This window comes from Symphalangus syndactylus, chromosome 22 (genome assembly GCF_028878055.3).
Source record: "Symphalangus syndactylus isolate Jambi chromosome 22, NHGRI_mSymSyn1-v2.1_pri, whole genome shotgun sequence".
Lineage (NCBI taxonomy): Eukaryota > Metazoa > Chordata > Mammalia > Primates > Hylobatidae > Symphalangus > Symphalangus syndactylus.
The window spans coordinates 74322777-74581822 of record NC_072444.2 but is presented as its reverse complement, the minus strand read 5'-3'; the positions used below and the strand labels follow the sequence as shown (position 1 = coordinate 74581822).

General features: G+C 51.6%; 4 protein-coding genes across 13 annotated transcripts; 3 read left to right on the top strand and 1 right to left on the bottom strand.

The window, feature by feature from the left end:
* Positions 1–2133: 2133 nt before the first annotated feature.
* Positions 2134–57608, bottom strand: SNX8 (sorting nexin 8). 2 transcript variants are annotated; one of them, XM_055262351.2, is made up of 11 exons: positions 57477–57608; positions 23175–23380; positions 20052–20169; positions 17135–17256; positions 14789–14869; positions 11825–11985; positions 10759–10891; positions 5164–5232; positions 4793–4942; positions 4301–4450; positions 2134–2300 (listed from the first exon to the last, which is right to left on the bottom strand). In XM_055262351.2, exons 1-11 carry the CDS (start codon positions 57568–57570, stop codon positions 2187–2189), a joined length of 1398 nt encoding a protein of 465 aa, XP_055118326.1. In that variant the 5' UTR covers positions 57571–57608; the 3' UTR covers positions 2134–2186. The 2 variants fall into 2 exon arrangements, with proteins under 2 accessions (XP_055118326.1, XP_063487133.1); XM_063631063.1 differs by lacking the exon at positions 57477–57608 and adding an exon at positions 43263–43603.
* A 42279-nt stretch (positions 57609–99887) lies between these two features.
* On the top strand, positions 99888–124982 carry EIF3B (eukaryotic translation initiation factor 3 subunit B). Of its 3 annotated transcripts, none has more exons than XM_055262338.2 (19): positions 99888–100477; positions 105521–105713; positions 107445–107564; positions 107870–107927; positions 108450–108578; positions 109197–109354; positions 111245–111376; positions 111454–111520; positions 111929–111975; positions 114355–114565; positions 116065–116137; positions 117587–117709; positions 119450–119528; positions 120307–120445; positions 122164–122289; positions 122949–123026; positions 123386–123494; positions 123645–123762; positions 124525–124982. In XM_055262338.2, exons 1-18 carry the CDS (start codon positions 99979–99981, stop codon positions 123746–123748), a joined length of 2445 nt encoding a protein of 814 aa, XP_055118313.1. In that variant the 5' UTR covers positions 99888–99978; the 3' UTR covers positions 123749–123762; positions 124525–124982. The 3 variants fall into 3 exon arrangements, with proteins under 3 accessions (XP_055118313.1, XP_055118311.1, XP_055118314.1); XM_055262336.2 differs by having other exon boundaries at positions 124520–124982; XM_055262339.2 differs by lacking the exon at positions 124525–124982 and adding an exon at positions 124359–124506.
* A 3870-nt stretch (positions 124983–128852) lies between these two features.
* LOC129472188 (kinesin-like protein KIF19) lies at positions 128853–181126 on the top strand. Its single transcript, XM_063631139.1, has 19 exons — positions 128853–128987; positions 132215–132325; positions 136251–136338; positions 137925–138061; positions 138923–139048; positions 142051–142245; positions 146581–146733; positions 147643–147765; positions 149497–149647; positions 152002–152179; positions 155316–155502; positions 160159–160429; positions 161308–161429; positions 165307–165431; positions 168317–168425; positions 172893–173282; positions 174679–174832; positions 178055–178162; positions 180750–181126. Exons 1-19 carry the CDS (start codon positions 128853–128855, stop codon positions 180848–180850), a joined length of 2964 nt encoding a protein of 987 aa, XP_063487209.1. The 3' UTR covers positions 180851–181126.
* Positions 181127–192403: 11277 nt separating this feature from the next.
* On the top strand, positions 192404–221921 carry CHST12 (carbohydrate sulfotransferase 12). 7 transcript variants are annotated; one of them, XM_055261455.2, is made up of 2 exons: positions 192404–192500; positions 220382–221921. In XM_055261455.2, exon 2 carries the CDS (start codon positions 220459–220461, stop codon positions 221701–221703), a length of 1245 nt encoding a protein of 414 aa, XP_055117430.1. In that variant the 5' UTR covers positions 192404–192500; positions 220382–220458; the 3' UTR covers positions 221704–221921. The 7 variants fall into 7 exon arrangements, with proteins under 7 accessions (XP_055117430.1, XP_055117431.1, XP_063487162.1 ...); XM_055261456.2 differs by having other exon boundaries at positions 192431–192514; XM_063631092.1 differs by lacking the exon at positions 192404–192500 and adding an exon at positions 192533–193786.
* The last annotated feature ends 37125 nt before the right edge of the window (positions 221922–259046 follow it).

Here is a 259046-nt window from a genome sequence, read left to right as displayed (position 1 = left end):
TCATCCCTCTTCTGCTCCCCCTCAGCCCTGCCCTCCCTTACCCCTGTTCTCCTCCTCACCCCTGCCCTCCCTTACCCCTGTTCTCCTCCTCACCCCTGCCCTCCCTTACCCCTGTTCTCCTCCTCACCCCTGCCCTTCTGCTCCCCCGACTCCTGCCCTCCTGCTCCCTCCTCACCCCTGCCCTCCTCCCTTCCACCTCCATCCTCAGCCTCTGGACACGAGGACCCTGAGACCCTGCTCTTGAAGTTTCCACCACAGGGAGACGTCGCCAGGCATGTGGCCTCTCATACACTCACTGACCCCGGAGTCCCTGCTAGGAAAGCTCCTTCCGAAAAGCTCATTCTGAAGTCTTGCTCTCTCCTTGGAGGGCTGTGTCAGGAGCGCGTGCCTTGCCTACTCTGGAGACACAGAGGCCCCAGCGCCTGATGCCCTCCACGACTCCCCCACAGCCTCTATGGTCCTGCAGCTGGACAGGCCCCAGGAAGGTGCGGGGTTGACGGAGAGGCCTTGTAGCCTTCTGCCCACGTGGGGTCACGTTTCATGGCTCAGGTGTCATGGTGCCACGCATGGCAACTGAGAACCTGTCTCTGCAGAGGGGGGTCAGAAGGCAGCACAGCCCAAGACTCGGATAGGCTAGGGACTCACAGGACAGCCCACCTGTCGGGCTCCAAAGAGAACGCTGCCCTCAGCTCATCTGGCCAGAAGGAAGCAGCCCAGCTCACAGCAGGAAGGCACCGGCAGAACCCACAGGGCAGGGCTGGGCCCGAGCCCCACAGCCACCGAGTCAGCACAGCCCACAGGGCCAGAAGGCGCGGCTGTTCCCTCTGGCCGGCTTGCAGTGGACGATGGATCACCTGCCTGCGGGGCACACACAGGAGTCCCCTCTCCATCCCAGTGCTGTGAGCTGCCCGTAGGTACAGGCGGAAGGGAAGCACCCTCTGTGAGAGGAGGGAACGCCCCGGAGACCAGCGAGCATCTGCAGAACGGAGGGACAGCGGAAACCCTGGAGCCTGGCAGGCCCCTTCCAGCACCTCTCCCCGGCCAGGGAGGGGCCTCAGGCTCCGGAGAGGTGCAGGGGTCCGCTGGGCTCCCGTGTGCCTTCCACAAAAGGGGTTCGGGGCAGAAGCAGACCCAGGCCTGTGAGGCGGACATTCCAGCCCCACAGAGCTCAGGAGAATGGCCTTCTTCATCCAGAGAAGGGAAGGGGCCTGAAAGACCACTGGCTCCCTCTGTGAGCAGGTGGCTGGGCCGGCAAGTGCGCGACGGGAGGCTGGGAGGAGGGCTCTAGGCGCCTCAGAGAAGGAAATCCACTTAAAAGGGGGCTATCCCTCCTCTAAAGCCTCAGCTGGAATGGAACACGCCCCCCACGCCCCCACCTGTCCTCCGCCAGCCCATCCAGCCTCAGTGCCACACGGTGCAGACCCCAACACTGGCCACCAGAAATCAAGGGAATTCAGGGGACAGGAACAGAGCCGCTGTAGCGCCCACGCTCAGAGCCCCAGCTCTCCGTCACGCCTTTGTCTTCCAGGCCTGAGACACAGGCACACACAGGGTCAGGGTGTGGACACAGGCACACATGGGGTCATCCTATGGGCACAGGGCATGAGGCCACTGGACCCCACAGGCCACTCCCAGACCAGGGCTCCAGGTGTTGGCTATGGCAAGTTCCCTAGAAAGTTCACCGTGCACGCCCCACGCCCGACGGCCCTCCCTCCCGGCCTTGGCACCACTGGCTGTCCCCTCGCTGTCCATTGGCAGTCCCATGCCTGGGCTGCAGGGCGGCCCTGCCCTCTCTCCTCGGCTGACCGAGCACCATGACGCTGCCCCTCCCGACTGTTCCAGCACCTGCAGGCCCTGCCTCCACGCTCCCCCAGGCACAGTCTCTGTGAGACCAGAGATCCCTGCCTCCCCGCATGGCTCTGGGTGTCAGGAGGAAACCATTCCAGAGAACCCCACCACCCCTCTCGACAGGCTAGCAGGCCACAGGGCGAAGGACAGTGTGGCCCAGCTGCCCCTGTGGTCCACGGATGCCCCTCCCGACCCGCAGGCATGAGCTCCTCTGCTCCAGCTGCAGCACGTGGCGTGGCGGGGAGGGGAGCTGCCATCCAAAGGGAATTACACCGGGACACACCGTTTGGAAAGAGGTTTTAGTGTGGCCGCAGGGAGCACCACCTCAGCCTCAGGCGCTAGTGGGGACACAGGCCGTCCTCCGGCGGGGAACACGGTGGGGTCAGGGTGCTGTGTGGTCCCGCAAAGAGGCAGCTGAGCTTGGGCCTCAGGTCGTTCCACACCTTGCTCATCTGAAAGGGAACCGAAGAGAACAAGATCAGCAGGCGGGGCCGGGGCTCCTCCTCACGCTCTGATCCCAATTCCTTCCCCTTCCAGTGACAGGGAGGGAGGAGCCCTCGGGTGTGTCAGCTCCTCAAACCTCTGGCAGAACCAGTGCTGCCCATCCTGCACAGAGGAAGCCCAAACCAGGAGTGCACCAGCAACGTGACCTGTGGTCACGACACCCACGCTTCGATCCCTGCACCCGGGACCGAAGGGCCACAAATCTGCCTGCCATGGAATCGTGAGAAACGTTACTATCACGTCATTGCCAGTACATGCTCTAGCTGCCGTGCGGGCACTGGCCTCATGGAAGCCTTGGCAGGTCAAACACCAAGGCCAGCCTGGGCAACACGGGGATGCAGTCTCCACAGAAAATCAGAAATATTAGCCGGGTGTGGTGGCGCCTGCCTGTGGTCCCAGCTACTCGGGAGGCTGGGGCTGCAGTGAGTTGTGACTGCACCACTGCACTCTGGCTTGGGTGACAGAGCAAGACTCCATCTCAAAACCAAAAAGCAAACCAAAAACACAAAGACCACATCCACCAAATCAATAATACCCAAACCGGAAGGCAAACGGCGGCCCCACTAGCCAAGCACTTTCGGAACCAGGGCAGGAACGGATGCCGTGGATGTGAGGAGGGGAGTGTGGCAGTGAGGCAGGAGTCAGGCCAAGACCTGCCATGCAGGGGCTCAGGTGGCCAGAGAAGGGCAGGGCACACCCTGGGGGCCTGCCGGGGAGGCTTAGTCACTGGACCACAGCACACTCAGCATCACAGGACTGGAAATTCCTCATCACCACAGTAAAAAACCTGGTAGGACTGGGGTTATGGCATCACGCCCCGGGTGCCTGTTGGTCGCATTCCTTCACTGAGGACACACCCGGCCACTCACATGTCCAAGCCCACCCTGGTCCCTGAGAGCCTGGCCATCTCACAGTGACGCTCCTAACACAGCGGCTGTCTCCGCCTCTCCAGCCCCACCACGGCCGCCTCCGGCCTGCCATTCCCAAACTGCCGGACGGCACCCACAGCACCAAGCACCTCCCGGGGACAGTGTGGAATCTCGTGACCACCCCAGACACTCGGTGCCGTTCCACACACACCACAGACCACCGCTTCAAAGCTGCTTGCAGCTACTTAATAAACTTCATTTCAGCCGGGCACAGGGGCTCACGCCTGTAATGGCAGCAGTGCTGCAGTGAGCTGGCCGCCAGAAACGAGGGGAGGCCTGTCCCAGGACGGTGGGAGGGTTTCTTCCCACAGGCTGAAGGAACCGCCACCTGGAGGAAGCCGGCCAGGGCTTTGGAAGAACAGCCACTGCGGCGCTCCGACGCGCTGGAACACTTCTCTCAGCCTCAGGGTGCGGGAGCTCTGCGCGCTTTATCCCGGACTTCTCAAATCCCTCCAGAAGGCAAACTGTCCCTCTCTGGTCCTCCCTCCGCCCCCCAGGAATCACAGGGACACCCTCACGATTCCGATTTTGGCTACACAGGAGACTAGAAGATCCAGGCGAGCACCCTGTTCCAAGGCCCATGCGGACCCCAACTCCACTAAAGAACCTCTCTAGGGCGGCCGGCCACCGCGCTACCGGGCTTGAAAGGCTGCGGGACACGCCGGGCGCGGTGGCTCACGCTTGTAATCCCAGCACTTTGGGAGGCCGAGGCGGGCGGATCACTAGGTCAGGAGATCGAGATCACGGTGAAACCCCGTCTCTACTAAAAATACAAAAAAAAAATTTAGCCGGGCGTGGTGGCGGGCGCCTGTAGTCCCAGCTACTCGGAGAGGCTGAGGCAGGAGAATGGCGTGAACCCGGGAGGCGGAGCTTGCAGTGAGCCGAGATCGCGCCACTGCACTCCAGCCTGGGTGACAGAGCGAGACTCCGTCTCAAAAAAAAAAAAAAAAAAAAAAAAAAGGGCTGCGGGACAAAGGCAGGCCGTGGCCGAGACAGCGGCCGGGGCAGGGCGGACTCACCTCCTTGTGCCCTTGGATCTGAGAGTTGACGAAGGCGCGGAGGATGTGGGAGGTGAGGGGCAGGTAGACATGGATGAGCTGCGTCTCCTGGTGCAGGCAGTACAGGGAGAAGTAGTTCCGCAGCTCCATTGTCTGAATCGCGTTCTCCTGCTGCAGAGCAAACAGCCGCCTTTCGCACATGGCCCAGCCGGCGACGGGAGCACCAAGGCCCGAACACCAGCGTGCTCCCTGAGCCAGGGCGGCCCCTTCTCCTTCAGCCTTCACCAGGCATTTGGAAGGTGGTGAGGTAAGAGAGGGCCGGGGAAGGAGCACCGTGCAGGGAGCCGCATCCCTCTGGGCACGCGGGCCAGCTCCCTGCCTCCACTGCACCCCCCAGCTCTGTTCCAGACAGAAGGAGCCAACCCAGGGGAGCCCACCAGAACGGCTCCGGGTCCCACCATGGCCGGGAGGGGAAAGGCTCCCACGGGCCTGCTCACCCGCCCCGCCACCCACCTCCACGATGCGGGACTCCAGCTGCTCCACAGACTCCGGCTCGCGGTTCTGCACGGCGGCGCTCATCATCTGCCTCTTCATCAGGCTGTACTTGTGCAGGGCCCGCTGGTGCTTGTGCAGCACGCCCTTCTCATGCCGCTCGCACAGGTCCTGCGGGGCCAAGGGAGGCACTCGCCCGCCGCCCTCGATGCCCGCGCCAGGGCCCTGCGGAGCCGGCCGAGGGAAGCACCCCCACGAGACGGAAGGCTCCGTCTCCCCCTGCAGCCCTGGCTTCTCAGCTCCTCTTCCGTCCCCCAGGAGTTAGACCCTTGAAGGATCCTAAGATCATTCCTGAAAGTTCTGCCCCCAGCCAAGGAGCAGCCAAGACTCACCTTATAGGACTGCAGCAGATCCAAGAAGAGGTTCAGCTTCTCCACCACGTCGTTCTCTTCCTGCTTACCCTGGAAGGCGAGGGGGAGCTCACCCACGCGGACGCACATAGGACCCGGTCCCTGCCCGGGAACTCAGACCCAAGCCTGGCCTGGGCCGGTTCCTTCCTCCCAGAGTCAGACGGGCTCCCCAGGACCACCAGCCAGGTCTGCAGGGGGCCCCCTTCCCCACCAGCCCACCCATTACCAGGCGGAGACGCCTTCGAGCCCAGCAGTCTTTTTTTTTTTTTTTTTGAGTCGGAGTCTCGCTCTGTCGCCCAGGCTGGAGTGCAGTGGCGCATCTCGGCTCACTGCAAGCTCCGCCTCCCGGGGTTCACGCTATTCTTCCGCCTCAGCCTCCCAAGTAGCTGGGACTACAGGTGCCTGCTGCCACGCCCGGCTAATTTTTTGTATTTTTTTTTTTTAGTAGAGACGGGGTTTCACCGTGTTAGCCAGGATGGTCTCGATCCCCTGACCTCGTGATCCGCCCACCTCAGCCTCCCAAAGTGCTGGGATTACAGGCGTGAGCCACCGCGCCTGGCCTAGCCCAGCAGTCTTGATGGGAACAAAGCCTGCGTTCCCACGGGACAGCTGCCCGCCCTCCTGCTCATCAGCCCGGCCTGCCTTGCCTTTCTCAGGCCTTCGCAAAGCCGGCGACTCTCCCGACACATATGCTGGGAGAGCAAGGTGCCCCAGACCCCCCGACCTCTAAGGCTCCATCAAGCACTGCAGAAAACCCGAGCTCCCATATAACGCTGTGAGCCGTGTGGAAAACGGGCACGCCCGGGAGAGACACGGAGGAGAACAAGGCTGTTGTCTCCGCATCAGTAACAGGAGAGAGAAACGCGGGCCTAGGAAGGGGGCACAGGGTAGGGGGCGCAGGGTGGGAGAGACGGCAGCTGCAAGAAGGACGTGCTGCTGATCCAGGAAGAGAGGCGGCCGCCTCAGGCTGCAGGCAGAAGCACCACACTCAGCGGCGGGGGCAGCAGTGGACACAAGCTCCTCTTTGGCCCTCACACAAGGCTCTGTGCGGGCAGCACAGCCACAGAGAGAGCCCAACAGGGCAGTGAGTGCACAGCAAACGGCGGGCAGCCCTGGAGTGGAACAGGGGCCCCGTCATGGCAGAGGAATGCCCTGCTCCTAGAGTCACCACAGCACCTGAGGACACGAGGCAGCCCCCACAGGTGAACCCCACCCAGACACTGCCTCGACCTCCGCAGCTTATACCAGTAGCAGCACTCGGTGGAGGCACAGGCCAGGCACAGTGCACACAGCCCGAACGCACGGTGCACACAGCCCGAACGCACGGTGCACACAGCCCCAACGCACGGTGCACACAGCCCGAACGCACGGTGCACACAGCCCCAACGCACGGTGCACACAGCCCCAACGCACGGTGCACACAGCCCGAACGCACGGTGCACACAGCCCGAACGCACGGTACTCAGAGGCATCTGCGGTATGAAGAGTCGGCCCAAAGCCCTGGGCTCTGGCTGCCACTGAGGGGAGCATCCAAGCTCTGGAGACAGCAGGGGTCCGGGGAAGGCAGCGGAAGAGGCAGCCCATCCACCCCTGACCTGCACAGCTCACCACAGACCCTCCCAGCCACAACCACAATCAAGCCAGGCCGATGGCAGGTATCCAGGGGAAACCCCCGACACTGACACCTTCAGTCACACCCAGGCCCTGAAGGGCTCCAGTCCCCACAGCTCACGCCCTCAGTCCCCACAGCTCACTGAGCACCTTGGGGAGACCACGCTCCCTCCATGATTCCTCGGGCTCCACCCGTGGCAGGAGGTGAAAAGCTCACCCCACGCACTGCACGTCAAACTCAGCAGGAGACGGTGCAGGCAGAAGAAATGACTGGAAGGAGTTTTACGGGACACAGCCCTGGACTGGGAGCCGGGGGTGCTGCCCAGGCTCTGCCGCACCCCGGGGGACCCTAAGATGCCCCTTCCACCCTCCAGACCTCAGGCCGACTGAACAAGGAGGCTCCCCGGCCACCAACCCCACACCCAAAGCAGCTCTGATTCCAGCCAGTAAAATGTGCCAGGAGAAGAGGTGTGCTAAGAGTTTCTAAAACTCAAGAGGGAAAACGCCAGGTGCCCAGCTCCCACCTGACCAGGCAGGGGCTTAGGAGAATGGAGGCTTATTCCCTGGCCCAGCAGAAGACAGGGAGCTCGGAGGTCCCTCTGCTTGTGTCATTTGTCACCAAGTCCCATCTGTCGTTCAGTGCTGCACAAGGCCCTAAACCAGGGGTGTCCAATGTTTTGGCTTCCCTGGGCCACATTGGAAGAAGAATTGTCTTGAGCCACACATAAAATACACTAACACTGTGATAGCTGATGAGCTAAAAAAAAAAAAAAAAGACAGAGAAAGAAAGTGAAAGGAAGGAAGGAAGGAAAAGAAAAATGGTCTGTGTATAAATCTCATAATGTTTTCAGAAAGTTTACAGTTTTTTTTTTTTTCTTGAAATAGAGTCTTGCTCTGTTACCCAGGCTGGAAGGCAGTGGTGTGATCTCAGCTCACTGCAACCTCCGCCTCTCAGGTTCAAGCGATTCTCCTGCCTCAGCATCCCGAATAGCTGGGATTACAGGTGCCCACCATCACGCCTGGCTAATTTTTGTATTTTTAGTAGAGATGGGGTTTCACTATGTTGGCCAGGCTGGTCTCGAACTCCTGACCTCAGGTGATCTGCCCATCTCAGCCTCCCAAAAGTGCTGAGATTACAGGCGTGAGCCACTGCGCCCTGCCAAGTTTACAGATTTGTGTTAGGCCACATTCAATGCCGTCCTGGGCTGCACGCAGCCCGTGGGCCACAGGTTGGACAAATGTGCCCTAAACCATCAATGCATGCGCCTTTAACCAAGGCGAAGGTCCCGTCACCATGGAAAACACAGACCCTACTCCAAGCCTCACATGTCTTGCGGGATATGGCTACCTTCAGCTCCTAATAGGTCTGGGGAGAGTAAAACTGGTGTAAGTACAAGCAGAATTAGGAAAAACAGTCCTCACTGCCTGACGGCAAGGGTGAGATGGAACTTCTACTGCCTCAAATGAAAGGCCTCGAGGTTTGTTTCATGTGAAAGCTCAATTTAACTACAACCAAAGACAGTGAGAGAGATTCAGGAAGCAGCACTTCTCCAGACATCACAGTCCCAAAACACAATTCATGAGATGTCCAAGAGTCACAGAGCTGGGCAGAACCTCAAGCCACAAACTCCTACCGCACCAGCAGCCTCAACCTTCTCTCCATCTTCAAGGTGGAAATGCGGCATCCAGGGCTGAATCAGAAAAAACCTTGGAAATCACCTCATGAGTGAGGCTCATCCTGAGCTCTGCAGAGCCCCGGGGCACTCTGGGCACCCCGCCAGCAGCCACCTGCTGAAAAGGGAGTGGAATGTGGCAAGGGTCCGGGTCCCTGTGACAGGAACGGCTTTTATGCTTTGCACACCGAGCTTGGGGGAAAGGGTCAGCAGGTTACAGAAACAGCTCTTTTGGCCGGGCACAGAGGCTTGTACCTGTAATCCTAGCACTTTGGGAGGCCGAGGTGGGCGGATCACTTGAGGTCAGGAGTTTGAGACCAGCCCGGCCAACACGGTGAAACCCCATCTCTACTAAAAATACAAAAATTAGCCAGGCGTGGTGGTGCACACCTGTAATCCCAGCTACTCGGGAGGCTGAGGCAGGAGAATCGCTTGAACCCGGGAGGCAGAGGTTGCAGTGAGCCGAGATCATACCACTGCACTCCAGCCTGAGCGACAGAGCAGGACTTCGTCTCAAAAAAAAAAAAAAAAAAAAAAATAGCTCTTTTAATAATGTAGTCCAACCCCCTTGTATTTAATTGATGGGGAAACTGAGGCCTGGAGACCAAAGTAGCTTGAGCATGGTCACAGCACAGACACACAATGCATAGGGCAGGTGACCCTGAGATCCTCTGTCTCTATCCTGACAAGCCCCCAGCCCCACGTTCTCGATCCCCTCCACCTGGGGGGAGTGGGCACACAGACCTGGAGACAGAATAGACTCAGCCCCAATCTACAGACACCAACAGTGCCCTCCCTCCGTTTCTAAAGGGAACACACAAGCACGGGGGCGGAAGAGGAAGAAAACCCAAGACTTTCCACACCAGCAAAGACATCAAATTTCCTCTTCAGCACGAAAAACGTCATGGGCACCTGAGTGCCCCGTTTCCAGCTTGAAAAGCCCCAGCTCCACAGCAGATGGGTTCACCATTCACCAAGCCACTCAGGAGCTCCAGGGCTCGGGGGGAGCACAGCCCTCACGGGCACACTCTGATCACTCACTTCAAACTAATATGAGCAGCCTGGAGGCCACTTTCCCAAGAAATAGGAACTAGGCAGCAAGCTCCCCCCTTCACAACTATGTCCACTTTTTTTTGTTTTTGAGACAGGGTCTCGCTCTGTCACCCAGGCTGGAGTGCAGTGGCACCATCATGGCTCACGAAGCCTCTACCTCTTGGGTTCAGGTGATCCTCCCACCTCAGCCTCTTGAGTAGCTGGGACTACAGACACGTACCACCACCCCTGGCTATTTTTTTTTATTTTTTATAGAGATGAGATCCTGCTCTGTTGCCCAGGCTGGTCCCGAACTCCTGGGCTCAAGCAGTCCTCCTGCCTCGGCCTCCCAAAGCGCTGGGATGATAGGTGTGAGCCGCCGTGCCCAGCCACATAACACTTTTTTAACATAAAAGCACCCAGATGAGCCTTTCAGTGTGATAGTAAACACCATATCTTCAAACTGATCCCAAATGACTCCAAGATCTTGGCGGATTTCTGAAAACAGCTTCTGCCCATGCAGCAGGAGCACTTTCTGAAGCTGAGTGTGGAGCGGGAGGTGGGAGCCTCTCAGGTGCTGGGGCTTCGTTATTATTCTGATGAGTTAAGTCTCCAGTGCCAAATCCTAGTGGACCTGACAGCAAAGTGGGAACTATCTGGTCCACCCAGGAGTACGCCTGGAAGCCCAAGATCATCTTTTCAAAGACAGAATCTATCCTCCAACCTCAGCAAATCAACACTCAAGACTACAGCCTAATCTGTTTTGTCGCTGGCAAACCCCTCTCGAAAGCGTAAACGCTCCTAGGGAGCCACCAGGAACAGATGTGGACAGGCAGCTCCCACCCAGGGCACAGCTGTCATTCACTCGGCTCAGAACTGGGAAGCCGGCCGGGCACAATGGCTCACGCCTGTAATCCCAACACTTTGGGAGGCCGAGGCGGGCAGGTCACCTAAGGTCAGGAGTTCGAGACCAGCCTGACCAACATGGTGAAACCTCGTCTCTGCTAAAAATACAAAAAATTAGCCAGGCATGGTGGTGGACACCTGTAATCCCAGCTACTCGGGAGGCTAAGGCAGGAGAATCACTTGAACCCGGGAGGCAGAGGTTGCAGTGCACTCCAGCCTGGCGACAGAGCGAGACTCCGTCTCAAAACAACAAAACAAAAATGAACTGTGAAGCCCATCTAAGCAGGAGGCGCTACCCATGCCAAGGCATAGCGTGTTCTCTGCAACAGGCGCCTGGGAGAACCGATCCACTCACCTGTTGTGCGGCCTTGTCGGCGAGCAGCGCGAATTCCACAGACAGGCCTTTCAGAGCCTGCTTCAGGGACCCCCACGTGCTGCTGTTCAGAGCGGCCCAGGAGGGCAGCGGGGTCGTGTCAGATCCTATTGCACTGAGGGAGCAAGCACACAGGAGAGGAGACACTCAAGGCCTGGAGCTCACCTCGCAGTCGAGTCTGGCATCCCCCACCACAGACGTCCTCCACAGCAACCTGCATGACCCCATCCTAGGCCCCTGCTGCAGAGTGGCCTGTGGGGACCCTGGGAGCCCGGGAGAAAGGGTGGCCCTGGGGCTGCACCCCAGGCCCTGCTGCGTCTCTTCTTCCCTACCAGCCCCCAGGTGACGTGTGTGCACAGGTGAGGGGCACTGCTGAGGCGAGCAGAGTCCCGGAGGGGGTCTCCCCTCCCCTCAGGCAAAGGAAGCGTTGCCAGCCCATGGTCTGTTCTTCCCCAAGTCAAAGGGATCTTTTTTTGTTTTTGAGACGGAGTCTCGCTGTGTCACCCAGGTTGGAGTGCAGTGGTGCGATCTCGGCTCACTGCAACCTCTGTCTCCCGGGTTCAAGCAATTCTCTGCCTCAGCCTCCCCAGTAGCTGAGATTACAGGCACCTGCCACCATGCCCAGCTAACTTTTTTTTGTATTTTTAGTAGAGACGGGGTTTCACCATCTTGGCCAGGCTGGTCTTGAGCTCCTGACCTCGTGATCCACCCACCTCGGCCTCCCAAAGTGCTGGGATTACAGGTGTGAGCCACCGCGCCTGGCCTGGGATCTTTTTTTAAAGTCTCATCCTGACAGTGGGAAAACTACCAGAGCAGAAACTGGTGAGCATTTACTCGTGCTCAGAAATCCGTGTTTCAGGGCGGAAATTCTCCCGTGTTTCTTCTAAATATGACCCCACATGTGCCCGACCCATTTTCTGCCCCTTCTGGGGTGAAACGGGTCAGGATGCTGGTTATTACGGTAAATGCACTTTCTGCCCAAGCCCTTCACCAGCATGGATTCCCGTCCCACCGTGCGTGCCCCTGCAGAAGCTGAAAGGTCACCTGCCTTAGCTCCTTCCCGAATATGAGAAGATCTGCCGCGTTGTCGATGGCCCGCGACGCAATCCGCTCGGCCCTGTCTCGAAGCTTGTGAAAGCTGTTGTAGATGTTCCGGATCAGCTCCCGGCTGATGGCAAACTGAGCCTGGATGTCAGCTGGGAGGAAGTCCTGACATGATGATGAGGGGAGAGACACTGTGTTAGTCGATGGGGAGCACCTGTCAGATGGCAGCAGCCGGTCCCCCAAAAGCTGAGCCATGGGAGACCCAGCAGGTCCATGAGCCACCCCAGGAGCCCCACTCCTACAGGCCTGCAGGGATCACTCTGTGTGTCCAAAAAAGAAACGAAAACCATCATCACCTGCATGCCACAAACACGAAGACAAATGACCCCATGGGATGAGGACCACAGAGTCCACTGAAATCTCATCACACTGGAGGGCCTATCCAAAAACACTCAGATAAGGCCAGGGGCAGTCACTCTCATCTGTAATCCCAGCACTTTGGAGGCTGAGGCAGGTGGATCACCTGAGGTCAGGAGTTTGAGACCAGCCTGACCAATATGGTGAAACCCCATCTCTACTAAAAATACAAAAATTAGCTGGGCATGGCGGCGTGCACCTGTAATCCCAGCTACTCTGGAGGCTGAGACAGGAGAATTGCTTGAACTCGGGTGACAGAGGTTGCAGTGAGCTGAGATCTCGCGACCACACTCCAGTCTGGGCGACAGAACGAGACTCTGTCTCAAAACAAACAAACCAACAAAACACTGAAATAATAATCTTGCCGGGCACGGTGGCTCACGCCTTTATAATCCCAGCACTTTGGGAGGCCGAGGCGGGCGAATCACGAGGTCAGGAGATCGAGGCCACGGTGAAACCCCGTCTCTACTAAAAATACAAAAAATTAGCCGGGCCTGGTGGCGGGCACCTAGTCCCAGCTACTTGGGAGGCTGAGGCAGGAGAATGGCGTGAACCCCGGAGGCGGAGCTTGCAGTGAGCCGCGATCACACCACTGCACCCCAGCCTGGGTAACAGAGCGAGACTCCATCTCAAAAAATACTAATAATAATCTTTAGCTGGATACAGTGACTCACACCTGTACTCCAGCACTCTGGGAGACTGAGGCAAGAGGACTGCTAGAGCCTGGGAGTTTAAGAACAGCCTAGGCAACATAGTGAGACCCCATCTCTCCCAAAAAATCAAAAAATTAGCCAGGTGTGGTGGAGCGCCTATGGTCCCAGGCGCTTACAGAGGGCTGAGGCAGGAGGATCACTTGAGCCCAGGAGGTCCATGCTGCAAGGAGCCATGACCAGAACACTGCACTCCAGCCTGGGGACCCTGTCTCCAGAAAACAACGAAAATAAAAACAATCTTCAAGTTAAACACAGTGAACATAAATTCCTGAAAGACTTTCCACATGGGGGGAAGGCCTCTCGTATGCTCATTTATTCCCAAAGACTTTTTATAAGATTTGACACTAACTATCAGTGTTCAGAAACCAGAAAGCTCAGAGAGTAAAATGAAGGTAAAAGATTTGGCGAGGCATATGGTGGTTCATGCCTTTAATCCCAGTACTTTGGGGGGCCATGCCGGGAGGATTGCTTGAGGCCAAGAGTTCAAGACCAGCCTGGGCAACATAGTGAGACTTCATCTATACCAAAAACAAACAAACAAATCAGCCAAGTATTGTGGCGCACGCCTGTAGTCCCGGCTATTCTGGGAGGCTGAAGCGGGGGAATTGCTTGAACCCAGGAGGTCGGGGCTGCAATGACCTACAACTGCACCACTGCACTACAGCCTAGGGGACAGAGCAAGACCTTGTCTGAGAAAATAAAATAGAATAATAGATTTTTTATTTTTGTATGAAGAAGCAGGTTTTTTTCTGGGTGGTTGTTGTTGTTGTTGTTGTCTTTGACACAAAGTCTCACTCTGTTATCCAGGCTGGAGTGAAGTGGCACGACCTGGGCTCACTGCAGCCTCGGCCTCCTGGGTTCAAGCAATCCTCCTGCTTCAGCCTCCCAAAGAGCTGGGATTACAGGTGCCTGCCACCACGCCTGGCTAATTTTTTTTTTCTTTTTTTTTTGATGGCGTCTCTGTAGCCCAGGCTGGAGTGCAGTGGCGCGATCTCGGCTCACTCCAACCTCTGCCTTCTGGGTTCAGGAAATTCTCCTGCCTCAGCCTCCTGAGTAGCTGGAATTACAGGTGCACGCCACCGCACCCGGCTAATTTTTGTATTTTTAGTAGAGATGGGGTTTCACCATGTGAGTCAGGCTAGTCTTGAACTCCTGACCTCGTGATCCACCCGCCTCGGCCTCCCAAAGTGCTAGGATTACAGGCGTGAGCCACCATGCCCGCCAATTTTTTGGGTTTTTTTTTTTCGTATTTTTATTAGAGATGGGGTTTTGCCATGTTGGTCAGGCTGGTCTCAAACTCCTGACCTCAAGTGATCCGACAGCCTCTGCCTCCCAAAGTGCTGGGATTACAGGCGTGAGCCACCGTTCCGGCCTGAAGAAGAGGTTTAAAAAGAAAAAACCAAAAACAAAAAAACTACCAAGTAGCTACCTTAGTCCTTTTTGGAAAAAGACCAAACTTTAAACATTTAATAATAAACAAATGCAACAATGAATCCCCAGAAATCTGAAAAGGTGGTGACACAAGCGTCCGTCTGTCTGAGTCACAGAAAAGGGCAGAGGGCACGAGGTTCCTGGAGGGCCTGAGGTCAGAGCTCAGCCGCAACCCGGCCCTGCTGCTCGGGGCCTTGGCAGACAACAGCCTGGCCGAGCCTGTTTCTCCATCTGTAAAACAGGCCTCCCAGCCCTGTGTCGGAGCAGGTGAAAAGAGGGTTAAATGAGGAAACCGTGCGACAGATGTCAGCATAATCCCTGCCACGCGGAGGAGGCAAAATCGCTGTGAAGGGTTAAAACTGTTCTCTGGTTAAAAAGGGAAGTACTCTTCAAAGTCAGAAAAATACCTTGGCCCTGGCAGCCAGCTTACAGTTCATGAATTCGTCCCCAACGCACTGTGCTGACTCCTTTAACTTGTTCTGCACATCCTACAAAAAGAAAAGAGACAGCTTCACCCTCTTCTACTAGCAGCAGGAAAGCTGCTGTGAGGCATGGGTCACTGTGGAGCGGGAGGTCGGCCTTCCTCAGGAGAAACACATTTCCACATGTTGGCTTTGACATTAGGATTCCGCAATCTCTTGACTCTCCCTTAGATGTTTTTCTCACCAAACAGGACGGCCTGGCTTTACAGCAGGAGCACCACAAACCTGCAGCCTCTCTCCAGAGGCACAGCCACTCCATCCGCAGACGGGGGGCAGCTCTGCAGAGAAACGGCCCCTCCATCCGCGGACCCGGGGCGGCTCTGCAGAGAAACAGCCCCTCCATCCGCAGACCCGGGGCGGCTCTGCAGAGAAACGGCCCCTCCATCCACAGACCGGGGGCAGCGTCAGCCCCGGAGATACCCGAGACCCTGGTAGCTTCCAAAAGCGCAACAGAACAGGGCAAAAGTGTCTTCCTTCCTGGGAATGCATCCGTGGCGCCAGGGACACCAGAGCCCGGGGAGCTGCTGGGCAGAGGAAGGACAGGCCCAGCCCTGGCACCAGAGCCCTCTCATCTGAACGAGACCTCCTGGACAAAGCCATGCCTTAAAATCAGGAGCCGCCCAGGAGATACAAGGGGAAACCCTAATATGCAGCTGTGTACGTGTCCAGGAATTCTCAGATTTCAGGGATGCCTTAAAGATCATCTGACTCAACTCTCATTTTACAAAAAAAATAAACCTGAGGCCCAGCACGGTGCGTGCCTGTAGTCCCAGCTACTCAGAGCTTGAAGCGGGAGGATTGCTTGAGCCCAGGGGTTCAGGGCCAGCCTGGGTAACAAAGTGAGACCCCATCTCTAAAAACAGAAAGCAAGCAAGAAAACTGAGGCCGGGAAGTGACAGAGAATGATACCTGTGGGAAGGCCACAGGGAGCGTCCTGCCCCCAGAACAGGGGTATTGCCCACCCGTGACCCACCATGCCTCTCCCCACCACCCCTCCCAGGTCCTGCCACATTCCTCTTCTGACAATCCAGATCGCCTTCCAAAGGAAGGTTTCCAACCCCAGGGCTCAAAAGATCCCACTGCCTGCTCCAGACATCCCCGGGGCCATCCCAGGCACAGGGCGAAGGCCCCTCTGCCTCCAAGAGGAATGAAGACAAAAGGAACCAAGGCTTGCGTGAGGTCAGCCTGGGAGGGGGGGTGCCTTCCTGCAGCAGGGACAAGGACAGAGGCCCTCAGGTCCCCACTCAAGAAGGGGTTTCCCTAAAATAGAGGAGAGCCTGGAAACCTCTATTCCAGTGGAGCCCCCGCCCCTCCCTGCACAGAGAGAGGGTCCTACAGGCACAGGTGGAGGAGAAGCACAGGACCCGCCTTCCCTGGAGGGGCTGGCAGCTGCTTCCTCTTCCCGGAAACAGGAGCTGGGCTGCAGGGTTGTTTTGTGTTTTGTTTTGTTTCGTTTTTTTGAGACAGGGTCTCACTCTGTCACCCAGGCTGGAGTGCAGTGGCACAATCACAGCTCACTGCAAGCTCCACCTCCCAGGTTCAAGCGATTCTCATGCCTCAGCCTCCCAGGTGACTGGGATTACAGGTGTGCACCACCATGCCTGTGTTGTGTTTTGTTTTGTTTTGTTGTTTTGTTTTGTTTTGTTTTGACGAACTCTCGCTATGTTGTCCAGGCTGGTCTCAAACGCCTGGGCTTAAGGGATCATCCGGCCTCAGCCTCTCAGAGCGCTGAGATTAGAGGCGTGGGCCACCGTGCCTGCGAGCTATAGCTTCTTGACATACAATAAGGCTGCGCCGCAGCAGCTGGAAGGAAGGAAGCCCCACTCGGACTTCTGACGGAGCGCATGTACAAGAAGTGAATTCCCGGATGTAGGTCTGTGCTGTGGCTCTGACGAGGAGGCTCAGCCTGTGTTCCAGTGGTCCTTAGTCAGACAGGGCCTTGTTTTAAGTAAACACTTCTTCCCATCTGGAGTCTCTGGGCACCTTTCTAAACCCTCCAAACCATCCAGCCTAAATCCTCAAAGTGACCACAGAGACCCATGATTTCCACGCGGATTTACAAAATCCTGCAAAGTCAACACCAGGGACACCTCTGAAAATCACATTCAGACTGTTATCTGGAAAGGAAAGAAGTCTTGTCCATGTCATTCCTGCTGGGCGTCCAAACAAGGGACCAAGAGGATAAGAAACCAAACCTGAGAGAGGAAAGGGTGGGTCCGGAGGCTCGGGGACTCCCCGGGGCCGGGACACAGGCAGGGCAGACACACTCACCGAGCCGCTGAAGGACAGGAAGAGCTTGAGGACCACATCCTCGGAGAACAGGGGATGCCGCGCCACCAGGTTGACGAAGCGCTTCAGGGCTCTCCGCCTGGCCTCAATGAACTCCCTGTCGGCTGGAGGAGCACACGGGGTCACTGGACAGAGTCCAGGGCGCTGGCCCCCATCTTCTGCTCTGGGCAAGTTCTCAAAACTCTCCCTAGAGGTGGCAGAGGGCCCAGCGGCTAGCGGAGGGCACTGGCCGGGCCCCCAGTGCTGCTCAGACAATGGGTCTGAGAAAGCCGCCCAGAGCAAGAGCCCCACCCCCAGAGGCCCCCTCCGGCCACACACACTTGGGTCCAGGAGCTGCCAGGCAAAACTACAGATCTGCTTGTTTCCATCGGGAGTCCTGGGAACCACATGAGTGGTCACTTTAATCACCTCCATTAAAGACATCTTCCATAATCCCCTCCTGGCACTTCTCTCCACGAACAAATGGGTTTTGCTACACTCTAACACTAACACAACCCAGGTTTTCTTTTCTTTTCTTTTCTTTTTTTTTGAGACAGTTTCGCTCCTGTTGCCCAGGTTGGAGTGCAGTGGCGCGATCTCGGCTCACTGCAACCTCCGCCTTCTGGGTTCAAGCGATTCTCCTGTCTCAGCCTCTGGAATTAGCTGGGATTACAGGCGCCCACCACCATTCCTGGCTAATTTTTGTATTTTTAGTAGAGAAAGGGTTTCACCATGTTGGCCAGGCTAGTCTCCAACTCCTGACCTCCGGTGATCCACCCGCCTCGACCTCCCAACGTGCTGATATTACAGGCGTGAGCCACCGCATCCGGCTGAGTTTTTCTATTCACTGTGCTTATAACTCACTCTGCAAAGGATTCAATTACTCATTGCTTTCATTCAGGTTAAATATTTTCACTCTAAGGGGAAAAAAAGTAAAAGCATATACTGATGCATTCAGGACATTTCAATCTGAACACAAACAAAAATGGTATTTAAATACTTTTTTTTTTTTTTGAGACGGAGTTTCGCCCAGGCTGGAGTGCAGTGGTGTCATCTCAGCTCACTGCAACCTCTGCCTCCCAGGTTAAAGCGATTCTCCTGCCTCAGCCTCCCAAGTAGCTGGGATTACAGGCACCTGCCACCACGCCTGGCTAATGTTTGTACTTTTAGTAGAGACGAGGTTTCACCATGTTGGTCAGGCTGGTCTCGAACTCCTGACCTCAGGTGATCCGCCCACCTCAGCCTCCCAAAGTGCTGGGATTACAGGCATGAGCCACCAGCGCCCAGCCTTTAAATACTATTTTTAATGTATTAAGAAATACAGCCAGGAGTGGTGGCTCATGCCTGTAATCCCAGCATCTTGGGAGGCTGGGGAGGGCAGATCACTTGAGGCCAAGGAGTTCTACATCAGCCTGGCCAGCGTAGCGAAATCCTGTCTCTAAAAAACACCATAAAAGGGGCCGGGCACGGTGGCTCAGGCCTGTAATCCCAGCACTTTAGGAGGCTGAGGCGGGTGGATCACGAGGTCAGGAGATTGAGACCATCCTAACACGGTGAAACCCCGTCTCCACTAAAAATAACAAAAAAAATTAGCTGGGCTGGTTGCGGGCGCCTGTAGTCCCAGCGACTCAGGAGGCTGAGGCAGGAGAATGGCGTGAACCCGGGAGGGGGAGCTTGCAGTGAGCCGAGACCGCGCCACTGCACTCCAGCCTGGGTGACACGGCGAGACTCCATCTCAAAAACAAAAACAAAAAACACCATAAAAGAAAGAAAACAAATAATACAGTTGGCTGGGGCCTCCCTCCTGGCTCAAGACTGGCAGGCCTCTTCCGATGAGGCTGCACTTCCATAAACGCGCAACTGGCGCAGCGCGTGTGTGCGGTTTCCAGGCGCTGAACACCAGCCAGCGCTCATCAACTCGGATGCCCAGGCCTGAGCCAGCATCACACACCCCTGTCGTGCCCTCTGCTCCCTGCTGCCCCTGAGCGCCCGTGTGCCCTTCAGCATGATCTGAGTGATCTGCTCTGTGGCGTTCACATTGCGGGGGGGGTGGGGGCAGAAAATCACATCATCAGACCCCGGGCTGCTTGCTCAGGGACCCATGAGAGGCAGACGCATTTATGCACCATCGTACGATTTCAGATGCGGGGAACTGGCGACTGTGTTAGCTCCCATGCTGCGTCCCCGTCCAGGACACGGTGACTGTGGAAGGGCTGGGAACGGCGGAAAGCCATGATCAGCTCTAAGCACTCATCTCCCCAGCGTGTTTTATTCAGAATTTGAGGAACGGGCTGAGGAAGAGACGCCCAGTGAGATCAGAGCTGGCAGCCGCCATCCCGAGCTCTGCAGCCCAGGGGGACACAGGCCTGGGGAGCGGCTCCGAGGTCGTCTGCGATCTCCCACCTGGCCCGAGGCCATCTTCAGGCAGAGAGGTGAAGGTGAGGCAGCCGTGTGCTGTTTTTTCTCTCCTGCAAGATGCAGCTTACATTTCCTACTTGCACAACTTCATTTCTCTTCCATGAGGTCACCGAGCGCTCCCATGGCTTTGCAGATGGAGGCAGGGCAATGCCAGCCTGGTGAGCACACAGTGCTCCTGGCAGCCCTCTCGGGAGCTCTGGCCACTGCACTCTGGAGAGGAGAACTGGGGTTCTCTTTCACACCTGCACAGCAAGGGCTTCCCCACCTGCAGTCATCCAGCTGAAGGCTCCGGTGGGCCAAGGATGCTGGGTGCCAGTCTCCCTGCCTGCACCAAGGCTGAGCTCAAGCCATAGCTCTGCCCCAAACACCAAAAGGCTGGAGTTTCCCTGCAGCCCTGCACCTGCCCCGGTCTACAGTGGGGCCCATCCCTGAGCCAGGACCACAGGGTCCAGGAGATGGGCTCGCTCCCTCCGCCCCCAGTGGGCAGCACGCCTGGCTTTACCTCCCAGCATTCTCTTGGGTGGCAGGGCAGGCACCATACGGTAGGGGAACTTGTGCAGGAGCATCTCCTGGAAGACCACGAAGTCGTTGTACCGTCTGTATACCGAGGACTTGAAGCGCTGCAAGAGAAGGGTCGGTGCTTAGATCCGATGTTGGAAACCACGCTGTCTCATCACTTCCCCTCAACAGAGCCCGGGAACACGACAGCACCAAGTGCATCTTCTCTCACCAGGCCTTTACTAAACGGAGAAACCTTGTGATGCCTTCGTGTATGGCAATACAACTTTTAAACTTTGTATAGCTCTTAGGCCGGGCGCGGTGGCTCCCGCCTGTAATCTCAGCATTCTGGGAGGTGGAGGCGGGTGGATCACCTGAGGTCAGGAGTTAAAGAGACCAGCCTGGCCAACATGGCAAAATCCCATCTCTACTAAAAACACAAAAATTAGCTGGGCGTGGTGGTGGGCGGCTGTAGTCTCAGCTACTTTGGAGGCTGAGGCAGGAGAATCCCTCGAACCCTGGAGACGGAGGTTGCAGTGATCCAAGATCACGCTACTGCACTCTAGCCTGGGCAACAAAGCAAGACCTTGTCTCAAAAAAATTAAAAAAGGCCGGATGCGGTGGTTCACACCTGTAATCCCAGCACTTTGGGAGGCCAAGGTGGGCGGACCACGAGGTCAGGAGATCAAGACCATCCTGGCTAACATGGCTAAAAATGCAAAAAATTAGCCAGACTTGGTGGCGGGTGCCTGTAGTCCCAGCTACTCGGGAGGCTGAGGCAGGAGAATGGCGTGAACCTGGGAGGCAGAGCTTGCAGTGAGCTGAGATCCCACCACTGCACTCCAGACTGGGCGACACAGCGAGACTCCATCTCAAAAAAAAAAAAAAAAAAACAACTAAACAAATGGTATGAAGCACAGTGGCTTCCCACCTGGTCAATGGTTGGCCCGTTACACACACATCGGGGTGACCAAACTGCCCCCTTGACAAATGTTCCCTAGGTGGCAATGAATTTACTTAAGGAATGGGCAGCTTAGTAAGACTGGAAGAAAGGCCAGCTGCTGGCTCCCTGGCAGGGAACAGCACGTCTCACACACTCGGAGCTGCCTCGCCCCCAGGCTGCCAGGCCCCAGAAGGAAGGGCTGGCTTGCTGGGCTGGCTTGCTGGGCTCCCCGGCGGCATCCCACCAGCTGGTCCACATCCCCGACTGTGGCCCAGAGGGCCGGGAACCACGGCAAAGCCGGACAGCAAGGCGGCTTTGACACAGTCCTCGAAGGCAGTCCTCCCCTCTGACCTGCTTCGTCCTTTGGTAGCAGTACTGACAACCATTCGAACCGTGTGGCCACAGGCTCTGGAACACAGTGAAGCACAGCAGAGCGGACAGCAGGGAGGGGAGACCGGTTCGCTTGTCCTTAAGGCCAGGTGCAGTGGCTCATGCCTGTGAGCCTAGCACTTTGGCGAGCCAAAATGAGAGGATGGCTTGAGCCCAGGAGTTGGAGACCAGCTGAGACAACATAGCAAGTCTCCATTTGTAATTTAAAAAAAAAAAAAAAAAAAGACTGGGCATGGTGGCTCACGCCTGTAATCCCAGCACTTTGGGAAGCCAAGGTAGAAGGACCACTTGAGCCCAGGAGTTCAAGACCAGCCTGGACAATATAGTGAGATCCCATCTCTACAAAGAATTTAAAAAACTGCCTGGTGTGGTGGCATCCACCTGTGGTTCCAGCTACTCAGGAGACTGAAGTGGGAACGAGCCTGGGAGGTTGAGGCTGTAGTGAGCTATGATCGTGTCACTGCACTCCAGCCTGGGTGACAGAGCAAGACCCTCCCTGTCTCTTTAAAAACAAGCAAACAAAAAGACACACCTTTTACCCTGGACCATCTGCTCATGACGCTTTTCAAACCAGCCCCTGGCAGTGCCGTCCAGCCAGGGCTGGGCCAGGGCCGCCCTCTCCCACACAGGAGTGGGCCCTGCTCTGTCTGTGCGAATCCCGGCAAGCCCTGCTGACTCCACACCTCCCAAGGACAGAGTTAGCTCATCAATTACTCAATGCCCAGGATGAACAATGAAAACTCCCATCAGAATCTGTCCTAACGGAACTGAGATAACAAAGCAAGGGACAGAGAGAGCCACGGTGTTGCTCCAGACGGGCATCAGGCACTCAGTGTCTGCGTCTCATCTGCCCAATATCAGGGTGCCTGGCAACAGGAGGGCCATGTTATTGAAGGGGATTAGAGTGACACATATTGATCCTGCCATGCAAATTTCATTCACTGTTTGGGGTCCGCAGTGGATGGGGCTGACATTCTAATCCTCGGGGGTTTCCCACTATTACAAAGCGAGGCTGGCATGGATCCCGCTTTATGCTCCGCAGACTGTCCGCGGGAGATTCCTAAGAAACAGGCCTCCAGGCCGGACGCGGTGGCTCCCACCTGGAATCCCAGCACCTCGGGAGGTTGAGGCAGGCGGATCACGAGGTCAGGAGATCGAGACCATCCTGGCTAACACGGTGAAACCTCGTCTCTACTAAAAAAATACAAAAAAATTAGCCAGGCGCGGTGGCTCATGCCTGGAATCCCAGCACTTCAGGAGGCCGAGGCAGGTGGATCACAAGGTCAGGAGATCAAGACCATCCTGGCTAACACGGTGAAACCCCGTCTCTACTAAAAAAAAAAATACAAAAAAATTAGCCGGGCGTGGTGGCGGGCACCTGTAGTCCCAGCTACTCCGGAGGCTGAGGCGGGAGAATGGCGTGAACCCGGGAGGCAGAGTTTGCAGTGAGCCGAGATCGCGCCACTGCACTCCAGCCTGGGCGACAGAGCGAGACTCCACCTCAGAAAAAAAAAAAAGAAAGAAACAGGACTCCAGAGCACAGTGGTGGGGAGGACGAACTGGACCAGGGGGACCAGGTGGGGACGTGGCTGGGCCCGAGTGAGGTGCGGGGAGCAGAGGCGTGGAAAAGCCGGCTCCGCAGCCTGACCCTGCTACAAGTTCTGGATCTCGCCTGTAAGCCAGCCGCACAGACTCACCCTTCAACCTTCTGTCACATCACTCCTGCCCTGAGATGTTGAGACATGACCCTTTCTTCCCCCTCCGGCCCCGACATACACACAATTTGCCAGTTACCTGGCTGGAAACCTCATACTCCACGTGCTTCAGGAAGAGGCCCTTCTTCTCCGGAATGAGCTCCACCTGCACGGTGTCCCTGGCCAGCAGCTCTTGCAGGGTGTGGGACAGCAGCAGCGGGTTCCCCTGCGGCATCTGCATTCGACTGGGGGCTGGGGCCTGCTGCACGATGGCTTGGGGCTCGATGGCCTGGGGTGTCGGCAGATCTGCAGGCGAGACGGTGAATGACCAATGAGAATAGCTGCTCAAAAGGTGGAGCCTTGGCTGGGCACAGTGGCGCAGCCCTGTAATCCCAGCACTTTGGGAGGCCCAGGAGGGAGGATCATTTGAGCCCTGGAGTTCAGGACCAGCCTAGACCCTAAAGTACAAAAAATAAAATAAATTGAAAAGTGCAGCCTCCCTCTGCTGCGTGCTAGCTCAGCACATGGACTCTGGCCACGCCATGCAGCAGGTGCCATCGTCAGCCAACCACACTCACTCACTCACACTATGGAGTTGACGCCGGACTCACACTACGGAGTCGACGCCGGACTCACTCACATTACACCCACTCACTCACTCATGCTACGGAGTCGACGCTGCGGGCACGTCCTTTTGTTCAAAAAAATCATGGTGGTCAGGCACCATGGCTCACGCCTGTCATCCTGGGACTTGGGGAGACCGAGGCAAGAGGATCGCTTGAGCTCAGGAGTTCAAGACCACCCTGGGCAAGATAGCAAAACCCCATCGCTACAAAAAATACAAAATTAGCCAGGCATGGTGGCTCACTGGCTAATTTTGTAGTCCCAGCTGCTCGGGAGGTGAGAGGATCGCCTGAGGATCGCCTGAATCCAGGAAGGTGGAGGCTGCACTGAGCCATGATTGCACCACTGCATTCCAGCCTAGGCAACAGAGTGAGACCCTGTCTCAAAAAAAAAAGAAAAAACAATCTCTTCCCTGGGAGGCTTCCACCTGCTCACGAATCAGCAAGTACACCCACATTTCTGTGACTACATCAAATCTACTCTTAACCTTGGGGAATGAAAACAAAGTGAAATATGTACAAGTTTTGTGTGAAAAAGAATCTTCCTTTTCTCTAGAGCCAAGAGAACAGGCTCAAACCAAATAAACTAGCCACACGATCTTCTAAATGCCCCAGTGTGTTCACAGTGAACGCATTACTTTCATATGCCAAAAAATCATCTGGACAGACAGGAGGGAGGGGAGAGAGAAGGGAGGGAAGAAAGAGAAAAAACTCCAGGCCTGCTTATAGCTAGGACTCCTGACCATACGCACGGAAGAATTAAGCCAGAAAACTCCAGCCGCTGTACGGACAAGAAATCACCGTGCACCCTGCACAAAGCGGCAAAAGCAAATCAGAGATCCTACGCCCAGCTTGCAAAGAAAAAAACAAAACAAGGAACAATGTTTAAAAAGTCAGTTTGGTTTTTAATACAGAGTGAGTTCTAAATAGAAAAAAAGTTTTTTCGTTTTTTTTTTGTTTTTTACATGTTGGCGCATGCCTGTAATCCCAGCTACTCAGGAGGTTGAGGCAGGAGAATTATCGCTTAAACTCAGGAAGCGGAGGTTGCGGTGAGCCCAGATCGCGCCACTGCATTCCAACCTGGGCGACAGAGACTCTTGTCTCCAAAAAAAAAGTTTAAAATAAGTTTTCTCTATTAATCATGTATTAATTTTTATGATTTTCCTGATTATTAAAATAAGATAATCTTCCAAGAAAGAATGTAAACTCAGTAATGATTACCAAGTGGTCACATGTTGGTGAAGAATTTGAACTTTGATTGCATGAGAATCTGAAAGAGCTCAAACAACACATTTTAAATCAAAGACACTTCTTTAACTCTCGACTGCTCTCAAACATCTTAATAACCTCTATGTACAAGTTCCAATCATTAGAAAGCTATGCTTTCAAATATCAATTTACTAAACTAGCATGCCCATAACTCATTTTTTTTTTTTTTTTTTTTTGAGAGCCTGTTGCCCAGGCTGGATGTAGCACGATCTTGGCTCACTGCAACCTCCACCTCCCAGATTCAAGCGATTCTCCTGCCTCAGCCTCCGGAGTAGCTGGGATGAGAGGCATGCACGAGTATGCCCAGCTAATTTTTGTATTTTTAGTAGAAACAGGGTTTCACCATGTTGGCCAGGCTGGTCTCAAACTCCTGACCTCAAATGATCCACCCACCTTGGCCTCCCAAAGTGCTGGGATTACAGGCATGAGCCACCATGCCTGGCCAGATGCCCATATTTTCAAAATAAATTTTAATTAAGAAAAAGAAAGAAAAAGACCAGGTGCAATGGCTAGCGCCTACAATCCCAGCACTTTGGGAGGCTGAGGCAAAAGGATCGCTTGAGCCCAGGAGTTAAAAGACCAGCCTGGGCAACATAATGAGATGCCATCTCTACAAAAAATAAAATTACGGGCATGGTGGTGCAACCTGTAGTCCCAGCTACTCAGGAGGCTGAGGCAGGAGGATTGCTTTTGAGCCCAAGAGTTCACGGCTGCAGTATGCTGAGATTGGGCCACTGCACTCCAGCCTGGGTGACAGAGTAAGACTCTGTCTCTAAAAAAGAAAAGGAAAAAAAAAAAAACCATCATTTCAAATGAGGTGCACTGCCAGGTGACAGACCACGCACTGCAGAACGGGCAGAAACACCAGGAGGAGGAGCCTGGCTTTCTGCAGGAATAAAGGTTATGCTCACTAATGGGACTTCAATACTCCATCAAACTGACACCCCTTGAAGCAGCGCACACAGCCCATAAGACACAGCGCCTGGACGATACACCCTAAACTAACGCAGTCCCACAGAGAGAAAACAGATCAGACGAGAGAGGCCAGCTTGGCCCAGGCTGGAAAGGCTGTGGATGCAGGATGGGATCTGGCTCAGAGAGATCCTGGCTGAAATCCAGCCTCCATCATTTCCTAGCTGTGTGGCCTAGCACGCAGCCACCTCTGAGCTTACTGTTCAAATCCGTGTGGTGGGCGTAAGGATGCCCTCACCCCTGGGCCTGGCCATCACCATCTATGCCCTGATACTACAGCAACCCCCCGCAAGCCCCTCGAACGGCAGCCGCTCCCCACTCCAACCCTTCTGGCACCAAACTGCTTCACTGTGGGCTTCAGACCCAACCCGGAAGCTGGACTTGGAAGTGTCCTGCCCCTGAAATGCCACTCACTATCTGTGAGACCCTGGGAGGGAAGCAGCCCCTCAGATCCCAGGCCGAGGGCCTCAGAATTCAGTGAGGCGGGAGAGCTAAAAATAACTAGCAAATAGAAAACATTCAATAAGTGTCCCTGACTTCCTCCCAGAATTACCATGCCCCAATCCGAAAAGATTCTGCAAATCTACCCACTAGAACTCAGAATGCATTCCCATCTCAGCAAGTTTTGGGTGGCGGTCAGCTCCCCAGACTGGCTCACAAATTGGTGTCTTCCACACAATGCGTGGGAGTCACACTTGGATGCTCCACTTCCAAAGATAAACTGTGAGAGGGGCTGGGCAGCTGTCACAGAAACCAGGCATGCGGTGAGGGGCAAAGTCAGGCCCAAGTCAGCCGCTGGCCCACTGTGACCCCTCTTTGCAACAAAAATTAGCTGGGCATGACCAGGCGCGGTGGCTCACGCCTGTAATCCCAGCACTTTGGGAGGCCGAGGCGGGCAGATCACGAGGTTAGGAGATCAAGACCATCCTGGCTAACACAGTGAAACCCCGTCTCTACTAAAAATACAAAAAAATTAGCCGGGTGTGGTGGTGGGCGCCTGTAGTCCCAGCTGCTCGGAGAGGCTGAGGCGGGAGCACGGCGTGAACCCGGGAGGCGGAGCTTGCAGTGAGCCGAGATGGCGCCACTGCACTCCAGCCTGGGCGACAGAGCGAGACTCCGTCTCAAAAAAAAAAAAAAATACAAAAAATACAAAAAATTAGCCGGGCATGGTGGTGGGCGCCTGTAGTCCCAGCTACTCGGGAGGCTGAGGCAGGAGAATCGCTTGAACCCAGGAGGCAGAGCTTGCAGTGAACCGAGATCACACCACTGCACTCCAGCCTGGGCGACAGAGCGAGACTCTGTCTCAAAAAAAAAATTAGCTAGGCATGGTGGTGGGCACCTGTAATCCCAGCTACTCAGGAGGCTGAGACATGAGAATCGCTTGAACTCAGGAGGTGAAAGTTAAAGTGAGCCGAGATCACACCACTGCACTCCAGCCTAGGCAACAGAGCAAGACCTCATCTCAAAAAAAAAAAAAAAAAAGAAACAAACAAACAGGATTTGCCAACGAACCCTGTGCAAAGGCGCTCCCCCTTCATCGGAGCACACCTTCTGCAAATGCTGACCTCGGCAGAAGTCACAGGCCCTGCCAGCCTCAGCACAGGTCGCACGGGACAGACACTGGACGGTCCCAAGCAGCACAGCTGCAGCTGCTGCCTGGAGGCCAAGCCCACCCCGGACTGGCCCGCACACTACTTCCTGCTGACCCAGCAGTGGGGCTACACTGAGCACTCAGAGACACCCCCAGCTCCAGGTCTGCACAGCCCAGGCACTCCCTGGGGTTCCCAGTGCCGGTGGAGAGGCCCAGGGCCGGTGCTTTCGGAGCCAGGACAGGGCATGGGCCTTCCCAAGGAGACCGCAAATGTGGTTCCTACCGTCCCGTTTAGTGGCGGGGAGGACCTGAATGCACGTTCCCATGGACTCCAAGTTCCGTGCTCTTCCACCACACAAGGCTGCTGTCCCCAGCTGCCAGTTCCCTAGAACGGAGGGGAGATCAGGACCAGCGAGGATGGCACAGCGTCCCAGGGCTAAATTATCCAAAGTGGGTGCGTATCAGAATCACCTGGTGGGCTCCTTCAAACACAGAGGGCTGGGCCCACCCCCAGAGTCTCTCTAACAGGAGGGCTAGGGTGGGGACTAGGAATCTGCTTTTTTTGGAAGGGGTGCCGAAGTCTTGCTCTGTCACCCAAGCTAGAGTGCAGTGACACAATCTCGGCTCACTGCAACCTCAGTGTCCAGGGTTCAAGCGATTCTCATGCCTCAACCTCCCGAGTAACTGGGATTACAGGCGTGTGCCACCATACCCGGCTAATTTTGTATTTTTAGTAGAGATGAGGTTTCACCATGTTGACCAGGCTTGTCTTGAACTCCTGACCTCAAGTGATCTACCCGCCTCTGCCTCCCAAATTGCTGGGACTATAGGCACCCGCCACCACGCCCAGCTAGTTTTTGTATTTTTAGTAGAGATGGGGTTCCACCATGTTGTCCAGGCTGGTCTCAAACTCCTGACCTCAGGTGATCCACCCGCCTCAGCCTCCCATAGTGCTGGGATGACAGGCGTGAGCCACCACACTCAGCCTGGAATCTGCATTTCTAACAAGTTCCCAGATGCTGCTGCTGGTCAGGGGCCACAGTTTGAAAGCCCTTGTCATAGGGCAACAGAGAGAGAAGGAATTCAATCACTTGTCCTGACCCCTCCCCCGAAGTAGAATGGCAATCAGGTGTTCGTGAACACTGCTTTTATTTCTTTTCTTTTTTTTTTTTTTTTTGAGACAGAGTCTCACTCTGTTGCCCAGGCTGGAGTGCAAGGGTGCAACCTCCACCTCCCGGGTTTAAGCGATTCTCCTGCCTCAGCCTCCTACCGAGTAACTGGGACTACAGGTACGTGCCACCACGCCCGGCTAATTTTTTGTGTTTTTAGTAGAGACAGGGTTTCACCATGTTGGCCAGGCTGGTCTCGATCTCCTGACCTTGTGATCTGCCCGCCTCAGCCTCCCAAAGTGCTGGGATTACAGGCGTGAGCCACCGTGCCTGGCCCACTGCTTTTATTTCTTCATCTGGATGGGCAGAATGAAAAACGACAAGTCAGACTACACCTTTTCCACTGAAATCAAATGAAAGACAGTCCGCAGATGTTCTCAATTTTCAACATGAATATTCCTTCTTCCGCTCACAAACACTTTCTACCCTGGATTAAAAGCTTCTCTACTTACACATTCTGAGTTGGCTAACAAATAAATAAGTAAATTAATTAAAACTTCTTGGCTGGGTGGGGTGCCTCACGCTTGTAATCCCAGCACTTTTGGAGGCTGAGGCGGGAGGATCACAAGGTCAGGAGATCGAGACCATCCTGGCTAACGCGGTGAAACCTCGTCTCCAGTAAAAATACAAAAAATTAGCCAGGCGTGGTGGCAGGCGCCTGCAGTCCCAGCTACTTGGGAAGCTGAGGCAGGAGAATGGCGTGAACCCGGGAGGCAGAGCTTGCAGTGAGCCGAGATCACGCCACTGCACTTCAGTCTGGGTGACAGAGTGAGACTCCGTCTCAAAAAACAAAAAAAAAAAAGCAAAAAATTAGCCAGGCATGGTGGCGAGCGCCTGTAGTCCCAGCTATTTGGGAGGCTGAGGCAGGAGAATTGCTTGAACCCAGGAGGCAGAGGTTGCTGTGAGCCAAGATCACAACACTGCATTCCAGCCTGGGCAACAGAGCCAGACTGTCTCAAAACAAAAAAACCTTCTCTAAGCTACTATGTTACTCTGAAATTAACAAACTGTTCTCAGGAAATGGAAGCAGAAGTTTCCTCATCCATATTATAGCCATGGCATTAGAGATGAGAGTTTGGCAGCTCTGTGGCCAGGGAACAGCAGGAACACCCCTCGAACTTGGGGAAACAGAGATGCTTCTGTTCCAGGTAGCACACTTCACCCACAATCCTCTCACGCCCAAGACAGCTCCCCTAACTACTGTGCTAACTACCATACAGGTCACATACTTTCTTTTCCTATTTTTTTTTTTATTTGAGACAGGATCTTTCTCTGTTGCCTAGGCTGGAATGCAGTGGCATGACCACAGCTCACTGTTGCCAGGACCTCCTGGGCTCAAGCAATCCTCCCACCTCAGCCTCCCAAGTAGCTGGAACTACAAATGTAGTACAAGTGTGCACCACCACGCCCAGCTAATTTTTGTATTTTTTGTAGATATGGGGTCTCACTATGTTGCCCAGGCTGGTCTCGAACTCCTGGACTCAAGCAATCCTCCCACCTCAACCTACCAAAGTGCTGGGATTACAGGCGTGAGCCATAGTATACAAACCAGCCTAGGTTGTATACTTTAAACAGTAACTTTTTTCTTTTTTTTTTTTTTTTCTTTTTTGAGAGGGAGTCTTGCTGTCCCCCAGGCTGGAATGCAGTGGCACTGTCTCGGCTCACTGCAACCTCCAAGTCCCGGGTTCAAGCAATTCTCCTGTCTCAGCCTCCAGAGTAGCTGGGATTACAGGCACACACCACCACCCCTGGCTAATTTTTGTATTTTTGGTAGAGACAGGGTTTCACCATGATGGCCAGGCTGGTCTTGAACTCCTGAACTCAGGTGATCTGCCTGCCTCGGCCTCCCAAAGTGCTGGGATTACAGACGAGAGCCACCACATCCAGCCTAGGTCCTATACTTTAAACAGAAACTTTTCATAGCCTCAATTTCATTAACCTTAAGGTTTATTTTTAATACCTTATTTAATGTGATGTAACATTAAGATATTTTGAAATAAAGTCACTCCATCCCTACAACCTGTATACATCTATGTTGATTTTTGCATATTACTTTGCATGTGCATAAAGCTGTAATGTGCCATATGGACTATTTTATTATTTAAATTTTTTTTTTTTTTTTGAGATGGAGTCTTGCTATTTCGCCCAGGCTGGAGTGCTGTGGCGCGATCCCGGCTCACTGTAAGCTCCACCTCCCAGGGTTCACGCCATTCTCCTGCCTCAGCCTCCTGAGTAGCTGGGACTATAGGCGCCTGCCACCACGCCTGGCTAATTTTTTGTATTTTTAGTAGAGATGGGGTTTCACCATGTTAGCCAGGATGGTCTCGATCTCCTGACCTCGTGATCCACTTGCCTCAGCCTCCCAAAGTGCTGGGATTACAGACATGAGCCACCGCGCCCGGTCTAAATTTTTTATAGATTTTATATTTTTAAAAAATTAATTTTTTGGCCAGGCAAGGTGGCTCACGCCTGTGATCCCAGCACTTTGGGAGGCCGAGGTGGGCAGATCACGAGGTCAGGAGTTCAAAACCTACCTGGCCAACATGGTGAAACTCTATCTCTACTAAACATACAAAAATTAGCCAGGCGTAGTGGTGGGCACCTGTAATCCCAGCTACTCGGGAGGCTGAGACAGAGAATTGCTTGAACTCAGGAGGCAGAGGTTGCAGTGAGCCGAGATTGCGCCACTGTACTCCAGCCTGGGCGACAGAGTGAGACTCTGTCTCAAAACAAATAATAATAATAATTTTTCATAGAGATAGGGTCTCGCCATGTTGCCCAGGCTAGTCTCAAACTCCTGGGCTCAAGCAATCCAGCCTGGGCAACAGAGCAAGACTCTGTTTCAAAAAACAATGATTGATGAAAAAAATATTAAAAGTGATTATTGTCCAGGCAGGGTGCCTCACACCTGTAATTCCAGTACTTTGGGAGGCTGAAGCAAGTGGATCCATTGACTGAGGAGTTCAAGACCAGCCTGGCCAACATGGAGAAACCCTATCTCTACTAAAAATACAAAAATTAGACGGGTGTGGTGGCGCATGCCTGTAATCCCAGCTACTAGGGAGGCTGAGGCAGGAGAATCACTTGAACCTGGGAGGCAGAGGTTGCAGTGAGCCAAGATCATGCCATTGCACTCCAGCCTGGGCAACAAGAGCAAAACTCCATCTCAAAAATAATAATAATAATACAAAAATTAGCTACACATGCTGGCGGGCACCTGTAGTCCCAGCTACTTGGGAGACTGAGGCAGGAGAATCGCTTGAACCCAGAAAGTGGAGGTTGCACTGAACTGAGATCCCACCACTGCACTCCAGCCTGGGTGACAGAGTGAGATTCCATCTCAAAAAAAAAAAACAAAAACAAAAATAAACAACAACAAAAAAAAACTCTATATAGAGGCTGGGTGCAGTGGCTCATGCCTGTAACCCCAACACTTTGGGATTGCAGTGAGCCAGGATAGCACCATTGCACTCCTGCCTGGGCAAGCAGGAAAAAAAAAAAAAAAAAAAAAAAAAGAACTATGCTTCGTGGTGTTCTGGGAAAAACCCTTCAACTTGGCTACACTCTTCAGTGTGGTTGTGTGGCTCACTGTGCTTTTGAACACACTGGTGTTGTTGTCATGTGTTCTGGACCATCCATGGAGCCTACAATTCAATATTCAGGTACTGGCCGGGCAGAGTGGCTCACGCCCGTAATCCCAGCACTGTGGGAGGCTGAGGCGAGCAGATTACCCGAGGTCAGGAGTTCGAGACCAGCCTGGCCACCATGGTGAAACCCCATCTCTACTAAAAATACAAAAATTAGGCTGGGCGTGGTGGCTCACACCTGTAATCCCAGCACATTGGGAGGCCGAGGCGGGTGGATCACGAGGTCAGGAGATCGAGACCATCCTGACTAACACGGAAACCCCATCTGTACTAAAAATGCAAAAAAAAAAAAAAAATAGCCGGGCGTGGTGGTGGGTGCCTGTAGTCCCAGCCACACGGGAGGCTGAGGCAGGAGAATGGCGTAAACCCGGGAGGTGGAGCTTGCAGTGAGCTGAGATCGCACCACTACACTCCAGCCTGGGCGACAGAGCGAGACTCCGTCTCAAAAAAAAAAAAAAAAAATGCAAAAATTAGCCAGGCATGGTGGTGTGTGCCCGTAATCCCAGCTACTCGGGAGGCTGAGGAAGGAGAATCACTTGAACCTGAGAGGTGGAGGTTGCTGTGAGCTGAGATCACACCACTGAACTCCAGCCTAGGCAACAGAGCGAGACTGTCTTAAAAAAAAAAAAAAAAAAAAAAAAATTCAGATACTATCTTTGTAGAAAATCTTAGTGAATATTTTTATGGCATCCAGAGATAAATTTCTGTCGTGGATATATTAAATTTACAGTGAAAATACACACACACACCATGTTACAGACACACGTCATTCCCCTCCTCTCCCTTTCCCTGCTCAAAGTGAGTGCTGTTCCAGGGCTGATGGGTACCGTTTCCAGGCAGGTGTTTCTCGACTGCTCAGCTCAGTGAGTTTTCTACATGAATGCCCCAGTGCCATCGCACCCAGAGAAGCAACAGCAGAAGTAGCATCAATGCCCGCTCAGAACCTGTCAGTCACCACCCCAAGAGTAACCACTGACTTCTCAAGCTCAGGGGTTTTTTGGGGGTTTGCCTGTTTTGGGGTTTTTGTTTTTGAGACAGGGTCTCACTCTGTCGCCCAGGCTGGAGTGCAGTGGTGCAGTCACAGCTCACTGTAGCCTTGACCTCCCCGGCTCAAGCAATCCTCCCACCTCAGCCTCCTGAGTGTAACTGGGACCACAGGCACATGTCACCACACCCAGCTAATTTTTGTACTTTTTGTAGAGATGAGGTTTGCCCATGTTGCTCAGGCTGGTCTCCAACTCCCAATCTCAAGCAATCCTCCTTCCTCAGCCTCCAAAAGTGCTGGGATTACAGGTGTGAGCCCCTGCGCCTGGCCTGTTTGGATATTATGTAACCACGGTCGAAAGTCAGTTCCTTTGTTCCTGACGTCTTTCCCTCAGCATCAGGCTGTGAGACCTGTTGTGCACGTGGCTGTGGGGCGCTGGCTGCCCCTGCGGTGGGCGCCACTGCGTGACTGTGTGTCCTTGTCGCCTCCTCCTCCCTCTGCTGCGGGGCATCTGGGAGGGTTCCAGCGCCTCCCTGTTCCACATGGTGCTGTTACGCACATTCCAGCACGTGGCTCTTGGTGGACATATGTGCGCCTTTCTGTTGGCTCCATAACATATCTAAGTGAAATGGCTGCATCACGGGATCTACATATGTTCAGCTTGGTAAATATTTCAGTTTTCCAAAGTGACTGAGCCAATTCACACTCCCACCAGCAAGAGCTCCAGCTGCCTTGCACGCGGGCCAACATTCAGCATTTTCCGTCCGTTTTCCCTCATTCCAGGAGGCCTGTGCCTCTTTTAACATAGTTGCGATCCATTAATTCACTGTTCCATCTAGATGCTTTTCCCTTTACGTTATAACCACCGTTCCATATTCCCAATCCTCAGGGAGGAAGCAAAAATTCTGTTTTTTTCTTTTTTTTAATGCTGTGAGGATACATTCACTAGATTGCCAAGGCAGTACCGCAGTGACTCTGAACATAGTTTCAGAAGAAAAGTCTTATTTGATGCTTTTCTGTTAGTAAAACATAGTACTGTTGACGTAGGCATAAAAAAGCCATTCGGGCCAGGCACCGTGATAGTCCCAGCTATTCAGGAGGCTGAGGCGGAGGCTACAGTGAGCCATGATCGAGCCACTACACTCCTGCCTGGGCAACAGAGCAAGACTCCATTTCAAAAAACAAAAATAAGGCCAGCGTGATGGCACACACCTGTAATGCCAACACTTTGGGAGGCTGAGGCGGGTGGATCACCTGACGTCAGGAGTTCGGGACCTGCCTGGCCAACATGGTGAAACCCCATCTCTACTAAGAATGCAAAAATTAGCCGGGCATGGTGGTGCACACCTGTAATCCCAGGTACTCGGGAGGCTGAAGGAAAATCACTTGAACCCGGAAGGTGGAGGTTACAGTGAGCCGAGATTGCACCACTGCACTCCAGCCTGGGAAACAAGAGCAAAACTGCCTCTAAATAAATAAAAAATAAATAAATAAAGCCATTGCGATGGCTCATACCTGTAATCCCAGCACTTTTGGAGGCCAAGATGGGCGGATCACTGGAGGCCAGGAGTTCGAGACCAGCCAGGACAACACAGTCAGACTCGGTCTCTACTAAAAATACGAATAAAATTAGCCGGGCACGGTGGTGCATGCCTGTAATTCCAGCTACTCCAGAGGCTGAGGTACGAGAATCCCTTGAACCCAGGAGGCAGAAGTTGCAGTGAGCCAAGATCACACCACTGCACTCCAGCCTCAGTGACAGAATAAGACTCTGTCTCAAAAAATAAAAAAAAGAAAAGAAAAATAACAGTGCCCGGCACATAATAGATGCTAAATAAATATCTGCTGAATGAATGAAAATAATCTAATTCACGTGAGCCATATAATTTCATTTGGGGCCAGGAGGGCGGCCGAGGCAGGGCGACAGCTGCATGCCCTCCCAGCGCCTGTGAGGTCTCATGGTGATGGGGACCGCGCCTCAGTCAGCCACAGCACCAAGCAAAAGCTGCTGACACAAACAGAACGTGCTCAACAGGCCCTGCCACACTGAGTCCCGAGAGTGACCTCCACACGAGGCAGAGAATCTTCCCTCCTCCACCACGGCCTCTCTGCCAATTCTCAGCTACATCCATTTCCCCCAGGAGAACAGGAGGAGGAACCCTGGCGAGGAAACACTGCCGCATCGTCCAGACAACCAATCTACAGTGAGAGAAGAAGGTTGCTGTCTTCCTGTAATGGTCTCAGTGTTTCTACCTCGAAGCAAAGTACAAATAGTGTTGTAGCTGGGCACTGGCTCACACCTGTAATCCCAGAACTTTGGGAGGCTGAGGCTGGAGAGCATCACTTGAGCCCAGGAGTTTGAGACCAACCTGGGCAACACAGCAAGACCCTATTTCTACCAAAAAAAGAAAAAAACAAACAGTGAGACATGGTGGTGTGAATCTGTAGTTCCAGCTACTTCCAAAGCTGAGGCAGGAGGGTCGTTTCAGCCCAGAAGTTCAAGGCTACAGTAAGCTATGATTGTGCTACTGCAGTCCAGCCTGGGGAGCAGAAGAGACCCTATTTAAAAAAAAAAAAGAAAGAAACTAGGCCGGATGCGGTGGCCTACACCTGTAATCCCAGCACTTTGGGAGGCCAAGGCGGGTGGATCACCTGAGCTCAGGAGTTCCAGACCAGCATGGCCAACATGGCGAAACCCTGTCTCTACTAAAAATACAAAAATTAGCTGGGCGTGGTGGCTCATGCCTGTAATCTCAGCTACTCGGAAGGCTGAGGCACGAGAATCACTTGAACCCAGGAGGCAGAGGCTGCAGGGAGCCGAGATCATGGCACTGCACTCTAGCCTGGGTTATAGAGTGAGACTCCGTCTCAAAAAGAAAAAAAAAAAAAAAAGGAAACCAGTCTCGTAAGGGCCAAGCCCCTGGTCCTGATTACTGAGAATTTCTGAAATGAGTTCTCCCCAAGCTCCAAGCTCAGTTCAAACACCACTTCAACAGTGAAGTACTTCCCAACCTGGTTAAGGATCTATCAGTCCTTCCTTCCTTCACACTCCCACAACTGGCTTCACTCTCTTTTTTGAACTTTCCTCAACCTGTCTCATTCACGGGCTTCCCCCAAACTAAACCAAACACTCCCTTAGAGAGCTGTGGCTTCCCACTGCTGCCTATCATGGGAGGAGCACACCACAGGTGCACCCAGAACACATCTAATGACGGACAACTGGGTACCCACCTTCAAAAGCATGAAGCCCAGCTGGGCACACTGGCTCATGCCTGTAATCCCAACACTCTGGGAGGCCGAGGTGGATGGATCACCTGAGGTCAGGAGTTCGACACCAGCCTGACCAACATGGTGAAACCCTGTCTCTACTAAAAATGCAAAATTAGCCAGGCGTGGTGGTGCATGCCTGTAATCCCACCTACTTGGGAGGCTGAGGCAGGAGAATCACTTGGACCCAGGAGGCAGAGGTTGCAGTGAGCCAAGATCCCACCATTGTACTCCAGCCTGGGCAACACAGTGAGACTCCATCTCAAAAAAAAAATGAAGCCAGACCCCTCCCTCACACCATATATGATAACTAACTCAAAACTGATCACAGACCTAAGTGTAAGAGCTACCACTACAAAACTCTTAGCAGAAAATATAGGCATAGCCGGGCACGGTGGCTCACGCCTGTAATCCCAGCACTTTGGGAGGCCGAGGAGGGCGGATCACGAGGTCAGGAGATCGAGACCATCCTGGCTAACATGGTGAAACTCCGTCTCTACTAAAAATACAAAAAATTAGCCGGGCATGATTGCAGGTGCCTGTAGTCCCAGCTACTCAGGAGGCTGAGGCAGGAGAATGGCGTGAACCCGGGAGGCGGAGCTTGCAGTGAGCCAAGACAGCGCCACTGTACTCCGGCCTGGGCGAAAGAGCAAGACTCCTTCTCAAAAAAAAAAAAAAGAAAAGAAAAGAAAAGAAAGTATAGGCATAAATCTTCATGACCTTGGGTTAGGCAAAGACTTCTTTTTTTTTTTTTTTTTTTTTTTAAGACGGAGTCTCCCTCTGTCGCCCAGGCTGGAGTGCAGTGGTGCGATCTCGGCTTACTGCAAGCTCCGCCTCCCAGGTTCACGCCATTCTCCTGCCTCAGCCTCCCGAGTAGCCGGGACTGCAGGCGCCCACCACCACACTCAGCTAATTTTTTGTATTTTTAGTAGAGATGGGGTTTCACCGTGTTAGCCAGATGGTCTCAATCTCCTGACCTCGTGATCTGCCTGCCTCGGCCTCAGAAAGTGCTGGGATTACAGGCGTGAGCCACTGCACCCGGCCCAGGCAAAGACTTGACGCCAAAGATATGACGCCAAAAGCACAGCAACAAAAGAACAAAATACCCAGCAATTTGGGAGGCTGAGGTGGGAGGGTTTCCTTGAGGCTAGATTTGGACACCAGCCTGGGCAACGCGGCAAGATCCCACCTCTAAAAAACAAAAATAAAAAATTACCAGGCCGGGCGCGGTGGCTCACGCTTGTAATCCCAGCACTTTGGGAGGCCGAGGCGGGCGGATCACGAGGTCAGGAGATCGAGACCACGGTGAAACCCCGTCTCTACCAAAAATACAAAAAATTAGCCGGGCGTGGTGGCGGGCGCCTGTAGTCCCAGCTACTCGGAGAGGCTGAGGCAGGAGAATGGCGTGAACCCGGGAGGCGGAGCTTGCAGTGAGCCGAGATTGCGCCACTGCACTCCAGCCTGGGTGACAGAGCAAGACTCCGTCTCAAAAAAAAAAAAAATAAAAAAAAAAAATAAATAAATAAAATAAAAAATTACCCAGGCATGGTGGCTTATGCTTGTAGTCCCAGCTACCCAAGAGGCCGAGGTGGCAGAATCACTTGAGCCCAGGTTGAGGCTGCAGTGAGCTACAATCGCGCCACTGCACTCCAGCCCGGGTGATAGAATAAGACCTTATACCTAAAAATAGTAAGTAAACAAATAACAAAACAGCTAAACTGAACTTCATCAAAATTTAAAACTGTTGTGCTGCAAAAGACACCACTAAAAGAAAGTGAGACCAGGCTGGGCACAGTGGCTCATGCCTGTAATCCCACTGCAACTTCTGCCTCCTGGGTTCAAGAGATTCTCGTACCTCAGCCTCTGGAGTAGCTGGAATTACAGGCATGCACCACCGTGCCTGGCTAATTTTATTTGTATTTTTAGTAGAGACCGAGTCTGACTGTGTTGTCCTGGCTGGTCTCGAACTCCTGGCCTCCAGTGATCCGCCCATCTTGGCCTCCAAAAGTGCTGGGAGCCGTAGGTCTGTCTGTGACCATCAACAAGCAGTTCACCCCTCTGCACCCTGAGGTCCCTTCTCTAAAATGAGGCCAAGGCCAGCAGCAGTTCACACCTGTAATCCCAGCACTTTGGGAGGCTGAAGAGGGAGGATCACTTGAGCCAGGAGTTGGAGACCAGCCCGGGGAACATGGCCATACCCCATCTCTACAAAACAATAAAAATAGTCAGGCATGGTGGTGCACACCTGTGGTCCCAGCTACTTGGGAAGCTGAGGTAGGAGGATCACTTGAGCCCCAGGAGTTCAAGGCTACAGTGAGCTATGATTGTGCCACTGCATTCCAGCCTGGGTAACAGAATAAGACCCTGTCTCTTAAAATATAAAAATAAATAAAATAAAATAATAAAAGACAAGACCCTCCACCTCACTGTTTGTTTGCAAGAATTCAAAACAGAAAATGAAGGCCGGGCACAGTGCCTCACGCCTGTTATCCCAGCACTTTGGGAGGCCAAGGCGGGCAGATCACTTGAGGTCAGGAGTTCGAGACCAGCCTGGCCAACATGGTGAAACACCATATCTAATAAAAATACAAAAATTAGCGGAGCGTGGTGGCATGCGCCTGTAATCCCAGCTACTCGGAAGTCTTAGGCTCGAGAACTGCTTGAACCCAGGAGGCACAGGCTGCAGTGAGCCGAGATTATGCCACTGCACCCAGCCTGGGCAACAGAGGGATACTCCATCTCAAAAAAAAAAAAAAAAAAAAAAGGAGGCCAGGCGCGGAGGCGCACACCTATAATCCCAGCACTTTGGGAGGCCAAGGCAGGTGGATCACCTGAGGACAGGAGTACAAGACTAGCCTGACCAACATGGTGAAACCCTGTCTCTACTAAAAATACAAAAATTAGCCAGGTGTGGTGGCGGGCACCTGTAATCCCAGCAAAAAAAAAAAAAAAAAGAAGAAAGAAAGAAAGGAAATGTGTTTCTGTTGGGGTCTTGGGCATAAATTCTTTGCCTTGGCCTATGTCCAAAAGAGTTCTTCAATGTTATCTTCTAGAGTTGTTATAGTTTCAGGTCTTAGATTTAAGTCTTTGATCCATCTTGAGTTGATTTTTGCATATGGTGAGAGAGAGCAACCCAGTTTCATTCTTTTGCGTGTGGCTATCCAATTTTCCCAGCACCACTTATTAACCAGGGTGTCCTTCCCTAGGTTTTTGTATGTTTTGTCAAAGATCAGTCGCTTGTAAAACTGTAGCTTTATTTCTGGGTTCTCTATGCTGTTCCATGGGTCTGTGTGTACTTTTATAGCAGTACCATGCTGTTTTGGTTACTACGGCCTTAGAGATTAACTTGAATCAGGTAATACGATCCCTCCAAATTCATTCCTTCTGCTTAGGATTGCTTTGGCTTTTCGGGCTCATTGTTTCCATGTGAATTTTTGGATTTTTTTCTAATTCTGTGAAAAATGACGTTGGTATCTTGATAGGAATCGCATTGACTCTGTAGATTGCTTTGGGCAGTGTGGTCATTTTCACAATATTGATTCTCCCAACCCCTGAGCACGGGATGTTTTTCCACTTGTTTGTGTCATCTATGATCTATCTCATCAGTGTTTCATTGTTCTCCTTGTAGAGATCTTTCACATCCTTGGGTAGCTATATTCCTAGGGTGTTTGGTTGTTGTTATTGTGCCTATTGTAAATGGGAATGAGTTCTTGATTTGATTCTCAGCTTGGTCGCTGCTGGCAGATAGCAGTGCCACTGATCTGTGTACATTGATTCTGTAACCTGAAACTTCACTGAATTCTTTTCTCAAATCTAGGAGTCTTCTAGAGGAGTCTTGAGGGTGTTCTAGGTATAATATCATATCATCAGCCAACAGAGATACTTTGACTTCCTCTCTTCCAATCCAGATGCACTTTATTTCTCTTGCCTCATTGCTATATAAATGGGGCCTATTTAATACCTTACTTAATGTGATGTAACATTAAGATATTTTGAAATAGCCAGGCTCAGTGGCTCACGCCTGTAATCCCAGCACTTTGGGAGGCCGAGGCGGATGGATCACCTGAGGTCAGGAGTTCGAGACCAGCCTAGCCAACATAGTGAAACCCCATCTCTACAAAAATACAAAAGTTAGCCGGGCATGGTGGCGGACACCTGTAATCCCAGCTACTCAGGAGGCTGAGATATGAGAATCGCTTGAACCTGGGAGGCGGAGGTTGCAGTGAGCCGAGATCACGCCATTGTACTCCAGCCTGGGCGACAGAGCGAGACTCTCTCTCAAAAAAAAAAAGAAAAAGAAAAGAAAAAAATACACAAATGGCCAACAAATATACGCAGAACGCTCAAAATCACTAATCCATCAGAGGGACATGCAAATTAAAACCACAATGAGATAGTATCTTACCCCAGCCAGAATGGCTATTATTAAAAAGTACAAGAACAATAGATGTTGGCGTAGATGTGGTACAAAGGGAGTGCTTATACGCTACCGATGGGAATGAAATTAGTACCACCTCTGCGGAAAACAGTATGGAGATTTCTCAGAGAACTAAAGGCAGATCTACCATTCGATCCAGCAGTCCCACTACTGGCTAATCACCCAAAAGAAAAGAAATAATTAAATCAAAAAGGGGCCGGGCATGGTGGCTCGCACCTGTAATCCCAGCACTTTGGGAGGCCGAGGTGGGCAGATCACTTGAGGTCAGGAGTTCGAGACCAGCCTGGCCAACATGGTGAAACCCCATCTCTACTAAAAATACAAAATTAGCCAGGCATGGTGGCACGTGCCCATAATCCCAGCTATTTGGGAGGCTGAGGCAGTAGAATCACTTGAACCCAGGAGGCACAGGTTGCAGTGAGCCAAGATTGTGCCACTGCACTGCAGCCTGGGCAACAAGAGCAACACTCCACCTCAAAAAAAAAAAAAAAAAAAAAAACACCTGCACATGCACGTTTATCGCAGCACAATTCACAGTTGCAAAGATATGGAATCAACCTAAGTGCCCGTCAACCGATGAGTAGATGCAGAAAATGTGGTCCATATACACCATGGAATTCTACTCAGTCATAGAAAAGAATGAAATCATGTCTTTTGCAGCAACTTGGATGAGACTGGAGGCCATTATCCTAAGTGAAGTAACTCAGGATCAGAAACCCAAATACCACATGTTCTCACTTATAAGTGAGAGCTGAACTACGGGTACACAAAAGCAGGCAGAAGTGGGATAACGGACACTAGACTCTCAGAGGGCGGGAGGGGGTGAAGGAGGAAAAATTACCTGCTGGGTACAATGGACATTATTTGGGTGACAGGTACAATAAAAACCCAGACTTGACCAACGAACAATTCATCTACATAACCAAAAATCAACCTTAAAGCTACTGAAATGAAAATTTTTTTTTAAAAGAAACACTAAAAAAAAACAAAAAGTGTTAAATCACCTAGCATGGTGCCCAGGGCCCAAGCTTTTCTTTCTTCTTATTTTTAGAGAGGATCTCGCTCTGTCATGCAGGCTGGAGTACAGTAGTGCGATCACAGCTTGCACAGTTTGAGATCACCTCGAACTCCCAGGCTCTAGTGATCTTCCTGCCTCAGCCTCCCAAGTAGCTGGGGCCACAGGCGTGCACCATCATGTGCAACTAACTTTTTTTTTTTTTTTTTTTTTTTGTAGAGGCAGAGTCTCACTATGGCGCCCAGGATCTGAGCTTTTCTTTTTTGTTTTGTTTTTGGTTTGGATTGTTTTGTTTTGTTTTTTGAGATGGAGTCTCATTCTGTCCCCCAGGCTGGAGTGCAGTGGTGCAATCTCGGCTCTCTACAACTGCAGCCTCCCAGGTTCCAGCAATTCTCCTGCCTCAGCGTCCCGGGTAGCTGGGATTACAGGCATGCACCAGCACGCCCAGATAATTTTTGTATTTTTAGTAGAGACGGGGTTTCACCATCATGGCCAGGCTGGTCTCGAACTCCTGACCTCAAGTGATGCTCTCACCTCGGCCTCCTAAAGTGCTGGGATTACATGCGTGATCCACCATGCCCGGACTGAGCCGTTCTTTTTTAATGGGCCTGTACTCCTGATACCAAATTCCCAGATCAAACCACAGACAGAGCAAGCTGCTGACCAGGGTCAGGGCTCCCCAGAGAGCTGGGTTCCTCGACAGGACAACGGCATCTTGTTCTCATCAGGAACCAGACCACGCCTGAGGTTCCGTGGATAATCACAAACAGACCACGGGCCATCCATCGCTGAGAACCAAGGAACTGCATATGAACCCCCCACACACACATGCACATACCCACACACACCCACACACAAGCAGGACATGGGAGATGCAAGAGACCAGACCACAAAGGGGGAAAAAAAATCACTGGTTCCACGTCACAAAACTGAAGTGTGGTGCTGGAAATACTCACCGCTCAGATGATTTCATCTGACTCAAATCAGAGTCAAGGGACAAGCGGAGCCAGCCAAGGACATCAGAGCCATCCGTCCCACCAATCCCCGGGAACCCCCTTCTGAAAGGGCCCATTCGACTTCAGCTCATTCCTCAAAACACCTCTCGGGTCTCTCATTTCGGGAATGTTTATCCGAGGGGAGGCCCAGCGATTTGTTCCGGAGTTAAAAAGGAATACTATTTTAGCAAATTGGGGGAACCCTGGAATAACTTACCAAGTAGGAGTTTGGAGTTCCAAAAAGAGTCCTTGTCTCTGTTTAACTAAATGCCACCCATGCCTGGTTTCTTGCTTTTTCTTTTTTAACCCTCCTCTTGGCTGTGGTTGGTTCAGTCTGAAAGTGACTCCAGTTTTTTCTAGGGTCTCCTGACATGAAAGTGAAAATATTCCAAAATATCCGACGGGGCTAAGTCTGTCCTGATCCTCACAGAGGCCAAATGGAGTAGAACCTTCATTGGCCACCAAATTAGGTCCCTCCAAGAAAATTCCAAGCAGTCAGCCGGCATGATGAGCCAAGTGAGATACAATTAAATCCATTTCAGCAAACTTTGATTGATCTATGGCAAGCATAGCAAGGAAGAAGGCGCACTTCCTTCTCCCGGCTGCCTTAAGGGTAGACAACCAGGAACGCAATTAATCAACCAGAAAATGTAATGCCTCAGAAGTCAGCAAGAACAAATTAGGAAGTGTGAAAAATGTCACAGGAAGAGAAATATTTAGTCAGTTTTTCCCCCACGGCTAAATTTGCACTGAACATGAAGACCTAGTTTTCCATGCACAGAAGGCTGGACTCTCATCTGGTGTCTTACAGACCCCAAAACTCCAAGATCGGTTAACCAGGATGCTCAGATTATCTTAATGCGTTTAAGGGAACTCAGCCTCAAAAAATTCAAGAAGTGATTTGTTTTTTCAGAGCTGACAATCCAAGGAGATTTTACGTTCAATTCAACTGGAAACAAACTGTCTACGCCCAGTTGTCCAGAATGAACTAAATATTTTCAGTAGACACGTTGCAAAGCTTTCTCTCTTTTTTTTGGAAACAGAGTCTTGCTCTGTTGTTACCTAGGCTGGAATGCAGTGGCACGATCTTAGCTCACTGTAGCTTCAGTCTCCTGGGTTCAAGCAATCCTCCTGCCTCAGCCTCCCAAGTAACTGGAACTACAGACGCGTACCACCATGCCTGGCTAATTTTTTCATTTTTTTTGTAGAGAAAAGGTCTCGCTATGATGCCCAGGCTGGTCTTTTTTTTTTTTTTTTTTTAAGACCGAGTTTCGTTCTTGTCACCCAGGCTGGAGTGCAGTGGTGCAATCCTGGCTCACTGCAAACTCCACCTCCTGGGTTCAGATGATTTTCCTGCCTCAGCCTCCTGAGTAGCTGGGATTACAGGCACATGCCACCACGCCCGGCTAATTTTTATATTTTTAGTAGAGACGGGGTTTCACCATGTTGGCCAGGCTGGTCTCGAACTCCTAACCTCAAGTGATCTGTCTACCTTGGCCTCCCAAAGTGCTGAGATTACAGGCGTGAGCCACTGTGCCCAGCCCCTGTTGTGGAGCTTAAACCCAACCTCGAACGAGACAAGTAACTATTCTCCCACAAAATAACTTCAACACTCACAACAGGCATTCTGAATTTACATGCTCTTTCATTACCTCCTGTTTCCTAACTTTAAAGTACATTCCTGTTCTGAAAAGATAAAAAGGACCTAGCACAATTATCTAGGGTGTTATTTATGAGAAAGGTCTGTGCAACTATCTCCCTCCAAGGAAAACTATCTGAAGAGGGAAAGCTCCATGCCTACAAATGGCTGCTTAACGTGGCCAGACGCAAATCCCACAGAGACCCTCACAGGCCAGGCCACACTGCCCACGTCCCAGCTGCAGCCGCACGCCTAGTGTGAATCCCAGCACCACCACCTATTGGCCATGTGCTCATGGGCATATGAATACAAGGCAGGCCAGCCCCCGAATTCAGGCTTAGCCCAGAGGCTTCTAGGCTTTGTCTAGGAAGGAATTCAAGGCTGAGCCGATGGTGTTAGCAACTTTTATTGAAGCAGCCCCCCCACGCACAGCAGCAGCAGAGGTCCTGCTCCTTGCAGAGCAGAACCACCCCCTTACCAGGGCACCCAGAGCAGCAACTTAGAGGCAGTGTTGCACTCATATTTATACCTACTTTTAATTACATGCAAATAAGGGGTGATTTATGCAGAAATTTCTAGAATGGCGGTGGTAAATTTCGGGTTGTCCAGTCACTGTCATGGAAAAGGGCATCCACGTGTTGCCATGGTGATGGTAAACTGACATGGCCCGCTGGCGGGCGGGTCTTATGGGAAGGTGCTTCTGCCCTGGACCTATTTCAGCTAGTTCTCAATTTGGACCGCTATCCAGGCCCTGCCTCCAGCGTTGAGTTCTGTCTCCTAACTCATTACCAAACCTCTGTGTGCCTCAGTTTCCTCATCTCTAAAGTGAGGCTAGGACTATCTACTTCTCAGCTTGTTAGTTCACACACAGACCCCAAGGAGAATGCAGAGCACATTGTCCAGGCTCTCAAAGAGTTGGGGATTGGCCAGGCGCGGTGGCTCACGCCTGTAATCCCAGCACTTTGGGAGGCCAAGGCGGGTGGATCACAAGGTCAAGAAATCGAGACCATCCTGGCTAACACGGTGAAACCCCATCTCTACTAAAAAAATACAAAAAAATTAGCCAGGCGTGATGGCGGGCACCTGTAGTCCCAGCTACTCGGGAGGCTGAGGCAAGAGAATGGCATGAATCCAGGAGGCAGAGCTTGCAGTGAGCTGAGATTGTGCCACTGCACTCCAGCCTGGGCGACAGAGCGAGACTGCACCTCAGGAAAAAAAAAAAAAAGAGTTTGGGATCAGTGGGACTCATTCTCCCACCCCTGCTGTGTGCAAAGAAGGACTGACTACATATAAATCCATCTCCCCGGCCAGGCACGGCAGCTCATGCCTATAATCCCAGCACTTTGGGAGGCCGAGGCGGGCAGATCACGAGGTCAGGAGATCGAGACCATCCTGGCTAACACGGTGAAACCCCATCTCTACTAAAAATACAAAAAAAATTAGCCGGGCATGGTGGCGGGCGCCTGTAGTCCCAGCTACTTGGGAGGCTGTGGCAGAAGAGTGGCGTGAACCTGGGAGGCGGAGCTTGCAGTGAGCGGAGATTGCACCACTGCACTCCAGGCTGGGTAACAGAGCGAGACTCCATCTCAAAAAAAAAAAATTCCATCTCCCCAAGGACAGGGGCAGATGGGAATATGGTCCCCTCACTGAGTAGCCCACCTTGGAGGGAAGCACGCCCATTTGCACGTAACACAGGGTCACTTTAAACTTCGCAGAAGCTTCCAGGACTGTCCCTCCTTTCCGATCTGGCCAAGGAAGGAAGGTTAACCGTGCACGTGCCGTCCTGAGATAGGAAACTGCACACACAGAGACACTCCCCAGACTCTGAAAAGCTGAAAATGCAATTTCAAATCTCCTTTTGGTGCAAAACACCGGCACTAACTGGCTGGTTCTTGAAAGACAGGTCCACCCCCAGCCTGGACTGGTATTTCTCAGGAGCTGGGAGGCGAAATTTCGGTTCTGAAGATAATTAACTGTGCCCAGTCATGAATATCATCTGACTCTCCTTGACAGCTTCGGCCAGAGAGATGCTTTTGGTTTTTGGCTGAGAATGAGGTTCCCAGACAAGCCTTGCTGTTCCTGCAGACGCCGGAGGGTCTGGGTGCTCCTTCCTGCTGTGCTGCCAGGGGCCACCGAAACAGCCGGACTCAACAGAGCACCGGGCTGAGCCAGCAGCACTCAGGCCTCAGAAACGGCTGGAGGCAGGGGAGCTCTTCTGCTGATCAACTGCAGTGCCCTCTGTTATGAGCGGACACTGAGTCAAGAAAACGGATTTCACCCTAAAGGCACCTCCCTCTGGGTAAATCCAACAGGACTTGGGGCATGAATACTAATGCAGATAGTCCTACAAAATTATCTTAGGAACCTCAGGTTTTCCCCCAACATTTTGTATTTTTGTTTGTTTGTTTGTTTTTGAGATAAAGTCTTGCTCTGTTGCCCAGGCTTGAGTGCAGTGGTGCAATTGCGGCTCACTGCAACCTCCGCCTCCCGGGTTCAAATGATTCTCCTGTCTCAGCCTCCCAAGTAGCTGGGATTACAGGCGCCCACCACCACGCCTGGCTAATTTTTGTATTTTTAGTAGAGACGGGGGTTTCACCATGTTGGCCAGGCTGGTCTCGAACTCCTGACCTCAGGTGATCCGCCTGCCTCGGCCTCCCTAAGTGCTGGGATTACAGGCATGAGCCACCATGCCCGGCCTGTATTGTATTATTTTGTATTATTAAATACTTTACACATGCACAGAAAGGACTATAAAACTTCTATGAACACTTGAACAAAATTATATATTAAACACGTGTAACCACCATCCAGGCCAAGAATTAAAGACAGCCAGACTAGGCGCGGTGGCTCACACCAGTAATCCCAGCACTTTGGGAGGCCGAGGCAGGAGGACTGATTGAACCCAGGAGTTCAAGACCAGCCTCAGCAACATAGTGAGTCCCTGTCTCTACAAAACAAAAAATAAAGACAGCGGCACCCTGGAAACGCTCCTTCTGTTGCATCCCTGACAGATCTGGGTGCCTTCCTCCCACCAGAGGGAACTACCAGCCTAACTGGTATGGCATCTTCCTCACTTTTCATTCAGTCTTATCCCCCATGTGAGCACCCTACACAACAGAGTCTATTTCTGCATGCTCTTGAGCTTCACCTAAACTGTCACCCAGGCTGGAGTCCAGGGGCGCGACCTCGGCTCACTGCAATTTCTGCCTCCTGGGTTCAATGGATTCTCCTGCCTCAGCCTCCTGAGTAGCTGGGATTACAGGCACCTGCCACCACACCCAGCTAATTTTTGTAGTTCCTGGTAGAGACAGGGTTTCATCACGGTGCCCAGGCTGGTCTCAAACTCCTGAGCTCAAGTGATCTGCCCGCCTTAAGCACCCAAAGTGTTGGGATTACAGGCGTGAGCCACCGTGCCCAGCCTGACAATTTCTTTTAATCTAATTTTTTTTTTTTTACATAGGGTCTCACTCTGTCACCCAGGCTGCAGTGCAGTGATGCAATCATAGCTTACTGCAGCCTTGAACTCCTGGGCTCAAGTGGTCCTTCCATCTGAGGTGCCCAACTAGGTGGAAGTACCAGCACATGCCATCATGCCTAGTTAATTTTTTTAATCTTTTCGAGGTCTTGCTATGTCACCCAGGCTGGTCTCAAACCCTTGGCCTCGAGCGATCCTCCCACCTTGGCCTCCCAAAGCATTGGGATTACAGGCACAAGCCACTGCGCCCAACCCAGGACAAGTCATGTTTTTGTTTGTTTTTTGTTTTTTGTTTTTGAGACAGAGTCTTGTTCTGTCGCCCAGGCTGGAGTGTAGTGGCGCGATCTCGGGTCACTGCAACCTCGGGCAATTCTCTTGCCTCAGCCTCCTGAGTAGCTGGGATTACAGGTGCATGCCACCATGCCCAGCTAATTTTTGTATTTTTTTAGTACAGACAGGGTTTCACCATGTTGGCCAGGCTGGTTTCAAACTCTTGAACTGGTAATCCACCCACCTCGGCCTCCCAAAATGCTGGGATTACAGGTGTGAGCCACCGTGCCCAGCCTCCGGGACAAGTTTTAATATGGATTCCATTTAACGAATCATTTTCTGGAAAACATGTGGCAAGAATATCTTTAACTGAAATTTTTTTAACTGAAATTTTATCATATTAGCACTTTCGAAGCACAAATTTTATATTCCTTAATGCGCTATTATACAGACATTAGGTAGAAAATTATGAAAACTAGCAGTGTAGAAAAATGTCAAGTGAAAGGAACTATAAAGATGCATATTCACTATGATGATAACTACATAAAAAGCAATGCACAGGAAAAAAGGAAATATATTAAAACGCAACGGCTGCTAAAAGGGGTGGAACTACAGGTGATTTGTCTATAAAATTTTTGCACTTGTGGTTATATCACTTGTATAACAAAATTTTGTGAAAGCACCAATTCACACAACAATAGCGTGTTACTGGGTCTGATTACAACTCACTCATCAGGCTCCTGGTGGATACCCGCACAAATCAGGTTTTGGAAGGTTCCTGGAAAATAACATAACTGGGCTTCCTGAAAGATACTACCTAACCTGACTTTCTCCAGCCCCTACGGTACTTCCTGGGGTTAATCAAACTTTGTGTAATTTCACTTCAAATTTCCATAACACACAAACTGCAAAATGCTTACAGGGAGCTAAAGAGACCCCCATTAAAACTCCTGCTACACACAACAGAAACAGCAAAGTGCCTCCTACGACCCGGTCAACAGAAAACAGCAGGAAGGGTAGACCAGATTCTCCCGGAGCTGAACACACGCTCCGCCTCAGTCCTCCCAAAATGGACCCTATCCGACATTTTAATGCCAATATTTTCCCAAAAACACTTCTCACAAAGCACTTCTGCCCCTTAAGTCTGGTTATGTGATTTTTTTTTTTTTTTTTTTTTTTTTTGGTGATTCTATAGTAGAAATATGCAGATCGTGGGGGCACTCCAGTTTCTCAGAGGGTGACAATGGGCCAGGTGCAGTGGCTCACGCCTGTAATCCCAGCACTTTGGGAAGCCGAGGCTGGGGGATCACTGAGGTTCCAAGTTCGAGACCAGCCTGGCCAACATGGTGAAACCCCATCTCTACTAAAAATACAAAAAGTAGCCAGGTGTGGTGGTGGACACGTGTAATCCCAGCTACTCGGGAGGCTGAGGCAGGAGACTCGCTTGAACCCGGGAGGCGGAGGGTGCAGTGTGCCGAGATCGCACCATTGCACTCCAGCCTGGTCAATAAGAGCAAAAACTTTGTCTCCAAAGAAAAGGTGACATTGACAACGCTGGTGACCGACAGCCAGGCTCTCCATGCGCTCTCGGGCTCCGTGCCTCCTACCTGCAGCCTCCAAGCTTCTAATCACCACATGGCTCCTCTCAGACACAGCAGGTCCAGTGAAACCACCCACATCCAGCCAGCACCACCATCACCCCCGGTCTCTTCCCACCACCCCGGCAAACAGGATGGGCAAACATCTCTTTTTGTGATGCGTTTTTCTCAGGAAAGACAAAATAATACCAAAACAGAATTCCCCTACGCGGAACACATCACTTTCTTGCTAACCACAAATTCTGGCAAAATCTGTTCCACATAACAGTGATTCAGTTAGTTCCTCTTTCTTCAAATTGACACGTTTTACCTTGCAAATCGTATATTTGTGTGTGTGTGTGTGTGTGTGTGAGTGAGTGAGAGAGAGAGAAAGAGAGAGAGAGGATGAGCAAGTTTAAAGACCAGTAACAAAACATATTTGCAGTGTTGTCGTCTTATCACATAAGAAATGTGATAATATAAAAATTTATAAAAATGTAATTATATTCAAATATTTGAGACTCTGCTACATAGCAGATAGTATTCTAGATACTGTGGTTAAAGAAAAATAGGTTTGTTTTCTGGAGAGAGCCAGAATAAAAAAAAGAAAAAAGTAACAAAACTATATAAACAAAATAAACTTGTAAAGAAAATAAAAATAAGTTTGCTCATCAGGAGTTTACTACCAAAATGTGTGTCATGGCCAGTCACGGTGGCTCACACCTGTAATCCCAGCACTTTGGGAGGCTGCAGAGGGCGGATCACCTGAAGTCAGGAGTTCAAGACCAGCCTGGTCAACATGGTAAAACCCCGACTCTACTAAAAATACAAAAAGTAGCTGGACGTGGTGGCACACGCCTGTAATCCCAACTACGGGGGAGGCTGAGGCAGGAGTCACTTGAACCCAGGAGATGGAGGTTGCAGTGAGGCTAGATGGCACCACTGCACTTCAGCCTGGGCAACAGAGTGAGACTCTGTCTCAAAAAAAAAAAAAAAAAAAAGTGTCATGGAAGGGATTGAAATGGGGCAGAAGATTTTGTCCCTAATGCAAACAATACTGTGAGGCATAATTTAATCACCATAAAATAAACAAATCTTTTTTTTTTTTTTTTTTTTTTGAGCTGGAGTCTTGCTCTGTCAACCAGGCTGCAGTGGCGCCATCTCGGCTCACTACAATCTTTGCTTCCCAGGTTAACGCAATTCTCCCACCTCAGCCTCCCGAGTAGCTGGGATTACGGGCACTCGCCATCATGCCCAGCTAATTATTGGATTTTTGTACAGATGGGGTTTCACTATGTTGGCCAGGCTAGCCTTGAATTCCTGACCTCAGGTGATTCGCCCACCTCAGCCTCCCAAAGTGCTGGGATTACAGGCATGAACCACCAGGCCCAGACACAAATCTTTTTTTTAAATAGGGATGGGGCCTCACTCTATTGCCCAGGCTGGCCTCAAACTCCTGGCCCGAAGTGATCCTCCTGCCTTAACCTCCCAAAGTGTTAGGATTACAGGCGTGAGACACCACACCCTGCTCAAAATGTATAAATAGGCCCAGTGGGGTGGCTCACGCCTGTAATCCCAGCACTTTGGGAGGCCAAAGCAAGTGGATCACATGAGGTCAGGAGTTTGAGATCATCATTCCTGGCCAACATGGCGAAACTTTGTCTCTACTAAAAATACAAAAATTAGCCAGGTATGGTGGCACATGCCTATAATCCTAGCTACTGGGGAGGCTGAGGCACAAGAATCACTAGAACCAGCCGGGCGTGGTGGCTCACGCCTGTAATCCCAGCACTTTGGGAGGCCAAGGCAGGCAGATCACCTGAGGTTGGGAGTTCGAGACCAGCCTGACCAACATGGAGAAACCCATCTCTACTAAAAATGCAAAATTAGCCGGGTGTGGTGGCGCATGCCTGTAATCCCAGCTACTCGGGAGGCTGAGGCAAGAGAATTGCTTGCACCCGGGAGGAGGAGGGTGCGGTGAGCCGAGATGGCGCCATTGCACTCCAGCCTGGGGAACAAGAGCAAGACTCCGTCTCAAAAAAAAAAAGTATATACCTTAAGTGACAGCGCAATGAATTTTGACCAACGTATTCACACAGTGAACAGACCTGACATGAGCGAGCAGCTGCAGGTAAGGGCTGGTGGGAGCCCAGGGTGCATGGAAGTCGCCCAGGCAAGAGGGGAAGGCTGGGGGCGGGGGTGAAGGAGCCCCGAGGGTCAACAAAGGCCCTGGACCTGCCTCAATGACACTCAAGGAGTCATCGCCAGGTCAACGCAGACAGACAGTGCGGAGCTTCCAAACCGAATGGGATGTATGGAATGCCATGGGATGAGCCGCAAGTGAAGCCTGACTCGCCCTCGTTCTAAAGAGTCAATGCAGGGCCGCAGGACCGTACACAGCAGAGCCAGGATACGCCGTGGCCATCTGTACGTGTTTCTATCCATGTATTAATCAATCCCGAGAAATCAGGTTGGACGACCAAGCACACTTACCCCACTCACTGCCGTTACTCGATGTCACAATCATTGAGCTTCATGACCTAAGAACAGGCCCTGAAAAAAACCCTTATCCTGCATAGTCAGAGAACAGAATGTTCCGGTCAATCAGATATTTTGACAGGAATAGTTTCAATAGAAAATCCAGCCAGGCTCGGAGCCTCATGCCTGAAATCCCAGCACTTTGGGAGGCCCACGTGGGAGGATTGCTTGAGGCCAGGAGTTCCATACCAGCCTGGGCAACACAGCCAGACTGTCTCTACAAAAAATTTTAAAAATTGGCCAGGCGTGGCCAGGCGCAGTGGCTCACGCCTGTAATCTCAGCACTTTGGGAGGCCGCGGCGGGCGGATCACGAGGTCAGGAGATCAAGACCAACCTGGCTAACACGGTGAAATGCCATCTCTACTAAAAATACAAAAAATTAGTCCGGTGTGGTGGCGGACACCTGTAGTCCCAGATATTCAGGAGGCTGAGGCAGAAGAATGGCGTCAACCCAGGAGGTGGAGCTTGCAGTGAGCTGAGATTGCACCACTGCACTCCAGCCTGGGCGACGGAGCGAGACTCCATCTCAAAAAAAAAAAAAAAAAAACTAGCCAGGCTTAATGGTGCATGTCTGTAGATCCAGCTACCCAGGAGGCTGAAGCAGGAGGAACACTTTAGCCCAAGAGTTTGAGGTTGCAGTGTTCAGTGCCATGACACTCCAGCCTAAGCAACAGAGTAAGACAGGGTCTTACTCTTTTTTTGTTGTTGTCTCAAAAAAAAAAAAAGGAGATGAGGCTGGGTGCCGGGCGCAGCGGCTCACACCTGCAATCCCAGCACTTTGGGAGGCCAAGGTGCGTGGATCACCTGAGGCCAGGAGGTCGAGACCAGGCCTGGCCAATATGGCAAAACCACGTCTCTACCAAAAATAGAAGCTACCAAATATACAAAATACCAAAAATACAAAAATTTGCCAGATGTGATGGCACACGCCTGTAATCCCCGCCACTCGGGAGGCTGAGGCAAGAGAATCACTTGAACCTGGGAGGCAGAGGCTGCAGTGAACCAAGATCATGCCACTGCACACCAGCCTGGGCAAAAGAGCAAAACTTCGTCTTAAAAAAATAAATAAATAAAAATAAAAGAAATAAAAGAAAAAGAAAGCTAGAAAATATACTACGCTAGGGAAACATGAGCACAATTATAGAAGGAAGTATATATTTCCTGAGTACACATATGAATAAAATACGAAAACAGAACTAAAAGGGTCCATCCCAAACTGAGAACAATGGTCACCTCTAAGGTACAGACAGGAGATGATGGCAATTAGGGTGGGACTTCACTTAATCTACAATGTTCTATTCTTTTTTAAAGAAAATACATTTGTCCATGTATGGCATAACCGAAAATTAAGTTTTTATAAAGGGGGTTGCCCTACAGAGCATTCACAGCTTAAGCTTCAAAGAATTCAAATAGAATGAGACTCTTAATGCGGAAAGTACAACAAGCACATTTTTTTCTGGCAACACCGAAGATGCAGGAGATTTCACAGTTCCCACATGAATACCACCAGTGGGCTCTGGCTGTGGCCAAAACTCCAGAGAAGAGGCAATTCATGGCCGGGCGCGGTGGCTCACGCTTGTAATCCCAGCACTTTGGGAGGCCGAGGCGGGCGGATCATGAGGTCAGGAGATCGAGACCACGGTGAAACCCCGTCTCTACTAAAAATACAAAAAATTAGCCGGGCGTGGTGGCGGGCGCCTGTAGTCCCAGCTACTCGGAGAGGCTGAGGCAGGAGAATGGCGTGAACCCAGGAGGCGGAGCTTGCAGTGAGCCGAGATTGCGCCACTGCACTCCAGCCTGGGCGACAGAGCGAGACTCCGTCTCGGAAAAAAAAAAAAAAAAAGAAGAGGCAATTCACTGTATACCCATAAGGCACAACCACTCCTTCAAACCAACCTTAGTGAACGTGTAAGTCACACACATAGTCTCCGGACAATATTCAAAGACTTAACTTTTTTCTTTGCTGTTTTTGTTTTCTTTTTTAAAAAATTTGAGACGGGATTTCGCCATGTTGCCCAGGCTGGTCTCTAGCGCCTGGGCTCAGGCAATCCTCCCTCCTCAGCCTCCCCAAATGCTGTGATTTCAGACGTGAGCCACGGTGCTTGGTCTCAAGGCTGAGGTTTTCTGACTCCAGCCCACCCAATCAGGGTCCCCACCAACACACATTCCCTTGACATTGCCCACTTTGGGCAAATTACTTACCTCTGGATTTTAGTTTTCTCAATGTGAAAAGACCTGCTAGGCCAGGCGCTGTGGCTCACGCCTGTAATCCCAGCACTTTGGGAGGCCGAGGCGGCTGGATCATGAGGTCAGGAGATCGAGACCATCCTGGCCAACATGGTGAAACCCCGTCTTTACTAAAAATACCAAAAATTAGCCGGGTATGGTGGCAGGCGCCTGTAGTCCCAGCTACTCGGGAGGCTGAGGCAGGAGAATGGTGTGAACCTGGGAGGCGGAGCTTGCAGTGAGCGGACATCCAGCCACTGCACTCCAGCCTGGGTGACAGAGCGAGACTCCATCTCAAAAAAAAAAAAAAAAAAAAAAAGACCTGCTATACCACTTCGTCCACCTGCCAGGATGACCAACTTTCAAACAGAAGGACAGGCTACGTCCCAAGAGTCTATGAGCCCCACTTTCAGACTTGCCTGGTTACAGGAGAGGGCACTGTGAAGCACTACCTTGTCCCAGCAACCCCAATCTGTGGATCCCATTAGCACTCCTGATAAAATCACCACTGCCCCCAGAAAAAGCCAACTACCTACAGGAATTCCAGGCCACATCAAAGGGAGGGCGGTCTCCCAGAGACACAGCTCCCTCAGGCGTACAGAGGTCAGACTATCTCTAAATCACACCGTTATGGTAGCCTCTGGAGTCTACTTCTGTGAGGCCTGAAGCAAGGCCCCTACACCTGCACAGTCCCCTACACACAGTCCCCTACACCTGCAGAGGACCCCTGAACCACCACCCCTCCAGCAACGCCAAATTGCTTTACAAGCAGAGGTAGCAGCAGCATTCCCATCCAATCACAGCCTACGTGTACCCAAGTGACCCCTCGGAAAGGGTCCCGCCTGGGACCCACGCTGGCCTCCAACATGTGACTTCATGGACACAATGTTCTAACTAGCGAGAACTATCACATGCCTCCCCTTACACTGATACAAGGGAAAGGAAAAAATAACTGAAGACCCATTCTGGAAGGACCTTCTTTCCAGACACAGCGTCTTCACATCGAGGATGCCCACCAAATGCAACAATCCCTCCCCTGCTCCCCGCTGCCGTTTCTCGCTGACGAAGAAACTGTCTACCAACCCTCCAGAGCTCACTTCAGTCATCACCTCCTCAGCGACACCTTGCCAGACCTCCCCACAAGGGGATCCCCAACCTTGTGCCCCCCACCAAGAAGAAACTCACACCAACACCCACCTACATCTCTTCTCTGGCAGCTAGGATGACAGGAAGGAACATCCAGAAATAAGGGGCACCCTTCTGAATTCCTTCTAATGTTTAGCCTCATTTTTTTTTTTTTTTTTTTGAGGCGGAGTCTCGCTCTGCCGCCCAGGCTGGAGTGCAATGGCGCTATCTTGGCTCACTGCAAGCTCCGCCTCCCGGGTTCACGCCATCCTCCTGCCTCAGCCTCCCGAGTAGCCAGGACTACACGCGCCCACCACTGCGCCCGGCTAATTTTGTTTGTATTTTTAGTAGAGACGGGGTTTCACCGTGTTAGCCAGGATGGTCTCGATCTCCTGACCTCGTGATCCGCCCGCCTCGGCCTCCCAAAGTGCTGGGATTACAGGCGTGAGCCACCGCGCCCAGCCATGTTTAGCCTCATTAACCCAAATCCCTTAAAGAGAAATACAAGAGGCCGGGCGCGGTGGCTCACGCCTGTAATCCGAGCACTCTGGGAAGCCGAGGTGGTTGGATCACCTGAGGTCAGGAGTTCGAGACCAGCCTGGCCAACATGGTGAAACCCCATCTCTACTAAAAATACAAAAATTAGCCGAGCGTCGTGGTGGGTGCCTGTAATCCCAGCTACTCAGGAGGCTGAGGCGGGAGAATCGCTTGAACCTGGGAGGCGGAGGTTGCGGTGAGCCAAGATCGCACCATTGCACTCCAGCCTGAGTGACAGTGAGAATCTGTCTCAAAAAAAAAAAAAGAAAAGAAAAGAGAGAGAGAAAAAAAAATACAGGCCAGGCACGGTGGCTCATGCCTGTACTCCCAGCACTTTGGGAGGCCAAGGCAGGACGACCGCTTGAGGCCAGAGGCTCCAGACCAGCCTGGACAACATAGCAAGATCCCATCTCTACAAAAATAAAAAAAATCGGGCGTGACTGCACGCGCCCGTAGTCCCAGCACTTTGGGAGGCTAAGGCGGGAGGATCACTTGAAAGAGAGAGAAATAACAGCTACACATCTATAGATTCGGTTCACAGATGAGAAAACAGAGGTCCTGAGAGGTGAAATTACTGGCCCAAGACCACACAACTGACAAGAGCTTGGGAGAGACGACGTGGCTGGGAAAGGCGCCCAAGTCCCGAGAAGTGGCCCCCAGGGCCATGGCTCGGCGTGACCGGACAGGGCAGAAGAGCAGGGCACCAGGAACAGGGCGAAGAGGAAACTGTCCCCAAGGACGCCTCTGAGAGCCCCGGGAAAGCGCCTCGGAACGCGGCCAGCTGTAACCTGGACAGGGCTCTCCCGGCGCAGGAGAGCAGGGGACCCCGAGGGACGGAGGCGCGAAAGAGCACGGGGACCCCCAAAGGACAGGCGCGCGGGAGGGCAGGGGGACCCCCGAGGAACTGGGGCGCGGGGCCGAACGCGGGGCGCGGGGGCAGGAAATGAGTTGGGGACCGAGCGCGGCGGCTGAGCCCCGTACGCCGAGGGTGGTCGGGCCGCGCGCCCAGGGCAGGTGGGGACTACCGCCGCCCCACGCCCTACCTGCCGCCGGGGGATCCGCCTCCTCGTCAGCCTCCGCCTCAGCTGCCGCCCCGACCGCAGCCGCGGGCAGCGGGTCCATCGCGCGGCCAGTCATGTGAGCCCGCGCTCCCACGTGACTTCCTCCCGCGCCACCCGGCCGCGCCGCGCCTGCGCCCCGCCCACACCCCGCCTGGTCACGCCCCCTCCCCGGCGCGACACGCCCACAGCCCGCCCCTGCTGGGCCCGCCACGCTCCTCGCCCGGCGTCGCCACGCCTACAACCCGCCTAGCCACGCCCACATGCCCCTCCCAGTCCACGTGGACACGGAGCCGGCTGGCGGCGCACCTTACCTCCTCCTCAGGTTGGACCTCCGGGCTCGCAGGTGCACTGCCTCAGGCGCAAGCCGGCACCCACTGCACCCTCGTTCACTCCCATCTCTTCTCGCCCAGTCACGCCCTTGTTCGCTCATTCACCGGTTACACTGGGGTTTTCTGACTCGCACTTCCTCATTCATCTACTCACCCACTCGCTTACCCACGCACTGCATCCTGCATTCATTCATTCACCCACTCACTCACCGCATCCTGCATTCATTCATCCACTCACCCACTCACCGCATCCTACATTCATCCAGCCACTCACTCACTCACTGCATCCTGCATTCATTCATTCACCCACTCACTCACTCACCGCATCCTACATTCATCCAGCCACTCACTCACTCACTGCATCCTGCATTTATCCACCCACCCACTGGCCCACTCAGGTTTGTGGCTGCCACCAGGAGGTCAGGAAGCCCTGTGCTGGGTGCTGAGAATACAAAGATGCTTCCTGTGCATTCCTCGATCTGGAGGAGGCACAGATGGCCAGAGTGGAGCAAGTGTGCTGACTGTTCCAAAACGGGAGCAAGGCTGTGGGGCACACCGCAGAAAAGGGTAAAGGGTGAAGGGCAATCCCTTCCCTACATAGGTGAAGGGATCCCTGGATGGGTGGTACCAGAGTTAGGGCTGGAGGAATGAGGAGTTAAGCAGGAGGAGGGCACGAAGGCTCTGAGATATCAGCTGCAGATGCTGCGGTCATTCCAGGCTAAAAGTGTGGGGTTTGGCATGGAGATTGGTAGGCCTGCATCAGGAAGGGGCTTGTTTCCAAATGAAGGATCCTGGACCTTCTTTTTTTTTTTTTTTTTTTTTTTGAGACGGAGTCTCACTCTATTGCCTGGAGTGGAGGGCAGTGGCATGATCTTGGCTCATTGCAACCTCCGCTTCCCAGGTCAAGCGATTCTCCTGTCTCAGCCTCCCATGTAGCTGGTATTACAGGCGTGTGCCACCACGCCCAGCTAATTTTTGTGCTTTTAGTAGAGATGGGGTTTCACCATGTTGGCCAGGCTGGTCTCGAACTCCTGACCTCAAGTGATCCGCCCGCCTTGGCCTCCCAAAGTGCTGGGATTACAGGTGTGAGCCACCATGCCCGGCCATCCTGGACCTTCTAACACTGATGTCACACAATGTCCGGGAAGTTGATTACAGAACCAAGAGCCCAGAACCATGTCAGGTCCTAGGAAGCATCTCCTTCTCACAAGGTAGTTACTTCCTCTGGCTATAGCTGCTGGACCCTGCCTCGGTAACAGATGACTGCACCTAGGACGCCATAGGGTCCCAGCACACCAGGACCTCCATGCAAGCAGGCACACCAGTGATGCTCTCTCCACCATAACCTGGGAGGCCGAGGTTGCAGTGAGCCGAGATCGCAGTGAGCCGAGATCGAGATGGCCTTCTGCCGATGGACATGTAACAACTTTCCCAAGGCACAGTGGGACACAGCAGGATCCTGTGACCTCCCCCCATATCTGATAGCTGCTTCCTTCCTCCACCCTCGCTTCCTTCCAGCTGCTGTTGCTGCCAAATAATGTACTCAGCACTTTCCCTGATGCCACGCACACATATATACTCTGCCCACTTCCTGATCATATTTTTATTAGAGGCAGGGTCTTGCTATGTTGTCCAGGCTGGACTGTAGTGGCCCAATCATAGCTCACTATGGCCTCAAACTCCTGGCCTCAATCAGTCCTCCCACCTCAGCCTCCCAAGTAGCTGGGACTAAGGCACACGCCACTATGCCCACCTGTTTGATACACATTTTTGGTCTCAAACTAGATTATAAAATATTTACTTATTAAATTTTTAGCCAGGCGCAGTGGCTCACAACTGTAATCCCAGCACTTTGGGAGGTTGAGTCAGGAGGATCACTTGAGCCCAGGAACTCTAGACCAGCCTGGGCAACATAGTGAGACTCCATCTCTAAAAAAAAAAAAAAAAAAGCCAGGCATAATGGCACACACCTGTAGTCCCAGCTACCCTGAAGGCTGAGGCAAGAGGATTGCTTGAGCCCAGGATGTCAAGGCTGTGGTGAGCTGTGATCGCATCACTGCACTCCAGCCTGGGTGACAGAGCGAGTCTTTTCGTCTAAAAATAAAAAATAAAAATAAAATTGTTGCACTAAAAAACTGTAAATTGGCCGGGTACGGTGGCTCACGCCTGTAACCCCAGCACTTTGGGAGGCCAAGACCAGCAGATCACCTGAGTTCAGAAGTTCAAGACCAGCCTGGTCAACACAGGAAAACCCCGTCTCCAATAAAAATACAAAAATTAGCCGGGCGTTGTGGCGCATGCCTGTAATCCCAGCTACTGAGGAAGAAGCTGACGTGGGAGAACTACTTGACCCGGGGAGGCAGAGGTTGCAGTGAGCTGAGATCACACCACTGCACTCCAGCCTGGGTGACAGAGTAAGACCCTGCCTCAAAAAAATAAAATAAAAAACTGTAAATTGTGGCCAAGCATGGTGGCTCACGCCTGTAATCCCAGCACTTTGGGAGGCAGAGGCGGGCGGATCACCTGAGGTCGGGAGTTCAAGACAAGCTTGGCTAACCATGGCCAACATGGTAAAACCCCGTCTCTACTAAAAATACAAAAATTAGCTAGGTGTGGGCCGGGCGCGGTGGCTCACGCCTGTAATCCCAGCACTTTGGTAGGCCAAGGTGGGCAGATCACAAAGTCAGGAGATAGAGACCATCCTGGCTCACATGGTGAAACCCCTTCTCTACTAAAAATACAAAAAATTAGCCGGGCGTGGTGGAGGGCGCCTGTAGTCCCAGCTACTCAGGAGGCTGAGGCAGGAGAATGGCGTGAACCTGGGAGGCAGAGCTTGCAGTGAGCCGAGACTGTGCCACTGCACTCCAGCCTGGGCGGCAGAGCGAGAATCCGTCTCAAAAAAAAAAAAAAAAAAATTAGCTGGGTGTGGTGACAGGCGCCTGTAGTCCCAGCTACTCGGGAGGCTGAGGCAAGAGAATTGCTTGAACCCAGGAGGCAGAGGTTGCAGTGAGCCGAGATCATGCCACTGCACTCCAGCCTGGGCGACAGAAGGAGACTACATATCAAAAAAAAAAAAAAAAACGTAAATCGTTATACAAGTATAAAAGTACAAGGCTGGGCGCGGTGGCTCAAGCCTGTAATCCCAGCACTTTGGGAGGCCGAGGCGGGCGGATCACGAGGTCAGGAGATCGAGACCATCCTGGCTAACACAGTGAAACCCCATCTCTACTAAAAATACAAAAAATTAGCCGGACGTGTTGGCAGGCGCCTGTAGTCCCAGCTACTCGGGAGGCTGAGGCAGGAGAATGGCATGAACCCGGGAGGCGGAGCTTGCAGTGAGCCGAGATCGCGCCATTGCACTCCCGCCTGGGAGACAGAGCAAGACTCCGTCTCAAAAAAAAAAAAAAAAAAAAAAAAAAAGTACAATAATAGTGGCCGGGGCCAGGCACATGTTTCACGCCTGTAATCCCAACACTTTGGGAGCCTGAGGCGGGCGGATCACCTGAGGTTGGGAGTTTGAGACCAGCCTGACCAACATGAAGAAACCCCGTCTCTACTAAAAATACAAAATTAGCCGGGCATGGTATCGTATGCTTGTAATCCCAGCTACTTTGGAGGCTGAGGCAGGAGATTTGCTTGAACCTGGGAGGCGGAGGTTGTGGTGGAGGATTTTTTTTAAAGTTCCTCAGATTATTCAAATGTGCAGCCCAGTTGGAAGACCCCTGCTCTAAGTTGAAAAATTTGTCTAGGCCGGGCGCGGTGGCTCACGCTTGTAATCCCAGCACTTTGGGAGGCCGAGGCAGGCGGATCACGAGGTCAGGAGATCGAGACCACGCTGAAACCCCGTCTCCACTAAAAATACAAAAAATTAGCCGGGCGTGGTGGCGGGCGCCTGTAGTCCCAGCTACTCGGAGAGGCTGAGGCAGGAGAATGGCGTGAACCCGGGAGGCGGAGCTTGCAGTGAGCCGAGATTGCGCCACTGCACTCCAGCCTGGGTGACAGAGCAAGACTCCGTCTCAAAAAAAAAAAAAAAAGAAAAATTTGTCTTATTCCTGTGAACATTTCCTGAGTATTTACTATGTATCAAAATGTGTGTGGCTAGCGGCTGGGCACAGCAGCTTACACCTGCAATCTCAGCACTTTGGGAGGCCAAGGCAGGAAGATGACTTGAGCCCAGGAGTTCAAGACCAGCCTGGCAACACAGAGAGACCCTGACTCTACAAAAAATACAAACAAAAAAATTAGCCTGGTGGTGATGCGTGCCTGTAGTCCCAGCTACACAAAAGGCTGAAGTAGGAGGATCGCTTGAGCCTGGGAGGTCGAGGCTGCAGTGCGCCATGATTGCCCTGCTCCAATCCAGCCTGAATGACAGAGTGAGGCTCTGGCTCCAAAAATAAAAACAAGGCTGGGCACGGTGGCTCACGCCTGTAATCCCAGCAATTTGGGAGGCCAAGGCGGGCAGATCACCTGAGGTCAGGAGTTTGAGACCAGCCTGGCCAACATGTGAAACCCTGTCTCTACTAAAAATACAAAAATTAGCCAGGCCTGGTGGCGGATGCCTGTCATCCCAACTACTTGGGAGGCTGAGGCAAGAGAATCGCTTGAACTCGGGAGGCAGAGGTTGCAATGAGCCGAGATCGTGCCACTGCACTCCAGTCTGGGTGACAGTGAAACTCTGTCTCAAAATAAATAAGTAAAATAAAAATAAAAACAAAAACGAAATGTGTGTAGCCGGTGGGAGGCAATGCAGGGACAGCCAGACAAGGTCTCTGTCCTGCAAACCCTCCTGATGGAAGTGGGTGGAGAAGAACACAGCAGAATTCTCACACACGCAGAATAAAGCCAGGGCTACAGGTGGGAACGTGAGGGCTACGGCAGGAAATGGCGGGGGGAATAATCGGCTCTAATTCAGAATGCCTGCAAGAGAGGAAAGGCAGTCCTCATACATCGTCAGCTCCACTGCCGGATCCCCCTAGTGTTTGGAGAGTGCCTTGGGAATGTGCACTGACACGTCTGCCTTCAGCAGATCCTCCCCAAAGAATATTATTCCTGTGTATTCAGGGAACTGTAAAAAGAAAATGGAATTTCTCTTTTTTTCTTGAGATGGAGTCTCACTCTGTCGCCCAGGCTGGAGTGCAGTGGCGTGATCGCGGCTCACTGCAAGCTCCGCCTCCCAGGTTCACACCATTCTCCTGCCTCAGCCTCCTCAGTAGCTGAGATTACAGGTGCCCGCCACTACGCCCGGCTAATTTTTTGTATTTTTAGTAGAGATAGGGTTTCACCGTGGTCTCAATCTCCTGACCTTGTGATCCGCCCGCCTCGGCCTCCCAAAGTGCTGGGATTACAGGCTTGAGCCACCGCACCCGGCCTTTTTTTTTTTTTTCTTTTGAGACAGAGTCTCATGCTTGTCACCCAGGCTGGAGTGCAATGTTGCGATCTCGGATCTCGGCTCACTGCAACCTCCGCCTCCCGGGTTCAAGCGATTATTCTGCCTCAGCCTCCCGAGTAGCTGGGATTGCAGGCACCTGCCACCATGCCCAGCTAATTTTTGTATTTTTAGTAGAGACGGGCTTTCACCATATTGGCCAGACTGGTCTCAAACTCCTGGCCTCAGGTGGTCTGCCGCCTAAGCCTCCCAAAGTGCTGGGATTATAGGCTTGAGCTACTGCGCCCGGCCTCGAATTTCTCAATTCTTTTTTTTTTTTTTTTTGAGACGGAGTCTCGCTCTTTCACCCAGGCTGGAGTGCAGTGGCGCGATCTCAGCTCACTGCAGGCTCCGCCCCCCAGGGTTCACACCATTCTCCTGCCTCAGCCTCCCGCGTAGCTGGGACTACAGGCGCCCGCCACCTTGCCCTGCTAATTTTTTGTATTTTTAGTGGAGACGGGGTTTCACTCTGTTAGCCAGGATGGTCTCAATCTCCTGACCTCGTGATCCACCTGCCTTGGCCTCCCAAAGTGCTGGGATTACAGGCATGAGCCACCGCGCCCAGCCTCGAATTTCTCAATTCTAAAACATTGCTTAGTAGCAAGAACCCAGTTATGTCACAATGGTTAATGTGTTTTTTTGATTCACATGTATTGCTTTTCATTTAGGAAAATGAGAATTAGCTGGGCAAATGGACAGAACTTAGCAGGCGGAGCATGGGAGTCAGAATTTAACTACATAGGAGGACATGCAGAAAGTTCCTGCTAAGGACCTTTCAAAAAGAGTTACTAAAATGCTGGTGTGGTGGCTCACGCCTGTAATCGCAGTGCTTTGGGAGGCCAAGGCAGGTGGATCACCTGAGGTCAGGGGTTCGAGATCAGCCTGGCTAACATGGTGAAACCCCATCTCTACCAAAAATACAAAATTAGCTGGGTGTGGTGGTGCACACCTGTAATCCCAGCTACTCAGGAGGCTGAGACAGGAGAATCGCTTGAACCCAGGAGGTGGATGTTGCAGTGAGCCATAATCGCACCACTGCACTCCAGCCTGGGTGACAGATTGAGACTCCATCTCAAAAGTAAAATGAGATAGAATAAAATAAAATAAATGCTGTGGGCCAGGCACTGTGGGTCACGCCTGTAATCCCAGCACTTTGGGAGGCTGAGGTATGTGGATCACCTGTGGTCAGGAGTTCAAGACCAGCCTGGCCAATATGGTGAAACCCTGTCTCTACTAAAAAAAATTAGGCTGGGCGCGGTGGCTCACGCTTGTAATCCCAGCACTTTGGGAGGCCGAGGTGGGCAGATCACGAGGTCAGGAGATCGAGACCACGGTGAAACCCCGTCTCTACTAAAAAATACAAAAAAATTAGCCGGGCGTGGTGGCGGGTGCCTGTAGTCCCAGCTACTCTGAGAGGCTGGAGAATGGCATGAACCCGGCAGGCGGAGCTTGCAGTGAGCCGAGATCGTGCCACTGCACTCCAGCCTGGGTGACAGAGCGAGACTCAGTCTCAAAAAAAAAAAAAAAAAAAAAAATTAGCCGGGCGTGGTGGCAGGCGCCTGTTATCCCAGCTACTCGGGAGGCTGAAGCAAAAGAATTACTTGAACCTGGGAGGCAGAGGTTGCGGTAAGCCGAGATCTTGCCGCTGCACTCCAGCCTGGGCAACAGAACAAGACCCCGTCTCTAAATAAATAAATAAATAAATGGTATGGGCCAGGTGTGGTGGCTTACACCTGTAATCCCAGCACTTTGGGAGGCCAAGGCCAGTGGATCATCTGAGGTCAGGAGTTCAAGACCAGCCCAGCCAATATGGTGAAACCCCATTCCTACTAAAAATACAAAAATTAGCTGGGCATGATGGCAAGTGCCTGTAATCCCATCTGCTCGGGAAGCTGAGGCATGAAAATCACTTGAACTTGGGGGGTGGAGGTTGCAGTGAGCTGAGATTGTGCCACTGCACTCCAGCCAGGGCGACAGAGCAAGAGTCTGTCTCAAACAAATAAACAAACAAACAAACAAAACTAATAATGGGTAATGCATTGTTTAGCGTATCTTAGAAATACTAATAATGGCTAAGAGTTGTTTAGGATAGGCTATATCATGCTGCAGTAACAATCTCAAATCTCAGACGCTTAAAGTCACAAAGGGGTTCATGTTTGTCACCGGCACGCAGAGACCCAGGATCACAGAGCGGCCACCATCCTGCATTTCTGCCACGTTGACAGAGAGAAAGGATCTGGAGGATGCTGCAAGAGCCACTAAATGATATGGCCCGGAAGTAAGACTCATTGCTATTCACGACGCTTTGGCCAGGACCAGTGATGTGGTCTCACTCAACCTCAGAAAGACCAGAAGTGCAGTACTACCACGTGCCTGGCATGCCAGAAGCCAGGACAGCACCAAACACTAACCATGCTAACACGTATTGAATGCGTACCAGGGACTGAGTCTTCTTGGTTTTGGTTTTTGTTTTGAGACCGAGTCTTGCTCTGTTGCCCAGGCTTGAGTGCAGTGGCACCATCTTGGCTCACTGCAACCTCTGTCTCCTGGGTTCAAGAGATTCTCCTGCCTCAGCCTCCTGAGTAGCTGGGATTACAGGCGCCCGCCACCACACCCAGCTAATTTTTGAATTTTTAGTACAGACGGGGTTTCACCGTGTTGGCCAGGCTGGTCTCAAACTCCTGACCTTGTGATCTATCTGCCTTGGCCTCCCAAAGTGCTGGGATTACAAGCGTGAGCCACCGCGCACGGCCGGGAATGAGCCTTCTTCCAAGTGCTTCCATTTAGAATTTATCTCATCCTGGCTAGGCGCCGTGGCTCACGCCCGTAATTCCAGCACTTTGGGAGGCAGAGGCAGGTGGATCACCTGAGGTCAAGAGTTTGAGACCAGACTAGCCAACATGGCAAAACCCCGTCTCTACTAAAAATACAAAAATTAGCTGGGCATGGTGGTGCACGCTTCTAGTCCCAGCTACTTGGGAGGCTGAGGCAGGATAATCGCTTGAACCTGGGAGGCAGAGGTTGCAATGAGCCAAGATCGTGCCACTCTACTCCAGCCTGGGGTGACAAGGGCAAGACTCCATCTCAAAAAAAAAATGTATAAAAAAAAGAATTTATCTCATCCTGGCCAGGCGCAGTGGCTCATGTCTGTAATCATAGCACTTTGAGAGGCCAAGGCAGGAGGGTTGCTTGAGCCCAGGAATTCAAAACCAGCCTGGGCAACGTAGTGAGACCCTATCTCTATTTATTTTCTTTCTTTCTTTCTTTCCCTTTCTTTCTTTCTTTTTTTTTTTTTTTTTTTGAGAAAGAGTTTCACTGTCACCCAGGCTAGAGTGCAGTGGCATGATCTCGGCTCACTACAACATCCACCTCCCAGGTTCAAACAATTCTCCTGCCTCAGCCTCCCAAGTAGCTGGGATTACAGGCATGTGCCACCATGCCTGGCTAATTTTTTGTATTTTAGTAGAGACAGGGTTTCACCATGTTGCCCAGGGTGGTCTCGAACTCCTGAGCTCAGGCAATCCACCCACCTCAGCCTCCTAAATTGCTAGGATTACAAGAGTGAGCCACTGTGCCTGACCTACTTTTCAAAACAATAAAAATAAACTAAGAATAAAAAAAATTTAGGAAGTGGTATGATCAGCACTTTGCAGGCAACCAAGACCAGAAAAGTTCAACACCCTAATATCCCAGAGCTGAGATTCTAGCCTAGGCTGCAAGACACCATTCTCACAACCCCTGTGGGCATTTGCCCTGTGTTATAAAGCTACCAATTTCTTCTCAATACTCTTCCTTTTTTTAATTTTTTGAGACAGGGTCTTGCTATGACACGCAGGCCGGAGTGCAGTGGTAGGATCATGGCTCACTGCAGCCTCAGTCTCCTGGGTACAAGAGATCCTCCTTCCTCAGCCTGCCGAGTAGCTAGGACTGCAGGCATTGGCCATGTAGCCAGGCATGGTGGCACACGCCTGTAGTCCCAGCTACAGGCTTTTTATTTTTTGTAGAATGGTTTCTCACTGTATTGCCCAGGCCAGTCTCAAGAATAGTCTCAACCTATCCTCCTGCCTTGGCCTCCCAAAGTGCCAGGATTACAGGCATGAGCCACCATGCCTGGCCCACTGTTTTTATAAAAAAATTTTTTTAGAGACAGAGTTTTGCTCTCTTGACTAGGCTAGGGCACAGTGGTGCAATCAGAGCTCTCACTGCAGCCTCAATCTCCTGGGCTCAAGCAATCTTCGTGCCCCAGCCTCCCCAAGTGCTGGGACTGTAGGCGTGTACCATCACGCCAGCAGCAGTGGAAAAGTTTTGAGGTGGATACAGAAAAAGCTTAGGTTTCCTGGAATTGGCTGTTACTAGAAATAGGGAAGTTAAAAACTCTGCTAATGAGGACTTTTAGAAGGAAATGAGGAACATGGTATAGAAAACCTAAATCATCTTGGAGGATGCCTAAATGGTCACAAACAGACTCTTGGTAACAATACAGACGTTAAAGGTGCTGCTGGTGAGGGCTCAGAACTTAATGAGGAATATCAGGCCAGGTAGGGTGGCTCATGGCTGTAATCCCAGCACTTTGGGAGGCTGAGGTGGGCGGATTGCTTGAGCTCAGGAATTTGAGACCAGCTTGGGCAACACGGCAAAACCCCGTCTCTACAAAATATATACATAAAAAATTAGCTGGGTGTGTTGGCAAGCGCCTGTAATCCCAGCACTCAGGAGCTGAGGCATAAGAATTGCTTGAACTTGGGAGGCAGAGGCTGCAGTGAGCCAAGATCGTGCCACTGCACCCCAGCCTCGGCAACAGAGCAAAGACTCTGTCTCAAAAAAAATTTTTTTTAATAAAAATAAAAAAAAAAGAAGGTAATAGGAATACATTCTTGGAAACTGGAGAAAGGGGGACCCTATGACATAGTCTCAGAAATCCTAGCGGGACTGTGTCTTTGAATTATATGCAAAGACAAACTCATAAATTATAAATTTGGATATTTAACTGAGAAGATTTCCAAGCAAAGTATTGAAAGTGAGGCTTGGTTTCTTCTTGCTGCTTATAGTAAATGTAAGAGGAAAGAGATAAATCAGCCAGGCACAGTGGCTCATGCCTATAATCCCAGCACTGTGGGAGGCTGAGCTGGGAGGAATTCAGGAGTTCAAGACCAGCCTGGGCAAAATAGTGAGACTCCTGTCTCTACAAAAAATACAAAAATTAGCCAGGCATGGTGGCACATGTCTGTGATCCTAGTTACTCAGGAGGCTGAGGCAAGAGGATCGCTTGAACCAGGGAGGTGGAGGTTGCAGTGAGCTATGATCATGCCACTGAACTCCAGCCTGGGCGAGACAGTGAGACCCTGTCTCTTAATAAATAAAATAAAAGGGGCTGGGAGCGGTGGCTCATGCCTGTAATCCCAGCACTTTGGGAGGCCAAGGCAGGCGGATCACGAGGTCAGGAGATCAAGACCATCCTGGCTAACACAGTGAAACCCCATCTCTACTAAAAATACAAAAAAATTAGCCGGGTGTGGTGGCGGGCAAATGTAGTCCCAGCTACTTGGGAGGCTGAGGCAGGAGAATGGCTTGAACCCAGGAGGTGGAGCTTGCAGTGAGCCGAGATCACACCACTGCACTCCAGCCTGGGCACAGAGTCTCACTCTGTCTCAAAAAAAAATAATAATGGCCGGGCGCGGTGGCTCACGCTTGTAATCCCAGCACTTTGGGAGGCCGAGGCGGGCGGATCACGAGGTCAGGAGATCGAGACCACGGTGAAACCCCGCCTCTACTAAAAATACAAAAAATTAGCCGGGCGTGGTGGCGAGCGCCTGTAGTCCCAGCTACTCGGAGAGGCTGAGGCAGGAGAATGGCGTGAACCCGGGAGGCAGCGCTTGCAGTGAGCCGAGATCGCGCCACTGCACTCCAGCCTGGGTGAAAAAGCGAGACTCCGTCTCAAAAAAAAAAAAAAAAAAAAAAAAAAAAAAAAAAAAAAAAAAAAAAAAAAAATAATAATTAAATTAAATTAAATTAAATTAAAGGGATAAAATGTTGTGACCAAATGAAATGCAAGCTTGGTTTAATATTTCAAAATAAATCAAGGTAATTCACCACATATATTAGTTTTCCTGGGGTGCCATAGAAAATTATCGCAAGAGCCGGGCGCGGTGGCTCACGCCTGTAATCCCAGCACTTTGGGAGGCCGAGGCGGGCGGATCACAAGGTCAGGAGATCAAGACCATCCTGGCTAACATGGTGAAACTCTGCCTCTACTAAACATACAAAAAATTAGCCGGGCGTGGTGGCAGGCGCCTGTAGTCCCAGCTACGCGGGAGGCTGAGGCAGGAGAATGGCATGAACCCCGGGGGACGGAGTCTGCAGTGAGCCGAGATTGCGCCACTGCACTCCAGCCTGGGTGAAAGAGCGAGACTCCTTCTCAAAAAAAAAAAGAAAAGAAAAGTATCGCAAGAGGCTGGGCGCAGTGGCTCACACCTATAATCCCAGCATTTTGGGAGGCCGAGGCAGGCAGATCACAAGTTCGAGACCAGCCTGGGCAACATGGCGAAACCGTCTCTACAAAAGATAATATAAAAATTATTTTTTAAAAAACATTACAAACTTGGTGGCTTGAAACAACAGAAACATATTGTCTCAGAGTGCTGAAGGCTAGAAGTCTGAAATCAAGTTGCTGGCAGGGCCACGCTATCTCTGAAACTCGTAGGAGAGGATTCCTTCTTGCTTCTTCCAGCTCCTGGTGTTTGTCTCCTAGGGGGTTCCTGGTTTGTGAACACATCACTTCAGTCTCTGCCTCTGTCATCACACAGCTGCCTTCTCCTTGTATGTCTGTCTTCACAGGGCATTTTCTTCTTCCTTTTCTTTTTTTTTTTTTTTTTGAGACGGAGTCTGGCTCTATTGCCCAGGCTGGAGTGCGGTGGTGCAATCTCAGCTCACTGCAAGCTCTGCCTCCCGGGTTCACGCCATTCTCCTGCCTAAGCCTCCCAAGTAGCTGGGACTACAGGCACCCGCAACCACGCCCAGCTAATTTTTTGTATTTTAAGTAGAGATGGGATTTCACCGTGTTAGCCAGGATGGTCTTGATCTCCTGACCTCGTGATCTGCCCGCCGCGGCCTCCCAAAGTGCTGGTATTACAGGCGTGAGCCACCGCACCCGGCCGACATTTTCTTATTTCCTTTTTTGTTTTTTCGAAACAAGGTCCCAATTTGTCACCCAGGCTGGAGTGCAGCGGCACGATCATGGCTCACTGCAACTTTCTGGACCTGCTGGGCTCAACGGACCCTCCTGTCCCAGCTTCCCATGTAGCTGGGACCACAGGTGCGCATCACCATGCCCAACCTATCTTTTTTTTTTTTTTTTTTGAGACGGAGTCTCGCTCTATCGCCCAGGCTGGAGTGCAGTGGCACGATCTCGGCTCACTGCAAGCTCCGCCTCCCGGGTTCACGCCATTCTCCTGCCTCAGCCGCTCCGAGTAGCTGGGACTACAGGCGCCCGCCACCACGCCCAGCTAATTTTTTGTATTTTTAGTAGAGACGGGGTTTCACCGTGGTCTCAATCTCCTGACCTAGTGATCCGCCCGCCTCGGCCTCCCAAAGTGCTGGGATTACAAGCGTGAGCCACCGCGCCCAGCTCTTTTTTTATTTTGATTTTATTTATTTATTTATTTGTTTGTTTGTTTTGAGATGGAGACCCACTCTGTCACCCAGGCTGGAGTGTTGTGGCGTGACCTCAGCTCACTGCAACCTCTGCCTTTCAAGGATTCAAGTGATTCTCCTGCCTCAGCCTCCCAAGGAGCTGGGACTACAGGCACGTGTTACCACGCCCGGCTAATTTTCCTATTTTTAGTAGAGACGGGGGTTTCTCCACGCTGGCCAGGCAGGCTAGTCTCAAACTCCTGACTTCAAGTGATCCGCTGGCCTTGGCCTCCCAAAGTGCTGGGATTACAGGTGTCAGCCACCATGCCTGGCCTGTTTTTTTATTTTCTGTAGAGACAGAGTGTCACTATATTGCCCAGCCTGGTCTTGAACTCCTGGGCTCAAATGATCCTCCTTGCCTTGGCCTCCCAAAGTGTTGGGATCACAGGCATAAGCCACCATGCCCAACCATTGAATGCTTTCAATATTTGAGTCGAAATACTGAATGTGGCCAGGCACGGTGGCTCACACCTGTAATCCCAGCACTTCAGGACGCCAAGGCAGGCAGATCACTTGAGGTCAGGAGTTTGAGACCAGTGTGGCCAACATGGTGAAACATCATCTCTATTAAAAATACAAAACACTGCACGCCGGGGGCGGTGGCTCGTGCCTGTAATCCCAGCACTTTGGGAGGCCGAGGCGGGCAGATCACGAGGTCAGGAGATCGAGATCATCCTGGCTAACATGGTGAAATCCTGTCTCTACTAAAAATACCAAAAAATGGCCGGGTGTGGTGGCTCACACCTGTAATCCCAGCACTTTGGGAGGCCGAGGTGGGCGGATCATGAGGTCAGGAGATTGAGACCATCCTGGCTAACATGGTGAAACCCCGTCACTACTAAAAATACAAAAAAGTTAGCCGGGCGTGTTGGTGGGTGCCTGTAGTCCCAGCTACTCGGGAGGCTGGGGCAGGAGAATGGCATGAACCTGGGAGGCAGAGCTGGCAGTGAGCTGAGATCGCACCACTGCACTCCAGCCTGGGCGACAGAGCGAGACCCCGTCTCGAAAAAAAACAAAAACAAACAAACAAAAAATTAGCCAGACGTGGTGGCAGGCACCTGTAGTCCCAGCTATTTGGGAGGCTGAGGTAGGAGAATTATGTGAACCCGGGAGGCAGAGCTTGCGGTGAGCCAAGATCATGCCACTGCACTCCAGCCTGGGCGACAGAGCAAGACTCTGTCTCAAAAAAAAAAAAAAAATTAGTCAGGTGTGGTGGCAGGCGCCTGTAATCTCAGCTATTGGGGAGGCTGAGGCAGGAGAATCGCTTGAACCTGGGAGGTGGAGGTTACAGTGAGCCAAGATCGCGCCACTGCACTCCAGCGTGGACCAGAGCAAGACTCCATCTCAAAAAAAAAAATAAATAAAAATAAAATTTAAAAAAAGGTAATGCTTAATGCTTGGGAACAAGGCCAGATGTACAGCGTCTTATCACCCACAGTCAGCACCCTATTGCCGGCCTAGTCCGCACACAGTTGTGGTGTTATGAAATACGTTGTTTTTCGTGCGGGGCTCCTGGCTCCTAACTCCATGGTCCTTGCAACACTGTTTCGTGATGATGTCGTCTGTGTTAGGCCTCGGGCAGCCTCTGACCTTCTCCTGGTCTCCTTTTGCCTGCCCCAAAGCAGGACTCTAACCTTCCCCCACCTTACGACTGTGGGTCTTAAGACCCTTCCCAGACCTCGCCCAGCCCTATTCCCTGGGGGAAGGAATGCTGACGTCATGAAGCCTCCATAAAAATCCAAGAGGACGGCCGGGCGCGGTGGCTCAAGCCTGTAATCCCAGCACTTTGGGAGGCCGAGGCGGCTGGATAATGAGGTCAGAAGATTGAGACCATCCTAGCCAACATGGTAAAACCTCATCTCTACTAAAAATACAAAAAAATTAGTTGGGCGTGGTGGCGGGCGCCTGTAGTCCCAGCTACTCGGGAGGCTGAGGCAGGAGAATGGCGTGAACCCGGGAGGCAGAGCTTGTAGTGAGCCAAGATGGCGCCACTGCACTCCAGCCTGGGCGACAGAGCGAGACTCCGTCTCAAAAAAAAAAAAAAATCCGGGCCGGGCGCGGTGGCTCACGCTTGTAATCCCAGCACTTTGGGAGGCCGAGGCGGGCGGATCACGAGGTCGGGAGATCGAGACCACGGTGAAACCCCGTCTCTACTAAAAATACAAAAAATTAGCCGGGCGTGGTGGCGGGCGCCTGTAGTCCCAGCTACTCGGAGAGGCTGAGGCAGGAGAATGGCGTGAACCCGAGAGGCGGAGCTTGCAGTGAGCCGAGATTGCGCCACTGCACTCCAGCCTGGGCGACAGAGCGAGACTCCGTCTCAAAAAAAAAAAAAAAAAAAAAATTCAAGAGGACTGGGTGGTGGAGCTTCTGGATGCACAACACAGAAGGTTCCTGGAAAGTGGCACGGGGAGGGGTATGGAAGCTCCACCCACCCCGCCCCAGATCTGGCCCTAGTCAGCTCTTCATCCATATTTTTTGCAATATCCTTTCTTTTTTTTTTTTTTTGAGACAGAGTCTCGCTCTGTTCTCCAGGCTGGAGTGCAGTGGTGCGATCTCGGCTCACTGCAACCTCCGCCTCCCAGGTTCAAGCAATTCGCCACTCCACCTGCCCCCTGCCCCAGGTAGCTGAGATTACAGGTGCATGCCACCACGGCTAATTTTTGTATTTTCAGTAGAGACGGGATTTCGCCATGTTGGCCAGGCTGGTCTCGCACTCCTGACCTCAAGTGATCAGACCACCTCAGCCTCCCAAAGTGCTGGGATTACAGGTGTGAGCCACCACGCCCGGCCCTTTTTTCTTTTTTTCTCTTTTTTTTTTTTTTGAGACAGGGTCTCACTCTCTTGCCCAGGCTGGAGTGCAGTGGCGGCATCGGCTCACTGCAACCTCCACTTCCCAGGCTCAAGCGATTCTCTTGCCTCAGCCTTCCAAGTAGCTGGGATTACAGGCGCCCGCCACCAAGTCCAGCTAATTTTTGTATTTTTAGTAGAGGCAGGGTTTCACCATGTTGCCCAGGCTGGTCTTGAACTCCCGACCTCAAGTGATCTGTCCGCCTCGGCTTCCAAAGTGCTGGGATTACAGGCATGAGCCACCGGGCCCAGCCCTTTTGCAATATCCTTTCTAATAAACCAGTAAATGTATGCATTTCCTGGAGTGCTGTGAGCCACTCCAGCAAGTTAATCGAACCCCAAAAGGGGGTCCTGGGAACCTCAACATGAAGCCAGTTAGTCAAAAGTTCGAGAAGCCCAGACTTGCGGTCAGGGTCTGGGGGGATAGGTAGTCTTGGGAACTGAGCCCCCAACCTGTGGTATCCAACTCCACGCAGACGGTGTCAGAGCTGAATGGAGGACACCCAGCTGTGCCTGCTGCTTGGTGTGTGGGAAACCCCCACACATTTGGGCACAGAAGCCTCCCTCTGTATTGACTGCTGTGGGGAAGTGAGAATGCAGGAAAAACATAGTTTTTCCTAAAACAACAGTGAAGCAAGAAAAAGAAAAGAATGCATACAGATAAAAAAGAAGATTAAATCATAACCAATATAATATACATAGAAAATTCCTAGAGGCCGGGCATGGTGGCTCATGCCTGTAATCCCAACACTTTGGGAGGCCGAGGTGGGTGGGTCACTTGAGGTCAGGAGTTCAAGACCAGTCTGGCCAACATGGTGAAAACCCATCTCTACTAAAAATACGAAAAAGTAGCCGGGCATGATGACAGGCACCTGTAATTGCAGCTATTTGGGAGGCTGAGGCAAGAGAATCGCTTGAGCGTGGGAGGTGAAAGTTGCAGTGAGCGAAGATTGCACTACTGCACTCCAGCCTGGCAACAGAGCAAGACTCTGTCTCAAAAAAAAAAAAAAAAAAAAAAAAAAAAAAACAGAAAAGAAAAGAAAATTGATTCATAACCAATATCAATATAATAATATACACAGAAAATTCCATCAAATCCAGAAAAGCTACTAATCATCTGATTTAGCCATATTATAAGATACAACATCAAATATAAAATTCGATTATATTTCCATATACTAGTGATGTACTATTGGAAAATAAACTTTAAAAAATACCAATATAAAAAGAATAAATAGGCCAGGCGTGGTGGCTCACGCCTGTAATCCCAGCACTTTAGGAGGCAGAGGGGGCAGATCACGAGGTCAGGAGATCAAGACCACCCTGGCTAACACGGTGAAACCTCATCTCCACTAAAAATACAAAAAATTAGCAGGGCGTGGTGGCAGGCGCCTGTAATACCAGCTACTCAGGAGGCTGAGGCAGGAGAATGGTGTGAATCCAGAAGGCAGAGCTTGCAGTGAGCCAAGATTGCGCCACTGCACTCCAGCCTGGGCGACAGAGCGAGACTCCGTCTCAAAATAAATAAATAAATAAATACATACATACATACACACATACCATAGCATTAAAAAACAGGAAATACAGATACTCCAGAGGCTGAGGCACAAGAATTGCTTGAACCCGGGAGGTGGAGGTTAAAGTGAGTCAAGATCATGCCACTGCACTCCAGCCTGGGTGACACAGCAAGATTCTGTCTCAAAAAAAAGGAATATTTAAGGATAAATTTTAAAAGATATTACAAGGCTGGGCGTGGTGACTCAGTCCTGCAATCCCAGCACTTTGGGAAGCAAGGCAGGAGGACAGCTTGAGGCCAGGAGTTCAAGACCAGTGTGGGCAACATAGCAAGACCCTGTCTCTACAAAAAATAAACAAAAATTAAATGGGCATGTTGGCTTGCACCTGTAGTTCCAGCTACTTGGCAGGCTGAGGTGGGAGGATCGCTTGAGCCTAGGAAGCAGAGGTTGCAGTGAACCAAGATCGCACCACTGCACTCCAGCCTGGGTGACAGAGCCATAAGCTGTCTCCAAAAAAAAAGTATATATATATATATATATATAAAATATATACACATATATAATAAAATAAAGAAAATTACAAAACATTGCTGAGAGAAACTAAAGATGACAGATATTTATATTGACATATTAGGATGTCAGCTCTTCCCAAATGAATTTATATCCTCAGTGCAGTTCTAGTCCTAATCCTAGCATGCTTTTTTCACAGATATTTATGAGCTGTAAATTTCATAAAATTGATATAGATAAGCAAATCATCTTGCATAACCAACACAATCTTAGAGAAGGCTGGGTGCAGTGGCTGACGCCTGTGATCCAGCACCTAGGAAGGTCGAAGTGGGAGGATCACTTGAGTGCAGGGGTTTGAGACAAGCCTGGACAACCATACTGAGACCGCATCTCTACCAAAAATTTAAAAATCAGCTGGGTGTGGTGGTGGACACCTGTAGTCCCAGCTGGGAGGCTGAGGCAGGACGACTGCTTAAGTCCAGGCCATCAAGGCTACTGTGAGGTCAGGAGATCGAGACCACGGTGAAACCCCGTCTCTACTAAAAATACAAAAAAAATTAGCCGGGCGTGGTGGCGGGCGCCTGTAGTCCCAGCTACTCGGAGAGGCTGAGGCAGGAGAATGTCGTGAACCCAGGAGGCGGAGCTTGCAGTGAGCCGAGATCGGACCACTGCACTCCAGCCTGGGCGACAGAGAGAGACTCCGTCTCAAAAAAAAAAAAAAGAAACCCGCCTGGGCAACATAGCCAGAGCCCATCTCAATAAAAAAAGAAACAATATGCTGAGTGAAAGTAGCCGGGCGCGGTGGCTCATGCCTGTAATCCCAGCACTTTGGGAGGCCGAGGCGGGCGGATCACGAGGTCAGGAGATCTAGACCACCCTGGTTAACACGGTGAAACCCTGTCTCTACTAAAAATACAAAAAAATTAGCCGGGTGTGGTGGCAGGCGCCTGTAGTCCCAGCCACTTGGGAGGCTGAGGCAGGAAAATGGTGTGAACCTGGGAGGCGGAGCTTGCGGTGAGCGGAGACCGCGCCACTGCACTCCAGCCTGGGAGACAGAGCGAGACTCTGTCACAAAAAAAAAAAAAAATGTAGCCAGACATAAAATAAATAGATGCTTCCATTTATATAAAGTTCTACAGTAGGCAAAACTTTATGGAATTTCAGAAAAATGAATGTTAATTTGTGGCGAAAGAAATCAGAATAATGCCAGCCTGGACAACATGGTGAAACCCCATCACTACTAAAATTGCTAAAAATTAGCCAGGCATGGTGACAGGCGTCTGTCATCCCAGATACTTGAGAGGCTGAGACAGGAGAATTGTTTGAACCCTGGACGCAGAGGTTGCAGTGGGCCAAGATCACACCACTGCACTCCAGCCTAGGTGATAGTGTGAAACTCCATCTCCAGAAAAAAAAAAAAAAAGGGGCTGGGCATGGTGGCTCACACCTGTAATCCCAGCACTTTGGGAGGCTGAGGCAGGCAGATCACCTGAGGTCGGGAATTTGAGACCAGCCTGACCAACATGGAGAAACCCCGTATCTACTAAAAATACAAAATTAACCAGACATGGTGATGCAGGCCTGTAATCCCAGCTACTCAGGAGGCTGAGGCAGGAGAATTGCTTGAAATGGGAGGCGGAGGTTGCAGTGAGCCGAGATGGTGCCATTTCACTCCAGCCTGGGCAATAAGAGCAATACTCTATCTCAAAAATATTAATAATAAATTTTTTTAAAATGCTGGGCATGGTGGCTCACATCTGTAATCCTAGCACTTTGGGAGGCCAAGGCGGGCAGATCACGAGGTCAGGAGTTTGAAACCAGCCTGGCCAACACAGTGAAACCCCTTCTCTACTAAAAATACAAAAAATTATCCAGGCGTGGTGGTGCGCACTTGTAATCCCAGCTACTTGGGAGGCTGAGGTAGGAGAATCGCTTGAATCAGGGAGGTGGAGGTTGCGGTGAGCCGAGATTGCGTCACTGCACTCCAGCCTGGCTACAGAGTGAGACTCCTTTTCAAAAAAAAAAAAAAATAAGGCTGGGCACAGTGGCTCACCCTTGTTATCCCTGCACTTTGGGAGGCCAAGGAGGGCAGATCATCTGAGGTCAGGAGTTCAAGAGTAGCATGGGCAACATGGTGAAACCTCGTCTCTACTAAACATACAAAAAATATGAGCTGGGCGTGGTGGTGCATGCCTGTAATCCCAGCTACTCGGGAGGCTGAGGCACGAGAATCGCTTGAACCCAGGAGGCAGAGGTTGCAGTGAGCCGAAATTACGTCACTGCACTCCAGCCTAGGTGACAGGGTAAGACCTTGACTCAAAAAAAAAGAAAGAAAGAAATCAGTATAGCGGTTGCCTATTGTGGAGGGGGGCGTGGGGGAATTTTGCCAGTGACAGAAATGTTCTGTCTCTTGGTAAGGGTCACACTGCTGTGTACAGCTGTCAAGATTCTTTAATTTGTAGCATATGAGATCTGTACATTCCAGCCCGGTGTGATGGGTCATGCCTGTAATCCCCACACTTTCAGAGGCCGAGGCAGGCAGATCGCTTGAGGTCAGGAGTTCGAGACCAGCCCGGGCAACACAGGGAGACCCTAAAAAGTAAAACAATCAGCAAGGCATGGTGGCACGCACCTGTGGTCCCAGCTAGTTGGGAGGCTGAGGAGAGAGGATCACTTGAGCTCAGGAGGCAGAGGTTGCAGTGAGCTGTGTAATTGCACCCCTGCACTCCAGCCTGGGTGACAGAGCAAGACCCTGTCTCAAAACAAAACAAAACAAAAATCTGTGCATTTCCCTTATGTAAATTACACTTTAATAAAAATCAGTAATACATTTCTAGCCAAAAATCTCCAATGTATTTGGAAATGTAAAATAATCCATAATAAAATTACAGACTATTTGAAATTGACAATGAAAGTTCTACTTATAAGAACTCAAGGGAAGCAGACAGACAGCAATGCCTGGAGGGAAACATATAATCTGAAATGCACATACGAGAAAACATGAAAGATTGAAAATTAATTAGCTCAGGGTCAATTTTAGATGTTAGTTAAAGAATCACAGAGTCAACCCCTTTATTACATTAAACAAAAAAAAAAGTACGCAAAAGACCTCTTTTAGCGAATTAGGAATATAAAGGAACTTCCTGAAGCAAATAAAAAGATATCTTGTAAAAAAAAAAAAAAAAAGAGGGAAAAGAGAAACCCTAGAACAACCATTATATCAAAAGCTTAAACTTCACAATTATCCCCTTTAAAATCAGGGGGGAAAAAGTATGCCTGTTATAATGAAAACTATTAAACTCTGTATTTAAGGGTCTAGCTAAAGCAAGAAGACAAACACAAACAGTGTAATAAAGACTGCGAAGGGGCCAGGCGCAGTGGCTCACGCCTGTAATCCTAACACTTCCGGAAGCCGAGGCAGGCAGATTGCCTGAGGTCAGGAGTTTGAGAACAGCCTGGGCAACATGGTGAAACCCCATCTCTACTAAAAAATACAAAAAATTGGCAGGCGTTGTGGCGCATACCTGTAGCCCCAGCTACACGGAGACTGAGGCATGAGAACTGCTTGAACCCGGGAGGCTGAGGTCGCAGTGACCCGAGACTGCACCTCTGCACTCCAGCCTGGGCGACAGGGCAAGACTCTGTCTCAAAAAAATAAAAAATACTGGGAAGGAAGAAATACAATGATTGCTAATCTCAAATAACAGGATCGACCCCAACTCCATCAAATATATAAACTAATTATTAGAACTAACGAGAATTCAGCAGGATTTTTGGATTCAAGAGCAAAATACTGGCAGGGTATGGTGGCTCATGCCTATAATTTCAGCACTTTGGGAGGCCGAGGCAGAAGGACCACTCGAGGTTGGGAGTTTAAGATCAGGAGTTTGCGACCACCCTGGGCAACACAGCAAGATCTTGTCTCTATTTTTTTTCTTTTTTCCGAGACAAGATCTGTCCTGTCACCCAGGCTGGAGTGCACTGGCACAATCCCAGCTCACTGAGGCCTCAACTTTTCAGAGCTCAGGTGATCCTCCAACCTCAGCCTCCCCAGTAGCTGGAACCATAGGCACAGGTCACCACAACTGTTTTTTAAAAATTATTTGTACATACAAAGTCTTGCTATGTTGTCCTGACTGGTCTCCTGGGCTCAAGCAATCCTCTCATCTCAGCCTACCAAAGTGCTGGGATTACAGGCATGAGCCACTATGCCCAGCCTTATTTATTTTTTATTTTTTAAGATGCAGTCTCGCCCTGTTGCCCAGGCTGGAGTGCAGTGGCATGATCTCGGCTCACTGCAACCTCCACCTCCTAGGTTCAAGCGATTCTCCTGCCTCAGCCTCCCAAGTAGCTGGGACTACAGGCACGTGCCACCATGCCCAGCTAATTTTCTTTTTTTTAAATTTTAGTAGAGATGGGGTTTCACCATGTTGGCCAGGATGGTCTCGATCTCCTGACCACATGATCCACCCATGCTGACCTCCCAAAGTGCTGGGAGAAAATTATAAAACTTTATTAAAAGACTTAAAAGAAGATGTAAAGAGATGAAGACCTAGAACTATTCACAGATAGCAAAGATTCAATATATCTAAAATGACAATTGACCCAAATTGATGTATAAAATTAATGTAATTTCAATTTTTTTTGAAATCTCATCAGGAAATTACCAAGCGAATTCTAAATCCAAATGAAAGAGTATAGAATCAAGATTAGCCAAAGCAATTTTGAAGAAGAAAGATAAGGAGAATTTTCACTACCAGATATCAGAAATTATTATGCTATAATATTTAAAACAGGCAGAATTAGATATGTAAGAACAGATAAATAAGAACATATAGATTTATTTTTAAAAAGAATAGAATACAGAGTCCAGAAACGGAACCATGTATTTCCTGCACTTGGTAGATAACAGAGATTGGTACTTCCATATCACTGGGAAACACCATTTATGGAACAAATAGTGTTCTACAATTGGCTATTTTAAGAGAAAATAAAAATTAGACCCATCTTGCACACCAAAAATACAAACAAAAGATTTGAATTGAATCATATATCTACATATGAAAAGCTAGACTACAAAACTTTTTTTTTCTTTTTTTTTTTTTTGAGACGGAGTTTCGCTCTTATTGCCCAGGCTGGAGTGCAATGGCACGATCTCGGCTCACTGCAACCTCCACCTCCCCGGGTCAAGTGACTCTCCTGCCTCAGCTTCCCAAGTAGCTGAGATTACAGGCATGCGCCACCACGCCTGGCTAATTTTCGTAATTTCTTTCTTTTTTCTTATAGATGGGGTTTCTCCATGTTGGTCAGGCTGGTTTCGAACTCCCGACCTCACGTTATCCACCCACCTCGGCCTTCGGCCTCCCAAAGTGCTGGGATTACAGGCGTGAGCCACCGTGCCTGGCCTACACTACAAAACTTTTAGAGGAAAATAGCTTTATGAGTGGGAAAGGGTTTTTTTTTCTCTTTTCTTGCTTTTTTTTTTTTTGAATTTTTAAAATTCTATTTTTCCCTCTTTCTGTTCTTTTAATGGTTATTCTAGGACACTATATTTTTACAGGTTCCTTTAGGGACTACTGCATGCATACTTTATTTGTCAAACTCTAAAACTAGGCCAGGCGTGGTGCCTGTAATCTCAGTACTTTGGGAGGCTGAGGAGGGTGGGTCACTTGAGGTCAGGAGTTCAAGACCAGCCTGGCCAACATAGTGAAACCCCATCTCTACTAATAATACAGAAGTCAGCCAGACATAGTGGTGTATGTCTGTACTCCCAGCTACTCAGGAGGCTGTGGCAGGAGAATCGCTTGAACCTGGAGGGCGGAGGTTGCAGTGACCCGAGATTGCGCCATCGCATTCCAGCCTGGGTAACATGGGGAGGCTCCTTCTCAAAAAATAAAAAAAGAAAACTCTAAAATAACCAGTACTCTTGGCCAGGTACAGTGGCTCATGCTTGTAATCCCAGCACTTTGGAAGGCCAAGGCAGGAGGAAGACTTGAGCCCAGGAATTCAAGACCAGCCTGGGCAACATAGCAAGATGCTGTCTCTGAAGGAAATTAGCCAGGCATGGTGGATGCATCTCCAGCTACTCAAGAAACTGAGGTGGGAGGATCACTGGAGCCCAAGTGGTTGGGGCTGCAGCAGGCTGTGATCACGCCATTCACTCCAGCCTGGGTGACATCCAGATCTTCTCTTAAAAAAAAAAAAAAAAGAAAGAAAAACAAAAAAGAAAATAAATAAAATTGATCAGCCAGGTGCAGTGGCTTACATGAGGCTGAGGCAGGAGGATCACTTGAGGCCAGGGGTTTGAGACCAGCCTGGCCAACATGGCAAAAACCCTTCTCTACTAAAAATACAAAAATTAGCCGGGTGTGGTGGCAGGTGCCTGTACTCCCAGCTACTCGGGAGGCTGAGGCAGGAGAATCGCTTGAACCCAGGAGGCGGAGGTTACAGTGAGCTGAGATCGCACTACTGCACTCCAGCCTGGGCAACAAGAGCGAGACTCCGTCTCAAAAAAAATAAAAATGAGGTTGAAGGCTAGGTGCCATGGCTTACACCCGCAGTCCTAGCACTTTGGGAGGCCGAGATGGAAGGATTGCTGGAGCCCAGGAGTTAGAGGCTGCAGTGAGCCATGTTCTCACCACTTCATTCCAGCCTGGGTGATAGAGGCAAGAGCCTGTCTCAAAAGCAAAAACCAAAAACTAAAAACAAGGATGGGCCAGGCGCAGTGGCTCACGCCTGTAATCCTAGCACTTGGAGGCTGACGCAGGCAGATCACCTGAGGTCAGGAGTTCAAGACCAGCCTGGCCAACGTGGTGAAGTCCCGTCTCTACTAAAAATACAAAAATTAGCCAGGTGTGTAATCTGAGTTACTCGGGAGGCTGAGGCAGGAGAATCACTTGAACCCAGGAGTTGGAGGTTGCAGTGAGTGGAGATCGCGCCACTGCACTCTAGCCTGGATGACAGAGTGAGAAAAAAAATAAAAAATAGGCCGGGCCCAGTGGCTCACGCCTGTAATCCCAGCACTTTGGGAGGCCAAGACGGGCAGATCACGAGATCAGGAGATTGAGACCATCCTGGCTAACACGGTGAAACCCCGTCTCTACTAAAAATACAAAAAAATTAGCCGGGTGTGGTGGTGGGCACCTGTAGTCCCAGCTACTTGGGAGGCTGAGGCAGAAGAATAGTGTGAACCCGGGAGGCGGAGCTTGCAGCGAGCCGAGACTGCGCCACTGCACTCCAGCCTGCGTGACAGAGAGAGACTCCGTCTCAAAAAAATAAAAAATAAAATAAAATAAATAATGTAAATAAATAAATTAATTAATAAAAGCAAAGATGGAGCCCTATTTGGCTGATGGGCTATAGTTTGCCACCCTGTGTCCTGGGCTATAAAAATTACTCTATCTTCTCTCATCTCCACTTACATGATACTTTTGTCATGCACTGTAATTCTATCCTTTTTTTTTTTTGGGAGATGGAGTCTCGCTCTGTCGCCCAGGCTGCAGTGCAGTGGACTGATCTTGGCTCACTGCAACCTCTGCCTCCTGAGTTCAAACAATTCTTGTGTTTCAGGCTCCCAAGTAGCTGGGGCTACAGGCATGCACCACCGCATCCGGCTGATTTTTGTATTTTTTAGTAGAGACGGGGTTTCACCATATTGGCCAGGCTGGTCTTGAACTCCTGACATAAAGTGATCCGCCCTCCTCAGCCTCCCAAAGCGCTGGGATTACAGGCGTGAGCCACTGCGCCCGGCCCTGTAATTCTATCCTTAATAAAACCCTTGAGATTATTATTACTAATACACGCAATCAGTGCTTTTCAGATTTATCCATCTTGTGTGTTGAACATTTCTTTTCTCATTCCAGGCCTTCTACCTGGAATTGCTCTCTTTCTACCTGAAGCACATTTATTTATTTATTTATTATGTATTTATTTTTTAAGACACCGTTTGCCTCTTATTGCCCAGGCTGGAGTGCAGTGGTGCGATCTCGGCTCACTGGAACCTCCGCCTCCCAGATGCAAGCGATTCTCCTGCCTCAGCCTCTGGAGTAGCTGGGACCGCAGGTGCCTGCCACCACGCCCGGCTAATTTTCGTATTTTTAGTAGAGACAGGGTTTTACCGTATTGGTCAGGCTGGTCTTGAACTCCTGACCTTAGGTGATCCACCTGCCTCGGCCTCCCAGAGTGCTGGGATTACAGGTGTGAGGCACCACGCCCGGCCTAATTTTTGTATTTTTAGTAGAGGTGGGGGTTCACCATGTTGGCCAGGCTGGTCTCGAACTCCTGACCTCAAATAATTCATCCACCTTGGCCTCCCAAAGTGCTGGGATTACAGGCATGAGCCACCGCACCTGGCCTTGATAATTTTAAATATTAATAATTTGGCCATTTAGTATGACCAAACCATATGATGAAAGACACCATGAACAAAGATGCAAAGATAAGCCACACCTGGGAAAAAATATTTTTAACATATATAAAGTTTAAAGACTAGAAGCCCGAACTTATAAAGAGCTCATACAGGCCGGGTGCAGTGGCTCACACCTGTAATCCCAGCACCTTGGGAGGCTAAGGCGGGCGGATCACGAGGCCAGGAGATGGAGACCATCCTGGCTAACACGGCGAAACCCCGTCTCTACTAAAAATACAAAAAATTAGCCGGGCGTGGTGGCAGGCGCCTGTAGTCCCAGCTGCTGGGGAGGCTGAGGCAGGAGAATGGCGTGAATCCGGGAGGCAGAGCTTGCAGTGAGCCGATATGGTGCCACTGCACTCCAGCCTGGGTGACAGAGTGAGACCCGATCTCAATAAATAAGTAAATAAAATAAAAGAAGATTATCTTCCCACTGTAGAAGGTAAAAATGCCAGATATGAGCCAAATGCAGTGGCTCACACCTGTAATCCCAGCACTTTGGGAGGCCAAAGGGGGCGGATCACCTGAGGTCGGGAGTTCAAGACCAGCCTGACCAACATGGAGAAATCCTGTCTCTACTAAACAATACAAAATTAGCCATTCATGGTGGCACAGGCCTGTAATCTCAGCTACTTAGGAGGCCGAGGGAGGACAATCGCTTGAACTGGGGAGGTGGAGGTTTCGGTGAGCTGAGATCCTGCCATTTCACTGCAGCCTGGGCAACAAGAACAAAACTCCATCTCAAAAAAAAAAAAAAAAAAATTAGCCAGGCGTGGTGGCGTGTGCCTGTAGTCCCAGCTATTTGGGTGGTTGAGGCGGGAGGATCCCTTGAACCCAGGAGCTCGAGGCTGCAGTGAGCCATGATCACATAATTGAGCCTGGGCGACAGAGCAAGACTTGGTCTCAAAAACAAGAAAAGGAAAATAAAAAGAAAATCTTAGTACTTTGGGAGGCCAAGGTGGGAAGATCGCTTGAGCTCAGGAGTTCAAGATGAGCCTGGGCAACATAGCAAGACCTCCTCTCTATTTTATTAAAAAAAAAATTATAGGCCAGGCGCAGTGGCTCACACCTGTAATCCCAGCACTTTGGGAGGCCCAGACGGGCGGATCATGAGGTCAGGAGATTGAGATCATCCTGGCTAACAAGGTGAAACCCCATCTCTATTAAAAATACAAAAAAAGGCCGGGCGCGGTGGCTCACGCTTGTAATCCCAGCACTTTGGGAGGCCGAGGCGGGTGGATCACGAGGTCAGGAGATCGAGACCACAGTGAAACCCCGTCTCTACTAAAAATACAAAAAAAAAAAAAAAAAAAAAAAAAATTAGCCGGGCGTGGTGGCGGGCGCCTGTAGTCCCAGCTACTCGGAGAGGCTGAGGCAGGAGAATGGCGTGAACCCAGGAGGCGGAGCTTGCAGTGAGCCGAGATCGGGCCACTGCACTCCAGCCTGGGTGATAGAGCAAGACTCCGTCTCAAAAAAAAAAAAAAAAAAAAAGTACAAAAAAATTAGCCGGGCGTGGTGGCGGGCGCCTGTAGTCCCAGCTACTCGGGAGGCTGAGGCAGGAGGATCGTGTGAACCTGGGAGGTGGAGGTTGCAGTGGGCCAAGATCGTGCCACTGCACTCCAGCCTGGGCGACACAGTGAGACTCCGTCTCAAAAAAAAAAAAAATTATAAAGTGGCTGGGTGTGGTGGCTCACACCTGTAATCCCAGCACTTTGGGACACTGAGGCAAGCAGATCATTTAAGTTCAGGATCATTTGAGGACAGCCTGGCCAACATGATGAAACTGCATTTATACCAACAATACAAAAATTAGCCAGCTGGGCACAGCAGCTCACGCCTGTAATCCCAGCACTTTGGGAGGCCAAGGCAGGCGGATCATGAGGTCAGGAGATTGAGACCATCCTGGCTAACACGGTGAAACCCTATCTCTACTAAAAATACAAAAAATTAGCCGGGCGTGGTGGCGGGCGCCTGTAGTCCCAGCTACTTGGGAGGCTGAGGCAGGAGAATAGCATGAACCCGGGAGGCAGAGCTTGCAGTGAGCTGAGATTGCACCACAGCACTCTAGCCTGGGCGATGGGCGAGACTCGGTCTCAAAAAAAAAAAAAAAAAAATTAGCCAGGCATGGTGGCTGTAATCCCAGCTACTTGGGAGCCTGAGGTGGGAGGATCACTTGACCCCAGGAGGCAGAGGTTGCAGTGAGCCGAGATTGTGCCACTCCACTCCAGCCTGGGCGACAGAGCGAGACCTTGTCTCAAGATAAAATAAAGTACAATGAAAATAAAATGCCAGCTATTCATTCCCCAGTGTGCCACCCAGGCTTAAATGGGGAGCCGGGGCCCTGAAGCACAGTGGGCTCCAAGTGGCTCATGCCTGTAATCCCATCACTTTGGGAGGCCGAGGCAGGCAGATCACCTGAGGTCAGGAGTTTGAGACCAGCCTGGCCAACATGGCAAAACCTCATCTCTACTAAAAATCCAAAATCCAAAAATTAGCCAGGTGTGGTGGTGGCCTGTAATCCCAGTTACTTGGGAGGCTGAGGTACAAGAATCACTTGAACCTGGGAGGCAGAGGTTGCAGTGAGCCGAGACTGCACCACTGCACTCCAGCCTGGGTGACAGAGCAAGACATCGTCTCAAAAAAAAAAAAAAAAAAAAAAAAAGAAAGAAAAAAGGGGAATGGAGGCTGGGGCTCACCTAGCATGGAGTCTGCCCCCCACGTCATCTGCATCTGAGCCGTCACATCCGGCAGTCAGCAGTGGGATGGTGTAATCTCCGCCCATCAGCTGTGGCCTGATTAGTACATTTCTGTCTGCATAGCTTTGAGCCTGGTTTTCTAGCCCTCCTGGAGATTTTAGATCCTTTTAATAATTTCATTTTCTGCTTGAATCAGACATCTACTTACATCAGAGAAATGCAAATTCAAACAACACAATACCCTTTCACACACAGCAGATAAGAAGAAACAGCAGTATTCCCACACTGCTGGAGGGAGTGTAAATTGGTATAGATACTTTGGAGAACAACTTGTTAATGTCTAATAAATTGGAATGCAGATATCCTGTGACCCGGAAATCCCACTTTTAGTCATATTCTCTAAACTATAGCTTATAGGACAAGCATAAGAGTCTTCACTGTAATACTATTTATAACACTGAATAAAAAAACAAAACAACCTACTTTTATACCAATGTGAATAAGAAATTGTGATATATTCATGCAATGTATGAACTAGAACAGCATGTACCAAAATGGATAGATCTTGAAAACATCATCGTGGGTGAAGAAAACTGCAGAAGGGTCTGTGGAGTGCAGCATGTCCATTTAAAGACGTAAATGAACCAAAGGGGACAAATAAAACTGAGGAAATCTGGCCAGGCACAGTGGCTCACATACCTGTAATCCCAGCACTTTGGGAGGCTGAGGCAGGCAGATCACCTGAAGTCAGGAGTTCAAGACCAGCCTGGCCCATGAGGCAAAACCCCATCTCTACTAAAAATACAAAATTAGCTGGGTGTGCTGGCGTGCACCTGTAATCCCAGCTACTTGGGAGGCTGAGGCAGGAGAATCACTTCTACCCAGGAAGTGGAGGATGCAGTGAGTCAAGATCGTGCCACTGCACACTCTAGCCTGGGCGAGACAGAGTGAGAATCCGTCCAAAAAAAAAAAAAAAAGAAGAAGAAGAAATATGAATAAGGTTGGTGGATTTTATTTGCATCAACATTCTGGTTGTGATATTATTGTGTACTTTTGCATCATTGGGGGATACTGGGCAAAGGGTATTATTTCTAATTTTTGTTTTGTTTTTTGAGATGGAGTTTCACTCTTGTTGCCCAGGCTGAAGTGCAGTGGCAAGATCTCAGCTCACTGCAACTTCCACCTCCTGGGTTCAAGTGATTCTCCTGCCTCAGCCTCCCAAGTAGCTGGGATTATAGGCACCCACCACCACTCCCGGCTAATTTTTGTATTTTTAGTAGAGACGGGGTTTCACCATGTTGGCCAGGCTGGTCTCGAACTCCTGACCTCAAGTGATCTGCCTGCTCAGCCTCCCAAAGTGCTGGGATTACAGGTGTTAGCCACCGCACCCAGCCTATTTCTTATAATGGCATATGGGTATACTGTAATTCAATAAAAATACCAAACAATGAATACATTACTTACAGGTACATGATGGCTTCCTCTGAGGAACAGAGAAGAAAATAGATTTTAGGAGAGGACTTGAGCCCAGGAGTTTGAGGGCAGCCTGGGCAACACAGTGAGACCCTGGTCTCTACAAAAAATAAAAAGAAAATTAGCTGGGCATGGTGGTGCATGCCTGTAGCCCCAGCTACTGGGGAGGCCGAAACAGGAGGGTTGCTTGAACCCAGGAGGTCAATGCTGCTATGAGCTGTGATTTCACCACTGCACTCCAGCCTGGCTGAAAGAGCAAGACTCTCTCTCAAAACAAAAAAAAAAGGCCAGGCAGCCAGGCGCAGTGGGTCACGCCTGTAATCCCAGCACTTTGGGAGGCCGAGGCAGGCAGATCACAGGGTCAGGAGATTGAGACTATCCTGGCTAGCACAGTGAAACCCCGTCTCTACTAAAATACAAAAAATTAGCCAGGCATGGTGGCAGGTGCCTGCAGTCCCAGCTACTCGGGAGGCTGAGGCAGGAGAATGGCGTGAACCTGGGAGGCGGAGCTTGCAGTGAGCCGAGATCGCGCCACTGCACTCCAGCCTGGGCGACAGAGTGAGACTCCGACTCAAAAAAATATATATATATAGAAAAAAATTTGCCAAGTATGGTGGCTCACACCTGTAGCCACAAGTACTCAGGAGGCTGATTTCAGAAGATCTCTTGAGCCTGGGAGGTGGCGGTTGCAGTGAGCCGAGATCACACCACTGTACTTCAGCCTGGGCGACAGAGGTTGAGACTCCGTCTCAAAAAAAAAAAAAAAAAAAAAAGAAAAGAATAGGGAAACAGGGCGCATCTGATTCCTGTCCATGCCTCAGTCCTCTACATTTGAAGAAGCCACATATCATAGGGTAGAAAGTCAAATAAGTCTTTGAACAGGGCGTGGTGCTCACCTGTAATCCCAGCCATGGGAGCCTGAGGTAGGAGAATTATTTGAGGCCAGAAGTTCAAGACCAGCTGGGGCAACACAGCAAGACACCACCCACCCCCACCATCTCCACAAAACAACAATAATAATAAGAGCCTTTGGGCCGGGCGCAGTGGCTCACACCTGCAATCCCAGCACTTTGGGAGGCCAAGGCTGGCGGATCACCTGAGGTCAGGAGTTTGAGGCCAGCCTGGCTAACACGGCGAAACCCGTTTCTAATAAAAATACAAAAATTAGTCAGGCGTGGTGGTGGGTGCCTGTAGTCCTCACTCCTCAGGAGGCTGAGACAGGAGAATCGCTTGAACTCAGGAGGTGGAGATTGCAGGGAGCCAAGATTGCACTACTACACTCCAGCTTGGGTGACAGAGCACGATTCTGTCTCAAAAAAAAAAAAAGAAAAAAAAGAGCCTTTGGCTGAAGGCAGTAGGCCCCAGGGAAAACCAGGAGGAAGCCAGCATGGTCAAACGAGACAGGGAAGTGCAGATGATTTGGGCCCACACTGGATTTTTTTTTTTTTTTTTTTTTTTTTTTTGCTCATTTTCTTTTGTTTTGTTTTGTTGAGAAAGAGTCTTGCTCTGTCGCCCAGGCTGGAATGCAGTGGTGTGATCTTGGCTCACTGCAACCTCCACCTTCCAGGTTGAAGCAATTCTCCTGCATCAGCCTCCCAAGTAGCTGGAATTACAGGCATGTACCACCACGGCCAGATAAGTTTTGTATTTTTAGTAGATGGGGTTTCGCCATATTGGCCAGGCTGGTCTGGAACTCCTGACCTCAGGTGATCTGCCCACTTCGGCCTCCCACAGTGTTGAGATTACAGGCGTGAGCCACCATGCCTGGCCCACACTGGGCCCTTTGAATCCATGGATGCCTCTTTGCTTCTCCAAGTGCCCTGCGAGCTTGGACACAGACTGGTTTATGTAGAACATCCTGGAGAATTTACTGAGATACTGAGAAACTTGCTGGAGAGAAAGCTGCTTTTTGGGCTTCCTACTATGTAAGGAATTTAAAAAAGAAAGTAAGTAAAAAAGCAAGCCTAGTTCACACGCTGAAAAGGGCGGGCTAAGATCGCCATCTGTAGGTGAATCGTTTCTTCTGCCAACTCAAATTCTGTCCACAGTTCCTGACGCCTAAACGGGTCCAAGCTACCTAGCTCCCCCTCTAGCCTGCACGCTCCACCCAGGACAAGACAGAGGCTCTGGCGAGTCCAGTATCTTTTTCTTTTCTTTTTTTTTTTTTTTTTTTTTTATGAGATGGAGTCTCGCTCTGTCACCCAGGCTAGAGTGCAGTGGCGCAATCTCAACTCACTGCAAGCTCCGCCTCCCGGGTTCACGCCATTCTTCTGCCTCAGCCTCCCGAGTAGCTGGGACCACAGGCGCCCGCCACCACGCCCGGCTAATTTTTTATATTTTTTAGTAGAGATGGGGTTTCACCATGTTAGCCAGGATGGTCTTGATCTCCTGACCTCGTGATCCGCCCGCCTCTGCCTCCCAAAATGCAGGGATTACAGGTGTGAGCCACCGCGCCTGGCCCAGTATCTTTTTCAAGGTTACCCAGCGAGTGGCCAGGTGCGGTGGCTCACACCTGTAATTCCAGCACTTTGGGAGGCCGAGGTGGGCGGATCACCTGAGGTCAGGAGTTCGAGGTCAGCTGGCCAACATGGTGAAACCCCAACTCCACTAAAAATTAAAAACAATTTAAAAATTAGACTGGCATAGTGGTGCATGCCTGTAGTCTCAGCTACTGGGGAGGCTGAGGCAGAAGAATCATTTGAACCCGGGAGGCGGAGGTTGCAGTGAGCAGAGATTGTGCCACTGCACTCCAGCCTGGGCAACACAGTGAGACTCTGTCTCAAAAAAAAAAAAAAAAAAAGGCTACCCACAAGTTAGCAAGAGAACTACAACCAAAAAGTCATGACTTTCAATTTTGTTTTCTTTAAAAAAATTGTACCGTCCTGGCTAACACGGTGAAACCCCGTCTCTACTAAAAAATACAAAAAAATTAGCCTGGCGAGGTGGCGGGCGCCTGTAGTCCCAACTACGCGGGAGGCTGAGGCAGGAGAATGGCGTGAACCCTGGGGGACGGAGCCTGCAGTGAACCGAGATCGCGCCACTGCACTCCAGCCTGGGTGAAAGAGCGAGACTCCTTCTCAAAAAAAAAAAAAAAAAAAATTGTAAAAAAGCCTGGTGCGGTGGCTCACACCTGTAATTCCAGCTACTCAGGAGGCTGAGGCAGGAGAACTGCTTGAACCTGGGGGGCGGAGGTTGCAGTGAGCCAAGATCACACCACTGCACTACAGCCTGGGTGACAGAGTGAGGCTCCGTCTCAAAAAAAAAAAAAAAAAGGTAAAAAAAAAATGCTTAATATTATGGTAAAGTATACATAACATAAAATGTACCATCTTAATCACGTTAAAGCATATGGTATATTGGCATAAAGCATGTTCACACTGATGCAGCCATCACCACCACTATCTCCCAAATTATTTTCCTTTTTTAAATGTTAAACTTTTAAATGGTATATTTTTAGTTTTTTTTTCACCCTACCCTCTGTATTTTTAATTTAACTTTTTTTTTTTTGAGACAGTGTATCTCTCTGTCACGCAGGCTAGAGTGCAGTGGTGTGATCTCGACTCACTGCAATCTCTACCCCCACCCCGGGTTCAAGCGATTCTCCTACTTCAGCCTCCCAAGAAGCTGGGACTACAGGAGCACGCCCCGACAAACAACTAATTTTTTGGTATTTTTTGTAAAGATGGGGTTTCACCATGTTGTCTAGGCTGGTGTTGAACTCCTGCCTTCAAGAGATCTGCCCACCTCAGCCTCCCAAAGTGTTGGGATTACACGCGTGAGCCACTGCGCCTGGCCAATTTAACTTTTCTTGAGACAAGATCTCACTGTTACCCAGGCTGGAGTGCAGTGGCTCGATCCCAGCTCACTGCAGCCTCACCCTTCCAGGCTCAAGCTATCCTCCTGCCTCAGCCTCCTGAGCAGCTGGGACTAGAGGCGTGCACTACCACACCCAGCTAATTTTTAATTTTTTATTTATTTTTATTTTTTCCCCTCATCTGAACATCTCTAATGCAATAATTTTTTAATTTTTTGTAATGTCGAGGCTGATCTCAAACTCCTGGACAGAAAGAATCCTTCTACCATGGCCTCCCAAAGTGCTGGGATTACAGACTTGAGCCACTGCACCTAGACAATACTTTTTTATTTTTAATTTTTGTGGGTACCTAGCACACATAAACTCCAGAACTTTCTAATTTTCCAAACTGAAACTCTACACCCATTAAACAGTAACTCCCCATTCCCAGCCCCTGACACCCACCATTCTACTTTCTCCTTGAGTTTGACTCTAGATGCCCCATGTGAGTGAATGTACATGGTATGTGTCCTTTTTGTGACTGGCTTATTTCACTTAGCTTAATGTCCTCAAGGTTCATTCATGTGGTAGCAGGTGTCAATTTCCTTCCTTCCTTCTTCTTTTTTTTTTTTTTTTGAGATGGAGTCTCGCTCTGTTGCCAGGCTGGAGTGCAGTGGCGCAATCTTGGGTCACTGCAAACTCCGCCTCCCTGATTCAAGCGATTCTCCTGGCTCAGCCTCCTGAGTAGTTGGGATTAGAGGCATGCGTCACCACGCCCAGCTAATTTTTGTATTGTTATTAGAGACGGGGTTTCACCGTGTTGGCCAGGATGGTCTCGATCTCCTGACCTCATGATCCGCCCACCTTGGCCTCCCAAAGTGCTGGGATTACAGGCGTGAGCCACCGCGCCCCGCAATTTCCTTCCTTCTTAAGGCTGTATAGTATTCTGTTATATGGACAGACCACATTTGGTTTATCCATTCACCTGTCAGTGAACACTTGGCTTGCTTCCACCTTTTGGCTATTGTGAATAGTGCTGCTGTGAACATGTCTGTACAGTATCCGTTCACATCTGAATAATTTTTTTTTTTTTTTTCCCTGAGGCAGGGTCTCTGTGGCCCAGGCTGGAGTGCAGTGGTGCAATCACGGCTCGACCTCCTGGGCTCAAGGGATCCTCCTGCTTCAGCCTCCCAAGTAGCTGGGACTATAGGCACACAGCATCATGCTTGGCCAGTTTTTTGTATTTTTAGTAGAGAAGGGGTTTCGCCATGTTGCCCAGATTGAAGTCTCAATAGTCTTTTTCTTTCTTTTTTTTTTGAGATGGAATCTCGCTCTGTCACCCAGGCTGGAGTGCAGTGGTGCGATCTCGGCTCACTACACCCTCTGCCACCCAGGTTCAAGTGATTCTCCTGCCTCAGCCTCCCAAGTAGCTGGGATTACAGGCATACGCCCGGCTAATTTTTTTTTTTTTTTTTTCAGTAGAAACGGGGTTTTACCATGTTGGCCAGGCTGGTCTCGAACTCCCGACCTCAAGTGATCTGCCTGCCTCAGCCTCCCAATGTGCCGGGATTACAGGCATGAGTCACTGTGCCTGGCCTAAAATTTGCTTTTGTGGGTTTTTTTTGTTTTTGTTTGTTTTTCTTTTTTGAGACAGCAACTTGTTCTGTTGCCCAGGCTGGAGTGCAGTGGTGCAATCATGGCTCACTGCAGCCTAGACCTCCTGGGCTCAAGCAATCCTCCCGCCTCGGCCTTCCACGTATCTGGGGCTATGGCACACTCTATCTACTCCCAACTAATACATTTTTTTTTTCTAGAGATGAGAAAAAGAGATAATAGGCTGGGCGCAGTGGCTCACACCTGTAATCCCAGCACTTTGGGAGGCCGAGGGGGGTGGATCACTTGAGGCCAGGAGTTCAAGACCAGCCTGGGCAACATCATGAAACCCCATCTCTACTAAAAATACAAAAATTAGCCAGGTGTGGCGGTGTGTGCCTGTAGTCCCAGCTACTCAGGAGGCCGAGGTGGGAGAATTGCTTGAACCTGGGAGGAGAGGTTGCAGTGAGCCGAGATTGCACCTCTGCACTCTAGCCTGGGCAACACAACAGAGGGAGACCCTGTCTAAAAAAAAAGAAAAAAAAGAGATGCTATGTTGCCCAGGCTGGTCTTGAACTTCTGGACTCAAGCGATCCTCCTGCCTCAGCTTCCTGTGACAGGTCCTGAATGTCCACAAACCCGCCCAGGCTGGCCCACGGTGGACAGGTGGTGAGGTCAGTCTCAGTCCTCTCCAGCCGAGCATGAGGCTCCCAGGCTACACCCGGAGCTACCCCACTAGAGATCTCACCTGCCTGGGCCCTGAAAGGGTCACCCTGGATCTCTACCACCCGGTTCATGGCTCCCAGGCTCAGGGACTGGACACTTCCCGGCTCTGAGCCTCTTCCTCAAAGACATTGAAATCCCCACGCTCAGAACCTGGTTGGCCTACTTGGAAATACTTCTCATTCTGTTAAGATAAACCCACAGGAAAATAAAGGCACAGCTTTCCTACATTATCTCATCCAACCTCCTCCAAGCCTGCGAGGTAAGAAAACTGAGGCCTAGAGCCCTTGAGGCTATCTCGATAGCAAGGGAGGGGTTAGTCTTGGCCCAGTCTCCGGATCAGGCAGCCTCTCTCCCTAACCATGTCAGGCTTCCCCAAGGGGCCGTGCGGCGGAACATTTTTCATTTTCATAGTTATGAACCAATGTTAATATCAATAGAAATGCAACGAACCCATAAAACTTATAATTTCACGGAAACTATAAATTTGGCCTTAAAATGAAGTCACGTTTTTTTAGAAAGGGTTTTGATGGAAATTAAAGTTTACCCCTGGGCCAAGCGTGGTGGCTCATGCCTGTAATCCCAGCACTTTGGGAAGCCAAGGCAGAAGGATTGCTCCAGGTCAGGAGTTCAAGACCAGTTTGGGCAACACAGTGAGACCCTCCCCCACCATCTCTAGAAACAATTTTTTTTTTTTTGAGACAGAGTCTCACTCTGTCATTTAGGCTGGAGTGCAGTGGCACAACCTTGGCTCACTGCAGCCTCTGCCTCCTGGGCTCAAGTGATTCTCCTGCCTCAGCCTCAGTAGCTGGGATTACAGGCGCCTGCCACCACGCCTGGCTAATTTTTGTACTTTTAGTAGAGATAGGGTTTCACCATGTTGGCCAGGCTGGTCTCGAACTCCTGACCTCAGGTGATCCTCCCGCCTCACTCTCCCAAAGTGCTGGGATTACCGGTGTGAGCCACTGTGCCTCGCCCTCTAAATAAACAATTTAAAAAATTAGCCAGGCACAGTGGTGCATGCCTATAGTCTCAGCTACACAGGAGGAGGAGGTTGGGAGGATCACGAGCCTGGCAGTTTGAGGCTGCAGTGAGCCATGATTGCGCCACTGTGCTCCCGGCCTGGGTGACAGAGTGAGACCTTGTCTCAAAAACAAAAAGAAAAAAATCTATCCCTGGAAGCACAACACAGGCCACGCTGCAGCTCAGCCCAGGAGCCTCATCCAGCCGTCTCTGCTGCCAGGGTTGGTGCGGTGCCTCTGGTTTCCCTCTCCTTCACCTCAGAGGCTCAGAAATAGACCAGCGGAGGCCAGGCCTGCTGGCTCACACCTGTAGCACTTTGGGAGGCAGAGTTGGGAGAAATGCTTGAGCCCAGGAGTTCAAGACCAGACTGAGCAACATAGTGAGACCCCATCTCTACAGAAAAACAAAAAGGTAGCCCGCTGTGATGGTGTGGATCTGTACTACCAGATACTCAGGAGGCTAAGGTGAGCCTAGGAGACTGAAGCTACAGTGAGGTGCGACGGCACCATTATACTCCAGCCTGGGTGACAGAGAGAGACCCTGTTAAAAAATAATAATAATAGGCCGGGCGCAGTGGCTCACGCCTGTAATCCCAGCACTTCGGGAAGCCAAAGCAGGCTGATCACGAGGTCAGGAGATTGAGACCATCCTGACTAACAGGATGAAACCTGTCTCTACTAAAAATACAAACAATTAGCCAGGCATGGTGGCGAGCGCCTGTAGTCCCAGCTACCTGGGAGGCTGAGGCAGGAGAATTGCTTGAACCCGGGAGGCGGAGCTTGCAGTGATCTGAGATCGCACCACTGCACTCCAGCCTGGGCGACACAGTGAGACTCCATCTCAAAAAATAAATAAATAAATAAATAAATAAATAAAAATAATAATAAAAACAAAAAATCGAATAAGTTTTTTTTTGTTTTTTTTTTTTGAGACAGAGTCTTGCTCTGTCGCCCAGGCTGGAGTGCAGTGGCACAATCTTGGCTCACTGCAAGCTCCGCCTCCCGGGTTCAAGCCATTCTCCTGCCTCAGCCTCCCGGGTAGCTGGGACTACAGGCGCCCGCCACCACGCCCAGCTAATTTTTTGTATTTTTAGTAGAGACGGGGTTTCACTGTGTTAGCCAGGATGGTCTTGATCTCCTGACCTCATGATCCGCCCGCCTCGGCCTCCCAAAGTGCTGGGATTACAGGCGTGAGCCACTGCGCCCAGCCTCGTTTTTGTTTTTTTTGAGATGCAGTTTTGCTCGTTGCCCAGGCTGGAGTGAAATGGTACAATCTCTGCTCACAACCTCCGCCTCCTGGGTACAAGTGATTCTCCCACCTCAGCCTCCCGAGTAGCTGAGATTACAGGCACGGGCCACCATGCCCGGCTAATTTTTGTATTTTTAGTAGAGATGGGGTTTCACCATGTTGTTCAGGCTGGTCTCGAATTCCTGACCTCAGGTAATGCATCTGCCCACATTGGCCTCCCAAAGTGCTGGGATTACAGGCGTGAGCCACCATGCCTGGCCATAATTTCCTTCTTCTAATAAGGACATCAGTCATTGGTTTAGGGTCCACTCTCGTCCACTTTGACTTCATCTTGATTACATCTGGGAAGACTGCTTCCAAACACAGTAGCCCCCCGACCCCCAGTTTCACTTTCCACTGTTTCAGTTACCCATGGTCAATTATGGTTGGAAAATATCACATAATGAAGAAAATTTGAGAGAGACACAGACACACCACCAGACACCACATCCACATAACTTTTATTACAATATATTGTTATAATTGTTCCATTAGTTATTGCTGTTAATCTCTTACTGTGCCTAATTTATAAACTTTATTGTAAGCATGCATATGTAGAAAAAACATACTGCCAGGTGTAGTGGCTCACACCTGTAATCCCAGCACTTTGGGAGGCCGAGACGGGAGGATCACCAGGTCAGGAGATTGAGACCAACCTGGCTAACATGGTGAAACTCCGTCTCTATTAAAAATACAAAAAATTAGCCGGGCATGGTGGCAGGCGCCTGTAGTCCCAGCTACTCGGGAGGCTGTGGCAAGAGAATGGCGTGAACCCGGGAGGTGGAGTTTGCAGTGAGCCAAGATCGTGCCACTGCACTCCAGCCTGGGCAACAGAGCAAGACTCCGTCTAAATAAAAAAAAAATTGTCATCCCTTATTGTACAGATGCGGAAACTGAGGCGGAGGCATTAAGTGACCTGCCCAAAGATACACCGCTGACAGCATGATGAGTAGTCAAACCTGGTACTAGGCATGGGAAGACTCTGCTTCTTTTTCGCTCTTTTAAACACCGTTAGGATGGGATGGGTGTGGTGGCTCATGCCTATAGTCCCGGCACTTTGGGAAGCTGAGGCAGGAGGACTGCTTGAGGCCAGGAGTTTGAGACCAGCCTGGGCAACACAGTGAGATGCTATCCACAAATAATTAGCTGGGCATGGTGGCACGTACCTTCTGTCCCAAGTACTTGGCAATGTACTTTTTTTTTTTTTTGAGACGGAGTCTCGCTCTGCCACCCAGGCTGGAGGGCAGTGGCATGATCTCGGCTGGGACCGAGAGTAGCTGGGACTACAGGCACCTGCAACCACGCCCAGCTAATTTTTTGTATTTTTAGTAGAGACGGGGTTTCACTATGTTAGCCAGGACGGTCTCGATCTCCTGACCTCGTGATCCGCCCGCCTCGGCCTCCCAAAGTGCTGGGATTACAGGCGTGAGCCACTGCGCCCGGCCTGGCAATGTACTTAATGCCACTGAACTGTATACTAAATTCCATATTAAAATGGCTAGGCCCTGCGTGGTGGTTCACGCTTGTAATCCTGGCACTTTGGGAGGCTGAGGTGGGAGTATTCTCTTGAGGCTGGGAGGTCCGGATTGCAGTGGTGCTGTGATTATGCCACTGCACTCTAGCCTGGGCAACAGAGCGAGACCCTGTCTCTGAAAACAAACAAACAAAAAACTATAGGATGAAATATACATAAAATTTACCTTTTTGGCGTTTTATTTTTTCGAAGACAGGGTCTCACTATGTTGCCCTGACTGGTCTTGAACTCTTGGGCTCAAGCGATCCTCCTGCCTTGGCCTCCCAAAGTACTGGAAAGAGAGGTGTGAGCCACTGCGCGGGGCCTAGCCATTTTAATATGAAGTTTAGTATACAGTTCAGTGGCGTCGAGTACATTCACCATGTTGTACCATCACCACCGTCATCTCAAAACGTTCTCATCCTCCCAAATTGAAGGTCCGTCCCCGATAAACACTCCCCACTCTCCTCCCCAGCCTCTGGGTACCACCTGTTTTATTTATTTATTTAATTTTGGTAGAGATGAGGGCTGGCGGGGGGGTGGTGGTGCCATGTTGGCAAGGCTGGTCTCGAACCCCTAAGCTCAAGCGATCTTCCCACCTCAGCCTCCCAAAGTCCTAGGATAACAGGCGTGATCCACTGGGTTATTTTCTAGGATGATTAAAACATCCCACAACCAGTGACTGTCCTCCACTCCGGCAAAAACAAGATAGACGACACAAGCACCCAATACCCGTCCCGCGAGCAGCCGCGCAGAGCGAACCGCCCCGGTCCCTCCGGAGTCAGCCTCGAGCCCCACGCGGCGAGGACCCGCCCCCGCCCCCACGTGACCCGCGCTCTCCCGCGCGGAAGGCGGCGGCCTCGGGTTGACTGAACCACTGTGAAAGCCCGAATGGGGGGAAACAGGCGGTGACGGCCGCTAGGGAAGGACTGGGAGTAAGCGATTAAAGCAACTTGCATACATTTTTGTATCGCGCCAGGCGGTCGTCCTTCTAGTCGTGTGGGCCCTCTCTGGCTGCCCCGAATTCCTTTTCTATTTTGGAGTAGTCTGTCCTTTTGCCCAGTCAGTAGGCGAGTCCAAGTGACAGAAACGGACAGGGGGGACTTTAGTAACGTAAACTAAACGGTTTGCCTAGCGAAAGGCTCAGACGCCCTGAGCAATCGCCTGTTGAGCCTCCACTATTCCGGGGTATTAACTGTTGAGTTAGAGGGCATTTTCATGGCATTCCGGGTATTAAAATCATTTCTTGTCCCCGCCTTCAGCTCCACAAATAGTTCAGTCCCGGCCCGCAGCGTCCGACGGGAAAGGAAAGGGGGAGGCCGCCATGTTGGATGGAACCATCCGCTGACACACATGGGGTGGTCAATGCTCCCATGAGTTTACTGATGCATAGAAACAACCTTGCTGAATGGAATTAAGCACTTTCTTGTCACAAATATATCAGTTTGGTGATTTTCGGACGCGGTCTTGCGGATGCGAGTCCTCTCAGGGTCGTCGTGAGGCCCCAGGGCGTGGGTGCGCCCCCCTCCCCGCGGCCTTGGTGCGGCCTCCCGGTCGCACACACATGGCTGGGCTGTAGCCGGCGCGGCGCGCGGTGCGGCCTGGGAGAGTCGGAAGCGCGGTGGCCGCGGAGCCCTGCGAGTAGGCAGCGTTGAGCCCATGCAGGACGCGGAGAACGTGGCGGTGCCCGAGGCGGCCGAGGAGCGCGCCGAGCCCGGCCAGCAGCAGCCGGCCGCCGAGCCGCCGCCAGCCGAGGGGCTGCTGCGGCCCGCGGGGCCCGGCGCTCCGGAGGCGGCGGGGACCGAGGCCTCCAGTGAGGAGGTGGGGGTCGCGGAGGCCGGGCCGGAGCCCGAGGTGAGGACCGAGCCGGCGGCCGAGGCAGAGGCGGCCTCCGGCTCGTCTGAGTCGCCCTCGCCGCCGGCCGCCGAGGAGCCGCCCGGGTCGCACGCTGAGCCTCCTGCCCCGGCACAGGGCGAGGCCCCAGGAGAGCACGCTCGGGACGAGCGCTCCGACAGCCGGGCCCAGGCGGCGTCCGAGGACGCGGGAGGAAACGAGGGCAGAGCGGCCGAGGCCGAACCCCGGGCGCTGGAGAACGGCGACGCGGACGAGCCCTCCTTCAGCGACCCCGAGGACTTCGTGGACGACGTGAGCGAGGAAGGTGAGGGCGCCCGGGGCGGGGCTGGCGAGCGGCGCGGGAGCGTGGCTAGGGTTCCCGAGGTGGGAGATGTCGTCGGGCTGTGCCACCGGTTCGTGCAGAAGTTCCACTGAGTGTGTCCGTGTGTTCCTGGGAAGCCACCGAGGGAGGGGTTCCCGAGTGGCCTGAAAGTGTTCTGAGAGCCCAGCGCCTCCCCTCTTCTTTCCTAAAACGGGACGGGATGGAGCTCACTTCGGGAGCCAGGCATTGGCATGACAACCAGAAATCTGAGAGGGTGAGAGAGGGCACACGGGGTACTCCCTTATGGCTGGGTGTTCTGTGAGTGTAGCAGCTGGGGGTACGGCAAAAACCGAAGACCCGGTGTCAGTTTGCGGGTCTGCGTGCCTCCTAAGGTCTGGATCGGAGGAACAGCTTGTGGTAGAGCCAGTGATTTTGTCCTGCCCCGCAGAATTGTCCATCTCCAGAGACTTCCCTACTGGGATAGGCACCCTGTCAAATTCCAGTTTGGTTCTCCCTTATCTCCTGCGCTACACCTGTAAAGGAGAGTTGTTTTTCCATGTTTTAATATTGTCGATAACAGCCAGCTTTGCCTTCATCTCAACCTTGATTGGATTTACAGGCATATTTCTGCTTCCTGTCTCAGAGAGATCTTTTCCTAAAACTACTTCTGATGAGAGTTGGTTTCATTTGTTTTTCTTTTGTTTTTAGCTCTCAAGCCTTTAAGTTGGGAACACATCAGCCTCTGAGGATTGGCTAAGTTAATACCAGAGTCAGAAAAATAAAAATACCCTTGCTGATGTAGCCAGCGATACAACAAGACAATTTCGGGAATAACATGTTATTATAATTTAAACGTATTTTTAAAATGCTATCTGAGGGCCGGTTGCGGTGGCTCATGCCTGTAATTCCAGCAATTTGGGAGGCCGAGACGGGCGGATCACGAGGTCAGGAGATCGAGACCATCCTGGCTAACACGGTGAAACCTCGTCTCTACTAAAAATAGAAAAAAATTAGCCGGGCGTGGTGGTGGGCACCTGTAGTCCTAGCTACTCGGGAGGCTGAGGCAGGAGAATGGTTTGAACCCAGGAGGCGGAGCTTGCAGTGAGCCAAGATTGTGCCACTGCACTCCAGCCTGGGCGACAGACCGAGACTCCGTCTCAAAAAAGAAAGAAAAAAAGGCTATCAGAAATACAAAAGTCAGCCAGGTGTGCTGGTGTACACCTGTAGTCTCAGGTACTTGGGAGGCTGAGGCACGAGAATCACTTGAACCCAGGAGGTGGAGGTTGCAGTGAGCCGAGATCCCACCACTGCACTCCAGCCTGGGCGACAGAGTGAGACCCTGTCTCAAAAAGTGAAAAATTAAAAAATAAAAACGCTGTCAGTTACTGTGACCATTATTACACTTTTTTTTTTCCATAAAACATTTTAGCATGAAAAGCAGGAAGGACACCACAAACTAGTGAAGACTTTGGGAACATCTAGTCTACGCCCCTCAGTCCTGAGGAAACTTGTGCCTGAAGGTGGAGTAGACTGCTGAGTCTACTGAGCAGTCTCAGCTGAGTAGGGCCGAGTCTTCCAAGGAACAGACCAGAGGTGGCCCAGAGTCCCTGTCTTGCCTTCTTATTTTTTTAGTATAGATTGGCATCTCAAACTGTAATCCTTTCAGTTTAATGTTTCAGCTGATCCGGGATTTTAACTCTAAATGTCTTTTTTGGCTCATTAACTATTCTTTTTTTTTTTTTTTTTTGAGACGGAGTCTTGCTCTGTCCCCCAGGCTGGAGTGCAGTGGCGCAATCTTGGCTCACTGCAAGCTCTGCCTCCCGGGTTCACGCCATTCTCCTGCCTCAGCCTCCTGAGTAGCTGGGACTACAGGCGCCCGCCAACACGCCCGGCTAATTTTTTGTATGTTTAGTAGAGACGGGGTTTCACCGTGGTCTCGATCTCCTGACCTCGTGATCCGCCCGCCTCGGCCTCCCAAAGTGCTGGGATTACAGGTTTGAGCCACCGCGCCCGGCCCATTAACTATTCTTTCTCTTTCTTTTTGCTATTTAGTGTTGAGAATTGTTCTCTTCTGTTTTTCCTGGAGACCGGTTGGGAATCCGTGAGCCATGTGTAACCAATGCTTGGGCTGAGAGTGATCAAGGCGATGTGTCTTCATGGTGTAGTTACTTCATTTATTTCCTTCCTAGGCGTGGGCAGTTTCTCCTAGACTAGACGCTTTGAGCTTGTGGGAAGGAGTACGCAGTTTGTGTAAATGCTGAGCTTTTTATTGCAGCCTTATAAATTCAGATCAGGCTTGTCAGGCCGTTTAGTTGTATGGTAAGTGCTTTAGAAGTTACCCCAGGATTTGACTAGTTTCCATAGGAGGGTGTCCGGCACTGCAGTGACTGGCAACTGCCTTTTTCTCTTTTTTTTCTCTTGTTCGTCTCAATTTTAGCATCTTTGAAAATAAAATGGCGATTATTTTTTAAGGCAGCATTTTCAATATTTCCTTTTTTTTTTGACACGGAGTCTCACTCTGTTGCCCAGGCTGGAGTGCAGTGACTCACCGCAGCCTCTGCCTCCCCACTTCAAGTGATTTTCCTGCCTCAGCCTCCCAAGTAGCTGGGATTATAAGCATGCGCCACCATGCTTGGCTACTTTCTGTATTTTTAATAGAGACGGGGTTTTGCCTTGTTGGCCAGGCTGGTCTCAAACTCCTGGCCTCAAGTGATTTGCCTTTCTCGGCTTCCCAAAGTACTGGGATTACAGGCGTGAGTCACCATGCTGGGTCAGTTTTCAATATTTCTGAAAGTGTTTTTTTGAGACGGAGTCTTGCTTTGTTGCTAGAGTGAGCCACCATGCCCAGCCAACTTTTGAGAATAAATACAGTAAAGAATATTTTTGGACATCTGCATATTTAGTATGTTGAAATTATCATTGTTATTATTTGAGGTGGAGTCTCTGTCGCCGAGGCTGGAGTGCAGTGGCGTGATCTTGGCCCACTGCAACCTCCATCTCCTGGGTTCAAGTGATTCTCCTGCCCCAGCCTCTCCAGTAGCTGGAATTACAGGCACCCACCACCATGCTTGGATCATCTTTTTTCGTATTTTTATTAGGGACAGGGTTTCACCATGTTGGCCAGGCCGGTCTCGAACTCCTGGCTTCAGGTAATCTGCCTGCCTCGGCCTCCCACAATGCTGGGATTACAGGCGTGAGCCACTGAGCCTGGCCCTGTTCTAAATTCTGACACGTGATGCTTTCCAACAGCCCTGCGAGGTATTTCATCACATCGAGGACAGCTTCACGTACCACTAAGAAAAAAGTACTATTACTTAATCTCAGTGGGGGTGGCAGCTCCCACCTGTAGTCCCTGCTACTTGGGAGGCTGAGGCAGGAGGATTGCTAGAGCCCAGGAGTTTGAGGCTAGCCTGGGGAGCATAACAACACCCTGTCTCTTTGGAAAAAAAAAAAAAAGCTGTTTCAGGCGCTTGTATATTCTCCAGTCTCCTAGTTTAAGTGCCGGTCTCTGCCCTGATAGTGTTTTTCAAAAAGCCTCTTTGTGATATAATAAGAAATGTGTATTTGGGCTCTGCCCTGGTTCTTGGCACTCAGTGTCTAAACCCTTGGAATTTCCAAAGTGGTGTCTTTTTGTAGACGAGGAGTTGATTGATGGCTGGGGCTCCTTGCCAGGGAACCAACCACGTGATTAGAGGGCGGGACCCTTTAGGTCTCCCCCTGCCATCCAGAAGGAAGAGGGCTGAAAGTTGAGTTGATCACCGGTGCTCAGTGATGTCATTAATCACACCTCTATAATGAGATCTTCATAGAAACCCAAAAGGACCGGGTTCAGGGGGCTCCTGCAGGGCGGTGGCCTGGAGAGCACAGGGAGGCTCTGCGCTTCTCCTCCATCTGCCTTTTCGTCTGTACCCTCTGTAACGTCCGTTATAATAAGCTGGCAAACCTAGCTCTCTGAATTCTGTAAGCTGCTGTAGCAAATTAATGGAACCCAAGAAGCGGGGGATAGTGGGAGCCCTGCTTTGTAGCCTGTCGGTCAGAACTGGAGGTGACAGCCCACTACTTGTGATTGCCATCTGAAATGGGGGCCAGTCTTTGGGGCTGAGCCTTCAGCCTGTGGGATCTGATGCTAATTCCTGGTAGATAGTGTCTGAATTGGATTAAGTTAGAGGACACCCAGCTGGTGGCTCCTGGAGAACTGCTTGATGTGGGACCCACATCCGGTGTCAGGCGTTGTGTTGAGTATTACGTGAGTTGGAAAGACACTGCCACATCCCTGTCTCCTGCAGTTCAGTTGTTTATCCTTAGAGCTTTTTAACATAAGGAATATTGGGTAGAGTTGTTCTGGACGAAGGTGCCTGGTGATGGGCTCTTTGCAGCGGAGAGAGGTGGGAAGCTCACCCCAGACACGCCTCCTCTTTGGTTTTTTTCCCGATCCCATGTGAATGGCCATCTAGTTCACAGCCTGAAAACACGAAAATCACTGGGAACAGGAGGTGGGAGAAGTTACTACTTTCATCCCAGTTCACTCGAGAGAGGGTTCCTCCTTGAATCATTTCTAGTAGTTTGTGCTGTGAATATATTGAGCATTTACATATTTACTTGTTTGCTAAGATCTTCTGTAAAAAGTCAGTTCTCATTGACATTGGGATGGGATTCTGCCTGCCTAGATGTTGCAGGAAACCTTTCAAAATCTAGGGATCTCTGGAAGATCTAATAGTGGATATTCTTTAGATTGTCTTCTTCATTTGCATTTTGCATTGTTAAAAGCTTTTCGTTGTTATTCTCTTGTAGTCTTTGGTTATTGCCAGAACTTAATTGACCTGTCTTGACTGTTTACATTTCCATCAAAGGGAGAGAGGAGAGTTCCATTCCCACCAGCTGTCCTGTTTAAAATCTGAAACAAGCTAGGGTTGGGATTTCTTTTGCTCGCAGTGAAAGCATTTAGACGATTCATTGTCTCTTCTTGAAGACTTGTTTAGTGTGCTCAGTTAATGTATTAAAATTTTTCTTGGTAAAAAATGATCATTTGAAAAATCTCTCGTTCAGAATTACTGGGAGATGTACTCAAAGATCGGCCCCAGGAAGCAGATGGAATTGATTCGGTGATTGTAGTGGACAATGTCCCTCAGGTGGGACCCGACCGACTTGAGAAACTCAAAAATGTCATCCACAAGATCTTTTCCAAGTTTGGGAAAATCACAAATGATTTTTATCCTGAAGAGGATGGGAAGACAAAAGGGTGAGTGTTATCCTGTTGGAGAAGTATCGTCTGTGTCTGGCACGTCGTGATGAGGGAGTGTTGCAGGAGCTCCCTGCAGACACAGCTCCTGCCTCGCCCAGGCACGTGGGCCTTTCACTTCTTCAGGCCGCCCTCAGCTGGAAGCTGTCCCGAGCAGTGAATGAGAAGATGATAAAGTTTGTTTTTTTAAGTTAAGGTTTTAAGGTTTTTAAAATTACCTAGAATAGGCCAGCATGGTGGCTTACGCATAAACTCTCAACACTCTTAAAGCCTGAAGCCAGGAGTTGGAGGCTGCAGTGAGCTATGATAATGTAGCTGTACTCCAGTCTGGGTGACGGAGCAAGACTCTGTCTCTAAAATAAATAAATAAAGTAAAAACTAACTATAATAGTTTTAGTTTCTAGAAAAATTATCAAATGCAGGTAATGCTACTGCGTTTTCTATGTTGGGCAGTCAGTTGAAGGATGGCCTCTTGACCCTCGGTTACTCATGTTATAATGAAACATTCTCTGAGATTCTTTCTTCTTTTTTTTTTTTTTTGGGCGGGGGATGGAGTCTCGCTGTGTCGCCCAGGCTAGAGTGCAGTGGTGCAATCTCGGCTCACTGCAAGCTCCGCCTCCCAGGCTCACACTATTCTTCCGCCTCAGCCTCCCGAGTACCTGGGACTACTGGCGCCCACCACCACGCCTGGCAAATTTTTTGTATTTTTAGTAGAGACGAGGTTTCACCATGTTAGCCAGGATGGTCTCGATCTCCTGACCTTGTGATCCACCCGCCTCGGCCTCCCAAAGTGCTGGGATTACAGGCATGAGCCACCGCGCCCCGCCTCTCTGAGGTTCTTTCTAATCTTGCCTGTAATACACAATATTAGACTACTTTTAAGTTTTTTTGTTTGTTTGGTTGGTTGGTTTTTTGAGACAGAGTCTCACTCTGGTCCAGGCTGGAGTGCAGTGGTGTGATCTCGGCTCACTGCAACCTCCGCCTCCCGGGTTCAAGCAATTCTCCTGCCCCGCCCTCCCAAGTAGCTGGGCGCACTACCATGCCTGGCTTATTTATTTATTTATTGATTGAGACAGAGTCTTGCTCTGTCGCCCAGGCTGGAGTGCAGTGGCATGATCTTGGCTCACTGCAACCTCCGCCTCCCAGGCTCAAGCGATTCTCCTGCCTTAGCCTCCCGAGTAGTTGGGATTACAAGCATGTGCCACCACGCCCGGCTAATTTTTGTATATTTAGCAGAGACAGGGTTTCACCATGTTGGCCAGGCTGGTCTCGAACTCCTGACCTCAAGTGATCTGCCCACCTTGGCCTCCCAAAGTGCTGGGATTACAGGTGTGAACCATTGTGCCCGGCCAAGTTTTTTTAAACAGCTTTATTGAGATATTTGATACACAATAAATCTGCATAGTTTTAAAGCATACAATATAATAGATTTTGATGTGTACATATCACGAAACCATCGCCACAGTCAAAATAATGGACGTTTTGATTAACTTTTCTATAATTTATGATAATAAAACTAGAGACTTCGGATCTTCTGGTTAGGGTTTCCCTCTCACTTAGCTCCCTGGCTGTGGATCTGTCCCTCCTGTGACTGCCTTAGGCTTGAGGCAGGAAGAGCAGCACAGATACTCCTGGCACCAAGGGCTTCTCCGTGGAGGGGGGTGGGGCGGACAGCGCATACCTGCCTAGCCTTACGGTGTGCGTGTGTGCCAACGGCCCTCTCTCACTCAGGTATATTTTCCTGGAGTACGCGTCCCCTGCCCACGCTGTGGATGCCGTGAAGAACGCCGACGGCTACAAGCTTGACAAGCAGCACACGTTCCGGGTCAACCTCTTCACGGATTTTGACAAGTGAGTTCAGACTTGGCCACAAGGAAGTGGATGTTGACGCGCAAGTGACTGGCTGTGTGCAGGTGGCTTGGTGCTTCTTGGTGCTGGTGTCTGTCAGGTTGTTCACGTCCTTTCTGGTCAGGCTGCCACAGAGCCATTTCACAGCCCTGCCCCACACTCCTGGCCTACAGCACCCCTCCCCGTTATGCCAGTCACAGCCTTGCGGGCGGGCAGGCAGGAGCACAGCAGGGCCATGCTGGACCCCCCACAGGGTGCTCTTTCTAGTCGTCAGGGCGTGGGGCTGAGCAGTCTCCTTTCTCCTCCAGGTATATGACCATCAGTGATGAGTGGGATATTCCAGAGAAACAGCCTTTCAAAGACCTGGTGAGTGGCCTGAAACCTGCATCTCAGTGGTTTAAAGAAATGCTGCTGGGCGTGGTGGCTTACACCTGTAATCCCAGCACTTAGGGAGGCTGAGGTGGGAGGATCGCTTAAGCCCAGGAATTCAAGACCAGCCTGGGCAACAAAGTGAGATCCCCCCCCTACAAAATGTAAATAAATACATACATTAGCTGGGCCTGGCATGCACCTGTATTCCCAGCTACTTGGGAGGCTGAGGTGGGAGGATCACTTGAGCCTGGGAGGTTGAGCCTGGGAGGTTGGGGCTGCCATGAGCTATGATTGTGCCACTGGACTCCAGCCTGGGCAACAGCGTGACTCTGTCTCAAAAAAAAAAAAAAAAAAAAAAAAGAAAAGAAATGCTGGATGGTGTCTTGACTTTAGGTTAGGGTGTGACTTGGGAGTTAAGGTGCAGACTGAATTTGTCATATCTTTAAGAGCAATAGTTGTGAATGAGTTTTTTATTAAAATTAATGAAATGTTATATTCCTTGCTTTTTTTTTTAAGGGGAACTTACGTTACTGGCTTGAAGAGGCAGAATGCAGAGATCAGTACAGCGTGATTTTTGAGAGTGGAGACCGCACTTCCATATTCTGGAATGACGTAAAAGACCCTGTCTCAATTGAAGAAAGAGCGGTGTGTATTTGCTGCCGCTGGGGGCAGGGGGGCAGGGGGGCAGGGACTCACCTCTTCTGTATTTCCTTAACAAAGTGGAACTTTGTTTCTATCAGAAAACTGGAAGAGCAGGTGATGTTATATTTTCTTTGAGATTACTTTCTGAAAACAACTTCTTTTATTCCTCTTCCAGCTTTGAAGTAAATCCTGAGAAGTGAACAGGCTTTGTGTATTTCACTTAAGAGTTTGCAGAATAGGCCGGGCGCGGTGGCTCACGCCTGTAATCCCAGCACTATGGGAGGCCGAGGTGGGTGGATCACGAGGTCAGGAGATTGAGACCATCCTGGCTAACACGGTGAAACCCCATTTCTACTAAAAATACAAAAAAATTAGCCAGGCATGGTGGCGGGCACCTGTAGTCCCCGCTACTCGGGAGGCTGAGGCAGGAGAATGGCATGAACCTGGGAGGCGGAGCTTGCAGTAAGCTGACATCGCGCCACTGCACTCCAGCCTGGGAGACAGCGAGACTCCATCTCAAAAAAAAAAAAAAAAAAAAGTTTGTAGAATAGATTCATTGTAGGAGGAGTCTTTGTGTTTGCCGTTTTGTCGTATTAACACTGGCACTGCCTTTTTCTGCAGAGATGGACAGAGACGTATGTGCGTTGGTCTCCTAAGGGCACCTACCTGGCTACCTTTCATCAAAGAGGCATTGCTCTATGGGGGGGAGAGAAATTCAAGCAAATTCAGAGATTCAGCCACCAAGGGGTTCAGCTCATTGACTTCTCACCTTGTGAAAGGTAAACTGTTAGAGAAACATAGTGGAGTCTGCTTTTCACCCCATGCCAGCCTTCTACAGGTGATCTTTCATTTTGTAGCATTTCAAACTTAGTAGAAAAATACAGGAGTACAGAGAATGCTAGTATGCTTTTTGCTGAGGTCTTCTCACATTTGGTTGCATTTACCTCATCATCTCCTGTACAGATACTTTTTCCTGAGCCATTTGGGAGTAAGTTGAAGTAACATGTCCCTTTAGCCCTGAATGTGTATTCCTAGAAATAGGATTTTGTTAGCGCGACCACAGTGCGGGTACTGACTTCAGGGATTTACCATTCATTTAGTACTTTAATGTATTGCCATATTCTGATTTTGTTACTTGATCTAATAATGTTCTGTATAATATTTACTCTCCTTCAGTTCAGGATCTGGTCTAAGGTCACATATTTTACAGATAATAAATTTTCCTGCCTCTATCACCCAGGCTTGGCGCCCCCCAGTGGCACCATTGCAGGCTCGTTGCAACCGCAGCCTCCCAGGGTCAAGCGGTTCTCCCACCTCAGCATCCTGAGTAGCGGGGACCACAGGCACACGCCATGACATATGGCTAATTTTATTTTTTGTAGAGATGGGGGTCTCACTTTGTTGCACAAGGTAGTCTTGAACCCCTGGGCTCAAGTGATGTCCTGCCTTGACCTCCCAGAGTGCTGGGATTACAGGCGTGAGCCACTGCACCTGGCCAAGCTGTGGTTTTTGATCTAGCTAATTCGGCTGTTGGAGTCCCACTAGGGAAAGGGGCAGTTGTGGAAGGCAGTGTGAGGGTGAGCTGGGGCCACTCTAGGGAAAGGGGCAGTTGTGGGAGGCAGTGTGAGGCGAGCTGGGGCCACTCTAGGGAAAGGGGCAGTTGTGGGAGGCAGTGTGAGGGTGAGCTGGGGCCACTCTAGGGAAAGGGGCAGTTGTGGGAGGCAGTGTGAGGCGAGCTGGGGCCACTCTAGGGAAAGGGGCAGTTGTGGAAGGCAGTGTGAGGGTGAGCTGGGGCCACTCTAGGGAAAGGGGCAGTTGTGGAAGGCAGTGTGAGGCGAGCTGGGGCCACTCTGTTTTCGCCCTCACGGGTTGTGTCTGCCTTCCCCTCTGGTGTTGTAAGGGACCGTCTGTTACTGTGTGAACTGAGTAAGCAAGTGCAGTAGCTCCAGACAAGCCAACAGTCAGGTAAATCACGGCTGTGAGGAGCCCCCAGGCTCTGAAGTTTCCCATCAGACCTGTGCTGGCTTTCGAACTGGATGGGACTTTTTTTTTTTTTTTTTGAAACTGAGTTTCACTCGTTGCCTAGACTGGAATGTAGTGGCACGGTATCAGTTCACTGCAACCTCCACCTCCCGGGTTCAAGCTATTGTCCTGTCTCAGCCTCCCGAGTAGCTGGGATTACAAGTGCCTGCCACCACGCCCGACTAATTTTTGTCTTTTTAGTAGAAACAGGGTTTCACCATGTCGGCCATGGTTGGCCAAGCTTGTCTTTAACTCCTGACCTTGGGTGATCCACCCGCCTCAGCCTCCCAAAGTGCTGGGATTACAGGTGTGAGCCACTGCGCCCAGCCGTATGTTTTTACCTTGTTAGTCTTTATTAAACATGGGTAAAGATAGAATTCCACACTGCGCCTCGCTCTGGATCACTCAGCAGCCTTGTGTGGGATCGGTGAGATCTTCTGTGCTGATCTTGGAGAAACCGGAGCGCCTGTGGTGTATTGACACCAGAATGAACAAGCGCTGCCGCTTGTGTCTCTTAGGGCCGGGCAGTGTGGGGTTTGGGGAGAGAGCTGGTTCCACGAGTTCTGATGGCGTGTTCTGGCTGCACAAACACACTGTGATCTTCTCATGAGAGGAGGATAGTGTACAGTGTTGCCCTTCTCTTCTAGATACCTGGTGACCTTTAGCCCCCTGATGGACACGCAGGATGACCCTCAGGCCATAATCATCTGGGACATCCTTACGGGGCACAAGAAGAGAGGTTTTCACTGTGAGAGCTCAGCCCATTGGCCTATTTTTAAGTAAGTGGACCATTGTAACAAGCTCTGCAGCCTTTGTCTTTTCATGGGAATACCCTGGCACTTCTGTTTCTTCTTAGGTGGAGCCATGATGGCAAATTCTTTGCCAGAATGACCCTGGATACGCTTAGCATCTATGAAACTCCTGTAAGTGGCCTCAGTGATGGAAAATGCCCCGTCCGGTCCTTGCTTGTAACCGGGGTGTGGTGCCTTTCCTTGTTTGTGTTAGAAGAGGAGGAGGAGGTTTCACAGATGCGTAGGAAAGGCCTGTCTCCTGCGCCTTTTTAACTGTCCCTGCTCTGGGCAGAGCTTTTCAGTCACTCCTGCCCACCTGGCGCAGCCGTGGGAAGTCCTGGATGGGAGTTAATGCAGTGGGCTTCGGAACTGCAGTTCTGGGCGGCGGGTGGGTGGGTGGGTTCACTGTCATGCTCTGTGTGCACTGCGCCCTAGGCAAACTCACATCAGACTCTTGTTTCCTTTTGTAAAAAGTTAAGTGTGTTTCTGAGACACCGACATGATTTGACTCAACTGCAACCTTCCTTTTTTTTTGGGCAGTCTATGGGTCTTTTGGACAAGAAGAGTTTGAAGATCTCTGGGATAAAGTGAGTATTCTTACCAGTTTGGTGTCTTAGTGTGTTCAGGCTGCTTAACACAATACCATAGGCTGGGTGGCTTATGACAGCAGAGATTTCTTTCTCCCAGTTCTGGAGCTTGGGAGCTTGAGGTCAGGGTGCCTGCAGACTGTCTGGTGAGGGCCCAGCTCCCTCCTCATCGACAGCCCCTCGGTCCAGCCTTCCCTGGAGGAAGGCCTCTGCGGCATCTTCTGTAAAGGCTCTCGTCTCATTTCCAAGGGCTTCCCCCTCAGGACCTCCCATCCCCAAAAGGCCCCACCCCATGCCATCACCCCGGGGGGGTTAGAATTTCACCCTGTGAATTTTGGGGACACAGACATGGTCCACTGCAGTTGGTTTCCTTTATTTGCTCTCCTCCTTTAGCACTCAGCTTTTTGTTGTTAGAGACAGTCTCGCTCCGTCACCCAGGCTGGAGTGCAGTGATACGATCTTGGCTCGCTGCAACCTCCACCTCCTGGGTTCAAGTGATTCTTCTGCCTCAACCTCCCAAGTAGCTGGGACTACAGGCGTGTGCCACCAAACCCGGCTAATTTTTGTATTTTTAGTAGGGATGGGGTTTCACCATGTTGACTGGGCTGGTCTCAAACTCCTGACCTTGTGATCTGCCCACCTCAGCCTCCCAAAGTGCTGGGATTACAGGCGTGAGCCACGATGCCCAGCCTACCACTCAGTTCTTAACCAGTTGGAGAGAAAACGGTGAGTTTGTTGTTTTTTTTTTAAATATTTTTTTTTTTTTTTGAGGCAGAGTCTTACTCTGTCTTGCAGGCTGGTGTAGAGTGGCGTGATCTTGGCTCACTGCAACTTCCGCCTCCTGGGTTCAAGCGATTCTCCTTGCCTTAGCCTCCCGAGTAGCTGGGACTGCAGGTGCCCGCCACCATGCCTAGCTAATTTTTGGATTTTTAGTAGAGACGGGGTTTCACTATGTCAGTCAAGCTGGTCTCAGAACTCCTGACCTCAAGTGATCTGCCCACCTCAGCCTCCCAAAGTGCTGGGATTACAGGCGTAAGCCACCACACCCAGCCATTTTTAAATCTTTTTTGAGATGGAGTCTTGCTCTGTTGCCCAGGCTGGAGTACAGTGGCTCGATCTCGGCTGACTGCAACCTTCACCTCCCAGGTTCAAACGATTCTGGTGCTTCAGTCTCCTGAGTAGCTGGAATTACAGGCGTGCAACCACTACGCCCGGCTAATTTTTTGTATATTTTAGAAGAGACAGGGTTTCACCATGTTGGCCAGGCTGGTCTCGAACTCCTGACCTCAAGTGATCCGCCTGCCCGCCTCAGCCTCTCAAAGTGCAGGGATCACAGGTGTGAGCCACTGCGCCCGGCCTAAGGTGAGTTTGTTCTGGACGCCAGGATGGAGGCTTGAGTCAATGGGCAGCAAGGCTGCTCAGCACTGGGCCTGCCACCCTCCAGGCACCACTTCAGTGACTCCTTTCCCGTGCCCAGAAATGAATCTTCAAGGCCAGAGCCTTGAGTCAGCTTCCTTCCATCTACCTCGTCTTTGACCTAGAAACTTGGTCGGGGGGGGAGGGGGGGTTTCCAGCCTTTTGAGGAAGAGAGGGGACTCTGCTTAGGTGAAAGGTTTTCCTGGTACTCTTCCATCCGAGGCAGGGTTTGGGGAGCCTTCAGCTCATTTTCACCAGCAAAGAATGGGCACGTTTTTATTTATTGGAAAACTTGGGACTGGTCAGTATCACAGCAGTGAACTTCCAGCAATCCAAGGACATTGATGTTTCTTCTTTCGTTTTTACATTCTTGGGCAAAATTATGGCTTATAAAATGAAAAGCCCAGGATGCTGGTTCTCAAAAAATGCAAAACAGCACATAGCGTGTATAAAGATGTTTTTCATGTAGGTGAGCTCAGGAACCGTTCGTTACAGCAGCTCTTCTGTAGAGTGGTTGATACAGTGGAGGGAGTTGCCCTTGTTCTTGCTCATTCCTTACACTTGATTTGCCGTTTTCCCCATTTGCACCTTAATTAATCTTTAGATGACATATAGCCAGATCCGCCAGCCTAAAACTTACTTGCCTTAAAGCAGCAGTGTGCAGTGTCTTAAGAGTGGGCTGACAGAGCCCAGGCTGGAGTCCATATGAGTCTGTGCGTGATGGTGGGGTCGCTAATATTCTGTCTGCATTCACTCCTTGTCACAGTGAGCACAGTAGTGCCACAGGGTCCTCGTGAAGCCATGCTGCATGCCCAGAGCAGTGGCTGTGCGGAGGGAGTGCTCAGCGTCAGCTATGACAGCATTGAGCTTCTATATAGCAAATGAGTTGTTTTATTCTCTTCTGCTTTTCAGTTTCGTCATCACTTGGTCTTTGCTTTAACATTTTATTTTCCTTTTCTGCAGAGACTTTTCTTGGTCTCCTGGTGGTAACATAATCGCCTTCTGGGTGCCTGAAGACAAAGATATTCCAGCCAGGGTAACCCTGATGCAGCTCCCTACCAGGCAAGAGATCCGAGTGAGGAACCTGTTTAATGTGGTGGACTGCAAGCTCCATTGGCAGAAGAACGGAGACTACTTGTGTGTGAAAGTAGATAGGACTCCGAAAGGCACCCAGGTATGTAGATTCCCACGGGAACTGATGATTCCTTATCCTGAGCTCTGAAGTGGCTACCATGTTGTTCAGAGGGTGTTAATGGATTTTTTTTTTTTTTTTTTTGAGACGGCGTCTCACTCTGTCACCAGGCTGTAGTGCAGTAGTGCAATTTCAGCTCACTGCAATCTCTGCCTCCTGGGTTCAAGCAATTCTTCTGCCTCAGCTTCCCAAGTAGCTGGGACTACAGGCGTCCGCCACTATGCCTGGCTAATTTTTGTATTTTTAGTAGAGACAGGGTTTCACCATGTTGACCAAGCTGGTCTTGAACTCCTGACCTTAGGTGATCTGCCCGCCTTGGCCACCCAAAGTGCTGGGATTACAGGCGTGAGCCACCGCGCCTGGCTGAGAATATTGTTTTCTTTCTAAGCACAAAGAGTAGTATATTCAGATTTTTTTTTTTTTTTTGGTGGTTGATCATTTAATATTTATTTTATCAAAAAATTGCCTGAGGCTGGGCGCGGTGGCTCACGCCTATAATCCCAGCACTTTGGGAGGCCGAGGCAGGCGGATCACGAGGTCAGGAGATCGAGACCATCCTGGCTAACACAGTGAAACCCTGTCTCTACTAAAAATACAAAAAATTAGCTGGGCGTGGTGGTGGGCGCCTGTAGTCCCAGCTACTTGGGAGGCTGAGGCAGGAGAATGGCGTGAACCTGGGAGGCGGAGCTTGCAGTGAGCCGAGATCACGCCACTGCACTCCAGCCTGGGCAACAGAGCGAGACTCCATCTAAAAAAAAAATAAAAATAAATAAATAAATAAATGTTTTTGTCACCCTACAAAGAAACGACATGCCTATTAGCAGCCTCCGCCCAGCTCCTGGCATCACGAATGTCTGTGATTTCCCTATCTGAACACACAGCTGGAATTGGATAGTATGCCACCTTCTGTGTCTGACCTCCTTCATGGAGCACAACGTTCCCACAGCTGGTCCACGGTGCTGAGTCAGAGCAGTAATCTCTTGTTGGGTGGACCCCGTTTCTTGGCCTCCTTCCTCTGTTGATGGACATCAGGGCAGTTTCCCCTTAGACTCCTGGAGTAGGGCAGGACTTCTTGAAGGTTATGGCTACACGACACCCCACTGTCTGAAATGGTTTACCCAGCCCCATTGGTGGGCCTTTAGGGCCCTCAGGACCCTGGCCTCTGCAGCCTGCAGCCTGCAGTGAGGACCCTGGGACTGCTTGTGCCCAAGTGTGGCGGGCAGGGCGGCTCCTGGAGGTGGGATCTGGGTCAGAGTTACTTCATGCATGTCCAGTGGCTTCCAGTAGACGTGGTGCCGGCAGTTCTCCAGCCTTAGAACCGTCTTCTGTCCTGAGGGCTGTGGCTTTCATCACTGCAGATGATCGTGTGTGAACCAGGCATGCATACTGAATCTTTCATTGTGAAGTTGACCTTTGATTTAAACCTTTTCTCATGTTTTCACTGTCCAGAATGTCACCCCTTCCCCCTTTTTTTTAAACAGGGTGTTGTCACAAATTTTGAAATTTTCCGAATGAGAGAGAAACAGGTACCTGTGGATGTGGTCGAAATGAAAGGCAAGTTGTATTTTAGTCACTTTGAGGTGAATGGGGCCTATGTGCTGTTCTACTCTTGGCTTTTAACACTTCCATGCGAGGGATTGTCTGAGCAACTGAGTCAGGACTGTGAGCCCTCACCAGGAATAGCCATCTCCAAGTCACAGAACATGTTTAGAGCCTGGGCAACATAGTGAGACCCTCTCTGTACAAAAAAAATAAAATCGGCCGGGCGCGGTGGCTCACGCTTGTAATCCCAGCACTTTGGGAGGCCGAGGTGGGCGGATCACGAGGTCAGGAGATCGAGACTACGGTGAAACCCCGTCTCTACTAAAAATACAAAAAAAAAATTAGCCGGGTGCGGTGGCGGGCGCCTGTAGTCCCAGCTACTCGGAGAGGCTGAGGCAGGAGAATGGCGTGAACCCGGGAGGCAGAGCTTGCAGTGAGCCGAGATTGCGCCACTGCACTCCAGCCTGGGCGACAGAGCAAGACTCCGTCTCAAAAGAAAAAAAAATAAAATAAAGTCAGCCAGGTGTGGTGGTGCGCACCGGTAGTCCCAGCTGTTTGAGACGCTGAAGTGGGAGGATCACTTGAGCCCAGGAGCAGAGGTTGCAGTGAACCGAGATTGCACCCGTGCACTCCAGCCTGGGTGACGGAGCAAGACCCTGTCTAAAAAAAAGAAAAGAGATTGAGCCTGTGTTCTTGTTTGGCTTTTTGTTTTGCCATGGAAAAAAGGAGGAAGGGAGGATAAAAAATAGGTGAGAAAATGTGAAACATGGCCTCCCTGCCAGGTAGGGAGACTGGAAGTCAGGATCCCACTGTAGATGCACACTGGGTGTGAGGGAAGTGGCATCCACAGCTGCCGACAACGTCGGGCTCCTGCAGTCCTGCTGTGGGTGTCCTGCTCTCAGGAAGGGAGCGGTTTCACATAGGTCACTCCACACGAGTGGAAGCAGCTGTCTCTGAAACTCCAGGAATGTGCACCTTTCTTGCTGTTGCTTGCTCTCTCGTCCTTTTAATGAACTTTTAAACGTTGGGGGATATTTCTCTGTGGCTGAATAGTGACCATTTTATTTTTTTTATTTTTTATTTTTGAGACGGAGTCTCGCTCTCTCGCCCAGGCTGGAGTGCTGGAGTGCAGTGGCGCAATCTCGGCTCACTGCAAGCTCCGCCTCCCGGGTTCACGCCATTCTCCTGCCTCAGCCTCTCCGAGTAGCTGGGACTACAGGCGCCCGCCACCGCACCCGCCACCACGCCCGGCTAATTTTCTTTTTGTATTTTTAGTAGAGACGGGGTTTCACCGTGGTCTCGGTCTCCTGACCTCGTGATCCGCCCACCTCGGCCTCCCAAAGTGCTGGGATTACAAGTGTGAGCCACCGTGCCCGGCCTGAATAGTGAACATTTTAACTGATTAAGAGCATTATGTTCTGAATTGACCAAAAAGGGAGTGGTCTGTTTTGTCCATTTTAGAAACCATCATAGCCTTTGCCTGGGAACCAAATGGAAGTAAGTTTGCTGTGCTGCACGGAGAGGCTCCGCGGATATCTGTGTCTTTCTACCATGTCAAAAACAACGGGAAGATTGAACTCATCAGTAAGTAATCTGGTCCCTTTCCTCCTCTGAGCAGGTCAGCACAGATGATGACCCAGTCGCTGCCCAGCAGTGAGCATTTGACTGGCCTAGGACCACTGCTGGGCAGGCCGGGACTCGCCTGTGAATGGGGCATGTGGGCTTGGCTGATGGAAGTGAGCGATGGCCTGGAGGTGCCGCCTCCTTGCGGGGTGCCTCTCTGAGCCCTGTTGGGCCCTCACGTTTAAGCGAGTATTTCCAAGGCTTCCTTTCTCTGCCATCGTCTCAAGTGAAGCTTTTTCTCTTCTGGCTGTAGCTGCTGTCCCTGGGCTTGGGGTCACTTCCTGTGGACATACTCCTGCCAGTCCCCAGTCTGGGTTGGGTGCCTCTGACCAGGGTGCGCAGAGCTGTTGCACACGGCTGTGCCCTGCCCCCGTGCACCCGGTTCCAGGGGCGCCACACTGCATCCATCTGGGGCTCGCTCCTCACAGTGGTGCGGGGGCCCTTGCCCATCTCACGGCACCTGCCGCCTGTGCCCTCAGCTCCTCATTTCATCCTGGGGTCTCTGCTCAGCACAGAGTCCAGTGCCCGCGGGGATTGAATGAGCAATTGCTTGTTGCTTCATAGGCATGGTGTATGTATGTGTGGCAGCCAGGAGGTGGCGATGGGCTGTGTTCCTCACACACAGGACTCTGGCTGCCAGGTGCCCTCCTGCAGAGCCATGGGTTTGACCCTGTACCTGGAAGAGGTTGGAATCTCCTGGCCGCACCTTTCGCGGCATGATTCTGTGAGGAGTTTAGTTTTCACTTGCTAGTGCTTGGCAGGGTGCGTGGTGCCCTCAGTTGGCAGTGGATCACAAGATTGGCTGTTTCATTAATTCTGGTTGATACAAACATACGGGCAGTCGCAGACTGTCCAGAGACTTGTGTAAGTCTTCTAGGTCATAAAACATAGGCAAGCACAGGCACCTTGTACCTTCCAAATATGCTGCATGACACACCTCTCCTGAGGTTTGGCATGGACGCTGGGGCCACAGCGTGTGCTGCATCCCATGCCCGTGGCTGTTGGGGTTTTCGCTTGTGCAAGTCTGAGACCCCTGCCCCCTGCCAGGGTGCACTGTCCTCCCACGTCTCCTCCCCTCCTCCTCCCCACGTCAGCCTGCCCCACGCCTCTTTTTTGGATATACCACAGGCTGAGGGGAGAGAGGCCACAGGTTGTCAGCTCTGTCTGAGATGCAGGGAGCATATGCTCTGAGGGGGACTTGAGCCCGCCCCAGCTGGCCTTCACTTCTCACTGCTCCAGCGGCTCTGCCCGAGATCCCTTCCGGAAGTAAGAGTTAGTACCTGCAAAGATGATGACTGTAGTCAGTTTCAACAAGCATACAGCTTAACCCAAAGACGCCTTGTCGCTAGGAGAGTGGCTTTGGTCATTCAGGGTCACACTTCTCTGACATCTCTCTGTTGGGGTCCCTGCAGCAGTGAACATTTGCTGTAAAGGGAATTCTTCGTCCAGTTACCTTGGGAAATAAGATAGTATTGTTTTGAAATACCCCTGTTGCAGCTTCTTTTTTTTCCCATTTAAAGTGTGGATCATGACTTAGGGGGTACTTAGCGACGGACTTTGTAAAATTGTTTTCCGAGGTGGTCCAGCATTACCAGCTCTGCACGCGTGGGCAGCATGAGCACGGCCAAGTCCTCCAGCTTTGGCTGCCCTGGCACTGTGGAAGCCCTCGCAGCTCGTGACGGGCGTGCTCTTTCCTTTCAGAGATGTTCGACAAGCAGCAGGCGAACACCATCTTCTGGAGCCCCCAAGGACAGTTCGTGGTGTTGGCGGGCCTGAGGAGGTAGGTGTCTGCGCTCTGAGCCTGTCCGCCTTGTGAGTAGCGCTCTGCTGCAGCAGAGACCCCTCAGGCGCCTGCACCCAGCTTCGTGGTAGAGGGAGTATTGTGCACTGAAAGGGTTACCCCGGTGTCAGTGGATGGGACTTCATTGAACCTTTGCAGACCCATGGCACTCCAAGACTCGGGCCAAGCTAGGACAGATTGAAATAAGTGCTCCCAGATGCTTTCGTGAAGTGACCAGGCAGACCCGTCTGCGGGTTGTGGTTCTTCGTGATTAAACAAGTGCCTTCCAGCAATCCAGTAACCTCCCCCCGGGGGTCAGTCCCATGTCTTCTAGTGGGAAGGGTATTTGTTACGCAGCTGTGAGGCTGCCTTACCTCTGTGGTTGGTGTCACGGTGTCGGTCTCAGCTGTGTTCCAGCAGTGTGTCGAAATCGTGGAGAAACTTCCAGCTTTCTGCTCTGAGTTAAAAGAATACCCTTTTGCTGCTGCTCTCCCTTGCTTCATTGTACACACTTGCTACTGTATTTTTGGAGGCTTACTTAGCCTCCGATAACATTTCCAGTAAAAATAATATGATGGCAGATGTGTGTAATACTGCGCACTCTGCATCTGTGATTTGTTAAGTCTCACAGCGGCCACCAGAGGCTGTTGCTGTGCTTGTTTCCGTGTTAATGCCGAGGCTGGCTCCCTGGGGACCCCGTGCTGCAGCACCTGTCAGGAGTGGGATGCCAGGAGGTATGCGTCTCCGTGAAGCCCGACGGTCCTGTCTGTCTTTGCAGTATGAACGGTGCCTTAGCGTTTGTGGACACTTCGGACTGCACGGTCATGAACATCGCAGAGCACTACATGGCTTCTGACGTCGAATGGGATCCTACTGGGCGCTACGTCGTCACCTCTGTGTCCTGGTGGAGCCATAAGGTGCAGGCCTGTGGGGCATAGCTTTGGCTGTGCATAGAAGCAGGGAGTGCCGGCTAGCTGCTGACTCTGGTGCTGTCCTGGGACCTCAGGGAAGGGGCACCAAGCCTCTGTGTTTAACAGAAGCCTTGGCTGGTGTTAGTGGCAGGAGGAGGAGGAGGAGGATTCTGGATTGTAGAAGAGGTGGCGCCGAGTGCAGGAGCAGCCTCTGCTCATGGTTGCGGGAAGGTGGGGGCTCTTATCCTGGGCCCAGGGACCCCTGAAAGGAAGTGAGAATGTCTGCAGAGAGGAGTCATTTCCTTTGAAGTCTGAACAAAGTTGTAACCGCAGACATTAAGATCTGTTTTGGGGTCAGTGGTTGAATCCAGCTACTGCGTTACCCACAACTCTTATTCCAAAACTGCTGGTTAAGTTTCTCGAGGACTTCCAGTATTTAATGACTTGTAAAACGCTGATGGGGGTACTAACACTTGACCCAGTCCATGCAAATAGAACCTGTGAAACCAAACTCGGGTAATTTTGTTTAATGAGATACAGAACTTGTAGGAATATCAACTTCCCAAATATTACTACAAGTGTCTAGAGTTAGAAATCTTCACATTCTAATCAGGATATGTTGATCACAGCCTGTGTCCAGGTATGTTCTGATGTCACTGCGGTGGGGCCTGCCTCGACACTTGAAATCACTTTAGGCCAGGCACAGTGGCTCACACCTGTAATCCCAGCACTTCAGGAGGCAGAGGCAGAAGAATCACTTGAACCCAGGAGCTTGAGACTAGCCTGAGCAACATAGCGAAACCCTAGCCCCATTTAAAAAAAAAAAAAAAAAGACCTTTTAAGCTGTTGACCACTCTCCTTGAGTTATGAACACTTAGCTCCCTAAATGCCGGCCTGCAACAAGGCGTTTATGCTGCGCGCCAGTGAAGGGGCCCTCCTTCATGAGAGAGGCCTGCTATGAGGAGAGCGGAACCAGGCGGCGCGTAGGGATGCAGTTAGCTTACATCCAGCACAGGGCTCCGCACAGCTCACACCCGGCCCCGGGTTCCGCACAGCTTACATTGGGCATGGGGCTCCGCACAGCTTACATCCGGCGCGGGGCTCCGCACAGCTTACACTCGGCCCGGGGTTCCACACAGCTTACATCCGGCGCGGGGTCCAGCTCCGAGTAGTGCCATGCAGTTAGCTTATACTCGGCGCGGGGCTCCGCACAGCTTACATCCGGCGCGGGGTTCCGCACAGCTTGCACCCGGCCCGGGGTTCTGCACAGCTTACACCCGGCACGGGGCTCAGCAGCGAGTAGTGCCATGCAGTTAGCTTGTAGTCGGCACGGGGCTCCGCACAGCTTACACCCAGCCCGTGGTTCCGCACAGCTTGCACCCGGCACGGGGCTCAGCACAGCTTACATCCGGCGCGGGGTTCCGCACAGCTTACACCCGGCTCGGATTCTTATTGCCAGCCGGAATGCACAGGCCTGTGCTGTGATGAGCGCTGCCAGCTGCTCTGTGCCCTGCACTCTGGGTGCCCCGCACTCTGGGTCGGTTGCATAATGGAGGTGTCTTTCATTGACTGCCCACCTCCCCTGCTGTCAGCCCAGCACAGGCAGAGCTTTGTTTGCTTCACACGTGTCCCCGATACCCAGGACCTTGTTCAACAAGTGACATAGTCACTGTTGTGGCTTTGCTGACCCCTCTGTGTCCTGGTGTGTCCCTGCCCTGGCCTAGGTGGACAACGCGTACTGGCTGTGGACTTTCCAGGGACGCCTCCTGCAGAAGAACAACAAGGACCGCTTCTGCCAGCTGCTGTGGCGGCCCCGGCCTCCCACACTCCTGAGCCAGGAGCAGATCAAGGTCAGCATGCCCCCACCCCCGGGTGCAGGGCACATGGAGGCGATTGTGGCGTTGAAAAGGAGTCAGTTTTTTCTGTTATTGTTAGGGTGGTGACTGGGGGATAGAAACGTGACATTTGCAAGGGTGCCTTGAAGAGACGCAGGAACAGTGAGAACTGAATGGAATAGAACAGCTTTAGGATAGTAACGTGGGGCCTTCAGCTTGTTTAGGGAAGTTTTGCATGAACCGGAGGAGTGGATAAAAAGATGCCAGGGCCATTAAAAAGTCCTGGTGGGATTAGAAGCGGCTTGTCTGGGATTTACATTATTGTGGTAAAATAGGCCGGTGGTCTTAGGTCAGAGCGAAGAGGAGGGTTAAATCCCAGGGAGAAAGTCTGTCTCAACGTGAAAGATGGAGGAAGGAGCAGGCGAGCGCTCCTGGGATGTTGTGTTCTGTGAATGACCCTGGGTGTCATGGAGGAAGGAGCAGGCGAGCGCCCCTGGGATGCTGTGTTCTGTGAATGACCCTGGGTGTCATGGAGGAAGGAGCAGGCGAGCGCTGCTGGGAAGCTGTGTTCTGTGAATGACCCTGGGTGTCATGTCATGTTGGCAACTCTGAAGATTGCATTTGTGCTTGTTGCTTTGAATATTAAATCCTGAGTGATGGGTCTTTTGTTTCAGCAAATTAAAAAGGACCTGAAGAAATACTCTAAGATCTTTGAACAGAAGGATCGTTTGAGTCAGTCCAAAGCCTCAAAGGTGAGCCTTGTTCCCCAAAGTGAGGGCCATGCTGCGACATCTGCCGTCACGGCAAAGGCGGGGCTGCTGTGTGTATGCTCAGAGTTGCCTCTGCCCCGAAGACACTGGTTCTGTTCCGCTCCTTAGGAGGGATGCAGTGGGGAACTGGGGTTGGCACGGGGACCTGGAGTTGGTGACCTCACTGCTGCCTTGTGGGCGGGGGGCAGCGTTGAGGGGAGAGTGAGAACAAATGGACTGGCCATTCCTGCTTGAACGCTTCCGTATGCTGTCCTTCTGGCACCGTCCACCTGGTGTGGGCTCTTCGCGACGGGGAGGCCCATGTCTTACCAGTTCTGTGCTTTTCCCAACCTCATGCATAGGAATTGGTGGAGAGAAGGCGCACCATGATGGAAGATTTCCGGAAGTACCGGAAAATGGCCCAGGAGCTCTACATGGAGCAGAAAAACGAGCGCCTGGAGTTGCGAGGAGGTAACTTGGAGATCCCTCAGTCACCAGGAGCTGGCCCTTCTGCCGCCCATAGGCCCCGGTGCCCGCGGACTCCCACGTTCCTTCCCACTGGCCTCGGCGGTGCCACTAGGTATGTGCCCCGGGTGTGATCTGCGCCCTTTGTCCCCTCAGGGGTGGACACTGATGAGCTGGACAGCAACGTGGACGACTGGGAAGAGGAGACCATTGAGTTCTTCGTCACTGAAGAAATCATCCCCCTCGGGAATCAGGAGTGACCTGGAGCGCTGTGGTGAGCGTCTGCAGGGGGCGTGATGGGGGTGCTGTTGGCTGCTCTCATGCTGTTTCAGTTATCCCCATCACTGAGGAAGCATCTCCTTTAAAGCAGGGGTGAAGCCCTAGTGTCATGTGCCCAGGGTTAGCTGAGCCTCGTGTGAAATGTGGAGTCGGTGCCAATGTGGCCTGGACTGCTCCCTCTGACCACATTGCAGATGGCGCCTTTCAGGCAGTGCTGGGTGAGGGAGGAGCTGTGGCCAGGTGTTGGGAAGTGCCAGGAAGAGGAGGGTGGCCATGCCTGGCCATTTCCTGACGCCTGTGCTAGTGACGGCCGCGGTGTGTCCACCGGAAAGAAGCACTGGCGTGCGCAGCTGTGACTCTGGTTTCAGCAGTTCTGAGACAAGAGCCTTCTAAGTCGGGGGCTGGGGAGCAGAGTGCAGGAGCTCCTGAGTCCTGGGGGCCTCCGCGCCTCACAGCATGGGCACGTGTGGGACAGAAGGCCTAATGGGGTGCCTAAGGGTGGCCTGGTTGCTGTCCCCAGGGCGGGACCATGAGCAAGTAGGGGTGGCACATGGGCTTGGCTCTCTGTGGCCGGGATGGCTCCTCTTGCAGGACTCAGCGTCAGCCCCAAGGCGACATTCGGGGGTCCTGCAGCCTTTTGAGGTGGTGCCGTTTAGGGCCGCCATGCCTGTCTGTCCCGGGGACGGACTCCACCCACTGCTCCCGCGCTGAGCTGCAGGACGGAAGCGTGAGCCACAGTTCCTCTGTTGCAGTGCAGCCGTGTGTGGTGTGGAGCCGAGGCCGTCCTGCAGGAAGCCCACGTGACTCCCGCCTCCTCCCCGTGCTCTCTGGCTCTGGACTGTGACTGCGCCTGGATTCTGCCATTGCGACACATTTTTGTGCCTTTCAGCCCCTGGTGTCTGCAGTGGGGGGTTTAAGGCACCCGCTTCCACTTCTTTCTTGTTTGGAGTTTTCTGTCGGAACCGCCGGTGTTGGCTCCGTAGACTTAGCAACGCCACCGGCAGCACCTTCTGCGCCCAGTGATGTTTCCTTGGTGCCTGTACACAGCCGAGCGGCGTTTCCGTTGAAGGACTTGCATCCCCATCACGGGCAGTGGTGGACATGTCCCGGAGACCCACCGGGAGGGCGCCGCCATGCCTCGTACCCCCACCGTGCAGGTTGTGGCCAGTTTTCTCCACAGGTTGAATGTGGAAATAAAAGCAAACTTCTATGAAACTTGTCTTTCTCCTCTCTTTGAATGTAGATAGAGACCTTGAACTTGGTGCCTGCCTCCCTCCCCAGTGGCAAGGGCCTGCTTGCCAAGCCAGACCTCTCTGCAGGGCACTGTCCCATCCAGTCGTCACGCACACTCAGCCACCCTGTATCCAGCAATGCGCTGGTCATGCCACAGTCTTTTCTGTTGCGTTGTTTTCTGTGAAAGATGCTGGTTATTTTCCCTGGTGAGAACCCTGTGACTTTTCCTTGGAGTTAGACGCATTGGGAAACTTGTATTGAGAATGGTCAGTTCTGCCCGTGTTTTTGAGACGGAGTCTCGCACTGTCACTCGGGTTGGAGTACAGTGGCGCAATCTTGGCTCACTGCAACCTCCGCTTCCCGGGTTCAAGCGATTCTCCTGCCTCAGCCTCCTTAGTAGCTGGGATTACAGGCATGTGCCACCACGCCCAGCTAATTTTTTGTATTTTTAGTACAGACAGGGTTTCACTATGTTGGCCAGGCTGGTCTCAAACTCCTGACCTTGTGATTTACCCGCCTTGGCCTTCCACAGTGCTGGAATTACAGGAGTGAGCCACGGTGCCCGGCCAGTTCTGCACATTTTTATGTGGTCTTCTTACAATACTGAGCTTGTTTCCTGTTGGGAAGGGAGCACACAAATTGGGGGAATTTCAGCCCCTCCTGTTTACAGGGTCTCACTTCCCAGCAGCACCTGTGACCCTGCAGTTTCATCCACCTCTTTTCAACTCGTCAAACCTGAGGCAGCCCTCAGAACTCACAGCCAAGGGCAATTTACAAACCTAAGGCAACGTTTGGAGACTGGGAAGGGCTGTAATTCACAGGGCAGAGGACCTGGGCTCCTGACTCCTGGAGGAGTCACACTGGGTCTCCCGGGCGTGAGGAGGCTGCCTTGGTGCGTTTTCTTTTCTACGAGCCCTACGTTTCTCTCATCTGCGATTCTAAAATTCTAGAATTGTCACAATCCTGCCGTTGATCCTGTGTCCCTCCAGTGCACATTTGATTAGTAATTCTTGTTTACACTCATGCTGCTTAAACTCTAGTGCGCCAAGAAACAGTTTTTCTGATTTCATGGAAAGCAGAAAGGCACACAGTTTGCCATATGACAGATTTTTAAAAGATATTCTAAAATAACTTTCCACTGTTTTAAATGTACTAGTTGTCATTGTTTCATATAATTCGTAAATAAAGGATTTCTGAAGCCCTTGTGTTGGTTTTAACTTTGCTACGGTAGACATGGATCTCCCAGAGCCGGCCTGCTGTGGAGAGACTTCCTGGGTATCAGGGTCCTCACGGCTGGCGGGCTCGGGACATCGGGGGGTGGGGGGTGCTCGGGACATCGGGGGGTGGGGAGGTGCTTGGGACCCCTGCTGCGGGCATGTCCTTGGTTGTGTTTCAGGAGGCTGGGGCAGGCAAGAACGTGGGGACCCATAAACGTGTTCCCGGCAAGTGCCTTGGTCAGACGCTGGAGGCCCATCCTCCTAGAGGAATGGGATGTGGATGTTGGAGGGGTAGCCGAATCCACCTGGCAGGGGTTTCCTGCTGCACAGCGTTGACCCGGGTGCCAAGAAAGAGATGGATGTGGCCAAACACATGCCCTGGCCTCACACAGCTGAGCTGCTTATAGGAAAGGCATGGTGGCTCTTGGGAGGGCTTGAGTCGCCCACTCTGGCAGGAATAGACCCCCGGGCCCTTTCAGCTCCGTAGTTGGAATCATGAAGTTGGACTTGCCAGGCTTGGCTTGAATGGCTTGGATCTGATTTTGGTGTGATTTCTTTAGTTTTTGCTGTTGTTGTTGAGACAAGGTCTTGCTCTGTTGCCCAGGCTGGAGTGCAGTGGCGTGATCTCGGCTCACTGCAACCTCCACCTCCCGGGTTCGAGCAATTCTGCCTCAGCCTCCCGAGTAGCTGGGACTACAGGCGTGCGCCACGCCTGGCCTGGCTTTGGCATGATCTCTGTCAGTGCAGGAGTGGGTTTCTGTGCTTGGCACCGACTGGCTCTGGGCAGTGTTGTCTGGCACTCTGGTTAGCACAGCCTGGCGGGATCAGGCGACCTTGGGGAGCAGGTTCACAATGCGGTGTCTTCCCATGGGCTTGCAGTGGAAAAGGAGCACAGCCTTTAGGTGTTGAATACACCTGAGAGCCAATTGAGCGCTGACTGGGAAGGGAGGAGACGTGATCACGGGCCAGGCGCGGTGGCTCACGCCTGTAATCCCAGCACTTTGGGAGGCCAAGGCAGGCAGATCACCTGAGGTCAGGAGTTCGAGACCATCCTGGCCAACATGATGAAACCTCGTCTCTACTAAAAATACAAAAATGAGCCACAAAAATGTGGCAGGTGCCTATAATCCCAGCTACTTGGGAGGCTGGGGCAGGAGAATTGCTTGAACCCAGGAAGCGGAGGTTGCAGTGAGCCAAGATTGTACCACTGCACTCCGGCCTGGGTGACAGAAAAAAAAAAAAAAGTCGCCGTTGGAAACAGCACTTGCGGTCGAAGTTGCTCAAGTTGCCGCGTGAAGCTTCAGCTACTGCCATTTGTCTGCTTCAAAGGAAAAGCTCCAGGGCCATCCTGGTCTCTGCGTGAGGGGCCCTGGGGTGGGCAGCACCTCTCCTGGGCTCACGGTGGGAGAGGGACCCACCCTGCAAAGAAGAGGAGCTAGCCCCTCCACCTGCGTCCCGGTTGGTGTCAGGCCGGCTCATGTGCACCGGGTGAGGCACATGGAAACCTGGGGTTGCCATAGCGAGGGTGGAGACAGGCTGCTGCGGTGTCTGGCGCTGTCCCTGTGTGCAGAGGTGATCGGGAGGGCCACCCTGCTCCTTGAGGCCCCAACCACGTGAGCGGTGCCAGCCCAGCTCCCCCGAGGCCCAGCTGATGTCACCTAGGCGGAGCGGAGCGGAGCTGAGCGCAGGCAGGTCTCACCTCTGCTGGGATAGCAGGGAGTGTGTCTCCTGCCCATGCCCTCCCGCCAGGCCGCAGGTCCCTCCCCGGCCCGGGGCAGCCCGGCATTGAGAGATGGAACCCAAAGACCAGCCACTGATGGTGAGCGCCCTCCCTCATGTTCCCACCCCTCCACAGCGTGAGCGCCCGACACCGCCTACCAAGCCTGCAACCCCAGCGACCCCTCTGCTCTGTTATCAGCCCGGTCTACTCCACCACTTTCCCTCCCTGGGAGCTAGCTGCCCTGCTCTTCCCCACCGCCTCCGCATCCCCGCCTTGAGCCTCCAGGCACCCTCTCCACCGCTAATCCACATGCTGCTGGCACCTGGGTGTGCGGGCTCCAGGCTTCCCAGCCCCCTCCCTGGGCCCAATCCAGGCCATCTGCTGGGGGATTCAGAGCCTCTGCCAACTGGACAGCGGTGAGCTGACCTGGGGACTTGCCCCAGGGCTGTAGCTGGGTAAGAAGAAATGCCAGTCATGACTGTCCCTCAGCCACAGCTGCTGTTTCCACCAAAAAATGTGTCCCTTTTATAGAGGGGGAAATGAGTGTCCTGGGGCCACAGCTCCTATGCAGCTGGGGTGGGTTTGAGGCCGGGATCTGGCCCTCAGAATAGGGAGTGGGGATGGCGAGGCCCCCGGTTTCCCCTTGGGGAGGTTTCCCCTGAAGGAGCTCAGCATCTCTTCTGGAGGTGGCAGGACCGGGAGGTGAGGGCTTGGGCCGGCATTACCCGTTCTGTGCCCCAACCTCCCCATCTGCTCAGCGAGGGAGGCCACATCTTGTTGGGGGCATGGGCAGCCCCGTGGGAGTGAAGTCAGAGCCCACCCTGAGGGGCACGGGGCTGAGCTGCTGCCTTCACCTCTTTATGGAGACTGAGCAGATCCCAGAGCCAGAGGGCCAGGGAGGGCTGGGCCGCGGGGATGGGGCCTGAGGGTGAAGAGGCCCTGTGCAGCTGCCCTGGTGACCACCTGCAGGTGGCACTTCGAATCTGCCCGCTCAGTGACGCAGAACTGGAGGAGGGAGCCGTGGTCATCGCCCACAAAGTGGGGGACCAGGTGAGGCTGGGGCTCAAGGCGCTCCCTGCTGTCACATGCTCACAGACGGGGCTCTGTCCTGGAGGTGTGGCTGAGACTGACACCAGGCCCACCCCACTGGGCCCAGTTTCTAGTCAGGGTTGGGGGCACACAAAGTCAGGGAGACATGAGTGCTACCAGAATACAGCAGAGCCCATGGGGGTGGGTAAAGTCAGGGCAGGGGAGCAGGCTGGAGTCCCCCAGCAGGAGCATGCGGGGGGGCCACAGAGCGGGGAGGGGGCTGGGAGGAGGGCAGAGCCTTCAGCAGGCCCGGCTCTGGAATTGCGTGGCTGGAAAGGGCCTGGGTGGCTGCAACTCAGCAGGGAAGGGTGTCAGTATACTGCCCGGCAGGGGGATTTCTGCAGCTTCGAAGCAGGCTAAGAAGCCAAGCTGTTGCCACAGGTTAGGGATGTCTGTGCCCTCGATGGTCACTCATAAGAAGAAATGCCCACTGTGGGGTGGAATCAGTGTTGCCAAGTGGATCAGGTTTTCCCGTTCGTCATTAGAGAGGCAGCTCCATAAGGAATGAGACATGGCCCCTGGGAGTCATGTGCACTCAGGGGCAGGGGACCCTGGGCGGGTCAGAGGGAGCTCCCCGCTGAGCAGGGGGGCGCCAGTCCTGGTCCCAGGTCAGGAGGCTCAGGGCATCGTTTTCTGCAAGAAGATGAAATGGACAGAAGGTCAGGTGCGCAGACATCCCCAGGGGGAGTGGACTGCAGAGGGGGCAGGTGAATCAGTGCTGAGTTCACGGAAAAGCAAACGAAAGAAACCAGACAGGCGTTTAAGTCGAGGGGAGACAGGCTCTGCAGGAAAGGACACGGGAGAGGGGGTCGAGACCCAAGGAATCAGCTGAGAGAGTGGGGACAAGGAGGGTGGGAGAGGATGGTGGCTTCACAGGAGCTTTGCAGAGGTCCTGATGCTTTACATGATGCACCTGCATCATGGATAAAAAGAATGGAAGTTGGCCAGGCGCGGTGACTCACACTTGTAATCCGAGCATTTTGGGAGGCTGAGGCTAGTGAATCATCTGGGTTGGGAGTTCGAGACCAGCCTGACCAACATGCAGAAACCTCGTCTCTACTAAAAATACAAAATTAGCCAGGTGTGGTGGTGCACGCCTGTAGTCCCAGCTACTCCAGAGGCTGAGGCAGGAAAATCACTTGAACCCGGGAGGCGGAGGTTGCGGTGAGCTGAGATTGTGCCATTGCACTCCAGACTGGACAACAAGAGTGAAACTCCATCTCAAAAAAAAAAAAAAAAGAAAGAAAGAAAATGGAACTCACAAGAAGGAACACTTTTGCTCTTGTTGCCCAGGCTGGAGTGCAGTGGCGCGATCTCAGCTTACTGCAACCTCTGCCTCATGGTTCAAGCAATTCTCCTGCCTCAGCCTCTTGAGTAGCTGGAATTAACAGGCATCTGCCACCACGCCCTGCTAATTTTTGTATTTTTAGTAGAGACGGGGTTTCACCGTGTTGGCCGGGCTGGTCTTGAATTCGTGACCTCAAATGATCTTCCTGCCTTGGCCTCCCCAAGTGCTAGGATTACAGGCATGAGCCTCTATGCCCAACAAAGCCTGCTTTCTTAACCACCAGTGCCCACCTGCTTCCTGTACGATTCCTCCTACAGCCCAGGCCTGGCCGATGGCCGGCACACACGGTGGGGTTGTGTGGACAGGAGCTGCCCAGAGTCATCCTGTCTTTTGATTGTCTCCATCTTTGGAAGGAGAAAAACATAAAGAAAAGGGAGTTAGTTCACTTAGGTTGTGGAAAAGTGCTGGCTAGAAGCCAGGAAGCCCCAGGGACCCAGCCCCAGCCCTGCCACTGACTTCCGAGAACCAGTGGCTGGCCCTGGTCTCCTGGGATCTCAGTTTACAAAGCTGTGAGCCAAGGTGGGGTGGGGTGGGCTGTCCGATGGTGGGGTGCTTGGTCCCACCCAGTGGTGCCTCCCTAGACCCTGTGGCTCCTTTTGGCCACGGGGGTCCCCAAGGTCCTCCCAGCCAGGGAACTCCTTGCTGGATTAACCAGCTGAGGGCGAATTTGGTTTCTAATTGTCCTGTGTCCCCCTCCCAATTCCCTGGGAAAGGCTCCTTTGAACCTATCTGTCCCCAGGGACTCTCATACACTTTGCATCATAATTAAGTATTTATATGAGAGGGTCCTGGGGGCAACCCGGCGCTCAGAGAGACAAACAGCAGGGCTGGGGATCTTGGCTGGGCCATCCAGGCTGGAGTGCGGTGATGCGATTACAGCTCACTGCAGCCTTGAACTGCTGGGCTCAAGCAGTCCTCCTGCCTCAGCCTCCCATGTAGCTGGGACCACAGGCATGCACCACCATGCTTGGCTAATTTAAATTTTTTTTTTTTTTTTTTTTGAGATGGAGTCTCGCTCTGTCGCTCAGGCTGGAGTGCAATGGAACAATCTCAGCTCACTGCAAGCTCCACCTCCCGGGTTCAAGCGATTCTCCTGCCTCAGCATCCTGAGTAGCTGGAATTATAGGAGCCCGCCACCATACCCGGCTAATTTTTTGTATTTTTAGTAGAGATGGGGTTTCACCATGTTGGCCAGGCTGGTCTCGAACTCACGACCTCAGGTGATCCACCCGCCTTGGCCTCCCAGAGTGCTGGGATTACAGGTGTTATTCACGGTACCTGGCTTGGTCCTGTGTTCTCCCGTTTCCTGTGTGTGGTTCAGCCCCAGTGAGCCACAGGAGACAGGGCCAGGAGAGGAAACACTCAGGGTCATGTGCAGAAACCCTGAGCACAGCAGCCGGGCACCAGCTCGGCACCTCCCATCCCCTTCCCATCCCCACCCCGTGGGTTCATCGAAGGAAGCCCTGGGCCCTGACGGAGGCTGGTGGGTGCTGGGCCGCTGTCCTCGATGTGTTTTGACCAAGGTAGCGTTTCCCAGGCGTCAGTGTGGGTGCTGGGCTGCAGAGCCCAGCAGGCCTGGGGGAGCTTCCCGCTGTGCTTTGAGGGTGCAATAGCGGTAAACGCTGCTCCTCAGAAGCAAGTGGAGAGGGTGCTGGGCCGGCGGGTGGGTGCAGGCCCCCAACCCTGCTCCTGGCTCAACCACAGAGGCCCGCAGCCCTTCCCGGACCCGGACCCGGACCAAGCTCCTTGGAGGGGTCCAGGGTGGGTGCCAGGCCTGGAGTCCGTCCAGGGTGCAGAGCCTGCCCTACCCTGATCAGCCTGGTCGGCTCGTTGCTTGCAGATGGTGGTGCTCATGGACCCCGGCGAGGACCCTGAGGACGTGGCACGCACACACCGGTCCCGGGAGCGGACCTTCATCTTCGACAGGGTGTTTGACCAGCATGCATCTCAGGTCTCCACCTGCCCCTGCCATCCCTGCATCCTCCTCTGGGGCCGGAACCCCCTGGTGAGGACATGGTGGCCAGGCAGTCTTGGCCCCGTCTTCTCACAGGGTCTCCCTGAGGACAAGGAGACTGTGCAGAAAGCCCATCCCAGGTGTGGAAGGAGGAGACCCTTTCACAGAAAGCCCATCCCAGGGGTGGCAGGAGGAGTCCCTTTCACAGAAAGCCCATCCCAGGGGTGGCAGGAGGAGACCCTTTCACAGAAAGCCCATCCCAGGGGTGGCAGGAGGAGACCCTTTCACAGAAAGCCCATCCCAGGGGTGGCAGGAGGAGTCCCTTTCACAGAAAGCCCATCCCAGGGGTGGCAGGAGGAGTCCCTTTCACAGAAAGCCCATCCCAGGGGTGGCAGGAGGAGACCCTTTCACAGAAAGCCCATCCCAGGGGTGGCAGGAGGAGACCCTTTCACAGAAAGCCCATCCCAGGGGTGGCAGGAGGAGACCCTTTCACAGAAAGCCCATCCCAGGGATGGCAGGAGGAGACCCTTTCACAGTGCAGTGGCCACCAGGTTGCGGCTTTGCACCGGCTCTTTCATTCATGCACTCAGCCCTTCATTCCACAAAGTGGCCCTGTGTTCCGTGGGGCTGGAGCGCAGCCCTGCCTACCCGCCCACATCCTGGCAGGGGGGCTGACCAAATGGAGAAGCAGGCGTGTTGTGAGCACACGTGGTGTCAGCGAGAGCCTGCAGAGGGGCTGGACACTAGACCCGGGGGAGGACAAAGCCAGAGGGACAGGGATCTGGGCGGAGGCTTAATCGTGCCCGTTTCACAGCAGAAGCACCCTACAAGAGGTCGCAAGGTGAGGCCCGGAGCTGAGCATTTGGACCCAGAGTCAGATCACACTCCCTCCTAGTCCTCCATGCCAACACCCTCTACTAGGGACAAACGCTGTCAATACGTCACCAGACCCCCACCTGGGAGGGGGGCCACAAAGGGGAGCCAGGACCCAGGGATGGGTGATGGAGTGAGGGGCACCCCCTGCTGAGTGGGGCAGGTGGGATTTGAACCCTGGCCTCCTGAACTAGGAGCGATGGACCATCACCAGGGTGAGCAGTCGGGAGATGTTTGGCCCCAAGACAAAGCCCAACGGAGGATTTCATGCTCCTTCCAGGCCCTGCAGCCAAGTGACTTCCCTTCCTGTGGTGAAGGGTAAAATCAGGGCTCCCCATGCCCTCTGCACCCCACCTTCCTTTAACTTCTTTTTTTTTTTTTTTTTTTTTTTTTGAGACAGGGTCTCACTCCATCACCCAGGCTGGAGTGCAGTGGTGCTATCTTGGCTCACTGCAACCTCCACCTCCCTGGTTCAAGCAATTCTCCTGCCTCAGCCTCCCAAGTAGCTGGGATTACAGGCGCCTGCCACCACACCTGGCTAATTTTTGTATTTTCAGTAGAGATGCGGTTTCACCACGTTGGCCAGGCTGGTCTTGAACTCCTGACCTCAAGTGATCAGCCCGCCTCAGCCTCCCAAAGTGCCAGGATTACAGGTGTGAGCCACCGTGCCTGGCCCCCACCTTTAACTTCTGAGAAGCCACGGGCCCCAGGTGTGTACAGCTGTCCCCTAGTGACCAAAGATAGTTGCAGAACAAATCACTCCAAAGCCAAGTGGCTTAGAACTGTCATTGATAATCGTCTTGCACAGTTCTGCGGGCTGACCTGGACCTGCTGGGCAGCAATCTGATGTCAGGGGGCTGCGGTCATCTGGGCCACGTGTCCACGGTGGTCTGTTCACATGACTCTCAGTGGATGCTGGAGATGGCTTGGCCTTCCGCTGGGGCTGTCGACATGAGAACGTACAGATGTCTCCTCCGTGTGGCCTGAGACTCCTCAAAGCATGGCAGCCTGGGGGCTCCAAGAGGGCCAGGTGGAAGCCACCAGGTCTACTGGAGGCATGGCCTTGCCTCTGCCACCCTTTGCTGGCCAAGCCAGTCCTAAGCCTGGCCAGGTTCAAGGGGAGGAGAATGAGACTCAGCTTCCCAGTGGAGAAGTGGCAAAGAAGCTGTGGCCATCGTTAACCTACCACCCAAGTCCTCTCATCTTCCCACTGGAGCCTGGCCACTGGATTCACATGGAGAGCTTCTCGGGAAGGATGCCGGGTGCAGGAAATGGGCCCGCTTAGAACACTTAGGCCGCCTGTTGGCACCAGGAGCTTACCCCTGGATTCAGGACTCAGCGTGAAGATAGAGGATTCGCTTGCAACGGCAGCTCCAGCTGCTGTCTCAGAAAACAGCTTCTCTCACTCTCCAGATCTGAACGGCATGGAAAGTTACAGGGGCCCAATCGTTGACATTTATTCAGGCCAAGCGCAGTGGCTCACGCCTGTAGTCCCCACACATTCGGAGGCCAAGGCAGGAGGATCACCTGAGCCCAGGAGTTTGAGATCAGCCCAGATGACATAGAGAGATTTCATCTGTACAAAGAAAGGTTGTTTTTTTTTTTTTTTTTAGATCAGCTGGGCATTGTGGCACATGCCTGTAAGTCTCAGCTACTTGGGAAGCTGAGGTGGGAGCATCTCTTGAGCCCGGAGTACAAGGCCTCAGTGAGCTGTGATCGTGCCACTGCACTCCAGCCTGAGTGACAGAGCAAGACTCTGTCTCAACACAAAACAAAAACGTACTTACTGAGTGGCTACAACACACCAAGGGCTGTGTTCAGGGCCTGGCACACACTGCTTCACAAGCCCCACAGCCACCCTGTGACTCACACAGCAACAGGTCCTTGCTTTACAGATGAGGAAGCTGAGGCTTGGGGAGGCTGATGCCCTACCCGAGTCTCTACAGCTACAGGGCTGTGGACCCAGGATTCGGTCCCAGCCATGTATGTCCAAAGCCAGAGGTAAGCGGTGCTGGCCTCGGAGCCTGTGCAGCCTGGGCACAGAAGCGGCTTCTTCCCTCTGGAAGCTCAGTGAACAGCCAGGGCTTCTGGGATATTTAAATGAGACAAAGGCCCTGGAGGGGGCGCCAGAGATGCAGAGGAAGGGACTGCTGCTTCTATCAAGTCCAGCCAAACCTACACACCCTCATGCACCAGCCCTGGAGGTGTCCTTGCTTGAATGCCCCTGTGGACAGGGAGATCACCACCTATCTTCCTAATGCTGGGTGTTGCTGCCTATGTCAACTTCTGCCAGCCTGAAACTTTCACTCCCTAGTCCTAGTTCTGTCCCAGAAAGAGGAGTCATGGTGCTCTTTCCAGACTCACAAGTCTGTTGCCACCTTGAGCCCTTTGCCACTCTCTTTTTTCTTCTGTTCTTTTTTCTTTCTTTTTTGAGGTAGGATCTTGCTCTGCCGCCCAGGCTGGAGTGCAGTTGTGCCATCACAGCTCACTGCAGTCTGAACTCCTGGGCTCAAGCAATCCTCCTGCTTTAGTCTCCTAAGTACCTGGGACTACAAGCCTGCGCCACCATGCCTGGCTATATTTATTTATTTATTTACTTTTTTGAGATGGAGTCTCACTCTGTCACCCAGGCTGGAGTGCAGTGGCGCGATCTCGGCTCACGGCAAGCTCTGCCTCCCGGGTTCACCCCATTCTCCTGCCTCAGCCTCCTGAGTAGCTGGAACCACAGGTGCCCGCCACCACGCCCGGCTAATTTTTTGTATTTTTTGTAGAGATGGGGTTTCACCGTGTTAGCCAGGATGGTCTTGATCTCCTGACTTCGTGATCCGCCCGCCTCAGCCTCCCAAAGTGCTGGGATTACAGGCGTGAGCCACCGTGCCCGGCCGTGCCCACGCTCTTTTTAGCCTTCCCTCCCCTGAGTATGTCTCTGTATCTGTCTGGAGGGATTGGAACCTGTGCAGACACCACACACCTGTCCTCTGCAAGCGGCCAGGCCCCCTGACTGTGGCGGGGCTGTCTGTGTGACTCTCGATCCTCTGTCTCTCCACAGGAAGATGTGTATGGTGCCACCATCCAGCATTTGGTGGAAGGCGTCATCTCTGGGTACAACGCGACGGTGTTTGCCTACGGCCCCTCAGGTACCATCAAGGGCAGTGTCCCAGGAGTAATCGGGGACTGTGACAGCAGGGTCTCGCTCTGTTGCCTGGGCTGGAGTTCAGTGGCACAGTCACAGCTCACTGAAAGCCTTGACCTCCCGGTCTCAGGCAATCCTCCCACCACAGCCTCCCAAGTAGCTGGGACTGCAGGCATGTACCACCATGCCCGGCTAACCTTTGTATTTTTTGTAGAGATGAGGTCTCCGTATGTCACCCAGGCTTGTCTTGAACGCCTGGACTCAAGCGATCCTACTGCCTCTGCCTCCCTAAGTTCTGGGATTACAGGAGTGAGCCACCATGCCCAGCCTGGTACTCTTCTTTTTTTTTTTTTTTGAGATGGAGTTTTGCGCTGTCACCAAGGCTGGAGTGCAGTGGTGCCATCTCGGCTCACTGCAACCTCTGCCTTCCAGGTTCAAGCAATTCTTCTGCCTCAGCCTCCCGAGTAGCTGGGACTACAGGCGTGTGCCGCCACGCCTGGCTAATTTTTTGTATTTTTAGTAGAGACAGGGTTTCATTGTGTTAGCCAGGATGGGCTCGATCTCCTGACCTTGTGATCTGCCTACCTCAGCCTCCCAAAGTGCTGGGATTACAGGTGTGAGCCACCGTGCCCGGCCTTCTTTCCTTCTCTTTTTTTTTTTTTTTTTTTTTTTTTGAGACGGAGTTTTGCCCTGTCACTGAGGCTGGAGTGGTGCAGTGGTGCGATCTCAGCTCACTGCAACCTCTTCCTCCCAGGTTCAAGCAATTCTCCTGCCTCAGCCTCCTGAGTACCTGAGATTACAGGTGCCTGCCACCACACCTGGCTAATTTTTTGAGCTCAAGTGATCCTCCTGCCTCTGCCTCCCTAAATTCTGGGATTACAGGCATGAGCCACTGCGCCCAGCCTCTTTTTTCTTTTGAGACAGGGTCTCTCACTCTGTTGCCCATGCTGGAGTACAGTGGTGCAGTCATAGCTCACTGTAGCCTTGACCTGCTGGGCTCAAGTGATCCTCCTGCCTCACCCTCCCAAGTAGCTGGGACTACAGGTGTATTCTACCACACCCAGCTAATTTTTGTATCTTTTGTAGAGATGGGGTTTCACCATGTTGCCCAAGCTAGTTTTGAACTCCTGGGCTCAAGTGATGCACCTGCCTCAGCCTTCCAAAGTGCTGAGATTACAAATGTGAGCCACCACATCCAGCTCTTTTTTTTTTTTTAGATGGAGTTTTGCTCTTCTTTCTTGCCCAGGCTGGAGTGCAACGGCTCAATCTCAGCTCACCGCAAGCTCCACCTCCCAGGTTCAAGCGATTCTTCTGACTCAACCTTCTCAGTAGTTGGGATTACAGGCGTGTGCCACCGCACCCAGCTAATTTTTTGTATTTAGTAGAGACGGAGTTTCACCATATTGGTCAGGCTGGTCTTCAACTCCTAACTTCAGGTGGTCCACCCGCCTTAGCCTCCCAAAGTGCTGGGATTACAGGTGTGAGCCACTGCGCCCAACTCTCTTTTAATGGCCAGCACTTCCAGGTGAAGCATCTCAGCCCACCTCGGGAGTCCCCCAACCCTGGCAGGTGTCTCTGCTCCTCCTCCAGGTGCGGGGAAGACCCACACCATGCTGGGTGTGGACGCGGAGCCTGGCATCTACCTGCAGACCCTCACTGACCTCTTCCAGGCCATTGAGGAGACCCGGGACACCACGGACTATAGCGTGTCCATGTCTTACCTCGAGGTGAGCCTGCCTTGATTGCCTTGTCTGCAAAATGGGCGTGATGGCACCAGATGAAACGCAACTGTGAAGTCCTCAGCACTGCGTGTTCCCCGCTGAGGCCAGCTGGCCTCGTGGAAAGCCCCAGTCCCCAGAGTTGAGATTTCTCTGGAGGTTCAAAGCCCGGTGCTGTGGAAGTTCTTGGAATTCCTTTTTTTTTTTTTTTTTTTTTTTTTTGAGATAGAGTCTTGCTCTGTCACCCAGGCTGGAATGCAGTGGTGCAATCTCCACTCATTGCAACCTCCACCTCCTGGGTTCAAGCAGTTCTCCTGCCTCAGCCTCTCAAGTAGCTGAGATTACAGGCATCCGCCACCACGCCTGGCTAATTTTTGTATTTTAGTGGAGACAGGGTTTCACCATGTTGGCCAGGCTGATCTCGAATTCCTGACCTCAGGCGATCCACCTGCCTCGGCCTCCCAAAGTGCTGGGATTACAGGCATGAACCACCGCACCTGGCCACTTTTTTTTTTTTCTTGAGACAGAGTCTCGCTCTGTTCCCCAGGCTGGAGTGCAGTGGCACAATCTCGGCTCACTGCAAGCTCCGCCTCCTGGGTTCATGCCATTGTCCTGCCTCAGCCTCTTGAGTGGCTGGGATTACAGGCATCCGCCACCACCCCCGGCTAATTTTTTGTATTTTTAGAAGAGACGGGGTTTCACTGTGTTAGCCAGGATGGTCTTGATCTCCTGACCTTGTGATCCAGCTGCCTCGGCCTCCCAAAGTGCTGGGATTACAGGTGTGCACCACCGTGCCTAGCCGCCTGGCTAGTTCTTGTAATTCTTTTGCACCAAAGCTACTTTGCTCCCAGGCTTTCTGTTCCACCCCAGATTTACAACGAAGTGATCCGGGACCTCCTGAACCCATCCTCGGAATTTCTGGACCTCAGGGAAGATTCCAGGGGCAGCATCCAGATTTCAGGCATCACGGAGGTCTCCACCTCAAATGCACACGAGGTGAGGGTCACGGGGGCCCACAGAAGCAGACGTGGCTGAGCCACGGCAGCCACACACATGCCAGAGCTCACGAGGTCCTCCTTCAGGTTCACTGAGCAGAGACAGACTCGCAATTCTCCTGTTGTTTCCAAGTGTGGACCTGATCTGGGGGGCGGCACCCTTGGCTCCGGCCTTCTGCCCAACGCTCAGGGCACTGTCACTGACAGAGCCCATACTCTTCCCTCTGCCTCCAGAGGCAGGCTCAGGATCCTTTTCAACACGGCACTCCAGGGCCGGGCGCAGTAGCTCATGCTTGTCATCCCAGCACTCTGGGAGGTCGAGGTGAGTGGATCGTCTGAGCTTAGGAGTTTCAGCCACTGCACTCCAGCCTGGGCAGCATGGTGAGACCCAGCCTCTACTAAAAATAGAAAAATTACCTGGGCATGGTGATGGGCACCTGTAGGCCCAGCTACTCAGGACGCTAAAGCACGAGAATTGCTTGAACCCAGGAGGCAGAGGTTGCAGTGAGCCGAGATTGTGCCACTGCACTCCAGCCTGGGTGACAGAGTGAGACTCTGTCTCAAAAAATAAAATTAAGGCCAGGTGCAGTGGCTCACGCCTGTAATCCCAGCACTTTGGGAGGCCCAGGCAGGCAGATCACGAGGTCAGGAGACTGAGACCATCCTGGCTAACACGGTGAAACCCCGTATCTACTAAAAATACAAAAAATTAGCCGGGCATGGTGGCGGGTGCCTATAGTCCCAGCTACTGGGGAGGCTGAGGCAGGAGAATGGTGTGAACCTGGGAGGCAGAGCTTGCAGTGAGCGGAGATCGCGCCACTACACTCCAGCCTGGGCAACAGAGTGAGACTCCGTCTCAAATAAATAAATAAATAAAATAAAAAACACAGCACTCTAGCCAGTCACAACCCTCCGAGCTGGCTCACGTCTGAAACCTGTTTGCTATCCCTGATGCTAAGAATCACTCCGGTAACACGGGCATGGAAGCTGTAAACATCTCCCCGCTGGCTGTCTTTCCTTTCACCTCTGCACTCTGAGCCACACCCAGCACTACCAGCAGCGTGCGCTTCCTGAGACAGATCTGGCTGCACATCTTGTTTGCTCACAAAATTCAACAGCTCCCTGTGGCCTCCAGAATGAGCGTAGACCCAGCCCCTAATGACCATGTGCTCCAGCCATGCTGGCACCAGAATCCACAGGCCCTTACCATTGTCCCTCACGGGCTGGAGTTGTGGGGGAGCCTTCTGGCCTACTCTTGTTTTCTGTTTTTGTTTGTTTGTTTGTTTTTGAGACAGAATCTTGCTCTGTTGCTCAGGCTGGAGTGCAGTGGCACAATCCCAGCTCATTGCAGCTTTGAACTCCTGGGCTCAAGTGATCCTCCTGCCTCAGCCTTCTTCTTTTTTTTTTTTTTTTTGAAAGGGAGTGTTGCTCTGTTGTCCAGGCTGGAGTGCAGTGGCGTGATCTCGGCTCACTGCAACCTCTGCCTCCTGGATTCAAGCAATTATCCTGCCTCAGCCTTCCAAGTAGCTAGGATTATAGGTGCCTGCCATCACGCCCAGCTAATTTTTTTGTATTTTTAGTACAGACAGGGTTTTACCATGTTGCCAGGCTGGTTGTGAACTCCTGACCTCAAGTGATCCACCTGCCTTGGCCTCCCAAAGTGCTGGGATTACAGGCATGAGCCACCGCACCTGGCCCTGCCTCAGCCTTCTGAGTAGCTGAGACTATGGACACGTGCCACCATGCCCAGCTAATTCTTAATTTAATTTTTTTTGTAGAGACAATGTATTGCCATGTTGCCCAGGCTGGTCTCAAACTCCTAGGCTCAAGTGATCCTCCTGCCTTAGCCTCCCAAAGTATTGGGATTACTGGTGTGATCCACTGCACCCAGCTCTGTTCTTTTTCTTTTCTTTTCTTTTCTTTTTTTTTTGAGATGGAGTCTCACTCTGTTGCCCAGGCTGGAGTGCAGCAGCATTATCTTGGCTCACTGCAACCTCCACCTCCTAGGTTCAAGCAATTCTCCTGCCTCAGCTTCCCAAGGAGCTGGAACTACAGGCGCCCACCACCATGCCCAGCTAATTTTTGTATTTTTAGTAGAGACAGGGTTTCACCATGTTGGCCAGCATGGTCTTAATCTCTTGACCTCGTGATCTGCCCGCCTCGGCCTCCCAAAATTTTGGGATTACAGGCATGAGCCACTGCAACTGGCTGGCTCTGTTCTTTAATAACAGCCACTATATCACTTTTCTCCCCATATATATTCTATAGTCCTGGCATGAGGATAGTGCATAGTAGGTGCTCAGCAGAGGCTCAATGGCATGACTTTTTTTTTTTTTTTGAGACGGAGTTTCACTCTTGTTGCCCAGGCTGGAGTGCAATGGCGCCATCTCGGCTCACAGCAACCTCCACTTCCCGGGTTCAAGCCATTCTCCTGCCTCAGCCTCTGGAGTAGGTAGGATTACAGGCCTGTGCCACCACACCCGGCTAATTTTGTATTTTTAGTAGAGATGGGGTTTCTCCATGTTGGTCAGGCTGGTCTCGAACTCCAGACCTCAGGAGATCCGCCTGCCTCAGCCTCCTGAAGTGCTGGGATTACAGGCGTGAGCCACCGTGCCCAGCATGATTTTTAAAGCTGCCTGCATGGCAAATGTGTTTCAGCCCATCTGCCAACTCCAGCAAATCAATACAACTGGCTGGAGTTCTGTACTGAAAAGGGTCCTGGGGCTGCTCTGGGCTCTGGAGAAGAGGTGGGCAATCCATTGGTGATGTCTGCCACAGATAGAAGAAAGAGAGGGGTCAGTGCCAGTGTTAGGGATCTGCCATTTCTTTCAAATCAACTCAGTCGATCAGTTCTTGCTGCACACCAGAAGCTGCTTCTACCTGATGGGGTCCTGCTGTAAGCATCCCAGCCACAGGGGCCCCACAGCTCCTTCTCTTGCCCAGGTGTTCCTGGAGGGCATATGTCGCCCCTGACCTCCCGCCTGCCTCTGCCTCTGTCCTCAGATCATGCAGCTCCTCACCAAAGGCAACCGGCAGCGCACTCAGGAGCCCACGGCCACCAACAAGACATCGTCCCGCTCCCACGCTGTGCTGCAGGTCACCGTGCAACAGCGGAGCCGCAGCACAGACTTGGCGGAGGAGGTGCACGTGGGGAGGCTCTTCATGGTGGACCTGGCAGGCTCGGAGCGGGCATCCCAGGTTCCAGTCCCTGTTTATTTGTTTGTTTGTTTCTTGAGACATGCTCTGTCATCCAGGCTGGAGTGCCGTGGTGCCGTCATAGCTCACTGCAGCCTCAGATTCTCTGGCTCAAGCTGTCCTCCTGTCTCAGCCTCCAGAGTACCTGAGACCACGGGCGCATGCCACCATGCCCAGCTAATTTCAAAAAAATTTCAGGAGATAGAGAGTCTCACTATGTTACCCAGGCTAGTCTCAAACTCTTGGACTCACGTGATCCTTCTGCCTCGGCCTCTCAAAGTGCTGGGGTTACAGGCGTGAGCTTCCGCACTTGGCTGCCAGTCCCTCTGACTTGCCTCCACCCTTTTCGAATCCATGATAATTACTCGCTTTGTGTCTGTCCCCCTCGAGGCTGTGAGCAGGACCTTGTCTATCCTCCAGCCGCATCTTCAGCACCTAGAACAGTGCCTGGCCCAGAGGCGATGCTCGCTAGCTGCTTGGTGAGTGAATGGATCCTCGACAGGAGTGGGCGAGGTGGCCCACGGAGCCAGTGTTCATGGAGGGCGTCCTGCCTGCCAGGCCCTTCCTGGGTGCTCGAGACACCAAGACAGACAGCACCCAGACTCGCCCTCCAGGAGCTCAGAGCCCCCCAGGGAGACAGACGTCTGAGCAGAGAATGACAGCACAGGGAGGCACATATTTTAAGATTCCAGGTGCACAGAGGCCACAGGAGCCCAGGGGAGGAAGGGGTGGAGGCGGTGGGTGTCAGGGTGAGCCTGAAAGGGTCATTAGGAGATTGAGGGTGTAAGAAAGAATGTTCCGGTTGGGGGGAAGGTGTGAGCAGAGCTGGTGGGAGGATGGTGAGATTCACTATGGTGTGAGGCAGCTGCAGGCCCAGCTCATTGTCACTGCTGGGGACAAGCCCCAACCTCCTACCCTAAGCCCTGGCTCATCTGTCATTGGCTGCACCTGTCGCAGAGGGTGGGCGTTGTGCTCACTGCCTGTTGCCCCCGTGGCCTGAGCATTTCTCAAGGGATGGACCCAGCCAGGGCCAGGGACAGAGAAGGGACTGGATGAAGGTGGTGTCAGGATAAAAATGACATTATCAAGAAGTGACATTTTAGGCCAGGCACGGTGGCTCACGCCTGTAATCCCAGCACGTTGGGAGGCCGAGGCGGGCAGATCACGAGGTCAAGAGATCGAGACTATCCTAGTTAAGACGGTGAAACCCTGTCTCTACTAAAAATGCAAAAAAATTAGCCGGGTGTGGTGGCGGGCGCCTGTAGTCCCAGCTACTTGGGAGGCTGAGGCAGCAGAATGGCATGAACCTGGGAGGCGGAGCTTGCAGTGAGCCGAGATCGCGCCACTACACTCCAGCCTGGGCGACAGAGCGAGACTCCATCTCAAAAAAAAAAAAGTGACATTTTCGGTCAGTGTAATCTCAGCACTTTGGGAGGCTGAGGTGGGCGGATCACTTGAGGTCAGGAGTTCGAGACCAGCCTGGCCAACATGGCCAAATCCCATCTCTACTAAAAATACAAAATCAGCTGGGTGTGGTGGCACATGCCTATAATCCCAGATACCCAGGAGGCTGAGGCGGGAGAATCACTTGAACCCGGGAGGCAGAGGTTGCAGTGAGCCAAGATTGCACCACTGCACTCCAGCCTGGGCCACAAGAGCAAAACTCCATCTCAAAAAAAAAAAAAAAAAAGAAGTGACATTTCCATGCCCCTTTAACACACCAGGCACTTAACATCCAGTCGTTGGTGCAGAACCAGGCGGTGGCCCCGTGCCTGTTTCCCGACGCAGAGGCTGTGGCTCAGGAGTGATGTCACTCACTGTACGCAATGATATTGAGTGGCAGGAGGACCTGAGCTTTGAACCTGGGGAAGCCTGGCCCCAGACCTCCTGCAGCTGTGATATTTGTCTTCCGATGTTCATGCCGAGCGCTTTGTCTCCCTGGGGTTTGAACGACTGCTGAGTTGTTTTGCTCATGCGGTCACTCCCTGCACTGCGCCTGGCCCTGCCTGCCCCTGGTGCTGGGGCTACTGAAACCGGCAGGGCTAGGGGCCCAGCATCAGGCTGCTCTAAGATAGAGGGGATTAGTAGGAAACTTGAGGTGCAGTGAGCCCAGCAGATCAGGAGACGGCTGCCGTGGAAAAGATGGCCTGTTACTCATAGATCCCAAGAGGATGGGGCAGGGCATGCCACGGGCCACACGGGGACACACCAAGGTTGGTCAGGAGGGAGAGGAGGAGGGGGACGTGGGTGAGAGCCCGAGGACGGCCAGAAGGGAGAGGAGGAGGCGGATGTGGGTGAGAGCCCCAGGATGGTCAGGAGGGAGAGGAGGAGGGGGACATGGGTGAGAGCCCCGGGATGGTCAGGAGGGAGAGGAGGAGGGGGACGTGGGTGAGAGCCCCAGGATGGTCAGGAGGGAGAGGAGGAGGCGGATGTGGGTGAGAGCCCTCGTGGTGGCTTTCACAGGAAGGAGCAGGCAAGGCCGGGTAAGCAGGCTTAGGGTTGGCTGTTTGGGTAATTTCAGCAGGCTCCAGGGCCTGGGGGCTGTCCTTGGTTATCTGGTAACTGGCCCTGGGTGACAAGGGCAGCCAGATGGTGGCCAAGTGTGAGAGCCCCGTAGAGGAAGAGTGGAGGAGTGGGCTCTGGATTGGTTGCTTTGTAGATGAAAGGTGTGCTCACAGGTGAGCCGCTTACTGCCTCTAGGAACCGACTAGCACTGGGAGGACTGGTCCCTCCAGGGTCAAGGCCCCAGATGTCAAAGCAGTGGAATATAGGAAAGAAAAAGGCAAAAAGACTCAGACAGGTGGGGGCACAGACAGTTTCCTACAGACACAGCTGAGTGTGAAGGCGGAAACAACACCCGGCCCTGGGCAGGAGTGAGGAGGCCAACCTGGCCAGCTGGACTTGGCTGTGTCCTCCGGAGACGAAGTGGAGACCAGCCTCCTGGGGTCTGGCTCTGCAGGGGTCACCAGGCAGGGAGTCCAGGCCTTGTGTCCTCGTCCTGGCTCTGCTCCAACTTGCGGTGTGTGTTTGGGAGGCGCTGTCTCAAAAAAAAAAAGTTAGGGGAGGGATTATAGTAGTACCTGCCTCATAGGGTCTTGGTGTTTTAGCTGTACATTCAGCGGCCTAGGTGGGCTGCGTTTGGGGGTGCTTGGCTCTCACAGACTATTTTTACATAGAAAAGCACTCACAAAAGAGTTTGCTCCAGTGCACAAGTTCTCCAAGAAAGGCCCAACCCGGCTAGGTGCAGTGGCTCAAGCCTGTAATCCCAGCACTTTGGGTGGCTGTAGTCCCAGCTGCTAAGGGAGCTGAGGTGGGAGGATTGTTTGAGCCCAGGAGGTCGAGGCAGCAGTGAGCCATAATTGCGCCCCTGCACTCCAGCCCAGGTGACAGAATGAGACTCTGTCAAAAAACAAAGAAAAACCTGGAGTTGTTCTGCACAGACTTCCCTCTGATCTATCTTTACTTTATTTATTTAGAGACGGAGTCTCACTCTGTCACTCAGGCTGGAGTGCAGTGGCATGATCTTGGCTCACCGCAACCTCCGCTTCCTGGGTTCAAGTGATTCTCCTACCTCAGCCTCCTGAGTAGCTGAGATCATAGGCGCCCACCACCACGCCCGGCAATTTTTTTTTTTTTTTTGGAGACAGAGTCTTGCTCTGTCGCCCAGGCTGGAGTGCAGTGAGTGGCGTGATCTCGGCTCACTGCAACCTCTGCCTCCCAGGTTCAAGCGATTCTCCTGCCTCAGCCTCCTGAGTAGCTGGGACTACAGGCCTGTGCCATGATGCCCGGCTAATTTTTGTATTTTTAGTAGAGACAGGGTTTCACTATATTGGCCAGGCTGGTCTCGACCTCCTGACCTCGTGATCTGCCCGCCTCAGCCTCCCAAAGTGCTGGGATTACAGGCGCCTGCCACTGTGCCTGACTTTTTTGTATTTTTAGTAGAGACGGGGTTTCACTATGTTGGCCGGGCTGGTCTCGAACTCCTGACCTCAGGTGATCTGCCCGCCTTAGCCTCCCAAAGTGCTAGGATTACAGGCGTGAGCCACTGCTCTGGCCGGTCTTTACCTCATTTAGTGATGAGCATCTTTTCAACACCGGCCGAGATCTCTGCATCGTGGCTTCCGGTGACTGTAGCGTAGTGTTCCTCCCACGGCATGCTACCTCCCCAGGGGGTTCACGAGTGTAATCAGTGCCTGAGAGCTCGAGCGCCTAGGGCTGGCGGGGGGGCGGGGTTATTCCATCCTCTGGGCCTCAATCCCCTCCCTGGGAACCCGGATGGGGCTTGGGAGCTAGGAAGGACTAAGACCTCCCCTCTCAGCCTGGCCCCTCGCTGCGCAGACGCAAAACCGAGGCAAGAGGATGAAGGAGGGCGCGCACATCAACCGCTCGCTGCTGGCCCTGAGCAACTGCATCAACGCGCTCAGCGAGAACGGCTGCAGCCGGGCGCAGTACGTGAACTTCCGGGACAGCAAGCTTACGCGCCTGCTGAAGGTGGGTGCTGCGGGCTCCGGAGGGTGGGCGCGGGCCCTGCACTTTCAGGAGATACCAGCCAGGAGAGAGGCCAGACCTGGGTGAGGGACAGAAAAGACGGTAGATGCCATCTCTAGTCACTGCCTGACTCCCCCGGAAGTATGATCCGGCTTGTGCTTGCATACCCCTGGTGAGAGGGAGCTCACCACCCATCCACAGCTGCCTCCCCATCATGGAGGGCTCTGACCGTGAGAAAACTCCCCTTTATTCTGAGTTGAATGGCGGCACCTCCATTCCATAGCAAGGTGGGGTATGAATTAACACAGAGATAAAACAGTAGGCCAGGTGCAGTGGCTCACACCTGTAATCCTAACACTTTGGGAGGCCAAGGTGGGTGGATCACCTGAGGTCAGTAGTTTGAGACTAGCCTGGCCAACGTCGGGAAATCCTGTCTCTACTAAAAATACAAATAATTAGGCGTGGGATTACACACCTGTAATCCCAGCTACTTGGGAGGCTGAGGAAGGGGAATCGCTTGAACCCAGGAGGCAGAGGTTGCAGTGAGCTGAGATGGCGCCACTGCACCCCAGCCTGGGTGACAGAGTGACAGTCCATCTCAAAAGCAAACAAACAAACAAACAACAACAACAATAAAATGGTAATAAATGTTTCTGTAAACTCGACCCCTTGGTCCAATCTGCTCTCGTCAGAGCTGATGTCAGGCGGGGTGGGCCTGGAACAGGTCTCACTTCATCCTCACGGTCACCTCCCTGAGGACTGACCCCTGGGTTCTGGTACTAGCTGCCCTTTCCAGGGCTTGGAGCTGGAATCTCAGACGTCCTGGTGACGGCTGGGGCAGGGCCAGTGCCCCTGGGCAGGCGGGGCCCTGAGGCTCCCCTCATCCTCACTTGGCGGTTTCCCCCTGAACAGGATGCCCTGGGCGGGAATAGCCGCACAGTGATGATTGCTCACATCAGCCCAGCCAGCACCTGCTTTGAGGAGTCTCGGAATACACTGCTGTACGCCTACAGGGCCAAGAACATCAAGACCAGGGTGAGGCGCAGGCGTTTGGACTTCAGATTTCTAAGTGTGCAGCCAGTGGCATTAAGTACATTCATGTCTTTGTGCAGCCATTGCCACCATCCATTTCTAGAACTTTCTCGTCCTCCTAAACTGAAGCTCCACACTTTTTTTTTTTTTCCTTTTTTTGAGACAGGGTCTGGCTCTGTCATCCAAGCTGGAGTGCAGTGATACCATCACGGCTCACTGCAGCCTTGACCTCCTGGGCTCAAGCCATCCTCCTGCTTCAGCCTCCCAAGCAGCTGGGACTACAGGTGCACACCACCATGCCCAGTTAATTGTTCAATTTTTTGTAGAGACAGGATCTCCCTGTGTTGCTCAGGCTGGTCTTGAACTGCTGGGCTCAAGTGATCCTCCTGTGTCAGCCTCCCAAAATGCTGGGATTACAGGTGTGTGAGCCACTGTGCCCGGACTCTGCACCCAGTAAACCGTAACTCCCCACCCCTCACCCAGCCGCTGGTACCCTGCATTCTACCTTCCGTCTCTATGAATTTGAGGACTTGAGGGACCTCATGTACGTGGGTTTTTTTGTTTGTTTGTTTTTAGATGGAGTTTCACTCTGTCGCCTAGGCTTGAGTGCAGTGGCACGATCTTGGCTCACTGCAACCTCCACCTGCCAGATTCAAGCAATTCTCCTGCCTCAGCCTCCTGAGTAGCTGGGACTACAGGCATGTGCCACCATGACTGGCTACTTTTTGTATTTTTATTGGAGACAGGGTTGCATCATGCTGGCCAGGCTGGTTTCAAACTCCTGACCTTGTGATCTGCCTGCCTTGGCCTCCCAAAATGCTGGTGCTGGGATTATAGGCATGAGCCACTGTGCCCGGCCTTAGGTGGTTTTTTTGTTTTTTTTTTTTGAGGTAGAGTCTCACTGTGTTGCCCAGGCTGGAGTGCAGTGGTGCGATCTCGGCTCACTGCAACCTCTGCCTTCCGGGTTCAAGTGATTCTCCTGCCTCAGCCTCCCAAGTAGCTGGGACTACAGGTGTGCACCACCATGCCCAGCTAATTTTTGTATTTTTTTTTTTTTTTAAGTGGAGATGGGGTTTCACTGTGTTGGCCAGGCTGGTCTCAAACTCCTGACCTCAAGTGGTCTGCCTGCCTTGGCCTCCCAAAGTGCTGGGATTACAGGCGTGAGCCACCGCACCTGGCCAAGGACCTCATGTAGGTGGAATACACAGTATCTGTCCTGCTGGGTCTGGCTTATTTCACTCAGTAGTACGTCCTCGAGGTTCATCCATCTTATAGCAACTCTCAGAATTCCCTTCCTTTTTTTTTTTTTTTTTTGAGACAAGGTCTTGGCTGTATTGCCCAGGCTGGAGTGCAGTAGTACAATCATAGCTCACTGCAGCTTCAACCTCCTGGGCTCACGTGATCCTCCTACTTCAGCCTCCCGAGTAGCTGGGACCACAGGTATGAGCCACCACACCTGGCTAAGTTTTAAATTTTTTGCAGAAATGGGATCTTGCTCTGTTGCCCAGGCTGGTCACAAACTCCTGAGCTCAAGCGATCCTCCTGCCTTGGCCTCCCAAAGTGCTGAGATTACAGGTGTGAGCCACCATGTCTGGCCAATTCCCTTCCTTTTTCAGGCTGAATAACGTTTACTTGAATTTTATAACAAACGTGTGTTTGCATTCTTTCAAATGCATCCTTCGTGGGGCATTTCCCACCAGGTCTGACTTTGGCCGCGTGTCCTGCCCCTGCTAGGTGAAGCGCAACCTGCTGAACGTCTCCTACCGCATCGCGCAGTACACGGAGGTTATCTCCGACCTGCGCAGGGAGATCAAGCACCTTAAATTAAAAATTGAGAAGCAAGAAAAGGAGAAGAAAAGTGAAGCCGGCATCCGGGACGCCCGAGGTAGGTAGGCCTAGTGGGGCGTGGCGCCCCCTGCAGGCGCAGCAGCACTGTCGCCCTCCCAGGGCTCCCAGGACACGTCCCTGTCCTGCTTACCCCTCCCTGTCTGGGGCTGAGTGCTCCAGCTACTCTGAGCACTTGCACCCAGAGAGCGCTTTGGTGGCCCTACCTAGGCTTTATTTCCAACCTGGCCACTACCTCCCTGTGTCCCTGACCCCAGGCTCTAATTCTTCCCTTGTAAATGGGGGTTGGATTCTTTTCTTTTTTTTTCTTTAGAGACAGGGTTTCGCTCTATTGCCCAGGCTGGAGTGCAGTGATGCAATCATAGCTCACTGCGGCCTCAACCTCCTGGGTTTAAGTGATCTTCCTGCTTCAGCCTCCTGAGTAGCTGGGACTACAGGCATGTGCCACCACATACAGCTAACTTTTTTTTTTTTTTTTTGAGATAGAGTCTCACTCTGTCACCCAGGCTGGAGTGTGGTGGCACGATTTTGGCTCACTGAAACCTCCGCCTCCTGGGTTCAAGTGATTCTTCTGCCTCAGCCTCCCGTTTAGCTGGGATTACAGGCACCTGCCACCACGCCTGGCTAATTTTTGTATTTTTAGTAGAGACAGGGTTTCACCATGTTGGTCAGGCTGGTCTGGAACTCCTGACCTCAAGTGATCCACTCGCCTCGGCCTCCCAACATGCTGGGGTTATAGGCGTGAACCACTGCATCTGGGCTGAAAACCTTGTTTTAATGGCTGCAGCGATTCGGTCATCTGGATGCACCATAATTTATTTTGCCAACTCCAGATTGTTCAACATTTAAGGAAAAGGCAGCTCTTGACCACTGCCCTCAAGGTCATGGGAACAGACTGGACAAACTGTGCATGTCCAGGGTGGAGCCATCTACTGGGGCAGGCAGGGAAAACCATTGATTAGCTGCTGGCAACTATTAGGTAGGAACTTACTGTGGGAAACAGGAATGATTTTGCTCCATGGAGCTTCCATTCCAGCAGGAAAGACAGATATGAAACATTTTTCACAAAATGTTACTTAATCATAGATGTGCCGAGCACTGTGAAGGAGAAGGCAGGGTGTCATCAGAGCAGGTGACAGGTGGCCCAGAGCGAGGGTCTGGGAGCGTCTCACTGGGAAAGTGAGGTCTGAGCTGAGATGGTTGGCCCAGACTCAACACTATTTGGATTCCTGAGACTCAAATCCGGGTAGCCTGACCCCAAGCCAGGCAAACAGGGGGTTTAAATTCTTCTAAATCATCTATCCATTTATCCACAAGTCCAACTATCCATCTACCCATCCACCTATTTACACATCTACCCACTCACCTATCAATCCATTTACCTTCTGTTCACCTATCTACCCATCCATCCACCATCCATCCATCCGTCCATCCATCCATTCATTCATCCTCATCCATCCATCCATCCATCCATCCATCCATCCATCGATTCATCCATCCTCATCCATCCATCCATCCATCCATCCATCCATCCATCCGCCCATCCATTCATCCATACCCATCCATCCATCCATTTATCCATCCTCATCCATCCATCCATCCTTTCATCCATCCACCCATCCCCAATCATTCATCTCCATCCATCCATCTACCCATTCATCTACTCATCCATCTACCCATCCATCCACCATCCATCCATCCATCCATTCATCCATCCTCATCCATCCACTCACCCATTGATTCATCCATCCTCATCCATCCATCTGCCCATCCATTCATCCATATCCATACATCCATCCATTTATCCATCCTCATCCATCCATCCATCTTTTCATCCACTTATCCATCTATCCATCCATCATCCATCCATCCATCTACCATGCATCTATCCATTCATCCATCCATTCTTCCATCCATCCACCCATTCCTAACCATTCATCTCCATCCATCCATCTACCCGTTCATCTACTCATCCATCTATCTATCCATCATCCATCCACCGTGCATCTATGCATCCATCCATTCTTCCATCCATCTACCCATCCCCAACCATACATCCTCATCCATCCACCCTCTATTCATCCATCCATCCATCCATTCATCCATCATTTACCCATCCATCCATCCATTTATTTATTTATCCATTCATCCCCAACCATTCATATTCATCTATCCATCTACGCTCCAGCCTCCATCTGTCCATCACTATCCATTCATTCTCTCTCTCCATCCATCCACCATCCACCACCCACCCATCCATCTCCATTCACTCATCTATCCATGTATACTGAGCTTCTCTGTGGGCCAGAGACCATCTTGGTGGGCGGGCATGGAGTTCAACCCTGGCTTAGGTGCCACTGCTCCAGGTTCAGCCAGCTCCCTTCCTGCTCGCAGTCCCAAAGCTGTCCCATGATACAGAGGAGGACAGCCATGTACAGATGAACAAGATCCGGGCACAGCTCATCGGGGCCTTCAAGGAGCAGATGGAGATGGGGCACAGCCTGGTGGAGCTGGAGAACACCAACATCGAACTGCACATGGACGTGTCCCGCCACCTGCTGACCATTGCAGAGTGAGTGTGCCCACTGGCTCGGCCCCACCTGGACCCCAGCGCTAACAGGGTGGGGCCGGCCTGCCAGAGCAGAGGGGCTGCTGCTGGGAGCTCCTTTTGCTGCTGTCCAGCCACACTCTGCTGCCTGCAGGTTCCTGTTCCTCCCCTGCTTGCCTGCCCCTGTGGCTATGCTAGCCAGGTAGGAGAGGCTTCCAGATTCCTTTCATCTCTCACACAGGCTGGAATCCAGAGGCAGCCCGTTAGGTCAGCGAGGCCCAACCCCACTATGGGAGGGGACACTGAAGCTTAGAGGAGATGTGGGCTTGCCCCGGCCTATGCCAGGGCTTTTCTCTCATTGCACACTCACTCCCTGCTCAGACCCACTGAGCGCAGAGTGGTTGCGTGCAGAGACACTGGCCATGCGATTACCATCCACACCAGGGTGCATCTGGAGGTGAAACAATTACACTGGGCTGGCCAGGCGTGGTGGCTCACGCCTGTAATCCCAGCACTCTGGGAGGCCGAGGTGGGTGGATCACCTGAAGTTGGGAGTTCGAGACCAGCCTGTCTAACATGGTGAAACCCCATCTCTACTAAAAATACAAAAATTAGCTGGGCATGGGGTGGGAGCCTGTAATCCCAGCTACTCGGGAAGCTGAGGCAGGAGAATTGCTTGAACCTGGGAGGCAGAGGTTGCAGTGAGCTGAGATCACGGCACTGCACTCCAGCCTGGGTGACAGAGTGAGACTCTATCTCAAAAAAAAAAAAAAAAACAAAAAAAAACAATCCCACTGGGACAATCGTGTCCCCTGGGACTGCACTGGACAAACTAGGACCCATGGCCACCACACTTATGGGTGACTTAAAACCTGGTGCTGGCCGGGCATGGTGGCTGCCTCCTGTAATCCCAGCACTTTGGGAGGCCGAGGCGGGTGGATCACTTGAGGTCAGGAGTTCAAAACCAGAGTGGCCAACATGGTAAAAACCTGTCTCTACTAAAAATACAAAAAAAAAAAAAAAAACTAGCTGGGCATGGTGGCATGCACCTGTAATCCCAGCTACTTGGGAGGCTGAGGTGCGAGAATCGCTTGAAACTGGGAGGCAGAGGTTGCAATGAGTCAAGATCACGCCACTGCACTCCAGCCTGGGTGACAGAGCGAGACTCCATCTCAAAAAACAAAACAAAACAAAGCCTGGTGCTTTGATTTAAGCCCATTTCTTCTCCTTCACCTTCTGCTCCCAATTCTCCCCCCACCATCTTTATCCTATTCCTCTTTCCTTTCTTTTATTTATTTATTTATTTATTTAGAGATGGAGTCTCACTCTGCGGCCCAGGCTGGAATGTAGTGGCATGAGCTTGGCTCACTGCAAGCTCCGCCTCCCGGGTTCAAGCGATTCTCCTGCCTCAGCATCCTGAGTAGCTGTGATTACAGGTGCCCACCACCACGCCCGGCTCATTTTTGTATTTTTAGTAGAGACGGGGTTTCCCCGTGTTAGCCAGGATGGTCTCCATCTCCTGACATTGTGATCTGCCTGCCTTGGCCTCCCAAAGCTGGGATTACAGGTGTGAGCCAATGCACTTGGCTGCTTTTTATTTTTATTTATTTATTTATTTATTTATTTATTTATTTTTGAGACGGAGTCTCGCTCTGTCGCCCAGGCTGGAGTGCAGTGGCATGACCTTGGCTCACTGCAACCTCCGCCTCCCTGGTTCAAGCAATTCTCTGCCTCAGCCTCCCCAGTAGCTGGGATTACAGGTGCCCACGACCACGCCTGGCTAATTTTTGTATTTTCAGTAATGATGGGGTCTCACCATATTGGCCTTGTGATCCACCTGCCTCGGCCTCCCAAACTGCTGGGATTACAGGCATGAGCCACCATACTCGGCCTACTTTTTATTGTTTTATTTAATTTGTCTATTTTGAGACGAAGCCTCGCTCTGTTGCCCAGGCTGGAGTGCAGTGGTGCAATCTTGGCTCACTGCAACCTTGACTTCCTGGGTTCAAGCGACCCTCCCACCTCAGCCTCTTGTGTAGCTGGGACTGTAGGAGTGCACCACCATGCCTGGCTGATCTTGAACTCCTGACCTCAAGTGATCCACCTGCCTTGGCCTCCCAAAGTACTGGGGTTACAGGTATAAGCCACCAGGCCCAGCCACACACCTGGCTAATCTTTTATTTTTTGTAAAGATGGGGTCTCAGTATATTGCCCAGACTGGTCTTGAACTCCTGGCTTCAAGCAATCCTCCTGCCTTGGCCTTGCAAAGTGCTGGGATTACAGGAGTGAGCCACCACACCTGGCACATTAGAGGAATTCCAAATAAAAAGAAATGCACTCACCATCTCATCCATTTCCAGCCAAACGTCTGCACCTGCTCCCTTAATCCTCCTGCCATGCAGTTTCCACGGGATCCTTGTAGTTCGGATTTGATCGGGCACCTCTTTTTTTTTTTTTTTTTTTTGAGACGGAGTCTCGCTGTGTCACCCAGGCTGGAGTGCAGTGGCGCAATCTCGGCTCACTGCAAGCTCCGCCTCCCGGGTTCACGCTATTCTCCTGCCTCAGCCTCTCCGAGTAGCTGGGACTACAGGCGCCCGCCACCACGCCCGGCTAATTTTTTTGTCTTTTTAGTAGAGACGGGGTTTCACCGTGGTCTCGATCTCCTGACCTCGTGATCCACCTGCCTCGGCCTCCCAAAGTGCTGGGATTACAAGCGTGATTTTTTTTTTTTTTTTTTTTTTTTGAGACAGAGTCTCACTCTGTCACCCAGGCTGGAATGCAGTGGCTCAGTCTCGGCTCACTGCAACCTCTACCTCCTGGGCTCAAGTGATTCTCATGCCTCAGCCTCCTGAGTATCTGGGATTACAGGCGCTTGCCCCACCATGCCAGGTTAATTTTTTGTGCTTTTAGTAGAGATGGGGTTTTGCCATGTTGGCCAGGCTGGTCTTGAGCTCCTGGTCTCAAGTGATCCGCCCACCTCAGCATCCCAAAGTGCCAGGATTGCAGGCATGAGCCACTGCGTCCAGCCATATAGCTCCATTTTTATGCCCATGTCTGTGCATAAGTCACTTGGGGCCAGGAGGGGCTGTGGAAGTGGAGGTGCCAGGACGCCCAGCCCCCGGCATGGCTTGCACGCTGACCCCCTCTGTCCTGGCTGCAGCTGGGAGCGGGAGAAGACCCAGCCTCGCACCCACAGGGACAGGGGTAAGCTGGAGAAGGACGAGGAACCAGCGGAGGCTGATGCCGACGGGGATGAGGACGAGGCCTCAGAGCCGCACGAGGTGGCACTGGCCAGAGAGGAGGTCAACCTGCTGTTAGCCGAGCAGCGGAAGACTGCGGCGCTCAAGGTGGGGGAGCGGGCTGTGTGCAGTCAGTCACGACAATGATGATGACCACAGCGATAAGAGTCGCTAACACTTATTAACTGCTGACCCTATGGGCTCTGGGTGAACTTGTTTTTACTTATTTATTTATTTTAGAGATGAGGTCTCACTATATTGCCCAGGATTGTCTTGAACTCCTAGCCTCAAGCAATCCTCCTGTCTCAGCCTCCCAAGGTGCTGGGATTACAGGCTTGAGCCACTGTACATGGGCTGGCTTTTTTTTTTTTTTTTTTTTGAGACGGAGTTCTCTCTTGTTGCCCAGGCTGGAGTGCAATGACTCAATCTCGGCTTACTGCAACCTCCAACTCCTGGGTTCAAGCAATTCTCCAGCCTCAGCCCCCCGAGTAGCTGGGATTACTAATGCCCGCCACTATGCCCAGCTAATTTTTGTATTTTTTAGTAGAGACAGGGTTTCACCATTTTGCCTAGGGTGGTCTTGAACTTCTGACCTCAGGTGATCTGCCTGCTTTGGCCTCCCAAAGTGCTGGGATTACAGGTGTGAGCCACCGCGCCTGGCTGGGCTGGCTATTTTTTAAAAGTTACTTGTAGAGACAGTGTCTCCCTGTGTTGCCCAGGCTGGTCTCGAACTCCTGAGCTCAAGTGATCCTCCTGCCTTGGCCTTCCAGAGTGCTGGGATTACAGGTGTGAGCACTGTGTCCGGCCACTGGGTGAACTTCAGCTCATCCCATGCAGTAGGGCCTATCACGACCATTTTACAGATGAGAAAACTGAGGCTGGGAGAGGTGAGGTAAATTGTCCCGAATCTGCAGGGGGGCAGGAGGAACAGAGCTGGGACTTGACCTGGGTCTGACTCCAAAGCCTGTGTCCCTTCATGTTGGAATTATAGTGACACCAGGAGTGGTGGGGAGCAGAGAGCAGGGCTGGAGCTTGGTGACCACCGAAGCGGGTTATGAGCAGGGGCGTGGGGTCCACCACACCCCCCGGCCTGCCTTGCCTTCTGTGGATGATATCTGAACGGCAGCCTCCAGCTTCCATGAGATCGCTCTGGAGTAACCCCCAGAGAGCTAGGGCTTGATGGCTTGCAGCGTGATTTCCATCTTGCCTGGTTTGCCCCAGTTCTGGTCTTGGTCACATCCTAGGAGGACCAGGGACATGGCCAGAAGGAAGCCCACACCTGAGCTTCCTCTCTGGAGAAGGACGTCTCTTCACGTTTTTGTTTTCCTTTTTTTTTTCCTTTAATTGGGATGGAGTCTCGCTCTGTCGCCCAGGCTCTGGAGTGCAGTGGTGCGATGTCAGCTCACTGCAAGCTCCGCCTCCCGAGTTCACACCATTATCCTGCCTCAGCCCCCCAAGTAGCTGGGACTACAGGTGCCCACCACCATGCTTGGCTAATTTTTTTTGTATTTTTAGTAGAGACGGGGTTTCGCCGTGTTAGCCAGGATGGTCTCGGTCTCCTGACCTCGTGATCCTCCCGCCTTGGCCTCCCAAAGTGCTGGGATTACAGGCATGAGCCACTGCGCCCGGCCCTTTTTTTTTTTTTTTTTTTTTAATTGGGACAGAGTCTCACTCTGTCACCCCGGCATGGAGTGCAGTGATATGATCTCGGCTTGTTGCAACCTCTGCCTCCCGGGTTCAAGCAATTCTTTTGCCTCAGCCCCCTGAGTAGCTGGGATTACAGGCATCCACCACCATGCCAGCTAATTTTTTTGCATTTTTAGTAGAGACAGGGTTTCACCATGTTGGCCAGGCTGGTCTGGAACTCCTGACCTCAGGTGATCCACCTGCCTCGGCCTCCCAAAGTGCTGGGATTACAGGCGTGAGCCACCATGCCTGGCCCATGCTGTTGTTTTCTGAGACAAGCTAGATGTTGATACGAGCTATTTATAGGATAGCTGGTTATCTAACAGTCTCACTCAGAAAAATGACAGAAAGGGCGCATGATGGAGACTTTGGGGGAAACTCTGTGGAAGCTGGAGAGGATTTTAGCCCATTAGTTAAGTGTTTGCAGGTGTATTTTTAGGCAAGTGCAAAAAGTGTTGATGATGTCATGTTGTTAAAAGCAGGTGGCATTTATTTCACTTAAAAGCTGTGTAGCCAAGCCAGAAACCTCTTAATATTGTTGCATCTGCCTTCAGCAATTTGGAGATGATGTGATTTCATTTCAAAAGTCTTCTGACCTTTAAAAATTTTTTCAGGCCAGGCTCGGTGGGTCATGCCTGTAATCCCAGCAGTTTGGGAGGCTGAGGCAGGCAGATCACTTGAGGTCAGGAGGTTGAGACCAGCCTGGACAACATGGTGAAACCCCATCTCTACTAAAAATACCAAAATCAGCTGGGTGTGGTGGCACATGCCTGTAATCTCAGCTACTCATGAGACTGAGGCAGGAGAATCACTTGAATCCAGGAGGCAGAGGTTGCAGTGAGTCGAGATTGCGCCGCTGTACTCCAGCCTGGGTGACAGAGTGAGACTCCATCTCAAAAAAAAAAAAAAAAGAAAAATTGTTTTACATGTCTTTTGCTCAAAAAAAAAAAAAAGTAAACAAAAAGTCTTTCCTGAAAAAAAAAATCAAATAGGTTGGAAAAATAAGAGTTAAAAAATATGTATATATTTTGAGACAGAGTCTCTCTCTGTCTCCAGGCTGGAGTGCAGTGGTGTGATCTCGGCTCCACCCGGCTAATTTTTTTGTATTTTTAGTAGAGACGGGGTTTCACTGTGTCAGCCAGAATGGTCTCGATCTCCTGACCTCGTGATCTGCCCATCTTGGCCTCCCAAAGTGCTGGGATTACAGGCGTGAGCCACCGTGCCCAGCCAAAAAAAATACATATATATGTTTTTTTGAGATGGAGTCTGGCTCTGTCGCCCAGGCTGGAGTGCAGTGGCGCGATCTCAGCTCACTGCAAGCTCTGCCTCCCGGGTTCACACCATTCTCCTGCCTCAGCCTCCCGAGTAGCTGGGACTACAGGTGCCTGCCACCATGCCCAGCTAATTTTTTGTATTTTCAGTAAAGACCAGGTTTCACCCTGTTAGCCAGGATGATCTCGATCTCCTGACCTTGTGATCTGCCCGCCTCAGCTTCCCAAAGTGCTGGGATTACAGGCATGAGCTACCGCACCCGGCCAAAAAATATTTTTTTTTATCTTTTGCTCAAACCAAAGATGGACAACGACAGGACAGCATGAACTTCAGAGCCAAATATAGATATTAATACGTAACGTGGCCTGCAAAGGATGTTTGCTTATTAATTAGTTAATAACTGATCAAAAACAAATCAATGGGCCTTTTTTGTTTTTTTGTGTGTTTTTTTTTGAGACGGAGTCTCGCTCTGTCGCCCAGGCTGGAGTGCAGTGGCGCTAGCTCGGCTCACTGCAAGCTCCGCCTCCCGGGTTCACGCCATTCTCCTGCGTCAGCCTCTCCGAGTAGCTGGGACTACAGGCGCCCGCCACCATGCCTGGCTAATTTTTTGTATTTTTAGTAGAGACAGGGTTTCACTATGTTGGCCAGGATGGTCTCCATCTCCTGACATCGTGATCCACCCGCCTCAGCCTCCCAAAGTGCTGGGATTACAGGCGTGAGCCACCGCGCCCGGCCTTTTTGTTTTGTTTTGTTTTGTTTTGTTTGAGATGGTCTCGCTCTGTTGCCCAGGCTAGAGTGCAGTGGCACGATCTTGGCTCACTGCAACCTCCACCTTCTGGGTTCAAGAGATTCTCCTGCCTCAGCCTCCTGAGTAGCTGGGACTACAGGCACCCACCAGCACACCCAGCTAACTTTTTTGTGTTTTTAGTAGAGACAAGGTTTCACCATGTTGACCAGACTGGTTTTGAACTCCTGACCTCAGGTGATCCTTCTGCCTCTTTCGTTTCTCTCTCTCTCTTTCTTTCTTTCACACAGGGACTCGCTCTGTCACCCAGGCTAGAGTGCAGTGCTGCAATCATACCTCACTGCAGCCTCAACCTCCTGGGCTCAAGTGATCCTCCCACTTCAGCCTCCCAAGTAGCTGGGACCTCAGACACACGCCACCATGCCCAACTAATTTTTTTTGTATTTTTTGTAGAAACGAGGGTCTCGCCATGTTGCCCAGACTGGTTTCGAACTCCTGGGCTCAAGCAATCTGCCCGCCTCAGCCTCCCAAAGTGTTAGGATTATAGGCCTGAGCCACCGCGCCAGGCCAGCACTGGTTTTCTCTAACAGGTGAAAGGTGGCTGGGAGCCTGTATTGTCATTTCCGTGGGAAGAAACAGCTGAGGCAGGATAAAAGGGCTTAGGGTTGGCTGTTAGGGTAATTTCAGCAGGCTACGGGGCCTGGGGGCTGTCCCTCCTTATCTGGTACCTGGCCCTGGGTGACTAGGACAGGCAGATGGTGGCAGAGTGCAAGAGCCCCACGAAGGAGATGGTCGGGGAGTGTGCTCTGGATTGGTTGGTTTGTAGATGAAAGGTGTGCTGGCAGGTGAGTCATTTACCATCTCTAGGAATTGGCTGTCCCTGGGAGGGGCAGTCGCTCCAAGGTCAAGGTCCCAGATGTCTAAGCATCAAGAAGGCAGATGGCATTAGCAGCACATGCTCAGAGCTGATCACCTGCTTGCTTTCCTGAGTGCTGTGAATGGGGGCCATAAGAAGAAACAGATGTGGCCAAATCCTCCCCGAGCTCTGGGTTTCCCTGCAGACCGGGCTGGAGCAGCGCCTGGCCCACGCCAAGAGGAAGGCCTCACAGATGGAGAGGCTGCTGCCCAGGCAGGTCACCAACGAGGACCAGCGGGAGGTGCTGCGGCTGCTGTGCAGGGCGCACGAGCTGGAGGTGGAGAACACGGAGCTACAGGCCGACAACCTGTGCCACAAGAACCTGCTGTGCCAGAAGGACTTCGTGATCCAGCGCTACCACCAACACCGGCTGCTGTGCGAGCAGCTGATCCAGGAGCAGCGGCAGCTGATCCAGGGTGAGGCCCACCCGGCTGCGACGCTGGGCTTCTGCATTGTTTTTTTCTGGGAAGAGCAGGCTGTACATGCAGGTAAAAAAAATAAAATAGGGGCCGGGCGCGGTGGCTCACGCCTGTAATCCCAGCACTTTGGGAGGCCGAGGCGGGTGGATCACGAGGTCAGGAGATCGAGACCATCCTGGCTAACATGGTGAAACCCCGTCTCTACTAAAAATACAAAAAATTAGCTGGGCGCGGTGGCGGGCACCTGTAATCCCAGCTACTCGGGAGGCTGAGGCAGGAGAATGGCGTGAACCCGGGAGGTGGAGCTTGCAGTGAGCCGAGACCCCGCCACTGCACTCCAGCCTGGGCGACAGAGTGAAACTCTGTCTCAAAAAAAAAAAAAAAAAAAAAAAAAAAAAAAAAAAATAAATAAATAAATAAATAAATAAAATCGGAGCCAGGTGCGGTGGCTCACGCCTATAATCCCAGCGCTTTGGGAGGCCGAGACGGGTGGATCACCTGAGGTCAGGCGTTCGAGACCAGCCTGATCAACATGGTGAAACCTCATCTCTACTAAAAAAAAAAAATACAAAAAAGTTAGCTGGGTGTGGTGGCAGGTGCCTGTAGTTCCAGCTACTCAGGAGGCTGAGACAGGAGAATTGCTTGAATCCGGGAGGCAGAGGTTGCAGTGACCCAAGATCGTGCCACTGTACTCCAGCCTGGGTGACAGAGTGAGACTGTCTCAAAAACAAAAAAAAAGAATGAAACTTTCTACCCAGTGCCATTGTTTTGCCTGTACGTGTGGTGTGTGGGTGTGTCTGGTCCTGTCCTCTGCTCCTGTGGTGTGTGGGGTGTGCCTGGCCCTGTCCTCATTTGTGCTGTTGTGGCTCCTGCAGACAGTGGCCTCCTGGTGCCAGAGCCCCTGGAGAAGCGGTTCTGCCTGTACTCCCAGGAGCTGGCTGAGGGTGCCCTGACCCGCCTGCTGCTGCTGCACTCGCTCATGTCCAGCTCCCTCCAGGTGAGTCCCACATGCCGACCCCCACCTATGCCCGCCTCGGGCTCAGGCCAGGAGTCAGCCTGCGCGGCCCTGGGCAGGACACCCACAGGCCAGCTGCCTGGAGCCAGAGCACCGGGGCAGGATATGAAGCAGCCTGGGGCTGGGCATTCAGGCTTGAGTGAGGGAGGCAGATCCAGGTGAGCTGGGATGCGCCTGGGCACTGCTCATATGTGTGAGTCTGAATTGCTGTCAGCCTCCCACGACACCTGCAATCCTGGGCTGCTGCCAAAGATTCTACGTGGGAGATTGCAGGCGTGAGCCACTGTGCCCGGTCTCCTCTGTCTTTCTTTTTTTTTTTGAGATGGCATCTCGCTCTGTCGCCCAGGCTGGAGTGCAATGGCACAATCTCGGCTCACTGCAACCTCCGCCTCCCAGGTTCACGCCATTCTCCTGCCTCAGCCTCCCGAGTAGCTGGGACTACAGGTGCCCGCCACCACGCCCGGCTATTGTTTTTGTATTTTTAGTAGAGATGGGGTTTCACTGTGTTAGCTAGGATGGTCTGAATCTCCTGACCCCCGTGATCCACCAGCCTCAGCCTCCCAAAGTGCCGGGATTACAGGCGTGAGCCACCAGGCCCGGCCCTCTGTCTTTCTTTATTGTTCATGACTTTAACACTTGAAGAGCATTGGTCAGTTACTTTGTAGAATTTCCCTGTTTGGGGTTTGCTAGTGTGATGTTTTCTCATGATTAGATTCAGATTATGCATTTTTGGCAAGAAAACCACAGAAGCAATGTTGTATATCAGAGGCTCACAGGGTCGATTTGTCTTATTGCTGGAGGTTAACTGGGGCTGTGGTTAAGGTGGTGGCTGCCAGTTTCTCCATTTCACTGTTTTCCTTTTGTCATGAATGAGGATCTTGTGGGGAATACGCTGAGACTTTGCATACATCCTGCATCTCCTCATTCTCTTGTGCATGTAACGTAACGTAATTTTATATTTATTTTTATTATTTTTATTTTATATTTTTTATTTTATTTTATTTTATTTGACAAGGTCTCACTCTCGTGCCCAGGCTGGAGTGCAGTGATGTGATCATGGCTCACTGCAGCCTCGACCTCCTGGGTTCAAGCAATCCTCCCATCTCAGCCTCCCAAATAGCTGGACCCACTGGTGTACACCACCACACCCAGCTAATTACAAACAATTTTTGTTGTAGAGACAGAGTCTCACTCCATTGCCCAGGCTGGCCTCAAACACCTGGCCTCAAGCGATCCCCCCACCTTGGCCTCCTAAAGCGCTTGGATTACAGGCGTGAGCCACTGCACCTGGCCTCATGCATGCATTTCATCCCTATGAGTGGGTCTCTCTGGGAACATGCAGTGTCAACCTTAGCTGATGCTGTGTCCCCACACCCTGCTCATCCTTAGCACAAACTCCATGAATGCATCTGCTGGGTGTGGAAGTCTCTTTAGTATTCTCGCTGGTAGCTGACCGTGGTGTCTCACACCTGTAATCCCAGCACTTTGGGAGGCCGAGGCAGATGGATCACCTGAGGTCAAGAGTTCAAGACCAGCCTGACCAACATGGAGAAACCCCGTCTCTACTAAAAATACAAAAATTAGCTGGGCATGGTGGTACACATCTGTAATCCCAGCTACTCGGGAGGCTGAGGCAGGAAAGAATTGCTTCAACCTGGGAAGCAGAGGTTGCAGTGAGCCGAGATCGTGCCACTGCACTCCAGCCTGGGTGACAAGAGTGAAACTCTGTCTCAAAAAAAAAAAAAAAAATTCTTGTCAGCATTACCCTCCGCAGGCCTGGACCATCTTACATGCCTATCACAATGCGTCATGTCCCCACCTGCTTCTTGCTCCAGGGTTACATTTATCTCTGTCAATGTGGGCAATGTGCTGAGAACTTCTTGGTATCTAGATGCCCTGGCATAAGCATCTCTCTCTTCATGATTGACTTTTTTTTTTTTTTTTTTTTTTTTTTAGACAGAGCCTTGCTCTGTTGCCCACGCTGGAGTGCAGAGGTGCAATCTCAGCTCACAGCAACCTCCGCCTCCTGGGTTCAAGCAATTCTTGTGGCTCAGCCTCCTGAGTAGCTGGGATTACAGGCGTGTGCCACCACACCCAGCTAATTTTTGTATTTTTAGTAGAGACTGGGTTTCGCCATGTTGGCTGGGCTGGTCTCTAACTCCTAGCCTGAAGTAATCACTGCCTTGGCCTCCCAAAGTGCTGGGATTGCAGGTGTGAGCCACTGTGCCTGGCCATGATTGACTTCTACTTAGACCAAATTCATACATGTCTTTCACTGTGAATAGTGCTTTTTTTTTTTTTTTGGCCTCAGGTGGGAACTACATGTCTCAGGTTTCCAAACCCAGGCCCACCCTGGTCCCCTCCCCAAACGTGGCCCATCCAATGTGCCTACATGTACTCATTTCTTCTTTTTTTTAAAAAAAAAAAAGTTAATTAGGCCGTTCACGGTGGCTCACGCCTGTAATCCCAGCACTCTGAGAGGCCAAGGCAGGCAGATCATAAGGTCAGGAGATTGAGACCATCCTGGCTAACATGATGAAACCCCATCTCTACTAAAAATACAAAAAATTAGCCGGGCGTGGTGGCGGGCACCTGTAGTCCAAGCTACTCAGGAGCCTGAGGCAGGAGAATGGCGTGAACCCAGGAGGTGGAGCTTTCAATGAGCCAAGATCGCACCACTGTACTCCAGCCTGGCGAACAGAGCGAGACTCTGTCTCAAAAAAATAAAAATAAAAAACGTTAATTAATATACATTTTTTGGATTAAAGATAGGGTCTTGCTATGTTGCCCAGGCTGGTCTCTACCTCCTGGGCTCAAGTGATCCTCCCACCTTGGCCTCCCAAAGTGCTAGGATTACAGGTGTGGGCCACCGTGCCTGGCCCTTCTTTCTTTCTTTTTTTTTTTTTTTGACACAAAGTTTCACTCTGTCATGCAGGCTGGAGTATAATGGTGCGATCTCAGCTCACTGCAACCTCCACCTCCTGGGCTCAAGTGATTCTCCTGCTTCAGCCTCCCAAGTAGCTGGGATTACAGGTGTGTGCTACTATGCCTGGCTAATTTTTGTATATTTAGTAGAGACGGGGTTTCACCATGTTGAGCAGTTTGGTCTCAAACTCCTGACCTCAAGTGATTCACCCGCCTTGGCCTCCCCACAGTGCTAGGATTACAGACATGAGCCACCGCGCCCAGCCTTCTTTCCTTTTTAAGGCTGAATAATATTCCATATATGGACTGACCACATTTTATGGTTTATTCATTCTCTGTGGATGGACACGTGGGTTGCTATTGTGAATTGTGCTGCTGTGAAAGTGGGTGTACAAATGTCTCTTCAAGACCCTGCTTCTAATTCTTTGGCATGTACCCAGAAGAAGAATTGCTGGATTATATGGTAATTCTATGTTTAACTTTTTGAGGCCCTGCAGGCTATTTTTCTTTTTTAATGAAATGGGGTCTTGCTCTGTTGCCCAAGCTGGACTTGAACTCCTGGGCTCAAGGATTCTCCCACCTTGGCCTCCCAAGCAGCCAGGACTGCAGGTGCGTGCCACCATGCCTGGCTCCTGCAGGTGTTTGAAGGTGCTCTGACAACAGGTGTCCCCTTGTGCATCATTTTCTCCAGGCCAAGACTGTGTGGATAGTCCCTGGGGAGTCTCCGGAGCCTCCTTCTGTCTCCATGGTGGGGGCCCAAGGGACAGAGCTGACCTGCTGGCTTTCCCCCACCTCCCTGCTCTGGTAGTTTCCTCAGAGTGGTGGCAGCAGGAACGCAGTGGAGCTCCAGTTAACCCTCAGAGGCCCACTGCTTGGCGACACAGCTTGCCCATGTCCTTGCCAGCCTCACACAGACCCCCCTGTCTGGTCCCAGGACGGTTCTATTCTGAATCTATCTCCTGCACCGGAGGAGTCCAGCCGAGACCAGCCAGATGACAGGAAGGACCTGCCATGGGGAGCCCAGTTTGAGCTACCTCCAGTGTTCCTGGAGAGGGACAGGTAGGTGGGCTTCCTCCTCTCCCATGCAAGGGTGTCACCAAGCCTCCTTCCTGCCACCCTGCTTCCCAGGCCAGGTGGCGATGACAGGGCGATGGAGGCAGGCATGAATCCTGAGTCCCAGGCCAGCTCAGCACTCATTTCCTCTTTCACGAAGTGCATCGCATCACCCCTTCCTCGCAGGGTTGTCTGAGAATAAGAACCATGTCATTGGAGCTGCTCACTGCCTGGGGCAGCTCTGAGCCTGGGGAGTTTGCTTCCAGAAATGCCCTTCCCATTTTATACGTATCTTCGCTCTGTCACCCAGGCTGGAGTGCGGTGGCGCGATCTTGGCTCACCGCAAGCTCCGCCTCCCGGGTTCACGCCATTCTCCTGCCTCAGTCTCCCGAGTAGCTGGGACTACAGGCGCCCGCCACCAGGCCTGGTTAATTTTCTTTCTTTCTATTTTTTTTTTTTTTTTGAGACAGAGTCTTGCTCTGTTGTCCAGGCTGGAGTGCTGTGGTGCAATCTCGGCTCTCTGCAACCTCTGCCTCCTGGATTCAAGCAATTCTCCTGCCTCAGCCTCCTGAGTAGCTGGGATTACAGGCGTGTGCCACCACGCCTGGCTAATTTTTGTATTTTTAGTAGACAGGGTTTCACCATGTTGGTCAGGCTGGTCTCAAACTCCTGACCTCGTGATCCACCCGCCTCAGCCTCCCAAAGTGCTGGGATTAGAGGCGTGAGCCACTGCACCTGGCCTTTTTTTGTATTTTTTGGTAGAGACGGGGTTTCACCGTGTCAGCCAGGATGGTCTTGATCTCCTGACCTCGTGATCCACCTGCCTTGGCCTCCCAAAGTGCTGGGATTACAGGCATGAGCCACCGCGCCCGGCCTAAAAAATTTTTATTTATGTATTTATTTATTTTTGAGATGGAGTCTTGCTCTGACGCCCAGGCTGGAGTGTAGTGACACGATCTCGGCTCACTACAACCACTGCCTCCTGGGTTCAAGCAATTCTCGTGCCTCAGCCTCCCACGTAGCTGAGATTACAGGTGCCTGCCATCATGCCAGGCTAATTTTTTTGTATTTTTAGTAGAGACAGGATTTCGCCATGTTCGCCAGGCTGGTCTTGAACACCTGACCTCAAGTGATCTGCCTGCCTCGGCCTCCCAGAGTGCTGGGATTACAGGCATGAGCCACCACGCCAAGCCTTGCTTGCCTATGTAAAGTAAAATACAAACATCATGGCATTTCACCCCCACATACTTAGTAGGCCGTTCCAAAACAGGGACATTTCCCTCCAAAACCACAGTGTGGTTATCATTCCCAACCAAATGAGCAGAGCTTCCTTAGTATCCTCTGGCATCTCACTTATTGCTACATTTCCCAGTTTTCCCCCAGATACCTTTTGCGGCTGGTGTGTTCACCCCAGGATGCAGTGAAGGTTGCACACGGGCTGCAATGCCCAGGTCTAACCTTTCCCCTCTGCAGTGTAGTGAAAACCCCAGGCTTGACACAGAGGACAGGGCGGCTCCCTTAGTGTGTGTGTACATGCACGCATGCTAGTGCCCATGCCTGTGTGTGTGTTTGTGCATTTCTGTGTGTGCACATATTTGTGTGCACATGTTATAGGTGCACATGCATTTGTACATGTGTATTTCTGTGTGTGTGTGTTTTTGTGAGTGCATGAGTGTTATTTGTGTGTGTGCACAAGCATGTTTGTGTGTACACATGCCTTTATGTGTGTATGCATGCATGTACCTGTGTGCATATGGGTGTAAAAACAGTGCCCCATCCCCCTGATCAGAACCAGATGCCACTCCCACCTCCTCCCGTGCCCTGGGCTGCCTTCTTGCTCTTAGCCTGCAGCTGCCTGTGAACTTGTAGCTTGGCCATGGATTCGAGAAGACAGGTGTCAACCTCACTCTGAGAAAAAGAAGCACAGACATGGGACTACTTGTAGGGCCATACGAGTGAACCCAGGGCCCTCGAAACTCTGATCTAGAGAGGAGGCATGCTTCCCCCTCACCTCTCCTGGAGCCATCCCTGCAGCAGCAGCAGAGACTGTGGCGAGAGAGTGGGCTGAGCTACCTCCAAGCTGCAAGCTGGAATGGTGGCTCCAAGTCCTGGCAGCAGGACAGGTGAGGTCCAGCCATGCTGTCCCTCTGGGGAAGGGCCTGCCAGCTCCCAGAACATTACTGAGTTCATCAACCAGGAAGCCACCCCGAGCCTCGGTGCCCATGCTTTTTACTGGGTTCCATGACACAGGCAGGAATGGTTATGCTGGGGACTGGATCTCCAGCCATCCTTGCCTGCCTGTAAGAGGTTGGGCCATCGAAGGTTCCCACCCTCTAGTCACTTGCTTGGTCTTTCTGGTGACTAGCCCCTTCTGATGCTATCTAGGAGCCCACCCAGTAGCATAGCAAAGATATTCCTATCACTCAGGGCAGCTAAGGCTTTTTGAAGGTCTGAGCCAGGAACTAGGGACAGAGACCAGACCCCCAGGGAGGTCTGTGCTGCTGACCTGTCTGCGGCAGTCTCTTCCTGCTCGTCTCCCTCCTGTCTTCTTCGTGGAGCTGGCAGCTGTGGTCTGTACATCCTCCTGTGGGTTCTTTGATGTGTGTCTCTCCCCATAGATGTGGCATGTTAGGGCAGGGGCCATGTCTGCTAAGATGGATGCACACCTGGCTCTCGGTATGGGGTCTGGCTGTCAGGGACCAGCATGTATTTGTTGGATGAATGAGCCCAGTTTGGTCTCAAATCACCAAAGCGTGGCAAAGGCCACTTGCTCTGACACGATGCATGGGCCACGGAGGCCCAGGCTCTGTTTTCTCTCTGGCTGCGATGAAGGATGCAGGCCCTAGGCAGCTGGCCCTACTGGTGCTGATGCTTCTGTGTTTGATCCACAGTGAGGGTTACAAGTCGTCAAAAGCCACACTGTCAAGAAAACCGGGAAAGCCAGACTCTCTTCTCCCTCTGCCCTCTGTCCGCATCCTGCTAACTCCACCAATTCACGAGGTTGGTGTGTGGCCCTGACCAGGGGCCTGGGCTCTGGGGAGGCCACCCCCTTTCCCATCAGGGTCATGGATCTCAGCATCGGTGCCACACGGGGCCACGGGAGAGCAGGAGAGAAGCTTCTGGAAGGAGGGGACTCTCCTTCAGCAACCAGCTCTATGGTAGTAGCTGCTCACCGAGCCTGGCCCTAAGTTAATTGCCTATTTTTTTTTTGAGACAGGAGTTTCGTTCTTGTCTCCCAGGCTGGAGTGCAGTGGCGTGATCTCGGCCCACTGCAACCTCCGCCTCCTGGGTTCAAGTGATTCTCCTGCCTCAGCCTCCTGAGTAGCTGGGATTACAGGTGCCCGCCACCACGCCTGGCTAATTTTTGTATTTTTAGTCGAGATGGGGTTTCACCATGTTGGCCAGGCTGGTCTTGAACTCCTGACCTCAGGTCATCCTCCCATCTCGGCCTCCCAAAGTGCTGGGATTACAGGCGTGAGTCACTGCACCTGGCCCCAGGTTAGTGTCTTAATCACTGCGTTAGCTTCCTGGGGCTGCTGAAAGGAAACGTGACAATCTGGGTGCCTGAACAGCAGACATGTGTTCTCCTGCAGTCCTGGAGGCTGGAAGTCCGAGACCATGGCATGGACATGGCCTCGCTCCCCCCGGAGGCTCCAGGGGAGGATCCTTCCCTGTCTCTTGCAGCTCCTGGTGGCTGCAGGCATTCCTGGCTAGTGGCTGCAGCGCTCCAATCTCTGCCCTTGTCACATGACCTTCTCCCTGTCTCTCTGTGCCCCTCCTCTTCTTGCAAGGACACCCGTCATTAGGTTTAGGGCCCACCGTTAACCCAGGATGACCTCATCCTGAGATCCTTAACTCACTGCGTCTGCAAAGATCCTGTTTCCTAATAAGGTCCTGTTCTGAGGTCTGTGTGGACATGGATTTTCGGGGGACACAATTCACCCCAGTATAGACTCCTCCCAGCTATGCCATGTGGTGGGGAGGTGAACTGTTCTCTCCACCTATAGACTAAGAAAACAGGGGCTGGGCATGGTGGCTCATGCCTGTGATCCCAGCACTTTGGGAGGCCGAGGGAGGTGGATCACCTGAGGTCAGGAGTTCGAGACCAGCCTGGCCAACATGACAAAACCCCTTCTCTACTAAAATACAAAAATTAGCCAGGTGTGGTGGTGGGTGCTTGTAATCCCAGCTACTTGGGAGGCTGAGGCATTGCTTGAACCTGGGAGGTGGAGGTTGCAGTGAGCCAAGATCACACCACTGCACTCTAGCCTGGGCAACAGAGTGAGACTATCTCAAAAAACAAAACAAAACAAAAAAAACCGAGGAAGGCCGTGCGTGGTGGCTCATACTGGTAATCCCGGCACATTGGGAAGCCGAGGCAGGGGGAATCACTTGAGGCCAGGAATTTGAGAGCAGCCTGTGCAACATAGCAAGACCGCCATCTCTACAAAAACTAAAAAAATTAGCAGGGCGTGCTGGTGCATGCATCTGTGGTCCCAGCTACTCAGGAGGCTGAGGCGGGAGAATCACTTGAGACTGGGAGGTAGAGGCTGTAGTGGGCTGTGATTGTACCACTGCACTCCAGCCTGGGTGACAGAGCAAGACCCTGTCTCGAAAAAGAAAAAGAAAAAGAAAAAGACTGCGACTCGGAGGAGAGGAGTAGCTTCCCGCTGTGTCCTGACACCTCGGTCACGGTGGCTTTGCTGAAACTCGCTTTGCTCATCTGTAGATTGGGGACAGTCACATCTACCTCTTGGGTCCTTGACGGCATTCAATGAGTGAAAAAATTTAAAAATGCTTTCTGAACCAGGCGTGGTGGCTCACACCTGTAACCTCAGCCCTTTGGGAGGCTGAGGCAGGTAGATCGCTTGAGCTCAGGAGTTCAAGACCAGCCTAGGCAACATGACAAAACCCCATCTTTACAAAAAATATAAAAATTAGCCAGGCATGGTGGTGTGCACCTGTAATCCCAGCTACTTGGGAAGCTGAGGTGGGAGAATCGCTTGAACCTGGGAGGCATAGGTTGCAGTGAGCTGAGATTGCGCCACTGCACTCCAACTTGGGCGACAGAGCAAGACCCTGTCTCAAAAAAATAAAAAATAGAAAAAGCACTTTCTAGGCTTCTGTGGTCTCCTACTGGCTCCCCAGTCTTTCTGGGGTGTGGGTGCTACAGAAGATCTGTATTGTCTAATTGCTGAGAGATTGGGCTGAAGAATCAGTCAGACTTGGGCTCCCATCTTCCCTGTATCCCTTGCTAGCTGTGTGACCTTGGACAAGTTACTTCATGTCTCTGGGCCTCCATTTCTTCACCTGTAAAATGATGAATCCAGGAGCCTTCGCATGGTGCCAAATTCAAGGAAAAATGGTCTCACAACCCAAAGGAAATGCCCCACTCCTTTCTCTGCATTTCTCTTGAAGAACATCGGAGGCCCACTCCTCACTCCTGAGACGCTTATTGACTTCCCCTTCTCAGGCCCCCCTCTTACTGACATTCTTTGGTTTTGGAGAGGGGATCTTGCTCTGTTGCCCAGGCTAGAGTGCAGTGGTACAATCACCACTCACTGCGGCCTCAAACTCCTTGACTCAAGTGATTCTCCTGCCTCTGCCTCCCAAGTAGCTGGAACTAGAGGTGCATGCCACCATGCCCAGCTAATTTTTTAAATTTTATTTTTGTAAAGATGAGGGCTGGACATGGTGGCTCACGCCTGTAATCCCAGCACATTGGGAGGCCGAGGCGGGCGGATCACTTGAGATCAGGAGTTCAAGACCAGCCTGGCCAACACGGTGAAACCCCGTCTCTACTAATAATGCAAAAATCAGCTGGGTGTGGTTGCTCGCACTGTAGTCCCAGCTACTTGGGAGGCTGAAGCAGGAGAATCGCTTGAACCCGGGAGGCGGAGGTTGCAGTGAGCCGAGATCATGCCACTGCACTCCAGCCTGGGTGACAAGAGTGAAACTCCATCTCAAAAAAAAAACAAAAAAGAAAAGAAAAAATAAAGAAAGGAAAAAAGATGAGGTCTCACTATATTTCCCAGGCTGGGGTCTGAAACTCCTGGGCTCAAGCAATCCGCTGGCCTCAGTATCCCAAAGAGTTGGGATTACAGGTGTGAGCCACGTCTCTTACATTCTCTCCACATTCCCTCCCCGTTTCTTTCTTTCCACCCCCACACCAACTTTTTTTTTTTTTTTTTGAAACTGTCTCACTCTGTTGCCCAGGCTGGAGTGCAGTGGCTCGATCTCGGCTCACTGCAACCTCTGCCTCCCAGGTTCAAGTGATCCTCCTGCCTCAGCCTCCAGAGTAGCTGGGATTACAGGCATGTGCCACCACGCCTGGCTAATTTTTGTATTTATAGTAGAGACGAGGTTTCACCATGTTGGCCAAGCTGGTCTCGAACTCCTGACTTCAGGTGATCCACCCGCCTCAGTCCCCCACAGTGCTGGGATTACAGGCATGAGCCACCGTGCCCGGCCATCTTTGCACCCATTTTTTGAGTAGATCAGTGTAGCCTGTCTCACGGCAAGCAAGAAGTCTTCCCTTTTTTGGGGGTGGGGAGGAGCAGGAGGTGGGAACCAAATGTGAGAACCTCTCTGTCGAATGGGTGGGCCTGGGGAGACAGAGAAAGCTGTGGATATTCACACGGTAATCCTGGCCCTTTCACATGAACTGTTATCAGGGAGCGGCCACTACTCACTCTTCCTAATACTAGACTAAGCGGGCAGGTGGGGGACGCGTCCAGCCACCAGCACATGACCTCCATGCTGACGATGCCCCATCCCACTGGGGAGGCTGCTCCGCCTCTGCGGAAGTGCCGGGGATTTTGTGCCCCCTGGGAGAAGCCCCTGCTGTGACCTTGGGAGACCCCCCTCCACGCTTGGGTGAGGATGACCCTGAGGCCTGAGCTTAAACTCCATGACCAGGGCAGGAACAGGCTCAACCACCCACCTGGGAGGGGCGGGGACGCAGGAGCAGGGGGCGCTGCAGGGCCAGGCAGGACCTGCTCAGGGGCCACTGTGGGGGTGGGTCATACAATAGGGCTGCCCCTCCAGGCGTTGGGGGAGTGCCCTCTGCTGAGATGGAGAATGTCCAGGCCAGAGAAGGGGCAGTGCTGCCTCCGGGGTGGGTGGGTGCTCCCTAACGGCAGCCCCCCAGGAAATGTCTCAATCACCAGGCTGAGGTCCAGGGGACCTGGCTGGAGAACTTCCCAGTGCAGCAAGAGTGCACCTCATGGTCACCCCATCCTGTCCACAAAGACTGTGCTTGTCTCTTCAGCCACCCCGGCCCTTCTTTTGCCCTTGTCCTGCTGGAACCCGTCATCTGACGCTCTCAGATCAGCCCAAACTCTTGTCCCCCTGCCACGGTCCTTCTCCCCTAATAAACGACTTGCCTCAAATCATTGTCTTGCTGCTGCTACTGGTGACCTCACCTGGGACCATAGTGACAGCCCAGTGGCATCTGATTTCCCGCAGAAGCCGAGTGCCCTGAGCATGAAGAGTCTGGTCTCCAAGCTGTACCCCTCGGGCCTGGAGCCAAGCACCTCGAGGCTGGCTGAGGAGGCTGGTGGCCCTGCCCTGAGTGCTCAGGCCCTCCAGGAGATGGCCAAGGGCACCAAGAGCATCGCCCTCATCGCGGCCACTCGGCGCTCCAAGGCACACGACCGGGACGGCAGCAGCGGCCGCTCCTCCTGCCACCTCCTGGAGGAAACGGCCCTGGACTCCAGGGACCTGAAGTCAAGCACCACCCCAGACCCCAGCCTGGCAGACAGAAGGTGGCCCCATGCCGGCCCATGCAGGGACCGCTCCATGGAGAGGAAGGCCAGGAAGAAGCGGTCACCCTCCCTCCCTGGGAGCGTGCAGCTGGTGGGTGGATGTCGGCCTGGACACTCCTTGCCCAGTCCCAGGGCTGCAGCTGGAGGAGGAGGACGGAGTGGAGGGCAGGGATTTGCACGAAGTTCTGGGGAAACAGCCTCCCATCCCACACCATCCTTCTTACGTCACATTTCTCAAGCTTCCCTCTAATGTTAAGCCACATGTGTATATATTTTATGTAGTTATAATCCCAGTGAAATTACAGTTTTGTGATTTTTTTTTTTTTTTTAAGAGAGACAAGGTCTCTACTAAAAATACAAAAAAATTAGCCAGATGTGGTGGTGGACACCTGTAGGCCCAGCTACTTGGGAGGCTGAGGCAGGAGAATCTCTTGAACCTGGGAGGTGGAGGTTGCACTGAGCTGAGATCGCGCCACTGCATTCCAGCCTGGCTGACAGAGCAAGACTGTCTCAAAAAAAAAAAAAGAGGGGGGGCATTACTTGGTTCCAAAGCATGGTGGGTCAATAAGGTGAGAGCTGGCTTGTTGGGGAATAAGTGCCAGGACCTCGGAAGAGCCGACACTTCAGTTCAAGTCTAAAGGCAGGAAAAGGTGGATGTTCCAGCTGGGAGGCTGTCAGGCACGATTCCTCTCTTGTTAGAGGGAAGGTCAGCCTTTCTATTCTCTTCAACTGATTGGATAAGGCCCACCTGCATTAGAGAGGGCTTTACTCAGCCTGTTTTATTTATTTATTTTATTTATACATTTAGACAGAGTTTCATTCTTGTTGTCCAGGCTGGAGTGCAGTAGTGCAGTCTCGGCTCACTGCAACCTCCACCTCCCAGGTTCAAGTGATTCTCTTGCTTCAGCCTCCCAAGTAGCTGGAACTACAGGTGCAGGCTACCATGCCTGGCTAATTTTTTGTATTTTTAGTAGAGATGGGGTTTCACCATGTTGCCCAGGCTGGTCTTGAACTCCTGATCTCAAGTGATCTGCCCACCTCTGCCTCCTAAAGTACTGGGGTTGCAGGCATGAGCCACCGCGCCCGGCCTCAGCCTGTTTTAAATGTGAATCTCATCCAGAAATAACACCCAGAGTAATGTTTAGCTAAATATCTGGGCACCTTGTCAGGCTGACACGTGTAATTAACCATCACACTGGTTTAGATGAGAACTGCCTCCATTGTAGGGAGGAGGGTGACAAAGGAAAGGGGAGGAGGACAAACAGCCAGGAACAATCATTCATTTATTCATTCATTCATTGGAGGATGAAGGAAAAGGAGAGCAGTGATTCTGTTCGTTATGCTCATGGAGGTGCCTTGTGCTTGTAGCAGTGTGGTACACAGTAGGTGTTTAATCAGTGCATGACTTTAGCTCCAAGCGACCTTGATGCACAATCCTGTCACCACCCATTCCTCACCCCCGCCCTGCTGTGTGATTTTCCCCACAGGTGAGGCAGAAGCTGCCTTCCCCCTGCAGGGAGCATTTGGTGGAGTGTCAGCCGCCCCCAGCACTCCTTCGGCCATCAAAGTCATCAGGAAAGAGCTTTCTCCCTGCTGTCCCTGCAGCCTCCAAGATAAAACCCAGCCTCAGTTTCCATGCAGGTACAGGATCGTGAAAGAAAATAGCACATTAGTTTTCTTCCTGTATTTTAAGTCTCTCTCCCTCCTTTGGAATGTACATCTTGAGAGTATGACAGTTTGGGCTGTTATCAGTTGTCTGCTCCTTGGTGTGAGTGAGTTTCAGGTTTTCTTTTTCTTTTCTTTTTTTTTTTTTTGAGACGGAGTCTTGCTCTGTCACCCAGGCTGGAGTGCAGTGGCTCGATCTCAGCTCACTGCAAGCTCCGCCTCCCAGGTTCACGCCATTCTCCTGCCTCAGCCTCCCAAGTAGCTGGGACTACAGGCACCCGCCACCACGCCCGGCTAATTTTTTGTACTTTTTTAGTAGAGACAGGGTTTCACCGTGTTAGCCAGGATGGTCTCGATCTCCTGACCTCGTGATCCACCCACCTTGGCCTCCCAAAGTGCTGGGATTACAGGCGTGAGCCACCGCGCCCAGCCGAGTTTCGGGTTTTCTTAGGGCAGTGAGTCAGCCAAGGCCAGTGGCTTTGGGAAAAGAATTATTGGCAAGGTGTTCAGTTTTGCTTCTGGTCTGCCCAGCATCTCAATAGAGGTTAAAATAATGATGAACATTGGGCATACACAGTAGGCTGCCCTTATGCCAGCCATACCCCAGCCCCTGGGGCTTCTTCAAAGGTTTGAGACCCAGCTCCTGGAGCTGCTGTTATTCCAAAGAGAATATATGTTGGTTGTGAAAATCTTGCAACATAGATTAAAATTACAAATAAGAAGAAACCACTTGTAGACCCCACCATCCAGAAATAGTGGTTGTGAGGGCCGGGCGCAGTGGCTCATGCCTGTAATCCCAGCACTTTGGGAGGCTGGGCAGATGGATCACGAGGTCAGGAGATTGAGACCATCCTGGCTATCATGGTGAAACCCCATCTCTACTAAAAATACAAAAAATTAGCCAGATGTGGTGGCGGGCGCCTGTAGTCCCAGCTACTCAGGAGGGTGAGGCAGGAGAATGGCGTGAACCCGGGAGGCAGAGCTTGCGGTGAGCTGAGATCATGGCACTACACTCCAGCCTGGGCGACAGAGTGAGACTCTGTCTCAAAAAAAAAAAAAAACGGTGGTTGTGAGATGACTTCTCCACCATGGAGGGACAGTGGCATGAACATCTGCTCCCCACCCCACTGTGGGAAATTAGTGCTCCGATCTGTTGCTGCGGGTCTGGTCTGTCGCTGCGGGGTATCGGCGCTCTGATCTGTCACTGTGCTGAAAGCAGATTTATGGGTGTCAGTGCTCCTTGAAGGATGTCCACCAACTGTTCCCAACCTGCACCAAGGGAAGCATAGAAGTTGAGAAGACCCATATGGCAATTTGATGGTGCCACAATTGGTGATCAATGGCCTAGATTCTGTATTTTTATTTTTATTTTATTGTTATTATTTTCGAGATGGAGTTTCACTCTTGTCATCCAGGCTGGAGTGCAATGGTACGATCTCAGCTCACTGCAACCTCCACCTCCCTGGTGCAAGCGATTCTCCTGCCTCAGCCTCCCGAGTAGCTGGGATTACAGGTGCCCACCACCATGCCTGGATAATTTTTGTATTTTTAGTAGAGGTGGGGTTTCACTATGTTGACCAGGCTGGTCTCAAACTCCTGGCCTCAAGCGATCCACCTACCTTGGCCTCCCAAAGTGCTGAGATTGCAGGAGTGAGCCACTGCTCCCAGCCCTTCTTCTGTTTGAGGGTGATGTCTGATTAAATTTTGTTCAATAAACCCAGAAAATCATCTTTATTGTCATGTAACAGCCAGATGAAAGAAGAAAGAAGGAAAGGAAGGGCATAGCTTTTGCTGGAGAAGGGGAAAAGACCCGAGAGCTGAAGGTAGGGTGGTGTCAGAGGCATCCTAACCAGAGTGACGCCATCTTTAATAAAGGCCCGACAAAGCCAAACCTGCTGGTGACATTCCCAGGGGGTTGGGCCCTTTCAGTCCTGAGATGTTTATGTTCGAGGGAACAAGTTAATGATGTTAACTAACTTAATAAAGATCCAGAACTCATGGAAATGACCAGTGCTTTAAGAACAAAAATAATCTTTAGTTTAAGAATAGGTTTTTGCTTTAAAAATAATAGGACACTCTTAAATTCTTGCTGAAATCAATAGTAACGTAGGAAAGTAACAATACTAATAGCCAGTCACAAGCTGATCACAAGCCTTTGAAATAAAGTATATTATTCCTTATTTTTATTTTTAATTATTTTTTGAGACAGGGTCTTGCTCTGTCGCCCAGGCTGGAGTGCAGTGGTGCAGTCATGGCTCACTGCCGTCTTGCCTTCCCTAGCTTAAGGGGTCTTCCCACCTCAGCCTCCCCAGTAGCTGGGGTGTGTGACACCACACCAGACTAATTTTGATATTTTTTGTAGAGATGGGATTTTGCTGTGTTGCCTAGGCTGGTCTTGAACTCCTGGGCTCAAGCAATTCTCCTGCCTCAGCCTCCCAAACTGCTGGGATTACAGGTGTTAAGCCACTGCGCCCAGCCCCACCACTTGCTTTCTGAGGATGCCATACTCTGTAATAATGTTGTCTCTAATAACCATTTATTTTATTTATTTATTTATTTATTTTTTATTTTTTATTTTTTTTTGAGACAGAGTCTCACTTTGTCACTCAGGCTGGAGTGCAGTGGCATGATCTCAGCTCACTGCAACCTGTGCTTACCAGGTTCAGGTGATTCTTCTGCCTCAGCCTCTCAGGCAGCTGGGATTACAGGGGCGTGCCACCATGCCCAGCTAATTTTTGCATTTTTTAGTAGAGATGGGGTTTCACCATGTTGGCCAGGCTCATCTTGAACTCCTGACTTCAGGTGATCTGCTTACTTCGGTTTCCCAGAGTGCTGAGATTACAGGCTTGAGCCACCACACCCAGCCATAAACTATCTTAACTTCAGTATACTCTGTGATTCGCCCTGAATTATTTCCTGGACAAGATCCAAGAACCTGCTCTTGGGGTCTGGGACAAGACCCCTTTTCTGGGGACAGTAGAGGTTCCAAAAAGGACAAAAGACAGGAGCTCACATAAAAAAATAATCCCCTCCCACGGCTGTGAGGAGCACACATGAAGTAGCTTAAGGAAAGAGCCTAGCTTTCGGTAGGTACTCAATCTGTTGTAGGTATTATCCATTATTTAGTTTTATTCCCATGATTCACTGGGTGGTCCCTAAAAATCATCACCTTCTCTTGCCTTTGCTCTCACTGTTTAGATGAGAACACTCTCCATGTGCCTGAAGTCAGCTTCACCTTCCCCAGCGCCATGTGGCAGAGCAGTGCAAGCCCAAGCAGGGTGCCCCTCCTGCCCCGGGACATCCGAGGTCAGTGCCTGTCTCCTCCCACCCCTGTGTGATCCTGTAGCTCCCATGCTGCTGGCTTCTGGGATTCTCAAGCTGACCTCCACGGGGAGGGACTTAGGAGGGATAGCAGTACACATGCACATCAGGTCCCCCACCACCAGTGCCCCAATCTGTCAGGGGAGGGATAGCAGTACACGTGAACATCAGCTCCCCCACCACCAGGGCCCTTATTTGTCAAGGGAGGGATAGCAGTACCCGTGCACATCTGCTCCCCACCAACAGCACAGCACTTCACAGTTCTGCATCTCAAGGCTCAATAGGCACATGTGGCCAGTGGCTACTGCAGTGGACAGCAAAGCTCTGGAACATGGCCAGTCCTGGGCATTAACTTTAATTAATTAATTAAATAAATTAATTTTTGAGACAGTCTCACTCCATCACTCAGGCTGGAGTGCAGTGGCCTGATCTCAGCAGACTGCAACCTCTGCCTCTTGGGTTGAAGCAATTCTCATGCCTCAGCCTCCTGAGTAGCTGGGATTACAGGCATGAGCTACCACACCTGGCTAATTTTTGTATTTTTAGGAGACAGGGTTTTACCATGTTACTCAGGCTGGTCTCGAACTCCTGACCTCAGGTGATCCACCTGCTTTGGCCTCCTGAAGTGCTGGGATTACAGGCGTGAGCCACTGCTCCTGGCCTGGTCTTGGGCATTAACATTAAAAATGAAAACATGGCCAGATGCGGTGGCTCACGCCTGTAATTCCAGCACTTTGGGAGGCAGAGGCGGGCAGATCACCTGAGGTCAGGAGTTCAAGACCAGCCTGGCCAACATGGTGAAACCCCATTTCTACTAAAATACAAAAATTAGCCAGGCGTGGTGGCGTGCGCCTGTAATCCCAGCTACTCGGGAGGCTGAGGCAGGAGAATTGCTTGAGCCTGGGAGGCAGAGGTTGCAGTGAGCCGAGATCGTGCCACTGCACTCCAGCCTGGGCGACAGAGCTAGACTCTGTCTCAAAAAAAAAAAAAGAAAAGCAAACACATTGTCGTCAGTGTGGTAGAGCTGTTCTCCCTCCTCTTTTTCATCTCCTCTTGCCTTTTTTAAAAATTATTTTTATTTTTGTTTTTAGAGACAGGGTCACTCTGCTGCCCAGGCTGGAGTGCAGTAGTAAAATCATAACTCACTGCAGCCTGGAACTCCTGGGCCCAAGCGATCCTCCCCACTCAGCCTCCTCAGTAGCTGGGACTACAGGCATGGGACCCCGTGCGCAGGTCATTTTTTTTTTTTTTCAGTTTTTGTAAAGGTGGGATCTTGCTATGTTGCCCAGGCTAGTCTCAAACTCCCAGCTCAAGCGATCCTGCTGCCTTGGTCTCCCAAAGTGCTGGGATTACAGGCGTGAGCCACTGTGCCTAGCACCCTCTTCTTTTCTTCTTCTTTCTATATCTTGAACCAAGAAGGCCGCTGATGTTTGCTGGGTATTTGCTAAATCCAAGCTACTGTTTAAATCATTTTAAGATCTGCGTTCCTGTCATCCTCATCACAACCCATGAGGCAGCTGTTCCCTGATTCCTTTCTGGAGATAGGATACTCCTTCTGGAATTACTGGCACGATTTTTCACTTCCTGAACCAGCTGACAACCAAATCATTCAGGAAGGATGGGTATAAATCAGTAACAGGCTTCAAGACCAGTGGGAGGAATGGGCCCAGTGGCTCACACCTATAATCCCAGCACTTTGGGAGGCTGAGGCGGGCAGATCACCTGAGGTCAGGAGTTGGAGACCAGCCTGGCCAACATGGTGAAACCCCGTCTCTACTAAAAATACAAAAATTAACTGGGTGTGGTGGTGGGTGCTTATAAATCCAGCTACTTAGGAGGCTGAAGCAGGAGAATGACTTGAACCCGGGAGGCAAGATCGCACCACTGCACTCCAGCCTGGGCAACAGAGTAAGACTCCGTTTCAAAAGAAAAAGATCGCTGGGAGGGCTGGGCCCTTGTGGGAGGTCCTTTCTTCTAACCTCAGTTTCTCCTGCTGTACCTTTAACCCATTCCCTCATGTTACTGTTTCAGAAAAGGCTAAGAACTTCTCATTATTATGCCATTCCTCGAAGGATTCTTGGGGAAAGGGTCTCAGAAGCGTTTCCTAGCCACAACCTTGGGCTGGAAGCTTGCAGCCCAGAACACACTACACAACAGTCCATGGTGCATGGCCAGGCCCAATAGCATGTGTTTAAACATGAGGGATGGGAAATGGTCCACAGGGATCCCCATCGTGACCACATCTGGCTGGAGCTGCTGGGTGTGCCCACCACCTGGGGAAAGTGGCTTTAGGAGGGTCCTGGGAACAGGCCCAGTGTTACAAGAACAGCAGAGACCAAGTTGGAATTGAAAGGGTGGCCTGGGCTCATGAGGTGAAGTCCCAGGGGGGTCAGACCATGCCCCAGGGCCCAGGCAGGCTGGAGGAGCAAGGGGCCTGTGTGTGCTGAACAATGCATGTTGGAGGCTCAGGCCAGAGCCAGGGAGTCCACACCAGACAGGGTACCCCTGCTGGGGCGGTAGCTCCACTGGAGTCTGCCTCGGCCTCAGACTGAAGTCTCTTCACCCCCTCCAGGGTCCACAGACAGTGGAGGCCAATGCCACAGCCCACTGCCACCTGGCCACCCCTACAAATGCCAGGGTGGCAGCACCAAGAAGCCAAGAAGACCAAAATAGATGGCGGTGGCATCAGGCAGCGCCAGCCACGGGGAAGACCAGAGCACCGGTCCCTGGCACAGGATCTCTTCTTAGCCCTGAAGCTGGATGTGTGAGATGGTGGACTCTCTTGGCAGGGACACTTTGGGGGCAGCACCCCGCAGCCCAGCTTCCCACAGCCCTTGCACCAGAGCCAGTGGCTGCCTCCTTGCAGGAAAACAGCCGTGTGTGGAGTGTGGGGGCCCTTCCCAAGGACCTTTTTGAGGTCACTCTCAATTGCAGATGCTTTTCCTGGGATGGCTGCACATCGTGATTTCTGCTCTGGGAGGATACTGTCTGTGGCGGGGGGATGCTAGGCCACTGCCCACCCTTCAGGGTCATGCTGCAGAAGCTGCTGGGGACACCCATGCGGCCACAGGCTGCAGGGTCAGGAAGAACTTTTCCCCTACCCCCACAAGCCCAGGCCAGCCTGCAGAGTGGCCCGGGTCCCTTCCCTGTGCCACCCAGGCTCCTGTGTAAGTGTGCACCAGGGAAAGACTAGAACATTCTCCCATCCCCATCCCCCACCACGTTCCAATGTCTCTCCCAGCACTCCAGTGATGCAGAGAGAAAAAGTTGCAAAGGGCTGGACACAGAATAGACTTGCAAGGCACATGGAAACGGACACAAAAGCTGTGTGAACTTGGAAGCCGTAGGTCGAGGTTCTAAGTGCATTAGGGTTGTACACATTTCAGTGATTTTTTCAACATAGCAAAAAGCAAAACAAAGCAAAACCTACAGAAGAACTCTGAGCACCATCCTGTGGAGACGTGTCATCACCTCATCTGGTGTGATTCGGCACTTGCTCAGCTTTCAACCCGGAGCCCTCATCCCTTGCTGTCAGGGACCCCTTGTCTGGAGGCTGTGGGGGTCAGAGCCACCTCTCTTGCAGCAGGAGACCCCCTTCTGTGTCGGGCTGCGAAGCTGGCAGGAACAAGGAGGGCAACAGGATGAGCGCTGTGGACTTTGGGTAGAGGCAGCGGCGTGGTCTCGTGGCCTGAGTGGGGAGTGGCCTTTGGCCCAGTGCGTGCCTGTCCTGCAGTGGGCGCCCCATGCGTGTTGTACAAACTGCAGAGCCAGATGTCACAGCAGCATCCCTGCTGTCTGGGAAGACGGGTTGGGGGCTTCCTTGAAGCTGTGTTGTCCTTCCAGGGTCTCCTGAGGAGGGGGCTGGGGCAGGTTCTTTATCTCTTGGGCTGTGCTCCTTGCTTTGCTGCGGAGCTGCTGGGGGCACCATTGATGCCCATCTCCTTCTCTGCCGGGAAAGCTGGGGGTGGGTTCGATTTTCTTTTCTTTTTTTTTTTGAGATGGAGTCTCACTCTGTTGCCCAGGCTCACTGCAACGTCCACCTCCTGGGTTCAAATGATTCTCCTGCCTCAGCCTCCCGAGTAGCTGGGACCTCAGGCACATGCCACCATGCCCAGCAAAGTTTTTGTATTTTTGGTAGAGACGGGGTTTTGCCTTGTTGCCCAGGCTGGTCTTGAATTCCTGAGCTCAAGTGATGCTCCTGCTTTGGCCTCCTAAAGTGCTGGGATTACAGGCATGAGCCATCGCACCTGGCAGGGTTCGGTTTTCCTACATGGCCCCAGATCTCTGTTCCGAAGCCAGCCTGAGACTCAGGTCCCTTAGGTCTGGTGGGCCCAGACCCTGACGCTAAGACCCCCGCTTAGAGGGCTGGGAGATGACTTCAAGAGGTTCATGTTGGCTGGTGTGGTGGGTCATGCCTGTAATCCCAGCACTTTGGGAGGCCAAAGCAGGAAGGTGGTTTGAGGCCAGGAGTTTGAGACCAGCCTGGGTAACATGGTAAAACCCCTGTCTCTACCAAAAACTTAAAAATTAACCAGGCATAGTCCAGCTACTCAGGAGGCTGAGGTGGGAGGATCACTTGAGCCCGGGAGGTGGAGGTTGCAGTGAGCTGAGATTGCATCACTCCACTCCAGCCAGGGTGACAGAGCAAGACCCTCTCTCCAAAAAAAAAAAAAAAAAAAAAAAGTTCATGGACAAACCTTTTAAAATCTTTTTAATTTTAAAGACTATACATTCATCATAATGCGTATTAAAAATATATAATGAAGCCATCAGACACTGAAGTTCATCAATAATTTAAATGAGGCTAAACTTAAAAAATGAGTTTCTTTTTTCCTGTTTGTTTATTTATTTATTTATTTTGACTGCTACATTTTCCTTTAATTTGCTTGTAAGGAAAACCAATCGACTAAGTTGTCCCAAAACTGTTAATGTTCACTGATCAAGAAGGAAATGAGGTCAGAAGGCAAACTTTTCACTTCCTTTCAAACATATGTTGCAAGTATCGGCCGGGCACTGTGGCTCACGCCTGTAATCCCAGCACTTTGGGAGGTTGAGACGGGTGGATCACGAGGTCAGGAGATCGAGACTATCCTGGCTAACGTGGTGAAACCCCAGCTTTACTAAAAATACAAAAAATTAGCTGGACGTGGTGGCATATGCCTGTAATCCTAGCTACTCAGGAGGCTGAGGCAGGAGAATCACTTGAACTGGGGAGTCAGAGGTTGCAGTGAGCTGGGGTTGCACCACTGCACTCCAGCCTGGCAACAGAGAGAGACTCCGTCTCAAAAAAACAAAAAACAACATATATTGCAAGTATCACAGAGAATTGTAACAACACATGCAACACGGGCTGGTTTTCAACATACAGAGAGCCCAAGCAAGAAGAGTGAGTGCTGAAGATCTACAGAGCTCAGACTGGGAGCACTTCTACAGGAAGTTTGAATCTATCCATGCAGCTCTTTCCTCCCACAGTCCAGGCTCATCACTTACTTCTATTCCAAGGGGACTTATCCATACGCAGAAATCCAGGCTGCTCTATATATATTAATACTTACCCAGCTGTGTTTCACGAGGCATCTCCACGTGCCAAGCCCCGACTCAGATTCTGCACAGGAAGTTCCCGTTGCTGTCAAAGAACTCAGCCCCTCTGCGCTACTTTGCTGCTGAAGTGACCTGGCTCCTCTGCCTTCAACTCCTCCAGCCTCTACTCACTTGGCAACACAGCATCGCCGGTTCTTCTGGTGCTCTCAGAATCACTGGAGTACTTCTGCAGCTCTCTCTGATGACCTAGGGGTGCAGCAGCAGGCACAAAGCTCTCCTCCAGGTCCTGGATTTCTTTATTTCTTCCCTTCCATCTCCTTGGTGTATTTGTCCTGTGAGTGACTCTAGCACTTTCTTTTTTTTAGACAGAGTCTCGCTCTGTTGCCCAGCGTGGAGTGTAGTGGCGCCATCTGGGCTCACTGCAAGCTCCACCTCCCAGGTTCACACCATTCTCCTGCCTCAGCCTCCCCAGTAGCTGGGACTACAGGAGCCCGCCAACACGCCCGGCTAATTTTTTGTATTTTTAGTAGAGATGGGGTTTCACCGTGTTAGCCAGGATGGTCTCGATCTCTTGACCTCATGATTCGCCCGTCTCAGCCTCCCAAAGTGCTGGGATCACAGGCGTGAGCCACCGCGCCCGTCCAATTTTTTTATTTTTATTTTTTGAGATAGAGTCTCCCTCTGTTGCCCAGGCTGGTGTGCAATCTCGGCTCACTGCAGCCTCCTTCTCTCAGTTTCAAGCGATTCTCCTGCCTCAGCCTCCAGAGTAGCTGGGATTACAGGCACTCACCACCACGCCTGGCTGATTTTTTTGTATTTTTGGTAGAGACGGAGTTTCACCATGTTGGCCAGGCTGGTCTTGAACTCCTGACCTCAAGTGATCCAACTGCCTCAGCCTCCCAAAGTGCTGAGATTACAGGCATGAGCCACCATACCTGGCCAAAAAATGAGTTTCTTTAAAGAAAAAAATTAACTCCATCATAGTCCAGGCAGTCCTGGGATAAAGTAACTATTGTAGGTGTGATTTGGGGTACCTGGACTGCGGGGCACGTGGCCTCCTCTGCACTTCTTAGGGGCTGTTTGGTTGCCAATAACAGAAAACCCCCACAACAGTGGCTTAAACAAGATAGGGCTTATTTTTCTCTCATGCAGCAACAAGTCTGGGGGTGGAGCTGCGTAATGTCCTCCCCAAGGTCATCAGGGACCCAAGCTCCTCTGGGTTTCTCTGTCTTGCCCTCTGCATTGGTCAGCGTTCTCCAGGGAAACAGAACCAATAGGATGGATGGATGGACGGATAGATCGATAGATGGCTAGATTGACAGGTTGATAGATGATGGATAGATGGATAGATAGATACATAGGTGATAGATGGGGTGGGAGATGACTTCAAGCGGTTCATGTTGGCTGGTGTAGTGGCTCACGCCTGTAATCCCAGCACTTTGGGAGGCTGAGGCAGGTGGATCACTTGAGGTCAGGAGTTTGAGGTTTGAGACCAGCCCGGCCAGCATGGTGAAACCCCATCTCTACTAAAAATGTAAAAATTATCTGGGTGTGGGGGTGAGTGCCTGTAATCCCAGCTACTCGGGAGGCTGAGGCAGGAGAATCACTTGAACCCTGGAGGCGGAGGTTACAGTGAGCCGAGATTGTGCCACTGCACTCCAGCCTGGCCACAGAGTGAGACTCTGTCTCAAAAAAAAAAAAAAAAAAAAAAAGCATTGTCTGTTGCGACTATCAATACAACCAGGGTTCTGTTAATGAGGAAGGATGGGAGAATGGGTATTGGGCGAGCACGCAGAAGTCTCAGCCACCCTCCCTGTGTCACGGATGGCAAAGCTGAGGCCCAGAGAGAGATCCAGTATTCTGGCGCAAACACTGGCTCACAGCTTCTGAAAAATCAGGATGTGTGGTCCTCCTCATGCTGCCTCACCTTCCCCAGTCTCCTCCCAGGTTCCCATCCCACCGCTCCTTGCAGAGCCGGGCAGATCACAGGACCTTTCACAAATGCTCAGGGCACTCTGCCAACTGCCTTCATGTCTCCCAGCTCTGCTGTACCGATGCCTTTGCCTAGGCCATCCCTTTCTGTCCCCTGCCCGTGCCTGGAAGACCCTGCAAACTCCAACTGACTGTGACCCTATCCGTCCTGTGGGAGAAGGTCCTTTCTGCCCTGGGCTTCTGCAGGGATGTAACCTCATCCCTAAAATAGGAGTGATGGCTGGGAGTGTGGCTCACGCCTGTAATCCCAACGTCTTGGGAGGCTGAGGCGGGAGGCCTTCAGTCTTTGTTGTTGTTGTTGTTGTTTTTGAGACAGGGTCTCATTCTGTCACCCGGGCTGGAGTGCAGTAGTGCAATCATGGCTCACTGCAGCCTTGACCTCCTGGGCTCAAGCAGTCCTCCCACATCAGCCTCCTGAGTGGCTGGGGCTACAGGTGTGCTACCACACCTGGCTAATTTTTTCATTTTTATTTTTGTAGAGATAAGGCCTCACTCTGTCCCCCAGGTTGGAGGGCAGTGGCATGGTCATAGCTCACCCCAGCCTTGAACTCCTGGGCTCAAGCAATCCTCTCACCTCAGCCTCCCAAGTAGCTGGGTCTACAGGCATGTACCACCACATCTGGCTTTTTTTATTTTTTTTTGAGACATAGTCTCGGTCTGTCGCCCAAGCTGGAGTGCAGTGGCACAATCTCGGCTCACTGCAAGCTCTGCCTCCCGGATTCATGCCATTCTCCTGCCTCAGCCTCCTGATAGCTGGGATTACAGGCACCCGCCACCACACCTGGCTGCTTTTTTGTACTTTTAGTAGATACGGGGTTTCACCGTGTTAGCCAGGATGGTCTCGATCTCCTGACCTCGTGATCCGCCCGCCTCGGCCTCCCAAAGTGCTGGGATTACAGGTGTGAGCCACCGCTCCTGGCCTATTTTTTATTTTTATTATTTTTTTTTGAGATGGAGTCTCACACTGTTGCCCAGGCTGGAGTGCAATGGCACAATCTTGGCTCACTGCAACCTCTGCCTCCCAGGTTCAAGCAATTTTCCTGCCTCAGCCTCCCGAGTAGCTGGGATTACAGATGCCTGCCACCATGCCCAGCTAATTTTTTGTGTTTGTAGTAGAGATGGGGTTTCACTATGTTGGCCAGGCTGGTCTCGAACTCCTGACCTCAGGTGATCTGCCTGCTTCAGCCTCCCAAAGTGCTAGGATTACAGGCGTGAGCCACCAAGCCCAGCCTCCTCTGGGTTTAAGACACAAACATCCAATAGTCTCCTGACAAGTGTGATGTCCTGTGGGTGTCTCTAACTCAGCACATACAACACCAAGTTCACAAAGTTTGCTCCCCAAAACCGTTCTCCTCTGTGGTCTCCTATCTCTCATGTGGTACCACCATCCACTCCACTGGCTGCCCAGCAATCGGGGTATCACCCCAGCTCCTCTCCCTTCCTCCTTCAGCTGATCCCCACACCTGCCCTATCCATTCTAGCTGCCGTCTCCCCACTATCTATCAGCTTGGTCCTCTTCCTGTACCACTGCATAAACCTAAGTCACCATCACCTCCATTGGGGCCACAGCAGCACCTGCAGCCCCTCTCTGGGTGCAAACCTGGTAGGTGCTAGCACTTTGCACATCTCTGTTCACATGCATGGCCATGGCAGTGAGAGGGGCAATTATTTCAAGCATTATGCAGAGAAAGAAATGGAAGTCCAAGGTCATGCAGTGGCTGAGTAACGGCCTCAGCGTCCAGCCCTGGGTTCCTACTACCTCCCTCTTACCTGACATTGCCCAAAAGAATGCAGTGAAGAAAGACAGGGGGCTGGGTGTGGTGGCTCACGCCTGTAATCCCAGCACTTTGGGAGGCCGAGGCAGGTGGATCACGAGGTCAGGAGATTGAGACCATCCTGGCTAACATGGTGAAACCCCGTCTCTGCTAAAAAAACAAAAAAACCAGCTGGGTGTGGTGGCGGGCGCCTGTAGTCTCAGCTACTCGGGAGGCTGAGGCAGGAGAATGGCGTGAACCCGGGAGGCGGAGCTTGCAGTGAGCCGAGATGGCGCCACTCCACTCCGGCCTGGGTGCCAGAGTGAGACTCCGTCTCAAAAAAAAAAAAAAAAAAGAAAGACAGGGATGGGGTTGGGGAGGAGTGAGCTCACAGTGAATCAGGAGGGCTCCTCAGTCCATTCTCTTGGATTTATTTTATTTTTTTATTTAATTTTAATTTTATTTTATTTTATTGTTTTTATACAGACAGGGCCTCACCTTGTTACCCAGGCTGGTCTGGAACTCCTGAGTGCAAATGATCCTCCTGCCTTGGCCTCCCAAACTGCTGGGATCACAGGTGTGAGCCACCGTGCCTGGCCCTCTTGGATTTGCTTTTCTTTTCTTTTTTTGAGACAGAGTCTCACTCTGTTGCCCTGGCTGGAGTGCAGTGGCATGATCTCGGCTCACTGCAACCTTCACCTCCCGGGTTCAAGTGATTCTCCTGCCTCGGCCTCCCAAGTAGCTGGGATTACAGATGCCCACCACCACACCTGGCTAATTTTTGTACTTTTAGTAGAGATGGGGTTTCACCATGTTGGCCAGGCTGGTCTTGAACTCCTGACCTCAGGTGATCTGCCTGCCTCAGCCTCCCAAAGTGCTGGGATTACAGGTGTGAGCCACTGTGCCTGGCCCCTCTTGGATTTTCATATTATCTACATGGTTAATTGAATTTTCAATTCACAGACCTTGTTTTGTTTTCTTTTCATATCCTGTTAATGATGCTTATATGGATCCCAGGGCCAGAGGTCATCAGGATCTCTCAGCAGCAGCCTGGCCAACATAGCAAGACCTCCATCTCTACAAAAAAAACTAAAGAAATTAGCAAGGCATGGTGGTGCACACCTGCAGTCCCAGCTACACAGGAGGCTGAGGCAGGAGGACTGCTTAAGCCCAGGAGGCTGAGGCTGCAGTAAGCCATGATGGCACCACTGCACACTCCAGCTTGGGTGACAGAGCAAGACCTTGTCTCTAAAAAACAACAACAACAACAACAAAAAACCAAAAACAAAAAAACCTCCCAGAACTTCATAGCTGTTACTATTAGTAGCAGCTGATGTTTCCTGGCTGATCTCTTGCCCAAGCCACAGTTACTTCTATTTTTCCTTTGTTGCAACCCTGATTATGAAACCAGAAATAGTTGTTGCTGGTAGAGACATTGAAATACCTCAAAGTAAAACCCAGAGGTTGGGCCAGGCTGTGGTCAGCTCTGGGGAGACCACAGACTTTGCAGAGCGGCCCAGGGTCCCTGAAGATTGGTGGCAGCCAATGGAGCTGCTGGGGAGGGGGATGGGCAGCCAGCTTGAAGGCGCTTGGAGCCTAGAAGAGGAGGAGATAAAAATCATCACAGTGAGGTGTCTCCAGGGCCGAGCTGAGGCTTTGGCTAAGGAAGTCTCAAGTCTGTAGCATGGCTCCGTCTTTGGGGACCACAATTTGGATTCAGGTCCTGGCTCTGTCACTTACACAGCTCTGTGTCTCTGGCTAGTTGGTTACTTTCTCTGGTACTCTGCTTCCTTGTCTGTAAACCAGGAGATAAGGTATAGCCACTGCAGAGTGGGTAAGTAAAATGTATCTGCATGTTGCTGAGGTAAGAGGTGAAGTTGATATAAGGTAAAAGTAGCCATTTTAAAGTGAACAATTCAGGAGCATTTAGTGCATTCATAATGTTGCTGATGTAAGAGGTGAAGTTGACATAACATAAGAGTAACCATTTTATCATTTTATTTATTTTTATTTTATAATTTTTTTTTGAGACGGAGTCTCGCTCTGTCACCCAGGCTGGAGTGCAGTGACACGATCTCGGCTCACTGCAAGCTCCCCCTCCCAGGTTCACGGATTCTCCTGCCTCACCCTCCCGAGTAGGTGGGACTACAGGCGCCCGCCACCATGCCCAGCTAATTTTTTGTATTTTTAGTAGAGACGGGGTTTCTCCACGTTAGCCAGGATGGTCTCCATCTCCTGACCTCGTGATCCACCCACCTCGGCCTCCCAAAGTGCTAGGATTACAGGTGTGAGCCACCGCGCCCGGCAGAAAGTAACCATTTTAAAGTGAACAATTCAGGAGCATTTAATGCATTCACAATGTTGCTGATGTAAGAGGTGAAGTTGACATAACACAACAGTAACCACTTTAGAATGAACAATTCAAGGGTATTTAGTGTATTCAAAATGTTGCTGATGTAAGAGGTGAAATTGACATAACACAAAAACAACCAATTTATTTATTTATTTATTTATTTATTTATTATTTTTGAGACAGAGTCTCACTCTGTCACCCAGGCTGGGGTGCAGTGGCATGATCTCTGCCTCCAGCCTCCACCTCTCAGGTTGTTTGTTTGTCTGTTTTGAGACGGAGTCTCACTTTGTTGCCCAGGCTAGAGTTCAGTGGTGCGGTCTCGGCTCACTGCAACCTCCAACTCCTGGGTTCAAGTGATTCTCCTGCCTCAGTCTCCTGAGTAGCTGGGATTACAGGTGCTTGCCACCACACCTGGCTAATTTTTTGTATTTTTAGTAGAGACAGGGTTTCATCATGTGTTGGCTAGGCTGGTCTGAAACTCCTGATCTTGTGATCTGCCCGCCTCAGCCTCCCAAAGCACTGGGATTACAGGCATGAGCCACCAAGCCCCGCTGACCTCTCAGGCTCAAGCGATTCTCCCACCTCAGCCTCCCGAGTGGCTGGGATTGCAGGCGCCCGCCACAAAGCCTGGCTAATTTTTGTATTTTTATTTTTAGTAGAGACAGGTTTCACCATGTTGGCCAGGCTGATCTTGAACTCCTGACCTCAAGTGATCCACCCACTTTGGCCTCCCACAGTGCTGGGATTACAGGTGTGAGCCACTGCGCACGGCTGATAGTGAGAAATTTCTAAGCTGAGACAGGCATCACAGGGTGACATTGCCAGTGACTGTCATCTTATTTACATATGTGCAATTACGTATATGTATGTATACAACATAGACATATTATACATGCATAATACAGTTATATATGTGTACAATATATAAACTTAATATACTACAGACATACACATAGTAGGTAACATGTATGCATTACACATACGTATAAACATATTAGCTACTGTGAGTGTGTATACAATATACACATATATTTTGTGGTGGTTGTTTGTTGCTTTTCCCCCCACTAGAATATATGCCCCAGGAGGGCAGGGGCCTTGCCGGTCTCCCTCACTCCCAATTTCCAGGGCCTGGTGGGTGGGAACTCCTTTGTGACTGGCTGCAGGGAGTGGAAGAGTGAAGAGATGACCTTGGTTGGAAGGCTGCCTCAGGAGTCCATCAGAGGGGGCCGACTAAAAATATATGGATTGAAAAAGTTCTGGGGGTGGATGGTGGTGATGTGAACGTGCTTAATGCCACTGCAGGGTGTGCTTAAAAATGGTTAAGATGGGCCGGGCGCGATGGCTCACGCCTGTAATCCCGGCACTTTGGGAGGCTGAGGCGGGCGGATCACGAGGTCAGGAGATCGAGACCATCCTGGCTAACACGGTGAAACCCCGTCTCTACTAAAACTACAAAAAATTAGCTGGGCGTGGTGGCGGGCGCCTGTAGTCCCAGCTACTCCGGAGGCTGAGGCAGGAGAATGGCGTGAACCCGGGAGGCGGAGCTTGCAGTGAGCCGAGATTGCGCCACTGCACTCCAGCCTGGGCGACAGAGCGAGACTTCGTCTCAACAACAACAACAACAACAACAAAGGTTAAGATGGTAAATTTTATGTTATATATATTTTACCATAATTAAAAAAAAAATCGCTGGGCCTGGCACCGTGGCTCACGCCTGTAATCCCAGAGCTTTGGGAGGCTGAAGCAGGAGGATGGCTTGAGTCTAGGGGTTCAAGACCACCCTGGGCAACATAGTGAGACCCCCGTTTCTATTAAAAATTAAAAATTAGCCGGGTGTGGTGGCACCTGTCTGTAGTTCCAGCTACTCGAGAGGCGGAGGTGGGAGGATGGCTTGAACCCAGGAGGTTGAGGCTGCAGTGAGCTGTGACTCCACCACTGCACCCCATCCTGGGCGACACGGTGAGATCCTGTCTCTAAACAAACAAACACACACAAACAAAACTACATTGATGCCAAGAACAATTACTGCATGCTCACTATGCATTAGGGATCTTGCTAAGCTCTTTACCCGTGTCATCTCATTTGTCTCACATACTCCCTGCAAGGTAGGGTCACTAACCTTTTATATTTTACGGATTGGAGACAACCTCAGACAGGTTAAGTCACTTGCCCAAGGTCACACACCGAGTCTCAAGCCCCAGCCGGTGAGCATCACGATCCTTTGCCAATGAGCCGATGCTCGAGAAAGGGTCGGATAGACAACAGGCACTGCATAAAGGTTGGTTAACGGGACCATGTTTGGCTGCAACGTGGAGCTCCTGGCTCGGACGGCGAGACAGCTGCGCGCCTCCGGGCCGCCGCGCGCCCGGTCCACCGGGGCGGAGTCAACGCCGCGGATTGGCTGCTGAGAAAGGGGCGTGGCTCGTGGCGGCCGGTGGGCGGTTTCTATCTCTGGCCGTAAATACCGCGCCACATGGCACTGGCTCGCGAGGGCGGGGGCGGGCTGGCCGAGCGCAGGCGCGCTGAGGGCGGGCGCCCCTCGGCCTCCGTGGCCCCTCCGGGGGCCGCGACGTCTCGCGAGAAGACGAGCGGTAGGCGGGGCTCCGGCGCCGGGGGCGGGGCCGGCGAGGGCGGCCTCTGGAGGGTCCGCTAGTCGCGGGGCGGCGGCGGCTGCGGGCGCGAGGTGAGGGGCGCGAGGTGAGGGGCGCGGCGGGCGGCGGGCTCAGGGCGCGGCCTCCCTCTCTCTCGGCCGGTGCGGGGCTCCCAGGGCCCGGGCGGGGGTCCCGGGCTGCGCTGAGGGGCGCGGGTCGGCTCTCCTTAGCCCGGCCTGGCGAGCGCGGCTTGGGCCCGAGTTCGAGTTCCCACGCCGGCGCGCTGTGTGACCTTGGCCCTGCGCGCGCCCTCTCTGAGCCCCGCTCGTCGCCCTCGTCCAGGGGGACCCAGCCCTGGGGCCCTGATCAGCGCGTTCTGCGGCTCCTCGGGGTCTGGACGAGAAATCTGTGGTTCTGATTCAGCGAAAGCAGAGGCTGCAGCGGACCCGCCGGCCCCCTTGAGTCCCCCGGCATCAGCCTCTGCCGCCCGGCAGGGGTAGGACCGCTTCCCGGGCGTTGAGTTCCAGGATCCCCAGCCCCCGAGGGCCCACCTGTGCCTGCTATCACCTGAACGGGGCTCCCCAGCCCCCCAGAGCCCCTCCTGTGCCTGCTGTCACCTGAACGGGGCTCCCCGGTCCCGCCGACCGCAGCCCTGGAGCCTGCAGACGCCAGCAGCACCGGCAGGTCGCTCAGGGTATCCCTTAAATGACCTCTCACTCCAGAAGCCGCAGCCCTGCCCCTCTGCGAGAGGAAACCGTGCATTTAGTCCGGGAACAGTGGGACTTAGACCTCCTCTGCGGGCTCCGGGCCACCGAGACACCGCCGGCAAAGCCTTGGCTCGGGCAGAGGCTCCGTCTGGCAGGCAGCACAACAAGCCGTAGTGTTTTCAGCATTATTAAATTATTTAGTTCATAATCGGGGCTGTGGGAACTTGGAAGCCCCGGAGTGAATAGGAATGTGAGTTGCAGGCGCGGTGCTGGACGCAGTACATCTTCCAGGACACCAAGCCCTACGGTGCTGCTCCCGGCTGTGGGTGGCTGGGGACAGCTCAGCGGGTCCTCCACCTACCCCCACGCGGGGACCCGAGTTAGCCCCTCACCGTGAGCATCTGGTGTTGGGAGTCAGGGCTGGTGTCTGAGTGAGGACGGAGAGAAAACGGGGGTAATGGGGAGATCGCTACACGAAGGTGCAACGCTTGAGGTCTGAAAGAGCACCTGCCTGGACTGGCATAGATGTTTGATTTCCCTGCAAAGGAGTTTATGGGACTTTGGACTGATGCTTTGGGGCCAGCAGTAACTGTCAGCGGTCACTCAGCAGACTCCAGCTTTATTATCAAACCTCCAATCGAGTGCAAGATGCCAAGCTGGGGTAGATGCCGGTAATAGCGTGGGCCTTGCCCTGGGAGCTCATGGCCAGCCTGGCTACAACTGTGTGGGGTTGGGGCTGTGGTGCAGGCGTTAACAGAATGTGGAGACATTTTCCGACGTTTTCCACAGTGGAGGGGACCTATGAATTGGGCCTTTGGAGGCAAAGGGCATGCAGAGATGTGGAAGTGAAAGTGATGTTTGGGGGAGATGGTGGATTGCTGTGTTCTTGATGAAGTGGGGTTTGAGGATTGGGTTGGAAGCTAAGACTGGAAGGCTGGGCGAGGTGGCTCGTGCCTGTAATCCCAGCACTTTGGGAGGCCGAGGCGGTGTATCACCTGAGGTCAGGAGTCCGAGACCAGCCTGGCCAACATGGTGAAACCCTATCTCTACTAAAAATACAAAATTTAGCTGGGCATGGTGGTGCACACCTGAAGTCCCAGCTACTTGGGAGGCTGAGTCAAGAGAATTGCTTGAACCTGGAGGCGGAAGTTGCAGTGAGCCGACATTGAGCTCCTGCACTCCAGCCTGGGCAATGGAGTAAAAAAAAGACGGGAAAGATGGGTTTCTGATTGTGCAGGGGCCTGAATGCTGTGCGAGGGAGTTTAAGCTTTTATCCCTTTGGTGGTGGTTTGGGTGCGATGCGATTAGATATGTTTCAGAAAAGTGGTCCTGGAGGTGGATTTTGCATCTGGGCAGTGGAGTTGAGTTGAGTAGCCTTGTGGGGTGTGGGTCTGGGACAGTGAGAGAGTGGGGGCGGGCATGGAGCTGAAAGATACTGCCAAATCCACTGGGCGGTGGCACTTTGTGAGGTGTGGTGACCTGTAACAGCGAGGACAGCCGGGACTTCTCGCCTGCGATGAGGAGTGCTGGGGCCGGGTGGGAGAGGAAGGGCCAAACACACGTGGGTTTTAGACCTGCAGAGTTGGTGGTGTTAGTGGCCATCCTGGAGGAGATGTGACCTTGTAGAGAAGAGACAGCCTGTACAAGGAGGGAATCCCCAGGAACCCTAGTGGGAAGGGATCGAGAGCTGAAGAGAGGCCTGTTGGTTGGCTGACCTTGGGCGTGCAGTTCCTTGACTACGCACAGTCATTGAGGCTGGCAGGTGATTCTCTTCTCGTGTGGGTCCGGGGCTGAAGGAGCCATCAGTGGGAAAAGACGGGTGATTGATAATACTGAAACACATGCGGCTTGTCATCTAAAAAAACCTTACATCTTGAGTTTCGATTCTTAAATTGTCTTTCTTTTCAGAGAGTAGCTGTTAGTTTCACACTTACTTGGTGGGTCTGTGGCTGCAGATGGGACTGCGGTTCTCCAGCCCTGGCCCACAGATGTGCCTGGAGATAATTGACTCTCAAACTTATTACTTCCTGCTGTTAAGGTGGTGGTTTCTGTAACTGTTAGAAACTTTAAAGATATTTCAGAGAAGAATGGGAAACAGGTACAGTTGAGTACGGGGTGGGGGCACAGTTGAGTACGGGGTGGGGGCACAGTTGAGTATGGGGTGGGGGCGCGGTGCTGTACAGGGCACAGGAGGAGGAAGCGAACAGGGCCCCTTTGGCTCACAGAACATGACCAGCTGGGGCTTTTCCCTCTAGACAGGAGGATGGATGTGTCTTTGGGGAATCTGAGTAGCCCAAGAGAAAAGACCTAAAATTAATGACATCAGGAGGTCCCCAGTCAGCAGGCCCAGCTGGATCCCTTGCTCACGAAGCCTGTAATTAATAACCCCCTCCCAGTGTTCAAGGCATCAAGCTTTAAAAATCCCCATCCCTTAAATATGAGCAGATAACCAAGGGCATCTGAAGAAAATCTCTGCTACAGGAGATTGGGAGCAGAATACACACTGGGAAACCACAGAGCGTGCATGAAGGAGCCTTAGAAAGCAGGCTGTCATTAATGTCCACGTGGAGGTGAGAGAAAATATCGCGAACATGAGGCAAGAACAGGAAGCTCTAAAAAAAAAGCCACCAAAAGGAGCATTCAAAGATCCAAAAAGAGAACTCTCGGATGTAAAAAAAAAAAAAAATGAAAGCAGAAATAAGAAAATCAGTTAGTGGGTGAAAGATAAAGTTGAGGAACTCCCTCAGAAAGTAGAACAGAAAAGCAACGAGGTGGCAAATGAGAGAAAAAAGAAACGGAGAGGATCAGATCAGGAAGTCAGCAGCTGAATAGTAACAGCTTCAAAGCTGAGGTGAAAGGATTGTTTGAGGCCAGCAGTTCAAGACCAGCCTGGGCAACATAGCAAGACCCCATCTCTACAACTAAATTTAAAAATTAGCCAGGTGTGGTGGTGTGCACCTGTAGTCCCAGCTACTTGGGAGGCTGAGGTGGGAGGATCACTTGAGCCCAGGAGTTTGAGGCTGCAGTAAGCTGTGATCGTGCCACTGTGATCCAGCCTGGGTGACAGAGCAAGACCCCATCTCTAAGAAATAAAATAAAATACACTTTTAAAAGTTTCCACAAGAAAAAAATAGGGAAAACAGGATGAAATTCACAAAATAATTTCCTAGAACCCAAACTTTCTGGGTTAAAGAGGCCCACCCAGTGGCCAGCACCATGGGTGAAAATGCAGGTATCCTTCATTCTCTAGCATCTTCACTTCCCAACTTGGATATTAAAAGCCTGGGAAGGCTGGGTGTGGTGGCTCATGCCTGTAATCCCAGCAATTTGGGAGGTAGGTGGGTCACTGAGGTCAGGAGTTTGAGACCAGCCTGGCCATCATGATGAAACCCTATCTCTACTAAAAATACAAAAATTAGCCAAGCATGGTGGTGGGTGCCTGCAATCCCATACTCAGGAGGCTGAGGCAGGAGCATTGCTTGAACCCAGGAGGGGGAGGTTGCAGTGAGCCCAGATCGTGCCACTGCACTCCAGCCTGGGCAATAGAATTGAGACTCCATCTCAAAAATAAAATAAAAAAAAAAAAAGTCTGGGCACTAAACTTGGATAGTGAGAGAGGCTGAGTTTCGGATAAAGACTAGTGAGAGCTTGGGAGGGGAAGGATTTATTTGAAAGCATGTCTGCAACTGTTGACCCCAGAATTTGGATAGTGAGAATTCAGAGGCCAGGCGCTGTGGCTCACGCCTGTAATCCCAGCACTTTAGGTGGCCGAGGTGGACAGATCACTTGAGGCCAGGAGTTTGAGACCAGCATGGCCAACACAGTGAAACCCTGGCTATTACAAAAATTAGCCAGGCATGGTGGCGGGTGCCTGTAATCCCAGCTACTCAGGAGGCTGAGACAGGAGAATTGCTTGAACCTGGGAGGCAGAGGTTGCTGTGAGTGGAGATCATGCCATTGCACTCCAACCTGGGCAACAAGGGCGAGACTCCGTCTCAAAAAAAAAAAAAAAAAAAAGATTCCTTGCGTGTACCCACTCCAGGACATACTGTTGTGAAATTTCAGAACAAGAGGAATAAGTAAAAACAAATCACAAAATAGGTCATCACAGGTCAAAAGGCAGAAGGTTAGAACATGTGGAAAAAGGCAGAAGAACTAACTACAATTAAAATGAAAAGAAGTAGAAGGGCTTGGGCTTTTTCAAAGCAGCACTGGATGGCAGGAGACGGGAGGGCCTTGCTTGAGAAATTCTGAAGGATGCATTTTCAGCCTGGAAGTGTACATTCAGGCAAGGGAGGGTAAAGACACCTTCAGACTTGCTCCCAGATTTGTTCCTCATGCTTTAAGGAGGCAATTGGCAGATGTAGTCTCCCCAGTTGAGGCAGTAAGTCTAGACTGAGAGAGACTGGCTGGTGGGAACAGGATTTCCCCCAGGTGGGAGGTGAGAAGAACCTGCTGAAGGGAGATCCCAGCCAGGTGCTGGTGTGGAGAGCAGATATATCCTGACCCCAACTGGTCCAAGGCTCCATGAGGAGATTCTTTGGGAGAAGATGAAATTAGCAGGACACCTGACGTGCTGGAACATCTGGAGAGGAGTTGAGACAGTTGGCAGAGTTGGGGCGGGATTAGTGATAAATACTAAACAAAGCAAATGAAAACACAAGACTGTTATTAGTTCCAGGGAAAATAAACTATCGTGTGGGAAACAAAAAATAATTATGGTGTACTACAAGGCGCAGCTGTGGATAGCCTCTCCGCAATGATAATTTATGTAAACACTGACTGCTGCTCTAATTGAAATTATGATGCGCCTGGGTGGAGAAGGTGTGGGGAGGAGAGCGCTGCATTTTCGCCTGTCGCCTTGGGAAGTCAGTCGCTAATGCCCCAAGCTGAACAACCAAGGTTCACTCTGAAGGCAGACGTTAAAAGAACTAGCTAAAAAGAATTATGGAGTGGGTAGAGCGTGGTGGTTCACACCTGTAATCCCAGCACTTCAGGAGGCCGAGGCAGGAGGATTGCTTGAGTCCAGGAGTTTGAGACCAGCCTGGGCAACATGGCGAAACCCTGTCTCTACTGAAAATACAAAAATTAGCCGGACATGGTGGCCTGTGTCTGTAGTCTCAGCTCCTTGGGAGGCTGAGGTGGGAGGATCACTTCACTTGAGCCTGGGAGGCGGAGACTGCAGTGAGCCGAGATTGAGCCATCACACTCCACTCTAGCCTGGTTGACAGAGCAAGACCCTGTCTCAAAGAAAAAAAAAAAGAATCATGGAGAAGGGTGGAGGTGAGAAAGGGAAGCAGGGACAGAGACTGCTGAGTTTCCTAATAAACTTCACCTCACGAAATGATTTCACTCTTTCATGGATATGTATGTGTAGCATTGAATTGACCCAAATGGGAATGGTCTCAGATGGGCTTTCTGCTCTGACAGAATGGGGGCCCTCACCTGCCTCTGTGCACAGGCCCTGTTAACAGGGAGGGTTTCCTTGCTCTCATTTCCTCTTGGTTCTTGTCATTGTTCTCTGTATCCTGTCTCCTCGTTGTGGTCATTTATCAGAGATTCTGAGCGCTTTCTTTTTTTCTTTTCTTTTTGTATTTTTTTATCTTTCAGGCAGAGTCTCGCTCTGTCACCCAGGCTGGAGTGCAGTGATATGATCTCATTGCAGCCTGTTTCCTGGGTTCAAGCAATTATGTTACAGGCATGAGCCGCCACGCCCGGCCGAGCGCTTTCTTTCGTCATTTTGTAAGGGGGTTTTAAAACGTACTCACCAGTAGAGAGAACAGTATTATAGGTCATTCTTCACCTGTCCCCAAGTTTCAGAAATTAGGCAATGAGAGTCCGTCATGTTTGTCTGGTTTTTGTTAGAACAACACCTCTTTCTTGAGGAAGTACTGAGTGCCAGATGCTACTGTAAGCCTTGAGAATAACCGCTGTGAGACAGGACGAGGACCTCCCTTTTAAGGTTTCAGTGCAGGAAGACAATGAACAGATTAACTAGTGAATATGAGCTATTTGAGGCCAGGCACGGTGGCTCGCGCTTGTAATCCTGACACTTTGGGAGGCTGAGGCAGGAGGATCGCTTGAGCCCAGCAGTTCAGAGATTCTGCGATTGCACCACTGCACTCCAGCCTGGGTGACACAGTGAGAAACTACTCTAAAAACAATAAATAAAAGATTTGAGGTAGGGATGGGATAAATGCTGCTATGAAGAAAAGCAGGGTATGGGGATGGAGAGTGCAGGGTAGAGGCCGGGATCTATTTTCTCGGGTGGTTAGGAAAGGCTTGCTAAGGAGGTGAGCATTGAGCAGAGATCTGAAGGAAGTGTGGGACTACCCTGGGATTCCCCAGCTGAGGGACGGTGGTGCAGAGGCCCAGCAGCAGGAGCCTGCTCGGTGTGGTGGATGAACGGCAAGGAGACTGTTGAAGCTGGAGAGGGTCCCCAAGGGGAACTGTGGTAGAAGAGGACATCAGTGGAGTCCCAGTCACGGGCCGTCGGAAGGACTTGAGATTGGAAGCCACTGGACTCCAGTGATCAGAGATGACGCGATCCGACTTTTAACAGAATAACCATGGCTTTGGGGTTGAAAATGGATTGTATGGGCCTGAGAGCAGAAGCAGGGAGACTGGTTTGGAGCCTGTTGCAATAACGCAGGTGAGAGCTGATGGTGATTGGGGCAGGGTGGGATGTAGGTGGGGCAGAGGGGACTTGAGGAGTTAGAGCCTGGATACCTATTTACTTTTTAAAATTATTTATTCATTTTTAAATTTTGAGACGAGATCTCACTCTGTCACCCAGGCTGGAGGGCTGGAGTACAGTGGTGTGATCATAGTTCACTGCAGCCTCGGCCTCCTGGGCTCAAGAGATCCTCCCACCTCAGCCTCCTGAGTAGCTGGGACTACAGGTGTATACTACCATACATGGCTAATTTTTAAATTTTTGTACAGATGGCTTCTTGGTATGTTGCACAAGCTGATCTTGAACTCCTGGTCTCAAAATATTATTCTGCCTTGGCCACCTAAAGCATTGAGATTACAGGCATCAGCCACTGCACCTGGCTGAGCCTGGATATATTTTGCATGTAAAGCCCCAAGCAGGTTCTTAAACTGATCATAGTGAGATTTATTATCATTTTCTTCTGAAATAATTTCTTTGAGTTAACTCTTTTTTTTTTTTTTTTTTTTTTTTTTTGAGGCAGAGTCTCACTCTGTTGGCCAGGCTAGAGTGCAGTGGGGCAATCTTGACTCACTGCAACTTCCACCTCCCGGGTTCAAGCAATTCTCTTTGCCTCAGCCTATCAAATAGCTGGGACGATAGGTGCCAGCCACCACACCCAGCTAGTTTTTGTATTTAGTAGAGATGGGGTTTTGCCATGTTGGCCAGGCTGGTCTCCTGACCTCAGGTGATCCACGCAGCTTGGCTTCCCAAAGCGCTGGGATTACAGGCGTGAGCCACTGCGCCCGGCCAAGAATTGATTTAAGTCAGTTGAGTCAAGTGAGTTATCGTTTGGATTCTAGAGTCAAATATCATGCAACAAATATTTGAGCCTTACGAGGAACACAGAAAGCACATGAGATATAATCCCTGTCTTCTAAGAACTTGAAACCCAGTTTGGGAATATTGGACTGGTGTACGTGCGTGGATTTCCTGTCTACTTGGGAAGGGCCGACAGAGGGCTTAGAGACGGGAAGGAAGAGAACAGCGTGAGCTGATAGCCTCTGTGTCCTAGGACCAGCTCTGCAGGGAAGTTACTTTACTTCAAAGGCTAAGTTTGGGCTCAGTTTTCATTCAGGTCTCCTGGGATATAAATCAACATTCCATTCTCATCAATGTGACTGTTTATTACATATTTTTATTTGGTATACTGTCAGATGTAGTTAACTGAACACAAATGAAGTAATTTCATAAGCAAATAAAGCATAGTCCTGGAGGTACTGCGTGAAAATGTGTCTTACGATGGAGGTTTTAATGCAGCACCACTGTGCGTAAGTTCCAGGCAGCCCAGGACATGCAGAGAGCAAATATTGACACCAGTAACAGAAACTTTCCACATTTTTGTTGACTACAGTGATGGGAACTGCAGTGAATTATTTGCCTTATATAGTGTCTGTAAAGCTGGAAAAGAAGTAGGTAGTTTCTGGTCTTTGTGCCAGTAGCATAAATAAATAAACTTGAAACATTCTTGCACTGCTTGTTGAAGGTCATGTCACTTGATTTAGTGCTCAAGAGCTTGGTTATTTGGACACGAAGAAGCTACTTCCTTCAGCAATAAAGGAAATGGAAATTTGACTGTCTAGTGAAACCTACCAATTCTGCATAAACATATACTGTAGAGGCCAGCAGAGCAGAGTGGCAAGGAAGGGGGGTTCTCCAACAACAGCCTGGGTTCCGAGGCCAGCTCTAAACACTGCTAGCTATGTAGACTTGTGCAAGTCTGTAGCTACTTTTCCCAGTTTCATCCCAGTTAGTGTGAGGATTAAACAAAGTAATATGTGCAAAACCCTTAGAACATCACTTTTAACAACATGTTAGCTATTGGTATTGTTATTTTAAAATCAATTTGCAAATAGACAGTTTTTTTTTGACTATTGATAACTGGCTCTTGGTAGAAAGCATGAGTAATAATAAAAATAACACATATTTGTGTAACAAATATTTGTGGGCCTGATGAAGACAGAGAGATAAGTAAGGCCGGGGCAGAGTCTAAAGAAAGTGCTTTACTATTTTATCAAACACTTAGCTGTATTTTCTCATTTTTGTACTCTCGGTAGCTCTGGTTAGCAGAAAGGCCTAGTTTGTTCTTCTTTTGTAGATGGACTGAAAATCAGACATAAAATGACTTGGTCCAGGCCACTCAGCAGAGGCTGGACTGGGTCTCAGTATCCCTTCCCTCTTCCTCCCAGTCCCTCCATGTCTGCGCGGAACTCTGCACTGGTTTGTCTGCATTGTGGAAATTGGTGAGAGCCGGACCATCGCATTCATATTAGAGAGAGAAGTGTTAGCCTCTGGAGATCAGCTTCATAAAACCACAAACATTTTCTTTTTAACTTTAAATCAAATGTATTGACGTATGATTTACATGCAATAAAACGTACCCATTTTAAGTATGCAGTTTGAGGAATGAGGCCAAACATAATCACTTTGTACCTGCCTCTGCAGTCAAACAGTAGAGCATTTCCATCGCCCCGAGTTTCCTCATGCTCCTTTGCAGTCTATGATTTTCATCACGATTTTGGCCTCTTTTAAACGTCGTATAAATGGAACCATAGAACATGCAGTCTTTTACGTCTGGCTCCTTTTTCAGCATGCGACCTGTGGCGTTCACCCATGAATCAGCAGTTCACTCCTTTTACACTCACTTGCTGATGGACATTGGGACATTGGGGTTGTTTTCAGGTTTTAGCTTTTTTTTTTTGAGACAGATCCTCGCTCTGTCGCCCAGGCTGGAGTGCTGTGGTGCAGTCTTGGCTCACTGCAACCTCCGCCTCCTGGGTTCAAGTGATTCTCCTGCCTCAGCCTCCCGAGTAGCTGGGATCACAGGCACCCACCACCACACCCAGCTAATTTTTGTATTTTTAGTAGAGATGGGGTTTCACCATGTTGGCCAGGCTGGTCTCAAACTTCTGACCTTAGGTGATCCACCCACCTCAGCCTCCCAAAGTGCTGGGATTACAGGCATGAGCTACCATGCCCGGCCAGGTATCTCATTTTAATTTGCATTTCCTTGATGACCAATGATGATGAGCACTTTCCTATGTGCTTTCTGACTATTTGTATCTCTTCTTTTGTGAAACATCTGTTCAAATTTTTTGCTCATTTTTTAATTGGGTTTATTTCCTTTTCAGTTGTAAGAGCTCTTTATGTATTCTGGATATAGGCACTTTGTTAGATATACATATTGAGACTATTTTCTCCCAGCTTATGGTCTGTCTTTTTTTCTTTTTCTTTTTCTTTTTTTTCTCTGAGACGGAGTTTTGGTCTTGTCGCCCAGGCTGGAGCACAATGGCGTGATCTTGGCTCACTGCAATCTCCACCTCCTGGGTTCAAGTGATTCTCTTGCCTCAGCCTCCTGAGTAGCTGGGATTACAGGCACTTGCCACCATGCCTGGCTAATTTTTTGTAATTTTAGTGGAGGCAGGGTTTCACCATGTTGGACAGGCTGGTCTTGAACTCCTTACCTCAGGTGATCCACCCTTCTCGGCCTCCCAAAGTGCTGGGATTACAGGTGTGAGCCACTGCGCCCGGCCTTTACTTTCTTTAATGGTAAAATTTGAGAATTGTAAGTTTTAAATTTCGATAAAGTCCAATTTACCACATTTTTCTCTCATAATTCGTGCTTTTGGTATCCCAACAAATCTTTGCCTTCTCCCAAGTCATGGAGATTTTTTCCTGTTTTCCTCTGAACATTTTAGTTTTAGTGTTTATGTGTAAGGCCGTGATCCATTGTGAGTTAATTTTTGTGTGAGGCGTAGGGTTGAGGTTCATTCTTTTTCATGCAGATATCCAGTTGTTTCAGCACCATTTGTTGAAAAGACTGTTTATTCCTTATCGAATTACTTTGCCACCTTTTGAAAATAGCCACATACATGTGGATCTCTCTTGGGACTTTGTGCTGTCTCATTTATCTCTACAGGCATACTTCAGAGATGTTGCAGGTTCAGTTCCGGACCACCACAATCAAGTGAATATCGCAATAAAGAGAGTCAACAAAGTTTTTGCATTTCCCAGTGCATATAAAAGTTATATTTGGCCAGGTGCGGTGGCTCACGCCTCACTGCCTGCACTTTGGGAGGCCAAGGCCGGTGAATCACCTGAGGTCAGGAGTTCAAGACCAGCCTGGCCAACATGATGAAACCCCGTCTCTACTAAAAATACAAAAAATTAGCCAGATGTGGTGGGCGCCTGTAATCCTGGCTACTCAGGAGGCTAAGGCAGGAGGATCACCTGAACCCCAGAGTGGAGGTTGCAGTGAGCCGAGATCGTGCCACTGCACTCCAGCCTGGAGGACAACGGTGAAACTCTGCCTCAAAAAAAAAAAAAAGTTTTATGTTTACACTATACTGTAGTCTATTAAGTGTGCAATAGCATTATGTCTAAGAAACAATGTACATACCTTAATTTAAAAATATTGCTAAAAAATGCTAACAATTATCTGAGCCTTCAGTGAGTAGCAATCTTTTTGCTGGTGGACAGTCTTGTCTTGATGTTGGTAGCTGCTGATTGATCAGGGCAGTGGTTGCTGAAGGCTGCTGGAGTGGCTGTGGCAATTTCTTTTCTTTTCTTTTCTTTTCTTTTTTTTTTTTTTTTGAGACGGAGTCTCGCTCTGTCGCCCAGGCTGGAGTGCAGTGGCACCATCTCTGCTCACTGCAAGCTCCACCTCCTGGGTTCACGCCGTTCCCCTGCCTCAGCCTCCCGAGTAGCTGGGACTACAGGCACCCGCCACCACGCCCGGCTAATTTTTTGTATTTTTAGTAGAGATGGGGTTTCACTGTGTTAGCCAGGATGGTCTTGATCTCCTGACCTAGTGATCTGCCTGCCTCGGCCTCCCAAAGTGCTGGGATTACAGGCGTAAGCCACGGTGGCCAGCCAGCAATTTCTTTTTTTTTGTTTGTTTTTGTTTTTGAGACGGAGTCTCGCTCTGTCGCCCAGGCTGGAGTTCAGTGGCGCGATCTTGGCTCACTGCAAGCTCCTCCTCCCGGGTTCACACCATTCTCCTGCCTCAGCCTCCCGAGTAGCTGGGACTACAGGTGCCCGCCAGCACGCCCGGCTGATTTTTTTTGTATTTTTATTAGAGACAGGGTTTCACTGTGTTAGCCAGGATGGTCTCAATCTCCTGACCTCATGATCCGCCCGTCTCAGCCTCCCAAAGTGCTGGGATTACAGGCGTGAGCCATTGCACCTGGCCCGGCCGGCAATTTCTTAAGACAACAATGAAGTGTGCTGCATTTATTGACTCTTACTTTTACAAAAGGTTTTCCTGTAGCACGTGATGCTGTTTGATAACATTTTACCTATAGTAGAACATCTTTTAAAACTGTAGTCAATCTTCTCAAACCTTGCCACTGCATTATCATCTAAGTCTATGGAATATTCTAAATCTTTTATGGTCATCTCAGCAGAGTTCATAGCATCTTTACTCAGAGTAGATTCCTTCTCAAGAAACTGCTTTTTTGTTCCTTCGTAAGAAGCAACTTTTCATCTGTTCAGCTTTGAACATAAGATTGCAATGATTCAGCCACATCTTCAGGCTCCACTTCTGATTCTACTTCTCTTGCTGTTTCCACCACATCTGCTGTTACTTCCTGCACTGGAGTCTTGAACTCCTCAGAGTCATCCATGAGGGCTGGAACCAACTTCTTCAAACTTCTGTTAATGTTGCTATTTTGATCTCTTCCTGTGAATCCCGAATGTTCTTAGAGGCATTGGAATGGTGAATCCTTTCCAGGTTTTCAGTTTACTTTGCCCAGATCCTACAGAGGAATCACTATGGCAGCTTTAGCCTTACAAAATGTATTCCTTTAATAATATGACCTAAAAGTCAAAATTACTACTTGATCCATGGGCTGCAGAATGGATGTTGTGTTAGCAGGCATGGAAACAGAAACAGATCGATTTAGAGCTGTCTTTTGCCAAGGTTAAGAAGGAAACACAAGTCATCGTAGGATCTGTGGCCTGTGATTTTCCAAAGAGGGTTTTGGAAACTTCAGTATTTAAAGAGGAAAAAGTAGGCAGGAGGGGAAGAGGCAAAGAAAAGGAGGTGGAGTAGGCAGTGAGGCCAGTGGTCACATTTTTGTGAGGCTTTGAGTACCATTCAGTGAATCTACATTTTACATGTGAAAAGAAGGGAGTGGGGCAGAGTCACATATGCCTTCCTCTCCGCACAGTAAATCTGCATTTTACATGTGATAAATAAGGGTGTAAATTACTTTATCTGGGAAAGAAAAGGTAGCTTTTTTTTTTTTTTTTTTCGCGTGACTTGGTTGCTTAGCTTAACTTTCCCTTTAGCTTGGTGAATTTGGGGTCCTGAGATTTTCTTTTGCAATGTGTATACAAAGAGATTGATGATAAGGAATTGGCTCACACGATTACGGAGGCTGAGAAATTCAGACCCTGGAGAGCCAATGGTATAACTCCAGTCTGAGACGGAGTCCAAAGGCGAAGACCAATGTCCCAGCTCAAAGACAGGCAGGCAGAGAGAGTTGATTCTCTTACTCTACCTTTTTTTTTTTTTGAGGCAGAGTCTCACTCTATTTGCCAGGCTGGAGTGCAGTGGTGTGATCTCAGCTCACTGCAACCTCTGCTTCCTGGGTTCAAGCAATTCTCCTGCCTCAGCCTCCTGAGTGGCTGGGATTACAGGCATGCGCCACCATGTCTGACCAATTTTTTGTGTGTGTGTGTGATGGAGTCTCGCGATGTTGCCCAGGCTGGAGTACAGTGGTGTGATCTTAGCTCACTGCAAACTCTGCCTCCCAGGTTCAAACTATTGTCCTGCCTCAACCTCCCGTGTAGCTGGAATTACAGGCATGTGCCACCAGGCCTGGCTAATTTTTGTATTTTTAGTAGAGACAGGGTTTCACCATGTTGGCCAGGCTAGTCTCGAACTCCTGACCTCAACTGATCTGCTTGCCTTGGCCTCCCAGAGTGCTGTGATTAGAGGCATGAGCCACCATGCCCGGCCTTACTCCACTTTTCTGTTGTACGTGGGCCTTCAGTGGACTGGTTGAGGCCCTCTCATACTGGGAGGGCATCCGATATCTCAGTCCACCCATTTGGATGTTACTCTCCTCCAGAAACATGCTCGCAGACACAGTCAGAGTATGCTTAACCAAATATCTGGGTACCCCATGGCCCAGTCCAGTTGACACATAAAATTAGCCACGTATTACGTGACATTATTGTGTGATCGATGTCAGTTCTGCTGTAAAAATGTGGAAAATGCCCTTCTGGGGGGCTTAATATAGATCTGACCACGTGGCAGTGTCTTCCAGAGCGGGATGGCTGTGATCATGTCAGGGTGACACACAGCTGAACACGAGTGGGCTAAGGCCAGAGCTGTCTGCTGCCAGCTGCCTTTTCTTTCTCCAGTGTTTTGCCCACAGTTAGCATAAGTATTTGGACCAGTGGCCTTGCGTGGGCAGCCGGCATGGGCTTGCTCCCTGGGGCTGCAGAGTCTGCCCCTGGCTTCATGCCCTGCATGTTGTGTGTGAGCAAAGAAATATCTAACAACCTCACCCGGATCTAAGACACGACTCTGTCAGCCTAACCACAGTGTTTGCGTTTAAACCTAACCTAATAGTTTTCAGCGCCATTTATGAGGGCATCTGACACAGCCCCTGTGGAAAAGCACCTCCACTGCTACAGTTTCCTGGCGGATGATGCTTCTCGGTGAAACTTTGCTCTGTGGATTCCCTTGCTGGAGGCAGCAGCCCATGGTTGGTGTGCTGTAGGCAGGTTGTATGTCTGTTCATCTGAGATGCCTCTGCGTACTCTGCTTCAAATCACGGGGGGCTTTTTGTTGAAACACTGGGAGATTTGCATTTGGAAATCATGTCCTATTTCTTTTTAATGAAAAATTACTTTACGGGTTCAGTGTTGCCCCTGAGGTGTTTCGGAAGCAGGTGGGATCATGACCACAGTGCTCAGCCCAGCGGTTCTATCGGACCCTTCCCTGAATGCTTCTCTCCTGCCCAGAAGGTAGCAAAAGTCACATGGGCTTCAGGCCGGAGCCACGTCAGTCACTGGGCCAGACATTCCTGTATGTCTGAGCTGTTGTTTCTGTTGTTGTTGTTGTTGTTTTGTTTTTTTGGGATGTGGTTTCACCCTGTCACCCAGGTTGGAGTGCAGTGGCATAATCATAGCTTACTGCAGCCTTGACCTCCTGGGTTCAAGCCATTTTCCCACTTCAGCCTCCAAAGTAGCTGGGACCACAGGTATGTGCCATCATGCCCAGCTAATTTTAAAAAGTATTTGTAGAGATGAGGTCTCACTGTGTGGACCAGGCTGGTCTTGAACCCCTTGGCTCAAGCGATCCCCGTGCCTTGGCTTCCCAAAGTGCTGGGATCACAGGCATGAACCACCATGTCTGGCTGTCCAAACCGCCTTTTAAAATTACAACTTGGCTGGGCGTGGTGGCTCATGCCTGTATTCCCATCACTTTGGGAGGCCGAGGCAGGTGGATCACTTGAGCCCAGGAGTTCAAGACCATCCTGGTCAACATGGTAAAGCCCCATCTCTACTAAAAATACAAAAATTAGCCAGGCATGATGGCGCATACTTATAACCCCAGCTACTCAGGAGGCTGAGGTGGGAGGATCACTTGAGTGGGGAGGTTGCAGTGAGCCAAGATCATGCTACTGCACTCCAGTTTGAATGACAGAGTGAAACCCTGTCTCAAAAAAAAAAAAAAAGAAAAAATGGCTAGGCATAGTGGCTCATGCCTGTAATTCCAGCACTTTGAGAGGCCAAGGCAGGTGGATTCCCTGAGGTCAGGAGTTTGAGACCAGCCTGGCCAACATGGTGAAGCCCCGTCTCTACTAAAAATACAAAAATTAGCCAGGCGTGGTGGCGGGAGCCTGTAATCCCAGCTACTCGGGAGGCTGAGGCAGGAGATCACTTGAATCTGGGAAGCAGAGGTTGCAGTGAGCTGAGATCGTGCCACTGTCCTCTAGCCTAGGCAACAAGAGCAAAACTCCATCTCAAAAAAAAAAAAAAAAAATTACCATTGTAACCATTTTTAAGCATGCAGTTTGGTGGTGTTAAGCACATTCACATCGCTCTGCAGCACTCACCACCATCCAGCCCCAGAACTCTGTTCATCTTGCAGAACTAAAGCTCTGTTCCCATTGAACACAAACTCCAATCCCCTCTCCCCTGCGCCCACAACCACCATTCTACTTTCTGTCTCTAGGAATTTAACTGCCCTGGGAACCTCATACACGTAGAATCTTGAAATATGTGTCTTTTTTTTTTTTTTTTTTTTTTTGAGATGGAGTCTCGCTCTGTCGCCCAGGCTGGAGTGCAGTGGCACGATCTCACTTCACTGCAAGCTCCGCCTCCCGGGTTCACGCCTTTCTCCTGCCTCAGCCTCCCGAGTAGCTGGGACTACAGGCGCCTGCCACCACGCCCGGCTAATTTTTTGTATTTTTAGTAGAGATGGGGTTTCACTGTGTTAGCCAGGATGGTGTCAATCTCCTGACCTCGTGATCCTCCTCGGCCTCCCAAAGTGCTGGGATTACAGGTGTGAGCCACCGCACCAGCCAAATATTTGTCCTTTTGTTTCTGGCTTATTTCACTGAGCATAATGTCTTCAGGGTTCATCCATGTTGTAGCATGTGTCAGAATTTCCTTTCTTTTGAAAGCTGAGTAATATTCCACTGCATAGGGTGACCGCAGTTTGCTTGTCTGTTCATCTGTTCAACAACACTTGGGTTCCTTCCAGCTTTTGGCTATTGTGAATGATGCTGACATTGGTGTGGACATGGGTGTGCAAGCATCTCTTCAAGACCCTGCTCTAAGTTGGGTGCAGTGACTCACGCCTGTCATCCCAGCACTTTGGGGGGCCAAGGTGGGAGGATCACTTGAGGCCAGGAATTCAAGACCACCCTGGGCAACATAGCAAGATGCCATCTCTACAAAAAATTAGCTGGGCATGGTGGCAACCACCTATAGTCTCAGCTACTCAGGAGGCTGCTTGAGCCCAGGAGTTCAAGGCTGCAGTGAGGTTTGATGGCACCACTGCACCCCAGCCTGGACAACACAGTGAGACCCTGTCTCAGGAAAAGAACAACAACCCTGCTTTCAGTTATTGTGGGTGTATACACAGAAGTGGAATTGCTGTATCATATGGTAATTTTATTTTATTATTATTTTTTAAGATGGAGTCTCACTCTGTCACCAAGGCTGGAATGCAGTGGTACAATCTCAGCTCACTGCAACCTCCACCTCCTGGGTTCAAGCAATTCTTCCTCAGCCTCCTTGAGTAGCTGGGATTACAGGCATGAGTCACCGCACCTGGCCCCTCATATGGTAATTTTATATGATAATTCTGCGTTAATTTTTTTTTTTTTTTGAGACAGAGTCTCACTCTGTTCCCCAGGCTGGAGTGCAGTGGTGCCATCACAGCTTACTGCAACCTCCATCTCCTGGGCTCAAGTGATCCTCTTGCCTCAGCCTCCTGAGTAGCTGGGACTGTAAGTGCACACCACCACGACCTGCTAATTCTCTTTTTTTTTTTTTTTTTACATTTTTTTTTATAGAGAAGGGTCTTGGTATGTTGCCCAGGCTGGGATGCAGTGGCAACATCATAGCTCACTGCAGCCTCAAACTCTTGGGCTCAAGCAATCCTCTCACCTTAGCCTCCTAAGTAGCTGAGACTACAGGCACACACTATCATGCCTGGCTAGTTTTTTGTTTGTTTGTTTGTTTTTTACTTTTTTTTTTTTTTTTTTGAGACGGAGTCTCGCTCTGTCACCCAGGCTGGAGTGCAGTGGCGCAATTTCAGCTCACTGCAACCTCCGCCTCCCGGGTTCACCCCATTCTCCTGCCTCAGCCTCCCGAGTAGCTGGGACTACAGGCGCCCGCCACCACGCCCAGCTAATTTTTTGTATTTTTAGTAGAGACGGGGTTTCACTGTGTTAGCCAGGATGGTCTCGATCTCCTGACCTCGTGATCCACCTGCCTTGGCCTCCCAAAGTGCTGGGATTACAGGCGTGAGCCCCTGCGCCTGGCCTTTTTTTTTTTTTTTTGAGACAGGGTCTCGTTCTGTTGCCCAGGCTGGAGTGCAGTGATGCGATCTTGGCTCACTGCAACCTCCACCTGCCAGGTTCAAATGGTCCTTCCATCTCAGCCTCTCAAGAAACTGGGATTAGAAGTGTACACCACCATGCCAGGCTAATTTTTTTATTTTTAGTAGAGACGGGTTTTGCCATGTTGGCCAGGCTGGTCTCAAACTCCTGACCTCAAGTGATCTGCCCACCTTGGCCTCCCAAAGTGCCAGGATTACAGGCATGAGCCACTGCACCCAGCCTTTTAAAACATTTTTTATAGAGATAGGGTCTTGCTATGTTGCCCAGGCTGGTCTAAACTCCTGGGCAGTTTTCCCGCCTCAGCCTCCCAAAGTGCTGGGATTACAGGTATGAGCCACCATACCTGGCCCCAAAAGATATTATTAATACTTAGTTATAATCCTAAAATATTTTCCTTGTAATTAAACTGAAATCTTATTAAATTATCAATGAAAAGTCATAGGTTTTATAAAATGATATAGTTGCTGGCATTGGTTGTGTGTATGTAATGCTTCTTGGCTGAAAAATAAGCAGAAGTGCTTAGGTTGGCTCAGTAACGCCCTTGTCTAGTTCTTATGTACAGAATTGGTGGACGACAGCAGCATCCCTGGCCTCTGGCGTCTGCCTATGTCGGTGATGTGACTGACTCCCCTGAGGCTTCACTCTCCTCGTTAGTCTTCATCTTAATTGGCAACTTCCCTCTCAAGTTGCTTGACATGTTAATTTTCCCCTTTGCTACTTTCTTTTTCTTTTCTTTTCTTTTTTTTTTTTTTTGGACAGAGTTTTGTTCTTGTTGCCCAGGCTGGAGTGCAATGGCGCGATCTCAGCTCACTGCAACCTCTGCCTTCCAGGTTCAAGTGATTCTCCTGCCTCAGCCCCCCGAGTAGCTGGGATTACAGGCATGTGCCACCACGCCCAGCTAATTTTGTATTTTAGTAGAGACAAGGTTTGTCTGTATTGGTCAGGCTGGTCTCGAACTCCCGACCTCAGGTGATCCACCCGCCTCGGCCTCCCAAGGTTCTGGGATTACAGGCGTGAGCCACTGCACCCGGACTCTTTTTTTCAGATAGAGTCTTGCTCCATGACCAGGCTGGAGTGCAGTGGTGCAATCTTGGCTCACTGCAACCTCCAACTCCTAGGTTTAAGCGATTCTCCTGCCTCAGCCTCCCCAGTAGCTGGGACTACAGGCACGCACCACCACACCCAGCTAATTTTTTTATTTTTAGTAGAGACGGGGTTTCACCATGTTGGCCAGGCTGGTCTCGATCTCTTGACTTTGTGATCCGCCTGCCTCAGCTTCCCAAAGTGCTGGATTACAGGCGAGAGCCACCACTCGCAGCCCCACTTTGCTACTTTCTTAGCCTTCAGGAAACCTTTTTTTTTAAAATGTGGTTTCATTCACTGTTATCTCAAGAAACTGTTGATTGTTATACATCCTCGAGAGGGGTGGTCCTGCAAACTTGAACAGCACAGGTACTTAGGATCTAGTTTAAAAAACAGGCTGCAGTGGCTCATGCCTGTCATTGCAGCACTTTGGGAGACCGAGGTACTTGGATCACTCGAGGTTAGCAGTTTTAGACCAGCCTGGCCAACATGGAGAAAGCCCCTCTCTACTAAAAATCCAAAAATTAGCTGGGCATGATGCGTGCCTGTGGTCCCAGCTACTTGGGAGGCTGAGGCATGAGAATCCCATGAACCTGGGAGGTGGAGGCTGTAGTGAGCCAAGGTCAAAACCACTGCACTCCAGCCTGGGTGACAGAAAAAGACTCCGTCTCAAAAAAATAAAAAACAAAAAGTAAAAAAAAATAGGCTGTAAAATCGTGTGGTTATAACCGTTGAGAGGGTATTGAACGCTGGTACAGGACTACTTGTTCTTGTCCCACTCACGCCCTGAACACACTGGGAGGGCAGGCGGGGAATGCGGCGGGGGCCATGGAGAGACAGCAGCGGGGGCCGTGGAGAGACAGCAGCAGGCCCTCTGATCCTCATGTTTTCGTGATTTCTGTAGCGGGGTCATTGCCTTTCTCAGGTTTGACACACGTATTAGCTGTGCGTGACGCTAGTGCACTACAGGCCGCAGGGTGGGAGGAGGCGTGATCTGCCCCTCCAGGTTAGAGTCCTCTGGGTGCTGGGCTTCTCTGCCTCCATCGGGCATGCTGAGCTCTGTGGGTCCAGGAAGCACTGAGTGAAGGTGGCAATAGGCAGAGGGTGTCCTTTTCTCTGAGAATCATCCTGGCTCCTTTCATGTGGAAGCCCACCACCCTCTGTACACTGACCTTTTTACTATGATTTACCTCATTACTCTCGCCATTGAAAAAATGAATTAAGAGGCCAGGCGCGGTGGCTCATGCCAGAAGCAGAGATGGGTAAATCACTTGAGCCCAGGAGTTCGAGACCAGCCTGGGCAACATGGCAAGACCCTGTCTCTACCCAAAATACAAAAATTAACTGGGCATGGTGGCACATGCCTGTGGTCCCAGCTACTTGGGAAACTGAGGTGCCTGGGAGGTCGAGGCTGCAGTGAGCCGAGATTGCAGCACTGCTCTCCAGCCTGGTCAACAGTGCAAGACTGTATTTCAAAATTAATTGATTAATTAAGGCTGGGCACAATGGATCACACCTGTAATCCTGACACTTTGGAAGGCTGTGGTGGGAGAATCACCTGATCCCAGGAGTTCAAGAGCAGCCTGGGCAACATAGGGAGATCCTGTCTCTACAAAATAATTTAAAAAATGAGCCAGGTGTGGTAGTGTGCGCCCATGGCCCCAGCTTCTTGGGACAACCCAGGAAGTTGAGGCTGCAGTGAGCCATGATCACACCACTGCACTCTAGTCTGGGCAACAGGATGAGACCCTGATTCTAAAGAATATAAAGAAAGAACATGAATTAAGAGTCCACAGAAGTTGCAGAGGTGGATGGAGAGTGCAGCCACATTTCAGCCTCGTGAACTTTGAGGTTCATTTAATGAGAATCTGTGAAGGGTCAGGCAGTGGCTTTTAGAGTCCAGTCCAGTGCGTGAGAGGCATATAGACTCCGAGAAGCTTATGCCGGAAGAAGTCCAAGAGGGTCCCCCAGTGCGAGACTCTCCCACAGAAGGCTCCCAGGGGCAATTCACCTGTTTGTGCTTGGATGCCCTCAGGAACGGAGATCTCATTACAGTTTTTGGCCGCTTAACTCATTAGCGTTATCTGTTCATTCACTGGGCTGACCCTGCTGTCTGTGTGTTGTCTTCTGAAGCTGCAGAGGACAAGCCTGCTCCCCCTTCTCTGTGACAGCCCTTCAGGAGTTTGAGGCACCAATAGAAACCCTCCTCATCCTGAACAGCCCCAGCTCCCACAGAGCTCCCCTTCCACAAGATGCTGTGGGAAAAGAGACACTGAGAGCTGGCTAGAGCCTGTTGTAATCAGGGTGTCCCCATGGAGGAGCAGGAGGAGAAGGCAAGACCCCGCTGCAGGCCAGGCGCGGTGGCTCACACCTGTAATCCCAGCACTTTGGGACGCCGAGGCGGGCAGATCACTTGAGGTCAGGAGTTCAAGACCAGCCCGGCCAACGTAGTGAAACTCCATCTCTACTAAAAATACAAAAATTAGCCAGGTGTGGTGGCAGGTGCCTGTAATCCCAGCTACTCGGGAGGCTGAGGCAGAGAATCATTTGAACCTGGGAGGCAGAGGTTGCAGTGAGCCAAGATCATGCCACTGCACTCCAGCCTGGGTGACACAGCGAGACCCTGGCTGTGTCTCGCTGTGAGAGAGAGAGATAGAGACATAAAAATGAAAAAGTACTCAGTTTAAGAAATTTGTAGCACTTTGCAAGGCCGAGGTGGCCAGGCTGAGGCATGAGAATTGCTTGATCCCGGGAGGCGGAGGTTGCAGTGACCCGAGATCATGCCACTGCACTCCAGCCTGGGTGACACAGCAAGACTCTGTCTCACAAAAGAAAAAGAGAGAGAGAGACATACAAATGAAAAAATACTCAGTTTAAGAAATTCGTAGCACTTTGCGAGGCTGAGGTGGCCAGATTGCTTGAGCCCAGGAGTTCAAGACCAGCCAGGGTAACATGGTGAGACCACAGCTCTATAAAAAATTTTTAAAAAATAGCCTGGCCCAGTGGTGTGTATCTGCAGTCTCAGCTACTTGGAAGGCTGAGACAGGAGGATCACTTGAGCCCAGGAGGTCAAGGCTGCAGTGAGCTGTGATTGTGCCACTGCATTCCAGCTTAGGCAACAGAGCAAGCCTCTGTCTTGAAAAAAAAAAAAAAAGTTAACACATTTGTTTGAAGATGAAAAGTTCAACACAGTTTGGGTCTCTCATCCGCCCCCTCCCCTGCCCCCCACAGAGATGATAGAAAAAGGGTACAGCTGTAGGGTTTTGTAGATGCCCTGTAAGTTGAGGATATCCTCTTTGCTAAGTTTGCTGAGAGTGTTTATAATGAATGGATATGGGTTTTGTTGTTGCTTCCTGTAGGAGTTGATTTTTTAGCTTGTTAATATGATAGATTACATGGTTGATTTTTGAATGTTGAGCTATTCTTACATACCCCACTTGGTCATGCCGTGATTCTTTTTTGTTTGTTTGTTTTTTGAGATGGAGTCTCACTCTATCACCCAGGCTGGAGTGCAGTGGTGCAATCTTGGCTCACTGCAAGCTCCGCCTCCCGGATTCAAGCAATTCTCCTGCCTCAGCCTCCTGAGTAGCTGGGACTACAGGCACCCGCCACCATGCCCAGCTAATTTTTTGTATTTTTAGTAGAGACAGGGTTTCACCGTGTTTTGATCTTCTGACCTTGTGATTCACCCGCCTCGGCCCCCCAAAGTGCTAGAGTTACAGGCGTGATCCACTATGCCATGATTCTTTACACTGCTGCATTTGGTTTATTAATATTTTGAGCATTTTTGCCTCCAAGTTCATAAGTGATATTGGCTTGTAGCTTTCTCTCTCTCTCTCTTTTTTTCTTTTTTTTTTAGATGGAGTCTTGCTGTATTGCCCAGGCTGGAGTGCAGTGGCACAATCTCGGCTCACTGCAAGCTCTGCCTCTCAGGTTCAAGCGGTTTTCCTGCCTCAGCCTCCTGAGTAGCTGGGATTACAGGCATCCACCACGACGCCCAGCTAATTTTTTGTATTTTTTAGTAGAGACAGTATTGTGGGATCTGGCCAGCAGCCCACAATGCAATGGGGCTCTTTCTTTGTTCCCAGGTGGATTGGCAGGTCAAGAAATAATAGACACACACAAGATAGTGAAAGCTGGGTCCAGGGGGGTCACCGCCTTCTGGTCCTGCGATGCCACCAATGCACTGGATATACCAGCATTTATTATTAAGTTTAGTGAGGGCAGGGGTAGGTTAGTGAGGGATTTAGGGTCATTTGATTATGAGGTGAGATGGTCACATGGGGATGAAGTAATTCTTTAACATCTGTATGCAGAAGTACAGTATACAGAGATAAGAATTTACAATATGGTGTGTGCATCAGTAATTTCTAACAGAGCCTTAAAACAGAAACACAGTCTTCCCATAACCTATGATTAGCAAGATATTAATCAGCAGTAACAGTTGCAGCAAAAGCTGGTTACAAACAATCCATAGAAACAGGATGTGATGCTAGACAACCAGTTAGACCAGAAATTCTCAGAAGGGAGTATGCCTTAACCCTAAAGAGGCCTAGAAGAGCCGTGGCAAGATGAGGGCATTTATAGCCCTATCTTATCCATATGGACAGGTGCCCCCCCCCCATGCATCCGTTTATAGGCTCTCCACAAGGGTCGTATTCCATTCCCAGAGCTATGAACATCTGCTTTTCTGGGATAGGAATCTTGGTGATGTGAAACCTCCCTGACTGCACATCCGTTCATAGGCTCTCTGCAGGGGGAAGCACATCATGTGCTGTTGGCTCATTCTGGCAGTCCAGCCTGGCATTGTCTTTACACAATACTGCATGCAATTTTGTATTTACAATAATCAGGAGCATTTCATCTTTTATTCCATAGCAATAGTTTCAGGGGGTCTCCCTACAAGACGGGGTTTTGCCACGTTGGCCAGGCTGGTCTTGAACTCTTTGACCTCAGGTGTTCCACCTGCCTCAGCCTCCCAAAGTGCTAGGATTACAAGCATGAGCCACCGCGCCCAGCCTCTTTTTTTTTTTTTTTGTACTGATTTTCACTGGTTTAGGTATTAGGATGATGAGTTGGACGTGTCCTCTCTTCTCCTTTCTGTAAGAGATTGTATAAAATTGATGTCGTTTATTCTTTGAATGTTTGATAGAATTCTTCAGTGAAACCATCTGGGCCCAGAGATTTCTTTTTTAAGGAGCTTTTACATTACAAATTTAGTTTCTTTAATTAGTATAGAATTATTCATTTTGGTAGTTTGTGGTTGTCAAGGAATTGGTCTGTTTCATCTAAGTTGCTAAATTTGTGGACATAAAATTGTTTGTAGTAGTTCCTTATCCTTTCAATGGCTGCAGGTTCTATAATTTCATTCCTTATCTTGTTCCTGATAAAGATGATTCATGGGCTGGGCACGGTGGCTCACGCCTGTAATCCCAGCACTTTGGGAGGCCGAGGCGGGCGGATCACGAGGTCAGGAGATCGAGACCATCCTGGCTAACACGGTGAAACCCCGTCTCTACTAAAAAATACAAAAAAATTAGCCGGGCGAGGTGGCGGGCGCCTGTAGTCCCAGCTACGTGGGAGGCTGAGGCAGGAGAATGGCGTGAACCCCGGGGGACGGAGCCTGCAGTGAGCTGAGATTGTGCCACTGCACTCCAGCCTGGGTGAAAGAGCGAGACTCCTTCTCAAAAAAAAAAAAAAAAAAAAAAAGATGATTCATGGTTTTTTTTGTTTGGTTGGTTGGTTTTTTTGTTTTTTTTGTTTTTTCTTTTGAGACAGGGTCTTGGTCTTGCCAAGACCAAGGCTGGAGGGCAGTGGCACGATCTTGGCTCACTGCAGCCTTGACCTCCTGGGCTCAAGCAATCCTCCTGCCTCAGCCTCCAGAGTAGCTAGGACTACAGGTGCACACCACCATACATGGCAGATTTTTGCATTTTTAATAGAGATGGGGTTTTGCCATGTTGTCTAGGCTGGTCTTGGACTCCTGGGCTCACAGGATCCTCTCGCCTCAGCTTCCCAAAGTGCTAGGATTATAGGAGAGAGCCACCGTGCCTGGCCTCTTCTGTTTTCTAACGCTCTTGGCACCACAGTGACTGTAACATACATTGTATTTTCATTCTCATTCTGTTCTGTGTACTTTAGCTTCTTCCTTTGCTATTATTTAGAAGTATGTCATTTATTTTCCACGAATTTGTGTTTGTGGATTTTCCTGTTGTCTTTTCTGTTATTGATTTCTAGTTTTATTCCTTTATAGCTAGAAAACTCTTAAAATATTTCAATTCTTTTTATTTATTTATTCATTTGTATTTATTTTTTTGAGATGGAGTCTCACTCAGTCACCCAGGCTGGAGTACAGTGGTACAATCTCAGCCCCCTGCAACCTCTGCCTCCTGGGTTCAAGTGATTCTCCTGCCTCAGTCTCCTGAGTAGCTGGGATTACAGGCACCCACCACCATGCCCAGCTAATTTTTGCATTTTTTTAGTAGAGATGGGGTTTCACCATGTTGGCCAGGCTGGTCTTGAACTCCTGACCTCAGGTGATCCTCCTGCCTCGGCCTCCCAAAGTGCTGGGATTACAGGCATGAGCCACCACACCCAGCCTAAATTTTGTATTTTCAGTAAAGACAGGATTTCACCATGTTGGCCAGGCTGGTCTCCAACTCCTGATCTCAAGTGATCCACCTGCTTCAGTCTCCTGAAGTGCTGGGATTACAAATATGAGCCACCGTGCCCTGTCAAGATTTCAATTCTTTTAAATTAGTTGAGGTTTGGTCTACCATGGTGAATGTTTTGTGGACACTTAGAAAAAACTGTGTTCTCTTGTTAGGTGAGTGTTCCGCGTATGTCGGTTAGGTCCTGTTGGTTGCTGGTGTTGAGTTCTTCTGTATCCTTGCTGATTTTCTGCCTCATAGTTTTGTCAGTTATCAAGAGTGAAGTGTTGAAGTCTCCAGCCATAATTGTGGATTGGTCTATTTATCCTATAGCTCTATCGGTTTTTGCTTTTTGTATTTTGAGGCTCTGTTGTTTGGTGCATACAGATTTAGGATTATTATGTCTTCCTGGGGATTTAACTGTTTGTCATTATGTAATGTCCCTTTGTCTCTAGTAGTTTCCTTCCTTCTGAAGTTTGCTTCATCTGATACTAAGATAGCCACTCCTGCTTTCTTTTCATTAATGTTTGCATGATTAATGTTTTCCAGGAGAGAGGAGGTGAGAAAGTAGAGGGCCAACTTGCCCCACCTCTAACTGCCACACGCCTTGTCATGGGTGCCAGATAGGGGTGGAGTAGAGTTGGAGTTCAGCTCCCACTGGGCTCTGACCTGGCTGGGGGAGAGGGAGTCAGAGTGTGGACTCTCCTGCCTCACACCACCTCCTTCTGCCTTGTGGATGCCAGGTGGGGTCAAGGCTTAGCTCCCTGCTGGACCACACTGACAGTACCCTGGTGGGACAGACAGAGGAAGCACCTCTACTTCCATGGGCAGAGGAAGGGGGATCAGCTCCCAGCTCTGCCCCACCAACACCCCCTGGTGCCTGGCAGGGGAACAGGAATGTGCCACCTACTTTTGGGAAGCCAGGGTGGTGTGGAAGGTCAGCTTTCAGGGTGGCCCTGATGAAGCTGTGGGGTGCAGTTTTTCCATTGGCATTCGACTTAAGTAGAGTAGGTGTTGCCAAAACAATTTTCCTGTTGTTGGGTCACTGCAAAGTTAAGGAATGGTTCCCAAGACCCCTCTTACTTATGACACCAATAGCAAATGCAGGCATCCCTGAGACCACTGTGGGGTTTGATGATTTGCTAGAAAGATTACAGAGCTCACTGATCGCAGTTATTCTTGTGGCTATGGTTTATTATAGGAAAGTTTCGAAGATTAAAATCAGCCTTGGCAGGAGAATGGCGTGAACCTGGGAGGCGCAGCTTGCAGCGAGCCAAGGTCGGGCCACTGCACTCCAGTCTGGGCCACAGAGCCAGACTCCGTATCAAAAAAAAAAAAAAAAAAATCAGCCTTGGGAAGAGTTGCAGAGAGGACAGAGTCCAGGAGGGCTCACACCTAGAGCTGGTCTCCACTCCTTGGGAGGCGTCCTCTTCTCGGGAGTTGTGGACAGTATTACTTTCCCGGCAGTGGCGAGTGTCAGCACATGTGGAGTACTGCCAGCCAGGGAAGTACGTGAGCCTTGGCGTCCAGGGTCATTATGGTGCTCGGCCACATGGATGTGTAGACTCCCTGCGCTGCTGACCTCAGCCTCCAGCCCCTCTGGAGGGCGAGCTGATACCATGTGGCCCAGCGCTCCTGCTCCTCCAGGCCCAAGTCCCCCACTGATCAGAAGGCAGGAGTCAGAGCCCCAGTGCACCTCAGTCATTAACTAGTGTGTCATTGCCTCTGCAGGTTTCCAGCAGGATGCCCCGGCTCTGCAGGAAGCTGAAGTGAGAGGCCTGGAGAGGGCCCCGCCCACCTGGGGCAGGATGACCAAGGCCCGGCTGTTCCGGCTGTGGCTGGTGCTGGGTTCGGTGTTCATGATCCTGCTGATCATCGTATACTGGGACAGCGCGGGCGCCGCGCACTTCTACCTGCACACGTCCTTCTCTAGGCCGCACACGGGGCCGCCGCTGCCCACGCCCGGGCCGGACAGGGACAGGGAGCTCACGGCCGACTCCGACGTCGACGAGTTTCTGGACAAGTTTCTCAGTGCCGGCGTGAAGCAGAGTGACCTTCCCAGAAAGGAGACGGAGCAGCCGCCTGCGCCGGGGAGCATGGAGGAGAGCGTGAGAGGCTACGACTGGTCCCCGCGCGACGCCCGGCGCAGCCCCGACCAGGGCCGGCAGCAGGCGGAGCGGAGGAGCGTGCTGCGGGGCTTCTGCGCCAACTCCAGCCTGGCCTTCCCCACCAAGGAGCGCGCATTCGACGACATCCCCAACTCGGAGCTGAGCCACCTGATCGTGGACGACCGGCACGGCGCCATCTACTGCTACGTGCCCAAGGTGGCCTGCACCAACTGGAAGCGCGTGATGATTGTGCTGAGCGGGAGCCTGCTGCACCGCGGTGCGCCCTACCGCGACCCGCTGCGCATCCCGCGCGAGCACGTGCACAACGCCAGCGCGCACCTGACCTTCAACAAGTTCTGGCGCCGCTACGGGAAGCTCTCCCGCCACCTCATGAAGGTCAAGCTCAAGAAATACACCAAGTTCCTCTTCGTGCGTGACCCCTTCGTGCGCCTCATCTCCGCCTTCCGCAGCAAGTTCGAGCTGGAGAACGAGGAGTTCTACCGCAAGTTCGCCGTGCCCATGCTGCGGCTGTACGCCAACCACACCAGCCTGCCCGCCTCGGCGCGCGAGGCCTTCCGCGCCGGCCTCAAGGTGTCTTTCGCCAACTTCATCCAGTACCTGCTGGACCCGCACACGGAGAAGCTGGCGCCCTTCAACGAGCACTGGCGGCAGGTGTACCGCCTCTGCCACCCGTGCCAGATCGACTACGACTTCGTGGGGAAGCTGGAGACGCTGGACGAGGATGCCGCGCAGCTGCTGCAGCTGCTCCAGGTGGACCGGCACCTCCGCTTCCCCCCGAGCTACCGGAACAGGACCGCCAGCAGCTGGGAGGAGGACTGGTTCGCCAAGATCCCCCTGGCCTGGAGGCAGCAGCTGTACAAACTCTACGAGGCCGACTTTGTTCTCTTCGGCTACCCCAAGCCCGAAAACCTCCTCCGAGACTGAAAGCTTTCGCGTTGCCCTTCCCCGCGTGCCTGGAACCTGCCGCACGCGCACTCGTTTTTTTATGACCTACGATTTTGCAATCTGGGCTTCTTGTTTACTCCACTGCCTCTATCCATTGAGTACTGTATCGATATTGTTTTTTAAGATTAATATATTTCAGATATTTAATACGAAACGTGGAAGGGAATGCTGGAGTAAAATCTCCCCTCTGCCCGCCAGCCCGCCCGCTCCTGTGGTTTCTCTGGCTGAGCATGCGGCCGACGGGAGGGGATGCTGAGACTGATGGAGCTGCCTCCAGGGCTCGGGCCACTCACAGGAGGAGGGCGGGGCCTGCACTTGAAGTCAGGCCGCACCTGTCTATTTTTGGAAGGGTAGCCAACAAATCCTTCCAGAGGGAAAGTTCTTTGTTTAAGTATTGTACTTGAAAAGGTCAATCTTCAGGGCTTCCTGTTTGAAGTCAAGTCAGAGGTAAACCGTCAGTTACAGAAGCAAGATTTCTAACTCCAGCTGTTCCCGTTACTTTCTAGTTTAAATTATGGCTGTTAAGGCCGGGCGAGTGACTCAGGCAGGTAATCCCAGAACTTTGGGAGGCCCAGACAGGAGGATCGCTTGAGGTCAGGAATTTGAGACCTGGCCAACATGGTGAAACCCTGTCTCTACTAAAAATACAAAAAAAAAAAAAAAAAAAGTGAGTCGGGTGTGGTGGTGTGCACCTGTAGTCCCAGCTACTCGGGAGTTCTGAGATGGAAAGATTACTTGAACCCAGGAGGCAGAGGCTGCAGTGAGCTGAGATCGCGATATTGCACTCTAGCCTGGGTGACAGAGCGAGACTCCATCTCAAAATAAATAAATAAATAAATATGAATACATTATGGCTATTAAGGCTGGGCACGGTGGCCCATGCCTGCAATCCTGGCACTTTGGGAGGCTGAGGGGGGAAGATCACTTGAGCCCAGGAGTTCAAGACCAGCTTGGGCAACATAGCAAGGACCTCGTCTCTGCAAAAAATAAAAAGGACGTGGTGGTGCACATCTGTAAACCCAGCTACTCAGGAGGAGGCTGAGGAGGGAGGATCACTTGAGCCCAGGAGTTCAAGATCAGTTTGGACCACATAGCGAGACCGTGTGTCTACAAAAAATAAGAAAATTAGCCAGACATGATGGTGCACACCTGTAGTCCCAGCTACTCGGGAGGCTGAGGCAGGAGGATCGCTGGAGCCCAGGAGTTAAGGCTGCAGTGACCTGTGATCATGCTGCTGCACTCCAGCCTGGGCAGCAGAGCAAGACTCTGTTTCTAAATAGACAGAAGATAGATAGGTAGATAGATAGATTAAATAAAATAGAAAGTAAACTATGGCTGTTGAGGTATACAGTTGGCAGGAATGGAGTGGGTTGGCGTTTATCTCTAGACTGTGCTGGATGACAGTACCCAGCGTCACCGAGAAGAGGCTCCGTGTGACTGTCTCTGTGGCTTTCTGGTTGGTTTTGCTCCAGTGCCTTCACCCTCAAGGACACGACTGACCTTGAACCCTCAGGTTTGATGGGCCCCGTCTTGATAAAAGTGTCAGAGGAGGCTCTGGAAACATCTGGCTGAAACTCCTTTGCTATTTCTGCTTCTAAGCCATAGTTGGAGAGACGGTTGCAGTCATTTCGTGGTTTCAGGCACCCTGCTTGACCTGTCTTCCTCGTGTGTGGTGTTTGTCACTGCTGCCCAGTCCCTGGTTGCTGGCCGTGCTCGGTTGGGATGTCCCCCAGTGTCCCCTGTGTGTGGTGTCCCTGTGTTTCCCAGGCTCAGGTGGGCTCGTGTGGGTCTTGGCCCCTGAGTGCCTGCTTGCCTCAGGTCTCCACTGTGTGAGACACCTCCTGCCTTCCTTTCTGAAGCTTCGCTTTCTTTTAGTTTAGTTTTGTTTTGTTTTTGGAGACAGGGTCTCGCTCTGTCATCCAGGCTGGAATACAGTGGTACGATCACAGCTCACTGCAGCTTCAACCTCCAGGGCTCAAGTGATCTTCCCACCTCAGACTCCCAAGTAGCTGGGGTTGCAGGTGAGCCCCAGCCTGCCCAGCTAATTTTTTATTTTTAGCAGAGATGAGGTCTCACTGTGTTACTCAGGCTGGTCTCAAACTCCTGGGCTTAAGTGACCCTCCTGCCTCACCCTCCCAAAGTGCTGGGATTACAGGCATGAGCCATCACACCTGGCCCCTCCAATTTTTTTATTGTGATAAGAATTTTTAATTTTAAACGTACCATCTTAACCATCGTTAAGTGCACCGTTGTGTGGCATTAGCACATTTGTATTGTTGTACCACCATCACCACCATCCTCTCCAGAGCTTTCTCATCTTCCCAAGCTGAAACTCTGTCCCCATTCAGCGATTGCTCCCCACTGGTAGAAGGCAGCACCTTCCACTCTCTGATTTCCACTACCTGAGCTCCCTCAGAAGTGGAGTCACACAGTATTGGTCCTTTTGGGACTGATGTACTTCATGTCATGCAGTGTCCTCCAGTTTCATCTGTGTCATGGCAGGTGTCAGAACTAACTTCCTTTCTGAGGCTGAATAATGTCCCATTGTGTGGAAGAGGCATGATTTGTTTATCTGTTCATCAGTTGTTGGACACGGAGTTGCTTCTGCCTTCCTGTGAATGTGGATTGAATGCTGCTGTGAACAGGGTGTCAGTGAATCTGCTGAGGGCTTGTTTTCCATATTCTGGGCATGACCCTTTGTGTCTGCCTCTGCTGGAGCACCTCCCCGGGATGCGTTTGTTTATAGGATGTTCAGACGAATGTCAGAACCCGCTGGGTGGTTCACTCACTGAGGGGGTCCTGCGTCCCCTCCATTTCTGCATTCTCAGTTCTTGGTGTGGTTCCTCTGAGGGTCGGTTTTCCTGAGCACCTGGGGTGTTTGCAGGGATGTGGAGGGGTTCCTGGAGAAGACACCACCCACATCCACGCACCTGCCCAGATTCCCGGGCCATGGTCAGGGCCATCGCCCGTGGGGATGACTCTGGAAGGGAGTGGCAGAAAAGGGCCTGCTGGGCCCAGGGGAGGCATCTCCGGGAAGAGAGGGAGGTGTGAGCGGGGAGAACCCACTTCCTCTGATTCTTCGCTGTGTCCCTGATGCGCAGCACCACACTGCGGAGAGACATTTGGCTCTGTTTTTTTCTTTTTCCACTGAAACACAGCAAATTATACATTTTATGAAAATTGGCATTGTACAACTGGAAAATTTAACCATAAACTTAAACTCTTTTACCCTGTTGGCCTCCATCCTCCAGCTGTGTCCACACTTTGAGCACAGTCATGAGAATGACTTGGTTGGGTGTGGGGTCGTGTCACAAGCCCTGTCTCTTGTGTGATGGCTGTGCCTCGAATCAGTGGGAGGGCACCTCGCCCGTTCGCAGTTGGGCAAGGCCTGGGCTGGGCGGCCTGGCTGCTCCTGGACTTGCCTCCCAGTGTCTGATGCTGTGTATTTTCCATCTGCCCCAGGAATTTGACACAGGTGTGACTTGCGGGTGTGTGGGTGACGCCTCCCTCCCTCTTTCCTCTGAAAGCATCTCATGCTTCTTCATTCGCTGATACTTACAACCCCCAGTGGATATTTAGTGGAGTTTGCGGTAGTGCTTTTGCCATTTATTTGAACTATTGGAAAAATTTCAGGTTTGGTTTTGGCCCTATGTCTTGATGGAAGGCAAGGATTAGGATTTCAATTTATCTTCTCGGTGAGGTCTGAGCACGTCTGTGCCCTGAGGTGAGTGGTTTGGTGAAGGTGGGGCTTTAACCTAGCTCTGCCACTTAGGAATCGGAACACACACACACACACACACACACGCACACACACGCACACACACATCAGGATATTTTTCTTGTTTCCTTCTTCCAGAGGGTGTAGGAGTTGTATTCCATGTTCGCTCCTGCAAACCCTCCGACGAGGCCATCTGTGTTCATTGGGGCCTGGATGGCCGCGCCTCTCTCTCCCCACCCTGTCTCCTGCACTCAGGTGAGAGGCTGGCAGGGCTGCCGCAGGGATGGAGAGTGAACGCAGGGTGGCTAAGCCCTGGTTCCCATGAGGGACAGTGACACGGATGGGAGCAGCCGTCTGAGCTGGAAGCTGTGGACATTGTCCTTGTGTGGGTCCAAGCAGAGTGGGTGGCGTGTGCATTTTGTGAACATGTGATCTGCTTCCTGGTGCAGACCAGGTCTCCCCAGAGGGACCCTCCTGAGCTGAGCTGCCTGAGGCACCTGTCCCTGGGTGTGAGCTGCCTTGGTTGTACCTTGGTGGGGGGGCCTTTCCTGCATCTGTTGGTTCAGCATGGTGACAGGTGTTTCCCTCTGGCAGGACATTGGGGCCACACCAACATCCCCAGAGTCTTCTACCTAGTGCCTCTGAAAGAAAGCCCGGGATCCTGGTGGCACTCCCCTCCATGTGTGCTCACCCGCCTGGATGGAGGCATCCCAGGGGAGTGGCTGAGACTCTTGGCAGAGAGCTGGGGACGCTCTGTTCTCATTGGCAGCCCCACCCTGAAGAATAACAGACTCCCAAATATCACACAGGCTGCAGATACCGCCCAGCCCCCGAGGATGCCATCACCAGGCTGGGGCGCTCCCCTGCCCATTATCCAGGGGTAACTTTTGCTCATTTATTTATAAGCCACACATCCTCTTCTACCCTACCAAACCTAAGAATATCAAAAGGGAAAGCTTGGCTTGCATGGACGTAATTAATCTAAAAGTGTTTAAACGTTTCTCCAGAGCGCTGGAGTGACTGCACACGTCTGTTGTGTTTTGCCTGTGTGCATTCCTCCTCCTGGTCAGACAGCCCGTCTCTTCCGCCCTCTCCCTTAGCCCAGGAGGGCTGAGCCAGGCCCTCCCCACCCAGGCCCAAGGGTAGATGCACATGAGCCATTGCCTCCCATGGTTGATACGGGGCGGGGCTGATTTCTCAACCTGGACCCCTGAGACCCAGTGCCCTTAGCTGTGAGTCTCTGGGAAGAGGTTTTGGCAGGCAGAGGGGATGGACGTTACAGTGCTGTGACCACCTAGAAAAGCCATCCTGGGACTGAGACCAACTGCCGAGGGAGGAAGGGCCACCAGATCGGGGGCCGGGACGGGGTGAGCACCTGAAGCCGGCTCCACCTGTGCTGCTCAGCTGTGCGCCTCAAGGAATTTGCACTCGCTTCAGCTAATTTGGGTTGGATTTCTAGCGTTTCACCTACAGGATCTAGACTCACACACAGTTGCATTAATATGTTGGTGTTTGATAAACTAGGGTTGAAGGAGTTCCATCAGTGAAGAGAGAAACCACATGACCTGAGGATGCAGGGCACTGTTGATGTGGACACGAGCCGTTTGTTAGCATCATGAGATTTTAGAAACATGTTCTTACTCTGCCAGGACCCAGGGATAGGTGAGGCTGTCCTAGTGGGATAGTGTTTCACCAGCAGAGAGATTAATTGGAGAACGTGTGATTTTTTTCCCCTTTGGAAATAATTTCTTCTTCTTTTTTATTTGACAGGGTTTCTTTCTGTCATCCAGGCTGCAGTGCAGTGGTGTGATCATAGCTCACTGCAGCCTCGACCTCCTGGGCTCAAGTGATCCTCCCACCTCAGTCGCCCAAATAGCTGGGACTACAGGCATGCACCACCATGCCCAGCTAATTTTTACATTTTTGGTAGTGGCCGGGTGTGGTGGCTCACACCTGTAATCCCAGCACTTTGGGAGGCTGAGGTGGGCGGATCACGAGGTCAGGAGATCAAGACCATCCTGGCTAACACGGAGAAACCCCGTCTCTACTAAAAATACAAAAAAATTAGCCGGGCATGGTGGTGGGCACCTGTAGTCCCCGCTACTCGGGAGGCTGAGGCAGCAGAATGGCGTGAACCTGGGAGGTGGAGCTTGCAGTGAGCGGAGATCGGCGCCACTACACTCCAGCCTGGGTGACAGAGTGAGACTCTGTCTCAAAAAAAAATTTTTTTTTGGTAGAGACGGGGTCTTGCCTTGTCACCCAGGCTGGTCCCAAACTCCTGAGCTCAAGTACTCCTTCTGCCTCAGCCTCCTAAAGTGCTGGGATTACAGGCGTGGGCCGCCACGTCCAACAGGAATAATTTCTCAGTGCATCTCTGATGGGGAGGCTAATGAGGAAAGGACACCTGGTTTGAAGGCTTCTCTGTGTCTGTCCGTGGGCGCTACTGATCTGAGCCAAGCACCATTCCGCAGGCATGCCTGAAATGACGCCTGTGGCTGTCATGGTGCCATCTGGAGAGCATTTGCTCACTGTAACGCTCCCGTCACGCTTGTCTGATGAGGACCTGTTGGTTGACTTTGACAGTGATAAACGAACACAGCCTATCTGGGTGTTTTTTGCACTTTACTTATAGTTTGGGGGTTTGAAGTACTGGCTAGAAGCTGGCGGAGTGTGTGTGTGTGTGCTGGTGTGCGAGTGCGTGTGCAAGTGTGCGTGCAAGTGTGTCTGCGCTTGTGTGTACGAGTGTGTGTGTGTGTGTGTGTTTGGAGATTTGGATTTGAAAATTCTAGCTCAGGTCTTTGGGGTGCTGTTTGACCTGAACTCGGTGAAAGGCAGAGGGTCCCAGACTTTCCTGGGACGATGGGAACTGGGCACCCCCGATGAGGCTTGGGTGTGAGTAGGAGCGGGGTGGGCCACTGAAGAGGAGAAAGAATAGGCCTGTAGGGCCAGCCCGAGGTACCCACAGTGGAGGGTCTACAAGCTGATTTGGGAGGTGGTGTTTTATACCTATAGTCACCTTCTATCTTAGATAGGAATTCACCTTCACACTTGCAGAAACTGCCAAGGAGAATGCCGCCGCTCAGGTTTATTTGGTAGAATAAGCTGTTTGAACAAAGGTCTGGAGGTTGCACAATCCTGTGTCATTCTGGATTTGTCTTGGGGTCGGGAATCAACGATACTTCTTGTGCCGTCGTTTCTCCGGCCGTGTGAAGTTACCACCTCGTGTGTGGTAATAAGTTAACGTGTCTAAATGCACTTTGAAATCCCAGGATAAAACAGCCAGGCCCTGTCTTTTTTCCTTCTCTAAGCACCATCCTTGCTTAGCAGAGACACGGCTGCGTCTCTCAGGCTGTGGGGCAATGTTCTGCTTATAATGTTTCAAGAGGTTCAAAGCGTGCAGGCCCCATGCTCCGTGAGAGTCTTGACCGGGGTCAGCAGGGGCGGCTGGGCTTGACTTGAGAATTCCCACAGGGCCCGGGGAAGACCAGAGCAAGAGCGAGGAGCGTGTGGAGCCCTATGTGGCCTGTGATATTGGGGTGGCGTCCAGGCCCGCCTGGATGGGGGAGGGAGACAACAGAGCTGCTACCTGCTCACCGCAGACCCAGGGGCCCAGGGGGAGCGGCCTGGGACCGGCAGTGCCTTCCAGCCTTGGTCTCCTGCCCCTGGGCTGGAGTTCGTCTTTTAGGCACATTTGGAATAGGAACCTTAAAAATGCTTTCTTCACTCGTTTAAATACGAATGATAAGAATATGGCTGCGGGGGGCAGCTTATGCCTGTAATCCCACCATTTTGGGAGCCCAGGGCAGGAGTATTGCTTGAGCCCAGAAGTTTGAGACCAGTCTGGGCAACATAGTGGGAACTTGTCTCTACGAAAGCTAAAAGAAAAAGCTGTGCATGGTGGTATGCACCTGTAGTCCCAGCTACTTGGGAGGCTGAGGTGGGAGGATCGCTTGAGTCTGGGAAGTCGAGGCTGCTGTGAGCCATGATTGCACCACTGCATTCCAGCCTGGGTGACAGAGCGAGATCTTGTCTTAAAAAAAAAAAAAAAAAGTGTTGTATTTTATCATTAGAAGGCCATCCTGTTTAGGAGAGTGGGTTTCTCATAAGAAAAGAAAAGGTTGACCTTGTAAGTATATTTTCTTGGGTGAATTGTGGTGGTGGTAATGATTTTAACTGGTGTTAATTTCAATTCTTTTAAAGGTTGTGGTAAAATACATGCAACATAAAATGTGCCCTCTTCCCCATTTTTAAGTGAACAGTTCAGTGGCATTAAGCACATTCTGGTTGCCTGCCACCGTTACCGCCATCCATCTCCAAAATTCTCTCCATTTAGCAAAACTGAAACTCTGTTGCCATTAAACACTAGCTCCCCATTCCCACGCGCCCCCACCCCCCAGCCCCTGGCACCAACCATTCTACTTCCTGTCTCTGAATTTGACTAGGGACCTCCTGTAAGTGGATTTGTACAATATTTGTCCTTTTGTGTCTGGCTTCTTTCATGTAGTATAATGTCTTCCAGGTTTATTCATGTTGTAGTCAGAATCGCCTTCCTTTTAAAGGTTGACCGATATCCGTTGTATGGACAGACCACATTGTATCCATTCACCCACGGATGGACACCTGGGTTGCTTCCGTCTCTTGGCTCTCATGAATAACGCTGCTGTGAACACGGGTGTGCAGATACCTGTTTAAGTCCCTGCTTTTTTCTTTTGAGACAGAGTCTCGCTCTGTCACCCAGGCTGGAGTGCAGTGGCACCATCTCAGCTCACTGCGAGCTCTGCCTCCCAGGTTCAGGCCATTGTCCTGCTTCAGCCTCCCGAGTAGCTGGGAGTACAGGTGCCCACCACCACGCCTGGCTAATTTTTTGTATTTTTAGTAGAGATGGGGTTTCACCATGTTAGCCAGGATGGTCTGGATCTCCTGACCTCATGATCTGCCCGCCTCGGCCTCCCAAAGTGCTGGGATTACAGGCAAGAGCCACCACGGCTGGCCGAGTCCCTGCTTTTAATTCTTTGGGGCAAGGGTCCCCAACCACCTGGTGATGGACCAATACTGGCCTATGGCCCCTTAGGAACCGGGCTGCACAGCAGGAGGTGAGCGGCAGGTGAGCGTGCATTCCCACCTGAGCCCCGCCTCCTGTCAGATCAGCGGCGGCATTAGATTCTCATAGGAGCAGGAACCCTACTGTGAACCCTGCATACCAAGGTTCTCCACATGACAATCTAATGCCTCATGATCTGAAGTGGAACAGTTTTTTGTTTTTTGTTTTTTCTAGACAGAGTCTCACTCTTTCGCCTAGGCTGGAGTGCAGTGGCATGATCTCGGCTCACTGCAACCCCTGCTTCCTGGCTTCAAGCAATTCTCCTGCCTCTGCCTCCCAAGTAGCTGGGATTACAGGCGCCCGCCACCATGCCCAGCTAATTTTTTTTGTTTATTTGTTTATTATTATTATTTTTTGAGGTGGAGTCTCACTGTCACCCAGGCTGGAGTGCAGTGGTGCAATCTCGGCTCACTGCAACCTCTGCCTCCTGGATTCAAGCCATTCTTGTGCTTCAGCTTCCCAAGTAGGTGGAATTAATAGGCATGTGCCACCATGCCCAGCTAATTTTTGTATTTTTAGTAGAGCAGGGTTTCACCATGTTGGCCAGGCTGGTCTCACTCTTGAGCTGAAGTGATCTGCCCACCTCGGCCTCCCAAAGTGTTGGGATTATAGGTGTGAGCCACTGTGCTCAGCCTGAGTGAAACAGTTTCATCCCAAAACCATACCTCTGCCCCATCCATGGAAAAATTGCCTTTCATGAAACCAGTCCCTGGTGCCAAAAAGGTTGGGGACCGCGGCTCTGGAGTATATGCCTAGTAGTAGGAGTGTGGAGTCATATGGTAATTTATCTTTAATTTTTGGAGGAATTGAATTTCAGTTCTTTTTATTACCAAAAATTCTTAAAACTCTTACAAATGGCATGGGCAAGTAGCACACAGTCGGGACTCTGCAGCCGAGTTTGCCTCCTTGAATCCACACAAGCACAGGAACAAAGACAGAACTGCTTCCCTCCCGTTGGGTCTCTGGCGGACAGTCAGGTATGCAGAGGGAGACACCGTTCTCAAACTCCAGGCTGGGTGGTTTCCGGAGGGTCCACCGGTGGTCTCATCTCTTCTCCCTCAAACCATGGATGGTGCCTTTTAAAGAAAATGACACCGGCCAGGTGCAGTGGCTCATGGCTGTAATCCCAGCACTTTGGGAGGCCGAGGCAGGTGGATCACCTGAGGTGAGGAGTTTGACACCAGCCCGGCCAACATGGTGAAACCCCGTCTCTATTAAAAATACAAAAATTAGCTGGGTGTGGTGGCGGGCACCTGTAATCCCAGCTACTCAGGAGGCTGGGGCATGAGAATTGCTTGAGCCTGGGAGGCAGAGGTTGCAGTGAGCCGAGATCGTGCCATTGCACTCCAGCCTGGGCAACAGAGTGAGACTCTGTCTCAAAAAACAAACAAAAATCAAAGTGCCAACCTCTGGGCTGTCCCCTCCTGGCCTGCCTTGTTCCTGAGCTCACCAGGGTTCTCCACTCTGTGGCACTGGCTTCAGCCAGCACCAAGGCTAAAAGAGCCCATTCAGAGGCCAGAGAGAAACTGTTAGGCTCGGAAACCGTGGGCCAGGCCAAGACAGAGAGATTCTGAGGCATGGTTCTGGAATGGGTTTTTCCGCCCACAGGCACTCAAGGACGACGGCATTGGGAGATGGCTGGGTGGAGAGTCTGCGGGAGGCAAAAATCCCCTACTCCCCCCGGGCTCCTTCACAGTTTGTGTGTCCTCATAGAGCAAGCAAGTTCTGTGAGCCTCATTCAATCATCTGAGGTTCTTCCCAGGAAAATTATAGTGGGAACTCTGGCTTTGATGAAACTGCTTTTATTGCAAAAAAACCGGGGCCTTAAAAAACAATCTGGATGAAACGGTTTTTGCCGTTTCAGTTGGTTCTCTCCCAATGTGTCTTCCTTCCAGTAGGTTTCCAGAATATTTTGGTTTCAAAATTTGGGGGCACAGATTTGCAAAGTGGATTTCGACGTGTCAGGTTTCAAAGGGGGCTGGCTTTGAAAGTGGTCTGGGCTTCTAAAAGGTTTGATTGAAAACTGGTTTGGTTCTGAGACGTTCCAGAAGCTTCTCCCAGAGTCCAGAGCCCCCCCAATGGTGCTTTGGGAAGGGGGCCAGGCAGGGCGTCCTGGTGAGTGGACGTAGGGTGGGCAGGGCCACTCTTGTCCTGGGAGGTTGTGGAGGGCTTGGCACGCCCTGTCTCAGGCCTGGCTCTGGGTGGATGTTTTGTGTCTTCAGAAAAAAGCTGTGGGATATTTCTCCTCCAGCCACCCCCACCCCCAGGGCATTCGAGAAAAGGGTGCTTGTCTCTTGGTGAGAGGGCCACGGTTCCTTCAGTTTCTCCGTTCCTACGGGCCCCTTTCTTTTCCTTTTTGAGACGGAATCTCACGCTTACTGCAACCTACGCCTCCCGGGTTCAAGTGGTTCTCATGCTTCAGCCTCCCGAGTAGCTGGGATTACAGGTGTGTGCCACCACATCCGGCTAATTTTTTGTATTTTTAGTAGAGACGGGGTTTTCCCATGTTGGCCAGGCCGGTCTCGAACTCCTGACCTCGTGATCTGCCCGCCTTGGCCTCCCAAAGTGCTAGGATTATAAGCGTGAGCCACCACGCCAGGCCCCTTTCATCCCTGCCTCAGCCTGCACTCCAAGCTCCCTGGGTGCCCGTCCACGGGTGTCACCCTTTAAGGAGAAAGTGGCCTGGGGCTGGGAACAGGACTTTGTAGGGAAGGACAGCGCGTGTGAGAAAAGGCGTGTTGATGGGCACGCCAGGGTTTAATGGACGGCTCTTTGAAGTCATGGGCTGAGCCAGAAGGAATTGTCATGATGATCAGTCTCATTTCCAGAGGGGGAAAGGGAGACCCAGGCTGCGGTGACCCACTGAGGGCACAGGATCAGTGAGAACCCAGCCCTGGCTTTGCCCAGACCTCTCAAGGGCACTTCGTGGGAGCATTGCCGACTGTTGTGGCATCTGTCCCTGGCCTTGCCCCCGTCCGTCTCTGCACAGCCCAGGTGGGTCTGAGCCAGCCCCAGGTCTCCAGGGTCCCAGCCCAGCCTCTAGAAGAGCCAGCAGCAGGGCTGGAAGGGAAAGCACATGCTGGGCCTTGGGGCTGCCTTGGACCTCAGGCCGTTGACAAGGAAAAGCGGAGAGTTGGAAAAAAGGACAAATAGCTGAGTGCCAGCCGCAGTCCGGGGGACGGGAGCCTCGTGCGACTCTGAGTACTGTCCAGATTGGCAGAGGGGAGGAGAGAGGAAAAACCCAGGCTCTGAGGAAAAACCTCTCCAGCCCAGGGCGTGGCCTGGCATTAACCCACTGCAGCCCCAGGAAGTGGTTCCACCCCAGGCAGCCAACAAGGCGGTGCCTGAACTATGTCGGTGGATGACGGAGCCACGGCCTGTCCCTCAGGGCTCAGTGCTGTGGCTGTGTCCAGAGAGCCCTGGCTATGCCCATGTCTTCCCGTTCCTTACCTGCCATGAGAATGAGATGTCCGGGGACCTCCCTGCTCCAGCTGGGGCCTGTGGGGCTTTGTCTGGTGTCCCAAGCACCTTGGAGATGTCATTTCTAACATTTTAACCCAGGAATCCCCCGACCAAGGGACAGAGCGCAAGGACATGATGGAACAGAAAAAGTTCTGGTACAAGATCCACCATGTGGGGTGGTGAGTGCTACAGCCCGGGCCTCACATCCTGCCGTCCCTGTGGGAAATTGGAGCGGTCCCAGTGCCCACTGCCGATGCTCGGGCTCCAGCAACCCCGCCTGGTGGATCCGTCCCACGCAGCCTGGCCTGAAACACTGCCCAGCCGCTGGGTCCAGTAAGACAGAGCCTCGAGTCATTCTGCCGAGAGGATCCAGAAACAGACTTTTTCTGGGGTCCTGGTGGCTTCTGGCCCACGGGGAGCCCCTGGGTCCCAGCGATCCAGCCCTGCTGTGCTGCGGGATGCAGGGCCCAGCTGCGGGGCAGAGGAGAGTGGCCCCCAGGGGCCAGCAGTGCGAGAGGCACACCGAGGCACATTGGCAGGCCTGGGCTGCAGAGAGCCTGAAGGTCATGGGGTAGCTGATGGAAGCAGGAAGGCCCCATGCAGCAGCAACCACTGAGGCTGGTGCTGCGCTTTCTCAGGGAATTGAGTGTGGGCTCCCACCATCCTGGCCACTGGCTTCCTCCAAAGCCTCCTCCTCTTACCTCAGCAAACCTCCTGTTCGGTGACCCCCTCAGTGACCCTCTGTGCTTGCCTTCATGGTCCTGCGCATGGAGGATTTAGGGTCAGCGTGGGAGTCAGAGGTCATTTCCCATACCCCCCCAAAGGCGGCTTCTTGCTGTGGTCCCCACCCTCTGACACCCTCTTCTGAAATGAACACTTTTTTTTATTGTTGTTGAGATAGAGTCTTGCTGTGTCGCCCAGGCTGGAGTGCAGTGGCATGATCTTAGCTCACTGCAACCTCCACCTCCCAGGTTCAAGCGATTCTCATGCCTCAACCTCCCAAGTAGCTGGGATTACAGGCATGTGCCACCACGCCCAGCTAATTTTTGTATTTTTAGTAGAGATGAGGTTTCACCATGTTGGCCAGGCTGGTCTCGAACTTCTGACCTCAAGTGATCCGCCCGCCTCGGCCTCCCAAAGTGCTGGGATTACAGGCATGAGCCAGCGCGCCCGGCCACAAACACATTTTTTCTTTAAACAAGTGAAAACAAGTTTATTAAGAAAGTTAAGAAATAAAGAATGGCTACTCCATAGGCAGAGCAGCCTGAATAAACACTTTTTTTTTTAAAGCAGAGCCTCGCTCTGTCGCCCAGGCAGGAGTGCAGTGGTGCAATCTCAGCTCTCGGCTCCCTGCACCCTCCACCTCCTGGGTTCAAGCGCGTCTTCCCCAAGTAGCTGGGACTATAGGCATACACTACCATGCCCAGCTAATTTTTCTCTTTTTAGTAGAGACCGGATTTCTCCATGTGGGTCAGGCTGGTCTCGAACTCCTGGCTTCAAGTGATCTGCCCTCCTCAGCCTTTCAAAGTGCTAGGATTACAGGCATGAGCCGCCGTGCCTGGCCACAAACATATTTTAAATTTGAACAATAAAGGAACTGGGCCAGGAAGTGTGGAGTTGGGGAGACCCTGCTCTCGCCAGGTGCCTTCCCGGCAGGTGGTCTCTGCCTCCCCTTGCACCCCTTGAATGATGGGGGGCTCCCTCTTTCACGGCCCCTGCCAGGCTGGATAGCCAACTTCACTCTTATACCCGTCCGAATCTGCCCCCTGTTAATGGCACCCACCAGTCCTTGTCCAAACCTTGAAGCTCAGGACCTCACAGAGCACCACGCCCTCTTCTATGTCAGATGCACCTGGATCTCAGTAAATGGCAGTGTCTTCTCTACACGGGACTGAACAAAACCCGTTCCTCCTATGAAAGCCGATAAGACCTGGGGGCAGAGCAGCCCGCCTTCTGCCCCAGCGGCTTTAGGGGACACCGGCCACCCACCCTCAGCTTCTTCCTCCACTTCTTGGAGAATGTTTGGGATGTGGGTGGAGACTGGCAGAGAAAAGCTGGTGTAACCTTCTGCAGGGGTTTCGAGCAATTCTGAATCTCAGCTGGAGAGGAAGCCAAAACCTGCTGTGCTTAGCAGACTGGTCACGTCTTCTTTCTTTCCTTTCTTCCCTTTCTTTTCTTTCTTTTTCTTTCTTTCTTTTGGAGTTTTGCTCTTGTTGCCCACGCTGGAGGGCAGTGGTGTGATCATAGCTCACTGCAGCCTTGAACTCCTAGGCTAATTTATATTTATTTATATTTATTTATTTATTTAGAGATGGAGTGTCACTCTGTCACCCAGGCTGGAGTCCAGTGGCACCATCTCTGCTCATTGCAGCCTCCGCCTCCTGGTTCAAGTGATTCTCCTGTCTCAGCCTCCCAAGTAGCTGGGATTACAGGCATCTGCCAACACGCCCGGCTAAATTTTTGTATTTTTAGTAGAGATGCAGTTTCACCATGTTGGCCAGGCTGGTCTCGAACTCCTGACCTCAGGTGAGCCACCCTTCTTGGCTTCCCAAAGTGCTGGGACTACAGGCATGAGCCACTGCGCCCGGCCTTCTTTTTAAATAAATATACATTTTTTGAGACAGGGCCTTGCTCTGTTTCCCAGGCTGGGGTGTAGTGGCATGATCTCGGCTCACTGCAAGCTCCACCTCCCAGGCTCAAGCCATCCTACCTCAACCTCCTGAGTAGCTGAGACCACAGGTGCCCGCCACCATGCCTGGCTAAATTTATATTTTGTGGAGACAGGGTCTTGCTATGTTGCCCAGGCTTGTCTCAAACTCTTGGGCTCAAGCAATCCTCCTGCCTTGACCTCCCAAAGTGCCGGAATTACAGGCCTGAGCTGCCGTGCCTGGCCTGGTCACATGTTGAATGGAATCGGGCTCCGTGTTTTCCAGATACCTCCCATATTAAAAAAGAACTGAGGCCGGCAGCAGTCACACTTCCCAGCCCTTCCCTGAGATTGGGTCTGGCGGGAGTGTGGAGACAGCAACAGGGTCCCTGCGTGTGCAGACTGGCTGCAGGACTGGGGTGTGCGTGTGTGCACCTCTGTGCGCGCATGTGTGTGCATGGGTGCAAGGGCGTCTGTCATTTTCTTACAGGAAGGCGTGGGCCGATGACCAGCTGGAAGTGCAGGTTCATGTGTCCTCAGACAGTGGCTGGTGCCTCATGCTAGCTTCTGGCTCTGACCAGGGTAACAACAAAGAGGTCCTTTCCTCAGGTGGGTGGAGCAGGGCTTGAGCACAGTCCACGTGCAGAGATGAGTGTGGACTCGGAAGACCCTGTCCCCCTTGTATCAGTGTGCAGGGGAGGTCTCGAGGTCATTGCCCTACAGAAACCAGGCTGGGTGCGGTGGCTCACACCTGTCATCCCAGCACTTTGGGAGGCCGAGGCGGGTGGATCACCCGTGGTCAGGAGTTTGAGACCAGCCTGGCCAACATGGTGAAACCCCGTCTCTACTAAAAATACAAAAATTAGCTGGGTGTGATGGCAAATGCCCGTAATCCCAGCTACTCGAGAGGCTGAGGCAGGAAAATCGCTTGAACCCAGGAGTTGGAGGTTGCAGTGAGCCGAGATTGCATCATTGCACTCCAGCCTGGGCGACACAGTGAGACGCCGTCTGCAAAAAAAAAAAAGCCTAAAGAATTATCTCCCTGGGGCTGAGGTGCCAGCTCTCCACACCTTCCCACGAGGGTGCCTGCTGAGGAGGGACAATGGAAGGGGCCCCTGCAGGGCTGGGGGATGCCTCTGAGCGTTCCAGGCAGGCAGACACAGGCGGGAGCCCCTGGAGCTGTGGCCTCCTCACCCAAGGCTTCCAGCTCCTTCCTGTGTGGGGTCTCAGACACGCAACCCACCCGGACGTCCGGGACAGTGTAGCTTCTTCATCTCCGGCATGACCCGAATTTCCTCAGGGCCCCCCATTCCCTGGGGAACAGGAAGAAAATACGCATTCCACCCTCACTGACATGCACAGCACACAGGCACCTACGTACACACTTGCACACATCCAGTGTCTCAGCCCGTGGCCGCTTCTGCCCCACTGCCCGTCTTTGTAACAGGACACAGGTGCACACCTGGGGCCCAGGGCTCTCATCCAAGCTGGTATGACCCCCCCCTGCCCCCGTCCCGGGCACCCAGAATTTTCAGCCCAGAATCATGGGAAACTCCCGTCAGGCCCACACAGTGCTGAGCCCAGAGGCTGAGCCCAAGCCTGCAGGGCTTGGGGGAAGTGAGCTGCTCTCAGCTTCCCCCAGCCTGGCCTGGCATCTCCTGGACCCCCGTAGGGGTGGCAGCTCAGCCCCTTGTGGGTTTTTGCTTTGGGGGGACAGACTCTTGCTCTGTTGCCCAGGCTGAAGTGCAGTGGCACGATTTCGGCTCACTGCAACATCCACCTCCCAGGTTCAAGCGATTCTCCTGCCTCAGCCTCCTGAGTAGCTGGGATTACAGGCACCCGCCACCACGCCCGGCTAAGTTTTGTATTTTTAGTAGAGATGGGGTTTCGCCATGTTGGCCAGGCTGGCCTCGAACTCCTGACCTCAGGTGATCTGCCTGCCTCAGCCTCCTAAAGTGGTGGGATTGCAGGCGTGAGCCACCGCGCCTGGCCCTGTTCCAGGATCTTGGCTCTCTGTCCCGGGCAGGGCACTTCCCGGCCTCTTTGATTCTGGCCAAAATGCTGAGCTTGTCCTGCAGCCCTGGGAGTAGCCCCCAGACCTTCCACTGCCCCGGGAAGGGCTGATGCGACTATTCCCACCAACCAGTGAGACCTGTGCCTGCCCGAGGAAGGTGTGAGCCGGGCCACTTAGAGGAGCTTCCTCTGGGGTGGATCCAGCTTTGAGTCCTGGGCCTGCAGCCTGGCACAGGGCTCCTGGAGGGGCTGCATGGGGCTGGGCAGGCCGGGCCCTGGGCATCTTCCACCAGGGGGCAGCCATGGCTCAGGAAAGCGGCCTGCGGCGCACCCTTGGCTAAACCCGGCTGCACGCAGGGCACGGGATGGCTGGCCAAAGTGCAGGTGCACTGGGTAATTCAATGTCTCCCATGGGTCCGAGAGCCCTGAAGCCACCCAAGTGAGCATTCCTCCAGCCCTGAGGCCACCCTCCCGGGCCTCTGAGACACGGTCCCTGTGTGGGTGGCTGTACAGTTCCACTTCTGGACAGGCTGTGGGGGGCACAGGAAGTGGCTGCCCAGCCCCCTGGGCGGCTGGACCAGGAGGGCACTGGGTGATCTGGGGGCCCCGTGGCAGGGCTGGACCTGGTCACCCAGGCTCTGTCGCCCTCATGATTCCTGTCTGCTGGGCCCCACACCGCCCTCAGCACCATGCTGGCCACGCTGGCCGGAGCTGCCCTCCTCCCGCCAAATGCTGTCCGTGAGGGCGACGTGTTTCCAGTTTGAACCATGTTCACACTGACTCCACCACTCGCTTGCTGTTGGGTCACTGCTCTGGGCCCCTCTGGGGGACTCGAGGAGCTGAGTGGCTCCGACTCTCCAGGCCTTAAGCCCCAAGATGCGCTGCCAGGACCACGCTGGCTGAAGCCACTCTTTGAGCCCCTCCCCCGCAGGTGGCCGAGCACACACAGTCCAGCCGGCTGAGGTGGCCGCAAGGGCAGGAACGTGGCATCTCTTCCCACCAGTCAGTGGCTCTGGGGGTACAAGGAGGTGTCGGGGGAAGGAGGCAGCAACCGCAGGTCAGAAGCTGGAAGCAGAGGCCACTCAGCAAACAACACAGCCGAGCCAGAAAACCCAGTCCCAGGGCTGTGAAGAGCTGGGGCCGGCCTCATGGGGGCTCCCCAGTTTCCCCTCCCCTCCCCTCCCCTCCCCTCCCCTTTGTTTCCTTTTCCTTTCCTTCTTTTCCTTCTTCTTTCTCTCCTTCCTTCCTCCCTCCCCTCTGTCCCTCCCTTCCTTCCCTCTCTCCCTCCCTCCCTTCTTCCTTCCTTCCTCCCACCCTCCCTTTCTCCCTTCCTTTCTCCTTTTCTTCTCTTCTCTTCTCTTCTCTTCTCTTCTCTTCTCTTCTCTTCTCTTCTCTTCTCTTCTCTTCTCTTTTCTTTTCTTTTCCCTTCCTCCCTCCCTCTCTCTCTTTCTTTCTTTGATGGAGTCTCACGTCTTCACCCAGACTAGAGTGCAGTGGTGCGATCTCAGCTCACTGCAACCTCCACCTCCCGGGTTCAGGCAATTCTCCTGCCTCAGCCTCCCAAGTAGCTGGGATTGCAGGTACATGCCAGCACCCCAGGCTAATTTTTGTATTTTTAGTAGAGACGAGGCTTCACCATGTTGGCAAGGTTGGTCTCGAACTCCTGACTTAATGTGATCCACCTGCCTCGGCCTCCCAAAGTGCTGCGATTACAGGCATGAGCCACCGCACCCAGCCTCTTCCTTCCTTCCTTCCTTTTGCTCCCCATCCCCACTCCCTCCCTCCCCCTCCCCTTCCCCTCTCTTCCCCCTCCCCCCTCCCTTCCCCCTCCCCTCCCCTCCCCTCGTCTTCCCTTTGTCAGGGTCTTGCTCTGTTGCCCAGGCTGGAGTGTAGTGATGCAGTGAGCTGTGATTGCACCACTGCAGCCTAGAACCTCCCGGGCTCCAGGGATCCTCCTGCTGCAGCCTCCTGAGTAGCTAGGACTACAGGCATGCACTACCAGGCCTGACTTTTTTGTTTTAATTTTTTTTTTTGTAGAAATGGGGTTTTATTGTGTTGTCCAGGCTGGTCTTAGGGTTGAATTCCTCCTGCCTCAGCCTCCCAAAGTGCTGGGATTACAGGCGTGAGCCGCCGCACCTGTCCAGGATTGTGCTGAATATGTAGATCAATTCGAGGAGCGCTGCCCATCCATCCTTGAACATGGACCCCTCTCCATTGACTTCAGCTTCTTTTAATTTGTCTCAACAATATTTTGTCTTTTTCAGCATGTAAGCCTTGCACTTTTTTTGTTACATTTATTCCTAAGTATTTTGTTATTCTTTATGCTATTGTGAATGAAATTGTTCTTTCTATTTTGAGAATGTTTGTTGCCAGTATATGTAAAATAAAACACAATTTATCTATCTATCTATTTATTTATTTATTTTGAGACGGAGTTTCGTTCTTATTGTCCAGGCTGGAGTGCAGTAGCACAATCTTGCCTCACTGTCACCTCTGCCTCCTGGGTTCAAGCGATTCTCCTATCTCAGCCTCCAGAGTAGCTGGGATTACAGGTGCCCACCACCACACCTGGCTAATTTTTGTATGTTTAGTAGAGGCAGAGTTTCACCATGTTGGTCAGGCTGCTCTCAAACTCCTGACCTCAGGTGATCGGTCTGCCTCGGCCTCCCAAAGTGCTGGGATTACAGGTGTGAGCCACCAGGCCCAGCCTACAATTTATTTTTATACATTCATCTTATATCTTGCTACCTTACTAAGCTTTATTAGTTCTAATAGCTTTGGGGTGATTTCTCAGGATATACAGGACGATCATCTGTGCATAAAGATAGTTTTACTTCCTTTCCAATCTGGATGCTTTTAATGTCTTTCTTTTGTCTTATTTCATTTTGGTTTTTCCTTATCACACTGAGTAGAGCCTGCAGTATAATGCTGAATAACAGTGGCACATCAGATGTCCCACTCGCTTTGTCCCCGTTAGAGGGAAAATATTCTAGCATTTACTGTTATATACTTTAGCTGGGCCAGGCACAGTGGCTCACGCCTGTAATCCCAACACTTTGGGAGGCCTCAAGCAGGAGGATTGCTTGAGCTTAGGAGTTTGAGACCAGCCTGGGCAACAGAGCAAGATCCTGTAAAAAATGCAGAAAAAAATTTAAGTTAGCTGGGTATGGTGGTGTGCTTCTGTAGTCCCAGCTACTTGACAAGCTGAGGCAGGAGGGTCCCTTGAGCCCAGGAGGTCAAGGCTGCAATGAGCTATAATTGTGCCACTGTGCTCCAACCTGGGCAACAGAGTAAGACTCTGTCTCCAGAAATGTATATATATTAAATATAAAAATTTTAATATATTGTATATATTTTATAAAATATAAAATATTTTTGTATATTATATAATACTTTATATATAATATACATATTAGCTGTACATTTTTCATAGATGCCTTTATCAGCCTGAGGAAATGCCCTTCTATTTCTAGTTTATTGTGTTTCCATCTTAAATGGGTTAGATTTTCTCAAGTGCTTTTCCTGTAGCTATTGAGATGGTCATGTGGTTTTTGTCTTTTATTTCAACAATGTGATGTATTACAGAAATTGATTGCTGAGGGCTGGACGCAGTGGCTCACGCCTGTAATCCCAGCACTTTGGGAGGCCGAGGCGGGCGGATCACAAGGTCAGGAGATCGAAAGACCATCCTGGCTAACACGGTGAAACCCCGTCTCTACTAAAAATAAAAAAAATAAAAAAATTAGCCAGGCATGGTGGCGGGCACCTGTAGTCCCAACTACTCAGGAGGCTGAGGCAGGAGAATCACTTGAACCTGGGAGGTGGAGCTTGCAGTGAGTTGAGATCGAGCCACTGCACTCCAGCCTGGGCAACAGGCAACCCCATCTCTCAAAAAAAAAAAAAAAAAAAAAAGAGAAAGAAATTGATTGTTGAATATTAAACCAACTTTGCATTCCTGGAGTAAATCCCAGTTGGTCCTCACGTGTGATCTTTTTTTTTTTTGAGACGGAGCCTCGCTCTGTTGCTCAGGCTGGAGTGCAGTGTTGTGATCTCGGCTCACCGCAAGCTCCACCTCCCGGGTTCACGCCATTCTCCTGCCTCAGCCTCCGGAGTAGCTGGGACTACAGGTGCCCGCCACCACGCCCAGCTAATATTTTGTATTTTTAGTAGAGATGGGGTTTCATCGTGTTAGCCAGAATGGTCTTGATCTCCTGACCTCGTGATCCGCCCGCCTCGGCCTCCCAGAGTGCTGGGATTACAGGCGTGGGCCACCGCGCCCAGCTGTGTGATCATTTTTATATGCAGCTGATTCGGTTTGTAATCTTTTGTTAAGGCTTTTTGCATCTATGTTCATGAGGCTAGTCCTCTGTACTTTTCTTGTCATGTCATTTTCTCACCTTGGTGGAAGGGTAGTACCGGCTTCGTAGAGTGAGGTAGGAAACACTTCCTCCTCTTTTATTCTGTGAAAGATTTGGCATTATTTCTTCTTTCATTACTTGGTAGAATTTACCAGTGAATCTATCTGGGTTGAACTTTTATTTGTGAGAAGATTTTAAATGACTAATTCAATGTCTTTAGTTGTTACAGATCTTTTCCAATTTTTGGTTTCTTCTTAAGTCAGTTTTTAAAGTTTGTGCCTTTACAGGAATTCATCCATTTCATCTAAGTATTTTACTTTGTTGGTATAAAGCATTCATAATATTCTCTAATAAGCCTTTTAGTTTCTGCATGGTCACTGACAACCCCTCTTTAATTCCTGAATTTGATCATTTGTATGTTCTCTCTCTCTCTTTTTTTATTATTATTTTTTTTTTGAGATGGAGTCTAGTTTTAGATCTCTGTATTTATCCTACTTTGGGTTGACTGAGCTTCTTCAATTTGTAGATGAATGTTGTTTTAATCAAATTTGGGAAATGTTTGGCCATTTTTGTCTTCAAATACTTTTTCTGCCCCTTCTTCTCTCCTGGGACTGCCATTACATGCATGTTGGTACAGCTCATATTGTCTCACAAGTCTCTGAGGCTCTTTTCATTTTTCTTTAAATTTTTTTTTCTCTGTTCTTCAGATTGGACAATTTTTTTTTTTTTTTTTTGAGATGGAGTTTTGCTTTTGTCACCCAGGCTAGAGTGCAATGGCATGATCTCAGCTCACTGCAACCTCTGCCTCCGATTCTCCTGCCTCAGCCTCCCGAGTGGCTGGGATTACAGGCGTGCACCACCATGCCTGGCTAATTTTTGTATTTTTAGTAGAAACGGGGTTTCACCATGTTGGCCATGCTAGTCTCAAACTCCTGACCTCAGGTGATCTGTCTGCCTTGGCCTCCCAAGGTGCTAGGATTACAGGTGTGAGCCACTGTGCCCGGCCTCTGATTATGTTTTTCTTATTTATTTATTTTAAGACAAGGTCTTGCTCTGTCACCCAGCCCGGAGTGCAATGGGATGATCATAGCTCACTGCAGCCTCGAACTTCTGGGTTCAAGTGATCCTCCCACCTCAGCCTCCCAAGTAGCTGGGACCACAGGCATGCACCACCATGCCCAGCTGGCCATGGGATATACTTATATTAAAAAAGTGAGTTATTATTTATCTGAAATTCAAATTTAATTGTACATCCTGTTTGTGTTTTTCTAAATGTGGCAACCCTACCTGGGGGGATCTTCTTGTAGTAATTAATGTGGTGAGCTGGGGGTGCTCCCACATACCTGTTTCCTTCCCATCCTCATTCCCATTGGATGACCTCACTTTGAGATGGAGTCTCGCTCTGTCCCCCAGGCTGGAGTGCAGTGGTGCGATCTCGGCTCACTGCAAGCTCCGCCTCGTGGGTTCACACCATTATCCTGCCTCAGCCTCCCGAGTAGCTGGGACTACAGGCGCCCGCCACCAGGCCCCACTAATTTTTTGCATTTTTGGTAGAGACGGGGTTTTACTGTGTTAGCCAGGATGGTCTTGATCTCCTGACCTCGTGAACCGCCCGCCTCGGCCTCCCACAGTGCTGGGATTACAAGCATGAGCTACCGCGCCTGGCAGATGACCTCACTTTTTATTTCACCAAGGAAATTACAGCAACTGCAAGAGACCTGCCGGGAGCCCTCACCACATCCTCCTTCCACCCGCCCTGAGTCTGCACTCTGCCCCCTCCACTGCCACGAGGAAAGGACTGCTCCCACCTGCCACAGACCCCCATTGTGCATATGTCACATGAGCCTGTGGACAAGCCCTGCCATGCAGGCCCCTTCCTGTTGTGTTTGTATTGCCTGACAGCACACCATTCCTGACTGGTTCCTGTGTATACCTATTTTACAGATAAGAAAACTGAGGCTCAGTTTAAGGCACAGATTAAGATTATACAACCAGCCGGGCATGGTGGCTCATGCCTGTAATCTCAGCACTTTGGGAGGCCAACGTGGGCGGATCACTTGAACTCAGGAATTCAAGACCAGCCTGGCCAACATGGTGAAACCCCATCTCTATTAAAAATACAAAAATTAACCAGGCGTGGTGGTGGGCACTTGTAGTTTCAGCTGCTCTGGAGGCTGAGGCAGGAGAATCACTTGAACTTGGGAAGTGGAGGTTGGAGTGAGCCAAGATTGTGCCACTGTACTCCAGCCTGGATGACAGAGCAAGACCCCATTTCAAAAAAAATAAATAAATAAGATTATACAATCAATAAGATCTGATAGCTACAGTATAGTATAAAAAATAAAAAAACGGTAATCCCAGCACTTTGGGAGGCTGAGGCAGATGGATCACTTGAGCTCAGGAGTTTGAGACCAGCCTGGCTAACATGGCAAAACCCTGTCTCTACTAAACATACAAAAATTAGCCAGGTGGGGTAGCGTGGGCCTGTAGTCCCATCTACTCAGCAGGGCGAGGTAGGAGAATCACTTGAACCTGGGAGGCATAGTTCGCAGTGAGCTGAGGTCGCGCCACTGCACTCCAGCCTGGGTGACACAGCGAGACTCCGTCTCAAAAACAAAACAAAACAAAACGAAACAAAAAACAAAACAAAATAACAAAACCTAAAAAAAAAGGGCCAAGCACCGTGGCTCACGCCTGTAATCCCAGCACTTTGGGAGGCCAAGGCAGTCAAATCACTTGAACTCAGGAGGTCAAGACCAGCCTGGCCACCATGACGAAACCCCATCTCTATTAAAAATACAAAAATTAGCCGGGCGTGGTGGTGGGTGTCTGTAATCCCAGCTACTCAGGAGGCTGAGGCAGGAGAATTACTGGAACCCAGGAGATGGAGGTTGCAGTGAGCTGAGATTGCACCACTGCACTCCAGCCTGGGGTACAGATCCAGACTGTCTCAAACAAAACAAAACAAAACAAAACAAGACAAAACAACAACCAGAAGGAAGTAGAGGCAGGTTTGACCCCAGGGCTGTTCCTCTGAAGGGTTCCCCATTCGTCCATCTCTTCTCTGAGCCCAGGACCTGGCCCTGTTTGGCCTGGAAACCTCCAAGGAGGAGCCACTGCCACCTCCCTGGGGCCTGGTAGGGGTCATAGGTTGGCCGGTACAAGCAATAGACCTGCTTTTATCCTTCGTTCAACACCCAAGTCTCAGCAGACAACGTCACACGACCCATCCTTGACTGATTCAGGCAGTGAGAAGGGTCCCGCCAGAAGACCCCCAGGTACCCTTCAGTCTCTGCAATGGGAGGGTGGACCCTGAGATCTTCTGCACCCCTGGACCACAAGCACAGGAGAGGAGCACGTCTCCAAAGAGAAGCTGGGCTATGTCTGGAAACGGGCAAGCAAAACAGGACCTGTGGCCCTTCCCACTGGATGGGGAGGAGCTGAGGAAGGCAGCTCGGAGGAGGTGACGGCTTACGGGGAAATTTGCATGCAGGAATCAAAGTGAGGGAAGGGCTTTGGGGTGGAGTGGCCAGCAGGAGCAAAGGCTTGGAGGCCAGAGAGAATCTGAGCGGCACACAGGCTGGGGAGGAGTTGGCTGAGCCTCCAACACTGGCCTCTGCAGCTTGAGTCTATTACTCACCCAAGTCCCAGTATCACCAGGTCCCAGCTATTCCTTGCAGCAGCCGGCGTCCCTCCCCTTGTCTCATTCCCGCTGGCCCCGACTTCCTAGCTCAGTGCTTCTCCAGGCCTCAGTTTCCCCTCTTCCAAGGCCAGGGCCCGCTCCCCTTCCCGGGACTGCCAGGAGCCTGGAGCGTGGGAAACGGCTCTGCTCTCTGTCCGGGGCCAAAGACACGCCGGGGCGGTCGTGCCAGCCAGGCTCTCGGGCTCTTGGGCGCTCGCCACACTCTGGCGGCCAAACAATGCCCACCTCTGAGTAGAGCTGTGGGTGGCAGTAACCATGGTGAGGGGCCCTCCACGCCAACTGCCCATCCGGGTTCAGCCGGGCCCGTGGCCCTGGTTCCGGCTTTGTCTCGGGGCTGGAACTGGGCCCAGGGATGGGCTCTGAATGGCTGGCGGGCGGGAGGGCACTGCCCACCACATAGCGGTGGCTGCTGGCCGGAGGGAGGGTCTGGGGTTGAGGAGAGGGCAGCTCAGCTCTTTCTGGGGTCCTGAAGTCGCAGTGGCATCCAGGTGGGAGCCCCAGCTGGTCGCTGTGCCCATTGGCAGCACCTTCCCTGACACCCCAGCCTCTGTGCTGTGCCCACTGTAAGGACAAGGCCTGGTGCGCCCCTGGAAGGAGGTGATCCCCGTCTCCAAGTTCTGGGATGTTCCAGGCAGTCGGCCAGAGCGCAGCGGGTCCGCTCCAGCCTCTCAGCCTGGACGAGGCTCCATCTGGCCACTGGCTTGCCCACCCCCAGTTCCCCCAATCCCTCCGTGCCTGGCAGGAAATGCGCATGAGTGTGAGGCCTCTGCCAGGGCACAGAGTGACCAACCCTCCCCAGCTGTGAGGTCATAGTCCCCCAAAAATTGTGCTTGCAAAACCCATGTTTGCAAACTCAAGACCTTGTTTAATAAAAAAGAGTAAGGAGGCCAGGCACTGTGGCCAGGGGGAGGAGAGCTGGCAGGGGCAGCGAGATGGGGGCTGCACCGTACTCTGGGCACTGGGTTCCCTCGGGCAATGTCCCTGGTGGGCCAAGGCTGCCCTTTTTGTCCCTCCACCTCTGCCTGGCAGTCCAGGGGCTAGGGAATTTGAGAGGGGAGGCCTTTGGGTCTCACCCAAGCCGGGTGATGGCAAGGGAAAGGGACTCTCATTTCCCAGCCCCAGAGAGACCACAGTCCTCCTTCAAGTACCCACAAGACAAGAAGGACCCAACTCCCCCTCTGCTAGGCCACGCCTGTCCCAATCTGGCCACTGCCCCAGGTGTGGTGTGGAGGCCACGACCCCGCCCCAACCCCTGGTTCCCTCAGGCCCTCCCTGTCCTAAGACACCATGGTCCCCCAGTGCCCCAGCCCCTGCCCCCTGGGACCCCAGCCCAGCCCTACTCCTCACTTCTGGGGTCTTCTCACGTCTGGGGCTCGGGTGCCTCACCTGTGCCTTGCTGGGCGAGCAGAGGCACTGCCTGGTGCTGAAAAGACAGCTCCGGCCAGCCAGTGCCCCCAGAGAGCAGACCCAGCCAGATGCAGAAATGACCAGAAATGACGCAATGGGTGAGGGGCACAGAGACCTGTCAGGGAGCGGGAGCTGGGGCAACGTCTGGGTACATGAGATGCCCCTGGCTACTGCTGAGGCTGTGCCTCAGCCCCAGATCTATGCATTAAACTTCATCCTCCACACAGCCCAGTCTCCCACAGGCCCCGGCTTATAGAGACTGTTGTTGCTCCATTTTGCAGAAGAGGAAACTGAGGCAGAGCAAGGGAAGTTTCCCACCGTCCCCAGGTGGAAGGAGTGTGGCCCCCACTGGGACACTCATCTGCAGGCACAGTCCAGAACATGTGTGCCTGGACGCTGGACCAAGCATGGGGCCTCTGCCTCTCCATGATGATTTTATTTATTTATTTATTTATTATTTATTTATTTATTTTTGAGACGGGGTCTCGCTCTGTCGCCCAGGCTGGAGTGCAGTGGCGCAATCTCGGCTCACTGCAAGCTCCGCCTCCTGGGTTCACGCCATTCTCCTGCCTCAGCCTCCCAAGTAGCTGGGACTACAGGCACTCACCACCACGCCCGGCTGATTTTTTATATTTTTAGTAGAGACAGGGTTTCACTGTGTTAGCCAGGATGGTCTTGATCTCCTGACCTCGTGATCCACCCACCTCGGCCTCCCAAAGTGCTGGTATTACAGGCGTGAGCCACTGCAACCGTCCAATGATTTTATTTTGAGATGGAGTCTCACTGTCACCCAGGCTGGACTGCAATGGTGCAATCTCGGCTCACTGCAACCTCCAACTCCTGGGTTCAAGTGATTCTTCTGCCTCAGCCTCCCAAATAGCTGGGATTACAGGCATGTGCCACCACACCTGGCTAATTTCATATTGTTAGTAGAGACAGGGTTTCACCATGTTGGTGAGGCTGGTCTCAAACTCCTGACCTCAGGTGATCTGCCTGCCTTGGCCTCCCAAAATGCTGGGATTACAGGCAGGAGCCACCCTGCCTGGCCCTCCATGACAATTTTATTTTCTAAATATTTTATCTGGAGATACATAGCACACAGATTACAGGCATGAGCCACAGTGCCCAGCCAATGGGCTGGATTCTGAAATGCAGAATTCAAGGACATCAGTGGCAAAACTGTAGAAAATTGAATAAATTCTGTAGCTTCGTTCATAGTATTACAGCAATGCTTTTTCTTAGTTTTGATGCAGATGCCCTGGGGATGTGACATGTTTACTCTGCATCTGCACTGCCTCTGCAATAAATAAAATGTGGTCTATCATGCAATGGATATTCGGCCATAAAAAGGAAGGAAATTCTGACAACTGCTACAACATGGATGAACCTTGAGGACATTATACTCCATGAAATAAGCTGGTCCAAAAGGGGTAAACTCTGTATGTGTCCACTTATATAAGAACAGTCAAATCTATGGAGACAGAAAGGAGAATGGTGGTTACAGGGGCAGGGGAGGGAATGGAGAGTGAATGTTTAAGGGGGATGGGTTTCAGTTTGGGAAGATGAAAAGTTTTGTGGATAAAGGGTGGTGATAGTCACGCAACACCGTGAATGTGCTTAATACCACTGAACTAACTGTACACTTTAGAAATGGTTAAAATGGAGCTGGACAAGGTGGCTCATGCTTGTAATCCCAACACTTTGGGGGGCTGAGGCAGAAGGATCAATGGAGCTTGGGAGTTCAGACGAGCCTGGGCAACATAGTGAGACCCCCTCATCTCTAAAAAAACCAAAATGTTTACTGGGTGTAGTGGCGCATGCCTGTGGTCCCAGCTACTTGGGAGGCTGAGGCGGGCGGATCATGAGGTCAGGAGATTGAGACCATCCTGGCTAACACGGTGAAACCCTGTCTCTACTAAAAATACAAGAAATTAGCCAGGCGTGGTGGCGGGCACCTGTAGTCCCAGCTACTCGGGAGGCTGAGGCAGGAGAATGGCGTGAACCCGGGAGGTGGAGCTTGCAGTGAGCCAAGATCATGCCACTGTACTCCAGCCTGGGTGACAGAGCGAGACTCTGTCTCAACAAAAAAAAAAAGGTTTACTGGGTGTGGTGGCACATGCCTGTTTCCCAGCTACTTGGGAGGCTGAGGTGGGAGGATTGCTTGAGCCCAGGAGGTCAAGGCTGCAGTGAGTTATGATTAAGCCACTGCACTCCAGGCTGGGGGACACAGGGAGACCCTGTCTCAAAAAAAATTAAAAAGGCCGGGCGCAGTGGCTCACACCTGTAATCCCAGCACTTTGGGAGGCCGAGGCGGGCGGATTACCAGGTCAGGAGATCGAGATCATCCTGGCTAACGGTGAAACCCCGTCTCTACTAAAAATACAAAAAATTGAGACCAGGAGTGGTGGTGGGCACCTGTAGTCCCAGCTACTCGGGAGGCTGAGGCAGGAGAATGGCATGAACCCGGGAGGCGGAGGTTGCAGTGAGCCGAGATGCGCCGCTGCACTCCAGCCTGGACGAAAGAGTGAGACTCTGTGTCAAAAACCAAAAAAAAAAAAAAAAAAAAAGAAAAAATTAAAAAAAGAATAAAAGAATCCATGATGCTACATGACACTTAGGTATCATTCCAATCTGTACTGATTGCTTTTATTTTAGGGTAAAATCTACACAGTAGAAGATTTGCCATTTTAACCTTTTTTTTTTTTTAGATGGTTGGGTGGTCTCACTGTTTCTCAGGCTGGTCTTTAACTCCTGGCCACAAGTGGTCTTCTCGCCTCAGCCTCATAAGTAGCTGGGACTATAGGCACCCGCCACCATGCCTGGCTAATTTTTGTATTTTTAGTAGAGACAGGGTTTCACCATGTTGGCCAGGCTGGTCTCAAACTCCTGACCTCAAATGCCGCCTGCCTCGGGCTCCCAAAGAGCTGGGATTACAGGCGTGAGCCACCACATCCAGCCTTTTGTCCACCGGTTTTTGTTGTTATTGTTGTTGTTTGTTTGTTTGAGACAGAATCTAGCTTTGCTGCCCAGGCTAGAGTGCAGTGGCGTGATCTCAGCTCACTGCAATCTCCATCTCCCAGATTCAAGCAATTCTTCTGCCTCAGCCCCATGGAGTAGCTGGGACTACAGGCACCTGCCACCATACCCGGCTCATTTTTGTGTAATGTTTAGTAGAGACAAGATTTTACCACGTTGGCCAGGCTGGTCTCAAACTCCTGGCCTCAAGTGATCCTCTTGCCTCGGCCTCCCAAGTTCTGAGATTATAGGCATGGATTGTTGTTTTTGTTGTTGCTGTTGAGTTATAGGTGTTCTTTATATATTCTGTGTATTAGTCCCATATCAGATATATGATTTGCAAATATTTTCTCCCATTCTGTGGCTTGCCTTTTCACTTGATTGATAGTTTCCTTTGATGCACAAAAGTTTTTAATTTTGATGAAGTCTAATTTATCTTGGCCGGGCACAGTGTCTCACACCTATAATCCCAGCATTTTGGGAGGCCAAGGCAGGAGGATCACTTGAGCTCATAAGTTTAAGACCAGCCTGGCCAACATGGTGAAACCCCATCTCTACTAAAAATACAAAAATTAGACGGGCGTGGTGTGTGCCTGTAATCCCAGCTACATAGGAGTCTGAGGCAGGAGAATTACTTGAACCTGGAAGGCAGATGTTGCAGTGAGCTGAGATTGCACCACTGCACTCCAGCCTGGGTGACAGAGCAAGACTCCGTTTGAAATAATATTAGAGGCCTGGTGCGGTGGCTCACACCTGTAATCCCAGCACTTTGGGAAGCTGAGGCAGGTGGATCATTTGAGGTCAGGAGTTCGAGACCAGCCTGGCCAACATGGTAAAACCCCATCTCTACTAAAAATACAAAAAAAGTAGCTGGGCATGGTGGTGGGCGCCTGTAATCCCAGCTACTTGAGAGGCTGAGGCAGGCGAATTGCTTGAACCGGGTAGGCAGAGGTTGCAGTGAGCTGAGATTGGGCCACTGTACTGCAGCCTGGGCGACAGAGAGAGACTCCATTTCAACTAATAATAATAATATAAAATAAAAAATAAAAGCACATCACAATAAATGAGATGTGCTTGAATCATCCCAAAACCATCCCCACCCTCTGGTCAGTGGAAAAATTGTCTTCCACGAAACCAGTCCCGGGTGCTAAAAAGGCTGGGGAACGCTGGTGTAAGGTGAGGGTCCAGTGTCTTTTCTTGTGCATGGAGACGCAGCCTTCCCAGCCCCATGGGTTTATCTGTGCTGATTTTTCACTTCTTGTTCTGACCGGGAGAAGCCTGGCTCCCATGGCGCACAACTTACTTATTTGTTCAATCCCAGTGTTCGTTGTTTCAGAATTGCTAAGATGTACCCCTGGGAGAACCAAACCTACTAACTAGAGTCCAGTGTTTGTACACAGTTGGTTTTGTCCTGAGCTTCAGGATCTAGACAAAACAGTGTTGTCCCAAATCATTGAGGGCAGCCTCTCCCCCACTCCCTCTCCCTGAGTGATGTCACACATTTGTAATTCAATTAGAGTCCGTTGTCACAGGCCGCGTTCCATCCTGGGTTCCCCTGACATCCTGGCTCATTTAAAAAATTTTGCATACAGCGAAGTTCATTCTTTGTGCCGTGGACTTGCATGGGTTTTGAAAAATGCATGGAGTCACGCGTCCACCGCTGCACCCGACAGAATAGCTCCAGCTCCGAGACCATTTCCCAGGCAGTGAGAACCGCTGGCCACCACTGCCTATGATGTTTAAGAAGAAAAGACAAACAGATTTTTTGAGATGCAATTCACATACCATGCAATTCATTCATTAAAGGTAAAATTCCATCATTTTGGGCATGCTGTATTGCTATTTTTTTTCCTTTTTGTGGAGAATGGGGTCTCACTATGTTGCCCCGGCTGGTCTTGAACTCCTGGGCTCAAGCGATCCTGCCGTATCTGCCTCCCTAAGTGCTGGGAGTTCAGGCGTGAAGCACCATGGCTGACCTAAATTTTCTTGTATGTGTGTGGTAAAATACACATAACAAGCTGAATACAGTGGCTCATGCCTGTAATCCCAGCACTTTGGAGGCTGAGGCAGGAGGATCGCTTGAGCCCAGGAATTCAAGGCTGCAGTGAGCTATGGTTGAGCCATTGTACTCCAGCCTGGGCAACAGAACAAGACTCTGTCTCTACAAAAAAGAAAATAATACATGTAACGAACAATTTGCCACTGTAACCATTTTTAAGTGTACAATTCAGTGACACTGATTGTGTTCACAATATTGTGCAACCATCACCCCTATTACCAAAACTTTTTCATCATCCCAGACGGAAACTCTGATGATTTCTTTTTCTTTTTTTATGATTTCTTAAATAAGCCTACAATGTAGCAAAGTTTCAAAGTGTTGTAGGTACACATGGAAAAATGCAATGAATATTGGCTCATGCCTGTGATCCCAGCAATTTGAGAGGCCGAGGCGGGTAGATCACCTGAGGTCAGGAGTTTGAGACCAGCCTGGCCAACATGGTGAAAACCTGTCTCTACTAAAAATACAAACAAAACAAAACAAAAAAAACTAGCTGGGCTTGGTGGTGGGTGCCTCCCAGCTACTTGGGAGGCTAAGGCGGGAGAATCGCTTGAACCCAGGAGGCGGAGGTGCAGTGAGCTGAGATTGCACCACTGCACTCTAGCCTGGGTGACAAGAGCAAAACTGTCTTAGAAAAAAAAAAAGAAAAAAGAAATGCATGAAACCCAATATTGGTAGGTAATGTGTGGAGCAACTGGAGGAAAACCTTCACGTTGAATCCAGGGGGTGGGTACGTGGGTGCTGGCTGAAAAATATTTCAACTTTTCTTTTCTTTTGAGACGGGGTCTTGCTCTGTCACCCAGGCTGGAGTGCAGCAGGGCAGTAACAGCTCACTGCTTCCTCTGTCCTCCCGCCTCAGCCTCCCAAGTAGCTGGAACTACAGGCACATGCCACCATGCCCAGCTAATTTTTTTATTTTTTTGTAGAGACGGGGTCTCGCCATGTTGCCCAGGTTGGTCTTGAACTCCTAGGCTCAAGCAATCCTCCCACCTCGGCCTCCCAAAGTGCTGGGATTACAGGTGTGAGCCACTGTACTTGGCCTATTTCAACGTTTCTATGTGTTTGAAAATTTTCATAATAAATTGTTGGGGAAAATGTTTGCAGATTTTAAAAGTGCACCCTGGCCTACCACGGCACCCCCAGCTCTCAGTCCCCTATTCAGAGGCAGCCTCTGAAGCCAGGTTTTCCAAATCCTTCCAAAGGCGGTCAGTCAGCAGTCAAGCGTCTGCACGTCTCTTCTCTGTCCTACCAGTGAGGCAGGCCTTGGCAGCAGACGGGTCTTGGCCTTGTTCTGCCCTTGCCTTTTTGTTGTTGTTGTTTTTTGAGACGGAGTCTCACTCTGTCGCCCAGGCTGGAGTGCAACGGCACAATCTTGGCTCACTGCAACCTCTGCCTCCCGGGTTCAAGCGAATCTCCTGCCTCAGCTTCCGGAGTAGCTGGGATTACAGACATGCGCCACCACGCCTGATTAACTTTTTTTGTATTTTTGGTAGAGACAGAGTTTCACCATGTTGGCCAGGCTGGTCTTGAACTCCTGACCTGAAGCGATCCTCACACCTCGGCCTCCCAAGGTGCTGGGACTACAGGCACATGCACCGCACCTGTCCCCACCCTCTGCTCTCAGCAGGGAGGGACCACCCTGGGGCTTCATGGTCACCCCCTACACATATGGCCCTGGCGGGTCCCCAGCCCTGCCTGGGTGGTGCTGAGCCCATGTCGGCCTCCCAGGAGCCCAGGCTGGCTGAGCTGCAGGAAAATCCGCGTCACCCCTGCACTGACACTGGCCACAGAGGGAGGCAGAACAGCTGTCACTGAACCTGCAGGAAGCAGGTGAGTGAGGCACAGGAATCCCAGCTGCAACGGGGGCATGGGGGGCACTGGCAGCTGCACCCGGCCAGGCTGAGACTTCCCGGGGCTGGGGGACCACTCATTCCTCGGTGGGGATGCAGGCAGGTGGACCCACGTGGACCGTATCCTACTGCACTTGCCTGGCCCTGTACGTGCCCCTCCTCACAGCCACCCATCTTACAGAAGGGGAAACTGAGCCTGTGATTCACTCAGGTCCACGCAAGGTTTCTTCTCCCACCATTCAGCTTGGAGCCGGGCTCTGGGCTCTGCAGCAAACGGGACAGGCTGGGCCCAGCTCCCCTCCCTGGTTCTCCTTCACTCAGCCCCTGGACTCAGGCCCAGGCTGTCCTCTTGTGGAAACCAAAACTGTGGGTCCAGGAATGCGGGTTCACCTGCCCCGAGCTGGGGATGCGGGTCCACCTGCCCCGTGCTGGGGATCCGGGTCCACCTGCCCCGAGCTGGGGATGCGGGTCCAGCTGCCCGGTGCTGGGAATGGAGCTTTGCAGCCTGGCTTTGGGTTGAGGCCATGTCGGGAGTGCCCTCTGCTGGCCGGTCTGTTCCTCATGGGGCCCTGAGAGGGCTCGAATGGGGAGGGGTCAGCAGGGCATCCCCCAACCCTGGGGAGACCACCAACCTCTGTCCTGGTGGAGAGGGAGGAATAGAGCAGAGGTCAGAACAGGTGAGAAGTTGGTTTTAAAGCAGAGGTTTTGGCTGGGCGCGGTGGCTCACACCTGTAATCCCAGCACTTTGGGAGGCTGAGGAGGGTGGATCACCTGAGGTCAGGCGTTTGAGACCAGCCTGACCAACATGGTGAGACCCTGTCTCTAATAAAAATACAAAAGTTAGCCGGGCATGGTGGTGTGTGCCTGTAATCCTGGCTACTCAGGAGGCTGAGGCGGGAGAATCACTTGAACCTGGAAGGCAGAAGTTGCAGTGAGCTGAGATTGCGCCACTGCACTCCAGCCTGGGGGACAGCATGAGACTCTGTCTCAAAAAGAAAGAAGGAAAGAAAGAGAGAGAGAGAGAGAGAGAGAAGGAAGGAAGGAAAGAAAAGAAAAGAAAAGAAAAAAGAAAAGAGAGAGAGAAGGAAGGCAGGAAAGAAGGAAGGACAAAAGGGAAGTGAGGGGAGAGGAGGGGAGAGAAGGAGAAACTAAAGCCAACAGAAGTTTCAGGCCAGGCACCCCTGGGGGCAGCTTTGCCTGCAGCCGATACCTTCTTTAAGTGTCACCATAGTGGCCGGTGTTTCAAAACAGAGATAGCAGACAGCACTTGAACCTCAGATGTTTTAAATTCAGAAGATCTGCCGCTCTGGGTCCACAGGTCCCTGTGCATGGTTGGAAGGAGCTGGGCAGGATGGGGGTGGGGGCAGTGTGCGTTTCTATTAGGCATAGACCCCACCAACCCCTGTTGCCCTGTGCCCACCTGCCTCACTTAGGCACGTTTGCCCTCCTGGCCCTGTGGGCATTTGAGTCACTCCTTGACCCCACAGAGAGCCTGGAGCTTTTGGCCAGCAGGTGTCGTTAGGAGGCCTGTGGACCTGACCCTCCAGGGGCTGCAGCCTCCTTACCCGGGCAGCTGTGTTTCCCCGGACGGGCCCAGCCCAGGGCATCTGCCTGAATCTCACCCCAGCTCCAGACAGAGAACTGAAGGGGAGACAGTTTCTGCCAGAGACGCAGCTCAGTGCGCCAGGGGCAGGGGCTGCCCTGCTCAACCTCCCGCGGCCGCTGTAGCTGGAGACAACACCCTCCTGATGCCTTTCTGTTTCTGGGGGTGTCATGAGCGTGTGGGTGCCTTCTAAGGGGCCTCTGCCATGATGCAGGGGAGGAGCAGATTTAAGTCAGCTCTGGAATTTGCTTCTGGTCAGCAGGGCGATGGGCTGCTCTGGGGAGGTAGTGAGCTGCCTCTTCTAAAAAGAGTTCAAGTGGAATGTGCTCTGGGCCAGCCTGGGGGCTGCGGTAAGACCTGGTCCCTGGCATCCAGATGAGGCAGTGTGATGGGAGGGCAGGGCCTCAATGAAAGCCAGGGCTGTAAGAGCCCAGCAGGAGGTGAGGGAAGGCTTCCCAGAGGAGGTGTCTTCTGAGCTGAAGGGGCAGGTGGGGGAATGGGCCACTGGGGCTGCAGCTCTGGGCTGAGGCCAGATCAGACAGGAAGCTGCGCTTTGTGCTGAGGGCGGTGGCAGCCATGGAAGGTGTGACAGGAAGGGCAGCAGCTCTGCAGCAGGACGCTTGGAGACCATGGCTCCTTGCACCCCATTTTATGGATGGGGAGACTGAGGATCAACACTGCTTCAGGGTCTGGGGTCCCTGTGGTCTGGTTTGCAAACTGGAGTGGAGAGAAGGGCCAGCTCCAACTCTCACTTGCTGAGCAACCCTGAGTGAGTCACTCAGTCTCCCCAAGCCTGTTTGTACATCTGTAAAACGAGCCTTGCACTCCACACCTTGCCAAGTTCTTGGGAGAAGGTGCAGGCCTGGTCCCCAGGTCGTCCCCAGACTCAGCCACCCCACAATAAGAAAAGAGCCTGTCATCTCACACTTTCGCACACTCTCACCTTGCATGGCTGGTAGGGAGGCAGAGCTTTGCAGGGAGGGAGCCTTTTATTTGCAGGGAAACTGAGGCCCAGAGAGGGTGAGCAGGCAGCTTGGGTCTCAAGGCAAGGGCCTGGCAGGCCAAGCCAGACATCTTCCCTGCCGGGCTCAGAGCCCCCAGGACCAGGAGCAGGCGGGCCTGACCACAGATCCAGGCCCCGCCGTGTGGGTCCCCACTTCCCCACGCCCCAGTCCCGCCCATGGCCGGGGCTCGTCAGTGCACGTCTCCCCACTGTACCCAGCCCCTCCCGGTGGACACAAAGGCCAGGCCTCCCGAAGAGGCGAAGAGGCAGCAGGAAGGGGCTCCTGCCAGCTGGGCTGTGGATGCAGGCGGGGAAGTGAGTGGAGACAGGAAGGAAGCCGCACAGCTGGAGACTGGGCTGCCATTGTGTCACCTGGAGTGGGGGCGCCATGGTCTGCCCTCAGATGCCTCCCCAGCTCTGGAGGGCAGCGGGGGTTGCTGGGCCCTCCTCTCTCGGGGCCACACCCTTCTGCTGACTTCCTGCCCCCATCCCAGCCTCAGTTTCCCCATTTATAAAACCTTAGGAGGCAAGACCTTTGGGAATTATACAGTAGCATTATAACAAGTGCCAGGCCGGGTGCGATGGCTCATGCCTGTAATCCCAGCACTTTGGGAGGCCGAGGTGGGCAGATCACCTGAGGTTAGGAGTTCGAGACCAGCCTGGCCAACAGGGTAAAGCCCTGTCTCTACAAGAAATTTAAAAATTAGCTGGGTGTGGTGGCGCACACCTATAATCCCAGCTACTCAGGTGGCTGAGGCACGAGAATTGCTTGAACCTGGGAGGTGGAGGTTGCAGTGAGCCAAGATTGTGCTACTGCACTCCAGTCTGGGCAACAGAGCAAGACTGTGTCTCAAAAAAAAAAGAAAGAAATTAGTGAGGGGTGGTGGCTCACACCTGTAATCCCAGCACTTTGGGAGGCTGAGGCGGGCAGATCACCCCTGAGGTCAGGAGTTCGAGACCAGCCTGGCCAACATGGAGAAACCCCATATCTCCTAAAAATACAAAATTAGCCAGGTGTGGTGGTGGGTGCCTGTAATCCCAGCTACTCTGGAGGCTGAGACAGGAGAATCGCTTGAACCCAGGAGGCAGAGGATGCAGTGAGCCAAGATTGTACCACTGCACTCCAGCCTGGACAACAGAGTGAGACTGTCTCAAAAAAAAAAAAAAAAAAAAAAAAGACCAGGCGTGGTGGCTCACACCTGTAATCCCAGCACTTTGGGAGGCTGAGGCGGGCAGATCACGAGGTCAGGAGATTGAGACTATCCTAGCTAACATGGTGAAACCCCGTCTCTACTGAAAATATAAAAAAATTAGCTGGGTGTGGCAGTGGGAGCCTGTAGTCCCAGCTACTCGGGAGGCTGAGGCAAGAGAATGGTGTGAACC

Excerpts from the sequence above, each read along its gene's own strand:
- EIF3B (XM_055262338.2), top strand. The coding sequence starts at position 99,979 with ATGCAGGACGCGGAGAACGTGGCGGTGCCCGAGGCGGCCGAGGAGCGC. Across the intron at positions 114,566-116,064 it reads GGACTCCGAAAGGCACCCAG|GGTGTTGTCACAAATTTTGA; the intron begins GTATGTAGATTC and ends TTTTTTAAACAG. Across the intron at positions 123,495-123,644 it reads GCGCCTGGAGTTGCGAGGAG|GGGTGGACACTGATGAGCTG; the intron begins GTAACTTGGAGA and ends TTGTCCCCTCAG.
- LOC129472188 (XM_063631139.1), top strand. The coding sequence starts at position 128,853 with ATGGGGCCTGAGGGTGAAGAGGCCCTGTGCAGCTGCCCTGGTGACCAC. Across the intron at positions 136,339-137,924 it reads GTTTGCCTACGGCCCCTCAG|GTGCGGGGAAGACCCACACC; the intron begins GTACCATCAAGG and ends CTCCTCCTCCAG. Across the intron at positions 173,283-174,678 it reads TCCCTGGGAGCGTGCAGCTG|GTGAGGCAGAAGCTGCCTTC; the intron begins GTGGGTGGATGT and ends TTTTCCCCACAG.
- SNX8 (XM_055262351.2), bottom strand. The coding sequence starts at position 57,570 with ATGACTGGCCGCGCGATGGACCCGCTGCCCGCGGCTGCGGTCGGGGCG. Across the intron at positions 10,892-11,824 it reads ATATTCGGGAAGGAGCTAAG|TGCAATAGGATCTGACACGA; the intron begins GCAGGTGACCTT and ends TTGCTCCCTCAG. Across the intron at positions 2,301-4,300 it reads AGATCCAAGGGCACAAGGAG|ATGAGCAAGGTGTGGAACGA; the intron begins GTGAGTCCGCCC and ends GTTCCCTTTCAG.
- CHST12 (XM_055261455.2), top strand. The coding sequence starts at position 220,459 with ATGACCAAGGCCCGGCTGTTCCGGCTGTGGCTGGTGCTGGGTTCGGTG.